Source organism: Leucoraja erinacea, chromosome 16 (genome assembly GCF_028641065.1).
Source record: "Leucoraja erinacea ecotype New England chromosome 16, Leri_hhj_1, whole genome shotgun sequence".
In the NCBI taxonomy this organism is placed as follows: domain Eukaryota; kingdom Metazoa; phylum Chordata; class Chondrichthyes; order Rajiformes; family Rajidae; genus Leucoraja; species Leucoraja erinaceus.
In genome coordinates this window covers 5,659,281-5,866,010 of record NC_073392.1, presented here as the reverse complement: position 1 = coordinate 5,866,010, position 206,730 = coordinate 5,659,281, and the positions used below count along the sequence as shown (strand labels likewise).

Sequence of the window (206,730 nt, the reverse complement as noted above, 5' to 3'; positions counted from 1 at the left end):
GACCCGGGTTCGATCCCGACCACGGGTGCTGTCTGTACGGAGTTTGTACGTTCTCCCCGTGACATCATGGGTTTGCTCCGAGATCTTCGGTTTCCCTTCACACTCCGAAGACGTACAGCTTTGTAGGTTAATTGACTTGGTGTGTGTGTAAATTGTCCCTAGTGTGTGTAGGATAGTGTTAATGAGCGGGGATCGCTAGTCCGTGCGGACTCAGTGAGCCGAAGGGCCTGTTTCCGCACTGAATCTCTACACTAAATTAAACTCTACTATATGGAAAATGATGATCTCGTGTAATGTCTTGTGGTCAACAACAAATATTGAAGGCCATTCATAGATACATAGATACATAGAAAATAGGTGCAGGAGTAAGCCATTCGGCCATTCGAGCCTGCACCGCCATTCAATATGATCATGGCTGATCATCCAACTCAGTATCCCGTACCTGCCTTCTCTCCATACCCCCTGATCCCATTAGCCACAAGGGCCATATCTAACTCCCTCTTAAATATAGCCAATGAACTGGCCTCAACTACCCTCTGTGGCAGAGAGTTCCAGAGATTCACCACTCTCTGTGTGAAAAATGTTTTCCTCATCTCGGTCTTAAGGGAATTCCCCCTTATCCTTAAGGTGTGACCCCTTGTCCTGGACTTCCCCAACATCGGGAACAATCTTCCTGCATCTAGCCTGTCCAACCCCTTAAGAATATTGTAAGTTTCTATAAGATCCCCTCTCAATCTCCTAAATTCTAGCGAGTATAAGCCGAGCCTATCCAGTCTTTCTTCATATGAAAGTCCTGACATCATCCCGCAGCAGCTGGTGGAGAAGTTGGAGCTGTTGGGGGTTGATGCTGGCACATGTAGCTGGGTCCTGAACTTCCTGTCGCAGCGGCAGCAGACAGTCAGGGTGGGCAGTAGGACATCAAAAACCATAGCCGTGAGCACTGGCTCACCCCAAGGCTGTGTCCTAAGCCCCCTTCTGTTTAGTCTGCTGACACACGACTGTACTGCCAGACTCAATAACAACTTCATCAGCAAGTTCGCTGATGACACAACAGTAGTGGGTCTCATCAGTGACAACGATGAATCGGCGTACAGGATGGAGGTGGAGCTGCTCACAGGTTGGTGCAAATCCCACAACCTCATTCTTAACGTGGGAAAAACTAAGGAGATGGTGGTTGACTTCAGGAGGGCGGGGAAACATCACCATGCACCTCTGCACATCGACGGAGCTGATGTGGAAAGGGTCAGCAGCATGAAGTTCTTAGGACTACACCTGTCTGATGACCTGACGTCCACGGCCAACACCACAGCTCTGGTCAAGAGAGCCCAGCAGCGACTTCACCCCCTCCGAAGACTACGGAAAGCAGGCCTCCCCACCACACATCTACGGACTTTTTACAGGGGGACTGTCGAGAGCACACTGACATACGCCATCACTTCCTGGTTCGGGAGCTGCAAGGCGTACGAACGGCACCAACTGGACAGGATAGTGAAGACCGCAAGCAGGATTATTGGTGCTCCACTCCCCTTCCTGCTGGACATATACAAGAAGAGATGCATCAACAGAGCCATCTCCATCATCAAAGACCCTTACCACCCATCGCATGACTTTTTCACCATCCTCCCATCTGGGAAGAGGTACAGGAGCATCAGCTGCAAAACCAGCAGGATGCTCCTCAGCTTCCCACAGGCTATAAGACTGTTAAATGAACTTTCCCCCCTGCCAAGTATCGCGCACAAACACCCCCACACTGCAGCAGAGCCACTGTTGTGCCGCTGCCGGTCGGAACGGCTGTTGAATGTTATTGAATGTTAAATTAGAGGGTTAAATTGTTCATGACATGTATTTTAATTTTAATTGCTATTTATTTTGTAACGAAAACTGAATGGACACTGGTTGAGAAACGTTTTTTTGTTTCCTCTGAGTATGCGAATACTCAGGAAATGACAATAAAGATTTACAATTACAATTACAATTACAATTACAATTACAATTACAATAATGTCCTTCCTCAGATTTGGAGACCAAAACTGCACGCAATACTCCAGGTGCGGTCTCACATTCCAACCGGCTTCATTAAGGAGCATCTTAGTTTTACAATGTTTAGTTTTTACAGGACGGAAACAGGCCCCTTGGTCCAACTTGCTCACACCGAACAACATGTCCCATCTACACTAGTCCCACCTGCCTACGTTTGGTCCACATCACTCTAAACCTACCCAAACATGTACCTGTCCAAATGTTTCTTAAACGTTGGGATAGTCCCAGCCTCAACTACCTAATCCGGCAGCTCGTTCCATACACCCACCACCCTTTGGTTCAAAAAGCTAGCCCTCAGGTTCTTAATAAATCTTCCCCCCCCACCTCGCCGTAAACTTATGTCCTCTGGTCCTCGATTCCGCTAATCTGGGCAAGAGGTTCTGTGCGTTTACCCGATCTATTCCTCTCATGATTTTATCATGTATTGAAAGGGATCTTGGTTTCATGTTCTGGGCAAACTGATCAGTATTGGAGTCACGTGCGTTTTACGCCCAGATTCCTGTGAGAAGTTTGAGTGTCCCAATTGCCTTCATTTTCTCAGGCTTTCTCCTGTTGCTTCTTGTCTGTCTGCTGTAAGTAGATATGAGAAAGCTGATGAACTGATCCATTTGCAGTAGATGCTGCTTTACACTGAAGATAGACACAAAATTGCCGGAGTAACTCAGCGGGACCGGGCGGCATCTCTGAAGAAAAAGGACGAGGTGACGTTTTGGGACGAGGGCCTTCTTCAGTCAATGCTGTTGGCTGGCAGCTCAGGCCTCATTGAAACGAGCTGTAAGCCCTGATACGGGGACTAAAGGCCACAGCACATCCATTGGCACAGTCCAAATTCTCCCATCTATCCGCTGTGGGCATGCCCTCATCTCCAGGGCAGTGGGACTAAAAATCCAATTTTAAATAGGCCTCACTTGTGTCGTTAAATGATTGCCACCTCATTAGAGAAATAAATTTTCAACAATCATGTTGCTAGTGATTAAATATCCCTAACGTAGAATGTCTTGTTGACAATCTGTTCAATCTTTTATCTTTACATAAACCCCCTGTTTGGACTCATTGATAGATGGCTGTCGAAGTGGCATGTTGGTGCATGCATTTTGGCATTGCTCTGTGTAAGTGTTTGTGTGAGCAAGCAAACAGATCAGAATCAGAGTCACATAAGATTTATTGTTGATACTGAGTGAAGAATCACCTCCCATTATGTACTTCTTCAGTTTGCCCCGAATGTTTTAATGACTCCATTTAACAAATTGACAGCTAAGTACATAAGGTATGTTAATGCACAAAGGGCTGGAATGCTGGCCGACACGGTGGCGCAGCGGTAGAGTTGCTGTGTTACAGCGCCAGAGACCCAGGGTTCGATCCCGACCACGGGCGCTGTCTGTACGGAGTTTGTACGTTCTCCCTGTGACCGCGTTGGTTTTCTCCGGGAGACCTCGTTTCCTCCCACACTCCAAAGACGTGCAGGTTTGTAGGTTAATTGGCTTTAGTAAAATTGTAAACTCTCCCGAGTGTGTGTAGGATAGTGTTAATTGTGCGGGGATCGCTGGTCGGCACGGACTCGGTGGGCTAAAGGGTCTGTTTCCGCGCTGTATCTCTAAACTGAACTATTCCATGTCCCACTTGCCAAACTGATCAAGATCCTGCTGTAATCTTCTCGGTCTCAAAGCCACTTGTTTTGATGCCTTCTGCAATCATGGCCATGAAGCTGATGATTCTTGGAGATAATCTTGAAGAACGGCAGAAGTGAAATTAGTTCAAACAACCAATAAGTTGCCAATCCATGTCACATCTTGCCCAATATTCTTTCACATTGTCAGCATTAAAAGTTAATATCTAAGATACTTCTGAAGGCTTTGTAAAGTAAGTTTTAATATCTTAGCAAACAGTATATACTGGAGATCAGTTTCTGGAACATATTGGTAATTAAATTTTCATTATAATCTTTCATTGTTAACAATGAATTATTTGTTAGGTGCTTTATTCTGAAGATATTTTTGGCCTTCACATAACGGCATGCACTTTGATAAGCATCAACATCCATAAGCAAGGTTATTAAAATCATTTTAATTGTTCATGTAAAATCAAAATAATTCAAAATAGATTGAAAATAGTTGAGCGATAACCATTGCCAATTACGTGACAATTCATGGACACTTCTATTAGAATCTCGTTCTTTCACTTCATACTGAACTCATATATAATATATCAAACCATACTGGATAATTTAGGAGATTCCGTGCAGTTTGCATTCCTTGGAGATGTGCCAACAGGGCCATGCCCATCTCGTTATTTCACTGCTGCTTCTACTCCTCTAAAGTTCTTCCTGGGCTTTGATCAACATGCGGAAACCTCTAAATAGAAAGATGGTTTTTAACGCACTGATCAAAGTTATCCAGCTTAGTTCTGGGCCTTTTGTATCAGATCTACGGTGTTAGTTTCTAGAACTTTGATCAGTGAGTTACAAACCATCTTCCTACAATGCATTCAGAAAGTATTCAGACCCCTTCACTTTTTCACATTTTGTTACGTTACAGCCTTATTTTTAAATAGATTCAATTCTTTTATTTTGATCATCTAGCTACACATTATACCCCAGAATGAAAAAGTCAAGACAGGTGTTTAGAAATGTTTGCAAAGTAATTAAAAATAAATAACTGAAATATCACATTTACATAATTATTCAGACCCTTTGCTATCTATCTTCTATTAATATATAAAACTCAAACCCATCCGTCCGCCTGCAGTACGGATCCCTTCCTGCCTTTTGATTCGTTGACGGCTGCTCCTTCCTATCAGCTTCCAACACACTTCGAAACAAAGTTGCAAGACAGGAACACTGAACTTTTCACTGCTGCAGCAGGCAGGGGAGGTGCAATTGAGGGAGGCAGGGGAGTGCTGGAAACTTACATTTGGCAACGGCTTCAGTTCCATTGGAGGAGACGGGTGCATGGTGGAATATTGGGTTGGGGGAATCACACCATTGGGGGAGCAGACCCAACGGGTCTGCACTTGGTCTAGTATATATATAAAAGTCTGTGGCTGCCGCCTGCCATCCGGCTGCCAGCTGCCTTTCTTCCTTTTGATTCGCTGCTCCTTCCTGTCAGCTTCCAACACACTTCGAAACAAAGTTGCAAGACAGGAACACTGAACTTTTCACTGCTGCAGCAGGCAGGGGAGGTGCAATTGAGGGAGGCAGGGGAGTGCTGGAAACTTACATTTGGCAACGGCTTCAGTTCCATTGGAGGAGACGGGTGCATGGTGGAATATTGGGTTGGGGGAATCACACCATTGGGGGAGCAGACCCAACGGGTCTGCACTTGGTCTAGTGACACTTAAAATTGAGCTTAGGTTCATCCTGTTTCCACTGATTATCCTTGAGATGTTTCTACAACTTAATTGGAGTCCACCAGTGGTAAATTAAATTGATTGGACATGATTTGGAAAGGCACGCACCTGTCTATATAAGGTCCCACAGTTGACAGTGCATGTCAGAGCAAACACCAAGCCATGAAGACAAAGGAATTGTCCGTAGACCTCTGAGACAGGATTGTGTCGAGACCCAGATCTAGGGAAGGGTATAAGCCAATTTCTGCAACATTGCAGGTCCCGAAGAGCACAGTGGCCTCCGTCATTCTTAAATGGTAGAACTTTGGAACCACCAGGCCCCTTCATAGTGCTGGCCGCCCGGCCAAACTGAGCAATTGGGATAGAAGGGCCTTGGTCAGGGAGGTGACCAAGAACCCGATGGTCACTCTGACAGAGCTCCAGAGTTCCTCTGTGGAGTTGGGAGAACCTTCCAGAAGGACAACTATATCTGCAGCACTCCACCAATCAGGCCTTATGGTAGAGTGGCCAGACGGAAGCCACTCCTCAGTAAAAGGCACATGACAGCCCGCTTGGAGTTTGTCAAAAGGCACCTAAAGGACTCTCAGACCATGAGAAACAAGATTCTCTGGTCTGATGAAACCAAGATTGAACTCTTTGGCCTGATTGAACTGGGAAAGTGCTTAAAAATGCTTAACGTCCTCTTCATATGTTATGATAATTCTGTGCGATAAGGATTGTTGAAACTGAGCCTGTGTGAATGACGCTCAAAGCAGTCGGCTTTAGTCTGATTCTGTTGTCTGGTGTCAAAGGACAAATGGCGATTGTAAAACAATAAAATAAGGTCGAAAGGGTACCAGGACATTTGCTCATCTGTACTAGTGTGGAATTGGGCTGTGTTTACTCCGTTGTGTCTTTCATAGGTGCAGGTGTATATTTATTACAAGACCATTTGGAAGAAGGAACAATTCTAAAATGCCTTCCGCAATAAAAAAACATCAGTGGAAAACTCTGTATATGTAGATGAATCTTTGTTCATTGAATCTCCCAGTGGCCACTTTGTATTTGGTGCTCTTAAATAAAGTCTTGGCCGATCTTTGTGTTGTGTTTTAAAGTTTTCTTTAACACTATCAAACCCCACATGAGAGAAATTATGTAAATTGTAACGTTATTCCAACTCTCAATTTTAATGAATGCACTGTTTTGATTGTAATCCCCTTAATATAATAGGCAACGTTTCGGGTTGAGACCCTTCTTCAGTCTGAAGAAGGGTCTCAACCTGAAACGTTGCCTATTTCCTTTGCTCCATAGATGCTGCCTCACCCGCTGAGTTTCTCCAGCATTTTTGTCTACCTTCGATTTTCCAGCATCCGCAGTTCCTTCCTAAACCCTTAATATAATAAACTACTTCAATGCACCATGTCAGCGCCATAAAGGAAATGTTCTAAATGTTAAGAATTACTTTGTGCTGAGTCTTTGGCAATGATGTCCATCTTCATCACACACCATTGGCATTGAATCCCTGACAGACTCATTGTGTTTGGACTTGACAGCAATGGTGTGAGGCACATGCTTTTTTTTTTTTACATGGTTAGGCTTTATTTGAACCCGTTCATGAGGTGAAGTGTTGAGAGTGGACGGCGATTGCACCAGGGGTCCCTGGCGCTGTAAGGCAGCAACTCTACCGCTGTGCTGCCCGTGAGACAGCCATGATTGATTGTTGGTGTAGACTCGATGGGCCGAATGGCCTAATCCTGCTCCTCTGTCTTGTGAACACATAGTTTCTTTACCACTCTGTCTACTTGATGCAAACACTAACTCACAATTGGATACCGGATAAATTCAGCGCCTTGTGTTGCTAGGCAACAAGGTCAAGATCCGGAAAAAAATGCTGTGAATTTTATGTAGCAATGTTACAAAATTTTGAGATTTAAAAAATCAAGTCTGCAATTTATCCCATCAGATAAAGCATAACAATAAGTTTAATTTGACACCAAATTCACTTTCATATCTCAAGTATTAAAAAAGTTATGACCATTTTCATACTCGGAAATTAGCATCTTGTTCCCTATTGATTTTCAATGGGCATTACAAAAAAGCTGTGATCTTAGATAGTCAAAAGCACATTTCTTAAGGAAAGATTAACATTTTTAAATAGCCTAAGTGTCCAAAGATTATTCACAAATAATTCACAATATAACATGATTTTTATATCTAATTTACATTAATTTATAGGCCAAATGGAAGGAATTTAGTGGTCAATTGCTGTAAATAAATGCCCATTTAAATCGGTTTTCTAGTGGGTTCATGTGAACGCGCGCTGGTTTAGAATGTTGACAGCGCGCTGGATTAGTGCCCTCAAATGCCGAGAAAAATACTGGGGGATATAAAAAGCCCAAAATGAGCTACTCGCTATAGAAAATTATAATTATAGGGTTATATATATGCCCCATTTAATGTAAAAATAAGGTACATACCTTTAATTGTTTGCTTTATAAAACCCTGGGGCTGCCAGAGCTTGCGGAATGAACGAGAGCTTTTAAATTTATTATATCTACTCTTCGAGGCCTATAAAACTAATAATAGCTTTTGGGACCAGGTCTTGCAGCGATTCTCCGTTAATGATTTACTAGGCTGAACATCTGCGATTGGAACAGCCTAGTAAAAATCGGGTTTTAAACCCGCCCCCTCCAAACAGCTCCAAAATCACACACAAGGGGAGGGGCAGATGCTCAGCCACGATTCAGGTACGTTTTGTAACATACCTATTTTATGTCCATATCCCAAAAGACTGAGCAGGATAATATTTCACACCACACTCTCTATAAAATGTAAATCTCAAATGTGTTCCTTCATCAATTAGTTTGGCCTTGATTGCTTGGACCATCGGCAGTAAAACTGTCCTTCAATCTGACTTCAAAATGATCTCTGAATCTGTTAGGCTTTACTCCAGTTGCTGCATGAATCATTTGGCTAATATCACCATTTCCAAATAATTTACCTCGTTTGTATTAATTTTAGATAATGGGCTCTGGCCTTTTGGGGGCATGATAACACTGATATGAAGCAGCTTTATTGAAAAGTAGCGTTGTAATTATTGTGAGGCCGTCGTTCCCACGCAGCAGTGAGATATCGCCGTCAAAGGATAGCTTAGCTTTGCAGTTGATAATTAATATTCTAAAGCAGGGGATCATTTATCACAGAAGAACACGGGCATAGAAGTGTTGGAAGCAGGATTTCCATCCCATGCCAGGGGACTTAAGCTGCCGTTATTCTTCCTCCGCTCGGTTTACATTAACCAACCTGATCTCCCAGCACTTCAACTCCCCCTCCCATTCCGAATCCGACCTTTCTGTCCTGGGCCTCCTCCATGGCCAGAGTGAGTCCCACCGCAAATTGGAGGAGCAGCACCTCATATTTCGCTTGGGCAGTTTACGGTATGAACATTGACTTCTCCAATTTCAGGTAGTCCTCGCTTTCTTCCTCCTTCCCAGCTCCCCCCCCGCCCACTGGATCCGCCTCTTCCTTTCTTCGTCCCCCCCCCCCCCCCCCCCCCCCCCATAGATCAGTCTGAAGAAGGGTCTCGACCCGAAACGTCACCTATTCCTTCGCTCCATAGATGCTGCCTCACCCGCTGAGTTTCTCCAGCATTTCTGCCATTATTCTTAGTGTTTATTAAAGCACGTAATTAGAATGTGGGTTCTGGTTATTACGTCTTCCTGCGGTGATGGTGACCCGGGAAGTCCCTTGTTAATTTTAGTTTTCAGTTTTAGAAATACAGCGCGGACACAGGCCCTTCGGCCCGCCGAGTCGGCGCTGACCAGCGATCCCCGCACACTAACACTATCCTACACGCACTAGGAACAATTTATATTCATACCGGGCCAATTAACCTACAAACCCGTACCTCTTTGGAGTGTGGGAGGAAACCGAAGATCTCGGACAAAACCCACGCATGTTACATAGAAACATAGAAACATAGAAAATAGGTGCAGGAGTAGGCCATTTGGCCCTTCGAGCCTGCACCACCATTCAATATGATCATGGCTGATCATCCAACTCAGTATCCTGTACCTGCCTTCTCTCCATACCCCCTGATCACTTTACCCACGAGGGCCACATCTAACTCCCTCTTAAATATAACCAATGAACTGGCCTCAACTACCTTCTGTGGCAGAGAATTCCAGAGATTCACCACTCTCTGTGTGAAAAATGTTTTCCTCATCTTGGTCCTAAAAGATTTCCCCCTTATCCTTAAACTGTGACCCCTTGTTCTGGACTTCCCCAACATCTGGAACAACCTTCCTGCAACTAGCCTGTCCAACCCCTTAAGAATTTTGTAAGTTTCTATAAGATCCCCCCTCAATCTTCTAAATTCTAGCGAGTCACGGGGAGAACGGACAAACTCCGTACAGACAGTGCCTGTAGTCGGGATCGAACCCAGGTCTCTGGCGCTGTAAGGCCGCAACTCCACCACTGCGTGCGAAACCATGCCGCCCTTTATTATTCTAGATCCGATCAAGGATAGTCCGAGGGTCACCCAAGTGGTAGATAGTAGTTCAGCACTGCTCTCTGGTTGTGGTAGGATGAGTTATGCCCTCTACTCTTTGACATTTTCACCCTCTGTCCTGACTGTCTATGCTATCTGTGCCTCTCAGCATTGTATATGGGGTTGGGAGATTGCAACCTTCACATGGTCCACCCTGTTTCAACAAAGACAATCAACCTGGCGTGCGCAATGAAATAACATCAAATAGAACAAGTTGTCCGACAGCTTTAGGCTGTGCACGCCATATGCAAGTGGAAGAAGCAGTGTATATGCTGGCCACACCAATGGGTGTGTGGATGGCAGGAGGAAGTATTTGGGTTCTTCATCCCATCCCATGGCTTTAGTTCACATTTCTGCAGCCAACCAACAAATCTCTTGAGTTCAGTTTCACAAACTTGGTGTTTGAATTGGTCATCCAGTGTTTATATATCAATGTTGTGTTGCATTAATGTGTGTGGTAGGTTATAGCAAGTACATACAATATGGCACATGGATATGGAGGGACAGCACAGGAACAGGCCCTTCAGCCCACAATGCCCATGCCCAACATGGTGACAAGTTCAACCGTGCCAAGTTAAGTGTGGCTCTGTGGCGCAGCGGTAGGGTTGCTGCTTTACCGCGTCAGAGTCCCGGGTTCAATCCTGACTGCGGGTGCTTTCTGTACGGAGATCGTACCTTCTCCCCGTGACCACGTGGGTTTTCTCCAGGTGCTCCAGTTTCCATCCACACTTGAAAGATGTACAGATGTGTAGGTTAATTGACTTCTGAAAATTGTACATTGTCCCTCGTGTGTAGGATAATGCTGGTCACAGTACGATCACAGGTCGGCACGGACTCAGTGGGCCGAAGGGCCTGTTTCCTACGCTGTATCTCTGCAGTCGAGATTCCAAACTAGAGTCTAAACCAAACTTGATCCATGTTCCTCCATTCCCTGAAGTAAGAATGTTTAGGAAAGAACTGCAGGTGCTGGTTTAAATCAAAGGTAGACACAAAATGCTGGAGTAACTCAGCGGGACAGGCAGCATCTCTGGAGAGAAGGAATGGGTGACGTTTCGGGTCGAGACCCTTCCTCAGACTGGTGAGTAAGGATGCCGTGGTTTTCTTGGCACATATAACAATTACACTCTCTTGACTTGAAATGGCGATGGAAGATCAGCTGCCCTGAGGCCTTGTAGCTCATTTTGTAAATAAGATTACAGGGTCTGAATGCAAACTAAATTAATTATGCTAAAAATAATGAATTGCCTGCAGCCACCAAGTTGAATGGTAGTCTATTAGCTAATCCAATCCAATTATTCTGATGCTAGAGGAAATGGGTAGGAAGAATGCTGGTTTAACCATATAACAATTACAGCACGGAAACAGACCATCTCGGCCCTTCTAGTCCGTGCCGAACACTTACTCTCACCTAGTCCCATTTACCTGCACTCAGACCATAACCCTCCATTCCTTTCCCGTCCATATACCTATCCAATTTAATTTTAAATGATAAAATTGAACCTGCCTCCACCACTTCCACTGGAAGCTCATTCCACACAGCTGCCACTCTCTGAGTAAAGAAGTTCCACATGGAAGTTTAAACCGAAGATATCTGTGGACACAAAATGCCGGACAGGCCAGTTCCTCCAACATTTCACAATCACAGTAATACTTTATTAGCCAAGTATGTTTTGCAACATATGAGGAATTTCATTTGCCAAGTCATTTTGTGTCTATTTTCATGGTAGAACGTGATTTACCTTCGGGTAGGAAGGGTTTAGAGGACTATAGGACAATTGCAAGCAATTAAGTCCAGCCCAGTATGTTGGCATAGACAAAGTGGGCCGAAGGACCTGTTTCCATGCTGTCCTGATCGATGGCTCTATAGAAAACAAAAACAAAACATCTGAGATGAATCTTACGTGAATTATAGAAGGCATAAGCATTCTTAGTTGATGGAGTTGTGATTATATCAAGTTCTGAAGTGAATTGATGAAGGTGGTATTGTTCCTAGTCGCCATAGATCACGGTCTTGTGAAATACTGGTCTGACATCTTGCTCTGTGACCCTACTTTGACCCAGTTATAGAAATAAGGTGATTTAGTTTAGTTTTAGAGATACAGCAGGGAAACAGGCCCTTCAGCTCACCGAGTCCATGCCAACCATCGATCACCTGTCCACACTACTTCTATGTTAAGTAAGTCATAACCATAAGTCATAGGAGCAAAATTAGGCCCATCGATTCTACTCTGCCATTCAATCATGGCTGATCTATCTTTCCCTCTCATCCCCATTCTCCTGCCTGTTATGCCACTTTCACATCCACTCCCTACACACTAGGGGCAATTTTACAGAGGGCCAACTAGCCTACAGACCCAAATGTCTATGGGATGTGGGAGGAAACCCACCTGGTCATGGGGAGAACATGCAAACTCCACACAGACAGCACCTGAGGGCAGGATCAAACCAGTGGTGCTGTTCCACTGGGCTGCCCAATCCTTGAGGAATGAGCATGCTGATCTGAGCAAACGCTGCTGGTCTCTCAATGACCCAACTCACTCATCTTGAAAAAGGTGGCAACACAGAGGGAGTGAGTGGGTGAGGAACCAACTTCAATGCCTCATTGACTTGGACGGATGGGCCATCTTGTAACTTGGTTTCTGGCCTCGTAACTTCCATTGCAGCAACTTCCAGAACTGCCAGCATCTGAACCAAGAGATACTGTAGTTCCTCCAAAAGTCAAAGCATTCCTAGTTGGAAGACCAGTTCACCATAGTTTCACAAGTTTAATTCCCGGGATGGCGGGACTGTTATATGGTGAGAGAATGCAGCGGCTGGGCTTGTATAACTCTGGCGTTTAGAAGGTTAGGATATTGAAACATATAAGATTATTAAGGGTTTGGACACGCTAGAGGCAGGAAACATGTTCCCAATGTTGGGGGAGTCCAACCAGTTTAAGAATAAGGGGTAAGCCATTTAGAACGGAGATGAGGAAACACTTTTTCTCACAGAGAGTGGTGAGTGTGGAATTCTCTGCCTCAGAGGGCGGTGGAGGTCGGTTCACTGGATACTTTCAAGAGAGAGCTAGATAGGGCTCTTAAAGATAGCGGAGTCAGGGGATATGGGGAGAAGGCAGGAACTGATTGTGGATGATCAGCCATGATCACGTTGAATGAATGTGCTGGCTTGAAGGGCCGAATGGCCTACTCCTGCACCTATTGCCTATTGACTGCTTTGGTTGCCACAAAGGGTTATCTTCAACTGTGTGACCTAGGCAGCTTGTATGAAATGGAGTTTTCAATACAGTATTTAACTCAGCACTGCAGAAGAACAAGGAAGATACAGTTATAGAGTCATTGCGTCTTACAGCATGTAAAACAGGCCCTTCAGCCCAACTTGCCCATACTGGCCAACGTGTCCCATCTATAATAGTCCCACATGGCTGTGTTTGTTCTATATCCCTCCAAACCTGTCCTATCCGTGTACCTGTCTAAATGTTTCTTAAACGTTGCGATAGTCCCTGCCTCAACTACCTCCGGCAGCTCGTTCCATACACCCACCACAGCTGAAATAAATGTAGCATTTAATGCAGGACGGCAGAAAAACGTGGAAACTAGTTATGGTCATAGAAATCGTACAACATGGAAACATGCCCTTCAGGTTTGGCCCATATCCCTCTAAACCTGTCCTATCCATGTACCTGTCTAAATGTTTCTTAAACATTGCGATGGTACCAGCCTCAACTACCACCTCCGGCAGCTCGTTCCATACCCCCACCACCCTCCGTGTGAAAGTTATGAGCCACAGTGTATTCAATCATTTTGTTTAAGTGCACTCTGGCCCAGGCTGGAGCTGTCATTGCAGAACTAACAGCCGTTTGTTGTGACAGTAACCAGGGGAAGCCTAGTTTTGCTGGGCATAGAAAGAGATTGGGTGGGAGGGAGGAGCAGTCATTCCCATGACAAATAGATTTGTGTTTCAACTCCGTAGTCCACACAATCCAAATATTGGATTGGAAATGGATTCGACAGCAATCAGCCAGATTTCAGTTTCAGTTTAGTTTATTGTCAAGAGATACTGTAGTTCCTCCAAAAGTCAAAGCATTCCTAGTTGGAAGTCAAGTTCTCTGTAGGTTCACAAGGTTAATTCCCGGGATGGCGGGACTGTCATATGCTGAGAGAATGGAGCGGCTGGGCTTGTACACTCTTTAGAAGGAGTTTAGAAGAAAGATGAGATATTTCTCAGTAAACTGCTTGACCTGCTGAAACTCTCTCAGAATTGAAAACGCATTAGGAGAGCTGAGGACATCAGAACTCTGTGGAATTATTGAAAGGCTGTGGAGGCATCCAGTGAAGGTTGGTCCCTGTACGGAGAAACAGAGAAAACAGGTCCACAGATTTTCACAACTCTCCAAAATCAGTGAGTGAAAATGTTTTTAACTCTCTCTCCAGTGAATTGGTCCCTAAAGAATTCCACAGATTCCTCTCCCCTTTCTCAGTCTTAAATGGCCTAGAAGGCAGGGGAATGCAGGAGAATGGGATAGCAGGGAGAAATAGATCCACCATGATTGAATGGCGGTGTAGACTTGATGGGCCGAATGACCTAATTCTGCTCCTATCACATGACCTTATTGCCTGTTTTTATCCCGGATTTCTGGCATCTGCAGTTGACATTTTTTTGGGTGTTTGTTTTTCACCCCACAGTACAGGCCACCCAGTTTCCAGTACAGTCTTACAATAGCGTTTCTTAGCTGCCAGCCCAAGTCACAAACACAATACCTCGGAGGCACAAGAGACTGCAGAAACAGAGTGTCTTCACTTGAATGCAGTATTGTACTTTAATTTGATAATATAGTTGAAATCACAATGTATGCTACTCACAGCGAACAAAGAAATCACATCCAGATACAATGAACATCAAACAATAATACTGCTGCTTGACACCAAGATTAAGCATTAGCCAAGTACACAGTTCAGCTTTTTGTTAAAAAACTGAATCTAAAGGTTTTGATGAGAGCAACACAAAACTTGTCATTTTTAGTTTAAAAATTTGTATGAAATTATTTCATAAAAATCCCATTTTAGCCAAATACTTTCTTTTTTTTCTCTCTTGGATTATTAAAATATTATATGGACACAAACTCAACAATGTCACTGGTTTAAACTCTTGTTCAGTTGAGGCAACTTTGGTTCTGGGCAGTGTGTAATACCGTGTGTTAGAAGAAGCTTTAATATTCTGCTAATGGTTAAACAATTTGTTCTGGTGCAGAGGAAAATAGTGACGTTACACTTGTTGAAATGTATTACCACACAAGAGGCCATTTTAAGCTATTGAGCCTGAGGCAGATGGAATAAGAAATAATAGTCTACTCCCACCGTCGACATCCGCCACCTTGCAGATCACAACCTATCACAGTTCATAAGTCAAAGGAGTAGAATCAGGCCCATTCGGCCCATCGCGTCTACTCCGCCATTCAATCATGGCCCATCTATCTTTCCCTCTCAACCGCATCCTCCTCTCTTCTCTCCACAACCCTTGACTCCCGTACTAATCAGGAATCTGTCCGTCTCTGCTGTGAAAACACCCACTGATATTCTGTGCTTCGTCATTCAAGCATGGTTCAAATACGGTGACGGCATCTGCCTCAACCATCCTTTCAGATGAAGATGGGTCTGAATTTTCGGTCTGAAGAAGGGTTTCGGCCCGAAACGTTGCCTATTTCCTTCGCTCCATAGATGCTGCCGCACCCGCTGAGTTTCTCCAGCAATTTTGTCTACCAGCTTTTCAGAAGGTGTCTTCCAAACCCCTGCCTTTTGTCCTCAATATTCCTCCGATCCTTCCATTCACTACCTTAAGCCTCCTGATTTATAACCACTCTATGCAGCGATATGGGCCTCTCCAGTTCAATCATTGTGGACCTTACATTGCTGTCGAGATTATACTGAGCTCTCCGAGTCCATTTGTGTCCCAAGTGCCAGATCGCCTATACGAGCTGATGTGATTCTAACCAGTGATATGGTGTATCTAGGCCTAGCGTGAACATGGTCAGCAAGGTGGGTCTCCAGAACCAAACAGATTTAAGGATTGTACAGTTAACAACACATTGACTGAGAATGAAAAGTCAATTAAAGAGACTGAATTTAACTAAAATCAGGTACAAAAAAAACAGAATACAAGATTAGCCTAATAAAAAATTAAAACAAAATCTATATCCTCTCACTTTTGGAATCTGACTGAGTTATGATCCATCCCTGGAAAAAAAGATCATTCTAGGGTTAGGGGTGGGGATTAGGGATGGATACAGCATAGTGATATTGACATTAATTAATGCTTTATTGTTACAGGGGAACCCACTGATGTCATAGTGTGGAAACAGGCCCTTCGGCCCAACTTTCCCATATATGTCCCAGCTACACTAGTCCCACGTTTGGTCCATATCCCTCCAAACCTGTCCTATCCATATAGATGTGATGTGAATCCTGACAGCAAGTTTAGCTTGCGTAAAATACAGCATGGCTACAATGTGTGACACAGTGTGAACGTGTGCTGTTTGTGCCGGGCGAAATTCAAAGCGCTACATTTCAGTTTGAAACAGTTTGTACCCCATTGTAACGTTGCCCCTCATCTATAGCTGCTGTATCGTTCTTGTGTAGATAATTTTGAGCACCATTGCGAACTCCACGGGAGATAGACACAACATGACGGACGGAGTAACTGAATGGGTCAGGCAGCATCTCCGGAGGAAGGAATAGGTTGAGATTCTTCATCGACCCGAAATGTCACCTATTCCTTTTCTCCAGAGATGCTGCCTGACCCGCTGAGTCACTCCAGCATTTTGTGTCTAGCTTCGGTGACAACCAGCATCTGCAGTTCCGTCTTACACACGAGGAACTTCACGATTGTTTTGACTGTAAATATGGTCCATTAAGATCTGGTACGACACGACACATATCGCTAGGACGTGCAGATCATTAAGATTGTCCTGTGTAAATCATGCAACTAGTTATAGAGGTTTGCCAACTGATTTACATTGTTAGATCAATGGTTTTGGTCACATACACTAGAGATTACGGTGAATACATTCACACACCTACTTTCAACATAAGCACGATACCTCAGAAACTAAACGTTGGAAAGACAGTAAGGAACAATAGTTGCGTTGTGCTTTAATATCTGTAGCTAGTGCCAAAAGATCTATGTAATATATTAACACTTCTACACACATATATACATCCAGTACTTCTATAACCACTGCTTCATTAATGTGGTAACACAGACACTACATTGCTAGCAGTTACATAACTGACTGCACCAAGGATTCACCAGAAGGTCTAACGGTGGCAAGCTGCAGAAGCCGGCTGTATCTTTCATTCATAAAAATTAAGCCATTTCCATTGTAAAGTTCTCAATAGTTTAGGATTGTCAGATGCAGTCATTTTAACCACTGCAGTGAATTAGAAGATAGTACAAATACACTATGTATTTTGCATGCTGGATAAAACCACATTTACAAATTCCTTACTCATAAATAAACAAAAATATATTTTCAATTCAAACATGTAAAGACATACTTTTTTTAACAAAATGCATTCATTAAAAGTGAACATACGAAGGTAAGTCTTATTCTAGTGTAAACATATTTGTTCTACTGACATCACATAAGGTGCCTTTAAGTATCACCACATCAAAGTAGGCCACGGAGTGGAGAAGGTACAATAATCTTCATGCATAAGCTATTTTTAAGTACAATGCAATGTATTTTTAACAGTCAGCAAGGGGAACATGAACTTCTCACCCAAACGCAACTAGATTCATTCGACTTGACCTCGGTTTGCTTTGGGATAGTCTACCACAGACGGCAGGAATGGACAGTGAACAAGCAAAGCACAGCTTGTGCGTGTTAACAGGTTTCACCATTTCAGTACAACATTTAAAAAAGTGACGATCACCACAGAGGTATTTGGTAAAGCGGAGTTTACCCATTGTAACAATCAATACTCAAATCACCATATTAATATTTGAACACTGGGACACCATTATTCACAGATATTTGAAACCACCATCACTTTCTACTGATATTTCTCAATACCGATATGAATGCCATTTTTTGTGAATGGACTCTAACTGAAGACTTGGCACATGGAGATCTGGGACTATAAGCACATCAACATGACATTGGGGGGGTGGGGGGTTACATTTGATTTGTGAAAGAGGTTGGAGGAGGCTGTTGGTTGTAGCCACCCTGACTGTAGCCTCCAATTTGACCGTAAGATGCTTGTTGGCCAAAGCCTGGTTGCTGTCCGTAGCCCTGTTGGTTGTACCCGGCAGTTTGACCGAAGCTCTCTTGATCGCTGGAACCCTGGCTGTACGGTTGGTTGAATCCAGTCGGGGCGGGCTGCTTCTCCATGGTGCTTTGGGAGTGTCGCGGGCCTGATGCGTGCCAACCCGTCTCCTTGAAGACAAACCAAATGTTGCCAGCCCACAGGATGAAGTTAAGAAATCCAAACACCTGGGGAAGCAAGGGGACATCAGTTTAGTTTAGTCCGACTTTTAGTTTAGTTCAGTTTAGAGGCACAGGTGCGGAATCAGGCCCATCATGTCCGCACCAACCAGCGATCCCAGCACATCGACACTATCCTAGAGACAATTAACCTACAGACCTGTACATCTTTGGAGTGTGGGAGGAAACCAAAGATCTCAGAGAAAACCTTCGCGGTCACAGGGAGAACGTACAAACTCCGTACAGACAGCACCCATAATCGGGATTGAACCCAGGTCTCTTACAGCGAGCGCTGTAAGGCAGCAACTCTACCACCGAGCCACAGTGACATCCTATATGTTCTAAGATGTTTCATTTCCCATCAGGAATGATATTTCTTGCATCAAAACATGGCGCCTCTTGTATGTAGGCTCAGTGGGATACTCCTCTACAGTTTGCTATTCGGGCTATGCTGTTGCCAGGTAACAGTGGTGCAGCAGTAGAGGTGCTGCCTCATAGCACCAGAGACCTGTCTGTATGGAGTGCTGTCTGTACGGAGTTTGCACGTTCTCCCTGTGACCACGTGGGCTTTCCCCGGGTGCTCCGGTTTCCTCCCACATTCCAAAGACGTGCAGGTTTGTAGGTCAATGGGCCTCTGTAAATTTTCCCTCGAGCGTTGGATAGAACCAGTGTCAGGGGCGATTGTTGGGGCAGCGCGGACTCGGTGGGCCGAAGGGCCAGTTTCCACGCTGTGTCTCTTACACAAAACTGAACTAAACCGAACCATCCTACCAACAAGGAGAGCACAGTCCTGAGCTACTGCCTACCTTGGTGACCCTCGGATTATTGTTGATCAGACATTACTGGACTTAAGGGCCTGTCCCACGAGCATGAGACTCCATGCGGCAAGCGGTCCCGACATCGCACAGGGGCTCCGAAAAACTGACCGAGTTCAAAAATTCCGCACGGCAACGGCCTGCCGGCCCGCAGCCGCCTCGGCACCATACGCACCGCCTCCACGGGAGTGCGCAGCATCTTGACGCCGTACATCACGCGCGAACTTCCCGCGGACTTCGCTCAACTTCACGTCACTCACTCGGCCTCCGCGCGGCCCCCGCTTCCGGTTTGGTCGCGCTTGCCGCATGCAGGTCGCATGCTCCTGGGACAGGCCCTTTAATCTTGCACTAATCAATATTCACATTATTCCCTTTATCATGCATCTGTACACTGTGAATGGCTCCATTCTCATCATGTACAATCTTCACACCGACTGGTTAGCACGCAACAAAAGCTTTTCACTGTACCTCGGTACACGTGGCAATATAAACTAAACTGAACTAAACAAAGCTTAGTTACGGCAACACTCTACAGGACAGTTTGTAAAATAATCATTTTGCAGTGCATTTGCACGTGACAATAAAGCACCTTTCAACCATTTGGGCAGGAACCGTCCACATCAACCATCGATCACCCGCTCACACTAGTTCTACGCGATCCCACTTTCGCATCCACTCCCGACACTCCAGGGGGCGAAATAACGAGGCCAATTAACCTGCAAAACCCGCACGTCTTTGGGATGTGGGAAGAAACTGGAGCAACCGGAGGAAACCCACGCGGTCACAGGGAGAACGTGCAAACTCCACACAAACAGCAGCCGAGGTCAGGATCGAACCCGGGTCTCAAGCGCTGTGAGAGGCAGCAGCTCTACCAGCTGTGCCACCGCGCCACCCACCAACCTGTAATTGCTATTATTAAGTCATCAACAAAATCAGGCCTTCGAAGACAACCAAAAAAACCCAGAGATCAGCAGGAAAACAGTCGTGTCTTTAGAAATTACTCCTGCTATGTACATACCGTAGGTGTATGTGACCTTTAGAACCATTTATCATCATTACTTAACAAGTTGAAATGACAAACATAATGTTATATGCCCCTGCATAATTATCTTTAGTAATTGAACCAATATAATTGCTTATTATCATTCCCACCACATCCCAACATTGCATGCTTGTTGCCTTGTTATTCAGTCAAAAGTGTAAGCTTAAATTTTGGGTAAAAGTATGTGAATTATTGAAATTATTGAATGCTTTGGAGAGGAAGATTGCCATTCTATTGTGTTATTGGTGATCTGCATTCTGCCGCAAAAGAAGCATGATTTATCAATCCCGTTCTGTCACTTGCCCGTGTTCATTTATCACCGGCCATGTTCTGTCCTGCCCTTCCTCTCTTCCAGCTTTCAGTCCCACCCTCCCTGCATTCAGTCTGAAGAAGGGTCCCGACCCGAAACCAAAACATCACCTGTCCATGTTCTCCAGGGGTGTTGCCTGACCCGCTGAGTTGCTCCAGCTTTTTGTGTCTCACCCAGAGACACGAATCTAGCTTTGTCATGTCAAATTAACGTAGAAATTAACGCTGTTATTCGTAAGGATTAATTTTACGTGCTTTAATAGAAGGACTTAATAAACAAAAATATGTAGTATTGAGAATACTGCGGCTTGGGGTAATTAACCAGGGTTGGGCAGTGGCGCAGCTGTAGAGCTGCTGCCTCACAGCGCCAGAAACCTGGGTTCGATCCAGTCAACGGGTACTCTCTGTACGGAGTTTGCACGTTCTCCCCGTGACCTGCGTGGGTTTCCTCTGGGTGCTCCGGTTTCCTCCCACATTCCAAAGACGTGTGGGTTTGTATGTCAATTGGCTTCCCCAGTGTGTGTAGGATGGAGCTAGTGTACAGGGTGGTCGCTGGTCGGTGCGGACTCGATGGGCCGAAGGGCCTGTTTCCATTCTGTATCTGCATTTATTATTGTGCAAATTAGTGTTGGCTTTTTCTTCTCACCTGCCTCACCTTCATATTTCTCTCATCGATTTTTCGCTGAGTTGTGTTCATTCGCCAGCTCGATATTTAATATTACCTATCACCACAAACCAGTAATGCAATTTGATTCAGGACAAATAAATCTCAAGCACACCGCAGCAGTGGGAAAGTATTGCTTTTGATTAATGGAGCTTATTATAAAGCTTACTAATCTTTTGCACATTAAAGGAATTGTGCTGGACTGTTGGACTGCGAGTTGAACTGTATATTTCTTTGGCTGGAGAATAATACCAGCGTTGACAACAATTAAAAAGTTATTTTACCTGCAATTTGCAACTGTGTACCTTCGAAACTGAGTGGATTTGAAATAATGCATTTTGAAACAAAGGCCCTTTAATTGTCCCCGTAAATTAGTCTTGCAAACAAATAAAGGCACCTAAACATTGCGTGCATATACTGCACAAGTAACATGAATTCGATATTCTGATCTGTTCTGAATGCTTAGTTTCATTTTCATTGTCACATGTACCGAGGTACAGCGAAAAGCTTTTTGTCGCGTGCTAACCAGTCAGCAGAAAGACTGTACATGATTACAATCGTGCCGTCCACAGTGTACAAGGTGTGTAGGAAGAAGGGTCACGACCCAAAACGTCACCCATTCCTTCTATCCACACATGCTGCGTGTCCCGCTGAGTTACTCCAGCATTTTGTGTCTATCTCCAGTGTCCACAGTGTACGGGTACATGGTAAAGGGAATAATGTTTAGTGCAAGATAAAGTCCAGTAAAGTCCAATTTAAGAAAGTCCGAGAGTCTCCAATGAGGTCGATGGGAGGGTAGGTTCGCTCTCTGGTTGTGGTAGGATGGTTCAGTTGCCTGAAAACAGCTGGGAAGAAACTGTCCCTGAATCTGGAGGTGTGCGTTTTCACACTTCTGTACCTCTTTCCTGATGGGAGAGGGGAGAAGAGGGAGTGGCCAGGGGTACGACTCGTCCTTGGTTATGCTGCTGGCCTTGCTGAGCTAGCGTGAGGTATAAATGGAGTCAATGGAAGGGAAGTTGGCTTGTGTGATGGTCTGGGCTGCGACAACAATTGTCTGCAATTAGATATCTGACAAATGTGGTGGTTTTAGAATTCAAGTTGACTTAGTAAACAGTGGGGTCTAATAATTTTTGTGACTGCACCATTCTGTGATGTTGTCTAAGATGATAGATAGTTTCTGAAACTGCATCCGAGATTGTCCCCAGTAGGACAATTATTTCTTTCAAGAAAGCATTGGATCGATCAAATTGAACTGGCAAGGTACAGCTTTTTGCTGTTTAAGAAGGAACTGCAGATGGTGGAAAATCAAAGGTACACAAAAATGCTGGAGAAACTCAGCTGGTGCAGCAGCATCTATGGAGCATAGGATCCTTCACTCCATAGATGCAGCTGCACCCGCTGAGTTTCTCCAGCATTTTTGTGTACCTACAACTTTTTGCTTCTCAGTTCTCAGTTTCGCTTAGTTTAGTTCGGAGATACAGCGGGGAAACAGGCCCATCGGCCCACCGAGTCTGCACCGCACATTAACACTAACATGGTGTACAGGTGCATCGGTGGACAATTCTACATTGACACCGAGCCAATTAACCTACAAACCCGCACGCCTTTGGAGTGTGGGAGGAAGCAGAAGATCTCGGAGAAAACCCACGCAGGTCTTGGGGAGAACGTACAAACTCCGTACAGACAGCACCCGTAGTCAGGATGGAACCCGGGCCTCAGGCGCTGTAAGGCAGCAGTATAACCGCTGTGCCCCGTGCTGCCCGGAGCTCTCCAGCTATTATACAGGCTGCATTGTCACTGTCTGAGTGGGTGAGATGGTTGGGGTTGGAAGTGGATTTTGAAGAACCAGCAAGTTATTTTTAGATGATCCATATAACCATAAGGTGCGGCCTCCAACAGAAGAAGCCAGGGACTCTGGTGCCGACTAACCTCACCGTCGCGGAGCTGGCCGAGTCCAGAGTGGGTGGAGCGCTGCTGCTGCTGCTGCTGCTGATTCGGAGGCTGCAACTGCGGGTCTGGCGGACGGCGGCACCGGGAGCCCGCGGGTCCCTGGAGGGAGACCGCTTTTCAGGGCTCCTGCAACGGCGACTTCTCCCGCCCGAGTTGTGGGGTCGAAGAGCTCCTGGAGCGGGGCCTAACATCACCGCCCTGCGCGGCTTGGAATGGCCGCGGGACTCTGCGAGCGCACGCCGGGGGCTCCAACATCAAGACCCGGTGTGCGACCTTGCACCACCCGGCGTGGCTTTAATGGCCGCGGGACAATCGCCATCGCCAGCCGGGGGCTTTGACTTTGACTCTGACATCGGGGGGGGGGGAGAGTGCAGTGGAGAGTTAAGTTTTTTTTGGCCTTCCATCACAGAGATGTGATGGATGTTTATGTAAAATGTAAATTATGTTGTGTCTTGGGTCTATTTGTTTGTAATGTATGGCTGCAGAAACGGCATTTCGTTTGGACCTCAAGGGGTCCAAATGACAATTAAATTGACTCTTGTCTTGACTCTTGATAACAATTGCAGCACGGAAACAGGCCATCTTGGCCCTACAAGTTTGTGCCAAACACTTATTTTCCCCTAGTCCCATCTACCTGCACTCAGACCATAACCCTCCATTCCCTCCAGATCCTGCTGCTCTGAGCTAGCTATGTTTAGTTCGGCATTTTCTGCCCCGAAGGACTCTGGGATTTGGGACGCTACTTCACGGAGGATGCAGGCACGGGCAATCCCTTTACCTCCGGTCGGCCCAAGAAATGGCGGCACGGTGGCGCAACGGAAGAGTTGCTGCCTTACTGCACCAGGGACCTGGGTTCAATCCTCACTACAGGTGCTGTCTGTACGGAGTGCGTATATTCTCCCCGTGACCACGTGGGTTTTCTCTGAGATCTTTCCTCCCACACTCCAAAATTGGCTTGGTATCATTGTAAATTGTCCCCAGTGTACATAGGATTGTGTTAGTGTGCAGGGATCGCTGGTCGGTGCGGACTCGGTGGGCCAAAGGGACCTGTTTCCGCGCTGTATCTCTAAACTAAACATTAGCAGATCACTATGTCCCTCAGCTGATCAGCATCCCTTGAAAATCAACAAAAATGCTTCCACCAGCATTTTTGTCTACCTTTGACTTTCCAGCATCTGCAGTTCCTTATCCCTTTATAAACATATTCCTTTAAGATAAGTTCAGTATAGCTTATTGTCACATGTACCGAGGTACAGTGAAAAGCTTTTGTTGCGTGCTATCCAGTCAGCAGAAACAGTACATTATTACAATCGAGCCATTGACCGTGTATAGATACATGATAAGGGAATCATTTGTTTAAGAAAAGAACTGCAGATGCTGGAAAAATTGAAGGTAGACAAAAATGCTGGAGAATCTCAGCATAAGGGAATAACGTTCATTGCAAGGTAACATAGAAACATAGAAAATAGGTGCAGGAGTAGGCCATTCGTCCCTTCGAGCCTGCACCACCATTCAATATGATCATGGCTGATCATCCAACTCAGTATCCTGTACCTGCCTTCTCTCCATACCCCCTGATCCCTTTAGCCAAGCCAGCAAAATCCGATCAAGGATTGTCCGAGGTTACCAAAGAGGTAGATAGTAGTTGAGGGCTGCTTTCTGGTTGTGGTAGATTTGATAGATATTAGTACCAGCAGTCTACTCACAACAGAGGTGTTTAATCCTGACATTGCTGGGTGTCGGACAGGTAAGCATTTGTTGCCTTGCAGTTTGCAAGCCGACATTAGTAAAAGCACTTCATCAGGGTCCGTGGCAAACTTGACGTCCGAGAGACCCTTTGCCCAAGCCGACGATCCTACAAGCCACAGGAACGAGAAGACCACAGTCACAATGAAATCCTGAAAGAGATTTTTAAAACAATCACTCATACAGTTGCATCATTTTGCTGTGAAGGCACACAATAATTGCACATTGTCAGAGAGACATACAGCGTGGAAACACGCCCTTCGGCTCAACTTGCCCACATACCGGCCAACATGCCCCATCTATTTTCCAGGGTTACGTCCGTGCCCGGGTGGGGTTAGAAAGGGAATACGCCCTGTCCACGGGCGCCCTTGACAAGGAGTGTAATGACCCCGTCCCACTTAGGAAACCTGAACGGAAACCTCTGGAGACTTTGCGGTTCTCGGAGGTTGCAGGTGGTTGCCGGAGGTTGCAGGTAGTGGAAGCAGGTAGGGAGACTGACAAAAACCTCCGGGAACCGCACGGAAACCTTGGGTGGGACGCAAAGTCTCCAGAGGTTTTTGTTCAGGTTTCCTAAGTGGGACATGGCCTTAAGATAGCTGTACAGTAGTTTATTAAGGATATTTGTTTTGTATTGGATTATGGTGGTGGGTTCTGGTTTGTTTTATTGTGTGTAATATTATTTTTTAATAACTGAATACATTTTTTGAATAATTAAAAAAAAACATGCCCCATCTAAGATAGACACAAGAAGCTGGAGATGACTAATCGGGTCAGGCAGCATCTCTGGAAAATGGAATAGGTGATGTTTCGGGTTGAGATCCTTCTGTGAGTCTGGGGAGGGGGAAACGGCAGATATGAAAAGGGAGCAAATGAATGAAAGATATGTTAAAGAACACAAAACCAGCAATGATGATTGAGGATAGGTGGAGGCCACAATGACCCATGTTTGGCTGTGGAAAGGTGTGATCCCAAGCATGTCCCATCTATACTCGCCCCACCTGCCTGCACTTGTCAATTGGGGAAGTTCCTATGCCAAAACATCTATTCATTATAACAACTATGACAGAATTGAATATACATTTGAACAGGTTAATGAACAGGAAAGGTTTAGAGGGATATGGACCAAACATGGGCTGGTGGGACTAGTGTAGATGGGGCAAGTTGGGCTGAAGGGCCTGTTTCCGTGCTGTATGGCTCTGTGACTCTACAACATTAGGTCTAACTAATTCTGAATATATTGAATTCTTTAGAATTGATGTAATCTCATTCAAATAAAACAAATCACAATTGATAACTTTGGAATATTATGCAAAACGGACATTGGATAGAATTCACTACGTTCTACCAAATTAGATGATTAATAACAACAGTTCCCAGTTTAAAACAGTCATAGTCGATAAAAAACTGCAGGGAAAGGGAGAGAGATTTTATTATACAAATTACTTCAATCAAGAGAGTTGGCAACTATAAGATCAATTAGGAAAATTGATCCAGCAAGTACATGATCAATTTTGAAAAAAGACATAAATGTGCAAATACCAGATGAAATATGGGAGGAAAGCCTCAAACTGATACATAGGTGCTCAAACAATGCTGGACACTGCCTTATATAGTTCAATATTATACATAGACTTCACTACTCCAAGGCAAAAATACACAGTATATATCCAAATGATTCTCCTACTTGTCACTCCTCAGATGCTACTCTTTTTCATAACTTTGTATCGTGCCCCAAACTCACCTCTTTCTGGTCTGATATATTTAAGAATATCTCAGACATTGTTAACATCCCATTAAACCCAGAGCCCTTATTAATCATATTTGGGGCATCAAGACAACTCACAACTGCTCAACGACAATTCCTCTCCTACTGTCTCCTTACGGCAAAGAAACTACTGCTCATGTCATGGAAAAAAACAACAGCTCCCAATTCCAGAATGTGGCTTCATGACTTGACCAGTACGTTACATTTAGAAAGAATAAGATATGTTCTAAAGGATAAAGTCAACCAATTTAATAAACTCTGGCAACCATCTATGTCATTTCTTGCATAGAAGAATATTGACACATAACCTATCTACACTCTAAACCATCCATTTTAATGAAATTATGTGTAAGGGATAGAAGACAAGAGAGTTAGAAGCTTTAAGGGCATGTCCCACTTGGGCGTCATTTGCACGTCACGCAGACGGCACGTGAATATTTTGTACATTCCAAAATCCTGTGGCGCCGCGCGCGACTGTGTTTCACTGCCTACGTCACCATGCACATGCGCGCGTAATGCGCACCATGCACGCGTCACGTGCGCGTTGACGCGTAAATGATGTCACATTAATGACGCGCAAATCACGCCCAAGTGGGACAGGCCCTTCAGAAACAAGAATCCTCACAAAACATCATTCCACTGAACTGCTCCCTATGTACTGCAGTCACATTCTGCGTTTATGTATTTATTTATTTATTTTTATTTGTATTATTCACCTTTTTCCTTTTCACCCCATATTTATTTATTTATTTATTTATTTATATTTTAATGGTGTTTTTATAAACAATGCCCGTCCATATTGTTTGTATAATACTCAAATGTTCTGTTTTGATATGTACATTTGGAAGCAATGAGCTTGGACATGGCAACGTAATCTGTACCCAGTTTTTGATGGTTCAATAAAATGTATTTTAAAAAAAAGAAAAAAGAGTGTTTTATTGTCATGTGTCCCAATAAAAGTCTTACTTGCAGCAGCACAACAGAATATGTAAACATAGTACACTGTAAACAATATTATAAAGGAGAAAACAAATTGAGTGTGTGTATGTGTATATATATATATATGTATATATATATATATACACACACACACATACTCAACATATATATACATATATATTGGGGAGTCCTGAACCAGGAGTCACAGTTTAAGAATAAAGGACTGAGATGAGGAAAAATGTGTGAGATTGTGAGCATCAGTGATAGGATGAGAATTTTTATACTGACGAATTGTAATGTTTATGTTGGCCTAAAATAGGACACCTTGATAGTGTCTTCTGTGATGTTCAAAGGAAAGACTCTGAACTCTTGAAGTACACATTTAGGACTGAGATGAGGAAAAATGTTTTCACCCAGAGAGTTGTGAATCTGTGGAATTCTCCACCACAGAAGGCAGTGGAGGCCAATTCACTGGATGTATTCAAGAGAGAGTTAGATTTAGCTCTTAGGGCTAACGGAATCAAGGGATATGGGGAGAAAGCAGGAACTGATTTTGGATGATCAGCCATGAACATATTGAATGGCGGTGCTGGCTCGAAGGGCTGAATAGCCTACTGCACATATTTTCTGCATATATACATATATATATATACACACAGATATATATACACATATAAAACAAACAATAATAGTGCAAAAGGATAAAATTAATTCCCCCAAGTCTATGTAGTTCAGAGCTTATTGGTTTTAGTTATTGATAGCCTGACAGCTGTTGGGAAGAAGCTGTTCCTGAACTTGGACGTTACAGTTTTCAGGCTCCTGTACCTTCCTCCTGATTTGTATTACAGTCTTGAATACGCATTTAAAACAAACCAACAGAAAGCGGCCAGTCTGGATTCTGTCAGTCAGTTTTTCCCAGGATAATGAGTTTAATTGCCACTCTGGTGATTGTGTGCTAATCCTTTCCAGCTGGGCTTAATCGATGCAAACATGCAGATGTGTGGTAATTACAGTCCGTGATGTATTTGCCATCAGTGGGACAAAACAACGTATGTGGTGCTCAGTCCTCTGACAATCACCTTCATTATTAGGTTGTCAGTAACTGTTAAGTCTCAGCCAAATTCTCAATGTCCTGTATATTATTGCTCATTACACAGACTGGCACTGCAGAAGTGTACGATGGAGGAACAAGAGGCGAATGCACAAACCTATTCCTGGATGCAAACTGATCCTTCATAAGGGCAACATGTCAATAGACAATAGACAATAGGTGCAGGAGTAGGCCATTTGGCCCTTCGAGCCAGCTCCGCCATTCAATGTGATCATGGCTGATCATCCCCAATCAGTACCCCGTTCCTGCCTTCTCCCCATATCCCCTGACTCCGCAATTTTTAAGAACCATATCTAGCTCTCTCTTGAAAGCATCCAGAGAACCGACCTCCACCGCCCTCTGAGGCAGAGAATTCCACAGACTCACCACTCTCTGTGAGAAAAAGTATTTCCTCGTCTCCGTTCTTAATGGCTTACTCCTTATTCTTAAACTGTGGCCCCCTGGTTCTGGACTCCCCCAACATCAGGAACATGTTTCCTGCCTCTAGCATGTCCAAACCCTTAACAATCTTATATGTCTCTTTTCATGTCATGACATTTACACACGGGAACCGTTCTATATCTACCGTCTGCAGAACCGACTCATAAAACCCTCAAATAAACACAAAAAGCTGGAGTAACTCAGTGGGACCGGCAGCATTGGGTCACCTATATATTTTTCTCCAGAAACACAGTGTTATATTTTTTTCTGCAGAGCCTTAAATGATCCAGAGTTGGAAACACAGTTTAAAAGATTTTTCAGCCTCCATACCAAATCCTCAACCCTGGCATTAAATTGCCCGCCCCTACAAATGTTAACGACTTTTCTAGTCCTCCTAGTTAAAGCCCTGTCCCACGGTACGAGTTCATTCCAAGAGCTCTCCCGAGTTTGCCCGGATTCGAACTCGGAGATTTACGGTAATGGCCGCTCGTCGGTACTCGGGGCTCTCGTGGACATTTTTCATCATGTTGAAAAATCTTCACGAGTCTTCCCGTGCTTACCTGCCGTTAGCGAGTCTTCCCGAGTACCTGCCGTTAGCACTAAGAGACGTCCCCGCTAGGTTCATTTTCCCTGCTTACCACGAGTTTGATTTTTCTTAAACTCAGGAGAGCTCTTGGAATGAACTCGCACCGTGGGACAGGGCTTTTAACTGGGTTCTTGCAAAAAGATGATCCTTTGGAGCATTGAGAGCAATTAGACAAATTTGCTATTGAAGGAAAACTATTTGCAGTCAGCTCACCACATTGCTGGTAATGTTTGTGCCAACTGTATCTCTCAAGGATGAGGACATTTACCAGCTTGGTCCATTATTAATAGGAATAATGAAAGGATTTCTCTCTTGTTGTGGCCTCCATCATCTGGGAAATCAGTGACATCTCCAAGATAGACACAAAATGTTGGAGTAACTCAGGAAGCATCTCTAGAGGGAAGGAATGGGTGATATTTCGGGTCGACACCCATCTTAAGATACGTAGTGCTGGGGTAACTCAGCGGGACAGGCAGCATCTCTGGAGAACATGGATAGGTGACGTTTTGGGTCGAGAACCTTCTTCAGATATCTCAAATATTCTTGGAATAAGAAAGAACTGCAGATGATGGATTATACCAAAGATAGATATAAAATGCGGGAGTAACTCAGTGGATCGGGCAGCATCTCTGGAGAACATGGATAGGTGATGCTCAAAGTTACAGAGATAGGTTGAATAAGTTAGGTCTTTATTCTCTGGAGCGCAGAAGGTTAAGGGAGGACCTGATAGAGGTCTTTAAAATGATGAGAGGGATAGACAGAGTTGATGTGGACAAGCTTTTCCCTTTGAGAATAGGGAAGATTCAAACAAGAGGACATGACTTCAGAATTAAGGGACAGAAGTTTAGGGGTAATATGAGGGGGAACTTCTTTACGCAGAGAGTGGTGGCGGTGTGGAATGAGCTCCCAGTGGAAGTGGTGGAGGCAGGTTCATTGGTATCATTTAAAAATAAATTGGATAGGCATATGGATGAGAAGGGAATGGAGGGTTATGGTATGAGTGCAGGCAGGTGGGACTAAGGGGAAAAAAAAATTTGTTCGGCATGGACTTGTAGGGCCAAGATGGCCTGTTTCCGTGCTGTAATTGTTATATGGTTATATGGTTATATGGTTAAAGTATGAAGAATGGTCCCGACTTGTAATCTCACCTATCCATGTGCTCCAGAGATGCTGCCTGACCCGTTGAATCATTCCAGAACTTTGTGTCTATCCAAAATATTCTTACTCCCTCTGCAGAAAATGAAGCCAATGTTTTTTTATAAATCTTTAGCTCGTAGAGTAGTAGAAAGCCAGGTTTAGTTTTCTAGTTTAATATCCACAAGTACATCCGAGTAAACTCTGACATAAAATTGTTTAAGAAGGAACTGCAGATGCTGGAAAATCGAGGGTACACAAAAATGCTGGAGAAACTCAGCGGGTGCAGCAGCATCTATGGAGCGAAGGAAATAGGCAACGTTTCGGCCCGAAACCCAAGGGTTTCGGCCCGAAACGTTGCCTATTTCCTTCGCTCCATAGATGCTGCTGCACCCACTGAGTTTCTCCAGCATTTTTGTGTACCTGTGACATAAAATTCATGTCTTGAGCTGAAAGGCAGGGAGATTTATTTCCTCGCTATATTCTCATTAAACTAGCTTTCTTTGCAAATTTAATGGAATATATATTTATCGTTGTTAAAATATATTATATTTTGCTTCCAATCCCCTGTTGACAAATCTTGATTTTGGTTTGTAATATACTGCAAAGAGCACATTAGTGGTGTTCTGATCATAAGCCAAGCACCTTGGGATATAGCCTTGGATGTAAATGATAATGTGAGGCTGAAGGTCACAAGAGCAAGCCAGCAATGTAAAGTCTGGCTGTTAAATCATTTGCAACAGTGATATTCCGTACACATGGCTAATTATCAGGTCGTCTCCGATGTCAAAACTCCGCACACTCTAAACCCCAGGAGAAATCTACATCCCTCCAACTACAGTACAGCCCGGTGGCGCAGCAGTAGAGTCACTGCCTTACAGCGCCAGAGACCCGGGTTCGATCACAACTACGGGTGCTGTCTGTGCGGAAATTGAATGTTCCCCTTATCACCCCCATGGGTTTCCTCCGGGTGCTCCGGTTTCCTCCCACATTCTAAATTCGTGCAGGTTTGTATGTTAATTATCTTCTGTACTATAAAACCCCGGATGCCTGGACGTGACTCTGGAAGATCGCGAGGGAGAGGCCACAACTGTGATTCGAAGCTGTGAATCAACTGGACTGTGAGTCTGCAATGTACGTGCAATAAATGATTTGTTAGCCCTTAATGACAATGCAATGAGTTGTTTGGCCTGCCCTGTGCTTGAAATGCAATTGGAAATGAAATTACAATGACTTGAAATGGATTGACTTGACTTGAAATGGATTGTTGGCCCTGACTCACTGTGCTTGTCTTGACTCACAATTGCCATGCTAGTTCCAGTTGGCCCCCCCCCCCCCCCCCCCCCCCCCCCCACTGGCCAGCAATATTGGAATTGGTGCAGAGGTGGAATATTGTGTTGGGGGACCAGCCCTCCCATTTGAAGCTGGGACCCAACGGGTCCCACTTAGTCTAGTACTAACTAAACTTTTACTGATATTTATATATTTAAGCAATATTATGTCTACTGAACATAGCAGTTGGTTTGAAACACTGGTATTGAAACTACCCTCACCCCTCTCTGTCTATCTATTTGCTGTCTACGCTCACTGTCTGCGCTTTGTTCTAGGATTCTAGATGACAGAAGTCCCAGATGAAGTGGCGATGACGGAAAAAAATACGGTGGAAGTCTAGATGACGGAAAAAAAAATACGCGGGCCGGATGATTTCGGGTTACGGGCCGGATTCGGCCCGTGGGCCGTAGGTTGCCGACCTCTGCTTTAGACAGCACGGAAACAGGCTCTTCAACCCAGCAAGACTGCTCTGACCAGCGATCCTCACGTACACTAACACTATCCTGCACACTGGGGATAATTTACAATTTTTCTACTGAAGCCAATTAACCTACAAACCTGCATGTCTTTGGGATGTGGGAGGAAACCGGCGCAGGTGGAGAAAACCCACCCGGTCACAGCGAGAACGTGCAAACTCTGCACAGACAGCACCCGAGGTCAGGATCAAACCCAGGTCTCTGGCACTGTGAGGCAGCTCTGCCGTTGTACCACTGTACCGCCCCGCTGTATTATAGGATAATATTATGTGGGATTATATATTATAGGATAGTATTTTGTGGAATTATATAGAACACAGTATTGTGTGCAATGATATGGACTATTAAGTGGAGTTGTATAGAATATTGTGTTATGGGGAATTCTAAATTGTATAGTAGCATTAATTGGCATAACATTTTATAATAATTTTCATTCCATTTATTAAAAAGTGAAATTATATAACATAGGAAGCAGTATAAGGACCTTTTGCAGGCTGGAAATGTCAAAGACTAGATGGCATAACTTTAAGATGAGAGTAGCAGTGTTTAAAGGAGATGTGGGGGTCAGGTTCTTTACACAGAGCCTGGAATGCGCTACCAGGGGTGGTAGTGGAGGCAGATACGATAGTGGTGTTTAAGTGGCTTTTGGATATGCTTATATCCATGTAAGATAAAGTAACCAGTTAGGTCGAGGGGGAGTCCCCCCCGCCATGGGTACCATGTAATCCCGTGCTACCTGCTCCATGGTCGGATAGTCGGCGACTAAACCGTCTCCCCCACCTGGTTTGCCAGGTGAGGCGGGGGCTGTGGACCCCCAGCAGGACCAAAAACAAGACCTGTCAAAGGGCGGATGAGCTTCTAGTGAGCCAGTGGCCATCAGTCGAAGTTGCGATCACTGTCGTACATAGCATTGTAAGGAACGATGATAAAGCACACACACACACACACACACACACAAACACACACACACACACACACACACACACACACACACACACACACACACACACACACACACACACACACACCAAAATCCTGTACTTCCAGCGGCGGAGGTCCGCAGGAACTGGAGGACAGAGATGTGTGGAGCGTCCGTCACCGTTCCTGTCGGAAACCGGCACCACTGCGTCGCTAATGTTTTCGACGCTGATGATGATGACATGGATATACGCAGGGAGCGGGGGGGGAACATGGATCACGTGCAGGCAGAGGAGATTAGTTTAACTTGGCATCATGTTCGGCACTGATATTGTGGCCGTCCCGATCTTCAATCTTGCTCCACTTGAGTCTGAACGTTGACATCCACAGCTTCAGGGCTCAACTGAAATGAATCTCGAGTGGGCAATAAATACAGTGTTACACAAAAAAGCTGGAGAAACTCAGTGGATGCAGCAGCATCTATGGAGCGAAGGAAATAGGCAACGTTTCGGGCCGAGCTTCGGCCCAAAACGCTGCCTATTTCCTTCGCTCCATAGATGCTGCTGCACCCGCTGAGTTTCTCCAGCTTTTTTGTGTAACCTTCGATTCTCCAGCATCTGCAGTTCCTCCTTAAACAATAAATACAGTGTGTGTCTCTTAAATCTCATCTTTCAAACACATTTCATAATCCCCAATTCCCTGTGCTCCCTTTGTTCTGTTGCTTTCTAACTGTGTAACTCAATATCTACAGCCACCGTATTTCTCTATTACTCGCACCCTGCCTCTCCTCCATTTTCATTCTCTTTGTTGACTGCACCATCTTGCTTCAACACATTTCTCTCTCCGGCCAGGCCAGCAGCATAATCAAGGACCAGTCGCACCCACCGCTCATTCCCTCCTCTCCCCCCTCCCCTCTCCCATCAGGCAAGAGGTACAAAACTGTGGCAACGCACACCTCCAGATTCAGGGACACTTTCTTCCCAGCTGTTGTCAGGCAACTGAACCATCCTATCACCACCTAGACAGTGGCCCTGACCTACCACCTACCTCATTGGAGACCCTCAGACTATCTTTAATCAAACCTTCTTGCATTAAACATTATTCCCTTTATCCTGTGGACAACTTGATTATAATCACAGGTGGAGAAACTCAGCGGGTGCAGCAGCATCTATGGAGTGAAGGAAATAGGCAACGTTTCGGGCCAAAACCCTTCTTCAGACCATCTGAAGAAGGGTTTTGGCCCGAAGCGTTGCCTATTTCCTTCGCTCCATAGATGCTGCTGCACCCGCTGAGTTTCTCCAGCTTTTTTGTGTACCTTCGATTCTCCAGCATCTGCAGTTCCTTCTTAAACATTGATTATAATCACGTATAGTCTTTCCGCTGACTGGATAGCGTGCAACAAAAAAGCTTTTTACTTTACCTTGTCGCACGTGACAACTAACTAAACTTAACTAAACTAACCAGGGTGGGACAGTGGCACAGTGGTAGAATTGTTGCCTTATAGCGCCAGATACCCGGGTTCGACCCTGACTACGGGTGCTGTCTGTACGGAGTTTGTACATTCTCCCTGTGACCTGCGTGGGTTTTCTCCGCGACCTCCAGCTTCCTCCCACACTCCAAAGAGGTACATACAGGTTTATAGGTTAATTGGTTCCTGTAAATCGTACATTGTCCCTAGTGTGGAGGATAGCACTAGTGCTGGTCGGCACGGACTCGGTGGGCCGAAGGGCCTGTTCCCATGCTGTATCTCTAAAGTCTAAATCTAAAATCTAAATCTAAAACTAAAAGATGGTGAATCTTTCCAGAAAAATAATGGCTGTTGTTTCAATAATATTCTCCAGTGACTAATATTGGATGATATACTTGGGCAGTTGGGCTGCAACACTACATAACATGCCTACCAGTGGAAATACAACCCAGCCGACTGTTTCAATGCAGCGAGTACAGAAATGAAACCAGACAAGGAAAAAATGCCCGAGGTTTATGGAGCTCAACGCTACAAGACAACATGTCTACTTCAGTTACAATGGGAGTTTCAGTGCAAAATAATAAGAAGCGAGTTTGTTTATACACAATATATCAATGCATGTATAATTTATGCTGTGGGATAAGATGAAGCTTTCTTTAACCGGAGAGTCTTTGATGAAATTTAAAGCAGGAGACTATAATATTCACACCACCTCCAGTGAAAGAGATTAAACGCAATCACGGATGAACATCAGAAGAGTTCACACAACAGGAACAAGGGATTTGATGAAACACCACCATTAACTCAAGCTCACAACATCTATAATGAAATGCACTTACCTACTGCTTGGTCTGATTTATCATATCCACCTCATCAGCCTTCTGTGGCACATTAATATGAAACTCTTACTTTCTTAGCAAAAAAACTCTTTTAGATTCCTCGTTTCATTTCGACCCATTACATGTAAAGTTTCCTTGAAATTGGATGTTTTCCCACTGCACAATATTGTGTCATTAATCTCTGCTTTAATCTCGATTAGACCAACACCAGGATGTTTTGTTGCAGAGGACAAATGTTTTTTCTTATAGTTTTAAGTTTCCTTTATAATTTAGAGTGGAATTTGCATCAGTGGGTTTGCATGGAGTCTACAAGTTGTATATTTAGTGGCTGTTTAGTGCGTACAGTTTTGGTTTCCAAATCTGAGGAAGGACATTATTGCCATCGAGGGAGTGCAGAGAAGGTTCACCAGACTGATTCCTGGGATGTCAGGACTGTCTTATGAAGAAAGACTGGATAGACTTGGTTTATACTCTCTAGAATTTAGGAGATTGCGAGGGGATCTTATAGAAACTTACAAAATTCTTAAGGGGTTGGACAGGCTAGATGCAGGAAGATTGCTCCCGATGTTGGGGAAGTCCAGGACAAGGGGTCACAGTTTAAGGATAAGGGGGAAATCCTTTAAAACCGAGATGAGAAGAACTTTTTTCACACAGAGAGTGGTGAATCTCTGGAACTCTCTGCCACAGAGGGTAGTCGAGGCCAGTTCATTGGCTATATTTAAGAGGGAGTTAGATGTGGCCCTTGTGGCTAAGGGGATCAGAGGGTATGGAGAGAAGGCAGGTTTGGGATACTGAGTTGGATGATCAGCTATGATCATATTGAATGGCGGTGCAGGCTCGAAGGGCCGAATGGCCTACTCCTGCACCTAATTTCTATGTTTCTATGTTTCTATTTACCTTGTTGTTGGGTACCAAACCATTCTACAATCCTCACATACCCTTCCTCATCTGTGGAAACTAATTCCAACTATCGATAGTACTGAGTACTGTGTACTATGTTTAATCTGTATCTGTGGTGCTGCTGTTAGTAAGAATTCCATTGTTCCGTTTCGGGACATACGACGATAAAACATGCTTGGCTCTCCACTCTTGAAATTCCCATTGCTAGCACAATCTTTCTGTCTATGGATAATAGTGGCTTTGTTATCCCCATGTAATTATTTTGCTCTATTCACTCTTCTTTCAGACTAGCTCCATTTTCCCCTCGCCTCTATCCTTCACCTCCAAGCTCGAAAGGGCACAGAGGATGTCGCCAGGACCTGAGGGACTGAGCTATAGGGAGAGAGAGCATTGATTGAGCAGGCTAGTAGTACTCCTGCCTGCATTTGGTCCATATCCCTCTAAACATGTCCTATCCATGTACCTGTTTAAACGTTGTGATAGTACCTGCCTCAACGAACTCCTCCGGCATACACCCACCACCCTTTGTATGCACAAGTTGTTCCGCAGGTTCCCATTACATCTTTCTCCCCCCCCTCCACCTCTTATGTACACCTCTATAAGATCACCCCTCATCCTCCTGCATTCCAAGGAATATAATCTGCTCAACATCTCCCTACAGCTCAGGCCCTCGAGCCCATGAACAAAAATCACGATGCTTTCGATAAAATAAGTAGAAACCGCAAATTGTTCGGAGTGTGTGTAGGATAGTGTTCGCTGGTCAGCGCCAACTCGGCGGGCCGAAGGGCCTGTTTCCGTGCTGTATCTCTAAAACTAAAAACTAAAATTACAAGGGACTTCCTGGGTCTCCAACACCACAGGAAGACGTAATAATCAGAAGAAATACAACCCACATTCTAATTACGTGCTTTACAAAACACTAGGAATAATGGCAGGTAGACAGAAATGCTGGAGAAACTCAGCGGGGTCAGGCAGCATCTATGGAGCGAAGGAATAGGTGACGTTTTGGGTCGAGACCCTTCTTCAGACTGATGTGGGGGTGGGGGGTGGGAAGAAGAAAGGAAGAGGCGGGAACAGTGGGCTGTGGGAGAGCTGGGAAGGGGAGGGGAAGGAGGGAGAAAGCAAGGACTACCTGAAATTGGAGAAGTCAATGTTCATACCGCTGGGGTGTAAACTGCCCAAGCGAAATATGAGGTGCTGCTCCTCCAATTTGTGGTGGGACTCACTCTGGCCATGGAAGAGGCCCAGGACAGAAAGGTCGGATTCGGAAAGGGAGGGGGAGTTCAAGTGCTGGGCCAGCGGGTGATAGGGTTGGTTAATGCGAAACTAGCGGAGGTCAGATAAAAGGTAACTGCCAAAAGAATACGAGTTGATGTGTGTTTTTTATACATACGATTATTGTGGTTTGCAATTCACTGTCAGAAATGCAGGAGCATCCAGATTCATAATTAATATAGTTGAATACATAAACGGAGTGGAGAAAATAGAAAGCTTGAAGTAAAAAGCCCACAATTGACATTTATTACAGTTCTACAAAGAAAAATGTAAACAATGTCGTCTGAATGGATTCCCACTGGGGCGTGTAATTCTGAAGCACCGTTCTTCATTACAGGGGGGGCCGGCGAATGCACCCGTCTAGAAGATTTAAGGGCCTGTCCCACTTGGGCGGCATTTTCAGCGACAGCCTGAAAAACGGTTGTCGCGTCGTGGTCGGGACGTGACGCGGGGCGACGCGCGGTGTCTCCCTGTCGCCCCTGGATTTTGGAATGTTCAAAATCTCCAGGCGACATCTGGGCGTCTTATCTTGTCGTGCGCCCTGTCACACGCTGACGTGCGCTGTCCTGCGGGTGGCGCCTGGTGACGCTGACGTTAAATAGACAATTATTAAGTTATTAGATCTTAGATTTATTGCAGATGAGTTCATTTCCAATTGTACTTCAATGTAACCTTCTTGTGTTGTGAAGGCGGGTGACGCAGAGCGTCGTAGCTCGACGCGAAGGCGACACGGAGTGCCGTACAACTTGACGGTTTTTAAGCCGTCAGTCGCTGACGTTCGCAGTCGCCGAACAAAATCGCAAAGTGGGACGGAGGTTGGCGGAGATCTGATAGAAGTCTATCAAATTCTTCGAGGCTTGGATAGAGTTGATGTGGAGAGGATGTGGAGAGGATGGTTCCACCAGTGGGTGAGTCTAGGACTAGAGGTCCGATCTGTAGAATTATAGGACCTTCTTTTAGGAAGGAATTTCTTTGTCAGAGGGTGGTGGATCTGTGGAGTTCTTTGCCAGAGAGGCCAAGTCTCTGGATATAATTAAGGCAAAGATAGATAGATTCTTGATTAGTTCGGGTGTCAAGGGTTATGGGGAGAAGGCAGGAGAATGGGGTTAAGAGCGAGAGATAGATAAGTCATGATTGAATGGCAGAATAGAAATGACGGGCTGAATGGCCTAATTCTGCCCCTTTCACATAATCTTCAGATTCAGATTCAATTTTAATTCAGATTCAATTCCTATTCCTTATGATCTTATGAAAGCTATGAGAGGGGGTAGACAGTCACAGCCTTTCCCTCTGGGTGAAAATGTCAAAGACTAGACGGCGGAGTTATTCCAGCATTTTGTGTCTATCTTCGGTGTAAACCAGCATCTGCCGTTCCTTCCAAGGCACGGGCTAGAAGGCATGGCTTTGAGATGAGAGGAATGGTGATGCACGAGACAAGTTTTTTGTCACTGGGGGTGGTGAGTGCCTGGAACATGCAGCTGGGGTGTAGGAAGAGGCGGACGCAACAGGGGCATTTAGGAGGCTTTTGGAAAGGCACAAGGACATGCAGGGAATGGATGGATATGGACCACATGCAGGCGGAGGAGATTGGCTTAACCTGACATCATCTTTGGCATGGACATTGCTCCTGTGCTGTACTGTCCTATGAAGATAGACACAAAAAGCTGGAGTAACTCAGCGGGACAGCCAACATCCCTGGAGAAAAGGAATAGGCGACGTTTCGGGTCGAGGCTCTTCTTCAGACTGCGAGTCAGGGGAAATGGATCCATGGGATATGAAAAGGTACATGGAGCACATTAATGCAAGATATGCCAAAGTACAGATCGAGAACCAAGCTGTTCTATGAATATTCTTATAAACAACATTTATTTTCTAAACTATCATAATTCTTTAATTGTCAATTATTGCTGACTAATCCTAGTAGGTTGTTAAGATTCATATGCGTTACAAAGCAAGTTAATGTCTTTAATGCAGGGGGGAAAAAATCATAAATTCACTGAATTTTGCAGAAAAGGATGGATAATTATAGGACACGAGATGACATGTGATTGAAATAAACACTGCGTCCACTTACATTCCGCAACGTAACCTTTTTTAAATAATTACAACATTTACTGTAGTTTAAAGCAACTGATAGGAGAGAGAATACTACTCAGGATTCACGCTGACAGCAAATGCAGGCTTTCTCTGTATAATTATTTTTAATGCCTGTCATATAATCAAATTATATGTTAATTCCGTGCTATTTGTGTGACACGGATTTGAAGAGAACTGTGCCGCACTCTGTGCAGAGTCAGTGCGCCTTTCTTTCACGTTTAGTTTAGTATAGTTTAGAGATACAGCGCGGAAACAGGCCCTTCAGCCCACCGAGTCCGCACCGACCCCGCACACTAACACCATCCTACACACAGTAGGGACAAATTAGAATTTTTTTTTTTACCAAAGCCAATTAACCTGCAAACCTGCACGTCTTATAGTTTCTTATAGAAACTTACAAAATTCTTAAGGGGTTGGACAGGCTAGATGCAGGAAGATTGTTCCCGATGTTAGGGAAGTCCAGGACAAGGGGTCACAGCTTAAGGATAAAGGGGAAATCCTTTAAAACCGAGATGAGAAGAACTTTTTTCACACAGAGAGTGGTGAATCTCTGGAACTCTCTGCCACAGAGGGTAGTTGAGGCCAGTTCATTGGCTATATGTAAGAGGGAGTTAGATGTGGCCCTTGTGGCTAAGGGGATCAGGGGGTATGGAGAGAAGGCAGGTACGGGATACTGAGTTGGATGATCAGCCATGATCATATTGAATGGCGGTGCAGGCTCGAAGGGCCGAATGGCCTACTCCTGCACCTAATTTATATGTTTCTATGTCTTTGGAGTGTGGGAGAAAAGCCACGCAGGTCACATGAAGAACGTGCAAACTCCGTACAGACAGCATTCGTGGTCAGCATCGAACCCACGGAAAATCCCATGTCCACGCTCGCAAAGGGAGAAAGGGATCATTCCGGAGTCTGCCAATTTAAAATGGAGATTGAGATCCATGGATTTGGATTGGAGGAACAGCAACTCCTATTTCACTTGGGCAGCTTACAACCCAGCGGTATGAACATTGACTTTTCTAACTTCAAGAAACCCTTGCTTTCCCACTCTCTCCATCCCTCTGACCAGGTTGACTGGCCTTCTGATTACATTTTGCTTTTGTATGCTTCGTTGTCACCTTCCCCGAACTAACAATGATCTATTCTACATTTTCCTTGAGCTTCATCCCCTTTGATGTCTCCTTTACACACCATACCCTTCCATATCTCTGTGCCTACCTCTCCCCTGACTCTCATTCTGAAGGGAATTCTCTGCTTTCGGTGGAGGCAGGTTCTCTGGATACTTTCAAGAGAGAGCTAGATAGGGCTCTTAAAAATAGCGGAGTCAGAGGATATGAGGAGAAGGCAGGAATAGGGTACTGATTGGGGATGATCAGCCATGATCACATTGAATGGCGATGCTGACTCGAAAGGACCGAATGGGCCTACTCCTGCACCTATTGTCTATTGTATCAACCTGAAATGTCACTCATTCCTTCTCTCCAGAGATGCTGCCTGTCCCGCTGAGTTACTCCAGCATTTTGTGTCTATCTCTAGTTGATGGTAGGATGGTTCTGTTGCCTGATAACAACTGGGAAGAAACTGTCCCTGAATCTGGAGGTGTGCGTTTTCACACTTCTGTACCTTTTGCCTGATGGGAGAGGGGTGAAGAGGGAGTGGCCGGGGTGCGACTCGTCCTTGATGATGCTGCTGGCCTTGCCGAGGGAGCGTGCAGAGTAAAATAAGGTATCCACAATGGAAATCAGGATTCGTCAGATGCACCTAGGTCAAGGAACTGCAGATGCTGGTTAATACAGAAAAGGATATAAAGTGCTGGAGTAACTCAGCAGGTCAGGCAGCACCTCTGGAAAAATATGGATGAGTGACGTTTCGGGTCGAGACCCTTATTCAGAATCTATGTTCTCCAGAGATGCTGCCTGGCTTGCTGTTGGGTCCTTTTGTCCATCAGATCCATTTGCATGTTTGCACGTTCTCCCTGAGACCGCATGGGTTCCCTCCTGGTGCTCTGGTTTCCTCCCATGTGCTAAAGATGTGTTGGTTTGCAGGTTAATTGGCCCCTGTAAATTGTCCCCGGTGTGTAGGGAGTGGATGCGAAAGTGGGATAGCACAGAACTAGTGTGAACGTGTCTCGACCCGAAACGTCACCTTTTCCTTCCCTCCATAGATGGGCAGAAGGGCCTGTTTCTTTCAATTCATCTAATTTAATTAATGTCACGTGTACTGAGGTACAGCGAAAAGCTTTGTTGTGCCCCTGTCCCACTTAGGAAACTGACTTGACAGTGTCGGGAGACTTTGCGCCCACCCAAGGTTTCCGTGCGGTTCCCGGAGGTTGCAGGTGGTTGCCTGAGGTTGCAGAGTAGTGGAAGCAGGTCTCGACCCGAAACGTCTGGGAACCGCACGGAAACCTTGGATGGGGCCTCAAAGTCTCCAGAGAGATAGATAGATGCCTTTTTATCGTCCTTCAGATTTTCCAGTCTGCAACGAAATGCCAGCAGTCCCACTTATAAAACCAATACAATAAAACAACAATAAACACACATTAACATCCACCACAGTGAGTCCACCCAGCATCTCCTCACTGTGATGGAGGCAAAAGTCTTAGATCGCAGTCTCTTCAAAAACCTCCGGGAACGGCACGGAAACCTTGTGTGAGGCACAAAGTCTCCAGAGGTTTCCGTTCAGGTTTCCTAAGTGGGACAGGGGCATTAAACGCTGAGTTACTCCAGCACTTTGTGTCTATCTTCGGTGTAAACCAGCATCTGCACTTCCTTCCTACACATGATTGCGTTCAAGATATGAAGACACACGATAAAGGGAACGAGGTTTCCTGGAACGTTAAGTCCAGTGAAGTCCGATTAAAGATAGTCAAGGCAATTCAATCACGGTACTGAAGAATAAAAGAGAAATACTACTTACAACCAGGGGCCCTCTGTTGTTTTCACGGTACTTATTCTGAAAGAAGATGTAGACCACGGTGGCAGCCAGTGAGTACAGGAACGCAAAGACAGCAATGGTCACAAAGAACTCCGCGGATGAGGAATAGTCTCCTGCCAGAAAAAGCCTCTCCTGCTTCTTCTCCTCACAAGTAGGGGCATCGAAGTACACTTGGTGCAACCTGTAAGTAGATGCGGCGACATTAGCAGAACGAGACTTCGCATTTCTGAGCATGGTTTTCTTTATAATGATGGGGTTTTTTTCCTGTAGAAAACAAGTTTTTCTTATCCGGAGATGTGTTATTGTCACATGGTGAAAGGAAGTACCCTTGGAAAGGAGATGAGGAGGAACTTCTTTAGTCAGAGGGCGGTGAATCAGTGGAATTCACTGCCACAGACGGCTGTGGAGGGCAAGGCATTGGGTATTTTTAAGGTGGAGATTAACAGGTTCTTAGTTTAGTTTAGTTTAGTTACAGATACAGCATGGAAGCAGGACATTTGGCCAACTGAGTCCACGCCGACCAGCGATCCCCGCACACTAACACTATCCTACACACACTAGGGACAATTTACAATTTTACCAAGCCAGTTAACCTACAAACCTGTTTAAGATTTTAGGATTTTAGAATTTAGGAGATTGAGAGGGGATCTGCTTACAATGGGTTGGACAGGCTGGAAGGAAGATTGCTCCCGAAGGTAGTCCAAAAACAGCTTAAGGAGAAGGGGGAAATCTCAGCGGGTGGTGAATCTCTGGAACATAGTCGAGGCCAGTTCATTGGCTATATTTAAGAGGGAGTTAGATGTGGCCCTTGTGGCAACGTTTCGGGAAAATCGAAGGTAGACTGAAAAAAGCAAAGTTTCGGCCTGAAACGTTGCCTATTTCCTTCGCTCCATAGATGCTGCCTCACCCGCTGAGTTTCTCCAGTATTTTTGTCAACCTACAAACCTGTACGTCTTTGGAGTGAGGGAGGAAACTGGAGCAGCCAGAGAAAACCCACGCAAGTCATGCGGAGAGTGTACAAACTCCGTTTAGACAGCACCCGTAGTCAGGATCAAACTCGGGTCTCTGGCGCGATTGATTGGCAGATGGGTGGACAGAGGAGCAGACAAAAGGGCTGGAGATGAAAAGCTGTTCCAATCTGGGGAGCAGCTAGAAAAACAGCGCCGTGCAGGAAAATAGTCTCTAAACTTTGATGGTCCTCACCTCCCAACAGCAACGTTTTCGGGTTAATTGACTTGGTAAAATCCCCTCTCATCCTTCTAAACTCCAGAGTATACAAATACTTACTTTTAATTTAGTTGGGAAAAATACTTTTCAGGAGAATTTTGTGCTCATTCGGCTTGGAGTAGTGATGACACTGACTGGATGGTTTTATAACAGAAAATTCGACCAAGTTCGGGCTTACGTAGGTAGGAAGGCTACAAAATAACATTTCTTCTGAGGGCACAAGATTATGAAATCATAATTCTAGCCCAAAGACTTGCCTTCTTGCAAACCTGCTCTTTGGAGTTTTTATCTCCAGAAATCTCTGCCTAACATCAAAGCAGAAAAGATAGTGAATGACAAAAATGCTGGAGAAACTCAGCGGGTGCAGCAGCATCTATGGAGCAAAGGAAATAGGCAACGTTTCGGGCCGAAACCCTTGGGTTTCGGCCCGAAACGTTGCCTATTTCCTTCGCTCCATAGATGCTGCTGCACCCAAGTGAGTATCTCCAGCATTTATGTGTACCTTCGATTTTCCAGCATCTGCAGTTCCTTCTTAAACATAAAAATATAGTGAATGAGTTCATTCTTTCTATTGTTGTGGATGCATATTTAACTTATCAATGTTTTTGGTTCTAAGGACCATGACCTTCTTAACATGAGTATTGGGTTTACTAGTGAATTGAAATGTTGCTTGTTTACAGGCCATTATGCTGCTGACAGTAAGAATTTGATCGTTCCATTGTAAGTACATATGACAATCCATCTACACCTCACGCTGCCTCAGCAAGGCCACCAACATAATCAAGGATGAGTCTCACTCCGGTCACTCCCTCTTCTCCCCTCTCCCATCAGGCAAGAGGTACAGAAGTGTGAAAACGCACACCTCCAGATTCAGGGACAGTTTCTTACCAGCTGAACTGTCCTCTCACCAACTAGAGACCAGTCCTGAACTACGGTGGGCACAAAATCCTGGAGTAACTCAGCGGGTGAGGCAGCATCTCTAGAGAGAAGGAATGGGCAGCGTTTTGGGTCAAGAACCTTCTTCAGTCTTGAACTACCATCTTTTTCATTGGAGATTCTTTACTAGAATTCATCTTGCATTAAACGTTAATCCCTTTACAACTTGATTGTAATCATGTATAGTCTTTCTGCTGGATGGCACACAACAAAACAGTTTTTCACTGTTCCTCAGTACACGTGACAATAAACTGAACTAAACTAAAATATGTTGTATGGTAAATCTTTCATGGCAAATAGTGACTTTACGAAATATGCTCTTCAGAAGGAACTGCAGATGCTGGAAAATCGAAGGTAGACCAAAATGCTGGAGAAACTCAGCGGGTGAGGCAGCATCTATGGAGTGAAGGAAACCCTTCTTCAGACAAAATATGTGTTTACTTATTTATATCCCACTGCTGAGCTAGTTCCCTCTCATATATACCTGCATAGACCGGCACATAATCGACTCGTGCCAAAGAATAATTCATTCTCAGTTGCTGCCAGATTTCTATCTCAAATTGCCATATTTTGTTTCCAATTATTAAGTAGCACTTTCTTGTATACTCATTTATTTATTCATTTTACTTCCACTATTCATCATGATTTGTATTAAGATAAAGTGGCAACATAAATAGTAGGCTTTTTGTCTTCTTTTAGATAAAAGCTCGGCACTGACAAAAATTTATTCGAGGTTAATATTTTATATTCCAGGTCAGTGCTAACCATTCAAAACTGTAAATCATTGTTAGTTCAGATCACTGCTGCAAGATTGGCCTAGCTAGGAAGAGGATACAATTGTAGAATATTGTTTGAATTATTAAGACACAGGTCATACTCTGAAGATAGAATGTGGAGGAAGGAACTGCAGATGCTGGTTTACACTGAAGATAGACACAAAAGGCAACATCTCCAGAGAGAAGGAATGGGTGACTTTTAGGGTCGAGAGCCTTCTTCAATCTGAAACGTCACCCATTCCTTCTCTCCAGAGATGCTGCCTGACCCGCTGAGTTACTCCAGGTTTTTGTGTCTATCTTCGGTTTAAACCAGCATCAGTATTCCCTCCTACACAACAGCTTCTTTCCATCTTTTGAACATACCACTCATATGTAAGGGATGAATTCTCAATCTTCCAACCTACCTCAATGTGGTCCTTGCATTTTTTTTTTTAATTACCTGCACTTTCTTTGTAGCTGTAATACTATAATCTGCATCCTATTTCTTTTCCCTCTCTTCCACTATCTTGATGTACTGATGTTTAGTATGATTGGCCTGGACAGCAGCAAACAAAGTGTTTCACGGTATGTCAGTGTACCTAACATTAATAAACCCATAATAGACCAAACTAGTAAACAAGTGGCGAGATATACTAGTGCTGCAGTAACTCAGTAGGTTAGCCAGCTGCCTCCCTGCCCCTCTCGACCCAAAACATCACCCATTCCTCCCCACAGATGCTGCCTGTCTCGCTGAGTTACTCCAGCATTTTGTGTCTATCTTCAGTTTAAACCAACACCTGCATTTACTTCCCACAAGAAAGGTTAGTCAGCATCTCTGGATAAAAAGGATTGGTGCCATTTTGGGTCTGGACCCTCCTTCAGACTGATTGTGGGGGTTTGGGAAGGGGGGGGGCATTCTTGACATTCAGACTGATGAAGGTTCTCGAGTCGAGACGTCTCCTATTCCTTCACTCCATGCGTGCTGCCTCACCTGCTGCGTTTTTCCAGCATTTTTGTCTACCTTCGATTTAAAGCAATGGATAGTTTCTAGGGCAGTAGGAAAATCATTTTATGAAAGGGCCAAGTGAATTGCGAAATGTTTGATGTGAATCGCATTCAGAAATCTGTCATGTATTGTGTACCGTTAGCTGGTAATTAACTTGTTGCTTCTATTTTTACTGAGGTTCATTGTCATGTCTCCAGGCTGTGACATCTCACAAGCAGCAACAGAATGGAATAAAGGTTGATTTCAGAGCATATAGGTCGTGCCAGACAGACACCAGTGGCACTGACACAACACAGCCTGACAGCATCTTCAGTCTGGGGACCATCATGGTACGGAAACAGAGAAACATAGAAAAATAGGTGCAGGAGTAGGCCATTCGGCCCTACGAGCCAGCACCGCCATTCAATGTGATCATGGCTGATCATCTAAAATCAGTACCCCGTTCCTGCTTTTTCCCCCCATATCCCTTGATTCCTTTAGCCCTAAGAGGAAATGTGGAAAGATTATGTAAATCCCAAAACTGAAATGTAAATAACCTTCATGAAACTATCATCCAATGGCACAGCTGGTGGAGCCGCTGCCTCACGGTGCTGGAGTTCCGAGTTCGACCTTGACCTCGGCTGCTGTCTGTGTGGAGTTTGCACGTTTTCCCTGTGGCTGCGTGGGTTTCCTCCGAGTGCTCTGGTTTAGTTTAGTTCAGTTTAGTTTAGAGACACAGCGCGTGAACAGGCCCTTCGGCCCACCCAGTCTGCCGTCGAGTACGTGGGAAGGGACAGGTTGACCAGGGAGTTACGGAGGGAACGGTCTCTGCGGAAAGCAGAAAAGGGGTGGAGATGGGAAGATGTTGCCAGTAGAGGGTTCGCGATGGAGGTGGGAAAAATATCGGAGGATTATGTGTTGTATGCGACGGCTGATGGGGTGGAAGGTGGGGACAAGGGGGGGGACTCTGTCCCTGTTATGGATGGGAGGGAGAGGGGGAGCAAGAACGGAGCTGCGGGATATCGAGGAGACCCTGGTGACAGCCTCATCTACAATGGAAGCGGGATACCCGTTCCCTAAAGAATGAGAACATCTCCGATGACCTGGTATGGAACACCTCCTCTTGGGCGCAGATGTGGCATAGACAGAGGAATTGGGAGTAGGGGGTGGAGTCTCTACGGGAAGCAGGGTGGGAAGAAGTGTGGTTAAGATAGCTGTGGAAGTCAGTGGGTTTATTGTGAAGTGAAGAAGAATTTTGGCCCGAAACGTTGCCTATTTCCTTCGCTCCATAGATGCTGCTGCACCTGCTGAGTTTCTCCAGCTTTTTTGTGTACCAACGGGTTTATAATAGCTGTCAGTTCCATCGAGGGCACAGCTCCAAGCTGCCTATTAGATGGTTGGCCACCCAATATGTCTACAGTCTCCAACCCTGGTCTCTTGTGCAGGAAGGAACTGCAGATGCTGATTTAAACTGTAGACAGACACAAAATGTCCGCAAATTCTCCCTGTGGGGTGCTCCGGTTTCCTCCCACACAATAAAAACGTGTGGGTTTGTAGGTCAATTGGCCTCTGTAAAAAAAATATAATAATTGCCCAATAAGTGTGTAGGGCGGGGATGAGAAAGTGGGATAAAATGGAACTAGTGTGAGCAGGTGATCGATGGTCAGTGTGGATTTAATGGGTCGAAGGGCCTGTTTCCATGCTGTATCTCTCAACTAAACATCTGACATGCCTGAACTCAATTTGTCTTAATAGCGGAACTCACTAAATATACAAATCCATCTAGATATCAATTTCTCTTTACACCAAACGGATTGAATTCTTTAGTTGTTGACAGTAATAGTGTGAGTAGTGTGTTCTGGACCTTATCTGGATTACAGCCAGCATATAAATGCCATGTAAAGATGATATAACTTAGATAATTGCAAGCATTCTTAATCACCACGTACTATGTTGAACATCACTCACAGCAAGGCTAGGGACAAAGGCCTGGTAGTTGCCATGGTTACAGCCACCAGAAGACAAACCCATCGTAAAACCAACACAGAGCAAATAAATGTAAACTGATTTAATAACTGATTTATATACACTCATTTACATGATGCATTTCTCATTAGTATGAAAGGCAAACAGCAACTATTAGTCGCAATACTTCCAGCGTGTGGATCGGCCTTGGGACTTGTTCAGGGCGGGAGTCAGGGGTTACGGGAAGAAGGCAGGAGAATGGGGCTGGGAGGGAAAGATAGATCAGCCATGATTGAATGGCCGGGTAGACCTCATGGGTTGAAAGGCTCAATTCTGCTCCTATAGAAACATAGAAAATAGGTGCAGGAGTAGGCCATTCAGCCCTTGGAGCCAGCAGCGCCGTTCAATATGATCATGGCGGGTCCCTGGTGGGAGACCGCTTTTCGGAGTCATTTAAACCCCGCAACGGCGACTTCTCCAGCCGGAATCGCGGGGTTTAAATGACTCAGAGCGGGGCCTAACATCGCCCCGCGCAGCTTAAACAGCCACGGGGCTTACCATCGCCCACCGGGGGCTTTAACATCGGGAGCCCCAGTCGTCTCGATGCTGCAGTTGGACTGCTGGACCGCGGGAGAAGAACAAAGTGAAGAGATAAGACTTTTGCCTTCCATCACAATGATCAATCTGAAGAAGGGTTTCGGCCCGAAACGTCGCCTATTTCCTTCGCTCCATAGATGCTGCTGCACCCGCTGAGTTTCTCCAGCAATTTTGTGTACCTTCGATCTTCCAGCATCTGCAGTTCCTTCTTGAACACAGTGAGGAGGTGCTGGAGATTCACTGTGATGGAAGGCAAAATTGTGTAAATTGTGTTAAGTGTGTGTCTTGTTTTTTTTTTTGTAATGTCATGACTGCAGGAATGAAAATTCGTTCAAACCTTGTCTGCTTCAATGACCATAAAAGGCATTCTATTCTAATTTGTGGCCGAGTTACTGTTACCGATTAATCAATTCCAATTTTCACAAGGGTGGATCATTCTGTCGCTGCCAAGTTCAACTTTGAAGGGTTGTTTTTAAATATAAGATTAGGATCCTACGATTCACAGGGGACTCTGTTAGATCTTTTAGAGGGCAGCTGCATAATATTCCACTATTTTCGCCATATCCGAACATTTTTACTGATGGTAGAGCTGAGGAGTCATGAAGAGTTTATAAAGAGGAGATCAAAGGAGAGTTTGGAGTTTAGAGATACTGTGTGGAAATAGGCCCTTCAGCCCATCAACTCCGAGCTTGACCATCGATCACCTTTACGCTCTGTCACTCCCTGTACATCAGGGGCAATTAACCCACAAACCTGCAGGTTTTTGGAGTGTGGGGTGAAACCGGAGCACCTGGAGACAACCCACACTGTCACAGGGAGAAGGCACAAACTCCGTACAGACAGCACCCATAGTCGGGATCAAACCCGGGTCTCAGGCAGCAACTCTACCGCTGCGCCATCGTGCATGAAACATTTTATGGAAATACGCCACTGGACGCTAGTAATGGCACAATTTACAAGATTAGGTTTAAGAATAACCAATGTGCCTATCCAAAACCCTCACGAATACCACTATCATATCTACCTCCACCACCACCCCTGGTAGCACGTTCCAGGTACCCACTACCCTCTGTGTTAAAAAAAACATGCTCCGCACATCTCCTTAAAACTTTGCCCCTCTCACCCTGAAGCGATGCCCTCTAGTCATTGACACTTCCAACCTGGGGAAAATGTTTCTGACTGAACGTGACCTGAATATTGACCTTCCAATACACAGGAGCAGTAGGCTTGCCCGTGCCAGGAGATCTTATTTATTTGGCAGTCCAGTCGTTGGAGCAGAGCTAACCTCGTCATTCCATAAACACACTGGGCAGAATCCAGGCACCGGCCCTCAAGCCCTACGTCTGGGATGAGGTGAAAGTCAAATGTGATTCAACGTGACTTCCCACTGTGCCATTGGGCCCTTCATTGGAGCCAGCATCTACAAGCTGATGTGGGCCCGGTCTGGCCCCAATTGGCTGAGTAAGATTAACAGTTTCGAATGGAAAAGGTGAAGGTGAGTAAGTGTTTGAAATAGACAATAGGTGCAGGAGGAGGCCATTCGGCCCTTCGAGCCAGCACCGCCATTCTATGTGATCATGGCTGATCATCCCTAATCAGTACCCCGTTGCTGCCTTCTCCCCATATCCCCTGACTCCACTATCTATAAGAGCCCTATCTAGCTCTCTCTTGAAAACATCCAAAGAACCAGCCTCCACCGCCCTCTGAGGCAGAGAATTCCACAGACTCACAACTCTCTGTGAGAAAAAGTGTTTCCTCGTCTCCGTTCTAAATGGCTTACCCCTTATTCTTAAACTGTGGCCCCTGGTTCTGGACTCCCCCAACATCGGGAACATGTTTTCTGCCTCTAGCGTGTCCAAACCCTTAACGATCTTATATGTTTCAATAAGATCCCCAATCATCCTTCTAAACTCCAGAGTAAACAAGCCCAGCCGCTCCATTCTCTCAGCATATGACAGTCCCGCCATCCCGGGCGCTGTCTGTACGGAGTTTGTACGTTCTCCCCGTGATCTGCGTGGGTTTTCTCAAAGATCTTCGGTTTCCACACACACACCAAAGACGTATAGGTTTGGAGGCTAATTGGCTTGTTATAAGTGTAAATTGTCCCTAGTGTGTTAGTGTGCGGGGATCGCTGGTCGGTGCGGACTCGGTGGGCCGAAGGGCCTGTTTCCACGCTGTATCACTAAACTGCAACGTGCAAACTCCACACAGACAGTGCCCAGGGTCAGGATCGAACCAGGTGGTCTGGCGCTGTGAGGCAGCAGCTCTACCAGCTGTATCATTGTGCCACCCATATGTCTGACCGATGCAAGATTAAATAATTTCTACAATGCATCGTGAGACTCAACATAGTAAGAATTGATGGTAAAAAACATACCTGAAAGGATATGAAAATCCTATCTCGATGTTGAGGTTACTTTCCGATTTGTTGGCACAGTCCACACTGACTTTCAGTGCCCCCGAGTATCCACCACATGTTGCAAATGCAAAGATTGCAAAAATCTGCCGGGAGAAAGGAAAAGACATTTCACCTAATGTGGCAAGTTGATGTGATATTTCAACCATTACAGCAGAATGAAATGCTCTTAGTCAAGAGCTGCCAGCCCTGGTTTGTTCTCGCCTTTTATATTTCTCCCCCACCTCTGCGTTCAGTCTGAAGAAGGATTCCGACCCAAAACGCCCCCTATTCATTTTCTCCAGAGATGCTGCCTGACCCGTTGAGTTACTCCAGACTTTGTTTCTATCTTCGGTATATTTCCTTCCAGAGTGTTTTATTATCATCTAAACCAACGATAGTGGAACTGATTAAAAATACTCTTTGTGACAAACGCATTCTTGGACAGTAAATCATTCTTTACCATCTCAGCTCTTCAAGGATTTAAAATATTTTTAAAGGAAATTAGAGAAAAAGCGTATTTAAATTGCAACTTGATTTCGCTAGTTCATGACAGATTTTGATTATATTCATTTGATTTTCGTCATCATTGACAGCCACTTTGGTAGTGGGTGCAATCTTGCAGCAGAGTGAACATGATGCCACTGTAGCATCGCCTGCGGTAGCAATGACCCCCGAGAAAATGGCTAACATTCCACTTGTCTTTTTCATTTTGATACGGTGGCGCAGCGGTAGAGCTGCTGCCTTACAGCGCCAGAGACCCGGGTTCGACCCCGGCTACGGGTGCTGTCTATACGGAGTTTGTACGCTTTCCCCGTGACCTGCATGGGTTTTCTCCAAGATCTTCGGTTTCCTCCCACACCAAAGACGTACAGGTTTGTAGGTTAATTGACTTGGTGTAAATGTAGACAATAGACGCTAGGCACTAGGTGCAGGAGTAGGCCATTCAGCCCTTCGAGCCAGCACTGCCATTCAATGAGATCATGGCTGATCATCCACAATCAGTATCCCGTTCCTGCCTTCTCCCCATATCCCCCGACTACGCTATCTTTAAGAGCCCCATCTAATTGTTCCTAGTGTAAAATTGTCCCTAGTGTGTGTAGGATAGTGTTAGGATAGTGCGGGGATCACTGGTCAGTGTGGACCCGATGGGCCGAAAGGCCTGTTTTCCTCGCTGTATCTCAAAACTAAACAAAATTAGGGAAGCCATCAAGGCATCTGGGGTGCATGTTTGCATGCTTCTCCCAGTGCCTCGAATGAAGAAGGCTTTCAGAGCTTAGGGCTTTGGTAAATTCCTAATTCCTCAAGAAAGCAATATGATACGATTTGATCTTTATTTACCCCAGGAGGGATATCATTCTGCCAAGAGTCACGAAACACAACAAGGTACATGGAACATGAAATTAAAGGGATGAGTGGAAAGGCTTGGGGGTGGGGGGTGTGAGGGTGGGGGAGGGGAGTCAGTCTACCCCACGACAGAAGGGGGAGGAGTTGTACAGTTTGATAGCCACAGGGAAGAAGGATCTCCTGTGGCGTTCTGTGCTGCATCTTGGTGGGACCAGTCTGTTGCTGAAGGTGCTCCTCAGGTTGACCAGTGTGTCATGGAGGGGGTGAGCTGTATTGTCCAGGATGCTCCGCAGTTTGAGGAGCATCCTCCCCTCCAAGACCAACCTCCCATGAATCCAACTCCACACCCAGGACGGAGCCAGCCTTCCTGATGAGCTTGTTAATCCTGTTTGTGCAATGTTCACACCAATTTTAGTCAGGCATGGTCTACTTATCAATAGAAGATGACTCTCAAAAGTTAGCGTGCTTATTACCACAGTTGATAACATTCTACACATGAGAAGCAATCCTCTCTAATGTACCATCTTTACAGCTAATGTGGTATAAAAAAACCCACAAGATATATATATATGTAAAAATACCAAATTATCTTATGGGAATATAATATTATATATTCCCAAGCAAACTGTGATAGAAGATGTTCTTCCATAAAATGGTTACTGTTAAGAGATTTCAAATAAGAAACAACTCAAAAATATCTCCACAAATTGCACCACAAAGTTAATTGTTATCATTGTTGACAACATAATTTGCTGTAGCATAACATCTTTATGACGATTGTTGGTGGCTGATCTAAGAGACATTTAAAAGACATCCCATGGCCTGCTAGAATATAGAGAAATAGGCTCAAAATGCTGGAGTAACTTAGAGGGTCAGGCAGCATCTCTGGAGAAAATGGATTGGTGACGTTTCGGGTTGGGTCTGAACTAGTCTCCCGACCTGAAACGTCACTTATCCATTTTCTCCAGAGATGGTGCCTGACGCGCAGAGTTACTCCAGCATTTTGTGGCTGTCCTTGGTATAAACCAGCATCTGCGGTTCCTTGTCAAAGAGGACTCTCTCGAACATCTACAGGTGGACAGTAGAGAGCATGCTGACCGGTTGCATCGTGGCTTGGTTCGGCAACCTGAGCGTCCAGGAGCGGAAAAGGATGCAGAAAGTTGTGACCACTGCCCAGTCCATCATCGGCTCTGACCTACCCGCCATCGAGGGGATCTATCGCAGTCGCTGCCTCAAAAAGGCAGCCAACATCATCAAGGGCCCGCACCATCCTGGCCACCCACCCGTCTCTCCGCTACCATCGGGCAGAAGGTACTGGAGCCTGAAATCTGTTACATCCAGGTTCAGGAACAGCTTGTTCCCCACAGCCATCAGGCCATTAAACTTGCCAACAAACAGACTCTGAACTGTCACAGACATTTGCGCTTTATCTGCTTATTTATGCGTATATCGAACTGAACTGTTCTGTATTTTTGCTTACAATATTTTGTCGTGGTGCGGCAAGCAAGAATTTCATTGTCCTCTCTGGAACACATGGCAATAAACTCTCTTGACTTGACGTGACTTATCATTACACTCGAGGCCAGAGAGAGGACTGGCAAGCACAGGATAATACATCCATGAACTGGCAGGAAACGAGGAGAATATCAAGACCCATCTCAATACACACCCTGGTGCACAAAAATGCTGGAGAAACTCAGCGGGTGCAGCAGCATCTATGGAGCGAAGGAAATAGGCAACGTTTCGGACCGAAAACCAAGAATCGAAGGTACACAATAATGCTGGAGAAACTCAGCGGGTGCAACAGCATCTATGGAGCGAAGGAAATAGGCAATGTTTCGGACCGAAAACCAAGAATCGAAGGTACACAATAATGCTGGAGAAACTCAGCGGGTGCAGCAGCATCTATGGAGCGAAGGAAATAGGCAACGTTTCGGGCCGAAACCCAAGGGTTTCGGCCCGAAACGTTGCCTATTTCCATCGCTCCATAGATGCTGCTGCACCCGCTGAGTTTCTCCAGCATTATTGTGTACCTTCGATTTTCCAGCATCTGCAGTTCCTTCTTAAACTCAATACACACCAGGTTCACCGAGTGAAGGGAAGGTTTTCTAACCAACACATACTCCAGTTGCTTGCTTGCAAACGTTGTAGGCCAATATATGGTGCCTCCTTTATTTGAGGAAGCCCTACCCTTCCGACAAACCCCCAGAAACACTTATTTCTTGCCTCATCTCCCCGAGAAAACAAATGAACATTGTTATTTGGGAGGACAACATTCATTACTTGTCTCATGCAGCAGTGAGCTGCTAATTGACTGATTGACTGCCATCTGTTGCAACCTGGAATGACTAGGAGGCAGCGAAATTCAAGGCCACCGTCACCTCCAAAGCCACCAGCAATGAAGTATATGTACACTCCTACAGTGAAGTATATTTCATAATCATAATCATAATTATACTTTATTAGCCAAGTATGTTTTGCAACATAGAAACATAGAAAATAGGTGCAGGAGTAGGCCATTCGGCCCTTCGAGCCTGCACCGCCATTCAATATGATCATGGCTGATCATCCAACTCAGTATCCCGTACCTGCCTTCTCTCCATACCCCCTGATCCCTTTAGCCACAAGGGCCACATCTAACTCCCTCTTAAATATAGCCAATGAACTGGCCTCAACTACCCTCTGTGGCAGAGAGTTCCAGAGATTCACCACTCTCTGTGTGAAAAATGTTTTTATCATCTCGGTCTTAAAAGATTTCCCCCTTATCCTTAAGCTGTGACCCCTTGTCCTGGACTTCCCCAACATCGGGAACAATCTTCCTGCATTTAGCCTGTCCAACCCCTTAAGAATTTTGTAAGTTTCTATAAGATCCCCCCTCAGTCTTCTGAATTCTAGCGAGCAACATACGAGGAATTTCATTTGCCATACAGTCATACCAATAAAAAGCAACAGAACACACACAATACATTTTTAACATGAACATCCACCACAGTGACTCTTCTTTGTCCTCCAGCAGTCGGGGACCTCTAACCTTCTGTTGACGGGACGATCTTACTCCCGTAGCGGGAGGCGGGCCTCCTCATTGGGGTGATCAAGCTCCTGCATTGGGAGGGGGGGGGAATCTCAGCTCCCCTCTGCCAGTCGATCTACCGCGGGTCGGGGCTGGTCGAACATCGTGCGACTTTTGGAACCTCCCAACGTCGGTCTCGACCCGAGACTGCGAGCTCCTTGATGTTAAAGTCCGCAGGCCACGGTTGGAGCGTCGATCCCGAGCAAGGAATCGGCTCCGATGGTAAGTCCACGCCCCCGCGATGCGGCTCAAAGTCAGTCGCGAGCAAGGCCGCCAGCTCCACGATGTTAGGCCGCAGAGCGACCGGAGATACGATCAGGAAAACAATCGCATCTCTAGCAAGGTAAGGGATTGAAATAAGGCTTCCACCGACCCCTCATAAAACAAACCAGGGAACATTAATCACATACTGTTAAAACTGTCACAGTCTGCCCTCTCCTCATTCTCATCCACTTCACCTCCCCGTACTTTTCCACCAGTCCCTCCTTCTCCTCACCTGCCTGCCTGCCATTCCCCTCTCATCAGCCCAACTCTCCTCACCTGTTGCACTCAGTTGCCTCTGATCACCAATTAACCCGGTATATAGACTCTCCTCACCGTGCACACAGTGCCAGATTGTTCTCAGCATTCATGCAAGACTCTCCAGCGATTTCCCGACTGCCTCCACGGATTCGAACCTGCCTGCCCCTGACCATTCCGTCCTGTCGTCTTCCCGGATATCACCTCAGCCTTCTGTCCCCGACCACGGCCTTCGTCCCGTACCTCCTGGTTTCTGTCTGCCTCTCTCCTGGGCTGTTTGGTGTATCCCTGCAACGGCTCCTCGACTTCCTGCCTGGTTTCGACTCTCCTTTCGTCTGTCCCTCGCTGGTTTGTTTGCATCGTGTGTTGGATCTCCTGGTTACCGGACCTTCCGCTACCCCAACTACGTCTCCTGCCTGCCCGCCCCTCTTCGGAACCCTCGCTCAATCCTGAGCCTCTGTGTGAGTACGGTGTACCCATTCCTTTGTTACTACTCTGTGCTGCCATTGGGTCTTAGCTATACCCGTTACAAAAACACACTAAAAATAGCAAAAAAGATACAAAAAGAACAGAGAGACTGTGGACGAGGTTGCCATGGAAGTACCACCTGGTATGTACACTCCACACTCCAACAGTGAAGTATATGTACACTCCAAAAATGAAGTCTACATGCGCATTCCAACAATTAAGTGTATATGTACTCTACAACAATGATGTGTACATTCACGGCCTTGCTGGAGAGTACATATACTCTAATAATGAAGTATCCATGTCTACTCTAACCTTGAAGTGTATAAGTATAAAAAAAGTATTAAAAACTGACAAAAAATATTGGACCAGGCACCATCTCTGGAGAACATGAATAGTTGATGTTTCGGGTCGGGACACTTCTTCAGCCAATTCACCAGAGATCCATGTCCTTGGGAGAGGTTGACTGAGTTACTACAGCACTTGGCACTCTACACATTTTTCAGTCAGACATCGACATCCCATATCCACATGCTGGAGATATCTTCCTGGATTTTACCCACAGCCCCAATACTCTCCAGATTTTAAGACCCTTCCTTGGAGCAAGTGTTTGATCACTATTGCTCACCTCATTTCCCCTGTGCTTCTGCAAAAGCACCTTCCCAGTTTCAGTTTAGTTTATTGTCACGTGTACCGAGGTACAGTGAAAAGCTTTTGTTGCGTGCTAACCAGTCGGCGGGAAGGGCTATTCACGATTACCATCGAGCCATTCACAGTGTACAGATACACGATCAGAGAATAACATATAGTGCAAAGTAAAGCCAGCAAAGTCCGATCAAAAATGACAAATCCAATGCCCGCAGGTCTAGGTAGTTCAGAGCCTATTTGGAGGTTGTAGTGTTTACTAGCCTGATGGCTGTGGGGAAGAAGCTGTTCCTGAACCTGGACATTACAGCTTTCAGGCTCCTGCACTGTACCTTCGCCCCGATGGCAGGGGTGAGATGAGTGCATGGCCAGGGTGGAGTGGGTCTCTGATGATGCCGGCTGCCTTTTTGAGGCATCGACTCCTGTAGATCCCTTCCAAGGAGGGGGGGTCAGTAACCATGATGGTAATCAGCCTGAAGAAGGGTCCCGACCCGAACCGTCGTCCATCCATTCCCTCTGCAGATGCTGCCTGCCCTTCTGCTCTTTGTGTTTTGCTCAATGTCCCATGTTATGTATATTAAGCACCAAGCAAAAAAGTATGTAAAAGGAACTGCAGATGCTGGTTTACACCAAAAATAGACGCAAAATGCTGGAGTAAATGGGTCAGGCAGCGTCTCTGGAGAACTTGGATAGATAATGTTTCTGGTCAGGACCCTTCAGACTATGTTTAAGAAGGAACTGCAGATGCTGGAGAATCGAAGGTACACAAAAAAGCTGGAGAAACTCAGCGGGTGCAGCAGCATCTATGGAGCGAAGGAAATAGGCAATGTTTCGGGCCGAAACCCTTCTTCAGACGGATTGGGGGGGGGGGGGGGGGGGGGGGGAAGAAATTATGGAAGCCATTTAAGCGTACTAAGAAAGTACTGGTTTATATTATATGCAATATTTAAGAGCCACATTGGGGAAAAAAAAGCTCTGAATATCCCAACCACGCTGCTGTAAATTGGAATTTATGTAACTCAGCAGCTAATTCTGAGCGTTTAAGAAGGAACTGCAGATGCTGGAAAATCGAAGGTACACAAAAAAGCTGGAGTAACTCAGCGGGTGCAGCAGCATCTATGGAGACTTGTCACCCTTCATACGGCAAATCAAGAGGCAGCTGCTTGGCTAAAGGACTTTGCATTCGCTAACTAAAATATGGAGCGATGGAAATAGGCAACGTTTCGGGCCGAAACCCTTCCAGGGTTTCGGCCCGAAACGTTGCCTATTTCCTTCGCTCCATAGATGCTGCTGCACCCACTGAGTTTCTCCAGCTTTTTTGTGTACCAGCTAATTCTGAGCGTTTTTTTCTTGTGACTCGGTGCAGGGAGGAAGATGACCATACCACAGGGACCAGTCAGAAGTGACAACTCAATTGAGAGCCATCGTGTTTCTACATCTCGCAGGTTAAATTGAACGCAATCAATCAGAGAAGGATTGAAAAATATAAACCCAGGAAAAGGCACGTCAATCAAATGGCAAAGGAAAGGAAAGATGTATTAAAATAGTGTGCCTGATAACTCAATGTAAGCAGTTCTGGATTTCTACCATCAGATGTTATCAAATCAGCTGCGCGTCTAATATTTAATGCTTTCATTACCGGAACAGTTTCTGTTTTTTTTTAAATCAAGAGTCAAGTCAAGTCAAGTCAAGTTTATTTGTCACATACACATACGAGATGTGCAGCTCCTCTGCATAATATATAGGAAATAATGTTGTGAAAATGACTAGCTTGCTAAAAAAATTCATTTATACAGGACAAAGAAACTGTTACATTTTATCAAATTAAATCGAGTAATGAATGTTGTACAGAAACGCGCAGTGTTCCTATTCCCTGGCAGAGCTGTGATTGTGTTGAAAAATGTATCGCAACTAACCCCATCCATCGATCTCAATCCCAATAAATAAGTAATAATTTGTGGTTCTGCAGAGTTTATGATAGGCTCAATCAAGAGGTTGTCTGCCCAAGATTCGCAAGAAATTGCAGAGTTATGGATGTAGCCCAGTCCGTCACACACGTTAAACTTCCCACCATTGACTCCGTCTGCACCTCACGGATTCAGATTCAGATTCAGATTCAGATTCAGATTCAGATTCAATTTTAATTGTCATTGTCAGTGTACAGTACAGAGACAACGAAATGCATTAACAACGAAATGCATTTCGTCACGCTGCCTCGGGAGAAGCAGCCAACATAACCGAGGGCCTTTTTCACTCCGTCATTCCCCTGCTCCCCTCAGGCAGAAGGTACAGAAGCTTGAAAGTGTACACCAGACCCTGGAACATCTCTCTCTCTCTCTCTGTCTCGCCGTTATCAGGCTTCTGAATGGTCCTTCCATAAACTAGGATTTAGTCCCAATCTTCCATTTTAACTTAATTCATACATGGAACGTTTTCTCTGCAACAGTTACGCTCCCATGCTGGAAAATGTATAATCTGCACTCTGGTATGTTTTATCTTTGCTCTACCTGTTGTACTTGAGTATGGGGGGAAAAAACATAAAGTACTGGAGTAATTCAGTCAGGCGGCATCAATTCTGTAGGACATGGATAGCTGACATTTCAGGTCGGCACCCTTCTTCACATACAATATTTGTATTGCCTTATTATTAATATTGATTATATATATATATAATATCCGATTTGTTTGGTTAGCACCTGAACAAACATATTTTTCCCTGTATCTTCATTCACGTGATGTTAATTAAGCAATACCTGGCGGTTTGAATTACCCCTGTAGTATCTTTAAGGATTTTCTAAAGAGGAAAGGTCGGATAAATCAATAATTGTGAGGGGCTGAGAAGGTCAAAGTGAATCATAAGATTCACCATCGGGATAGTAGAGAGTGAAATGGAAATGATACCGTGCTTGGAGACGTGTGGGGAGGGTGACAACAAGAAGGTGAGATGAGTTGTACAGTTGTAGAGTTGTACAGAGCCCTAGTGAGACCACAACTGGAGTATTGGGTGCAGTTTTGGTCCCCTAATTTGAGGAAGGACATTCTTGCTATTGAGGGAGTGCAGCGTAGGTTTACAAGGTTAATTCCCGGGATGGCGGGACTGTCATATGCTGAGAGAATGGAGCGGCTGGGCTTGTGCACTCTGGAGTTTAGAAGGATGAGAGGAGATTAATTGAAACGTATAAGATTGTTAAGGGCTTGGACACGCTAGAGGCAGGAAACATGTTCCCGATGTTAGGGGAGTCCAGAACCAGGGGTCACAGTTGAAGAATAAGGAGTAAGCCATTTAGAACGGAGACGAGGAAACACTTTTTCTCACAGAGAGTGGTGAGTCTGTGGAATTCTCTGCCTCAGGGGGCGGTGGAGGCCGGTTCTCTGGATGCTTTCAAGAGGGAGCTAGATAGGGCTCTTAAAAATAGCGGGGATATGTCAGGGGATATGGGGAGAAGGCAGGAACGGGGTACTGATTGGGGATGATCAGCCATGATCACATTGAATGGCGGTGCTGGCTCGAAGGGCCAAATGGCCTACTCCTGCACCTATTGTCTATTGTCTATTGAGTGGTGTTCGGAGCTTGGAATGGGATAGATGAGGGATGATATAGAATGAAAGGGGCAAAGTTTAAAGGAGATGTGCAGGGCTATTTTTCTTTACACTAAGGGGTGGTGGTGGAGGCAGATAGGAGCGTGGTGTTTGGTTTGGATACAGTTCCATCCAAGACCACAGGAAATTGCAGAGAATTGTGGACGCAGCCCAGACCATCACACCAACCAACCTCCCTTCCGTTGACTCCATTTATACCTCAGCAAGGCCAGCAACATCATCAAGGACAAGTCGCACCCCTGCCACTCCCTCTTCTCCCCTCTCCCATCAGGCAAAAGGTACAGAAGTGTGAAAACGCACACCTCCAGATTCAGGGACAGTTTCTTACCGGCTGTTATCAGGCAATGCAGGAAGATTGTTCCCGATGTTAGGGAAGTCCAGGACAAGGGGTCACAGCTTAAGGATAAGGGGGAAATCCTTTAAAACCGAGATGAGAAGAACATTTTTCACACAGAGAGTGGTGAATCTCTGGAACTCTCTGCCACAGAGGGTAGTTGAGGCCAGTTCATTGGCTATATTTAAGAGGGAGTTAGATGTGGCCCTTGTGGCTAAGGGGATCAGGGGGTATGGAGAGAAGGCAGGTACGGGATACTGAGTTGGATGATCAGCCATGATCATATTGAATGGCGGTGCAGGCTCGAAGGGCCGAATGGCCTACTCCTGCACCTAATTTCTATGTTTCTATGTTTTCTAACTAAATCAACTTACCACAAACAGAGAGCAGTCATGATCCATCATCTACCTACCTCATTGGTGACCTTCGGACTATCCTTTAAGAAAGAACTGCAGATGCTGGAACAATCAAAGGTAGACAAGAATGCTGGAGAAACTCAGCGGGTGAGGTTGCATCTAAGTAGTCTTTCCTGGTGCAGCAGAGGTTCACCTGCACCTCCTCCAACCTCATCTATTGCATCCGCTGCTCTAGGTGTCAGCTGCTCTACATCGGTGAAACCAAGCGCAGGCTTGGCGATCGCTTTGCCCAACACCTCCGCTCAGTTCGCAATAACCAACCTGATCTCCCGGTGGCTCAGCACTTCAACTCCCCCTCCCATTCCGAATCCGATCTTTCTGTCCTGGGCCTCCTCCATGGCCAGAGTGAGTCCCACTGTAAATTGGAGGAGCAGCATCTCATATTTCGCTTGGGCGGATTACACCCCAGCGGTATGAACATTGACTTCTCCAATTTCAGGTAGCCCTTGCTTTCTCCTTCTTTCCCCTCCCCTTCCCAGCTCTCCCACAGCCCACTGTCTCCACCTCTTCCTTTTTCTTCTTCCTGCCCCCTCCATCCTCATCAGTCTGAAGAAGGGTCCCAACCCGAAACGTCACCCATTCCTTCGCTCCATAGATGCTGCCTCACCTGCTGAGTATCTCCAGCATTTCGGACTATCCTTGATTGGACTTTGCTGGCTTTACCTTGCACTCAACTTTATTCCCTTATCATGTGTCTATACACTGTGAATGGCTCGATTGTAATCATGTATTGTCTTTCCACTGAGTGGATAGCACGCAACAAAAACTTTTCACTCTACCTCGGATAAATTAGGTAGGCAGGTGGATATGCAGGAAATGGAGGCATATTGATCATGCAGGTGGAGGAGGTTAGTTTAACCTGGCATCATGTACAGCATAGACATTGTGGGCTGAAGGGCCTGTTCCTGTGCTGTACTCTTCTGTGTTCCACATGTTCTAACACCAGTTTGACAGCAATAGGAATGGTAAAGATTGGCAGTTTCCTTGTGGGTTGTTTTGATGAACAAGCTCAGTGCGTGCGGCAAAGGCATCATTGCAAGAATGACAAGAAAAACGGTGTATCATAGTCTGCTCTCGGTCTCTGTCCCTCTCTCTCTGCCCTCACCCTCTACCCCCCCCTCTCTAGACACACCTGCGAGTTGAGGGCTATGCATCAGTGTATAGGGCGGGGACGTGGTAAAAGGAGCTAATTAATGATATTAATATAATATCAAGGGGGGTGGTTAGTGTGTGTGTGTGACACCGCAGGCTGCACCCCCCCCCTCCCCCCCCCCGCTGCAACCACGTGTTGAGGGGACGGGACCCAACGGGTCCCACTTGGTCTAGTTTTGCAATAAAACTACACGTGTGGCACGGTGGCGCAGCGGTAGACTTGCTGCTTTACAGCATTTCCAGCGCCAGAGAGCTGGGTTCAATCCTGACTAAGGGTGCTGTCTGTGCGGAGTTTGTACGTTCTCCCTGTGACCTGCGTGGGTTTTCTCTGAGATCTTCGGTTTCCTCCCACACTCCAAAGGCGTCAAGTCAAGTTTTATTCGTCAGTGAAATGAGTTTGTACAGGTTTGTAGGCTAATTGGCCTGGTATAAATGTAAACATGTCCCTTGTGTAGGATAGTGTTAATGTGCAGGGATCGCTGGTCGGCGCGGACATGGTGGGCCGAAGGGCCTGTTTCCGTGCTGTATCTCTAAACTAAACACACAGTGTACTATCACAACGTTTAAGAAACATTTAGACAGGTTGTGTTTAGGAAAGAATTGCAGATGCTGGAAAAATCGAAGGTCGACAAAAAAGCTGGAGAAACTCAGCGGGTGAAGGTATAGGCGACGTGTTGGGTCGAGACCCTTCTTCAGACTGATTTAGACAGGTCGGGTAGGTTTATTGGAACGTGGGCCAAATGCAGGCTGGTGGAACTAATGTTGGTCAGCTTGTGCAAGTTGGGCCGAAGGGCCTGTTTCCATGCTGTATAACTCTATAACAAAGCCAAATCATGCTCAGTGTTCACTATGACGTGGCAACAAATAGGCAAAACAGCTCCACGTCATTTCTATAAATGAAATTGGAATTAAACGCTAATCATTTTCCCAATCTGCTATTCAAGATTTTAATAAATAAAATGTATTACATCATTTATGTTGTCTAAAGACTAAATTTGATTATTTTACTTCGGATCATCGATCTTCATCTCTAGTATAATGCATGAGTTGCTCAAGTTATGATCCTAGTGATAAAAATCATTGTGGTTAATTACTGTGTCTTCAAAGTACAGTCATTACTCAAATGATTTCAAATAAAGTTTGAACGCAGCACATTAATGCATAGTTTTATTTCCATTTCCATATAGTCACGCCCAGCACACCAAAACATCTATATTGATTTAGAGATACAGAGTGGAAACAGGCCCTTCGGCCCACCGAGACATTCCGCACCGATCATCGATCACACGTTCATTAGTTCTGTTATTTCAGTTTAGCATCATAAACACCAGGGGCAATTTACAGAAGCCAATTAACCTACAAACCTGCACCTCTCTGGAATGTGGGAGGAATGTTGCAGGAAGATTGTTCCCGATGTTGGGGAAGTCCAGGACAAGGGGTCACAGCTTAAGGATAAGGGGGAAATCCTTTAAAACCGAGATGAGGAGAACTTTTTTCACACAGAGAGTGGTGAATCTCTGGAACTCTCTGCCACAGAGGGTAGTTGAGGCCAGTTCATTGGCTATATTTAAGAGGGAGTTAGATGTGGCCCTTGTGGCTAAGGGGATCAGAGGGTATGGAGAGAAGGCAGGTACGGGATACTGAGTTGGATGATCAGCCATGATCATATTGAATGGCGGTGCAGGCTCGAAGGGCCGAATGGCCTACTCCTGCACCTAATTTCTATGTTTCTATGTTTCTATGAAACTGGAGCACCCGGAGAAAACCCATGTGGTCACAGGGAGAACAAATAGCTGACAATGCCTATAGTCAGGAAAGAAACCAGGACTCTGGCGCTTTAAGGCAGCAACACTCCTGCCAATAGACAATAGACAATAGGTGCAGGAGTAGGCCATTCGGCCCTTCGATCCAGCACTGCCATTCACTGTGATCATGGCTGATCATCCCCAATCAGTACCCCGTTCCTGCCTTTTCCCCATATCCCCTGACTCCGCTATCTTTAAGAGCCCTAACTAGCTCCTGGCACATCCCTCTGTCCATGTGCCATTGTGATGCCAATTGCACCCTTTACCTATCTTCATAAGTAATGAATGTGTTGGCAACATCTTATAAAAAATGGGCATCATTGCAAAAAGAGCATTTTGATAATATTATTTTTCTGAAGTCTGTGGTTGGTTGTGCTTTTATTAAAAGGAGAATTACGCTAACTATGAATATCCCGTTCTACTCACAACCTTTATAGATGCTTGAATGGTATTTCTTTCGGTCAAACATGTTGACTCAACAGTCTGAAGAAGGGTTTCGACCCGAAACGTTGCCTATTTCCTCCGCTCCATAGTTGCTGCTGCACCCGCTGAGTTTCTCCAGCATTTTTGTCTACCTTCGATTTTCCAGCATCTGCAGTTCCTTCTTAAACGACCCAACATCTTTCATAGTTTTTGAAAAATAGACAATATTCATTCTTGATACATAAGTGGAATCGTAAAAATATTTATCTGAAGTGGTTGGTAGTTGGTAGATTCTTAAGGTGGAAAAGTACAACAAAACCTTAAAAGTACTGAATTTATATTCATTGCAAGTGGCAATAGAATCAATAACTGAGATAAATTAAATACATCTTCATTCAGCAATAGATCAATTAATAGACATCCATATATTTTGTCTGGTACAATGTACAGACTTTAACATCTGTTTGAATGCATTAAATAAGCTTGGAAAAGAAATAAACACTTGAATTATTTATGAAACAATAAATCACCGGTGGAACTCAGCAGGTCAGGCCCAACTTGTTCATCCATTTCCCTCCAAAGATGGTGCCTGACCCGTTGAGTTCCTCCAGCACTTTGTGTTTCGCTCAACGTTCCAGCATCCGCAGTCTCAGTCCACTGCTAGTCCCCCCCCCCCCCCCCCCCCCCCCCCCCCCCCCCCCCACACCGCCAACCTCTATTTTTTAGTCTTGTATTTACCTTCCTTACTATCATAACTCTTGATATGTAATAATGGTTATTCAGTAAATAGTCACAAAATGATGGAGTAACTCAGCGGGCCAGGCAACATCTCTGGAAAAAAAATAGGTCTTTGTAAACCTATATAGATGGGAGATGGTTGGTGTGGGCAGGTTGGGCTGAAGGGCCTATTCATAGAAACATAGAAACATAGAAATTAGGTGCAGGAGTAGGCCATTCGGCCCTTCGAGCCTGCACCACCATTCAATATGATCATGGCTGATCATCCAACTCAGTATCCCGTACCTGCCTTCTCTCCATACCCCCTGATCCCCTTAGCCACAAGGGCCACATCTAACTCCCTCTTAAATATAGCTTTTCCTTTTCTCCAGAGATGCTGCCTGACCCGTTACTCCACCATTTTGTGTCCATCTTCGGTATAAACTAGCATCAGAAGATCCTTCCTACACTAACAGGGGCTCATGGATGTAATCCCGTGGGCAGATTTGCAATGAATAATGGAACTACTTCACTATGTTCGATGTGGTAGAGGACTTCTCGGTAGCCTGATGTGCCTAATCATCCTTGGACAATTACTGATCACTGATCTAACGTTTCCACTGGTGTGGCATCTCAGACACTGTTATATGCTCCACAGGATGTCATTATTTCCATTGATTCCATTGAGCTCTCAAAGCCATTACTGGCCACATAATCGTGTAGCTATATACAAAGAAACATATCTCAACAATTCATGATAGCTATCTAAGTATCTGAACCAGCTTACATTCTGTCCAGGAAAATCCTTTTAAGCCACAAATCTTGAACATTCATTTTGTGCCAGCTCTCAGTTCCAATTAAGAAGTCAGTTTTCACGCTAAATTCACATTTTTCTCACAATTTTAATTAAACACATTATTTAATATCTTATAAAGGTGGAAGGAACTGCAGATGCCGTGATTCTGAGTTGCAGATAGGGAAAGATATCCTGAGAGGGAGAGCTAGGGCAGCCAGGATTGAATGGCAGAGTAGACTTGATGGGCCGAATGGTCTAATTCTGCTCGTATAATTATGGATCTATGAAAAACATAAAGTGCTGGAGTAACTCAGCGGGTCAGGCAGCATCTGCGGAAGGAATGGTTCAGCGACGTTTTCGGGTCGAGACCCTTCTTCTTCAGTGCAAAGAATGGTCCCCACCTGAAACGTTGCCTGTCCTTTCCTTCCACAGATGCCGCCTGACTCGTTGAGATCCTCCACAACTTTGTTAATAATATGTTCACGTCTTGACTTATTTTTCCATATTTTAAAAAAGAATACACCTAGAACTGACAATCATTTTCTCTTAAAAGCATTATGTAACCAAGCTTGATGGCAGTTGCTATGTTTTCGTGGAATAATCTGCATAATACTTGGTGCATGGTGTTCTGCATGGAGCCTCAACCAATCATTTTCTGAACTAAATGTAACAGTTGCAAATCTTGACAAATGTATTGTGCACCGTGCCAGATATGATGATCAATATGGTCGAGATGCACTTTTGTGAACGGCCTCTGCCCATAATTTTCTTCCTCTTATGTGCTAAAAGCAGGCATTAGACTCTGAAGTAATTGGAATTGATAAGTGGTAGGCGGCCATTTGCAAAGATATCAGAGTTGAAGAAGTATAGATTTATGCACTTAAGTAGTATTCTTGCTAACAGATCATCAGGATGTTTGCACACCACACGTTACAAGCTTTAGATGCAGATTAAAGTCGGTGTTTTAATTGTAAAAGTGGAAGACATTTTTTATTGTTGAATTCTGTTCAATAAACTGTGTCGGGAATTTCAATGCACCTGCAGCTGAAAATAACATGGAAATTTGCGGAATTCTGCATTTAAGAGTGGAGAGACATTTAGGGCTGGCACAGTGGCGCAGCGGTGGAGTTTCTGCCTTTAGGGGCTGTCCCACTTGGGCGACCTAATCCGCGACCTTCAAGACCGCGTTGAAACCGCGAGCTGGATCGACTGACCGCACACACACACACACACACACACACACGCACACGCGAAGGTGGGGGCCAGGGAAAGTGGGGGAGCGCTGTCTGCGGGATGAAGAGGAAGGTAAACGGCTGCCACAGTGTACGGTAAGTCCTTTAGAGAGCGAGCGGGGGGAGGGGGTGAGAGGGAGAGAAGGGGGAGAGAGAAGGTGGGGGGTAGAAGGGGAGAGAAGAGGAGGAAAAGGGGGGGAGAGCGGGAGAAGGGGGGGGGGGAAGGGGGGGGCGGGGGGAAGGAGGGGAGACTTTTAAGAAGTTTATTAAAGTTTAACGGGCATTTAACCTACCGGTCGGTTTTCCTTGGTCCTGAAAACTCCAATGTGCCAATCAAAATGCCCAGTCAGCGAAGAAGATTGCCTACGACTGCCCTCGACTGCCTGTAACTAAATAGCGACCCTACTCCACTGCGCTACGAGTCAAAACATTTCCGTGACCTAGCTGAGGGTACGAGTATTCGGGAACTTCCCTCGAGCATGAAGGAGAGTTCCAGCGACCTCATAGGACCACGTGTCGACCATGCTGCGAGTTTGAAGGGCGAAGACACTCTTCTAAACTCACAGATTAGGTCGCCCAAGATGGGACAGCCCCTTTACATCGTCAGAGACCTGGGTTCGATCCTGACCTTGGGTGCTGCCGATACGGAGTTTGCATGTTCTCCCCGTGACTGTGTGGGTTTTCTCCGGGTGCTCTGATTTCAGCCCACGCTCCAAAGACCTGAAAGTTTGCAGGTTAATTTGCTTCTGGTAAATTGCCCCTAGCGTGTAGGATCAAACCAGTGAATGGGTGAACGCGGGTCGGCACGGACTCGGTGGGCCGAAGGGCCTGTTTCCACTCTGCATCGATAAACTAGGAGGATGAGGGGTGATCTTATAGAGGTGTACAAAATTATGAGAGGATCAGATCGGGAAGACACACTAAGACTATTTCCCAGTGTAGGGGATTCAAGAAACAGAGGACATAAGTTTAAGGTGAGGGGGGAAATATTTCATAGGAACCTGAGTGGTAACCTTTTCCACACAGAGCGTGGAGCGTGTATGGAACAAACTGCCAGAGGAGTTACTTGTGGCAGGCACTATCGCAGCGTTTAAGAAAGATTTAGACAGGTGCGTGGATAGGACAAATTTGGAGGGATATGGGTCAAACGCAGGCAGGTGGGACTAGCGTAGATGGGGCATGGTTGGTGTGGGCATGTTGGGATGAAGGGCCTGCTTCTACACTGTATGACTATGTCTCTATTGCTAGTTGTGGGAATTATTTTATTTTATCAGTTCAATTGCAGTTCAATTTGTCAAGGAAAGAGCGTTCACGTCGCGGCCCTGTTTCCACCAATCGTTCCACCGCCACGCACAAGAAGCGACAAGGCAGACACCATTGTATACAGATGCCGAGATGTGTGGTCAACTCTGGCTGAGCAACTTCTAATTTTGTGTGTGGACTCGATAAGAAGAATTACTGTTCCAATTGTTAAATGGCTGGGAGGTATTTGTGGACAGATTTAGTGAGATTTATAGGACTGATATTAGTTGGCTTTGCTTTGTGGCTTCTTCCCAAATTAATTATTTGACACTGCAGTTGCAGTTAGCATGGAAAAGGCGATGAGACTGCTGTGCCTGGCTGTCTCAGCCTGAGGAGTGAAGTCAGCACTTACTTTATTGATGAATGTGCATGAGGAAAAGTAGCTAACAAGCTGAGAAGTTCGTCGGAAGGAACTGCAGATAGACACAGAATGCTGGAGTAACTCAGCGGGACAGGCAGCATCTCTGGAGAGAAGGAATGGGTGACGTTTCGGGTCGAGACTCAGTGTGAGGAAGGGTCTCGACCCGCTTCACCCATTCATAGAAACATAGAAACATAGAAATTAGGTGCAGGAGTAGGCCATTCGGCCCTTCGAGCCTGCACCGCCATTCAATATGATCATGGCTGATCATCCAACTCACTATCCCGTACCTGCTTCTCTCCATACCCCCTGATCCCCTTTAGCCACAAGGGCCACATCTAACTCCCCTCCCAATGAACTGTGTGACCTCGACTACCTTCTGTGGCAGAGAATTCCACAGATTCACCACTCTCTGTGTGTGAAAAAAGTTCTTCTCATCTCGGTTTTAAAGGATTTCCCCCTTATCCTTAAGCTGTGACCCCTTGTCCTGGACTTCCCCAACATTGGGAACAATCTTCCTGCATCTAGCCTGTCCAACCCCTTAAAGAATTTTGTAAGTTTCTATAAGATCCCCTCTCAATCTCCTAAATTCTAGAGAGTAACTTCTCTCCAGAGATGCTGTCTGTCCCGCTGAGATACTCCAGCTTTTTGTGTCCAATTTTGTGAGAGAATATAGAAACTGTTCAAAAAAGAAACCAGTGTTTCCAAATGGAATGTAACCTTACTTCATTGTGTTCTGCACCAATCCAGCATCTACTTTCATTGGTGATCAATCCTCACGTTGATCTAAAGGTCTATTTTTGAGTGGGCAAGATGTGCGGGGCAAGTTTTTTTACACAGAGGGTGGTGGATGTCTGGAACGTGTGATCAGGGGGTGGGTGGTGGAGGTCGAGACAATGGTGGCATTTAAAAGACCTTTAGATCGGCATATGTATATGCAGGTAATAGAGGGCATACTTCATGTGTGGGCAGATGGGGATTGGTCTTGGCATCGTGTTTAGCACAGACATTGTGGACTGAACGGCAGGTTCCTGTCTTGTACTGTTCTATGTTCTATAAACCGAGTTGATATATACGAAATGTAACCAAGAAATATATAAACTATCAATGATGGTTCTTGGAGAGAATGGAGCAGCTGGGCTTGTATACTCTGGAGTTTAGTAGGATGAGAGGGATCTCATTGAAACAGATAAAATTGCTACAGGCAGGAAACATGTTCCCGATGTTGGGTGAGTCCAGAACCAGGGGCTACACAGTTGATGAATAAGGAGTAAGCCATTTAGAACGGAGACAAGGAAACACTTTTTCTCACAGAGAGTTGTGAGTGTGTGGAATTCTCTGCCTCAGAGGGCAGTGGAGGCAGGTTCTCTGGATGCTTTCAAGAGAGATCTAGATAGGGCTCTTAAAAATAGCAGAGTCAGGGGATATGGGGAGAAGGCAGGAACGGGGTACTGATTGGGGATGATCAGCCGTGATCACATTGAATGGCGGTGCTGGCTCGAAGGGTCGAATGGCCTACTCCTGCACCTGTCTATTGTCTATTTAGTTATCGTGTAGTCTGTATTGTATGTCATCGGGAATACGTAATATTATCTTCCAAGGAATATAACGAGTAGCCGGGGCAGATCAACTGATAATTGAAGAGCTGGAATCAAGAACCAGAGGACATAGGTGTAAGGTGAGGGGGGGGGGGGGAGAAATAATAGGAATCAGAGAGACACCTTTTTCCCCCTCAAAGGATGGTGGGTGTATGGAACGAGCTGCCAGATCAGGTAGTTGAAGCAGGGATTATTGCAATATTTAAAAAACTTTTGAACAGGTACATGGACATAGAAAATAGAAAATAGGTACAGGAGGAGGCCATTCGGCCCTTCAAGCCAGCACCGCCATTCATCGTGATCATGGCTGATCGGCCCCAATCAATAACACGTGCCTGCCTTCTCCCCATACCTCTTGATTCCACTAGCCCCTAGAGCTCTATCTAACTCTCTCTTAAATTCATCCAGTGATTTGGCCTCCACTGCCCTCTGTGGCAGGGAATTCCACAAATTCACAACTCTCTGGGTGAAAAAGTTTCTTCTCACCTCAGTCTTAAATGGCCTCCCCTTTATTCTAAGACTGTGGCCCCTGGTTCTGGACTCGCCCAACATTGGAAATTTTTTTTTTCCTGCATCTAGCTTGTCCAGTCCTTTTATAATTTTATATGTTTCTATAAGATCTCCCCCTCATCCTTCTAAACTCCAGTGAATACAAGCCCAGTCTTTTCAATCTTTCCTCACATGATAGGACTGGTTGAGAGGGATATGGGCAAAACTCAAACAGGGGGGGGGCTAGTGTAGATGGGGCATGTTGGCCGGCATGGGCAAGTTGGGCTGAAGGGTCTGTTTTCACACTGTATCTATGGATCTATAAGAGTCAAGTACCAAGTAGAGGGATGCAAGTGGCAGATGTGGTTTAATGATATCATGAGTAGTCAAGGCCAGTGAATGTATCTCCAGATGCCTGTGTCAGGCGTCATTAGTCTGAGACATCACATCCCCAGCCCCTGCCACACCCACACCCAATCTTAAGGGCCTGTCCCACTTACGTGATTTTCTCGGCGACTGCCGGCATCCGTCATAGTTGCAGCAGGTTTCCAAAAATGTTCAACATGTTGAAAATCCAGCGGCGACCAGAAAAAGGTGCGACTCTTTGGGCGACTACTCACGACCATACAGGCTTCACGTGTCGACATGCGCGGGGTGGTGAGTAGTAAGAAACACCAGAGTACATAGGGTTGAGGTGAGGGAGGGGAAGATTTACGAGGAACATGAGGGGCAATTACTATTTTTCACAAAGGGTTATTCCGAACGAGCCGCCGGAGGCGGTAGTTGAAGCAGGTACTGACTGTCACAACATTTAAGAAGCATTTAGACAGGTACATGGATAGAGTAAGTTTAGAGGGAAAATAGACACAAAATGCTGGAATAACTCAGCGGGTAAGGCAGCATCTTTGGAGAAAAGGAGCAGGTGACGTTTCGGGTCGAGACCCTTCACCAGACCCAAAGTATCACCTATTCCTTTTCTCAAGAGATGCTGCCTGGCTCGCTGAGTTACCCTAGCATTTGGTGTCTGTCTTCAGTGTAAACCAGTTCTTTCTTACACATAAGCTTTGAGGGATATGGGTGAAACGCAGGCGGATGGGACTAGTGTAGATGGGACATGTTGGTTGGCATGGGCAAGTTGTGGCGATGGGCCTGTTTCTGTGCTGTATGAGTCTATGTCTCTGCAACATACATGCCACGTAAATTACAGATGATGACCCAGTTCCAAAGAGAGCACCTATCCACCTCGGCACCTATCCACCCGCCTCAACACCCAATGGCATCGCCAATGCCAACTCTCCCACCATTATAAACTTAATTAGGTCAACTGCACAAATAGCCAGGACGGTAGACAGAGGCCAAGTATTCTGCTGAAGATAATTCACCCCTTGGCATTCCAAAACCTCTCCACCAACAGACATAAGCCAGGAATGTCAAGAAATATTCGAAGTGCTGGAGTAACTCAGCAGCTCGGACAGCATTTTGGGAGAACATGAATAGGTGACATTTCAGGAAGGGACCTTTCTTCAGCCTGAAGAAGAGTCAAAACAGTTATATTTTGGCTGCAATCTATACAGTATATCTTCGGTTTAAACCAGTGTCTGCAGTTCCTTCTTCCACATTTCATCTGATCCACTGTGAAATCTCCTCAAGGTATGTCTACTTTGAAGAAGTTCTCCCCCTCTCTCTGACTTAACCAGTCTGAAGAAGGGTCTCGACCCGATACATCACAATACTTTCAAGAGAGAGCTAGATAGGGCTCTTAAATACAGCGGAGTCGGGGGATATGGGGAGAAGGCAGGAGCGGGGTACTGATTGGGGATGATCAGCCATGATCACATTGGCTCGAAGGGCCAAATGGCCTATTCCTGTACCTATTGTCTATTGTCTAATATCACCCATTCCTTCTCTTCAGAGGCGCTGCCTGTCCCGCTGCGTTACTCCATCTTTTTGTGTCTATCCTCGGTTTAAACCAGCATCTGCAGTTCCTTCCTACGTATACTGTATATAAGATGCCCTGCAGTATTGCATCAACATTTCTTTGATAGCACCCCCTTCCCCTTTGCCTCGCCCCCATACTCCCTCTTTCATCTAGACTCACATCTCCCCTATTGTCTTTCCACCTCCAACCAACCCCGTTGTGACACAAGCTTCCTTCTTGTTCCTCTCTTCCACCCACCTTGCAGTCTCTCCCTCTCTCTCAGCTCATGATTGTACCCAAGGCTTTCTCAGTGACTGTAACATCCCCTCCTGCATTGGTCATCTTCAACCGCCAACTGGAGACCCAACAGCAAGAAGAACTCGTCAGTCCCGGCTCAAAAAGCTTCCTCAATCGCAACTTCTCAAGGGAATTAAGACCATGTTTCAAATACTGTCCTTGTTAACGAAACCCATGTCTCACGACTGAAAGACATAGTCAACGTGCAATATAAATACATATAAATTATGTTTTCCTGTGGTTTAATAATATAATATAATACATTTTTGCCAACCACAACTCAAAACCCATAGAAGAGTCATTTGATTTTTTTCTATTCGGTTGGAGGGCTTGTATGTCAGTCTCCAGTGTTCTCAGTATACAATTAATCTGGCCCAATGTTATGGCTTTGAATGGTTTACTAAGTGCAGTTTGAACTATCAGGAGATTTATTGATTTACATTGAAAGATTTACCATATTCAAAAATTATTTTTATTCCTCTTCTCAGTTATAATCCCTGTGACAAAATAGTTACGAACTGTCACTTTTTTTTGCAAATCTCATCAAATGATTGACAAAAATAGACGGCTGCATTCAATAGTTTCTTGTGCTTATATCATGCTTGCAATTTGCATTTCACTGCAAATCTATGTCATTAGCATTAGCAATGGAACGGAATTCAGTAAATATAATTGTCCTGCCTACTAATTGCACAAATGCCTCACTCCAGACGCCCGACGCCATCTAGATACATTTGTAAGTAATGTCAGTGTTTGATCAGAAAAATTAAAATTCGCTTACAAAAAAATCTTGGTTGGCCTAACATCGTTAACCCTTGGTGAAAACACCAACCCGTGATGTATCTCTTTCTGATATTGTTTTAAAAAACTCAGCATCAAGGGATTCTCTAATTCCTTCTGTGTCAGTGATATTTATGGAACAACATTCAATAAGAATCAAACAAAGATGCACAGTGTAGCAAAAATACAGGTTGATACAAAAAGTAACAAGCTTCAATATATTATAGGTTACACGATTCTCCAGCATCTGCAGTTCCTTCTTAAACATTCAATATATTATACCCTATTTATAAATAGGAAGGAAAATGTCAAAAACATTTACCAAAGTCAAAAGGAAACAATTTTAACATTCAAATATCCAATCGTGCTAAATACCTTCTCCAAATAGTTACATATTAAAAAACCTGTTTTTTCTAATTTAGATAACAAAATGTTTAATTAAAGTTACATTGCTCACTGATTTGTCAAAAACAAACAAAAGAAATCCTTTACTTACCGGAGCAAATATCACCATACACATTTACAGAAAAATATATAATCCAATATCACTCCACAAACAAACAGGTTCTGGCTCATGCTAAAATGAATGGTTTGGATATCCTTCAACCAGATCGTAGCTCACGCACTCACTTAATGGATGAAGGGAGGGGAAAAGAGAAAAGCAACTCGAGAGACAGAGACAGAGGGAGATTCTGGCAGAGCAGGTGCTGCCTCAGTTGTATTTGTCCAGGGCAGTACAGTCACATTAGACAAAATGCTGCATTCTGACTGGTGGGATCTGAGTCTGCAAAATAAAATGGGCTGACTTTCCGGAAAAAAAACCCCACAAAAGCTCTTGACAGCTGATAAAGTTGATCAAAAAAAAAAAAACAGGACGATGGTGGATTCTCATAGTTTAGTCCACATCGGCTATTTCCCTCGGAGAACTTTCCTTGCTTCAAAGCAAAAGTAACTCGAATGTTTCCAGCGCATCTAAAATAATCCTCGCGCAGGGTCGATTTCATTTTATTGTTTCGGAAAATGTCTGATGGCTGGTTGGCAAGTAATTTATTCAGCATGAAATATTCACGTTACTCTCTGAGTGCCTGCTGCACTTATAATGCACAATTATCAAAGGGGCCGGTGCTATTAAAAGAATTTTGGACGGGAGAAGGGAAGGGAAAACAGAATATATCAAGACGGGAGAATGTGAATTTGATCAACTTGGTGCCAGAACTACCAGACAAATACCAATTCTTTCTACAGATACCCTATCATAAGTCTTTAGTGGCAGGATATCAAACTTTTAAGTGAACGATTCTGGAGTGTATATTTATTTTCAACATGTGTAAGAAGGAACTGCAGATGCTGGTTTACACCGAATATAGATACAAAACGCTGGAGTAACTCAGCGGGACAGGCAGCATCTCTTGATAGTAGGAATGGGTGACTTCTTCATCAGTCTGAAGAAGGGTCTCAACCCTAAACGTAACCCTTTCCTTCTATCCAGAGATGCTGCCTGTCCAGCTGAGTTACTCCAGCATTTTGTATCTATTTTCAACATTAGTACACATTTTAATTTCTCATCAGTACCAACTCCATTTTCAGTTGCTGTTTTTTAAATTTCATTTCAAATTTTGGACCTCGGGATTGATCTCGAAAATCTGTGCATTGTATCCTGTCATTGACACCATTAATTCCCGTCACTGGGGGAAAAGAAACAGTTCCCACAGCAGAATGAGGGGGAACGTTAGCATTATATTGTAGTTACTGCAGGAAAGTGGCCAACCAGTTCCAAATTAGTCTGAAGTCGGCCCTCACAGTAAAAAAGACACAAAAAGAGCTGGAGTAACTCAGCGGGTCAGGCAGCATCACTGGTGAGGTTTCGGGTTGGGACCCTTCTTCAGACTGATTGTGTGGAGGGGAAGAAAACTGGAGGGGTAGCTCTTATACATTTGCAGTTCCTAGGAAGCATCAACATGTTGCATCCTCATTCATTCACCAAGCCAACTTAATGTCCCTTCGGCAAAACAAGTGGAGACGAGCAACACAGAAGCATAGAAACTAGGTTCTGGAGTAGGCCATTCGGCCCTTTGTGCCAGCACCGCCATTCAATATCCAATATCATCAACCAAAATCAGCACCCCGTTCCTGCCTTCTCCCTATATCCCTTGATTCCGCTAGCCCGAAGAGCTAACTCTAATTCTCTCTTGAATACATCCAGTGAATTGGCCTCCACTGCCTTCTGTGGCAGAGAATTCCACACATTCACAACTCTCTGGGTGGAAAAAAGTTTTTCCTCATCTCAGTCCTAAATGGCCTACCCTTTATTCTTAACTAGGCGAGCGTTTGTGCTTGGCCCGTCAAGGTCTGCTGGAACTCCTGGTTGCCGACCATTTTAGCTCCCCCTCCCCATTCCCAAACCGACCTTTTCAGTCCTGGGCCTCCTCCACTGCCAGAGTGAGGCCACACGCAAACTGGACGAACCGCGCCTCATATTTCGCTTGGGGTAGCTTACAACCCAGCGGTATCAACATCGAATTCTCCAATTCAAGGCATCCAAACACTTTCCCGCCCTCTGTTCCCCCACCCCCTTTTTATTCCACCTCCCTGTCCCTCACCTGGACTCACACCTATTCCTCCCCTCCCCCACGCCTACCACCCACATTCCATCCTCCAGCTTCACAATTTGCAACTCTTCAATCCTTTTGTCTCACACCTTCTGTCTTTTCATCTCTGGCGTTTGTTCACCCATCTGCCTATCCAACCCCACCCTCCCCACCCCCCCACCCCCCCCCCCCACCCCCCCACCCCCCCCCCCCCCCCCCCCCCCCCCCCCCCCCATCTGTATCCACCTACTACTTGCCGGCCTTTGTCCTGCCCTTCCTCTCTTCCAGCTTTCTAACCTTGTAATGCTTCTTAAAGCTTTTTAATGATTGCTGACCATTTTAACTCTCCCTCCCATTCCCATACCGAACTTTCAGTCCTGGGACTTCTCGGCCACACGCAAACTGGGGAACAGCACCCTATATTCCTCTTGGGAAGCTTACTGCCCAACGGTAGGGACACTGAATTCCCCAATTTTAGGTACCGCCCACACCCCACCCCCCCCCCAACCCCCCCCCAACCCCCTCCTTCTCCCCCCAACCCCCTTCTCACCCCATGCCCCACCCGTCTCTAACCCACTTTTCCCACTATCCCTCCACCCCGTCTAGACTAGGATGACATTTTGGGCCATTATTATAAGCCAATGTGGGCTTTGCCCTTCCTGAGGTCATCTGTTATTGGTCTTGATTGGTTCTGGCCTTTTCACACCTCTCACTTATACCCCCCCCCCCCCCCCCCCCCCCCCCCCCCCCCCCCCCCCACACACACACACACACACACACCACCTCATCTTTCAGTGTGAGGAAGGGTTCTGAACCTGCAACCCCACCTATTATTTTTCTCCAGAGATGCTGCCAGACCCACTGGGTCACTCCAGCTCTTTGCATCTACCTTCGGTGTAAACCAGCATCTGCAGTTCCTTCCTAGTATTTGCATAATTTATTCGACCATGGGGCCCTGACATAATGTTATGCCTCTCTTGATCTCAGCCTTCACCATAATATTACTGAAGCCACTCGTATTTCTATATTTAAAAATAAATTAACTCATTTCAATATCGAACCCATTTACTTTGCATTGCAGACATTTTCTGGCATATGTAAGTATGTTTTTATTTTGTTATTTTTGGTTTACCGTCTGTCGGGTGAATAATTGATTTGCTAATTCCTGCAGGAGTTAACTTCCTGCTTAAAGTTTGGTTTTCTGGAGCGGTCCCAAACCTGTCAATTATAATCCTGAATCACCAAGTTTTAAACGCCTTGCTGGCACTAACGTGCTAACTCTGTCATTAACGGCAACCTCAAGTGCAAGACTTCCGACGTGAACCGAGAGGCTGTTGAAGAATAGCCTCGTCTACCATCAAGGCATTAAAACCACTGACATTTTATCACTTGGCTTCCAACTCACTTCAACATTCATAACAAGCAGTTCTCTTGATGTACCAGCTGCTTGCAGTGTGAAAAGAGTGCACACAAGTATAGGTGGGGTTCAATTGTACCATTTTGGTCAGAACTTTAGCATTCAAAGTATGTTACAAATATGCACAGTTGAAAGATGTTCCCTTCTCTGCCCTTTGCTCTATTTATTGTACTTGAGTTTGACTTCATTGTATTTACGTACAGTGTTTTTTCTTTAGAGATACAGCGCGGAAAACAGGCCCTTCGGCCCACCGGGTCCGTGCCGACCAGCGATCCTCGCACACATTAACACTGTCCTACACACACTTGGGACAATTTACACATCCACCAAGCCAATTAACCTACAAATCTGTACGTCTCTGGAGTGCGGGAGGAAACCCAAGATCTCGTAGAACATCCACGCGGTCACGGGGAGAACGTACAAACTCCGTTCAGGCAGCACCCGTGGTCGGAATCAAACCTGGGTCCCCCGCGCTGCAAGCGCTGTAAGTCAGTAACTCTACCGCTGCGCCACCGTGCTGTCCGTATATTTGGACAGTAGACAAAGCTTCTCACTGTACCTCAGTACACGTGGCAATAACAAGCACCAACATAAACTCACCTTAACATGCAGTACCAATCATCTACAGAAGAGTCCCGACCCAAAACGTCACCTATCCATGTTCTCCAGAGATTCTGCCAGACCCGCTGAGTTACTCCAGCATTTTGTGTCCTTCTTTGCTTCAAACTATGCTGCCCCCCCCCCCCCCCCCCCCCCCCCCCCCCCCCGCAGCCAACAATGGACCATTGTGCACTCCACCTTTCCTTGATCATCGTTGCTTTTTGCATATCTTTCATTCATTTGTTATATTTACCGTCTATATTTTGTGTCTATCTTCGGTGTAAACCGGCATCTGCAGTTCCTTCCTACACAAAAACGTCACCTATCCATGTTCTCCAGAGATGCTGCCTGACCCGCTGAGTAACTCCTGAAGTAACTCTGTCTCTTTCATCACTTACTTGAAGTGATCACCAACCACCGAGAGACAAGTTAGTTGTGGATTATTTCCTTTTGCCGTTTTTTGTGTGACAATTCTACAATGGGTTATGACATTCTGTAGCGGTTTTAGGTTTCGAAAGGCTGCAGAGAGCGCTGTGCCAATAGATGAAGATTCTTTGACGTCTTCAAGGCTTCAGCGCTGCTGGCTTTACTGAGATACAGGTTGCTTGCACGCGCTTCCATGAAGTGCAGCGTGACTAGTCACAGAGGCCACACACGGCAGAGCAAGCTGTTGGCAGTGTCATTGAGATGATTAGGACAAGGGGTCACAGCATGGTGCCATGTCATTCTAGATGGTTGACAGAGGAAAGATATCAGTTAAACGAGGATAGCTTCGCTGAAATGTACCTTCAGCTTCCGATTTGATCTCAGAAGTAGGGGATGCCCTGGTTCAATTGTACAGAGTCCCGGTGAGGCCAAATCAGGAATATCATGTAAAGGGCCTGTCCCACTTGGAGATTTTATCGGCGACTGCCGGCATCATTGACTGACGTATTCGCGGCGTGATGACGTGTTGACGCGCGGTGTTTTTTCCAAGTGTCACAACATTTTTTTTTTGTCGCCACTGAAATTTGAAATGTTCAAAATCTTTTGGCGGCACTGACAAGATGCCCGCAGTCGCCGAAAAAAATCACCAAGTGCGACAGGCCCTTATCACCCTGCCGTAGAAGATATTTCCAAGAACATGGAAAAGTTCTCTGGGATTTGGGGAGGATGCTCCACTAGTCTCGCAGCAGAAGCCAAAGCCTCAGAATAAAAGGACGTACCTTTAGAAAGATGAGGAGGAATTTCTTTAGCCATAAGGTGGTGAATCTGTGGAATGTGTCACCACGGATGGCAGTGGAGGCCAGGTCATTGGGTATTTTTAAGGTGCAGATTGAGAAGGCAGGAGAATAGGGTTGAGGGGGGAATATGTATCAGCCATGATTGAATGGCGTAGTAGAATGGGCCGAATGGCCTAATTCTGTACCTATAACTTATGAAACATGTCACACAGGAACGACCCTATGGCCAAAAATGTCTTTGCAGAATATGATGTCTAGATAAATTAAAATAGACACAAAATGCTGGAGTAACTCAGCGGGACAGACAGCATCTCTGGAGAGAATGAATGGGTGATATTTCAGCTAGAGACCCTCGATCCGAAACGTCACCCATTCCTTCTCTCCAGAGATGCTGCCTGAGGTACTCCAGTTTTTAGTGGCTATCCAAAAGCCTCTTAAACACCACTATCGTATCTGCCTCCACCACCACCCCTGGCAGCAGGTTCCAGGCACCCACCAACCCTCTGGGTAAAGAACTTGCCCCGCACATCTCCTTTAAATTTTGCCCCTCTCATCTTAAAGCTATGCACTCTCGTCTTTGACATTTCCACTTCGGGAAAAAAGTTCTGTCTGTCTGCTCTCATCTTTATATCTTCGGTACAGGGGGTGTGGTTTATTAGGGTTAGGAGGGAGAGATAGATCAGCCATGATTGAATGGTGGAGTAGACTTGATGGGCCGAATGCCTTAATTCTGCTCCTATCACTTATGAAACTGAATGAATGAATGAATAAGTTTATCGGCCAAGTATATACACATACAAGGAATTTGCCTTGGTGCTCCACTCGCAAGTAACAACACGACATACTGTAACAATTAAGAATGACACAATTAATAATAAAATATTATAGTTTAAACATGTGTATGAAATAAAATATCAGAGCAAAAGGAGGCTACAGAATTTTGGTTATTGAATAGAACCACTACTCGTGGGGAAAAAAAGCTGTTTTTATGTCTGGCTGTGGCAGCTTTGACAGTCCGGAGTCGCCTTCCAGAGGGAAGTGATTCAAAGTGTTTGTGGCCAGGGTGAGAGGGGTCAGAGATGATCTTACTCGCTCTGCTCGCTTCCTGGCCCTTCCCGTGTACAGTTCGTCAATGGAGGGAAGGTTGCATCCGACCACCTTCTCAGCTGATCGGACGATTGGCTGCAGCCTCCGGATGTCGTGCTTGGTGGCTGAGCCAAACCAGACCATGATGGAGAAGGTGAGGACAGATTCTACGATGGCCGTATAGAATTGGACCATCATTGCCTGTGGCAGATTGGCTTCACGGGGAACTCAAAGTATTAATTGTACTCAAAGCATTAATTATATTCCAGTAGAGATACAACCTGCCTGCAATATTTTAATATCTTTTTATTAATATTCTGTGTATAACTTCCTTCTTCCCATTTAACATAATCTTCTCATGATCCACATTCCCCGTGATGACAGATGCAAAGTACTGATTTAAAATAACAGCCATATCCCACTGCCACTGTCTGAACTTTTCCCATTGAGTCTTTAATGGAACTTAGGTTTGTCTTTTATGAACCAACATTTTACAATTTATATATTCCTAAATTGTTTTAGGTTTCAACGCAGGGTTGAAGGTCTACCTCTCTTCAGAACCTCTCCATGCTTCCTTCTACATTCATCTCCCGCCTTGGTTTTTAATGACGCTATACTTTGACAATTGGCTGGGACGCCCACGGTAGTGCAGCGGTAGAGTCGCTGCCTTACAGCGCTCGCAGCGCCAGAGACCCGGGTTCGATCCCGACCACGGGCGCTGTCTGTACAGAGTTTGTACATTCTTCCCGTGACCTGCATGGGTTTTCTCCGAGATCTTCAGTTTCCTCCCACACTCCAAGGGCGGGCAGGTTTGTAGGCTAATTGGCTTGGGTTTGTGTACTTGGTATAAGTGTAAATAGTCGCTAGTTGTGTAGGCTTGTGTTAATGTGCGGGGATCACTGGTCGGTGCGGACTTGGTGGGCTGAAGGGCTGTTTCCGCGCTGTATCTCTAAACAAAAAAACTAATCATATAAATCTTTTTCTATTTGTCAAGTTTTTTTATGTAGTGCACCAGACAGGTTACATTAGTTATTACGTACCACGTTTGCCCCTGAAATGAATCTAGTTTTACCTTTAAATCCCTTTTCCATGTGTACAATGGTACTTTGTTTGTCACAGATATTAAGGGAGAGTAAAATAATTTTTTGTAAGGCAGTAGAGTTGCAGCCTAAAAGCCCTGTCCCACTGTAGGGGTTCATTCAAGAGTTCTCCCCGAGTTTGCCCCGATTCGAACTCGGAGATTTACGGTAACGGCCACTCGTCGGTACTCGGGGCTCTCGTGGACATATTGAAAAATCTTCTCGAGTCTTCCTGAGCTTACCTGCCGTTAGCGAGTCTTCCCGAGTACCTGCCGTTAGCGTTACAAGCCGCTGAGAGACGTCCCCGAGCTCCGACGTACCCGCTACGTTCATTCTACATGCTTACCACGAGTTTGATTTTATTTTTAAACTCGGGAGAGCTCTTGGATGAACTCGTACGGTGGGACAGGGCCATTACAGTGCATTCAGTGCCAGACATCATGGTTCGATCCCGACTACGGGTGCTGTCTGTACGGAGTTTATATGTTCTCCCCGTGACCTCTTAACCTACTCTCTCAACGACAGCTCTTAGGGCCAACGTATTCAAGGGGATATGGGGAGAAAGCAGGAACGGGGTACTGATTTTGGATGATCAGCCATGATCATATTGAATGGCGGCGCTGGCTTGAAGGGCCGAATGGCCTCCTCCTGCACCTATTGTCTATGTTTTTATGACCGCGTGGGTTTTCTGCGAGATCTTCAGTTTCCTCCCACACTCCAAAAACGTACAGGTTTGTAGGTTAATTGTCTTTCTATAAATATAAATTGTCTCAAGTGTGTGTGGGATAGTGTTAATGTGTCGGCGCAGACCGGGTGGGCTGAAAAATGGCTTGTTTCTGCGCTGTATCTTTAAACTAAGCTAAATTAAAATAACGTTCCTCCATTCTTACCTTCATAGAAACATAGAAAATAGGTGCAGGAGTAGGCCATTCGGCCCTTCGAGCCTGCACCGCCATTCAATATGATCATGGCTGATCATCCAACTCAGTATCCTGTACCTGTCTTCTCTCCATACCCCCTGATCCCTTTAGCCACAAGGGCCACATCTAACTCCCTCTTAAATATAGCCAATGAACTGTGGCCTCAACTACTTTCTGTGGCAGAGAGTTCCACCAGATTCACCGCTCTCTGTGTGAAACCTTCTCCACCTTCTCCACTCTGACACCCATGAACACACGAAGGAAAGAACTGGCACGTGCACAGTGACTGCTATCACTAAACTGACACAAAGTTCTTTCTCTCAGTTGAGTTCCTTTGTGTCATTTTGTGTTCCTGCCTGACTCACAGCGTTTTCTTTTGTTTAATGAGCTGGATGCACCGATAGCTCCAAATCAAAAAGTGAATTGAGTGTAATGAGGTGTAAACCCTCGCTGTTAGTGAAATGTTAGTTATTTCCTGCATTCTTTTTTTTTAATTTCCGATTTGACACGTTACGCCCTGTTGCCAGTCCTGGTGAAGGATCATCAATCAACCTGTAACACTAGCTCCACGTCCACTCCTCCTCCCTCCATATCTCCCCACCCCCCCTTGTCTCCTTTTCATCTCAAGCCTTTGTCCACCCATCATACAACCAACCACCCTCACCTGTATTCACCTATCATTCGCCAGGCCTTTTCCTGCATCTACCTCTCTCTCCCAGCTCCACCCCCCCCCCCCCCCCCCCCCCCCCCCCCCCCCACCCCCCCCCCTCCCCCCAACTCTAATCAGTCTGAAGGGTCCAGACCTGAAATGTCTTCTATCCATGTCCTCCAGAGATTGATACATAGAAATATAGTTGCAGGAGGCCATTCGGCCCTTTGAGCCTGAATTCCAATTCAATATGATCATGGCTGATCATCCAACTCAGTATCCCATACCTGCCTTCTCTCCATACCCCCTGATCCCTTTAGCCACAAGGGCCACATCTAACTCCCTCTTAAATATAGCCAATGAACTGGCCTCAGCTACCTTCTGTGGCAGAGAGTTCCACAGATTCACCACTCTCTGTGTAACCAGATGAAACCTGATCCGCTGATTTACTCCAGCACGCGGGCAGCACGGTGTCACGACTGCCTCACAGCGCCAGAGACCCGTGTTCGATCTGACTACGGGTGCTGTCTGTGCAGAGTTTGTACGTTCTCCCCGTGACCTGCATGGGTTTTCTCCGGAGAGCTCCGGTTTCCTCCCACACTCCAAAGACGTACAAGTTTTGTAGGTTAATTGGCTTTGGTAAAATTGTAAATTGTCCCTGGAGTGTGTGGTGTAGTGTTAGTGTGCAGGGATCGCAGGGTGCCGCACACTCGGTGGGCCACAGGGCCTGTTTCCACGCTGTATCTCTAAACTAAACTAAACTCAACTAAGCACTTTGTGTTTTCCCCAGTGAACCAGCATCTGCAGTTCCTCGTCTCTCTGTCAGGGTTATATTTCCAAGTTAAGTATGGAAAGTTGACTTGAGGGGAAAGTTGGAGCTGATGACATCTTGTATCGTGGCAGAAGAAGCTGCAGACAAGAAACATAGAAAGATAGAATAATAGGTGCAGGGGTAGGCCATTCGGCCCTTCTAGCCAGCATGATATAATCACTCATGATCATGTCATATAATGATATGACCATTCAATATGATCACGGCTGATCATCCAAAATCCTGCTTTCTCCTTGTATCCCTTTATTCCTTTAGCCCTAAGAGCAATATCTAACTCTCTAATCCAAATCTAACTCTAAAAAGAGATGCTGTCAAAGAAAGTCGTGATCAGAGTGCTGGGCGACCCGGAGCTATCACTCAGCTGACAAGAACATGATTTGTTTTGTAGATGACACACATTGCAATCAAGATACACGGGCGGGGAAGAAATAATATTTAAAGGTGATAGATTGGGTGCCAATCACATAGGCACGTTTTTAAACGTGGTCAGAGACTCTCACGGGAATGCTCCAATATACTCCTGATGTACCTTTAGACTTTACAGATACAATTCGGGATCAGGCCCTTCAGCGCACCGCGTCCGTGCCAACCAACAATCCCCGCACGCTAACACCGTCCCACACATCGGGTACAATTTACAATTTTACCGAAGCCTAATTAAACACACAAACCTGCACGTCTTTGGAGGTGTGGGAGGAAACCGGAGCAGCCGGAGCAAACCTACGCGGTCACAGAAAGAACGTGCAAACTCCACACAGGCAGCACTCTGGGTCAGGATCGAACTTGGGTCTCTGGCGTTGTGCGGCAGCAGCTCTACCCGCTGCACCGCCGTACCACCCTTGTTGTGTATTGGAGTGGATGCATCATAACATAAGGAGCCACAAATGGAATTATTGCAATCGCCAATGAACATCTTCTGACCTATTAAGGAGCAGTTGAAGGTGGTTGGGACATAGAATTGGCCAACGTTGTTGAAGCAGAGATATTTGGCTTCCAAGGAACAAAACCAATTTGCTTTGTGCTGGACAATCACTCAACATTATTCGCTTTATCATGTATCTGTACACTGTGGACGGCTCGACTGTAAACATGTGTTGTCCTTCCGCTGACTGGTTAGCAAGCGACAAAAAGCTTTTCACTGTACCTCAGTACACGTGACAATAATCTAAAATAAACTAAACTTAGTCATCGAAGAACCTTCCTATGAACTGAATTCAAATTGACCACAGCTTCTGGGCACCACATTCAGTTAAATCTGATCTTGACGTCAAGTGCATTCCTTTCACCACCCTATTACTGTTTAATGGAAAGTAATATAAAGGATTCATTATAAGTTACTTTTCATAAGTGATAGGGGCAGAGTTAAGTCCATCAAGTCTACTGAATTGTGGCTGATCCATCTCCCCCTTCCAACCCCATTCTCCTGCCTTCTCCCCATGACCCCTGACACCCATACTAATCAAGGATCTATCTATCTCTGCCTTATAAATGTCCATTGACTTGACCTTCATAGCCGTCCACAGATTCGCCACCCAGATGCAAGGATACATGATTCCGGCATAATTCACACTAGCACCAATCAGTGGATGGAAAGTGAAACAGACCAAAGTTCTAATGAAGGTAGACAAAAATGCTGGAGAAACTCAGCGGGTGAGGCAGCAACTATGGAGCGAAGGAATAGGTGACGTTTCGGGTCAAGACCCTTCATCAGACTGATGTGGGGTGGGGGTGGGGGGGGGGGGAAGGGAAGAAGAAAGGAAGATGCGGAGACAGTGGGCTGTGGGAGAGCTGAGAAGGGGGAGGAGAAAGAGGGAAAAAGCAAGGACTACCTGAAATTGGAGAAGTCAATGTTCATACCGCTGGGGTGTAGACTACCCAAGCGAAATACGAGCTGTCAGCTGCTCTACATCGGAGAGACCAAGCTTCGCCCAACAAAAACGTTGACAAAGTTGTAATGAAGCAACTTTGAACTGAAACCTTGACTGTTTCTCTTCAACAGATGCAGCTAAGTGCTTCCAGCTTCTCGTTTGATTTCAAATCTTCAGCATCGGCAGATTATTAATTTTCTTTGATAAATGTAGTTATTAGTGGGTCTGGGCTGGTTGATAAGATCACCAATGTCATTGTCCATCACTTGACATATAATGAGGACAGGTGGTGATGATTCAGAATTAGTCAGGTTGGATATCCTGATTTTAGTCACAGAATCTAAGGATCATTATCAATTTTGCACATGTTGGGTTGATTGAGGATAGATGTTGGGTACATAATGGTTACATTTTGCACACACTGGGGTATACTCAGCATAGATGTTGGGTGTGTAAGCATATGGGAACATTATCAATTTTGCACAAAGTTGAGTAGATTCCAGCATCGTTGGGAGATAAACCGGAGCAAACTTGATGGGCCGAATGGCCTAATTCTGCTCCTATGTATTAAAAGGGGTCCTTCTGCAGATAGGAGCAAAGAGGTCCTTCTGCAGTTGTGCAGAGCCCTAGTGAAACCACGCCTGGAGTATTGTGTGCAGTTTTGGTCTCCAAATTTGAGGAAGGACATTCTTGCTATTGAAGGAGTGCAGTGTAGGTTAACAAGGTTAATTCCCGGGATGGCGGGACTGTCATATGTTGATAGAATGGAGCGGCTGGGCTTGTATACTCTGGAATTTAGAAGGATGAGAGGGGATCTTATTGAAACATGTAAGATTATTAAGGGTTTGGACACGCTAGAGACAGGAAACATGTTCCCGATGTTGGGGGAGTCCAGAAACAGGGGCCACAGTTTAAGAATAAGGGGTAAGCCATTTAGAACGAAGATGAGGAAAAGCTTTTTCACACAGAGGGTTGTGAACCTGTGGAATTCTCTGCCTCAGAAGGCGGTGGAGGCCAATTCTCTGGATGCTTTCAAGAGAGAGTTAGATAGAACTCTTAAAGATAGCGGAGTCAGGGGATACGGGGAGAAGGCAGGAACGGGGTATTGAGTGTGGATGATCAGCCATGATCACAGTGAATGGCAGTGCTGGCTCGAAGGGGTGAATGGTCTACTCCTGCACCTATTGTCTATTGTCTTGTGGTTCAGGATCCCAAGTCTCCACCTCGATAACTGACAGGCCATTGGGACTCATAGTGTTTGCAGCTATCAGTGCGACTGCAACAGTGTGAACTGGCTCAAATGGCAGAGGTGAATTGAGGGCACAAGGACCTGGAGATCTTGGAATCTTGTGCAGAACTCAAGCAAACCACTGCGGGTCGGGCAGCCACTATGGAGAGAATGGATAGGCAACGTTTCGAGTGGGGTCTCTTCTTCGGTGAATTGAAGACTGGTTTCTCCAGCTGTGCGAACATCGTGGGATAAATGATCTTCTTGACAATTCTGCCTAACGATGGCTGCAAATGTTTCAATCAGTGGAACAAATTGCTGTTATATATCATATTCATAGCTCGTTTTTTTTGTGTGGTAACTTAAGCCTGCAATTTAACATGCACATTGTGTTAGTTTCTTGACTTCAGGTCCTCCAGGGCAAACATTGCAACCTAGACGAGGTGAATCAAATCAAATTAAGCAGCTCCATTCAGTAAAAAAGCAGCGGAAAGAATGTAATTGACAAGATGGCATTCTGAGAAGCGATTGCTCAGAAGATATGAAGTGTTCATAAGTGATAGGAGCAGAATTAGGCCATTCGTCCCATGGTCTACTCCGCCATTCAATCATGTCTAATCTATCTCTCCCTCCTAACCCCCATTCTCCTGCCTTCTCCCCATAACCTTTGACACCCGTACTAATTTTATGATTCATTCTTCCTGTATTTTATGTTTTTGTGGCAGATCAATTTCCCTCCTGGGATAAATAGAGTTCTATCGTATCATAATCAAGAATCTATCTACCTCTGCTTTAAAAATATCCATTGACAGCCTCCACTGCCTTTGTGTGGCAAAGAATTCCACAGCTTTACCAGCCTGTGACTGAAGTGGCAGATTAATAAGTGGCTTATGACAGATACGAGATAAAGTAAATCACGCGGTGAAAGTCATGGAAACAGCGTGAGTTTGCTGTCAAAAAGGCTGCAGAGAGCCTTTAGATTTAAGATAGCAAGATTTGGATCTTATACTCTCATTATTAAAACATTTAGAATGAAAGACACAAAGAGCTGGAGTGCTAGAGTAACTCAGCAGGTGAGGCAGCATCTATGGAGAAGAAGGGTCTTGACCCAAAATTTCACCTATTGCTTTTCGCCAGAGATGCTGCCTGGCCCGCTGAGTTACTCCAGCATTTTGGGTCCATCTCTGGAGAACATGGATAGGTGACGTTTCGGGTCCAAAGAAGGGTCCTAACCCAAAAACGTCGCCTATCCATGTTCTCCAGAGATAGAAACATAGAAACATAGAAATTAGGTGCAGGAGTAGGCCATTCGGCCCTTCGAGCCTGCACCGCCATTCAATATGATCATGGCTGATCATCCAACTCAGTATCCCGTACCTGCCTTCTCTCCATACCCCCTGATCCCCTTAGCCACAAGGGCCACATCTAACTCCCTCTTAAATATAGCCAATGAACTGGCCTCGACTACCCTCTGTGGCAGAGAGTTCCAGAGATTCACCACTCTCTGTGTGAAAAAAGTTCTTCTCATATCGGTTTTAAAGGATTTCCCCCTTATCCGTAAGCTGTGACCCCCTTGTCCTGGACTTCCCTAACATCGGGAACAATCTTCCTGCATCTAGCCTGTCCAACCCCTTAAGAATTTTGTAAGTTTCTATAAGATCCCCTCTCAATCTCCTAAATTCTAGAGAGTATAACCCAAGTCTATCCAGTCTTTCTTCATAAGACAGTCCTGACATCCCAGGAATCAGTCTGGTGAACCATCTCTGCACTCCCTCTATGGCAATAATGTCCTTCCTCAGATTTGGAGACCAAAACTGTACGCAATACTCCAGGTGTGGTCTCACCAAGACCCTGTACAGCTGCAGTAGAACCTCCCTGCTCTTATACTCAAATCCTTTTGCAATGAAAGCTAACATACCATTCGCTTTCTTTACAGCCTGCTGCACCTGCATGCCTACCTTCAATGACTGGTGTACCATGACACCCAGGTCTCGCTGCATCTCCCCCTTTCCCAATCGGCCCTTTCCCAATGGTGCCTGATCTGCTGAGTTACTCTAGCGCTTTGCCCCTTTTTCTTGTAAACCAGCATCTGCATTATGTCTACATTTACAATGCAAGATTTGAACACAAGATATTATATATGCAAGATATTAAACACAACATCAAACAATAACAGCCTATTATTACAAATGCACATTATCTGTTTATTTATTGTGTGTATATATGGTCTATGGTATATAAACACACTGAACTTTTATCTCCTGTTCTGTATTATGTTTACATATTCTGTTGTGCTGCAGCAAGTAAGAATTTCATTGCCCTATCTGGGACACATGACAATAAAACTCTCTTGACTGTTGACTTGACTATGAATCTCAGCTTAAAATATTGACTCTTCATCGTGGTATGATGAAGATCCTACTGGCATGAAAATCCCACTCACATTTAGATGCTTCCATCCAAAAGTCAGAAAATTCCAGTCACATTTAGACCTTGTAAATAAGTGGCACATCTCTGAAGTAGTCTGGCAGAAGAAATATACTAATTGAAGTTAGCGTGGTATGGCTACTTAATCATGGAAAGCTCGCTGTAACAAAACCGGTAGATACAGGGTTGGCAAGATGATTATTTTATGGGCCAAGATAAATGGGGAGTCATACACACATGCCCAGGAGATAAGTCGTGTATCCTGCAAGCACACTTTCCTGGCAAAATCCCAGCAATACCGGTTCATTACCATTGATTAAAAATGTGGAAATAATATTGTTCTGGCTGCAAAATCAGTCTCATCTAATCTCATTTGTTTGTGGATTAAATTGAAATATAGCCCATAAAATTTCAAACATGCTTCATCAATTGTTATTATTATTTATTAACTCAACTGACTATATAGTCTCTTTTCTTTCACGCCTAAATTCTGAATTGTAAGATTTTGTTAGTTTTGTTTTGTGTTGAGTTGAGTTTAGAGATACAGTGTAGAAGCAGGCCCTTCAGCCCATCGAGTCTACGCCAACCAATGGCCACCCGTTTACACTAGTTCTATGTTATCCCAGTTTCACATCCTACACACTAGGGGGCAATATACACAAGCCGATCTACCTGCAAAATCTGCTTGTCTTTGGAATGTGGGAGGAAACCAGCGCACCCAGAGAAAACCCACGCGGTCACGGGGAGAACGTCCAAACTCGGTGCAGACTGCGCCCACAGTCAGGATCGAACCTGGGTCTCTGCCGTTGTAAGGCAGCACCTCTACGACTGCACCACTGTGCCGGCCCACCTCTCTCCATCAGCATGCCAGAAAAGCCAGCTGTAACAAAACCGGTAGATACAAGTTCACAAGATTTTCATTTGATGGGACTAGATAAATGGGGAGTTATACACACATGCCCAGGGGCAGTGTCGTGCATCCCGCAAACACACTTCCCCAGTTCTCCCTGTGACTGCATGGGTTTCCTCCCGGTGCTCCGGTTTCCTCCCACATCCCAGAGACATTTGGGTTTGTTGGTTAATTGGCCTTTGCAAAATTGCCGCTAGTGTGTGAATGGAGTGGATGTGAAAGTGGGATAACATAAACTTGTGTGAACTCAGTGGGCCGAAGGGCCTCTTTCCATGCTGTATCGTTCCCGCTGCCAGTTCCAGGCAGATCAATTTCTCTCCTGGGATGAATAAAGTGCTATCATATCGTATCGTATTGTATTTAATCAATTTGTGAAAAATGGATGTAGTTTGTGGTCTTAGATTGAGTTAATTTGTAGTTTTCTCTTCATCATGTATCTGTACACTGTGAATGCTCGATTGTAATCATGAATTGTCTTTCCACTGCCTGGTTAGCGTGCAACAAAAGCTTTTTGCTGTACCTTGGTACACATGACAATAAACTAAACTGAAACTCTTCTGCATTATATTTCAGAAAGCGGGAGTTTTCACAAAGTGGCAATAGTGGAGTATTTCACCTCTCACACTTGTAATTTCCATTTTTGTGCAATGGTTTTTGTAAATAAAATGTTTAAATCTATAGATTGAGTTAATTTGTGGTTTTATTGGCTCATAGATGGAGACCCATTCTTCCATTGTTGTACGTTGGAACGGAGACGAGGAAACACTTTTTCACACAGAGAGTGGTGAGTCTGTGGAATTCTCTGCCTCAGAGGGCTGTGGAGGCCGGTTCTCTGGATACTTTCAAGAGAGAGCTAGATAGGGCTCTTAAAAATAGCGGAGTCAGGGGATATGGGGAGAAGGCAGGAACGGGGTACTGATTGGGGATGATCAGCCATGATCACATTGAATGGCAGTGCTGGCTCCCGAATGGCCTACTCCTGCACCTATTGTCTATTGTCTATTGGTTTTAATTTAGTTTAATTAGTTTAGTTCAATGTAGTTTATTGTCACGTGTACCGAGATACAGTGAAAAGTTGTTTTGCTCGATGCTAACCAGTCAGCGGAAAGACGACACATGATTGCAATCGATCCATTCACAGTGTACAGAAGCATGAATACGGAATAACGTTTAGTGCAAGTTAAAGCCAGCAAAGTCTGATCAAGGATAGTCCAAGGGTAGATAGTAGTTCAGCACTGTTCTCTGATGGTGGTAGATGATTCAGTTGCCTGATAACAGCCGGGAAGAAACTGTCCCTGAATCTGGAGGTGTGTGTTTTCACACTTTTGCCTGATGGGAGAGGGGAGAAGAGGAAGTGGCCGGGGTGTGACTGGTCCTTGATGATGCTGCTGGCCTTGCCGAGGCAGCACGAGGTGTAAATGGAGTCGATGGAAGGGAGGTTGGTTTGTGCATTGGGCAGAGACTGCATTTTTCTTCTCTTGGTAAAAGATAAGCTTAAGGGTTGCCGACCAATACCACAGCCGAGCTTAACCTCAGCTGATCGTTTTACAATTCTGCTTACCGAAAGACCAAAGAGCTCCAACCAGTTACAACTCAAAAGCCACGACATTTTCAATCTGTTATTAGAAAGCCTCGGATGGATTTAATATTTTAAGCATTTGATAATAAAACTATGGAGTACTAAGGAGTTTCGCAGCAAAATTCAAAAGTACTTACAAGGCTCAGTGTTCAATGTTCTGATGGCTCATTGAATTATGTATTAACTTGATGCGATTTAAAATTCCAGAACACATTATACTCTGTTTGCAGATTTAAAACAAACTATCGTGACGCAGAGTAATGTGGCAATTAATTCTGTGGATTTGCTTTGTTGACCCAATGTTAAAGTGCAAACAAAATTAAATTCAAAATGGGGGCTTAATGGTTCAAACTGTGAAAATGGGCTACCCTGGTTCAATATGCACAATTACACTGTTCATTAAGGTAGCTATAACTGATGCATTTTTCTGGATCAAGGGCATTACCAGGCATAACATTCCTTCACATACCAGGCGGCACGGTGGCGCAGCGGTAGAGTTACTGCCTTACATCGAATGCAGCGCCGGAGACCCGGGTTCGATCCCGACTATGGGTGCTGTCTGTACGGAGTTTGTACATTCTCCCCGTGACCTGCGTGGGTTTTCTCCGAGATCTCCAGTTTCATCCCCCACTCCAAAGACGTACAGGTATGTAGTTTAATTGACTTGGTAAATGTAAAAATTGTCCCGAGTGTGTGTCGGATAGTGTTAATATGTGGGGATCGCTGGTCGGCGCGGACCCGGTGGGCCGAAGGGCCTGTTTCCGTGCTGTATTTCTAACAAATACTGCTTCAGTGGGGCCTTTTTAAGCACAATATAGCCGAGCAAGAAAGGTTTCCCTCTCCCCTGACTAGTCTGAAGAAGGGACTCGACCCGAAACATCACATAGAAACCATTCCATCGCTCCAGAGATGCTGCCTGTCCCGCTGAGTTACTCCAGCTTTTGTGTCTATCTTTGGTTCAAACCAATATCTGCAGTTCCCTCCTACACATACTTATACATCCTCAATATCGAGTCATACAACACAGAAACTGTCCGTGGGGGGAAAGGAATTCTCCAGAGATGCTGCCTGACCTGCAATTTGTGTCTATCTTTAGTGTAATATGGGATTCATGGGAGGTTGGTCTTGGAGGGGAGGATGCTCCTCAAACTGTGGAGCCTCCTGGACAATACAGCTCACCCCCTCCGTGACACACTGGTCAACCTGAGGAGCACCTTCAGCAACAGACTGGTTCTGCACAGATGCAGCACAGAACGCCACAGGAGACCCTTCTTCCCTGTGGCTATCAAACTGTACAACTCCACCCCCTTCTGTCGTGGTCTAGGCTGAGATTGACTCCCCCCCCCCCCCCCCCCCCCCCCCCCCCCCCCCCCCCCCCCCCCCCCCCTCTCCAATCTTTGCACATCCCCAAACCTTTAAATTCACGTATCTTGTGGTTTTATGACTGTTGGCAGATCAATTTCCCTCCCTAAAGTTCTACCATATCGTCTGATAAAGTATAAGAATGTTTAATCACTTATTGGCACGGCTTTTACATTTTAATTGGCAGTTTAATGAAACTAGAACCCTGAGGTTTTGTGCGATCAACAAGAAAGTAAATCTGCACAACTATCTAATTATCACCAGCCTTCAACAATATTGGGGAGCCACCAACAATAATGACATTAGTTCAGCGTGCAAAGGTATCTATTTGGATATCTTCTTCTCACTAAGTCAATTATGTTTTTGTGAAACATTTCAGATTTATGATAAGATTATTCAAAAAGGTTCATGGAGAAACTTGGTAATTAAGTTACCGGTGTCTGTTTTAAGACGCTTTGCTTCCGAAGGATAATTGCTTTCAAAAGGCAAAATGCACAGGAAAGGGGGCTCTCCCACTTGGGTGTTAGTTGCGCGTCATTTACGTGAAATCATTAACCGTCACGACGCGTGCATGGCGCGTGGTGAGGCGTGGTGGCATACGCCGTGACACGCAAATAACGCCCAAGTGGGACAGGCCCTTTACTGAGGTGCTGGCTTCCCATTCCCGAGTGTCCACTGCTACAGTGAGACAGGTTCACATTATACGTGTGTTCAGACAGATCGTACTATACATCAACACAGTGAGTTGTGGGCGGCACGGTGGCGCAGCGGTGGAACTGCTACTTTACACCGCCAGAGACCCGGGTTCGATCCTGACTACTGGTGTTGTCCCGTCGAAAGTTTGTACGTTCTCCCTGTGACTACGTGGGTTTTCTCCGGGTGCTCCGGTTTCCGCCTGCACTCCAAGGACATACAGTTTTGTAGGGTAATTGGTGTGTGGGATATCCCTAGTGTGTGGGATAGTGTAAGTGCCGGGGGGGGGATCGCTGGTCGGCGTGGACTCGATGGGCCGAAGGGCCCGTTTCTGCGCTTCTTCTTATTATCGAGTTCACACACAAGCTCAGAAGTTGTTCTGCCAGAGCTGAACACACTTCTCGGCATTCCCCCCCCCCGGACACTCCTTCCCCCAGAAAAATTGCACCACTACTACTATATGTACGTATATATATTTATTGCTCATTATTCTATGTTCAGTCTTCTGGGTGAGATGCTAACTGCATTTTGTTGTCTCTGTACTGTACACTGCACAATGACAATAAAGATTGCATTCGACTCTGCATACAATGGTGTCTGCCTTGTCGCTTCATGTGCGTATTGTGCGTGGTGGTGGAAACAGGGCCGCGACGTGAATGCTCTTTCCTTGACCCCTCTGCGCTGTATCTCTTAACTAAACTAAACTGGTGGAGATCAATGGAAATGTCTTGGATTGCTACCTGATCTTCTCAACGTGCATAAAGCTGGGCATCTCATGGTGGACATGTCTGCTGGAGCCACCATCGTTGCCTACCTCAGTCTTTCCAACTTGGTTCAATGTATCTCACCAGAACGCTTGCATCTCTCAATGCTTCCTCCCACATGGGACCGGACTGATGTTGCCATCAAGTTTCCCTGGATACTCATCTGTGCGTGGCATGGCTGGAGTGCTTGCCTCGGTTGAAGCAATCTTCATGATCCTGTCACAGCTGAAGCAGTCTCATCTTTTGCACGGTACGACATCCAATTATGTGCGTGACATTTAGTTTTATGTCCGCCCTGATGAAATCCACATATTTCTTCTCTCTCTCGATTCCTTTCACAGAGTATGTCCCCAGTCTCCCAGCTGCCTTTGATTCAACAGAACACAACTCTGGAAATTCAATTACTGGAGATTGACGGATTATTTCTCAAACAAGTTTCACATTTACTCTCAAGTTAAGCTGAAATGTTTCTGCTTGCATTTGGTGTCGATACATCTACTGAGTAGATCTCACCCAACATCCATGTCGCTTGGCACCAGGTAGATTGTCTTCACCTGCCCCTATCTTCCACTCTGCCTCTGCACAGCTCCCCAATTCCATGGAGTTTAGTCTACATGCAGAGTAGACTCGATGGGCCGAATAGCCTACTTCTGCTCCCATGACTTACGAGTTCAGTTTAGTTTATTATCAGGTCATTGAGTCATACAGCGTGGAAACAGGCCCTTCGGCCCAACTTGGCCACACCGACCAACATGCCCCAGCTGCACAGGTCCCACCTGCCCGCGTTTGGTCCATATCCCTCCAAACCTGCCCTGTCCATGTACCTGTCTAACTGTTTCTCAAATGTTGGGATGGTCCCAGCCTCAACTACCTCCTCTGGCAGCTCGTTCCATACACCCACCACCCTTTGAGTGAAAAAGTTACCCCTCAGATTTTGATTAAATCTTTTCCCCTTCACCTTAAAACCTATGACATCTGGCCCTTGATTCCCCTACTCTGGGCAGGAGACTCTGTGCATCTACCCAATCAATTCATCTTTCATGATTTTAATCATTATTCTCATGATACACCTCAATAAGATTTTATACACCTCAATAATGTGTACTGAGGTACAGTGACATTTTTGTTTGTTGCGTGCTAACCAGTCAGCGGAAAGACTATAAATGATTACAATGGAGCCATCCAGAGTATACAGATAGATGATTGAGGGAATAATGTTTAGTGCGAAGTAAAGTCCAGTAAAGTTTGATTAAAGCATGTCCGAGGATCGCCAATGAGGTAGATAGTAGCTCAGGACCACTCTCTAGTTGTTGGTAGGATGGGTCCCTACCGGTAAAGATCGCCAACAAGTTCCTGCCACATCAGGGGTGGCATGGAGGCGCAGCAGTAGAGTTGCTGCCTTACAGCGCCAGAGGCCCAGGTTCGATCCTGACTACAGGCAGTGCCTGTATGGAGTTTGCATGTTCTCTGGGTGCTCCAATCCCTCCCACACTCCAAAGACGCACAGTCTAGGTTAATTGGCTTCGGTAAAAATTGTAAATTTTTCCTACTGTGTGGAATAGAGTTAGTGTATGGGGTGATCGCTGGTTGGCGCAGACTCGATGGGCCGAAGGGCCAGTTTCCTCGCTGTATCTCTAAAGTCTAAAGTGTAAATCTATGGTTCAGACCACGAGGCTATTAAAAAGCCATAATTGTGGTGATTAGTTTTAATGTCTAATTATCATTCAGCTGTTCCTTTTGCTCTCTCTGAACCCCACGTCCACAGCTGGGCAACCTACTTCATGGAAGAAAACTTTATATCATGACATATTAATGACTAATCTGGCTCAGTGACAAATAGCTGACAGTTACTCCATTTTGAGAGACACTTGAATACATCCCACTACTGCTAACAATATTCTTCTGTTAAAAATAAACAGGAGTGTCTGGAATCATTCGCTGGCCTGCACCAATTTGATTAGTCCGGGTGTCAGGGGTTATGGGGAGAAGGCAGGAGAATGGGGTTGAGAGGGAAAGATTGATCAGCCATGCTTGAATGGCAGAGTAGACTCGATGGGCCGAATGGCCCAATTCTGCAGCTAGAACTTGGTTTAGTTTAGTTTAGAGATACAGCACGGAAAAAGGCTCTTCGGCCCAACGAGTCTGCACCGCCCAGCGATCCCCGCACATTAACAATATCCTACACACACACACACTAGGGACAATTTAACATTGATACCGAGCCAATTAATCTACAAACCTGTACGTCCTTGGAGTGTGGGAGGAAAACCAAAGATCTCGGAGAAAACCCACGCAAGACACGGGGAGAACGGGCAAACTCCGTACAGACAGCACCCGTAGTCAGGATCAAACCCGGGTCTCCGGCGCTGTAAGGGCAGCAACTCTAGCGCTGCGCCACCGTGCCGCCCGAATTATGGGAGGAAACTGAGTAAAGATTTCAAGTCAATGACATTTCGTCCGAATTGATGACCAATGGAGGATTTTGTGGCACTGTAGCAGCGGGTTGATGTAGAACGAGTGTGAATGGGTGATCGATGATCGGTGTGGACCCGGTGCGCTGACGGGCCTGTATCCACGTTGTATCACCACACGAAAATGGACACAAAGGGAATGGAGAGACACGGACGCTATTAAATCCCACTACTACCATAGTTTGTGTTAGCGGCACGATGGCGCAGCTGGTAGAGCTGCTGTCTCAAAGCACCAGAGACTCGGGTTCGACGCTGATACCTCGGGTGCTGACTGCGTGGAGTTTGCACATTCTCCCCGGACCATGTGGATCTCCTCCTGTAGATGGCACATCCCAAAGTTGTGCGGGTTTTGGAGGGGTCATTGGTTCCGCATCCATCCACACCCTGATGTGTAAAGAGTGGATGAGAAAGTGGGATAGCATTGAACTAGTGTGAATGTGGGATCGATCGATGGTCGGCATGCACTCGGCGGGCCGAATGGCCTGATTCCATGATGTATCTTCAAATCAATCAAAAAGCGGAGTGGCCCCGAGACTGTACTGAGTAAAGCAACAGCCAGAGCTAAATATGAATGAAACCACAATCCATTTATACTTGATAAATGTGGACATTGATGTATCAATGTTTAAGTTGCAGCTTCAATCACTGACGCCACAGATTTTGCACCATAAAAATAATGATTTTATTTTCTCTCCTCAGAAAGCCGTCTGATGGGAAGACCAAATAATTTGTCCTCTCACAGTGGTTCAGATATGAAAGTGAAGATTCAAACTTGAAATGACTGAAACTAGGCATCTGGGGAAATAAATACAATGCCTATTAAAAGGACAATTATTCTGCACTTGCTGAATGGCAGTTCTATTGAACGCACCTTTTCACCATTACACTCCTTGAAATTCCAAGACATTGTATTTTTCATCAACAAATTGCATTGTCATATAGAATTTTCACCTCAGATTTCAATAAGATTTTAATTTTGCATTTCATGAGTGTTACAGAATCTAGAGATCACAAATGTTCATAAACAAATGTTAATAAATAATGCAATCTGGCTTGTCACATATAGAACATGATGGAGACACAAGGAACTGCAGATGAAAGAATAGTCATGCAGTCACACAGTGTGGAAACAGGCCCTTCGGCCCAACTTGCACATACTGACCAACAAGTCCCATCTACACCAGTCCCACCTGCCGTCGTTTTGGTCCCTATCCCTCCACACTTGTCCTATCCATGTACCTGTCTATAAGTTTCTGAAGCATTGCGATAGTCCCCGCCTCAACTACCCCCTCCAGCAACTTGTTCCATACACCCACCGCCCTCGAGAACACAAGTGCTGGAGGAACTCAGCAGGTCGGGCGGCATCCGTGGTGAAGTCAATGAATAGGTGACGTTTTGGGTCGGGGTGGTTGAGTTTCAGGTGTGTCACTCTGAGGAAGGGCCGTGACACGGAAGGTCACCGACCCATTCCCTCCACAGATGCTGCCTGGCCCCACTGGGTCCCTGCAACACTTTGCGTTATGTAGAAAATGATCGATCATTGTGGCCCTAACATTAACCTCGGAACACCAGGTGTATACCATGAGCAGATGTTCAAATCTAAAATAAGACAGAAAGTAATGGAATTTCTCAGTGGGCCAGTTAGCAACATAGCAAAGTTAACATTTCAGATTCACGATCTTTAATCAAAATATTTCAAGTTTAAAGATAGTTTAACGTGGAAACCAAATCTGAGGAAGGACATTATTGCCATAGAGGGAGTGCAGAGAAGGTTCACCAGGCTGATTCCTGGGATGTCAGGACTGTCTTATGAAGAAAGACTGGATAGACTTGGTTTATACTCTCTAGAATTTAGGAGATTGAGAGAGGATCTTATAGAAACTTACAAAATTCTTAAGGGGTTGGACAGGCTAGATGCAGGAAGATTGCTCCCGATGTTGGGGAAGTCCAGGACAAGGGGTCACAGCTTAAGGATAAGGGGGAAATCCTTTAAAACCGAGATGAGAAGAACTTTTTTCACACAGAGAGTGGTGAATCTCTGGAACTCTCTGCTGCAGAGGGTAGTCGAGGCCAGTTCATTGGCTATATTTAAGAGGGAGTTAGATGTGGCCCTTGTGGCTAAGGGGATCAGAGGGTATGGAGAGAAGGCAGGTACGGGATACTGAGTTGGATGATCAGCCATGATCATATTGAATGGCGGTGCAGGCTCGAAGGACCGAATGGCCTCTACTCCTGCACCTAATTTCTATGTTTCTATGTTTCTATGAAACAGGCCCTTCAGCCAACCGACTCCACACCGACCAGCGACTACCCCGTACAATAGACAGTAGACAAGAGGAACAGATACAGGCCATTCGTCCCTTCGAGCCGGCACTGCCTATCCTTTTTGTTAATATATATATATCTTATTGGAAAGAACTGTACAAAACAACTTGACAGTTCTACACCTCTAGCACAGCTTTTTACATTTTACAAACAGAACATGATGTTGAAAAGAGAAGAAAGATAAGAGAAAGGAAAGAGACAAATGAAAAGAAGAAGAAAAAAGAGGAGATATGTCCGTCGATCCACCCATGTGCCCACTCACCCAGCCCTGCGATCAATTTCAAATTTGATTTCTGCCATTGTATTGCTCAAGAAATTCAATAAAAGGAGACTATATTTTAAAACATTGTTCCGGTTTGGCATTGCCACCGCCATTCAATGTGATCATGGCTGATCATCCCCAATCAGTACCCCGTTTCTGCCTTCTCCCCATATCCCCTGACTCCGCTATCTTTAACACCCCTATCTAGCTCTCTCTTGTAAGTATCCAGAGAACCGGCCTCCACCACCCTCTGAGGGAGAGAATTCCACAGACTCACAAATCTCGGTGTGAAAAAGTGTTTCCTCATCTCCCTTCTAAATGCCTTACCCCTTATTCTTAAACAGTGGCCCCTGGTTCAGGACTCCACCAACATCGGGAACATGTTTCCTGCCTCTAGCGTGTCCAAACCCTTAATAATCTCATATATTTCAATAAGATCCAACTCTCTGTGTGAACTCACTAGCTTTAACCTACACACTAGGGACAATTTACAGAAGCCAATTAACCTACAAACCTGCACGTCTTTGGAGAGTGTGTGGAAAGCGGAACACCCGGAGAAAACACTGGAATTCTCTCCCGCAGAAGGTAGTTGAGGCCAGTTCATTGACTGTATTTAAGAGGGAGTTAGATGTGGCCCTTGTGGCTAAAGGGATCAGGGGGTATGGAGAGAAGGCAGGTACAGGATACTGAGTTGGATGAGCAGCCATGATCATATTGAATGGCGGTGCAGGCTCGAAGGGCCGAATGGCCTACTCCTGCACCTATTTTCTATGTTTCTAAAACACACCAAGGGCATGGTGAGAACATGCAAACTCCATGTAGACAGCAGCCGTGGTTAGGATATCTGGCGTTGTAAGGCAGCAACTCTACTGCTGCACCACCGTGCCACCCTGCGATTTGTAGAAAATGATTGATCGCTGTGGCCCTAATATTAACTTCAGAGCAATAACCGTAAATCAAGAGCGGATGCTATCATTTAAAATAAGATAGAATGTGCTGGGGATTTTCAGTGGGTCTGGAAGTAACATGCACCCATGAGCAAAGTTAACATTTCAGATTGGTGATCTTTAAAATATTTCACATTCTGAACATTAATACTCTTAACCAGAAATGGCATAAACATTTTTTTTTTCATGACCTTAACTAATTAAACTTTAGTTCTACTTGTTAGTTATGGTGCTAGTAACTAGTGTCATGGCCAGGTCATTTCTACAACACTTGGATAAGTAAGTAAGTAAGTTTATTGGCCAAGTATTCACATACAAGGAATTTGCCTTGGTGCTCCGCCCACAAGTAACAACATGACATACAGTGACAGTTACGAATGACTCAGAAAACACTAAACATTAATAATAATAAAACATTTATGATAAAACACCATTGATCAAGCAATGTGAACCAACAAAATACCTGATCAAATGGAGGCTACAGATTTTTGGCTGTTGAGTAGAGCAACTACTCGTGGATAAAAACTGTTTTTATGTCTGGCTGTGGCAGCTTTGACAGTCCGGAGTCGCCTTCCAGAGGGAAGTGATTCAAAAAGTTTGTGGCCAGGGTGAGAGGGGTCAGAGATGATCTTGCCCGCTCGCTTCCTGGCCTTTGCAGTGTACAGTAGGTTGTTATCACCATCTCATCAGAGACTCACATCATCATTTCAAATCCACCAGGAAAATGGTCCGTTAAAAAATCAGGAGATTGATTAAAGATTGTAACACAGAGCATGGAAACAGGCCCTTCGGCCCACTGAAGATAGACACAAAGTGCTGGAGTAACTCAGCGGGTCAGGCAGAATCTCTGGGGCAAAAGGATGGGTGATGTTTCGGGTCGGGACCCTTCTTCAGTCTGAAAGTAGAGGGGAGGGAACTGGAGGTAAGAAAAGGCCAGAACAAAGCAGGTCTGGCAACAGATGCACAGAGGGGGAGCAGTGAGAGGGGGGCTCGTCAGAGAGAGGAGGAGGACTTCTTCAAAGTAGGCACAGCTTGAGGAGATTTCGCAGTGGAGCAGATGCAAAGTGTAGAAAGGAACAATTTTACAGAGGGCCAATTAACCTACAAACCCCACACATCCTTGGAATGTGGGAGGAAACCAGAGCACCCGGAGAAAACTCACAGGGAGAAAAGGAACATGCAAACTCCATGCAGGCAGCATCCGAGGTCAGGATGGAACCCATGTCTCTACCAGCAGCTACCACATTATCGACCTTAAGTAAGTTGATCTCTTCAGAAGGTTGAACTTCACAAATATAGCCTAATTAAAAATGCAGACACTGGTCTCAAATTGTCTCTATTTCTGTCGAGTCTCGACCAAATTAACCTACTTGCACTGCTGTTGAGGGTTCTATTTAAGGCTAATTTGCAAGCCACACTGTGTCCAGAGCGTGGTGGAGAGGTTTTGTCAAAGCCATCCTCATTTTAATGACATGGCTTTGACATGGAATTGAAAATATTTCCGTCACAAAGCCATAATAATATTAACCAGTAAATACTTTGGTCCCCAGTTCCACCAAATCGTATTTGATGTTATTTCATTGAAAGCAGATGGTAGGCATTACTATTCAAGTGGAAAATAAGTAATTAAATCCGTAATTAAAGGGTGGAGCTGGGGCAAACAATGTAATTATCTTCCACTAAGTTCAACAGCTCTGCGGTAGGTCAGAACTACGCATATACTGCCAGCAAGTTTCATTTGTAGTCCCCCTTCCATGTTGTCGAAGATGAGGCATTAATTTGCCAATCCTCTCAAGATTCAAGAGAGTTTATTGTCATGTGTCCCTGATAGGACAACATAATTCTTGCTTTGCTTCAGCACCACAGAACATAGTAGGCATTGACAACAAAACAGATCAGTGTGTCCATATACCATTATATAAATATATACACACATGAATAAATAAACTGATAAGGTGCAAATAACAGATAATGGGCTATTAATGTTCAGAGTTTTGTCCGAGCCAGGTTTAATAGCTCTTTGATGGCTGTGGGGAAGTAGCTATTCCTGAACCTGGTCGTTGCAGTCTTCAGGCTCCTGTACCTTCGACCTGAAGGTAGCAGGGAGATGAGTGAGTGGCCAGGATGGTGTGGGTCCTTGATGATACTGCCAGCCTTTTTGAGGCAGCGACTGCAATAGTTCCCCTCGATGGAAGGAAGTTCAGAGCTGATGATGGACTGGGCAGTGTTTACTACTTTTTGTTGTCTTTTCCTCTCCAGGGCGCTCAAGTTGCCGAACCAAGCCACGATGCATCCGGTCAGCATGCTCTCTACTGTGCACCTGTAGAAGTTAGAGAGAGTCCTCCTTGACAAACCGACTCTCCGTAATCTTCTCAGGAAGTAGAGGCGCTGATGTGCTTTCTTAATAATTGCATCAGGTGAATAGAAAAGATCCCACAGCTCCGTTTCAAAAGAGAGGAGTGAAACTTGCTTTGATTTGCTGGTTAATTGTTTCTTCTCAAAAACAACACTGAACAAAATGATCAGAGTCCCACTTAGGTGACTTTAGGCAAATGTCAGGGACTAGTATTAATGGAATTCACCTATGGCACCTGGCGATAACCTACGACATCAAAATTGCCGCCGATGTCGCCGAAAAATTTTCAACGTGTTTGAAAATTTTGCGGCTGTCGCCTGTAGTCGCCCAAAAAATCGGGCAAGTGGGACAGGCCCATTATGGAGTCATGAAGTCTTACAACGTGGAAACAGGCCCTTCGGCGCAGCTTGCCTACACCAGTTAACATGTCCCATCTACCCTCGTCCCACCTGCCTGCATTTGGCCCATATCTTTCCAAACCTTTCCTATCCATTAGAGGTAGTACCTGCCTCTACTATCTCCTCCGGCAGCTCGTTCCATACACCCACCACCCTTTGTGTGTAAAGTTACCCCTCAGATTCCGATAAAATCTCCCCCCCCCTCTCAGCTTGAACCTGTGTCCTCCGGTTCTCAATTCTCCCACTCTGGGCCAGAGCCTCTGTGCGTTTACCCGATCTATTCCTCTCATGATTTTGTACACCTCTATAAGATCCCCACTCATCCTCCTGCGCTCCAAGGAATAGAGTCCCAGCCTGGTCAACCTGCCCAACCTCTCCCTGTAGCTCAGGCCCTCGAGTCCTGGCAACATCCTCGTAAATCTTCTCTGCATCCTTCCCAGCTTGATTATTTGGTCATTAACCTAATGTCTATGATGGAGAAACTCAGTGGGTAAGGCAGCATCTATGGAACGAAGGAAGTGGTGAAGTTTCGGGTCGAGACCCTTCTTCAGACCCTATTGTCTATGGCCATTCTGTCCTCACACACACTACACTGTTCCTATGCTCTAATATTAGCTACAGTTCAAGGCTGATGACATTGCGGGGGCTATTTCGTTACTTTAGTTTATTGTCACGTGTACCGAGGTACAGTAAAAAGCTTTTTGTTGCATGCTAACGAGTCAGCAGAAAGACTATACAAGATCACAATCGAGCCATCCACAGTACACAGATACAGGGTAAAGGGAATCGCGTTTAGTGCAGGATAAAGTTCAGTAAAGTTCAAGAGAAGTTAGTCTGAGGGTCTCCAATGGGGTAGATAGTAGCTCAGGACTGTTCTCTCGTTGGTAGACAAAAATGCTGGAGAAACTCTCGTTGTTGGTAGGATAGTTCAGTTGCCCAATAACAGCTGGGAAGAAACTGTCCCTGACTTTGGAAGTGTGCGTATTCACACTTCTGTACCTCTTGCCTGATAAGAGAGGGGAGAAGAGGGAGTGAGACTGGTCCTTGATTATGCTGGTGGCCTTGCCGAGGCAGCGTGAAGTGTAGATTGCATCAAGGGAGGTTGCTTTGCATAATGGTCTGGGCTTGAAAGGAGATGAGGAGGAATTTCTTTAGCCAGAAGGCGGTGAATCTTTGGAATTTATTGCCACAGACAGCAGTGGAGGTCAAGTCAATGGGTACTTTTAAAGTGGAGATTGATGGGTTCTTGATTATTAATGCCCCTGTCCCACTTAGGAAACCTGAATGGAAATCTATGGAGATTTTGTCCCTGTCCCACCAAGGTTTCCGTGCGGTTCCTGGAGGTTTTTGTGACTCCCCACCTGCTTCCACTACCTGCAACCTCCGGCAACCACCTGCAACCTCTGGGAACCGCACGGAAACCTTGGATGGGGCGCAAAGTCTCCAGAGATTTCCGTTCAGGTTTCCTAAGTAGGACAGGGGCATTAGGGTGTCAAAGGTTAGGGGGCGAAGGCAGAAGAGTGGGGTCGACAGAGGAAAAATAGATCAGCCAATATTGGATGGTAGAGTAGACTCGATGGGTCGAATGGCCTAATTCCGCTCCTTTGATGAATGAACTTATAAACCAAATCTCTGCCGGCCGTCTAAGATTCCGACAGCGTATACGACTGTTAGTGTCCATGTCAGCCACAGATTTTGTAGATAAACGCTGCTTCCAAAGTCACAGAGTGGGTCTGAACCTTTTTGCCAAGTTACGGTCCATTAAGCCACACCATTCTGTGATGCATAAAAAATGTATTGCATTTTAATTGAGAGTAGTATAAATGAACACAGCACTCTAAATGCATCTCTAATTACAATCCTCAGGGTGAATCATGCCGTGTAAAACGGAGTCTAATTATGCACCGCACCCTGCAGATTAAGTATATGAGTTTTGTCATTAGTCTAAACTATTTTGAACAATTTATTTCAGGTAAGGCGATATCTCTTTATGCATCACAAGCATGCATGTTACGGAGCTCTGGTTTCACCAGATCGCACAGTATGGATTTGTTCCCCTTTGTTATGTAGCTATACGCTGCGAATGGCTCGATTCTAACTATTCTATACAAAAATGTATAGTCTTTCCGCTGACTGGATAGTACGGAACAAAAGATATTTTCACTGTCCCTAGGTACATGTGATGTGACAATAAACGTGACAATAGACCCGGGTTCGATCTCGACCCTGGGTGCTGTCTATGTGGAGTTTGCACGTTCTCTCCGTGGGTTTCCTCCTGGTGCTCGGGTTTCCACCCAGGCGGGTTTGCAGGTCAATTGTAGGTTAATTGGCCCCCTGTGGATTACCCCTGAAATGGGATCACATAGAACTAGTGTGAGCGGGTGAGCCATGGACAGCATGGACTTGATGGGCCGAGGGGCCTGTTTCCAAGCGGCGTCTCTGAAAATGAACTAAACTGAACTGAACTATCTGTAAACATCACCGAATAAAGTTAAAAAAAAAAGGTGCTTTGTCCTTTACATGAAAATAATCATTTTAGTTTTGTAAGTTCATCAAGTCAAATTTCACACAAGCTTCCGAAAGGTTGTAACCATGACTCCTGGATTGTAGGCGGCCTTTATGGGCGACTATTTGCATATCTTGGCACGGTACACAAGCAAAGAATTTCACTGTGACAATAAAATGTTTAATTCAATTTATTGCTCATGTTCTTCCTCCTTTCGGTCATCTATAACATAGAAACATAGACAATATGTGCCATTCGGCCTTTCAAGCCAGCACCGCCATTCAATATGATCATGGCTGATCATCCAAAATCAGTACCCCGTTCCTGCTTTCTCCCCACATCCCTTGATTCTGTTAGCCCCAAGAGCTAAATCTAACTCTCTTGAAAACATCCAGTGAATAGGCCTCCACTGCCTTCTGTGGCAGAGATTTCCACAGATTCACAACTCTCTGGGTGAAAAAGTTTTTCCTCATCTCAGACCTAAATGGCCTACCCCTTATTCTTAAACTGTGACCCCCCTGGTTCTGGACTTTAACTCTGTGTCGCCCGCTGCCTCGGAAAAAGCAGCCAACATAATCAAAAACATTTTCTACCCAGGTGTCATTCCATCTTCTACCCGCTCCTGGGGCAGATGATACTGAGGCTTGAGATCTTGTAGCACCAGGCTCAGGAACTGCTCCTTATTGATGAAGAAGCTGGTGAAAAGTCTCAACACAAAACATCATCTATTCCTTTTCTCCAGAGGAGCTGCTTGGCCCGTTGAGTTGCTCCAGCATTTCACCCAAGGTTTCCGTGCGGTTCCCGGAGGTTTTTGTCAGTCTCCCTACCTGGCCTTCCATCACAGCGATGTGATGGATGTTTATGTAAATTATGTTGTGTCTTGGCTCTATTTGTTTGTAATGTATGGCTGCAGAAACGGCATTTCGTTTGGACCTCAAGGGGTCCAAATGACAAGTAAATTGAATCTTGATCTTGAATCTTGCTTCCACTACCTGCAACCTTCGGCAACCTCCGGCAACCACCTGCAACCTCCGGGAACCGCACGGAAAACTTGGGTGGGGCGCAAAGTCTCCAGGAGTTTCCGTTCAGGTTTCCTAAGTGGGACAGGGGCATTACAGTGCCTGAGACTGGTTCGATCCTGACTACGGGTGCTGACTGTACTGAGTTTCTCCCTGTGATCACGTGGGTTTTCTCCGGACGCTCCTGTTTCTTGCGGCACTTCTACGAGTTACAGTCTTGTAGGTTAATTGGCCTCTGTAAATTGTCCCTGGAGTGTAGGATAGAATTAGTGCACGTGGTGATTATTTGTTGGTGTGCTGAACTGCTTGTTTCCGTGCTGTATCTCTAAACTAAATTATAATGCTGAGAACTATGAGACCATGAGAACATGCTCTGGTTTTCTCCCGCAAACGGTGGTGAGTGCATGGAACGAGCTGCCGGAGGAGGTAGTTGGGGCAGGTAGACACAAAATGCTGGAGTAGCTCAGTGGGACAGGCAGCGGCTCTGGAGAGAAGGAATGGGTGACGTTTCGGGTCGAGACCCTTCTTCAGACTGATCTGATTGCAGGGACTATCTTAAGTTTAAGAAGCAATTAGACAGGTACACGGATAGGACAGGTTTAGAGGGATATGGACCAAATGAAGACTGGTGGGACTAGTGTATGTTGGGCAGTGTGGGCAAGTTGGGCCAAAGGGCCTGTTTCCACACATAACTCCATGACTATGACTCTATTAGGCAAGTAGCAACAGGGGCTGATACAGCTATACTGTATATCAAAAAATCATACAACTCTATACTCATAGGTATTAAAATGGTATATAAACAGAAACATTATTATGCCCTCAAAATTACGCTCCATTCAAACTTGTAAAGGTCTCTTTGTTCCTTTATTGATGTTGAGTCTAAATCCATGGAACCACATTCCTCATAGTATAATTTAACCTAATAAATATATATTTTTTTAAAGCCTTAGAAGATCTGCAGTGGAAAAAGATCCACAGCTCAACAGCTGATGAATCTCATCATTACGGCTGCCTTCTTCGCAGCGGGATCATTAGTCTGTCACTCTGATTTCATGAAATTCATGAAGCAAAAGACTGCTTAGTAGTTCCTTGATGAGGTGTCAATCTAGGTTCTTGCACCGTAATCTGGAGGACAGAATGCATGCCGTCTGTTTGAAATAGAGAAACACAGAGAGTGGGTGCAGGAGTAGGCCATTCGGCCCTTCGAGCCAGCGTCGCCATTCTATATGATCATGGCTGATCATCCAGAATCAGTACCCCGTTCCTGCTTTCTCCCCAAATCCCTCGATTCCGTTAGGCCTAAGAGCTCTATCTAAAGGGGCTGTCCCACTTGGGTGACCTAATTGGCGAGTTTAGAAGAGTTTAGGAATCAAGCTGAAGATAGACACAAAAAAGCAAAATAGACACAAAATGCTGGAGTAATGGCCCTGTCCCACGGTACGAGTTCATTCCAAGAGTTCTCCCGAGTTTTCCCTGATTCGAACTTGGAGATTTACGGTAATGGCCGCTCATCGGTACTCGCGGCTCTCGTGGACATTTTTCAACATGTTGAAAAATCTTCACAAGTCTTCTCGTGCTTACCTGCCGTTAGCGAGTCTTCCCGAGTACCTGCCGTTAGCGTTACGAGCCGCTAAGAGACGTCCCCGAGCCCCGATGTACCCGCTACGTTCATTCTCTGTGCTTACCACGAGTTTGATTTTGTTTTTAAACTTGCTAGAGCTCTTGGAATGAACTCGTACCGTGGGACAGGGCCATAACTCAGCGAGACAGGCATCATCTCTGCAGTTGCTGTTATCAGGTAATCTTTGATCAGACTTTACTGGCTTTACCTTGCACTGAACATTATTCCCTTATCATGCATCTGTACACTGTGAATGTGTCGATTGTAATCATGTCAAGAGTGTTTTATTGTCATGTGTCCCAGATAGAACGATGAGATTCTTACTTGCTGCAGCACAACAGAATATGTAAACACAATAAATAATATAACAAACTCAGAAAAAAGAACAAACAATAACAATGCAATAATAATAATAGTCTACAGTAGTTCAGAGCTTATGAGGTTGTTGTGTTTAATAGCCTGATGGCTGTGGGGAAGCAGCTGTTCCTGAACCTGGACGTTGCAGTTCTCAGGCTCCTGTACCTTCTTCCCGATGGCAACGGTGAGATGAGTGTGTGGCCAGGATGGTGTGGGTCTCTGATGATGCTGGCAGCCTTTTTGAGGCAGCGACTTCGATAGATCCCTTCAACGGTGGGGAGATCAGAGCCGATGATGGACCGGGCAGTGCTTACAACTTTTTGCAGTCTTTTCCGCTCCTAGATGTTCAAGTTGCCGAACCAAGCCACAATACAACCAGTCAGTATGTTCTCTACTGTGCACCTGTAGAAGTTCAAGAGAATCCTCTTTGACATACCGAATCTCCGTATGTAGACTTCTCAGGATGTAGAGGCGCTGATGTGCTTTCTTTATAATTGCATCAGTGTGCTGGGCCCAGGAAAGATCTTCAGAAATATGCACGCCCAGGAATTTGAAGCTCTTGACCCTCCCTACCATCGTCCCATTGATATAAACACATTGTGGGTCCTGATCCTTCGTCTTCCAAAGTCCGCAATCAGTTCCTTGGTTTTGCTGGTGTTGAGAGCCAGGTTGTTGTGCTGGCACCATTTGGTCAGTCGGTCGATCTCACTTCTGTACTCGGACTCATCAGTATTTTCAGTATAAACCAGCACCTGCAGTTCCTTCCTGCAGATCACATCAGCCTACCTCCCTCATCTTCTCCATTAAAGAACTAATATCTTTGCATTTTAATCTATTTCTTATTCTGACTTCATCTCTTTATTTCCCGTTGTGTAATGGTGAAGCAACACAGTTTGCTTTGTGCAGGGACCCCGACTGTTTTATTAAATAGGGAATTTCAAGTTTTTGACTCAGGTCATCTTAATAATATTAATTTCCCCAAGTGGTTTTAAATACCTCATTCTTTCCTGACCCACTTGCTTCCAGCAAAATATAATAATTTGGTATCATTTACAGTTCATTCTAATTTATTTCCACCATTACTGACTTGCTGGAACTTGCAAGTACAAATTATAAGTTTATTCTTAGCCAAGGCATTGTGGGTTAAATCCTAAATTTATTATTATCCAGGCTAATTTGCAAAAACGTTTCACAGCTCACATCACTGCCAAAAATGATAAAGCACGATACTCTCATTAGAGGTTTGCTTCGATATAATATGTCTTTATGCCAGTTCCAAACTGAATTAGTGTTGAGGACGGAACTGCAGATGCTGGTTTAAACCAAAGATGGACACAAATAGCTGGAGTAACTCAGCGGGTCAGGCAGCATCTCTGAAAAAAAAAGGAATGCTTGGGTGTGTGGCGCCATCTGGTGCTTAGGCCAGTGATAGATCGAACCCTCGTTTGTAGTACGGGAACGGGCACGTGACTGCGTTTGGCGGGAAGATGACGTCATGAGTTACGGGGGTGTCCAACTGCAACTGCAGGGGCTCAGTTAGTGCTGACTCTCAGCGCACGCGCGTCTGACTCTGTATCTGCCAATAAAGATCACTTTGTACTCAAATGTGCGTCTCGCCATATTGGTGACCCCGACGATCCAAAACGGTTTTTTTGGATTCTCACGATGCACGCAGCCGACAAGCTACCTCAGCAACCCGGTGCAGCCGACATCCCGGCTCAACAGAATGCCGTTTGTCTCAAGCTGCCTGTGTTCTGGGCATCGCAGCCCCAGGTGTGGGTCCAAGGAAGCGGAGGCCCAGTTCCATGTTCCACGCCTTACGGCCAACGACACAAAGTATTATCTCGCTATAGGTGACGTTTTGGGTCGAGACCCGTCTTCAGACAGAGAGTCAGGGGAATAGGAAACGAGAGAGATAGACGGTGATATAGAGAGATAGAGAGCAAATGAATGAAAGATATGCAAAAAAGGAATGATGATAAAGGAAACGGCATTGTTAGCTGTGGTACAGACAATGAGTCTCACCGATCTGGATTTGATCTGGATTTTGCAGTGATAATCTATGGATGTCTATGGATTGTAGAACTACAGCCCTTCAGCCCACAATGTTTGTGCTGAACATGTTGCCATCGGATCTCATCTGCTTGCACGTGATCCGTTTTGTAACATACCTACATTTCCCTCTAATCCCTGCACTTCCATGTGCCTATCCAAAAGCCTCATGAATGCCACTATCGTAACTGCCTCCACCACCACCCCTGGCAATGTGTTCCATGCCCCCACCACTCTCTACGTAAAAAACCTGCCCCGCACATATCCATTAAACTTACCCCCTCTCACATTATAGCTACGCCCTCTAGTGGACATTGTCATTCTGGGGAAAAAGGTTCTGACTGTCTACCCTATCTATGCCTCTCGTGATTTTATATACTTCTATTAATTAGTATATTTTTATTTTATGTTATTTATAAGTATTGTGTTTACAGACTGCTGCAGGTAAGGATTTCTTGGTCTCGTTGTCAGTATACATGACAATTAAACATTCTCAACTCTTGATGTGAGTTCCATACAAACCCTGTTCAATGTATATTTTGTTTGCACTTTTCTGCACAATGCCTATGGACTTCTTTACAGTGATTAACAATATACAGTCTAAAGCTACCTTGCACCACCTCCAATGCAACTGGGATTGATGTCATCTTAGCTAAGATCACGTTGCCTCTTAAACTGAAGGACATTCAGGCTGAAATATCCCAACTAACACAAACAGCAATGAAATAAAGAAGTGCGTTTGAATATTTATGGTCATAGTCTAAGACTCGTTCAGCACGGAAGCAGGCCCTTCAGCCCAACTTGCCCCATCTATACTAGACCCACCTGTTAGGCCCATTCCTCTCTAAACATTTCCTATCCTTGTACCTGACCAAATGCCTTTTAAATGTTGTTAATGTATCATAGAAACATAGAAAATAGGTGCAGGAGTTGGCCATTCGGCCCTACGAGCCAGCACCATCATTCAATATGATCATGGCTGATCATCTAAAATCAGTACCCCGTTCCTGCTTTCTCCCCATATCCCTTGATTCCGTTAGCCCCAAGAACTATATCTAACTCTCTCTTGAAAACATCCAGTGAATTGGCTTCCATTTACTCAGATTCACAACTCTCTGGGTGAAAAAGTTTTTCCTCAACTCAGTCCTAAAAGGCTTGTCCCTTATTCTTAAACCGTGACCCCTGGTTCTGGACTCCTCCAACACTGGGAACATTTTTACTACATCTAGCCTGTCCAATCCCTTAAGAATTTTATAAGTTTCTATGAGATCCCTTCTCATTCTTCTAAATTCCAGCGAATTTCAGCCCAGTCGATCCATTCTTGCCTCTACTGCCTCTTGTGGCAGCTCGTTCCAAATACTCACCACCCTCTGTGCAAAAACATTACTTCTCAGGTTCCCATTAAGTCTTTCACCCCACCCCCCCCTCCCCCCTCACCCATCTTAATAATATTAATACATTTATTATGATTGATATTAATGATATGAATTATTAAACCTATATCTGGTTCTTGACTCCCCTACTCTAGGTAAAAGACTGCGCATTACCATATTTCTCTTTTTTTAAATGAATGTAATATCATGTATTCAGAGCTAATTATAGAATGTGAAAAACGGCAAGAAGTAGATAAAGAATTAAAAATATTTTAAATGTTCAGTAATGAAAATCTGCAGGAATTCAAATTATAGGCACTGAAATTAATTCTCATTCCCAAAGCAGTTGTTCAGAGGTAGCCATCGACATGAGATATGTTAATGCTTCAGTCAGCAATCATATCTTGTTCATTTATGCTTAGTATGAATCAAGTACTAAAGTGTGTAGGAAGGAACTGCAGATGCTGGTCTAAACTGAAGATTAGATACAAGTCAAGTCAAGTTTATTAAATCAAGAAGCTGGAGTAACGCAATGGGACAGGCAGCATCTCTGGAGAGATGGAATGGGTGACGTTTCAGGTCGAGACCCTTCTTCAGAATAGTCAAGGGAAAGGGAAACGTTTACAAATACACAGGACTACATGTTAAAGGTCCAAAGTGCCAAATATCAATTTACTCCATCCCAGTGATGATGGGAGACTTCTGCACTCACCTATGCTCCTCCGATGTTGAGAAAGGCTAGGCAGACACGTCATTGGGATTATCAAGTGGGCACCTACTTTCACCGACGTTTCGCTGATTGAACCCGCGACGTCTCCAGTAGGCTCAGCGGTGCATTCTGCCGTCCCACAGCCACCCCCCTCTGCATCTGTCTAGTCGGTTATTTGGGAGACCAAATGGGGTCTTTCCTCTTCAGCCAGAGCCACTGGCTACTCCGCTCTGCCACCCGTGATGTTTCTTTGATGGCCTGGCGTAGGGCTTGTCCGCTGATCCCCAGCTCCTTCATCAGTCTTAAGGTAGACATTGCCACTAATCCTCGACATCCAACTTCTACCGGGCAGATCTTAGCTCACCAGCCCTGCTGTTCTGCCTCCGCTGCAAGTTGTGTATATCGCAGTTTCTTTCTTTCGAAGGCTTTCTGCACACCATCCTCCCAAGGGACTGTGAACTCCACAAAATACACCATGCGCTGAGAGTTCAACCAGAGCACAAGATCAGGCCTCAAGTTGGTGATATACACACGATGATGTGAGATGAAGAACAAAGAATGAAAGATAAGCAAAAAAGTAACGGTGATAAAAGACATTTGCTATCGTTAGCTGTTTTGTTGGGTGTAAACGAGAAGCTGGTGTGACTTGGGTGGGGGAGGGATAGAGAGAGAGGGATTGCCAGTGTTACTTGAAGTTAGAGAAATCAATATTCATACCAAGCTGCCCAAGCAAAATATGAGATGCTGTTCCTCCAATTACTAAAATATCTGAGCAAGATAAGATCGCTGATGGCTAACCATCCTTACTCTAGACATGTGCATGAATGCCCAGTTTCCTTACAAGTCACCAATCTAGTGATGATTGTAAATTAGCAGGAATCTGATGAAGCCGTTCCATAATTTTCATGCTCAGTTACATCTGTGTTGACGTCAGAATTTGCCGATTTATTCAGTGAGTTCTGTTCGCCTCGCCTTAATAACGTCAACAAAACCCAGCCCATCGTCCATTCTTCCATTTTGAGGCCATTTAGTTTAGTTTAGTTTAGAGATACAGCGCAGAAACAGACCCTTCGGCCCACTGAGTCCGCGCTGGTCAGCGATCGCCCGTACTATCCTACACACTGGGGACAATTTACAGAAATTAATGAATCCCACGGGTCTGCAAATAGGCGAGATTGAAACCGGAGCGCCTGGAGAAAACCTGGAGATCACAGAGAGAACATACAAACTCCGTACGGACAGCACCCGTAGTCAGGATCGCATCTGGACCTCTGGCGCTGTGAGGCAGCAACTCTACCACTGTGCCAGTGTGCTGCCCATTAGTACAGATGACCCAAGGTATAACAGACCATGGGTGAGGAGGGGGGAATGGGGTCTATTGTTGCCGATTGTGCCTAATAACCGAATAAAAGGGTTACATTTGTACAGTATTGTGAAAACAGCCAATAAGCATACATGAAATAAGACACACAATAAACTGGAAAGGATGCAAAATACATAATTCTTTAAACATTGTATTTGATTTTTAAAGAGTTAACATATTATAATTTAATTTACCCTTGTTGCTGATATGAACAAACATATCAATTACAACCGATTTTGTCTGCTACAACCGATATATATACATCTGTAATAACAAGGGTAGACTGTCCTATAATATATTTTTTTAATATTTTCAAAATAATGAGTGCATCTTCATGCCGCTGAACCTGAAAGTTGGGTTGAGGGTTGACACGGAATGCTGGAGTAACACAGAGGGATAGGCAGCATCTCTGGAGAGAGGGAATGGGAGTGAGTTGTTGCTGCCTGACCCGCTGAGTTACTCCAGCATTTTGTGTCTATCTTCGGTGTAAACCGGCATTGACTGTTCATTACTAGACTGTTGGGCTGAGGGGCCTGTTTCCACACTCTATGACTATATTTCCCTGTGTTGATTGCCACAGCTAACTCTTGTTCTGCAGTGTGTGTTGGAAAAGGTTGCCCCTCGAGTTCCTGTTAAATGCTGCTCCTTTCACCTTCCACCTGGGACCTTGTTGCAGCGCAGTTATAAACACAACGCCTGGCACACACTGCCTGAGGAGAATCAGTCATCTGCCGAGACTGGAGACTTCACTGGATATCTCCCACATATGAAAGTTGAAATCACAAAGCAACTTCACTCAAAGACTTGTACGGAGTTTGTACGTTCTCTCTGTGAAGGTGTGGGTTTTCTCCAGGTGCTCCGGTTTCCTGCCACATTCCAAAGGCGTGCAGGTTTGTAGGTTAATTGGCTTTGGTAAAATGGCAAATTGCCCCTGGTGTGTAGGCTAGTGTTAGTGTGCGGGGTGATCGCTGGTCGGCCCGGACTTGGTGGGCCGAAGGGTGTTTCCGCACTGTATCCATAAACTAAAAAAAACAATTCTTGCATAGGCAGGCAGCATGAATAAAACAGAGAGAAAAAGCAGATGAAATATCTCGAACAGCCTAGAAATGGCTAAATCTGCTAAAACTGTCATAGCAAAGACTGATTATCAATCACATCTAAACAACCCAAATATTAATTAATTGAACAAGTTAGGTCTTTATTCTTTGGAGCGCAGAAGGTTAAGGGGGGACCTGATAGAGGTCTTTAAAATGATGAGAGGGATAGACAGAGTTGATGTGGACAAGCTTTTCCCTTTGAGAATAGGGAAGATTCAAACAAGAGGACATGACTTCAGAATTAAGGGACAGAAGTTTAGGGGTAATATGAGGGGGAACTTCTTTACGCAGAGAGTGGTGGCGGTGTGGAATGAGCTCCCAGTGGAAGTGGTGGAGGCAGGTTCATTGGTATCATTTAAAAATAAATTGGATAGGCATATGGATGAGAAGGGAATGGAGGGTTATGGTACGAGTGCAGGCAGGTGGGACTAAGGGGAAAAAAAATTTGTTCGGCATGGACTTGTAGGGCCGAGATGGCCTGTTTCCGTGCTGTAATTGTTATATGGTTATATGGTTAATTCATGGATCCTAATATTAGATGGTATCTATATCTGTCACAGAGTAATTATAAATATTATATTGGATGAGGAAATATGTTAGTGAGAAATGTGTCCTAAGTTGACAGGGATGATCATTGGGACACCAACCTTTCCAAATAAATTATAGAATATGAATGTTTCTTCAGCAGTACTATAACAGGTACATTACACCATTTATCACAGTACCAAATGCATTAGACACAACACTACATTTAAACTATGGCAAATACAAGGTTAATTCCCGGGATGGCGGGACTGTCATATGCTGAGAGAATGGAGTGGCTGGGCTTGTACACTCTGGAGTTTAGAAGGATGAGAGGGGATCTGATTGAAACATATAAGATTTTAAAGGGTTTGGACATGCTAGAGGCAGGAAACATGTTCCCGATGTTGGGGGAATCCAGAACCAGGGGCCACAGTTTAAGACTAGGGAAAATTTACAATTATACCACAAACCTGAGCCTCTTTGGAGTGTGGGAGGAAACCGAAGATCTCGGAGTAAAGCCACGCAGTTCACGGGGAGAACGTACAAATACCGTGCAGACAGCACCCATAGTAAGGATCGAACCCGAGACCCTGGCGCTGTAAGGCAGCAACTCTACCAATGCATTTTGTTGCCTCTGTACTGTACACTGACAATGACAATTAAAATTGAACCTGAATCAATGCACCACAGTTGACATTATATTGCCAAAGTCACCACAAGCTTCTTCCCCTCTGTTATCAGGCTGCTAGAAAGGTCCTTCCATTAAACTGTCCAATCCACGTCTGCACCATTGTGGACATTGGACTTTGTCTCTGGAACTGATGCACTACAATGCTGAGAACGGTATCCCCAGGGGGGAGGTTCTACTGCAGTTGTACAGGGTCTTGGTGAGACCACACCTGGAGTATTGCGTACAGTTTTGGTCTCCAAATCTGAGGAAGGACATTATTGCCATAGAGGGAGTGCAGAGACGGTTCACCAGACTGATTCCTGGGATGTCAGGACTGTCTTATGAAGAAAGACTGGATAGATTTGGTTTATACTCTCTAGAATTTAGGAGATTGAGAGGGGATCTTATAGAAACTTACAAAATTCTTAAGGGTTTGGACAGGCTAGATGCAGGAAGATTGTTCCCGATGTTGGGGAAGTCCAGGACAAGGGGTCACAGCTTAAGGATAAGGGGGAAATCCTTTAAAACTGAGATGAGAAGAACTTTTTTCACACACAGAGTGGTGAATCTCTGGAACTCTCTGCCACAGAGGGTAGTTGAGGCCAGTTCATTGGCTATATTTAAGAGGGAGTTAGATGTGGCCCTTGTGGCTAAGGGGATCAGGGGGTATGGAGAGAAGGCAGGTACGGGATACTGAGTTGGATGATCAGCCATGATCATATTGAATGGTGGTGCAGGCTCGAAGGGCCGAATGGCCTACTCCTGCACCTAATTTCTATGTTTCTATGTTTCTATCCCGCACCCTGTATCTTCTCCTTTGCCCTATCGATTGAACTTGAGTTTGACTTGATTGTATTTATATGTAGTATATCTGATGTGCTTGGGTAGCATGAAAAACAAAGCTTTTCACTGTACCTCGTGACAATAATATACCTTATCCTTAACACTCTACTAGACATTAAATATTCTGGCACAATATTTGGACACAATATAGACATCCGTCTGTACATTGTCAACTTTTCCTATTCAGCTGGCTTCAATCCTTCTTCTTATTTCCACTGAGGTCAATCACAAGACTGGTGAAAGTGTTTTATGTTTCTGCTTTTCCCATTGAACGGGCAACAAAATGTCACAGCTTTCTCTAAACGAACTTGATCGATCTTCTGGGGGATCTGAAGTAGCTTAGTTGCAGCCGGATAAACAGGAGACTTGCACAGCTTTTGAAAACGGATTCATCTCAAATATTCCTCTGGGGAATCCTACAATAGTCATATGAAAGCCCTGCTCTTTCTCACTTTTGTGGCACGATGGCACAGCGGTAGAGTTGCTGCCTCACAGCGCCAGGGACCCGGATTCAATCCCGACTATGGGTGCAGTCTGTACGGAGTTTGTACGTTCTCCCCGTGACCTGCGTCGCTTTTCGCCGAGTGCTCCGGTTTCCCCCCACACTCCAAAGATGTACAGCTTTGCAGGTTAGTGGGCTGGGTATACATGTAAATTGACGCTAGTGTGTGCAGGATAGTGTTAGTGTGCGGGGATCGCTGGTCGGTGCAGACCCGGTGGGCCGAAGGGCCTGTTTCCGCGCTGTATCTCTAAACTAAACTAAACTCAACTTGTCATGCCTGTGACAGGAAAATTGACAGCATTAGGATTCAGCAAAATAATATTCTGAGCTCTTCAGTGTTGTTGCTAATGATTCAGGAGATTTCATGCCTTCACGACATATGAATGAATGAATAAGTTTATTGGCCAAGTATGTTCACATACAAGGAATTTGCCTTGGTGCTCCGCTCGCAAGCGACACCATGACATACATGGCATAAGCAGCATTCCCTCTGATTAATGTGCACAGAGGCTCATGGTACAATTTCAGTGGGGTGACAGAAGACAGCACGAGGAAGCTGTCAGTCACCTTAACACTGGTAAAGCTGCTGCCTCACAGCGCCAGAGACCCGGGTTCAATCCTGACCTTGGGTCCTGTCTGTGTGGAGTTTGCACGTTCTGCCCGTGATCATGTGGGTTTTCTCCGGGTGCTCGAGTTTCCTCCCACATCCTGGTGACTTTGTTGGTTCGTAGGTTAATTGGCCTCTGTAAATATGTAGGGAGTGGATGAGAAAGTGGGATAACATAGAACTAGTGTGGACTGGCGATCGATGGTCGGTGTGGACTCAGTGGGACAAAATGGCCTGTTTCCATGCTGTATCTCTAAACTAAACCATGAAAAGGATTCTCCATTGACTATGATATCTTATAGAAACTTACAAAATTCTTAAGGGGCTGAACAGGCTAGGTGCAGGAAGATTATTCCCGATGTTGGGGAAGTCCAGAACTAGAGGTCACAGTTTAAGGATAAGAGGGAAGTCTTTTAGGACCAAGATGAGAAAATCATTTTTTACACAGAGAGTGGTGAATCTGTGCAATTCTCTGCCACCTTCTTAGTTGAGGCCAGTTCGTTGGCTATATTTAAGAGGGAGTTAGATGTGGCCCTTGTGGCTAAAGGGATCAGGGGGTATGGAGAGAAGGCAGGTACAGGATACTGAGTTGGATGATCAGCCATGATCATATTGAATGACGGTGCAGGCTCGAAGGGCCGAATGGCCTACTCCTGCACCTAATTTCTGTGTTTCTATGTTTCTATGATATCAGTTGCATAAAATATTTAGTTTGACACACAGACTTAGAGATACAACATGGAAACAGACCCTTCAGCCCATCGAGTTCACAGACTATCGATCACCCGTTCACTTTAGTTCTATGTTATACCGCTTTCTTATCCAATACTTTACATTGGGGGCAATTATTTTTTCACCACAGCCAGTTTCCATGCTGTATCTTTCAATCAACTAATGACATTAACACAATAGACCAAAACGCAAAGTGCTGGAGGAACTCAGCGGGTCAGGCAGCATCCAGGGAGGATATTTCCACACAGCCGTTGCATGACTTGCTGAGTTCCTCCAGCACTTTGCATTTTGCCCACGATCTCGGCATCTGCAGTTCCTTATGTTAACAAAATAAACCAGCTTCTTTCACAGGAGATATGCTGTAGTGTAAAAATTAACAAGTGCAAAGGCACCCTCTACTGAGGAGAGTTGGAACTGCAACACAGATTGCTTCATCATATGGTTACACAAAAAGCTGGAGAAACTCAGCGGGTGCAGCAGCATCTATGGAGCGAAGGAAATAGGCAACGTTTCGGGCCGAAACCCTTCTTCAGACGGGCTTCATCATATTACTGAACATAATGTGCAGAAGGAATCTCCCCAACGTAGTTCTCCAACTGTCCTCCTGATTAAATGTTACTTTGCATACCTCGTTGTCAACTTTCCCGAGCTAACGATGATCTATTCTACATTTTCCTTGATCTCTCATTTTCACGCCTTACCCTTCCATATCTCTCGATTTCCTCTCCCCTGACCCTCAGTCTGAAGAAGGGTCTCAACCCGAAACGTCACCTATTTCTCCTATCCAGAGTTACTCCAGCATTTTGAACACAATCACTGCGTTAATGTGTAGGAAGATGCCGTTTTACACCGAAGATAGACACAAAAATGCTGGAGTAACTCAGCGGTGGACAGGCAGCATCTTTGGTGAAAAGGAATAGGTGACGTTTCGGGTCGAGACCCTTCTTCAGACTGAGAGTCAGGGGAAAGGAAAACGAGAGATATAGACAGTGATATAGCGAGAGAGAGATCGAGATCAAGTGAATGAAAGATGTGCTCTGTTACGAAAATCTGGGTGCGTTTGATAAAAAAATAATTTTAATTCACTAATTTTCTCACAAAAACCGTGAAGAATTCTGTCAGGTTACAGTAAGAGCAGCTGAACATTACAGTTTTGTAGCGATATTGGCAACATTCATTTCACCTTCCCAGCAAGGAAGCACATGTGGGTGAAGTCCATTTAGATCAGTGGTTCCCAACATGGGGTGTACGCCCCACAGGGGGGCAATTTGATTTTTAAGGGGGGGCAATTGAGCGCGACTGAGGTGGTCTGGGTCCAAATTTTCGATTTTTATTTTTTTGGATTTTCCATCAGGTAAACATATGTAGTTTATGTTTCAGATGTTATTTTGAGTAAATCATTTTTTTGGGGTAAAAAAGGTCTTTATTGTGTAGTTATTACATAATCACCGCGCCATCGCTCTTCATGGGGGGGGGGGGGGGGGGGCATCAGGATTTTAGAGGTGATTAGGTGGGGCATGGCCAAAAAAAGGTTGGGAACCACTGATTTAGATCAAGGGTTCCCAACCTGGGGTAAATTTATTGATCTTTGTACAGATTTTATTTCCCCCGATTATAATTTTAAAAAAATCTGAAGTTGAGAAGAAAATTTGAAGTAGGCCTATCTTGTGAAATAAATACTCATCTTTTTTCTTTCAACCGCTTTGGACTTAGCGATCTGTATTTTATATTTCTTACGGGCCTGTCCCACTTGGGCGTCATTTGCGCGTCACGCAGATGGCGCGCAAAGATTTTGTGCATCACAAAATCCTGGGGCGTGCGCGCGGCCGCCTACGTCACCACGCACCATGCTCGCGTAACGCACACCGTGCGCGCATAGTGCGTCGTGACGCTAAATGATGACCATAAAACCATATAACCATATAACAATTACAGCACGGAAACAGGCCATCTCGGCCCCACAAGCCCATGCCGAACAAATTTTTTTTTTTTTTTCCCTTAGTCCCACCTGCCTGCACTCATACTATAACCCTCCATTCCCTTCTCATCCATATGCCTATCCAATTTATTTTTAAATGATACCAATGAACCTGCCTCCACCACTTCCACTGGGAGCTCATTCCACACCGCCACCACTCTCTGCGTAAAGAAGTTCCCCCTCATATTACCCCTAAACTTCTGTCCCTTAATTCTGAAGTCATGTCCTCTTGTTTGAATCTTCCCTATTCTCAAAGGGAAAAGCTTGTCCACATCAACTCTGTCTATCCCTCTCATCATTTTAAAGACCTCTATCAGGTCCCCCCTTAACCGTCTGCGCTCCAGAGAATAAAGACCTAACTTATTCAACCTATCTCTGTAACTTAGTTGTTGAAACCCAGGCAACATTCTAGTAAATCTCCTCTGTACTCTCTCTTATGACGTGTAAATTACATGCAAATGATGTCCAAGTTGGACAATTACCGTGTTGCCAATGTAGTCGTTGAATTCAGAGGAGAATAACCATGAACAACTGGTCTGGTTGGTTCTGGTATATCTGGTCATCATTAGTTATTCATAAATAAGTGACATAATATTGTTATGTGCGATCATTATTGTTATTTGAACTTGAAATAATATTGTTAAGAACAGTATTTAAACATTTACCCATTGTCCATTGCTTTATTGAGGCGGAAGTGTAAACTATAATTACCGAACAAAACAGGGTGGGGGTAAATTTACTTACGAATAGTTGCCAGGGTAAATGGGACGAAAAACTTTGGGAACCCCCCCCGATTTAGATAGAGTCATAATTATAGAGTGTTACAGCGTGGAAACAAGCCCTTCATCCCAACTTGCCCACACCAGCCAACATGTACCAGCTACACTAGTCCCACCTGCCCGCGCTTGGCCCATATCGCTCCAAACTGGTCCTATCCATAGAAACATAGAAAATAGGTGCAGGAGTAGGCCATTCAATATGATCATGGCTGATCCATGTACCTGTCTAACTGTTTCTTAAACGTTAGGTTAGTCCCAGCCTCAACTACCTCCTCTGGCAGCTTGTTCCATACACCCACCACTCTTTGTGTGAAAAAGTTACCTATTAAACCTCCTATTAAATCTTTTCCTCTGACTCAACTAGATAATTTGGACATAAGGCCACGTGCCTTTAAAGAATATTATTTAACTGGTCAGAAAAGATATTGCGGCAGTGGGGCTGTGGTAGAGTTGCTGCCTCACAGCGCCCGAGACCCGGGATCGATCCTGACTACGGGTGCTGTCTGTACGGAGTTTGTACATTCTCCCCGTGAACGCGTGGGTTTGCTCCGATTGCACCCACATTCCAAAGACGTGCAGGATTGTAGTTAATTGGCTTCAGTAAAAATTGCAAGTTGTCTATAGTGTGCAGGGTCAGGTGCTGTTTGTATGGGGTCTGCATCTGCGTGGATTATCTCCGGGTGCTCCGGTTTCTTCCCACCTCCCAAAGACGTGTGCATTTGTAGGTTAATTGGCCTCAGTTAATTGTCCCCTAGTGTGTAGAGCGTGGGTGAGAAAGTGGGATAACATAGAACTCAGTGGGCCGAAGGGTCAGTTTCCATGTCTCAATCAATCAGACACATACAGTAAACACACGAGGCATCATTTTTATTTCAATAACTGTACTGTCAAAGTAATCTCACACATTAAGAATCATATGTGTAGGAAGGAACTGCAGATGCTGGCTTACAACGAAGATAGACACAAAATGCTGGAGTAACTCAGTGGGACAGGCATCTTCTCTGGAGAGAAGGAATGGGCGATGTTTCAGGTCGAGACCCTTCTTCAGACTTCAGCCCGAAACGTCACCCATTCCTTCTCTCCAGAGACGCTGCCCGTCCCGTTGAGTTACTCCAGCGTTTTGTGTTATTAAGAATCCTATTCTCAGTATTACAGTAAATACCAATACTGTTTTAAGTCACCAGAGGGTGCTGCCCTCTTTGCTTTTAATAAAAAATCAACTTTTAAAACATACTGTAGAAACAAAGAACTGCAGATGCTGGTTTATTCCACACACAGTGCTGGCGTAACACAGCGGGTCAGGCAGTCTCTCTGGAGAAAATGGATGGGTCTGAAGAAGGGACTGGTGTAGCTGGGACATTGTTAGCCGGTGAGGGACTGTTTCCACACTGTATCGCTCTGTACTTCTATGCCTCTAAGGGTCCCGACCCGAAACGCCACCCGCCTTTTTCTCTAACTGTTCACTGTATCTATGAGGTTGAGCAGCCAAGGCCTTAGGCAGCAGGTCCCTGGAACACCTTTAGTCAGAGGGTGGTGAATCTATGGAATTCTTTGCCACAGAAGGCTGTGGAGGCCAAGTCGGTGGATATTTTTAAGGCAGAGATAGATAGATTCTTGATGAGTACGGGTGTCAGGGGTTGTGTGGAGAAGGCAGGAGAATGGGGTTGGGAGGGAGAGATAGATCAGCCATGATTGAATGACAGTAGACTTGATGGGCCGAATGGCCTAATTATGCTCCTATTCCTTATGACCTTATGGCCCTGAAGACCTTTTGCTGCTAATTGTTGCCAATGACCTTAGAAGAATGTTTAAATATCTCAGCCCATCAGAGATGTTAAATGGCTCAAAAATAATTAAATTGTAAATTACAATTTATTAGAATTCAATGTGCATACCACTGTGTTGTAAGCCACACAAGCAGAATATGAAGTGCTGCTCCTCCAGTCTGCGTTAGGCATCACTCTGGCAATGGAGGAGGCTCGGGACAGGAAGGTCGGTAGGGGAATGGGAAGGGGAACTAAAATGGCCTGAAGTTCCCTCTGGGTGGAGTGATGTGGACCTCAAGCACCTTGTATGTTACAGGTATACTATACAAGCAGGTATAATGTTCCCGATGTTGGGGGAGTCCAGAACCAGGGGTCATAGTTTAAGAATAAGGGGTAGGCCATTTAGGACTGAGATGAGGAAAACCTTTCACCCAGAGAGTTGTGAATCTGTGGAATTCTCTGCCACAGAAGGCAGTGGAGGCCAATTCACTGGATGTATTCAGGAGAGAGTTAGATTTAGCTCTTGGGGCTAACGGAATCAATGGATATGGGGAGAAAGCATGAGGGGGGGGGGGGGTATTGAGTTTGGTTGATCAGCCATGATCGTAATGAATGGCGGAGCAGGCTCGAAGGGCCGAATGGCCTACTCCTGCACCTATTTCCTATGTTACTTTGTTTATATTTTGTCACAAGTATACTTGACCATTAAACCATGAAAACACTCTAGTCTACCAGCTGTCAGGTACCATACAACCAGTAAGAACTGAACGGGAGGATTGCTGAAAGAGTACAGAGGGTGGCACAGTGGTAGAGTTGCTGCCTTACAGCGCCAGAGACCCTAGTTCGATCCTGACCACAGGTGCTGCCTGTACGGAGTTTGTACGTTCTCCCCGTGACCTGCGTGTGTTTCCTCCGCTTTCCTCCCACATTCCAAAGGCGGGCAGGTTTGTAGGTTAATTGGCCTCTGTAAATTGTCCCTAGTGTGTAGACTCCGACTAGTGTACAGGTGACCACTGGATGGGGTGGACTCGGTGGGCCGAAGGTCCTGTTTCCAACCTGTATCTCTAAAAACTAAAACTGAAAAAATTGAAAAGCCAGAGAAATATATCATAGGTGCAGAAGTGGCTCAAGTTGCTTCAATTCAATTTCCAATTGTAAATAATAGCCCCAGCATTACAGCATAGTAAGACCAAGGAGCTCATTAGAAGACCAAGGAGCTCATTGTAGACTTCAGGAAGTCCAGAGGCTGCACGCACACCCCCATCCACATTAACGGGACGGAGGTGGAACGTGTTTCTAGCTTCAGGTTCCTGGGAGTCAACATCTCCGATGACCTCTCTTGGACCCACAATACCTCTACTCTGATCAAGAAGGCTCATCAGCGTCTCTTCTTCCTGAGGAGACTGAAGAAGGTCCATCTGTCTCCTCAGATCCTGGTGAACTTCTACTGCTGCACCATCGAGAGCATCCTTACCAATTGCATCACAGTATGGTATGGCAACTGCTCTGTCTCCGACCGGAAGGCATTGCAGAGGGTGGTGAAAATTGCCCAACGCATCACCGGTTCCTCGCTCCCCTCCATTGAGTCTGTCCAAAGCAAGCGCTGCCTGCGGAGGGCGCTCAGCATCGCCAAGGACTGCTCTCACCCCAACCATGGACTGTTTACCCTCCTACCATCCGGGAGGCGCTACAGGTCTCTCCGTTGCCGAACCAGCAGGTCGAGGAACAGCTTCTTTCCGGCGGCTGTCACTCTACTCAACAACGTACCTCGATGACTGCCAATCACCCCCCCCCCCCCCCCCCCCCCCCCCCCGGACACTTATTATTATTTATTCAAATCGTTTGCTATGTCGCTCTTCAAGGGAGATGCTAAATGCATTTCGTTGTCTCTGTACTGTACACTGCCAATGACAATTAAAATTGAATCTGAATCCGAATAGTGCTCCAGAATTAATTAAGTAATTCGCCACCATACCATAATTTTGACCAAAAAAATCAGTTTATGTGTAGAAAATGTAGATTTAACTGATTTTAAATGTAGCTTTAAGTAACATTACATAATAAGGTAAGCAAAAACAGTCAATGTTAATAAATGCTCTGGCATATTTTATTTCTGGTAGTTTGGAGATGATTGTTTGCTAGTAAATGGTTTAAATGGTCAAGATTTCTGGTCCAAAATTCCATATTATGTCAGCTCGGTATTGGACACTTGCTTATTGTATCAAGATGTGGTTAGATTGTAACTTATGGCCTGGCTTCTGCATGGACAAATTCTAAAGATGCTCAATTGACCTTGAAAGCTACGACAGAGATGTTTCGTTAATTTTGTGAGTACTTTTACTGATTATCTCATTTTGTACATTTGCCAGCAATTAGCCAGTTTCTTTGAGATTTTCTGGAACATATGGATTGCAGTAACATACAAATGCTAATCAATGCTGACACAAAGTCCTTGAACACTTAATACTAGCAATATCTATAACAGTTTAGTTTAGAGATACAACGCGGAATCGGGGCTTGCGGCCCACCGTGTCCGCAATGACTAATGATTTCCCACACACTATCACCATCCTACACACACTAGGGATAATTTACATTTATACCAAGCCATTTTGACCTACAAACCTGTGCCTCTTTGGAGTGTGGGAGGAAACCGAAGATCTCTGAGAAAACCCACGCAGGTCACGGGGAGAACGCACAGAGTCCGTACAGACAGCACCCGTAGTCAGGATCGAACCCGGGTCTCTGGCGCTGTAAGGCAGCTACTCTACCGCTGCACCACCGGTATATTTTTGAGAACGTATATGTAATAATAGGAGGTTATTAATTTTAATTATTTTGATTGGTTGACTAAGATTTTGGAGGACAAAATAATGCAAACATTTTGGGTGTGTTTAGTAGGTTCCATTAAAAAAATGCTTGTCCCATATTAACCCTCAATACTCAAAACAGGGGGATCTTGTTGTAAAAATGAGAAAATACTGGAAACATTCAGGAGGTCAGGCTGTATCTGTCAGTAGAAGGATCTTGGGCCTGAAACATTGATTCACGTGTGAGTTGATGAAGCATCTTATGCACTGAAGCATTGATTCAGTCTGTAGAAGGGTCTCGACCCGAAACGTCACCCATTCCTTCTTTCCAGAGATGCTGCCTGTCCCGCTGAGTTACTCCAGCATTGTGTGTCCACCTTCAATGTTCCCACCATTATCTGTGTCCACTTCAGATTCCCAGCATCTACAGATTTTGTTTTACATTGCCATTTGCAGCTAGACCTTGTTTTTGATGTTCGTGAGCTATAAATGAAAGGAAACAAATGCCAGGACTCATCAAAAAGTAACAAGCAAGGCCCCTGGGTAGTATGGCCAGGACTGGTCAAGCAAACATCCAGCACAGCCTATTCCCGATGTTCTAAAATGTCACCAGGGTTTCAAGTGTCAGGAAAGTCCAGAGAGGAGAAAAATAATAATTTTACAGCACGATAATAAATAGTTCACTTCATAAATCTGTGCCAGCTCCTAAAATGAGTTATTCGGTCAGCATTTTTTTAAAAACACACAAAGTGCTGGAGTAACTCAACGGATCAGGCAGCATCTCTGGAGAACATGGATAGATGACGATTTGGGTCAGGACCCTTGTTTAGACTGATTGTGGTGGGGGTTGAGTGAGGGGGGGTGGGGTTTTTTAGTGAGGGGGGGGGGGGGGGTAGAAATCTGGAGGAGGGGCCAGGACCCAAAGACTGGCAAACGATAGCTCCAGCACATTGTGTCTTTTTTTTGTCAACCAGCATCTGAAGTTCCTTGTTTCTACATTCAATTAGTACAGTTCCTCCGCTCTTTCGCTAATCCCTAAGATTTTCCAGATGGGCGGGATCGTATTTGCTCTTTGTTCATCGGCAGACCGAATTAGATTTATTCCAAAATGAAATGAATGGCTACATTTGGCAGAATGCCTGCTCGTGGCACCAGCTGTCGAATGCTGGAGGATTTCAGTGGATTTCACCTGCCCGCCAGAGATGCTGTTGTGCTCTGTGCCACAGGAGGGTAGATGTTTAAAGCACCGACACACAGTCACAGGCAGGAGCTCTTCCCACCCACCAAACACACCTTTGTCAGGGTGGAGGTAGACAAAAATGCTGGAGAAACTCAGCGGGCGAGGCGGCATCTACGGAGCAAAGGAATAGGTGACGTTTCGGGTCGAGACCCTTTGTCAGGGTTGAGAGCACAGTGGGAGGGACCCTGCGGAAAAGCTTCAACTTAAAAAAAATCATTCAGCTACAATTTGTTAAGACCCAAAACAATGCCGGAGTAACTCTGAGGGACAGGCAGCATCTCTGGAGAGAGGGTAGACAAATGTGCTGGAGAAACTCAGCGGGTGAGGTAGCATCTATGGAGCAAAGGAAATAGGTGACGTTTTGGGCTGAAACCCTTCTTCAGAGAGGGAATGGGGTCAAGACCCTTCTTCAGACTGAGCCTGAACGTTCAGTCTGAAGTACAGTAGAAGGGTCTCGGCCCGAAACGTCACCCATTCCTTCTACCCAGAGATGCTGCCTTTCCCGCTGAGTTACTCCGGCGGTGAAAGCCAGCATCTGCAGTTCCTTCCTACACATTTCGAGCTACAGTTCGTGATCTATATTTAAACACCGCCTGAAGTCAGCCGGCAAAAATAAAACAAGTCGGCTTCAATGGGACGTTTTTTTTCCCCTATTTATGTTTAATTTAGTTCCGAGCATTTCAACACAATTAGAACCAGGAGGTTGTTCTCTGCTGTAAGGCGAGACAGCAGAGCAGAATGAAAGACACAGCATATAATCAGGAATCAACAACTTACAAAGCACGCACAAAACGCTGCTTTTCTGTTCTGTGCAAACAATAATGAAGAGTGTCACAGCTTTCCACATTATAGACAATAGGGGCAGGAGTAGGCCATTCGGCCCTTCGAGCCAGCCCCGCCATTCAATGTGATCATGGCTGATCATCCCCAATCAGTACCCCGTTCCTGCCTTCTCCCCATAATCCCCGACTCCGCTATCTTTAAGAGCCCTCTCTCCTGAAAGTATCCAGAGAACCGGCCTCCACCGAGGCAGAGAATTCCACAGACTCACAACTCCCTGTGTGAAAAAGTGTTTCCCCATCTCCATTCTGAATGGCTTACCCCTTATTCTTAAACTGTGGCCCCTGGTTCTGGATTCCCCCAACATCAGGAACATGTTTCCTGCCTCTAGCGTGTCCAAACCTTTTTAACCCTTATATATTTCAATAAGATACCCTCTCATCCTTCTTAATTCCAGAGTATACAAGCCCAGCCGCTCCATTCTCTCAGCGTATGACAGTCCAGCCATTATATTCCATCCTCCACAATCCTATCCATTCACACAACTTGCCTAGATCTCTGTGCAGCTTCTTTATGTTCTGTTTAGTTTAGTTTAGTTTAGAGATACAGTGCTGAAACAGGCCCTTTGTCCCCACCGCCCAGCGATCACCCCATACGCTAACACTATCCTACACACTGGGGACAATTTACAATTCTTACCGAAGCCAATTAACCTACAAACCTGCACGTCTTCGGAGTGTGGTGGGAAACCTGAGCACCCAGAGAAAACCTACGTGGTCACAGGGAAATTGTACAAACTCTGTGGAGACAGCACCCGTAGTCAGGATCGATCCTGGGTCTCTGGCGCTGAAAGACTCTACCGCTGCGCCACCGTGCCCACACTATTCACAGTTCCACCATTCAGTGCTTGGAAACATGGCATTTGGTCCCCTCACCATACCTAGTCTCCTGACCTTTCTGTCCCCGGGGTCTCCCCTATTGCTTAACCGAGGCCACACACAAACTGGAGGGACAGGTTCCGGTCGGCACGGTGGCGCAGCGCTAGAGTTGCTGCCTTACAGCAGCGGAGACCCAGGTTCGATCCTGACCTCGGGCGCTGTTTGTATGGAGTTTGCACGTTCTCCCTGTGACCCGCGTGGGTTTCCTCCAGAGGCTCCGGTTTCCTCCCACACTCCGAACGTGTACACGTTTGTGGGTTAATTAATTGGCTTCAGTAACATTGTAAATAGTCTCCAGTGTGTGTGTGTGTGTAGGATAGTGTATTGTGCAGATGAATTGTTTTCTCTGGAACACGGGAGTTTGCGATCAATCAATCAATCAATCAATCAACCTTTATTGTCATCTTGCAAGCAACAGTTGTACAGTGCAAAATGAAAAGACGTTTCCCAGTGAACAGCGGAGCATCGCACATGAAATTTAAAACATTTCACACATAATAACACTAAAAAACAATCCAGTCCCTGATGGAACAGTATACATAGTTAAAAGCGGGGAGACTTAATGGAAGTTTATAAGATTATGAGAAGCATAGCGAGGATAGACAGGCAGACTTTCTTTCTGCGATGGAAATACTAGAGAGGGGAAAACTTTAAAGATGTGTGGGGAAACTAGTTTGTCGTTTTTAAATTGCTATTTATCTATTATTTATTTACTGCACAGTGGGTGGTGAGTGCCTGGAACATGGTGCTGGTAGTGGAGGTAATTACGATTGTGGCATTTAAGAGACTTTCGGATAGGCACATGGATGTGCAGGGAATGGTTGGATAAGGCAGGTAAGAGTGGGTCTTGGCAACAAGTTCGGCACAGACATTGTGGGCCGAAGGGCCTGTTCCTGTTCCATGTTCCAAATCATGAGAGGAACAGGTCAGGCAAGGGCACAGAGTCTGTTGCCCAGAGTAGGGGAATCAAGGACTAGAGAACATAGGTTTAAGGTGAAGGGGAAAAGATTGAATAGGAATCTGAGGGGTAACTTTTTCACACAAAGGGTGGTGGGGGGGTATGGAACAAGCTGCCAGAGGAGGTAGTTGAGGCTGGGACTATCACAACGTTTAATAAACAATTAGACAGATACATGGATAGGGCAGGTTTGGAGGGATATGGGCCAAACGCAGGCAGGTGAGACTAGTGTAGCTGGGACATATTGACCAGTATGTGCAAGTTGGGCCGAAGGGCCTGTCTCCACACTTTACATTCTATAAAGTCTCGCTACAGTTCAAACTCTGCTCAGTCCTATTCATGTCTCTGCCACATGACTTTCCATGATAATTGGACCAATCCAAAGGCAGACTTGAAATAAGCACATCACACCAAATAAAAAAAATCAATGAACATGCTTTGATTATACAACGCCAATAGAATGGAATTGAAACACATTGTGTCTAAAGAGATTAGACTCCAGCCATTTCCTGCCTTTGGATCATAAACAGATAATTGCAGAATCTAATTGGAGCAGAAAAACCAGGGATCGAGGAGACACAGACACAAAAATAACAAAATCAATGTCATAGATTAAGGAATGTGCGCAGGAAGGAACTGCAGAAGATAGACACAAAATGCTGGAGTAACTCAGCGGGACAGGCAGCATCTCTCGATAGAAGGAAGGGGAGGCTTTTCGGGTCGAGACCCTTCTTCAGCCCCGAAACGTCACCTATTCCTTTTTCAATTTCAATTTTTTCAATTTCAATTCAACTTTAATGTCATCGCACAAATACAGGTATCAGTACAACGAAATGCAGTTTTGCGTCAGTCCGTAGTAGTTGTACATAAAGAAAAAAAAATAGAAAGAGAGAAGATACAGAATAATCAAGAAATACAGAATAATTAAACAATGGGGACGGAGGGACCAGAGAAATCTATCGTCGGGACTCCGAGTTCAGCAATGTGATTGTGTTGTTGTAGAAGCTGTTCCTCATCCTACTAGTACGTGACCTGAGGCTCCTGTACCGCCTCCCTGATGGGAGGAGGGCAAACAGTCCATGGTTGGGGTGTGAGGGGTCTTTGATGATCTTCCCAGCCCGTCTCAGACACCGTTTTCGGTGGAGGGCATCCATGGCAGGGAGCGGGGCACCGATGATGTGCTGAGCGGTTTTCACCACCCGTTGTAGTGCCTTCCTGTCCGCAGCAGTGCAGCTGCTGTACCATACCGTGAAGCAGGTGGTCAGGATACTCTCTATGGTACAGCGGTAAAAGTTGGTCAGGATCCGGGGGGACAGGTGGGCTTTCTTGAGCCTCCTCAGGAAGTAAAGGCGCTGCTGTGCCTTTTTGATCAGCTTGGAGGTGTTGAGGGACCAGGACAAATCCTCCGAGATATGTACTCCGAGGAATTTATAGCTGGAGACGCGCTCCACCTCAGTCCCGTTTATATGGACGGGGGTATGACTGCCTCCTCTGGTCTTTCTCCAGTGATGCTGCCTGACCAGCTGAGTAACTCCAGCATTTTGTATATATCTTCATCATAGATTAAGGAGGCTAGACAAAATCTTTTAGTTTAATTTCTGGAGGGCCTGGATCCAACATCCCATACAGGATGCACAGTATTATCTCGCTACTTTATTGTCACATCTACCATGTACAGTTAATACATTTTTTGTGTGTGTCAAAATATTGGAGGGGGGGAAAAAACAATTACTGGTTGATTCATGGTCAATTCTCTGCTACCAACCCCAACTCTCCCAGGCTATACAGTGTATTGGCTCTAAACCGGCCAACTCACCATTAAATCAGTAAATCAGCAAAAGAAGTGGCAAGGTGGCACAGCGTGGCACTGCAGTAGAGTTGCTGCCTTACAGCGCCAGAGACCCGGGTTCGATCCTGACTACGGGTGCTGCCTGTATGGAGTTTTCTCTGGGTGCTCTAGTTTCCAAGGACGCCCAGATCTGTAGGTTAATTGTTCAACTTGGCTTAGCTAAAATTGTAAATTGCCCCTGGTGTGTGTAGGATAGTGTAAGTGTGGGGATCACTGGTCGGCATAGACTCGGTGGGCCGAGGGACCTGATTCTGTGCTGTATCTCTGAAATAAATCTAAATATTGGGGGGGGGGGGGGGGGGGGGGGGGGGGGGGGGGGAATTTCACAATTATTGGTTTTGGTCTCCACTCAATTCCCTGTCACCAAACCCAACGCATCCTGGCCATGGCCTTACTCTAAACCCTCCAGCTCACCACTGACTCAGTAAAACCAGCTTCATAACACAACCTCACAAATGCAGGTATACCAGCACCAGGGTTCAATAAAATTCTTCTTCCTCCGATCTTCTCCCTCAACTCCTATCTCTTATCGGGTCTTATATGTACAACAGCACCAAAAAGGAGGTTATTCAGCCCAACGGGTCCATGCATAGAGTTAATTGGATGGGCAGTGGGCAGGTGCTATAGACCTGCACGGGAAGGTAGATGCTCCCGCCCCCACGAGTCTCGGGCAGCCTGGGAAGTTGGTCCATCTAGGAGAGGGAAAACTCTCCACTGATTTAAAACCTCCACTGCCTTGTGGCCGTATCCAGTCATGGAAAAGGCTCCTGGAGCAAACCTCAAGAAAATCCGGAGTCGGAGCCCCTGAGACAGTTCGTCATTGTCTACAACCTCGCTCTGGCAGCTCCTGCGATGGCGCTGGTGCCAAACTGTAACGGCCCTGCTGTTCCTTTGGATCGATCAGCGACATGGAGAGAGGGGGGGACGTGCTGCATGGGCAGCAGCCTGTCCTCCATATGACATCGCCCAGACTTGCATCCGACTAGGATACATCACCCATGGGCAGTCCTGACCGAGGGGGGCCTACTACTACTACTAAACTGGATCAATGCAAACCAAGTATATATATTGTAACTAATGTTGCGAGACAGTTACCCTGTAGTCGTCTGAAGAAGGGTTTTGGCCCGAAACGTTGCCCATTTCCTTCGCTCCATAGATGCTGCTGCACCTGCTGAGTATCTCCAGCTTTTTTGTGTACCTTCGACTTTCCAGCCTCTGCAGTTCCTTCTTAAACACCCTGTAGCTGTTGATTGGTTTAAATGTCTGGGTTGTTTGAATCCCCAAGGCCATGTTGCATTATTCATCTATGTTAGCTTCCTTCTCGAAGCCTTGCCAGATACGATGTATTTGGGATTAAGTTATTGGGTTGGGGAACTGTCAGTCATGTACCGTTGTAATCGACATGTGTTATTGGACTGTACAGAGACCACCTCCATGTGGTTCGGCCCCTCAAGGTTCGGGGACCTACAAAAGGTCCGTGGCGGATCTTCTGGAAGAGGATGTGACCTTTTGGAGTGTCTCTGCTTGCACAAGGCTAGAAAGCTTGGCCAAGCAGATACAAGGATCGAACCCGCGGTGGTTTAGGTATCGTATTGGGGAATTTGTGTTGTGGTGTCCAAAATGTACTTGCTGCTCAAGTGCTTGATTCAATATTTGATTGACTGAAACTAGACTGGGACGGAGCTTAGAACGAGCTATTTACAATAACACCCATTTAACCCTCAGCTTAAATTTAACATTTACATTTATATCTTTGCCCCATACATTCCTAAACAACCCGATGCATTTTAATCATCTCTAAGAATATAGAAATGTAGGTTACTACAGAGCTTCTCTCATTTGTATGCTGCTTTCTTAAACAATCTGAATAATACACACATTTTTTAAATCACCAATTGTTTGGATTTTTAAATCCTGCTGTTGCTTTTGATTGATCACGGATTTCATGGATTCTACTTATAATGTAAAAGGATTAGCATGGCTTTCTGAAGATTAATTTGACTTCACTCAAATGCTAAACAGACCAACATCTTTGGTCGTCCAATGCTCTCTTACTTTGCCATCCATATCCCTCCACCTAACTGGAAGTTGCCAGTTCCGAACTTTGATCAACTGGACTTTAAACAACTCCCACATGTTAGAAGGTAGACAAAAAGGCTGGAGAAACTCAGCGGGTGAGGCAGCATCTATGGAGCGAAGGAATGGGTGACGTTTCGGATTGAGACCCTTCTTCAGACTGATAGAAACATAGAAAATAGGTGCAGGAGTAGGCCATTTGGCCCTTCAAGCCTGCACCGCCATTCAATATGATCATGGCTGATCATCCAACTCGGCATCCTGTACCTGCCTTCTCTCCATACCCCCTGATCCCTTTAGCCACAAGGGCCACATCTAACTCCCTCTTAAATATAGCCAATGAACTGGCCTCAACTACCTTCTGTGGCAGAGAATTCTGTGACATCAGTCTCAACCGGAAATGTCACCCATTCCTTCTCTCCAGAGATGTTGCCTGTCCCGCTGAGTTACTCCAGCATTTTGTGTCATCTTCAGTTTAAACCAGCACCTGCAGTTCCTTCGTACTCCGTACATTTGAAGATTGTGTGGGAAATGTCGGCCTCATAATCCAGTCTGAGGCCGGGACCCCTCAAGAGAACCTGGTTATGAACTAGATGACCCATTGGGGTCCCCGTTGTGACGCCAGTCAAAATGGTGATCTGAAAACGGCGGTGGGCCCAGCACCCTCCCCCAACTGCTCAGGCGCGGTTGACAGGCCCAGCATGTGGGAGTGCAGTGCTGTTCAGTGGCCTGCACTCTGATTGAAATGGTATGAAATTGCATTTGAATTTGGTGGCCTGCACTCTGCATGAAATGGCATTTCAAGGAATAGCTGTGAGTGAACTGCCAGCCCACCAGCCGTGAGTCAATCAACTGCCAGCCCACCAGCCGTGAGTCAATCAACTGCCATCCCACCACTGTGAGTGACTGAACTGCCAGCCCACCAGCCCTGAGTGACTGAACTGCCAGCCCACCAGGCCTGATGAGCTGCCAGCCCATCAGGCTCGAGTGACTTAGCTGCCAGCCCAAGAATCCATTCGGCCTACAATGTCCATACTAGCCCTCTAGAAACAAATCCCTTCGGCCCACAACACAGATACTAGCGCTCCAGAAAGCGCCCCCCCCCCCCCCCCCCACTGGCCACCAATATTGGAATTGGTGCAGAGGTGGAATATTGCGTTGGGGACCAGCCCTCCCGTGTGAACATGGGACCCAACGGGTCCCACTTAGTCTAGTATATAGATACAGATGGCCACCCTTTTAGAGGCCAAACGTTTCTGATCCTAGGAATAAAGACTCTACAGGTTTGGCATATTGATGAGATATCAAATGTTATCCTATTGTAAACAATTTGAAACAATTAAAATTGGTTCTAGAAACTTCTTGGATGTCAGCGCTTGGCTGAATTTCAGAGTAGTTATGATGACAATAAATGTAATCTCAAAACCACGATGGTTCATCAAATTACAGGAGAAAACACATGATATAACACAGCTGTGTCGTTTTTGTTGTCCTCTTGACTTGGCATTGCTATCAATGATCGGTTTCCAATACTTGTAAGCAACTTGTGAATGAAATACAACACAAAGTGCTGGAGGAACTCAGTGGGTAACTCCCACACTTTGTGTCCTTTTGGGTAAAGCAGCATCTGCAGTTCCTGCAATGAATAAAAAGCCATTCCGTGCCAAAATGACACCAAAACTGTAAGCCATGATTATAAAAAGAACTGTTCCTGGAGGAACTTAAGCACCGACTCATATAGATAACAATGATAGGATTACAGTTTCAATTAATTTTTTTTCTTGGAAATTATTTGGAAATTAAGTGCTTCAAGGCTACCAGGGTCATAGAATCAATATTTCTCAAGCAGGTAATTCCATTCATACTAAATTTCATTTCATTTGCTGCCCGGTCGGTGGTGCAGCTGGTCGAGCTGCTGCCTCACAGCGCCAGTGACTCGGGTTCGATCATGAACTCAAGCCCTGTCTGTGTGGAGTTTGCATGTTCTCCCTGCGACCGCTTGGATTTCCCCTGGGTGTTCTGGCTTCCTCCCACGTCCCAAAGATGTGCAGTTTGTGGGTTAACTGGCCATCTGTAAATTGCCCCTTGTGTGTAGGGAGTGGATGAGAAAGTGGGATAACATAGAACTAGTGTGAACGGGTGATCGATGGTCAGTGTGGTCTCGGTGGGCTGAAGGGCCTGTTTCCATGCTGTATTTCTCAAATAAAACTAAATTGCCAACAATCTATCTTATATACAATCATGCATGATTGATGGTAAATACTTGGTTAAATGATCATCCTGAGTACCTCTAAATAGTCATTTTACCAGTCTTTCTGACTAGATTTATTGTAAGAAGATTAGCAGTTTATTGGGGTCAAGGAAACATAGAAATTAGGTGCAGGAGTAGGCCATTAGGCCCTTCAAGCCTGCACCGCCATTCAATATGATCATGGCTGATCATCCAACTCAGTATCCCGTACCTGCCTTCTCTCCATACCCCCTGATCCCCTTAGCCACATCTAACTCCTTCTTAAATATAGCCAATGAACTGGCCTCAACTACCCTCTGTGGCAGAGAGTTCCAGAGATTCACCACTCTCTGTGTGAAAAAAGTTCTTCTCATCTCGGTTTTAAAGGATTTCCCCCTTATCCTTAAGGAAAGAGTGTTCACGCCTCAGCCCTGTTTTCACCAGTGTTTCAACCACCACACACAAGACAGACCCCATTGTGTGCAGATGCCGAGAAGCTGAGCAACTTCTAATCTTGTGTGGGGACTCGATAAGAAGAAGCAGTTTATTCAAACATTTTCACCAAATTGTCCCAGTGTTTCCATGGCAATTTATTTATTTGTCATTAGTAAGGGTTTGTTGTACATCAATTGGTTTTTCGCACTGGCTGTACATGGCTTTATCTACGGCCCATTACACAGCCCGTGTTGACTCAGCCTCGACAACTCTCTCTTTTTTTTCAAAACCCAAGGACATTACCAGGTGGTTTATTAACAGCTCCAATAAATAACAATTCTGATGTTTGCCTGTATCATTAAACATTATGATCTTTCGAACACATGCCAAAAATTTAGTCCCCATGTGAATATTGAAGAACTCTGTTCCTGCCCCTGAAACCTGTCTCTGCTCTAGGCAACACTTCCTTGTGTATTATTTGTACTGTGGCTGCCACATATATTGTTGTGTCTTTTTTAAATTGCTGGGGTTTTTTTATTTTTCTTTCTGTTTTTTCCTCCCACAATTATGCAATATGTGAATATGTGATTCTGTTCCATTCTGTTTTGTAGTTTTTTTTTGCACAATCCGCAAGCATTGCCACTTTTCATTTCACTGCACATCTCGTGAAAGCTGGAGTAACTCAGCGGATCAAAGGTTTTAAAGGTCTTTTATTGTCACGTGTACCAATTAAGGTACAGTGATACGCGAATTACCATGCAGCCATACGGAAAAAAGCAACAGGACACTCAACTACATAAAAGGTAACATAAACATCCACCACAGTGGATTCCCCACATTCCTCACTGTGATGGAAGGCAAAATAGTCCAATCTTCTTTCTCTTTTATTCTCCCGCGTCAGGGGAGGTCGAAGCTCCCGCGTCGGGACGGTCGAAACTCCCGCGGTTTGGAGTTCCCAAAGTCGGTCTCTGATCGGAGACAGCGAGCTCCGTGATGTTAAGTCCGCAGGCTCCCACGGCTGGAGCAGCGGGTCGATCCCTGGCAAAGGGATTGCGAGCTCCACAAAGTTAAAGTCCCCTAGGCTCCCTGAGGTGGTGCTCTCAAAAGTTGGTCTCCAGCAAGGTCACCAACTCCTCGATGTTAGGCCGCAGTACGGACGGAGAAACGATACAGGAAAAAAAAAAAAAAAAAAAAAAAAAAAAAAAAAAAAAAAAAAAAAATCGCATCTCCATCAAGGTAAGAAATTAGAAAAAGTTTCCCCCGGCCCCCCCCCCCTATCACATAAAACAAGTTAAAGAACACTAAAAACATACATTTAACAAATACTATTTAAAGAACTGAGAAGGAAGGGACAGCCTGTTGGCGAGGCAGCATCACTGAAGGTCTCGAACCGAAACCTAAAGCTATCACCTATTCCTTCTCTCCAGAGATACTGCCTGACCCACTGAGTTACTCCAGCTTTTTGTGTCTATCTTCGTTTTAAACCAGCATCTGCAGTTCCTTCCCACACAATTATTTCCCATTCTCAGATAGGGGGTGATCATTTGTGGAGGAATTATTTCCTAGTGTCAGATAGAGGTGTTGGGTTTGAAAGAGCAGGAAGGAATTCGGTAAATGTTTTTTTTTTTTAATTTTGCAAATATTATAAAGCGAAGTGAAAATTGCAAGAACAGAAGATCTTTGTTTTTATTTTTATTTTTTTTAGATATAATTTAAATGGAGTCGTATCTTTTGCAGCTGTTTTAAATCGCTTGTGGCTTCTCGTTACTGCAGCGGATAGAACAAAATGCATTGCTGGTGTTTGACACAATCTAATCCCATTTTGATGCCTGGGCTGAAGAGCCATCGTGACGATGACTACAGGACAAGGAAGCTGCATGATGCGTCAGCTGACTCAGTAACCATAGCAACCCCTCGGGCTGCAACCTCTGATATCGCAATAAATTGATGCTTTAGCCCTCTGATCATTTGTGCCGCTTACGGCTGATGTTGGCCGCTGCCCTATCCGAGGATGAGACAAATCATTTTATCCTTTAAAAAAAAAAAAAATCTAATTCACAAACCGAAGCAGCAACACACAAAAAAAGAGACATTTTAAAATTGTCTATTGTCTAAATAGTCATATACTAAGCATTCGTTATCCAAGACTGTCTGATCAATAAACACAAGATATCTGGAGCAAACAATTGCTTGTATTGATTTATTCTTGAACCAATAATCATCAGGAATTCAGTTATAAAATATGTCTACACATTAAAATGTTTTCATCTAGACCAGCTATTATTAAGATGGACACAAAAAGCTGGATTAACTCAGCGGGACAGGCAGCATCTCTGGAGAAGAGGAATGGGTGACGTTTCGGGTCGAGACCCTTCTTACAGACTGATGTCAGGGGAGTGGGCGGGGCAGAGATAAAATGTAGTCTGAGAGTACATCCCCCAACATCGCCCAGTCCCCTGAAGAAGGGTCTCGACCCGAAACGTCACCCATTCCTTTTCTCATGAGATGCTGCCTGTCCCGCTGAGTTACTCCAGCTTTTTCTGTCCATCTTCGGTTCAAACCAGCATCTGCAGTTCCTTCTTACACATTATATTATTCAGACCCATAATTTCACTTTATGTTCTTCGACAAAAGATAGTCTCTGCCACTAACAGCTGTTATGTCAACATCCTGCTCCCTTCCAAAAATAATATCGATGACATGGATAAAAATGTAGGTTTCTGTAAAGAACAGCAGACACGCCTGCAACGCTGCCTGTCAACACTCAGCTTTTGCTGGTTAAAAAAAAAAGCAGACAGCAAAGCAAGGCTATTCAGAGATGATTATTTATTCTCTTCCCCCCAATTCCCTTTCTACAGCAGTATTGGATATACATGTGCACCATCCGATCAGCAGATAAGATCATACAGCAAAAATATTTGAAACAAAATGAGAACATGCTGGAAATACCCCTCGGGGCAGACTTCATTTGCAATGAGAGGGATATGGCTAACATTTTAGATTGATGATCAGAATACTGATAAGATGCTGGGTTGTGGCAGCTGATCTTCTGGAGCTTGCCAAAGCTCCATTGCCTCGATCAGTTTGCATTTAACGAATTGTATCTAGTTTATGGTCACAATAATGCAGCATCTGGATCAAGATTTCCCAACCTGGGGTAAATTTACCCTCATTTGTTGATTCTGGATTTGTACATATTTTTTTCTCATTAGCCGACTGTGCTTGGTTCTGGTATCCACCGGTATCTGTTCATCATTAGTTGTTCATAAATAAATGAAATAACATTGTTTTGTGCTATTAAAGTTGCCAGGGGTAAACGGGACGAAAAAGGTTGGGAACCCCTGATCTAGATCCTACACGTAGTGTGTAGGAAGGAACTGCAGGCGCTGGTTTACCCCAAAGATAAACACAAAATGCTGGAGTAACTCAGCGGGACAGGCAGCTTCTCTGAAGAAGGGTCTCGACCCAAGACGTCACCCACTCCTTCTCTCAAGAGATGCCGCCTCTCCCGCTGAGTAACTCCAGCATTTTTTTTGTCCGTCCCCTACAAGTAGTACTGAGGAGATTAGTCCTGCAATCATTGGTGCTGGAGGGAAATGCCATGAAGGACGGCTTGAAATGCTACGGTTTTTCATCGAGAATAAGTGGGGTGAAATAATAGGCAATGCTATAAAGGCCAAAACTGATGTAGCAAATCTCTTTGTGAAGAAGAATTAGGCATGATAATAAAGGCCATAGGATTGGGCTAATTTAAGAATCAGCTCCAATTGTATAGAAAAATGCCATCATTGTCTTTAAGGGATGAGGTAAAAGTGCCACCTCCATTCCAAGCATGTTGTGATTAGATGAGGCCAAAAATATGATAGTGCTCACAAAATCATACTTGCTCTAGGTTTAGGTTTATTGTTGAGTTTACTGAGGTATGGTGAAAAGCTTTGTCATGCATGTTATCCAATCAAATCAGATAATGTTGTACATAACCACAACCAAAGTACAATAGGTGGAGCAAAGAAAAACATACAGAGTGCAGAATATAGTTTAGTTTAGAGATACAGCGCGAATACAGGCCCTTCGGCCCACTGAGTCCATGCCAACATAGAAAATAGGTGCAGGAGTAGGCCATTCGGCCCTTCGAGCCTGCACCGCCATTCAATATGATCATGGCTGATCATCCAACTCAGTATCCTGTACCTGCCTTCTCTCCATACCCCCTGATCCCTTTAGCCACAAGGGTCACATCTAACTCCCTCTTAAATATAACCAATGAACTGTGGCCTCAACTACCTTCTGTGGCAGAGAATTCCAGATATTCACCACTCTCTGTGTGAAAAATGTTTTCCTCATCTCGGTCCTAAAAGATTTCCCCCTTATCCTTAAACTGTGACCAGCCAGCGATCCCTGCACACTAACACTATCCTACACACACTAGGGATAATTTACATTTACACCAAGCCAATTAACCTACAAACCCGTAGATCTTTGTGTAGGAGGAAACCGAAGATCTCGGAGAAAACCCACGTGATTATGGGATTATGGCGCTATAAATGGCATGTTAGTCTGTGTCCAAGATGGCTGTCGGAAGGGAGAGTGGACGCTGGCGCGCTTTAGCTGCCGCTGCTCTCTCTTCACATTGTGTTTTTTGATTTTTTGTCTTTGGAGCGATTTCTGCCTTTAATTTGTGTATTGGTGATGTCCTTATTATTCTTTTTACTCCGGCTATATGTTTTTTTTTCTCTTCTGTTAATTTCTGTAAGGTGTCCTTGAGACTTTGAAAGGCGCCCAAAAATAAAATTTTATTTTTATTATTATTATTATTATAAATGCTGCAAGGCAGCTACTCAACCGCTGCACCACCGTGCCAACCTTGTTCTCAGCATTGTCATATAATAGTTCCAGATACAAAGTCCATGTGTCCACAATAAGGTAGAGGAGAATCAGACATTACCCTAGCTTGTAGAAAGGACCGTTCAGAAGCCTGATGTTCCCGAATCTCGTTTGTACGCGCTTTCAAGCTTCTGTACCTTCTGCCGGATGGAAGCTTGGGAGAAGAACGAATGGCCGGGGTGGGCAAGTGTAGAAATGAAGAACTGTAGATGCTGGTTTACACTAAAGACATATACAAAGTGCTGGAGTAACTCAGCGTGTCAAACAGCATCTCTGGAGAAATTGGATGGGTGACGTTTCAGGTCGGGACCCTTCTTCAGACTTGATTATGTCGGCAGCTTTTCTGGGCAGCATGACATGTAAATGATGTGGAGTCTGCTTTTTGTGATGGACTGGGCTGCATCTACAATTCTGCAATGTCTTTCAGCCTAACGGGCCTGTCCCACTTACGTGACTTTTTCGGCGACTTGCCGGCACCCGTCATAGTTCGTTGCAGGTGGCAGAAAATTTTCAACACGTTGGAAAATCCAGCGGCGACTACTCAGAAAGATGCTACGACTCTTTGGAGCGACTACTCACAACCATACAGGCTTCTCCCCACGACATGTCACCTGTATGGTCGTGAGTCGTCTCCTCAGTCGCCCAAAGAGTCATAGCGTCTTTCTGGTCGGTGCTGAATTTTCACCATGTTGAAAATTTTCGACGACCTATGACGAACGCCGGCCAGTCGCCGAAAAAGTCGCGTAAGTGTGACAGGCCAATTAGACAGAGTTGTTCCCAAACAATGTGGCGATTCAAACCCCACAGAATGCCTTCTATGATGCCTCTGTATCTGTACTCTTCACATGGAAAGAAGGATCAATGGTCTGGTGAGCAGAAGACGTCATTACCAATAGACACTGATTTCAGCGATGTGCAATGTACGTCTTATTTCTAAATAAATCAGCCTGTTACAGGTTTGTTTCATTAAGATTCAACCAAAGGAATGCGGGTGATTGTGCATGCGTGGGTTTTAAAGATAACATCGATGATCAACATCGACTGCAGCAACAGAATTTTCCCATGTCACCTTGTCGGGGATGTGATCAGCATTTCAATTCACCAGCAGTCTGCGGATGCTGGTTTACATCAAAGATAGACACAAATTCATTGCCACAGAAGGCTGTGGAGGCCAAGGCCTTTTTTAAGGGTATTTTTAAGGCAGATATGGATAGATTCTTGATTAGTACGGGCGTCAGGGGTTATGGGGAGAAGGCAGGGGAATGGGGTTGAGAGGGAAAGATAGATCAGCCACGATTGAATGGCAGAGCAGACTTGATGGGCCAAATGGCCTAATTGTGCTCCTATCACATATGAATATATGAAAGTGCTGGAATAATTCAGCAGGTAAGGCAGCATCTCTGGAAAAAAAAGTTGGGTGATGTTTCGGGTCAGGACCCTTCTTCAGATCTTAAAGATTGTCTGAAGAAGGGTCCCGACTCGAAACGTCATCCATCCTTTTTCTCCAGAGATGCTGCCCGATCTGCTGAATTAGTAAAGCATTTTGTATCCAACTTGGCTAAATGTTCGGCACATACATTGCGGATCGAAGGGGTCCCATTCCTCCACCGTTCTACATTCCAAGAGCAGACCTCCGCTGTGGATGGCACTGCTGTTGCCACGAATACCGTGCAAATAATCATTTGTCCAGGTCAGCCCACAAGTTAGGTACCTCAGTCTTCTACAAAACCCACAGCCCCTCATACTGAAAAGCTAACGGCTTTCAAAACAACGTCTCTGACCTATCTTCAGGCTGTAGAGCATGGCTGTCCACAAAATTACTGGTAAATTTAATCATAGTTAAAAAGTTAATAGAGGAGCAGAGTCGCTGCGATCCCAGTTTCTCACTTTTTAAAAATGTATTATATTGTTTAGTGTGCAATGTTTACATATTCCGTTGTGCTGCAGCAAGGAAGAAGTTCATTGTTCCATCTGCGACAGATGTCAATAAAACACTCTTGATATATGAATATTCTTTGCCACAGACGGCTGTGGAGGCCAAGTCAATGGATATTTTTTAGGCAGAGACAGATAGATTCTTGATTAGTGCAGTTGTGAGGAGTTATGGGGAGATGGCAAGAGAATGGGGTTACGAGGGAAAGATAGATCAGCCATGATTGAATGGCGGAGTAGACTTGATGGGCCGAATGGCCCAATTCTACTCCTATCTCTTATGATCTTATACACAATAAACAATAGGTGCAGTAGTAGGCCATTCGGCCCTTCGAGCCACCACTGCCATTCTACATGATCATGGCTGATCATCCCCAATCAGTACCCTGTTCCTACCTTCTCCCCTTATCCCCTGACTCTGCTATTTTTAAGAGCCCTATCAAGCTCTCTCTTGAAAGCATCCAGAGAACCTGCCTCCACTGCCCTGAGGCAGAGATGATGATCTTATGATCTTATGACTCTTAAAGAGTGCATTGTTAACACCAGGACACACACGGCACTCAGCGAGAATGAACGGCCCTTCTGTTCATGTTAAGTGCATGTTTCACTGGCCTGTTTGTCCAGCAGTGTCAGGGTGGTGACAAGTCCAAACACAAACTCCCATCACTGCCGCTTTTCTGCAGACTCACCCGCTGCCATTCTCAAGCATGCGATCATTTTGGGACTTTGGGGTATTGCGTTCAGTTTTGGTCACCCTGTTACTAGAAAGATTATGCCATTAAGCTGGAAAGAGGGGCAGAGAAGCGGTTGCCAGAACTTGAATAATTGTGACTTATTGAAGGCTTATGAACACCAAGACTAATGGAGGGGAAGAGATGAATGATAAGAATAGATAGGATGCTTACACAAAGTCTTGTTGCCACAGAGTAGGGGAGTCAAAAACCAGAGGACATAAGTTTAAGGTGAGAGGGGAAAGATATAATAGGGACATGAGGGGCAACTTTTCCACACAGAGGAAGGTGGGTATGTGGCCTGAGCAGGTAGTTGAGGCAGATATTGAAACAACATTTAAAAGACACTTGGACAGGTGCGTTAATAGGAAAGGTTTAGAGGGATATTTAGAGGGGTTTATTCCTTGGAGTGCAGGAGGCTGGAGGTTGATCTTATAGAGGTGGAAAAGATCATGAGGGCAATGGACAGGGCGAATGCACAGTCTTTTACCCAGAGTAAGGGAATCAACAACCAGCGAACATACTGAGGGTTTAAGGTGAGAGGAGAAAGATTTAATTGGAAACTGTAGGGCAGCTGGTTCACACAGAGAGTGGTAGATAGAGGTGGTAGATGAGGCAGATACGACAAGGCCATTTAAAAGACACTTGGGCGGGTACAAGGATATGAAATGTTTGGAGTAATATGGGACAATCTCAAGGACACAAAATGCTGGAGTAACTCAGCGGGTCACGCAGCATCTCTGGAGAAAAGGAATAGGTGACGTTTCAGGTCGGAACCCTTCTTCAGACCAACCTGCCGATCTCCAGCATTCAGATTCGGTATGATTTTGCATTGTCATTGGGCACAGTGGGACTAGCGTAGATACATAGTACAGAGACCATTCGGCCCTTCGATGCACCGCCATTCTTGATCAGGCTGATCATCCAACTGATCCCGTACCGATTCTCTCCATACATTTTGTGTCTAACTCCCTCGGTAAATATAGCCAATGAACTGGCCTCAACTACCCTCTGTGGCAGCGAGTTCCAGAGATTCACCACTCTCTGTGTGAAAAAAGTTCTTCTCATCTCGGTTTTAAAGGATTTCCCCCTTATCCTTAAGCTGTGACCCCTTGCCCTTGTCCAAGATGATGCATCTTGGTCAACGTGGACAAGTTGGGCCACAGAGCCCGTTTCCATGACTTCAGTTAAGTTTAGTTTAGAGTTCAAGAAGGAACCGCAGATGCTGGAAAATCAAAGGTACACAAAAATGCTGGAGAAACTCAGCAGGTGCAGCAGCATCTATGGAGCGAAGGAAATAGGCAACTTTTTGGGCCAAAACCCTTCTTTAGAGATACAGCGCGGAAACAGGCTCTTCGGCCCCCCGAGTCCGTGCCGTCCAGCGATCCCCGCACATTAACACTATCCTACACGCATGAGGGACAATTTACACACACACTCCAAGCCAATTAACCTACAAACCTGTACGTCTTCGGAGTGTGGGAGGAAACTGAAGGTCTGGGGGGAAACCCACACGGTCGCGGGGAGAACGTGCAAACTCCGTACAGACAGCACCCGCAGTCGGGATCGAACCCGGCTCTCCGCCGCTGCAAGGCAGCAACTCTACCGGTGCGCCACCGTGCCGCCCACTCTACCAACTCTCCAGATCTAACTAATTCCAGTTTTAACAATTTAACCTTCACACAAACGAGTGCAGGGAATTATTCTGATTAAGACCATGCGTTTCCTTGGAGACAAATCTTTCACTTGCTAGGCAACACTTGAAATGAGACGTGCAAGACTGATCTTCTTCCCTGGGTGGAGTGGTGCACTCACTAAACCTTGTATTTTGGTTCAGTAATTAATTTTATTTGTACTTTAGTATCTTTCATTATCAGTCAAGAGACAACAGCTGCTTCTTTGTCAATGGTGCAACATTCGATTTCAAAACACAATGAGAATTATGAAATTCTTCTGTACAAAATTCACTTAAAAACACTTTTTCTTTATATGATTCCTGCCATGGACATCATGGTCTGTGCTGCACTGTTCCATGTTTTATAAATCGATAAATAAAATACAGAAAAAGCTAGAAGCATTCAAAATGGCTGACGGCACGTATGGAAGGAGAAACAGAGTTAATCTTTTAGTCCACAGACACTTCATTAGAATTAGGGAAGACAGCAGACGAAATAGTTTTGGTGGCAGAGAGATTACGGATGTGTAGGATTAAAAAAAATATATATATCTGTAATTGGACGAGATTACAATTGCCATGGTGATAAACTGTTGATGAAGAGAGTGTAATTCTGGTAGCTGCATTACAGGAAGGACATGGAGACTGGAGTGGGTGCAGAGGAGATTTACCAGAATGCCGCCTGGATTAAAGGCTATTAGTTATGAGGAGAGATTGGGCAAACTGGGATTGTTTTCTATGGAGCATCAGAGGCTGAGGGGTAACGCAAAATTGTAGATAGTGTAGATAGTAGATAGACAGTAAGAACCTTCTTCACCCATGGTGGAAATGTCAAGAGCTGGAAGGCACAGCTTTAAGATGAGGGGCAAAGTTTGAAGGAGATGTGTGGGGCATGTGAGAAGGGAAAGTTACAGCTTGTATGAGAATAAGGAACAGCTGGTATGAATCATCTTTGTTTGTACAACTACTTCAATAAAGAATCAATTAAACTGGAAATACCGACCGGAGGGTCCGTTTTTTTATCGGCTGCGTCAGCTCACTCCTACCTGCCTGTGTAGTAATGACAGTGGAAAGTTGGACATTGGAAAAGTAAGAAATTGCCATTACAAGTGGCCTTTTCAAAGGTTTTTTTATATATGCACAGATATGCAAAGAGTGGAGAGATATGACAATAGACAATAGGTGCAGGAGGAGGCCATTCGGCCCTTCGAGCCAGTACCACCATTCAATGTGATCATGGCTGATCATCCCCAATCAGTACCCCGTTCCTGCCTTCTCCCCATATCCCCTGAATCCTCTATTTTTAAGAGCTCTATCTAGCTCTCTCTTGAAAGTATCCAGAGAACTGGCCTCCACCGCCCTCCGAGGGAGAGAATGCCACAGACTCACCACTCTCTGTGAGAGAAAGTGTTTCCTCATCTCCGTTCTAAATGGCTTACCCCTTATTCTTGAACTGTGGCCCCTGGTTCTGGACTCCCCCAACATCGGGAACATGGATCACGTGCAGGCAGAGGAGATTAGACTAGTTTAGCCTTGCATCATATTGTGGACCGAAGGGCCTGTTCATTTACTGTACTTCCACATTCTTAAAGATAAATACATAATATTGAAAAAAATGTTTAATATTTTTATTTCAAATTGAGCCAATACCCAGAAAGATGAATTTTGATGTGACGGCACGGTGGCGCAGCAGTAGAGTTGCTGCCTTCTAGCGCCAGAGACCCGGTTTCGATCCGCACTACAGTTTCTATCTGTACATAGTTTGTATGTCCTCCCTGTGACCCCGTGGGTTTTCTCCGGGTGCTCTGGTTTCCTCCCACATCCCAGAGATATACAGGTTTGTAGGTTCATTTGGCTTTGGTAAAAATTGTAAATTGCCCCTGGTGTGTAGACTAGTATTAGTGAACGGGGATCACTGGTCGCCCTGGACTCAATGGGCCGAAGGGCCCGTTTCCTCACTGCATTTATCAACTAAGCTAAAAAAAATAAACAACATTCTTTAATGCTCACTCTAGGATTTACATAATATTGATATTTAAGGCGAATGCTCCAAAATCCTGCTGAAATTGAGCAGAATCGCGGTTGCATTGACTCTAAGACAACGAGACACTCGAATTTAAAATTCTGTTCTGTGTTTAAATCCATGCAAGTCCTTGCATCTCCTTGTCTCAATAGCCTCCTCAGAGTATTATCTTTCTATTCTATTCCTTCTCTATGGTATATCAATATTGTCGGTTCCAACTGATAAAATCCTCACCCACCCCCCCCCTCCCCACTGCCTGCCTGCCCTCCCTCTCGTCACTGTTTGACCTGTTTTTACAAAATGTTAAATGGTCAGCTCGACATAGATTACAAGACCTACACCAAACCCAAACCAATTAGGAGCAGACGAGGGCATTCGATCCAATTTGTGATTCCAGCTACCAAGACAGATGTGTACAGCAATTCGTTCTTCCCCCGCACAATTAAAGCATGGAATAGTCTTCACCCTACTATAGTTACCCAACCAGATGCAACCAAATTTAAGATAGGTCTTTCTTCCCAAAACCCCTTTCTGGCTTAAGTCCTCCCTCCACCACCTCCAGTTTAAATTCAATTTGGAATATTTTGGAGAACCAAGAAAGCAAGAAACCCCTCCCAAAACTGAACACAATACTTCAGGTGTGGTCTCACTAGGGCCCCTGTACAACTGCAGAAGAATATTTGTTATAGTTGAGGAGAGTTGTTGAACAGCTAACGTCACTTACTGAAATCATTTAAATTCCTTCCCTCCAGAGATGCTGCCTGTCTGTCCGAGTTACTCCAGCATTTTGTGTCTATCTTCGGTTTACACCAGCGTTTGCAGTTCCTTCCTACTCATTTAATCAAACTAACAGGTTGATCTGGGATGTGGAAATAGCGTAGGCATTTGTTGCACCTCAAACCAAAATTAAGCTGATTTAAAGAAAAAACAAGAAGTATTTTCACTCTATAATCTCCAGCAGCTACTTGGACATCATCTATTATTTTAAAGCAATCACAAGTGTAAATTATTAGTATGAAAATTGCCTGCTGTAGCTATCCATTAAACAGTAATTGTACAACAGTTGCGCAGGCATTAGGCAGTAGGTTAAGTACCACGTTAGGTATTAGTTTAAGCACCACATTGTATATCATTGCAGCTTCATGCTGTTATTCAGTAATCTTTCTCAATTATAGTAGAGTGGGGGATAGCATTATTGCAAGGCAGTGTAAACTCAATTTAGGATTTATCCCAAGTTAAACTAAACCATTAATATTTTAATTTTAAGGGAATTCATCCGACACTACTCTGAAGTAATGTTCTTAGTTTAGTGATACAGCGTGGGATCAGGCCATTCGGCCCACTGAGACCACACCAGCCAGTGATCCCCACACATTTACACTATCCAACACAGACTAGAGACAATTTATATTTAAAACAAGCCAATTAACCTACAAACCTGTATATCTTTGGAGTGTGGGAGAAAACGGAAGATCTCGGAGAAAACCCACGCAGGTCACGGGGAGAACGTACAAACTGGGTACAAACAGCGCCCGTAGTCGGGATCGAACCCGGGTCACTGGCGCTGTGAGGCAGCAACTCTACCACTGCGCCACCGTGCACCCTTTAGTTTAGATTAGATTATTGTCACGTGTACAGATGTTCAATTAAAAGCTTTTGTTTTTCTGCTATCCAGTCAATGAAAAGACTACACATGACTACAATCACAGACAAAGAGTACAACACTTAGTACAAGGTATGACATTGAAGCCTATAGTCCGATTGAAGATAGGTCAAAAGTTTTCAATGAGGTGAATGGGAAGTCAGGACCGCTCTCTAGCTGATGAGAGGACGGTTCAGTTGCCAGATAACAGCTGGGAAGTAACTGTCTCAGAATCAGGAGATGTGCTTTTTCAGACTTCTGTACCTCTTGCCTAAGGGCTGTCGGGAGAAGAGGGAGTGACCGGGGTGTGACTCGTCCTAGATTATGCTGGTGGCCTTGCCGAGGCAGTGTGAAATGTAGATGGAGTCATAGAAACATAGAAACATAGAAATTAGGTGCAGGAGTAGGCCATTCGGCTCTTCGAGCCTGCACCGCCATTTAATATGATCATGGCTGATCATCCAACTCAGTATCCCATACCTGCCTTCTCTCCATACCCTCTGATCCCCTTGGCCACAAGGGCCACATCTAACTCCCTCTTAAATATAGCCAATGAACTGGCCTCAACTACCCTCTGTGGCAGAGAGTTCCAGAGATTCGCCACTCTCTGTGTGAAAAAAGTTCTCCCCATCTCGGTTTTAAAGGATTTCCCCCTTATCCTTAAGCTGTGACCCCTTGTCCTGGACTTCCCCAACATCGGGAACAATCTTCCTGCATCTAGCCTGTCCAACCCCTTAAGAATTTTGTAAGTTTCTATAAGATCCCCTCTCAATCTCCTAAATTCTAGAGAGTATAAACCAAGTCTATCCAGTCTTTCTTCATAAGACAGTCCTGACATCCCAGGAATCAGTCTGGTGAACCTTCTCTGCACTCCCTCTATGGCAATAATGTCCTTCCTCAGATTTGGAGACCATTGGAAGGGAGGTTGGTTTATCTGTGTTCAAGAAGGAACTGCAGATGCTGGAAGATCGAAGGTACACAAAATTGCTGGAGAAACTCAGCGGGTGCAGCAGCATCTATGGAGCGAAGGAAATAGGCGATGTTTTGGGCCGAAACCCTTCTTCAAACGTTGGTTTATCTAATGGTTTTCAAAGCCAAGTGTCATCAAGGTAGTTCCAGATGCACGGAACAACTGGACTATGCAAATCACAGCCATACTCCAGTCTGACAAATTGTAATTTAAAGGCAACTGCAAGTCCGATAAGGTGCCTCTGCAGGCTCTTGGATCACTTACTTGCTGGCAGCTTATCCATTGATAATGCAGTATGCAGTAACACTGTATGCAATGGTCATAATCCATTCTCTCGGGGGCTGCCGAGAACAAAGAGGGGTGTTCTCTATCTAAAGGGCGTCAAGTTGGGAAAATGGGAAGTACAACGGGATCTGGGGGTCCTTGTTCATCAGTCTATGAAAGTAAGCAGGCAGTGGAGAAAGCAAATGGCATGTTGGCGTTTATAACACGAGTCGTTGAGTATCGGAGCAAAGAGGTCCTTCTGCAGTTGTACAGAGCCCTAGTGAGCCCACGCTTGGAGTATTGTGTGCAGTTTTGGTCCCCTAATTTGAGGAAGGACATTCTTGCTATTGAGGGAGTGCAGCGTAGGTTTACAAGGTTAATTCCTGGGATGGCGGGACTGTCATATTCTGAGAGAATGGAGCAGCTGGGCTTGTACACTCGGGAGTTTAGAAGGATCTTCTTGAAACATATAAGATTGTTAAGGGTTTGGACCCGCTAGAGGCAGGAAACATGTTCCCGATGTTGGGGGAGTCCAGAACCAGGGGCCACAGTTTAAAAATATGGGGTAAGCCATTTAGAACGGAGACAAGGAAACACTTTTTCTCACAGAGAGTTGTGAGTCTGTGGAATTCTCTGCCTCGGAGAGCGGTGCAGGCCAGTTCTCTGGATACTTTCAAGAGAGAGCTAGATAGGGCTTTTAAAGATAGAGGAGTCAGGGGATATGGGGAGAAGGCAGGAACGGGGTACTGATTGGGGATGATCAGCCATGATCACATTGAATGGCAGTGCTGGTTCGAAGGGTCGAATGGCCTCCTCCTGCACCTATTGGGGACTGTAATTAATACTTTGTAACTGTCGGTGTTCTATACGCGGCGCCTCTTTGCGTACGGTACGCAAAACAAACAAATATGACTGTGGCATGTTTCGTGAGAATAAAGTATCATTCATTCATAACCCAAGGGAAATATTAGGATGATATGTTTCTCTTACTGTGGTGTAGACAGTAATATACGAGGCAAGTCTATAGCAAGTCACAATATCTTTAACTTGTGTGTATCACCTCTGCTTCCACTCATTCTCCCCATTAAGAAACAACGGCAAACTCTTTGCTAGTTCGTGGCACCGATACTTATGGGGCCCTTCACAGCCCCAGGATTTCCACAAAGCACTTCACTGGTGCAAATTAATATTGTATATTACTGAATAAGGGTCCTGACCCGAAATGTCACCCTCCCATTTCTCCAGAGATGCTGCCTGACCCGCTGAGTTATTCCAGCACTCTGTGTCTAAATTTGGTGCAAACCAGCATCTGCAGCTCTTTCTTTCTGCAATATTGTCTATATGGGTGTTTTTATGAGGAACATAATAACCATTAGAGCCAACACAATCCCTCAGGCAATAAGGCAGCTAACTGTAACAGCCCAGTTAGAATTGTAAAGCCAAGAGACACAGCGAATAGCATGTTGTACGGTGTATTGTGGAAATACATGCTGAAATAATTGGATTTTATAGGACGGGGTTTTTGAGCGATAACCAAATCAAGGGAACGTTCTGAAGTTATGGGGGCTGTCCCACTGTACAAGCTAATTCAAGAGTTCTCTCAAGTTTCCCCCGATTTGAACGCTGAGAATTACGGTAATGGCTGCTCGTAGGTACTCGGGGCTCTCGTGGAGATTTTCCAACATGCTGAAAAATCTTCACGAGCTGACCACGCTTCCCCGAGTACCTGCTGTTAGCATTACGAGCCGCTAAGAGACGTCCCCGAACTCCGACGTACCCGCTACGTATATTCTACGTGCTTACCACGAGTTTGATTTTCTTTTAAACTCGTGAGAGCTCTTGAATTACCTCGTGCAGTGGGACAGGCCCTTTGCTGTGAACTTTATAAAATCCCCATCTGCTTTTCTCAGTCATCCATGTATCTCATTATGAGGCACACGCAGTGGCATTCAATGGCATGCAACATGCGTGCGGACCAGCGGCACGGTGGCGCAGCGGTAGAGTTGCTGCCTCACAGCACCAGGGACCCAGGTGCGATCCCGACTACCGGTCCCTGTGACCACGTGGGTTTTCTCCAGGTGCGCTGGTCTCCACCCACATTCCAAAGACATCTAGGTTTGTAGGTTAATTGGCTTCGGTAAAAATGATCCCAACAACACCATCTTCTACAATCTCCCAGCCTGGCATTGGCTGCAAACTTCTAATTATCACCCCAGTCCAACCAACAGCAAGCAGCACTTACCTCACCTGATCCCCCTCAGATTGGCCACCACCCCCCCCCAGAATTGCAACCCCCTCCCATTGCTCAGATCAAGGCACCCCAACAACGTGTGATGTGATGGTCACAAGACGTGTACAATGCTTTGGCTTCTGTATACTGCAGATACTTTCGATCCACCACCCACTTCACCATCAATGCGTCTGAACAGAGGACAGCCCAGGCCAAGATCTTTTGCAATCTTTCAATTGTTGCTTCCTTGGTTATTTTATCTCAATCAAAGACTGCACTTCCAATAATCAATAATGCAGCACAAAGCTCGTGTCTTATCAATGTTGTTATAGTATCTAAAGTAGGCACAAAATGCTGGAGAAACTTAGCGGGTGAGGCAGCATCTATGGAGAGAAGGAATGGCCGATGTTTCGTGGCGAGGCACTTCCTCAGACCGAGTCTGATGAAGGGTCTCGACCCGAAACATTGTCAGTCTGAAGCAGAGTCTCGACCCGAAACGTCACCCATTCGTCAGGGGAGGGGTCACGACAAAGAAAGAATGTAGGTGGAGACATTGGGACTAGTGGGGAATTGGGAAGGGGGGTTGGGGGGGGGTGAAGAGAGAGAACAAGGGCTACCTGAAGTTAGCAAAGTCAATGTTCATACTGCTGGGGTGTAAACTACCCAAGTGAAATATGAGGTGCTGTTCCTCCAAATTGCACTTGGAGGAAACCGGAGCACCCGGAGAAAACCCACAGGGAGAACGTGCAACCTATGTACAGAAAGGTCAGATTGGGAATGGGAGGGGGAGTTGAGGTGTTGGGCCACCGGGAGATCAGCTTGGTTATAGTATCTGCCTCAAATACCTCCTCTGGCACCTCTTTCCATATCGTATCATGCTCCAAGTGAAAACGTTGCCCCTCAAGTTTGTATTAAACTTTGTCCCCATCATCTTAAACCAATGTACTCTGGTTCGTGATCCCCCAGCTCTGGGTAAAAGACCTTATCTATCCCCTCATGATTATATGCACCCTCTATAAGATCACCCCACTGCCTCCTGAGCTCCAAGGAATATATAGTCTTTTTAATTTAGAATTTAGGAGATTGAGAGGGGATCTTATAGAAACTTACAAAATTCTTAAGGGGTTGGACAGGCTAGATGCAGGAAGATTGTTCCCGATGTTGGGGAAGTCCAGGACAAGGGGTCACAGCTTAAGGATAAGGGGGAAAATCCTTTAAAACCGAGACGAGAAGAACTTTTTTTCACACAGAGAGTGGTGAATCTCTGGAACTCTCTGCCGCAGAGGGTAGTCGAGGCCAGTTCATTGGCTATATTTAAGAGGGAGTTAGATGTGGCCCTTGTGGCTAAGGGGATCAGAGGGTATGGAGAGAAGGCAGGTACGGGATACTGAGTTGGATGATCAGCCATGATCATATTGAATGGCGGTGCAGGCTCGAAGGGCCGAATGGCCTACTCCTGCACCTAATTTCTATGTTTCTAATGTCTGCATTCCTGATTTTCCAAATGTCTCCAAATGCGGACTTATTTATGGACGTCAGGACAGGACAGCATGGATACGGGTTCATATCTTGGCAGCAAATCATGGAACACAAGGTTAATATCTTAAAAAAGTCTTACCGCTCAGTCCAGCTCATTTCAAAATGGAGGCACAAGGAGAGGCTGATTTACAAAAAAACCCCACAAAGTGCTGGAGTAACTTAGTGGGTCGGGCAGCATCTCGAGAAGACATGGTTTTGGGTTGGGAACCTTCCATATCTTCCAGGGATGCTGCCTGATCTACTCAGTTACTCCAGCACTTTGTGCTCCTTTTGTAAAGCTAATTTTAAACTCAAGTTTTTGATCAATAAAAAAAAAAAAAAAAGCGCAGGTTTCCTTGTTTAGTTATCCCAGGGAAATCCATCCCATCATTGAAGGAATTTATTGCCCACCCGCTCCGAACGTTGGCAGCTTAAAAGGAAACAACAAAATTCACAATGATAGCAATAACCAAATTACCACAGCCCATCATGTTACTCAGCAAGCTGGTAATATGCAGAGATAAATGCAGAAATACAACAGCCATACCTGACTTCTGTAAGTGTGTGCTGTCATCGGCTTCAACGAACAACCAGTGATTTTTGACATGGGGGTTTTTACACGCAATTTTCACTGCATAATCCATCAAACTGATCACTGCGCATCAGCAAACAGTGTACGAGTCTATAGTGCATTCATCTGGAACACTTGTAGAAACACGTCTGTGGATCAGAATATTTAAGAAGGAACTGGAAAATCGAAGGTAGACAAAAATGCTGGAGAAACTCAGCGGGTGAGGCAGCATCTATGGAGCGAAGGAAATAGGCAACGTTTTGGGTCGAGACCCTTCTTCAGACTGATGTGAGGGTGGGGGGGGGGGGGGGGGGGGGAAGGGAAGAAGCAAGGAAGAGGCAGAGACAGACAGTGGGCTGTGGGAGAGCTGGGAAAGGGAGGCGAAGGAGGGAAAAAGCAGGGACTACCTGAAATTGGAGACGTCAATGTTCATACCGCTGGGGTGTAAACTGCCCAAGCGAAATATGAGGTGCTGTTCCTCCAATTTACGGCGGGCCTCACTTCTGGCCATGGATGAGACCCAGGACAGAAAGGTCGGATTCGGAATGGGAGGGGGAGTTGAAGTGCTGAGCCACCATGAGATCAGGTTGGTTATTGTGAACCATGCGGAGGTGTTGGGCAAAGCGATTGCCAAGCCTACGCTTGGCCTCACCGATGTAGAGCAGCTGACACCGAGAGCAGCGAATTCAAATAACTAATTTTCTATAGAACACAAATTGCTGGAGTAACTCCGCGGGTCAGGCAGCATCTCTGGAGAAAAAGGATCGCAAATAATTCACACGTCTGTGAGATTCATCACTCTTATTGCTTGATGATACCATTGATGCTGGATTCCAAACAAAAATCAACTAATTGCAACTCACCAGGAACGGGAAAATCTAATTCATAGTCTACTCAATCTTTGTGGCAGATTTCATAAGTGACAGGAGTAGAATTAGGCCATTCGGCCCATCGAGTCTACTTCGCCATTCATTGATGGCTGATCTATCTCTCCCTCCTAACCCCATTCTCCTGCCTTCTCCACATAACCATCACCTGTACTAATCAAGAAATTTGTCAAAGAAAGCACCAAATGATGAGAGATCAAAGCCCCAATCAAATCATTAAAGGACAAAGTGCTGAGTAACTCAGTGGGTCAGGCCGCACCTCTGGAGAACATGGACTGGCGATGTTTTGGATCAGAACCCTTCATCAGACTGATTCAGTTAACTTTGGTACAAGCCAGTTCCTTCCGACACGATTCAATTATTCGTTTCATCTATTGATGCTTCCTGATCACAGGAGTATTTCAGGCATCCCTGATCAAGGCACTTTCCCAAAGTAAACAAAGTGTGAACAGCTATAAGTCATGTGCTATCACTAATTTAGTTTGATAGCATGTTGACGTAATTATCCCCAGTATGCTTATATAAAACTCCCATCCATTAAGGCAGCACAGCTATGCGTTATAAAGGTGGATTAAACGCAGACCACCAGGGGGCGCCGGGGAGATGGCTGCCCTGCCGGCAGTCTGTTTGTCTTTTCCCTCTTTTGTTATTTTTTAGTTTGTTAAAAGTTTTGTTTTAATGTTCTTCGGTTTGTTTTATGTGGGGAGAGAGGGGGGAGGGGAATGGGGGGGGGAAACTTTTTTTCAAGCTCTTACCTTGCCGGAGATGCGATTATTTTTCAGATCACATTCTCCGGTCTCTGCAGCCTACCATCGCTGGAGCTGAACGCCTCCTCGGACTGTCGTGAGCCCCACCGCGGGGCGCGGACTTAACATTGGAGCTGATCCCTTGCCTGGGATCGCTCCCACCGCGACCACCATGGAACCAACACCAAGGGCTCGCAGTCTCGGGTGAGGCCGAGTCGGGAGCTCCAACATCGCGGAAGGTTCACCAGCCCCGAGGCGAGGTTTGATCGCCCGGCGTGGGGGAGCTGACATCCCCCCCGATGCGGGAGCTGATCGCCTCGACACGAAGGGCCCGGACGCCGCCGGCTACGGGAGTCAAGATCGTCCCGTCAACGGGGGCTCGAGGCCCCCGACCGAGGAAGAACTAAGGGAACTTTATTTCACCTTCCATCGTCCTGTAGGAGTCACTGTAGTGGATGTTTATGTTAAAATGTGTTTTTGAACTGTTCTGTTACTTTTAATTGTATGACTGACCTGGCCAATGAAATTCCTCATATGTTGCAAAACATACTTGGCGAATAAAGTGTGATTCTGATTCTGATTACAGATTCTGGTCATTTTTACTCGAGCTTTAACAACTCATTTCCATGAATGTGTAATTTATTCTTTCTTATAGAGCGCCTGTTTGAGTGCTGCATCTCTAAACCCAACAAAAAGATCATTTCTAACAAGCAGCATTCAGAGTAGTAGCCAACAAGCTAAAGCAGGCTCAGGCTGGAGCTGCCAGAATCTGTTCATCTTCCCCACCATATGGAGAAAGATTTACTGTGATCCGTCCAAGGGTGAATTTATTTGCAGAGAAAATGTAACCTTTCCCACCTGTTGCTTGACATTTCCAAACGCTGCCGAGATTATTCGACAGAAAATCTACCAGTGGGTGGTGAGATGGGCTCGAAACACACCAGCTGCACCAGAAAAACAGGGCAGGATAATGGGTCGCGATGAGTCAGAGGACAGGAGGGAGATTGATAATCTGACTGAACGATGCCAGAGCAACAGTCTTTCTCTCAACATTAGCAAGACCGTGGAGCTGAATGTTGATTATCAGAAGGGAAAAGCCAAAGATGGCACTGGGCCTGTACTCGCTGGAGTTTAGATGGATTGGGGGTAGGGGGTAGGGGGGGAGGGGGGAGGGGGGAATCTTACCGAATAGGGAAAGGGGGGGAGAGGATGTTTCCACTAGTGGGAGAGAGGACCAGTGGGCATCGAATCTTACCGAATAGTGAAAGGCCTGGATACAGTTAACATGGAGAGGATGTTTCCACTAGTGGGAGAGTCCAGGACCAGTGGGCATCGCCTCAGAATTAAAGAAGGTTCCTTTAGGAAGGAGATCATAAGATCATGTGATAGGAGTAGAATTAGGCCATTCGGCCCATCAAATCTGCTCCACCATTCAATCATGGCTGATCCATTTCTCCCTCCGAACCCATTCTCCTCCCCATAACCTCTGACATCCATATGAAGAGGAATTTCTTCAGTCAGAGGGTTGGGAATCTGTGGAATTTTTTGCTACAGAAGGCTGTGGGGGCCAAGTCAATGGACATTTTTAAGGCAGAGGTAGATAGATTTTTGTTTAGTACATGTGTCAGGGTTATGGGGAGAAGGCAGGAGAATGGGGTTAAGAGGGAGAGATAGATCAGCAATGATTGAATGGCGGAGTAGACTTGATGGGCTGAATGGCCTAATTCTGCCGCTTATGAAGCTATGAATGTATGAAGACCCATGAACCTATCTTCATCAACAGGACAGTGACAGAGTGGGTCAATAACTTCATGTTCCTGGGCATTCACACCTCTGAAGATCTGTCTTGGGCCCAGCACAAGGATGCAATCATAACAAACGTTGATCAATGCCCGAAGAAGTGTTCTGACCCGAAACAGCACCTATCCATGTTCTACAGAGATATTGCCTGGCCCGCTTAGTTACTCCAGCGCTCTGTGTCTTTTTTTTTGTGTAAGCAACATCTGCAGTTCCTTGCGTTGGCATCAATGCCTCGACTACCTCAGAAGATTGAGGATATTCGTCGTGTTGGTGAGCAATGTCTCAAACCTCTACAGGTGTATGAGAGAGAGGTTGCATCACAGCCTGCAGGGTCCGATAGCTTGAACGGCCAGGAACAAAGGAGGCTGCAGAGACTGGTGGACATTGCCCGATCCATCGCAGGTGTTGACCTCTGTGCCATTGAAGCGAGCTACAGGTAAACGCTACCACAAGAAGGTAGCGGATATCAACCAACCTTGGTCACGCTCGTAATTCGTTGCCACAATCAGGAAGGTGGTACAGGAGCCCGAGAACCGGGTATGCCAACAGGTCCAAGCGCTTTCCGAGGGTTCACCCCCCCCCCTGAAGGATCTTCTGACATCGGACTACCTCAGCAAAGTTCGATGGATTTTGCATATTGCACTATGTATTTTGGTTTGCACTGTTATAATCTGGTTTTACAACTATTACTGATTTAATTTATTATATTATCAATCAATCATAGTCACGAAATGATACAGTGTGGAAACAGGCCCTTCAGCCCAACATTCTCACACCGGCCAACATGTCCCAGCTACACTAGTCGCACCTGCCTGAGTTTGGCCCATATCCCTCTAAACCTGTCCTATCCATGAATCAGTCTAACCGTTTCATGAATGTTGGGATAGTCTGCAGGATCGTTCCATAAACCCACCACCCTTTTAGCAGATTATTGGATATTTATTTGTTTTAGTTTAGATTAGAGGTACAGTGAGGAAACTGGCCCTTCATCCCACAAGTCCATGCTGACCAGTGAGCAGTAACTATACCCTATACACACAAGGGACAATTTATAATTTTACCAAGCCAAAACTGTACGTCTTTGGAGCGCGGGAGGAAACCAGAGCACCCGGAGAAAACCCACGCAGGTCATGGGGAGAACGTGCAAACTCCGTACAGACAACACCCTTATTCAGGATCAAACCTAGGTCTCTGGTGCTGTAAGGCAGTAACTCTACTGCTGCGCCACCGTGCTGTTGATGTGGCTAAAACGCTGTCACAAGTGAGATTGTTTCATTCCCGATGCATATGATAATTGCATATGGCCTTGACTCAGATTTATTTTAACCCCAACAAGCCGGGAATATTTAATGTGGAATTGTAAATATGGATTTCCCACCAATTTCACTCACAACCTGGAACCCCAACCAATTTCGGTCAAACCTCTTTAAAACCACAATATCTTATAGTTGGGATGTGTTGCCCCTTGCATGTGGCCCTTGAGATTTTGGTTAGGTGTCACAGGGATCTTCCGTATCTTAAGAACTAAGGCTGGACTGGAAGTTACTCACCACCACTTTCTAAAAGTAGAAGGTAGACAAAAATGCTGATTTAAATGGTTTATACTTGGATTATACTCTCTAGAATTTAGGAGATTGAGAGAGGATCTTATAGAAACTTACAAAATTCTTAAGGGGTTGGACAGGCTAGATGCAGGAAGATTGTTCCCGATGTTAGGGAAGTCCAGGACAAAGGGTCACAGCTTAAGGATAAGGGGGAAATCCTTTAAAACCGAGATGAGAAGAACTTTTTTCACACAGAGAGTGGTGAATCTCTGGAACTCTCTGCCACAGAGGGTAGTCGAGGCCAGTTCATTGGCTATATTTAAGAGGGAGTTAGATGTGGCCCTTGTGGCTAAGGGGATCAGGGGGTATGGAGAGAAGGCAGGTACGGGATACTGAGTTGGATGATCAGCCATGATCATATTGAATGGCGGTGCAGGCTCGAAGGGCCGAATGGCCTACTCCTGCACCTAATTTCTATGTTTCTATGTTTCTATGCTGGAGAAACTCAGCAGGTGCGGCAGCATCTATGGAGAGAAGGAGATAAGCAACGTTTCGGGCCGAAACCCTTCTTCAGACTGAGTTCAGTCTAAAAGTCGAAACAAGGAACTACGGATGCTGGTTTACACAAAGTGCTGGAGTGACTCAGCAGGTCAGGCTGCACCTCTGGAGAACGTGGATAGGTGACGTTCCTGGGCGGGACCCTTCTTCAAACTTTACGAAAAGCAAGAATGACTGGCCTGTCCAAAGGTGTCCACACTGCACAAAATAATGATATGAGGGCGGGAGAATGGAGAAGAGAAGCAAAGATAGATCGGCCATGATTGAATGGCGGAATAGACTCGATGGGCCGAATGGCCCAATTCTGCTCCCATGACTCATGAACCTATGAAGTAAAAGCTTGAGTAAAATCCAAAATCATCCCGGAGTTTTATTAAAATATTGAATAGCCTCTCAGCTTCTGGAAAATCACAGATTATACAAAATTAATTAGTATCACCGCAGGGCTGGATTTTAACACCAAAAACATAGGCGGCAAGTTGGGCGAAAAGTCAAAGTTTTGCAGCCCATTGCTGCAGTTTTAACAGGGCAGGCTTGTTATCATGCCAACTATTTTCATCTCCATCCTATTTATGCAACAACTGGAATCCATGTAGTTTAATGAGCAACTGGACTGTAACTCATTACTGAATCCACAACATCTGATAACTGCTGGGTTATTTTTCCGACAAAATCTATTGAATGGAGAAGAGTTATAGAGCGCATATTAGGTGAGAGGTGCGCTGACATTTCAGCTACTTGTTGGTGCTTTACACCACTGGTCAAATTCAAAGTTACCTCCAGAGACCTCGATTGAGAATTCATATTGTGCAGCTAAAGTCAAGCTCAAGCTAATCACATAGACCAATACAGTACAGGAACAGGCCTTTTGACCCACAATGTTCCTGCTGAACACTAGTTGCCTAGTTGGACTGATCTCATCTGCCTCCATTTTTTTCCATGGGCCTCCGAAACGCCATCATCTTAATTAAGAGAGAAGGGAGATTTCATGGCCTAACTATGGTGGCACAGAGGTGCAGCTGTAGAGTTGCTACCTTACAGCGCCAGAGACGGATCCGGGTTCAATCCTGACTGCGGGTGCTGACGGAGTTTGCACGTTCTCCACGTGACCACCGGGGTTTTCTCCAGGTGCTCCGGTTTCCCCCGACACTCCAAAGACGTACAGATTTGTAGGTTAATTTGGCTTCCATAAAAATTGTGAATTGACCCGAGTGTGTAAGAGTGTTAATGTACGTACGTAGATCGCTGGTCGGCGCGGGCTCGGGGGTCCGAAGGGCCCGTTTCCACGCTGTATTTCCGAACTGAATTAAAAATGACTGGAAAAACTCAGAAATTAGTTGACAAGAAGAAAATATCTTTTCATATATTTTGACTGAGACCAAGTCTTATTATTCATTACTCTTGTTAAAACCAGATCGCTGATGGATTTACAATCTATCGCCAAACCACATTGCTAATGTATCAAGAGGAGGTATACCACTCCTAATGTGCATGCTCTGTAAGCTGCTGGTGACAGGGGAGGAGGGAGTGACCGGGGTTAGACTTGTCCTTCGGCCAAAGGTTTAGAGGGATATGGCCTTGGTCCATTTTCACTCATTTAGCCCATATCCCTCTAAACCTTTTCAGAAGGACATCATAGGAGTAGAGTTAGGCCATTCGGCCCACAAGTCCATTCAATCACGGTTGATCTAGCTCTCCCTCCTAACCCCATTCTCCTGCCTTCTCCCCATAACCTCTGACACCCGTACTAATCAAGAATCTACCCATCTCTACCTTAAAACATCCAATGACTTGGCCTCCAATGTCGGTGGATATTGTCGGTGGACTTTCTTATCCACGTCGGTTAATTTATGGTTTCACAAGGCACGGTGAAACATATAGAAACATAGACAATAGGTGCAGGAGTAGGCCGTTCGGCCTTTCGAGCCAGCACCGCCATTCAATATGATCATGGCTGATCATCCAAAATCAGTACCCCGTTCCTGCTTTCACCCCATATCCCTTGATTCCGTTAGCCCCAAGAGCTATATCTAACTCTCTCTTGAAAACATCCAGTGAATTGGCCTCCACTGCCTTCTGTGGCAGAGACTTCCACAGATTCACAACTCTCTGGGTGGAAAAGTTTTTTCCTCATCTCAGTCCTAAATGACCTAGCCCTTATTCTGAAACTGTGACCCTGGTTCCGGACTCCCCCAACATGGGGAATATTTTTCCTGTGTTGCATTGAATTGACTGATGGCTTGTCACTGCCAACTTCCCTCCAAAATGAATCTAAATGAGAAAGGAATCTGAGAAGGCTAAATGCATTTCGTTGTCTCTGTACTGTACACTGACAATGACAATTAAATTGAATCTGAATCGGAATCTGAATCTGAATCTGAGAAGGATCAGCTGGCAGGAGCAGAGGAAGGTACCTTCAGAAACTAGATGAGGAGGAAATTATTTTGTCAGAGGGCGGTGAATCTATGGAATACATTGCCACAGTAGGCTGTGGAGGCCAAGTCAATGGATATATTTAAAGCGGAGATTGATAGATTCTTGATTAGTATGGGTGTCAGAGACTATGGGGAGAAGGCAAGAGAATGGGAAAGATAGATCAGCCATGATTGAATGGCGAGGTAGACTTGATGGGCTGAATGGCCTTATTCTGCTCCTACAACATCTGAACTTATGAATTTATGAAAACCGTCAGGTTTGTACACAACCCTAGACATCAGTCTGAAGAAGGGTCTCAACCCGAAACGTCACATATTCCTTCCCTCCAGAGATGTCGCCTGTCCCACCGACTTCTCTCTCCACATCACTGTCAATATCTCCCGTTTCCCTTATCCCCAACCAGTCCGAAGGAGGGGTCTCGACCCGCAAGATAGACAGAAAAAAGCTGGGGTAACTCAGCGGGTCAGGCAGCATCTCTGGAGAAAAGGAGTAGGTGACGTTTCGGGCCTAAAAGAAGGGTCTCGACCATTCCTTCCCTCCCAGAGATGCTGCCTGTCCCGCTGAGTTACTCCAGCATTTCGTGTCTATCTTAGGTTTGTACACGGGTGGGCTTGAATCAAAATTAGCAGTCAAACTATATATTATTTTTCTCCCCATCATCTGCATCTTTCTTGCCTCAACATGTGTTGTGATGTATCAACAGGAAGAGAAGCTAGGTGCAAACAGTAAGTGTTACCTTGTTCAGCGCCTCACCACAGAGAAACTTTTCTAATATGTTGTACATTACTGAGGTGCCAGGATAACTATATTGGTATTCCGTTGCTAACTCTGCACTGATGTCATGTTGAGACACAAAGGAGACTCTAGATCTGCAAATTTGGACACTTTTAATTTCTTCAGTTTCCTGATTTTTTTTTTTTTTAATTATTTCTAAATGTTCATACTTTTATTTCTTCAAGAATCTATCCTTTTTCTAAACATCTACAGGGATAGCGATGGAGTTGCTGCCTTGCAGCGACAGAGACCCGGGTTCGAACCTGCGGTCTTGTGCAGCATTTGTACATTCTCCCCGTGATCGCGTGGGTTTTCTCCAGGTGCTCCGGTTTCCACCCACACACCAAAGATGTGAAGGTTTGTGGATTAATTGGCTTCAGTAAAATGAAAAATTGTTCCTATTGCGTTGGATAGTGCTAGGGTAAAGGGTGATCGCTGGTCGACTCGGACTCAATGGCAGATAGGCCGGTTTCTGTGCTGTATCTCCAAGGAGTAAAAGTCTTCATTAATCTGCAGGTACATTTAGCAACTCTTTGCATGAAGCTAACAACTCAGTTGGTCACACCTCCAAAAACAAAGAGAAGTTCACGAGGAAGACCTTCGTGAGAATGAGTCTCGTACTAAGGGTCACAGCCTCAGAATTAAAGGGCGTTCTTTTAGGAAGGAGATGAGGAGAAGTCTCTTTCGTCAGAGATTGGTGAATTTATGGAATTCTTTGCCACAGAAGGCTGTGGAGGCTAAGTCAGTGGAAATATTTAAGGCAGAGATAGATAGATTCTTGATTAGTGCGGGTGTCAGGGGTTATGGGGAGAAGGCAGGAGAGTGGGGTTAGGAGGGAGAGATAGATCAGCCATGATTGAATGGCAGAGTAGACATGATGGGCCTAATGGCCTAATTCTACTCCTATCACATGACATTGTGATAGAAATGCTTTCAAAGGTACTGTGCTGTCACGGACACTAAACCACAAGGACACCTGATAATAAACTCAGATTCAACAATGCCCACAGCATCCCTCTTATATCTATGCAAACAAGTTAGATATGAATAGCAAAACTGCCATGCATGGGAAGTTAAAATTACCGAATCAAAACTTATATAAATAATTAACCAAATTCAAAGCAAATTGGAACATTAAATTAGATATAGTTTAAAAGGTCCCTTACAAAGCCAAATACCAATGGAAACTCAAGGAATATGTTTATTTGGAAGCCACATTCAGTACAAAACCTCAGCAACATTTGACAAGACAAACTGCTGGAGTAACTCAGCCGGTCAGGCAGCATCTCTGGAGGACATGGATAGGTGACATGTCGGGTCAAGACCTTTATTCGGGGTGAGGAAAGGTCCCAATCTGAAACATCACCTATCCATGTCCTCCAGAGATGCTGCCTGACCCGCTGAGTTACCCCAGCAGAACACTGTGGTTTTTTAGTGCAAACAAGCATCTGCTGTTCCTTGCTTCCACACTCTGCAACATTTGACCTATTCTGAGCTTCTCCTTACGGACGGCTAGAGCTTTATTAATAAAATGAGTTGAAAGCTTGCAGGTTATTCTGTGGCCTTTTCAGAAGGTGTCTCTATGATTTAATGTGACATGAGGGTTCATTGTTTAATCCAAGTCACTGTATTACCTGTGGAAGATGACAAGTTGGGCAGGAGGATGCAGTAAAATGGAACACCAGGATTAATATTGTCAAATCAATGATCAAACATCAAGAGAAATCTTCCTGGTAGTTTAGTTTAGTTCAGAGATAAAGCGTGGAAACAGGCCCTTCGGCCCACTCCGACCAATGATCACCCCGTCCGTACTCTAGTTCATACATGCTTTCAAGAGAGCTAGATAGGGCTCTTAAAAATAGCGGAGTCAGGGGATATGGGGAGAAGGCAGGAACGGGGTACTGATTGGGGATGATCAGCCATGATCACATTGAATGGCGGTGCTGGCTCGAAGGGCCAAATGGCCTACTCCTGCACCTATTGTCTATTGTCATTCCCGCACACTAGGGACAATTTACAGAAGTCACTTAACCCGCAAACCCATATAACCAAATAACAATTACAGCACGGAAACAGGCCATCTCGGCCCTTCTAGTCCGTGCCGAACACTTACTAACCCCGGCCCGAAACGTTGCCTATTTCCTTCGCTCCATAGATGCTGCTGCACCCGCTGAGTTTCTCCAGCTTTTTTGTGTAACCTTCGATTCTCCAGCATCTGCAGTTCCCTCTTAAACACTTACTAACCCCGCATGTCTTTGGAGAACTCTGTACAGACTGCACCCTTAGTCAGGATCGAACCCGGGTCTCTGGCGCTGCAAGGCAACAACTCTATCGCTGCGCCACCGTGCCGTCCAGCCCAGTAAACAGTGTCATTTTCAAAATGTAGATCAGAGTAGGAACAGAGTCAATTCCGTTCACTAATCTCAAAGCCCACATCTGTGGAATATTTAATCCAACTGTTTGTTACCTTTCGTTTAGCGAGTTGACTCATGGACTGAATTATATAAAAAGCGTATTGGCATTTAACCGGAATTAAATTTAATATAATCATCTATAACTCTGGACAGATATGAACTTTTCTGCCTACTCATCGTCAAAAATAACAGGCAAATCTTCCTTCAAAATCAAGTATGGTCTTTGTCAGACATTATCAAATGTTCTGTTGTATAATTTTAACAAGCTTAATTAGGACACAAATACATCACTCATCAGAGGAAGACATTTAATGACCTTTTACAACCAATTAAGCATTCAAAGATATGATGCTCTCTTGCCATTTTAAATGAATCGCTTTTTCCAAGCAAATAAATATTTTCTTTGATAATATTTTCTTAGTAAAGAATGTTTGGCAAAATGTTTAATGATCATAACAATCACAAACTATTTACTTACCCTCATGCACATTGAATCATAATCATTCAAAGATTGGATACAGGGTTATTTATCTCAATGCTGTAGCAACTTTTGAGCTCTGCAAATATCATTTAATGCACAAAATATAGAATCTTTAGTTCACAAGTGAGCAGAATTAGGCCATTCGGCCCATCAAGTCTACTCTGCCATTCAATCATGGCTGATCTATCTTTCCCGATGTCGGGGAAGTCCAGAACAAGGGGTCACAGTTTAAGGATAAGGGGGAAGTCTTTTAGGACAGAGATGAGAAAATCATTTTTTACACAAAGAGTGGTGAATCTCTGGAATTCTCTGCCACAGAAGGTAGTTGAGGCCAGTTCATTGGCTATATTTAAGAGGGAGTTAGATGTGGCCCTTGTGGCTAAAGGGATCAAGGGGTACGGAGAGAAGGCAGTTACAGGATACCGAGTTGGATGATCAGCCATGATCATATTGAATGGCGGTGCAGGCTCGAAGGGCCGAATGGCCTACTCCTGCACCTATTTTCTATGTTTCTATGTTTAAACCCCATTCTCCTGCCTTTGCCCCATACTCCCCGACACCCATAACAATCAAGAATCTATCTATCTCTGCCTTAAAAATATCCGCTCCCTTGGCCTCCACAGCCTTCTGTTACAAATGATTCTACAGATTCACCACTTTTTATTTAGTATTTATGACGTGTAGATATCAGATGAAACCAAATTAGTTTCAAGTAAATTTACATGATTACATTTAGAACTTTACACTCATGCTGCACCTGGATTTATAGATTCTTGATTGAAGAAGACTGATTGAAACTCATAGAAATCAACAAAAAGATATACGAGACTGTGGAAGTCTTAGAATGCATCAGTACATGGGTGCATAGGGTGGTGCAGCGGTAGAGGTGCTGCCTTACAATGCCAGATATCCGGGGTCAATCCCGACTAGGGGTGCTGCCTGTACGGAGTTTGCACGTTCTCCCCGCGAGTTTTCTCCGAGATCTTTGGTTTCCTCCCACCCTCCAAAAATGTACAGGTTTGTTGATAAACTGGCTTGATAAATGTAAAAAAACATTGGCGTGTATAGGATAGCGTTAATATGTGGGGATGGCTGGTCAGTGCGGATCCGGTGGGCCGAAGGGCCTGTTTCCGCGCTGTATCTCCAAACTAAACACACCGGAGCACCCCAGAAGAAACCCATGCAGTCACAGGGAGAACATGCAAACTCTGCACAGACAGCACCAGAGGTCAGGATCGAACCCGGGTCTCTGATGCTGTGAGGCAGCGGCGGTTTCCCGGAGGTTTTTGTCAGTCTCCCTACTGGCTTCCACTACCTGCAACCTGCGGCAACCACCTGCAACTTCCGGGAAACGCACGGAAACCTTGGATGGGGCGCAAAGTCTCCAGAGGTTTCCGTTCAGGTTTCCTAAGTGGGACGGGGGCACTACTGTGCGGGGATCGCTGGTCGGGACGGCTTGGTGGGCCAAAGGACCTGTTTCCGCACTGTATCTCTAAACTAAACTAAAAACTAAATCGGTGTAGGTGACATTTTGGGTCGAGGCCCGAAATGTCACCGATCCATGTACTCCAGAGATGCTGTATGACCCGCTGAGTTACTCCAGCACTTTTACACTCGAGCATAACAATGTGAGATGTATTCAATTTCATTAAGATATTACAAGGTTGTAATATATCTTGCCAGGAAGGTATTGGATTTAGATATTCTATTTTAAAATACACCCTGTGAATTTATGTTTAATGTGTTTAAAATAGAAAAAGTGGAATAGCTCTTTGCGAGCTGTTGTTTCATCCTTATTTAGGAATCATTAATAATTTTCACCCACCCACTCAAACCCATTTGTTGATCGCTGGGAACGTTTTCTGATAGGTGACAATAGTTACAGGCAACGGTGTCTGAAGAACCCAAAACGTCACCTATTCCTTTTCTCCACAGCCTGTCCAACCCCTTAAGAATTTTGTAAGTTTCTATAAGATCCCCCCTCAATCTTGTAAATTCTAGCGAGTAAATTCTAGCGAGTACAAGCCAAGTCTATCCAGCCTTTCTTCGTATGAAAGTCCTGACGTCCCAGGAATCAGTCTGGTGAACCTTCTCTATACTCCCTCTATGGCAAGAATGTCTTTCCTCAGATTAGGAGACCAAAACTGTACATAATACTCCAGGTGTGGTCTCACCAAGACCCTGTACAACTGCAGTAGAACCTCCCTGCTCCTAGACTCAAATCCTTTTGCTATGAATGCTAACATACCATTCGCTTGCTTCACTGCCTGCTGCACCTGCATGCCTACTTTCAATGACTGGTGTACCATGACACGCAGGTCTCATTGCATCTCCCCTTTTCCTAATCGGCCACCATTCAGATAATAATCTGCATTCCTGTTTTTGCCACCAAAGTGGATAACCTCACATTTATCCACATTATACTGAAGAAAGGTTTTGACCCGAAACATCACCCATTCCATCTCTCCAGAGATGCTGCCTGTCCCACTGAGTCACTCCAGCTTTTTGCGTCTATCTTCGGTTTAAACCAGTATCTGCAGTTCCTTCCTGCACAATGTGAGCCACAGACCGTGCTCTAGGGAGCGCTCTGGGCCCACTGCGGGAGGCACCCCGGGGCACGAAGTTTGGGCAATGTCCATCGGAGGCAAAGGGTGGCCCCTTCATGGGCCATCGTCGAGGAGGTGTTGGAGAGGGTCAAGTCTGCGCAGTGGCCCACTGGAGGCCTTGCAACAGCCTGGGGCTCGACTAGATCGGTAGCCGTTCCAAGTAGTCAAATGCCTGGTTGGACATTGCCTACAGCAGCGGTGGAGGACATCAACACATCTCCTGGCCAGGCCAGCCCCTGCAACTCTGACCCAGAGCTGCTGCCAGGACAACCTTTCTTGATCAGTACGGGTGTCAGAGGCTATGGGGAGAAGGCAGGAGAATGGGGTTTGGATGGAGAGATAGATCAGCCATGATTGGATGGCAGAGTAGATGGGCCGAATGGCCTAATTCTACTGCTGTTCTTTGTGACCTTAAGACACTACATTTTTTAAATGTTTCGGACTTGAAGCGTACAAGATGGCACCTAAAACTCTTGTGTACTGGCTCAGTGATGTTTACGATGTTACACTTAGTATGATTGTGCCCAGTGTATAGCAGGATTGTCACTAAACTGTACATAAAGAAAATAATTTCACTGTGCATAGGTACATGTGACTATAAAATACAATTGCCTATAAGCCCAAAAAACAGACCAACGCTATTTAAATCCTTCAAATATAAATGCTTATTTTATAAAATATATATTTTCTTAACATCCAATATACTAATTGGTTTTCACAGCAGCCGACCCAAATGAACAGTGGTAGATAGACACAATAAGCTGCAGTAACTCAGGGGGTCAGGCAGCATCTCTGGAGAAAAGGAATAGGTGACGTTTCGGGTCGAGACCCTTCTTCAGTCAGGCCAGCGGTAGCTTTGTGAAATTGTACGTGTCGTACCCAGAGTTCTGACGAGGAAAATATTGGTGGATGGTAATATCTCTATGCACCATAATAATGTTGAGATGCAAATATACTCATTACAGAACCACAATTAAATAGCATGCAAGCTGAAACCCATTGTTAAATTATGTAGATGTGTGCTGTCAAGTAGAGGTTTTCTGTCCAATATTTTAACGAAAGTGTTAGCTCGTTTAGTTTAAATGAACTAACACCTTTGCTGAAAGGAGCAGTCAGGGATAGGTCACTCTTGCTGGTTAATTCTATGTGTCATGTATGCGGTTATGAAAAGATGATTCATCCAGATGCCATGGGCTTTAGCTTGCATTGTATTTATAGTTTCATAATTAATATGGTTGGCTTTCAACAACATTCTGAGCATAACATTATTGCCATTCATCAATATCTCTAGTTTAACACATTATTTATCCACAAATCCTGAACTATATACATGACAATGGAAATTCTCTCCTTTATCTACTCCACGAATGCTTTATGGTTCTGGAAACAAAATTTGAATTGTTATTGTGTATATTGATTACTACAGGTGTCAGGGGTTATGGGGAGAAGGCATGAGAATGGGGTTAGGAGGGAGAGATAGAACAGTTACGAGTGTCTGAAGAAGGGTCTCGACCCGAAACGTCACCCATTCCTCCTCTCCAGAGATGCTGCCTGTCCCACTATGTTACACCTGCATTTTGTGTCTATTTTCGGTTTAAATCAGCACCTGCAGTTCCTTCCCACAAACAGAACTGGAGGAGTAGACTTGATTACTGGGGGAGTAGACTACAAAAAGTAGTAAACACAGCCCAGTCCATCATCGGCTCCGACCTTCCTTCCATCGAGGGGATTTATTTATCGCAGTCGCTGCCTCAAAAAGGCTGGCAGTATCATCAAAGACCCACACCATCCTGGCCACACACTCGTCTCCCCGCTACCTTCAGGTAGAAGGTACAGGAGCCTGAAGACTGCAACGTCCAGGTTCAGGAATAGTTACTTCCCCACAGCCATCAGGCTATTAAACCTGGCTCAGACAAAACTGATTATCAATAACCCATTATCTGTTATTTGTACTTTATCAGTGTATTTATTCATGTGTGTATATATTTATATTATGGTATATGGACACACTGATCAGTTTTGTAGTAAATGCCTACTATGTTCTGTGCGCTGAAGCAAAGCAAGAATTTAATTATCCTATCAGGGACACATGACAATAAACTCACTTGAACTTTTGACTTGATTAGGAATGAGTAGGAATAAATAGGTCCCTGTCAGAATTGTGAGTGGAGTGCCGCAAGGCTTGGTGCTGTGACCACAACTATTTACAATATATATTAATGATTTAGATGATGGGATTAAAAGTAACACTAGCAAATTTGCAGATGACACAAAGCTGGGTGGCAGTGTGAACTGCAAAGAGGATGCTGGTAGATTGCAGGATGACTTGGACAGGTTGAACGAGTGGGCAGATGCATGGCAGATGCAGTATAATGTAGATAAATGTGAGGTTATCCACTTTGGCAGCAAGAAAAAGGAGGCAGATTGAATGGTGTCACATTAGGAAAAAGGGAAGTGCAATGGGACCTGGGTGCCCTTGTACACCAGTCACTGAAATTAAACATGCAGGTACAGCAGGCAGTGAAGAAAGCTAATGGCATGTTGGCCTTCATAACGAGAGGATTTGAATGGAGGAGTAAAGAGGTCCTTCTGAAGTTGTACAGGTCCCTATTGTGTACAGTTTTGGTCTCCTAATTTGAGGAAGGACATCCTTGCAATGGAGGCAGTGCAGCGTAGGTTCACAAGGTTAATCCCCGGGATGGAGGGACTGTCATATGAGCAAAGATTAGAAAGACTGGGATTGTATTCACTGGAATTTAGAAGGATGAGAGGATATATTGTAGAAACATATAAAATTATAAAAGGACTGGACAAGCTCGATGCAAGAAAAATGTTCCCAATGTTGGGGGAGTCCAGAACCAGGGGCCGCAGTCCAAGAATAAAAGGGGAGGCCATTTAAAACTGAGATGAGAAAAACGTTTTCACCCAAGAGTTGTGAATTTGTGGAATTCTCTGCCACAGAAGGCAGTAGATGCCAATTCACTGGACGAATTTAAAAAAGAGTTAGATAGAGCTCTATGGGCAAGCAGGATCAAGGGACATTGGGAGAAGGCAGGTTACTGATTGTGGATGATCAGCCATGATCACAATGAATGGCAGTGCTGGCTCAAAGGGATCCCACTTGGGCTATATAAAAAAAATTATATATTTTTTTCTCATCTATATCATTAAAAAGTGTCATCTTGACCACTTCCTGTTTGCACTGTGCTTTGATTTTAGAAAAAACACTACCAATTATGGCTGTGATTTTTTGGCGATCTTACTCAGAGTCCTCCTCCGCTGCACAGGCCCTGAGGATTTTTCCCATCGATGAAAAATAAAAGACTTAGTGTTTTAAAAATCTTGAGATTCTCTCTCCTGTCTGGTGGGAGGGGAGGGACTATAAAACCTGGAAGTGTGGGTGTGGCTCAGTCTGTCTGCAAGATGGTGAGGGAGAGGTCACAACTCTCTGTCTGAACTGGGAAACTACAGAACACTGAGTATGAAATGTACTTGAATAAATGATTTTTTAGCCCTTAATGAGAATAAAATGAGTTGTTTGGCCTGCTCTGTGCTTGAAACTGCAATGGCAATGGAAATGAAGTGAAAATGCAATGAGCTGTTTGGTTTGAGCTGTCCAGTGCTTGAAAGTGCAATGCAATTGGAAATAAAATTAGTTGTTTGGCTTGCCTGAAACCGCTAATTCCGGCCCACAAGGCCCCTATTAGCTGAGAAACCAGTCCCTTTTGCCCAAAATGGCCGTATTAGCCAAGAGGAGCATTTTGGCCCAAAAGGTCCGTGTCAGGCCAGGAAACGTCCAGAAAAAAAGCTTCACTGAGATTTCACTCCGATTTTTTAAAATAAAAAGCGCCCCTTTGGTCCATCAGGCCTGTACTAACCCAGGAGTCCCTTCGGTCCATCAGTAAGTATTCCCCCTGCAAGTATTAAACCTGACCCCGGTATTTTTCTCCCTCCCTTCATTTGCTCCCTGTGAGATTCAGGCTAGGATAGACCTTACTCCTTCATTGCTGTGATCTCCAGACAAAGATGAAAAATGACGCACACACGCACACGCACACACACCACACACCCACTCTCTTTCACCCGTTTTGGGCAGAATTTCTGGAAGTTTCTGAGCTGCCAGCCCACCAGGCCCGAGTGACTGAGCTGCCAGCCCAAGAATCCATTTGGCCCACAATGTCTATACTAGCCCCATGGGACCATCTGGAAACCAGTCCCCTCGGCCCACAACACCCATACCAGCACTCCAGAAAGCCCATTGTTTACATGGTTCTATGGCAGTGTACTATGCCTACATATTCTCTTGTGCTGCTGCAAGTAAGAATCTCATTGTTCTATCTGGGACATATGACAATAAAACCCTCTTGATATACAAATAGAAATTAGATAAATCGTTCCATATACCAATTTGATGACAGTGAGTGATTCATAATAAGGAATAAAAGTATAAAAGAGTGTACTGAATATGAACCTTAAAACACAAATCTTTTATTTCCTGTTTTGCAAATCAGAATAGTTTTTAAATAATGCTGTATCTCCCCTATGGGGAAAAAAAATAAAATAATTTCATACATAAATGGTAATATATATATTTTTCCACTTGGTTTACAAAATATTTCATTCTCCATTTTAAAACCAGAAAGGGTTAATAACAGAATTATACAATTACATGTAGTTAGGAAGCAAATTGATGTAATTGAGTCATAAATCCGACAAGTCACGGCATACCCCACAAGACCAAAAAGTCCTACCACAAATGATATTATACACACAACAATGAGAAGCTCTGGTTCCCAAATAACCTCTAGTGTAAAACGACAGAAGAGTAATATTGATAAGAGTTTTCAAAGTAGCAATATTCTTCCAAATTTTGAAATGTATAGATATTTTTTTATGGCAAATGAATCCAACCTGGGGATTCTCGTTAAGTCTGTACGTCAACAACACATCGGTCCAGACCACAGCTCCAGGGCATGTTAACCATACTGCAAATAAATCACTGTTCACTGTCCTCCAAACATGCATCATTCTCTCCTGTAGTCTTCAGAAGGAATTAAAAATACCTTCTGAAAACAAATATTATTAATTTACTAATTCCATAAATCATATCCTTTAACGTATCAGTCATGTGGGAAATTGTCACATTTTATGGACAAATATATAATTCACAGCGATTCTAACATAATGTAATACACAAAAACATTCCAAGTTCCTTTCCATACTGTTTGGGAATTTGAGGCTAAGAAAATCTATCAAAAATGCCTGGTTCGAAAGTCAAATCGTTTGATACATACAATTGCTTAACATCAGAGCAAACATGTAATATTACATCGGTTGACAAATGATAACGTTTAACGTAAGTCTCATGTCTAGATTCAAGAAATGTTTTTATTCCTATCACCGAAATCTAACGCCAAAAATCATTTTGCTTATCAATTACTGGCGCTTAATAATGTAATCTGGATTTTTGCAATTAAATGTGATTTAAAAATATATTTATATTATTTTGATGTACTAGTTCGATGCAGCCATTCGCCACAGACCCTCGCCTGGAGCGACAAACTGGTGAGGGGAATGGGCGGCACCGCTTGCTTTGTATTAAATCGTTTCTCCTGCAAAAATCACCGGCGCGACTTCCAACCCAGCAGAATGAAAGAGACATCTGCTTGTGTTTTGTTCATTCTGATGGCAAATTTCGCGCTGCATCCGACTTTAATCCAGACAAATATAGAAGTCAGAAAAACAAGCAGAAAGCAGAAAGCAGTGCCGCCGCCGCCGTCGTCGCCTCAACCTCCTGAAATGTCACAAACTGTGTCTATTTCTCTGAAACTTACCCATTCTAGGAGGCGCAGAAAACACAGAGGTTCCTTCGCCACGCGAAACGTACCAGATGCTACAAGCTGGAGCAGAATAAAGTGCAAGCAATTAAAAAATAAGAAGCATTGAGAGAGGTTATAAACATACACATGGGGGGAAACCTTCACATTATATATATATATATATAGGGTGTTTTTGTGGTTGTTTTGTGGTTGTGGCAAATGCAACTTGAGTTGAGAGGTGGTGGTCCGAGCCGAGCCGAGCCTTACCTGGTTGATGATGTCCATATTAGTACAGCTGGGGGGGCTGAGCTGCTGATGTTGCGAGGTGTGGAGGATACAATGAGCTGCCGCTGTTGCCACTGTTCACAATGTATCTCTCTGGCGGCTTCGGGCGCCGGCCGGAGATTGCCGGAGATTGCCGAAGCCGGGCAGCAGGGGGCAGCTCTCCTTCCCGTTGCTCCCTTCCGCCCTAGTAACAGAGCGGCCAGCGTTTCCTATTGGCCCCCGGCTCCCTCGTCTTTTTTCCCATTGGACGGTGGTAACCGACGCCTTTGTTGCCTAGCAACGCCAGGTGCGCGTCGCAAGGGGACCAGTGATGTGGGAGGGGCCAAAGTTCCTGGGCTAGAATTTGGCAGAAAGGGCCGAATGGCTCATATTAATTTTTTTTCCCGTCAGGTTTATTTGGTTTAGTTCTAGCGATACAGCGCGGAAACAGGCCCTTCGGCCCACCTAGTCAGTGACGGTCACAGGGAGAACATACAAACTCCGTACAGACAGCACCCGTAGTTGGGATCGAACCTGGGTCTCCGGCGCGGCAAGCACTGTAAGGCGGCGACTCTACCGCTGCGCCACCGTGAATGCGGTGCAACAAAAAGCTTTTGTTGAGTTCTAAACAGTAAAAAGAAAAGACAACAAGATTGATTGACACAAAAAAAACTGGAGTAACTCAGCGGGACAGGCAGCATCTCCGGGACAGTAGGTCTGGGCGACATTGTGGGTCGAGACCCCTTCTTCGGACAGGTTAAGGATAAAGGAAACGAGAGATACAGACGGTGCTGTGGAGAGAAGAACAAATGAACAAAAGATATGCAAAAAAGTAACTAAAAGGAAACAGGCTGCTGTTTGTTGGGTGAGAACGAGGAAAGGATAGTGAGAGAGGGAAAAGACAATACATGATTACAACTATGGGCGGCATGGCACGGCACGGCAGTAGAATTGCTGCCCTACAGTGCCAGAGACCCAGGTTCGATCCTGACTACAGGTGCTGTCTACCACACCGGTAGGCGGCGCGGCTCTGGCCAGCAGCGGCCTCTGCAGCCTGTCCGCGTTTTTATTATTTTTGTCTGTGTTTTTATGCAGTGTTTGTTATTTTATGTTGGGGTGTGTGTGTGGGGGGATGGGGGTGGGGGTGGGGTGTCTTTTTGAATCTCTCCCTGCACTGAGACCCGACCTTTTCTCGTCGGGCCTCAGTCGTCGTTGAGGCCGCAACGAGGAGCGGCCTCCAACAGGAAGAGACCGGGGACTCAGGTGTCGACTCACCTCACCGTGGCGGAGCTGGCCGGGTCCGGAGCGGTGGAGGAGCGCTGCTGCTGCTGGTGCTGTTGCTGCTGCTGCTGGTGCTGTTGCTGCTGCTGCTGGTGCTGTTGCTGCTGCTGCTGCTGCTGCTGCCGGAGAGTCGGAAGCTCTCTACAGGTCTGTGGACGACGGCGCCGAGCCCACGGCTCCCTGGGGGGGAGACCGCTTTTCGGGGCTTCTGCGCGGTGGCGACGTCTCCCGCCCGAGTTGCGGGGTCGAAGAGCTCCTGGAGCGGGGCCTACATCACTGCCCCGCGCGGCTGGAATGGCCGCGGGACTTTGCGAGCGCACGCCGGGGGCTCTAACACCAAGACCCGGTGTGCGACCTTGCATCACCCGGCGTGGCTTTAATGGCCGCGGGACAATCGCCATCGCCAGCCGGGGGCTATGACTTTGACTCTGACATCGGGGGGGGGGGAGAGTGCAGTGGAGAGAGAAGTTTATTTGGCCTCCATCACAGTTATGTGATGGATGTTTATGTTAAATGTAATTATGTTGTGTCTGGGGTCTATTTGTGTGTATTGTATGGCTGCAGAAACGGCATTTCGTTTGGACCTCCAGGGGTCCAAATGACAAATAAATTGATTCTGATTCTGATTCTGGAGTCTGCACGGAATTTGGACCTTCTCCCCGCGTGGGTTTTCTCCGAGATCTTTGGTTTCCTCCCACACTCCAAAGATGTACAGGTTTGTAGGCTTGCTATAAATGTAAATTGTCCCTAAGGTGCGAAGGTCGGACAGCTGGCCGGGCTGCCGACTGACCGACCGACGGGGCCACTGGCGAGGCGCTGCTGCTGCACTCCATGGGCTGCACTACATCGGGACTGGTGAGGTGGGGCCGGACGCGATGCTACGACCCAACAGTCCCCTCAACCCGAGTAGTAGAAGTCAAATACGGGACAAGGGCACCCAATATACAGGATGCCCCGGCTAATACGGGACAGTTGGCAAGCCTATATCCAGGTAAGCCCCAGGCTGCAGTCTGTCACCCTCGATCGTGGCTCGGCCCGTGAACCGACGTCCCTCTCCTTGCCTCGCCCGATTGCCTCTGTGTCCCGGGGACACCTCCTGCAGCCGACCTTGAAGGTGCTGGGGGCATTACCCCGCTCCCTCTCCCACCGGCCCTTGCTCCTTGCATCCATCATCATCCCCCGCAGCTCCCTCCTCCTCCTTGTCCACTCGCCGGTCTTCAGAGCTGAACTCAGCGGCTTCCGAGCTTCCCCCCTGCAGACCGTGGCTGCCGGGGCTTCCGTTGTCCGGTCCCCGGGTATCCTGGGCGGGATCCGACTCCCTGGCACAATCCGGCTGCCTTATGCCACAGGGCGGCACATGGCAGGAGCCGAGCAGCCCTGTGTACTGCCCCAGTGTAATCTACAATTCTTGCACCACAGTACGGTACTCCAATACATAGGTACGATTGTGCCTCTGTACAGTAAGATTTTGCTGAATTGTATGCAAAACAAAGAATGAAATACCATTGAGCAAATAAACCATAAGTCTGATTCTATAATAGAAGTGGGCATTCATACACCTGTCCAAGGATCATATGAGTATCTGTGGACAGGCCGTGATATAGTGGTGTAGAAAGGAACTGCAGATGCTGGTTTACACCGAAGATAGGCACAAAATGCTGGTGTAACTCACCGGGACAGGCAGCAGCTGTGGGGAAAAGGAATGGGTGATGTTTCGGTCGAGACACTTCTTCAGACTGAGTCAGTAACCCCTGCATTCCCTCTCTCCCTGTTCCTCGCCAACCCAAGTTGCACCAGCTTCTCGTTCTCACCCAACAAACAGCTAACAATGGCCTGTTCCCTTTATCATCGTTACTGTTTTGCATATCTTTCATTCGTGGTGCTTTATCTCTCTACGTCATCATCTAAATATCTCTCGTTTCCCTTTCCCCTGACTAGTCTAAAGAAGGGACTCAACCCGAAACGTCACCCATTCCTTCTCTCCGGAGATGCTGCCTGTCCCGCTGAGCCACTCCGGCATTTAGAGCCTATCTTCCATGATTCTAGTGGCGATCTTTAAACTGTGGATTTATGAAACAGGATTGCATCAGGCTGCCAGAGGGAGCGCTGTGAGTCTGACCCAATCAGTTGTGCACAGATGTGTGAAGCTGGTCACAGTTAAATTGTTTGCTTCAGTTCATTGGGCCCGTGGGAAATCAAAAGCAGCACTAGGTTCCTCCACAACGTTGCAAATTGGCTCGGTCCCTAAAGGTGTGGGGATTCTGGTTCACACAGGTCTGAATCACCCAAGAGGGAAAAACAAGGAACTGCAGACACTGGTTTACTAAATAAAAAATACACATACAATGCTGGAGTAACTCAGCGGGTCAGGCATCATCAATGGAGACTACGGATAGGTTATGTTTTGGGTCAAGACCCTTCTTTGACCCTCATTTTATAACAGCTTTTTGTTGCATTTCTGATGCTTTTAGTTTAGTTTGGAGATACAGCACAGAAACAGGCCCTTCGGCCCACCCAGTCTGCGTTGACCAGCGATCCCCGCACACTAACACTATCCCACACACACATTAGGGACAATTTACATTTATACCAGGCAAATTAACCTACAAACCTTTGGAGTGTGGGAGGAAAGCGAAGATCTTGGAGAAAACCCAGGCAGGTCACAGGGAGAACGTACAAACTCCGTACAGACAAGCACCCGTAGTCGGGATCGAGCCCGGGTATCTGGCGCTGTGAGGCAGCAACTCTACCGCTGCGCCACCATTCCAGAAGCTTGGTGTTACGGATTGGGACCCAATCTCGGCATGACTGTAATAGATTTGCATGTCTGCCACCAGGGGGCGCCGCACAATTGGCAGCCCCTGCCAACATTTAGTCTGTCTTTTTGTCTTTTTTTGTTATTTTTAGTGTGTTTTAAAAGTTTGTGTAAAATGTTCTTTGATTTGTTTTATGTGGGGTGGCGGGGGAAAGCTTGCCGCAGATGCAATTGTTTTCTGGATCGTATCTCTGGTCGTTCTGCGTCCAGGCAAGGCGATTGCCATCGGAGCCAATCCCTTGCCTGGGTTTTGCTCGCAGTCTCGGGTAGAGACCGTAGATGTCGGGAAGCTCCAACGACGCAGAAGGTTTGACCAGCCCTGACCCGGGGTCCGATCGTTTGACATGGGGACCTGAGATCCCCCCGAGTTTAGAGATACAAAGCTGAAACATAGAAACATAGAAACATAGAAAATAGGTGCAGGAGTAGGCCATTCGGCCCTTCGAGCCTGCACCGCCATTCAATATGATCATGGCTGATCATCCAACTCAGTATCCTGTTCCTGCCTTCTCTCCATACCCCCTGATCCCTTTAGCCACAAGGGCCACATCTAACTCCCTCTTAAATATAGCCAATGAACTGTGGCCTCAACTACCTTCTGCGGCAGAGTATTCCAGAGATTCACCACTCTCTGTGTGAAAAAGGTTTTCCTCATCTCGGTCCTAAAAGATTTCCCCCTTATCCTTAAACTGTGACCCCTTGTTCAGGACTTCCCCAACATCGGGAACAATCTTCCTGCATCAAGCCTGTCCAAGTTTCCATAAGATCCCCCCTCAATCTTGTAAATTCTGGCGAGTACAAGCCGAGTCTATCCAGTCTTTCTTCATATGAAAGTCCTGACATCCCAGGAATCAGTCTGGTGAACCTTCTCTGTACTCCCTCTATGGCAAGAATGTCTTTCCTCAGATTAGGAGACCAAAACTGTACGCAATACTCCAGGTGTGGTCTCACCAAGACCCTGTACAACTGCAGTAGAACCTCCCTGCTCCTATACTCAAATCCTTTTGCTATGAATGCTAACATACCATTCGCCTTCTTCACTGCCGGCTGCACCTGCATGCCTACTTTTAATGACTGGTGTACCATGACACCCAGGTCTCGTTGCATCTCCCCCTTTCCTAATCGGCCAAACAGGCCCTTTGGCCCACCGGGTCCGCGCCGACCAGCGATCCCCGCACATTAACACTATCCTACACCAACTAGGGACAATTTTTACATTTACCAAGCCAATTAATCTACAAACCTGTCCGTCTTTGGAGTGTGGGAGGAAACGGAAGATCTCGGAGAAAACCCACGCAGATCACGGGGAGAACGTACAAACTCCGTACAATTCTCCTGGTGCTCCGGGTTCCTCCCACACTCCAAAGACTTATAGGTTTTATAGGTTAATTGGCTTCAGTAAAATTGAAAATTGTCCCCAGTGGGTAGGATAGTGTTAGTGATCGCTGGTCGGCGTAGACTCAGTGGTCTGATGGGCCTGTTTCCACTGCTATGTAGGAAGTCTAAAGTCTAAAGATTTCCAAGTCTTAATAATTTGTTGAATAAGAAGCCACTGATTATTCATTGCAAATGCAATGTAATTTGTCTGAAGAAGGGTCTCGACCCGAAATGTCACCCATTCCCCAGAGATGCTGCCTGTCCCGCTGAGTTTCTCCAGCGTTTTGTGTCTATCTGCCATTTATCCCCCAACACTTACTTGTTGTTGCATTTCCTGCAGCTATTTCCTGTACTTTCGATAATGCTCTGTAATTTTACATTAAGCCTCTCATCTAGCAGCTGGACCACTGACTGGTGTTTCAGCTCCCTCATCCATACACGACCATTTGAACTAGAAATCCAAAATCAGTCGTCATTTTTAAATCTTTCACCCATTTCTACATGCATTCTGGCCAAATTGACAACTAAATATATTTTTATTGGAGCCAGAAGAAACTGCAGATGCTGGGAACTTTAGGCTTTAGGGATACAGTGCGGAAACAGACCCTTCAGCGCACCAAGTCCACGCTGACCAGCGATCACCCCAGACACTAACTCACACACACTAGGGACAATGTTTGCAACATGCTGATTTAGTTTTAGTTGTCCACTGTATATCGTGTTGTTACTTGCGAGCAAAGCACCAAGGCAAATTCCTTGTATGTGTACATACTTGGCTAATTTATTCAATTCAATTCAATTCAATTCAAGTCAATTAATTACAAACCTGCACATCTTCAAGATTCAAGATTCAAGAGAGTTTATTGTCACGTGTCCCAGATAGGACAATGAAATTCTTGCTTTGCTTCAGCACAACAGAATATTGTAGGCATGAACACAGAACAGATCAGTGTGTCCATATACCATTATATAAATATATACACACATGAATAAATAAATAAACAAATAAAGTGCAAATAAACAGATAATGGGTTATTAATGTTCAGAGTTTTGTTTGAGTTGAGTTTAATAGCCTGATGGCTGTGGGGAAGTAGCTATTCCTGAACCTGGACGTTGCAGTCTTCAGGGTCCTGTACCTTCTACCTGAAGGTAGCAGGGAGATGAGTGTGTGGCCAGGATGGTGTGGGTCCTTGATGATGCTGCCAGCCTTTTTGAGGCAGCGACTGCGATAGATCCACTAGATGATATGGAGGTCAGAGGCGATGATGGACTGGGCAGTGTTTACTACTTTTTGTAGTCTTTCCGCTCCTGGGCGCTCAAGTTGCCGCCGAACCAATCCACGATGCATCCGGTCAGCATGCTCTCTACTGTGCACCTGTAGAAGTTAGAGAGAGTCCTCCTTGACATGACTTTGGAGTGTAGGTAGACACAAAAATCTGGAGTGACTCAGCGGGTCAGACAGAAGAGATGACGTTTTGGGTCGAGGCTCTTCCTCAGACTATGGGCCAGTGTAGGGGTGTGAAGAAGGGTCCTGCCCCAAAACATCTCCTATCTACGTCCTCCAGTGGTGCTGCCTGACTTGCTGAGTTACTCCAGCATTTTGTGTCTTTTTGGTTTGTAAACCAGCATCTGCAGTTTCTTGTTTGTGCAGGATTTCATCCGTTTGTGTGTTATGGTCAGTTCACACAGAACTGCAGGTCAATGTTTGTGTCGTTTGGGCTCCCTAACTGATAATTACTGTGGTCTCTCAGCGGCAATAACTAGAGTACGGAAAGGGTCAGACTGCTTGCAATATTCATTGTGATTTTGTGGGCTCCTTCAGAGAGGAGTTCAACGTTACATAAGTAATGCTGACATTTCTTCTCACCACCACTCAGCAGGGAGTTAAGGCAATGAATATGGAACAAGGAACATCCTTCGAGCCTGAATGGCGGGAGCTCCGATCGCCCCGACCGCGGGAGAAAAAGAGGAAGAGGGTAAATATGTATTATGTGGTTCACAAAGATTTCAATTGCAATAATTAGCTTGAAGGTAGAAACCCTTTTTGTTTAGTAATTTTACTGTAACTATTATGCAAGAAGACACGCAGTAATTAGAGATCAAATTATTTAATAATGGAAAATTAGACGGTGTTTAAATAAACTGATTAAATAAAGGCTGAAGGTGGTAACTGTTTGGAAATATTTAAATTTGAAGATTGCCCTGAAGCTGCTTCAAGTAAGAATTTCATTGTTCCGTTTCAGTACATATGACTATTAAACACTTTTTCTCGAGTGTTTAAGAAATGTCACCTAATCATATACGAAACATGAAATATGATTAGCAAACCACAAGAGCAGTACAGCAGAGAAACAAGTCCTTCAGCCCACAATGTCGGTGCTGAACCTGATGCCATGGGAAGCTAATCGCATCTGCCTGCACGTGATCTGGAAGGCGCTATAGGTGCATCAAATCCAGGACAAACAGACTCAGGAATAGTTGCTTTCCGAGAATTATAACTACTATAAATTCAAATTCACACATGCACTGACTACACCACCCAACACGGACTTCCATCTGTATACATGTATATATGTATGTAGCGCCGCAGAAATTATGCACCTATTCCAACCCCCATCTCCCTTCTGTTTTTTGTTTTTTCTGTTTCTTGTTTTTTGTGCTAAATTGTATGTACGCACTGAGTACGAGCAGCTTTCAGTTTCACTGTACATGTATAGTGACAATAAATGGCATATCTATATCTATCCATATAGAAACATAGAAACATAGAAATATCCCTCCATTCCTTGCATATTCATGTGTCCAGTAGTGGCCTCCACCCCCACCTCTGGCAGCGCAATCCAGGCACCCACCACCCACTGTGTAATAAGGCTTGCTCCACACATCTATCTAGTATTATTATTATTATTATTATTATTATTATTATTATTATTATTATTATTATATTACTAAAACTCTCATCTTGTTTGTTTGTTTGTATATACACATTTGTTCCTGACACTCTGCAAAAGTGGTACAGGATAGCACTATAAATTTAGTCCCACCTTACTCACCATTGTCCTGCGATGTGAACTACCAAGTTTCATTCAGATTGATGTTATACTTTAGAAGTTATTGCCATTCTAAACTTTAAAAAGTTGCAGTCGCGCTCCCACTTGCCGGCCGTGCCTGCGCAGTTGGGGGAGGGTTTCCATGACCCGCGCCACAAGGGGTGAGATCTGGCCTCACAACAGGAACCGGTCAGCCACGCTTGCACAGTTGGGGGCTATGGGTGAGTGGTGGAATATTGCGTCGGGGGACGGGGACTCAACGGTCTCCTTTAAACTTTTCCCCTCTCCCCTGATAGCTGTGCCTTCTGGTCTTTGATATTTGCACTCCGGAGAGAAGGTTTTAACTGTCTATCCTATCGATACCTCATAATTTTATCTTGTGCGATCAGGTCTCCCTATACCCGCTGATACTCCATAGAAAACAGTCCAAGTTTGCCGAACCTCTCCACATATCTATCCTATCTATGCCTCTCAATTATTAGGTCCCCATTTAGTCATAATTTCTTCAAAATCTGACAGAAATCATAGCCATTGGGACCTTTTAAAATTAATCCCCACGTATCAATCTGGAACAACGTAACATTTACATTGTGGTAACATTGATAACGTTTGGAGATAAATACTAAAGAAACACTAGAGGGCTTACTTACCCTGTTACAGTGAAGACAAGCCCTACTATGTCATAACTGAATCAATAATAATGAAGTATATCATTTATCACACGTATAAAGGCCACAATGTAGTAATGCTTATCACTCCCTGTGGCTTGAATTTCCGCAAGGTATCATTTATAACTAATTGTTTATTAATTATACTTAGTGCAAGGATATTGAAGAGAATGGCTTGCTTTATCTGCACATGTTGAACGGCAGGCACAAGGAACAGCAGGTGCTGGTTTACAAAAAAAGACACAAAATGCTGGAGCAACTAAACGGGACAGGGATGGTTGAACAAAGGTCAGAGAGATGAAAGTGTGAGGTGAGGAGATGAGGAGATGAGGTAAGAAGAGGTGCAAAATGTGAAGCCGGAGGAAGGAATCTAGGTGGGAGGGGGCAGGGGGAGGAGGAAGGGGAGAAATCTGTGTGAATCTAGGTGGTGCACAGGGAAGAGGTGGGGGGGGGGGGGGGGGGGGGGGATGGGAGGGTAAGAAGGGGAGTGTGTTTAGTTACCTGGAGACAACAAATGTTCACGTCGTTAGGTTGTAAGCTATCCATGCGGAATATGTGTTTTTTTAAGTTCAATTTAGTTTAGTTCAGAGATACAGCAAGGAAACGGGCCCTTCGGCCCACCGGGTCTGTGCCAACCAACAATTACCCATACGCGAGTCCCACCCTAGACATGAGGGATGAATTTACCGAAGCCAATTACAAACCTGCTCATCTTTGGGATGTGGGAGGAACAGAGAACATGGAGAAAACCCACGCAGTCCACAGGAAGTATGTGCAAAGTACATGCAGACAGCACCCTTAGTCAAGATCCCCAGGGCCAGATAGGCTGCATCCCAGAGTACTTAAGGAAGTAGCTCCAGAAATAGTGGATGCATTAGTAATAATCTTTCAAAACTCTTTAGATTCTGGAGTAGTTCCTGAAGATTGGCGGGTAGCAAACGTAACCCCACTTTTTAAGAAGGGAGGGAGAGAGAAAATGGGGAATTACAGACCAGTTAGTCTAACATCGGTAGTGGGGAAACTGCTAGAGTCAGTTATTAAAGATGGGATAGCAGCACATTTGGAAAGTGGTGAAATCATTGGACAAAGTCAGCATGGATTTACGAAAGGTAAATCATGTCTGACGAATCTTATAGAATTTTTCGAGGATGTAACTAGTAGCGTGGATAGGGGAGAACCAGTGGATGTGGTGTATCTGGACTTCCAGAAGGCTTTTGACAAGGTCCCACATAAGAGATTAGTATACAAACTTAAAGCACAAGGCATTGGGGGTTCAGTATTGATGTGGATAGAGAACTGGCTGGCAAACAGGAAGCAAAGAGTAGGAGTAAACGGGTCCTTTTCACAATGGCAGGCAGTGACTAGTGGGGTACCCCAAGGCTCAGTACTGGGACCCCAGCTATTTACAATATATATTAATGATCTGGGTGAGGGAATTGAAGGTAATATCTCCAAGTTTGCGGATGACACTAAGCTGGGGGGCAGTGTTAGCTGTGAGGAGGATGCTAGGAGACTGCAGGGTGACTTGGATAGGCTGGGTGAGTGGGCAAATGTTTGGCAGATGCAGTATAATGTGGATAAATGTGAGGTTATCCATTTTGGTGGCAAAAACAGAAAAGCAGACTATTATCTAAATGGTGGCCGATTGGGAAAGGGGGAGATGCAGCGAGACCTGGGTGTCATGGTACACCAGTCATTGAAGGTAGGCATGCAGGTGCAGCAGGCAGTAAAGAAAGCGAATGGTATGTTAGCTTTCATTGCAAAAGGATTTGAGTATAGGAGCAGAGAGGTTCTACTGCAGTTGTACAGGGTCTTGGTGTGCCTATAGAGGGAGTGCAGAGACGGTTCACCAGACTGATTCCTGGGATGTCAGGACTGTCTTATGAAGAAAGACTGGATAGACTTGGTTTATACTCTCTAGAATTTAGAAGATTGAGAGGGGATCTTATAGAAACTTACAAAATTCTTAAGGGGTTGGACAGGCTAGATGGAGGAAGATTGTTCCCGATGTTGGGGAAGTCCAGGACAAGGGGTCACAGCTTAAGGATAAAGGGGAAATCCTTTAAAACCGAGATGAGAAGAACTTTTTTCACACAGAGAGTGGTGAATCTCTGGAACTCTCTGCCACAGAGGGTAGTTGAGGCCAGTTCATTGGCTATATTTAAGAGGGAGTTAGATGTGGCCCTTGTGGCTAAGGGGATCAGGGGGTATGGAGAGAAGGCAGGTACGGGATACTGAGTTGGATGATCAGCCATGATCATATTGAATGGCGGTGCAGGCTCGAAGGGCCGAATGGCCTACTCCTGCACCTAATTTCTATGTTTCTATGTTTCTATGACCCTGGGTCTCTGGCACTGTGAGGCAGCAGCTCTACCACTGCGCCACCATGCTGCCACTAAAGGTGTTGTTCACCCAGACAATCTGTGGCTTCACTCTTGTGGTACCAACTCTGTGTCGTGTCTTTTAACCAGTTCTCCACCCATTCCAGGATATTACCCAGTGATCCCTTAAATGCCAAGATCTTGCCATAAGTTTTTTCCATTCCCCCTGAGAATCCCCCATGGTCAAAACGGAGCACTTCTCATCATCATTCATATCCTTTTTAATGGCCTTATTCTCTGCAGTAGTTTAGTTTAGTTTAGAGATACAGCGCGGAGACGGGCTCCTCAGCCCACCGAGTTCGTGCCGACCAGCGGTCCCAGCACACTAAAGGGCCTGTCCCACGAGCAAGCGATGCCATGCGGCAAGCGCGACCTAACGTGGTCGCTTGAGCCATACGGCCTCGCGGGGCTGGTCCCACTTCGATCGCCGGAGCCGTATGGAGTTGTGCGGAGCTGGTCCCGACATTGCGCGGGGCTCCGAAAAACTGACCATGTTCAAAAATTCCGCAGCGCAACGGCCTGCCGGCCCGCAACCACCTCGACGCGGTACGCACCGCCTTGACGCCGTATGTCACGCGCAAACTTCCCGCGGACTTCGCTCGAACTTCACGTCACTCAATCGACCTCCGCGCTGCCCCCGCTTCTGGTTTGGTCGCGCTTGCCGCATGCAGTCGCATGCTCGTGGGACCGGCCCTTAACGCTTTCCGGCACACACTGGGAACAATTTATTATTTCACCAAGCCAATTAACCTACAAACCTGCACATCTTTGGAGAGCGGGAGGAAACCAGAGCACGCGGAGAAAATGCCAGTCACGGCGATTCGAGTCACATGCCAATATCTAGCTCTTGAAAAATAAAAAAAACAAAAATTAGTATTGGTTCTTCTTATTTCCATAAACCTTGTACATCATGGTTAGATGATCAGTCTGAAGAAGGGTCTCGACCCAAAACGTCACCCATTCCTTCTCTCCAGAGATCCCGCATGGTTTGATAATCACTTTGCTGGGAAAGTGGAGGACTGGGCTTTTATGACCTCTCTGTTTTCTATTTCTGAATTGTAAAGTGTAAGAAAACTTTTTCTCAATGTCATGTTATTTGTAAGCATCTCCTTTAAGTTGTTCCCTCCTCACTGCCTTACCTGTTATTCAGGCTAGTGCCTTTCATTACGGCTCATATCTCCAATGTGTAATGATGGGATTTGGGTATCTTAGCATTTTCTTGTTGAATTTCCCCTTGTGGTCAGATTAGCATGAACCGAAAAAAATTCATGAATAGCAATGTGACCTACTTACATCTTCAAAATTCATGCTCCCTGGTCTTCACAAGGGCAGACAAGGAAACTTGAGCCTGAAAATCTCGTCAGATGACGTTTTGTGTCGAGACCCGACATGTTGCCTATCCAAGGTAGACAAAAAATGCTGGAGTAACTCAGCGAGACAGGCAGTATCTCTGGAGAGAAGGAATGGGTGACGTTTCGTTTCGAGACCCTTCTTCAGACTGATGGTGTCGCCTGTCCATGTCCTCCAGAGATGCTGCCTGACCCGCTGAGTTGCTCCAGCACTTTGTGTCCATCTTTGGAATAAACCAGCATTTGCAGTTCCTTTATATAAACCAGCATCTACAATTCCTTACTTCTTCCAGAACATCTTAATGTTTAACAAACTGTCTGGTTTTGGAGGGATTAGGCTATAGTGAGAGATTGGACAAACTTGGATTATTTTCTCAACAATGCTGGAGGCTGATGGAAGTATATAAAATGATAAGATGTATAGATAAGGTAGACGCTCAGAACATTTAAGGTAAGAGGGGCAAAGATTTGCGGGACGTTTTTTTACATAGAGGGTGACTGGAACGAGCTGTCGGGTGTGGTTTAGTTTAGAGATACAGCGTGGAAACAGACCTTTCGGCCCACCGCATCTGTGCTGACCAACAATCCCCTCCCTCCCTCTTCCATCCCCCCCCCCCCCCCCCCCCCCCCCCCACCCACCGTACACTAACACTAACACTATCCCACATATTAGGCACCTGGAAAAAGCCCAAGTGATCACGGAAAAATCGTACAAACTCTATACAGACAGCACCCGTAGTCAGGATCGAACCCGGGTCTCTGGCGCTGCAACTGACAGTGGTGTTTAAGAGGCTTTTTTGACACGTACATGAATATGCCGGGTATGGAGAGGTATGGATCACGTGTGATCCCAACACCGGATTAGTGGGGAAAACCCATGTGGTCAAAAGGAGAAGATCATAAGGTCATAAGTGATAGGAGTAGAATTAGGCCATTTGGCCCATCAAGTCTACTCCGCCATTCAAGCATGGCTGATCGATCTCTCCCTCCTAATCCCATTCTCCTGTCTTCTCTCCATAACCACTGACACCTTTACTAAGGAAGAATCTATCTATCTCTGCCTTAAAAATATCCACTGACTTGGCCTCCACAGCCTTCTGCAGCAATGACTTCCACAGATTCACCACCCTCTGACTAAAGACATTTCTCCTCATCTCCTTCCTAAAAGAACGTCTAAATCTGATGCTATAACCTCTAGTCCAAGATTCCTTCACTAGTGGAAACATCTTCTCCACATCCACTCTATCCAAGCCTTTCACTACTCAGCATGTTTCAATGAGGTCCCCCCTCATTCTTCTAAACTCCAGCGAGTGCGAACTTCACATAGTCAGCACCCGAGGTCAGGATCGAACCTGAGTCTCTGGCGCCGTGAGGCAGTGGCTCTACCAGCTGCACCACTGCGCTGCCCAATTGCCAATATATCTGCCAACTCTCAGCTCGAACCAGCTGCGACTCCATGTGTCAAGTTTATCTTCTCATTTCAATAATAAATCATTGTCCTTTTAAACCAGCTAACTTTTAGAGCCCAACACAGTAAAGTCCATTTGCAATTGCAACACTCAATGTTTAGGGATGAATTTCTGGACAACAGTAATTGTGAAAGACAAGTTCCAAATGAAAGTACTCATCAGTTGGCATTTTTTAATTATCTAATATTTAAAATTCACTGCCTGGTTCATATCTATGAGGAAGCTTTCTTTTGGATCCAATATTTGGATTTAATAACCCTAACCCTGGTTTTATTCCAGCCTCAGCTGTCATTTATACTTCAAACTTCCACCAGATGGCAAGTTGTTGACCTCAGCTGGTGTAATGAGAAGAGGAAGGTTGGCTGGTTGGCAACAGAGGTAAAAGTCAGTGTTGTGCATCTGTTCCTGATGCTTCAGCATCTCCCTGGCTTGTCACAGTGGCAGATCACATGTAGATGACTGACGTTGCATCCCATTACCCCAAAGAAACACATGTGTGTGCTAATCGGGACAGGAAAGAAAAATCTAGACTTTAGACTGCAGAGTTACAGCACTGAAACAGGCCCTTCAGCCCACCGAGTTCACGCCAGCCAGCAATCATCCCATACACTAACACTATCCTACACACACTAGGGACAATTTACAATTTCACCGAAGCCAATTAACCTACAAACCTGTACGTCTTTGGAGTGTGGGAGGAAACCGGAGCACCTGGAGAAAACCGATAGTCACGGCAGGGAGAACATAAAAATTCGGTACAGACAGCACCCGTGGTCAGGATTGAACCAAGGTCTCTGACACTAAGGCAGCAGCTCTACCACTAGTCCAAAGCTTGGTTTGGGAACAGCTCTGCCCAAAACCGCAAGAAATTGCAGAGACTTGTAGATGTCACCCAGTCCATCACACACACTAGACTTCCCACCATTGACTCCACCTATACTTCACGCTGTCACCACACACCCATACCCCACACACCCATACCCCACACACCCATACCCCACACACCCCCAAAACTGGGCCACATTCTTCCACTTACTGGTGCTGGATGTTAGATTCACAGGTCGTACAGCACGGAAACAAACCCTTCAGCCCAACTCACTTATGCCAAGATGCCCCATCTAAGCAAGTCCCACCTGCCCACATTTGGTCCACAACCATCACAACCTTTCCTATCCATGCACTCTCCAAGTGTTATTTATATGCTGTTGTTCTACCTGCCTCAGCTGCCTCCTCTGGCGGCTCATTCCATATACCCACCACCCTCTGAATGAATACGTTGCCCCTCAAATTCCTATTAAATCTTTCTCCTCTCACCATAAACCTATGTCTTCTGGTCCTTGATTCCCTCCCATGAGTAAAGTGCATGCACACTATCAATTCCCCTCATGGTTTTATATACGTCTATAAGATCACCCCTTCGCCTCTTGCACTACGAGGAACCGCAACATCAACCAACCATGTTCTCTAGAGATGCTGCCTGACCCGCTCAGTTACTCCAGCACTTTGTGTCTTTTTTCCATGGGATAATGTTCTGGCTTGCTCAAAATTCTCCCTAGAGCTCAGGCACCTTGAGTCCTGGCGACATCCTTGTAAATCTTCTCTGCACCCTTTCTAGTTCACTGACATCTTCCCATTGGCGGGGTGACCAAAACTAAACACAGTCGTCTGAAGAAGGGTCCTGACCCCGAAACATCGCCTATTCCCCTTCTCCAGAGATGCTGCCTGACCCGCTGAGTTGCTCCAGCCTTTTGTGTCTGTCTTTGGTTTAAACCAGCATCTGCAGTGCCTTCCTGCACACTCCTACTCTGAATGCAGCCTCACCAACGTCTTGTACAACTGCAAAATAGTGTTGTTGTAGAATTGAGTCGGTGCCAAGTTGCATTTGCTCAAAAACTCATCCAGAAGGTGGTGCCACAGGCTTTTTGCAAAACCCATGGAGTTGCAGCATTGATGGATGCTCCCACATCACTTCCAGCCAAAGCACAGAATGAACTGCAAGCATAATATATTTTACATAATACATGCCCCAGCCAGTGATAGCTTATAAATATATATATAATGGATAATGCAAGCACATTCATTTGCTGCCTATCCATAGTAAATAAGCATAGTAAATGTGTTGATCTAATCTTGTGATATTTGCCTTGTATTTTCATGCCTGTGGCCTAACAATTTAGACCCTGTAGGATACAGAGTAGGAAGGAACTGCTGATGCTGGTTTACACTGAAGACAGACACAAACTGCTGGAGTAACTCGGCGGGACAGGCATCATATCTGGAGAGAAGGAATGGGTGACGTTTCAGGTCGAGATCCTTCTTCAGGGGAGACCAATCTTTCCCTCCTCACCTAAACCTATGTCCTCTGGTCCTTGATTCCCCTATCATGGGTAGAAGGCTCTGCGCTCTGAAGGAGGGTCTCGACCCGAAGCGTCGCCCATTGCTTCTCTCCAGAGATGCCGCCTGTCCCGCTGAGTTACGCCAGCATTTTGTATCTATCTGCGGGATACAGTTATCTCTCCATAATGTTTTTTTCACTGTGTTGTAATAAATCTGACGTCTGCCTGACCGTTGTGCGATCATGGATGATCTTGTTGAAGGGTTTTATTGTACGATAACGTATTGGGACCTCTACATAATGTACACAGGGAAAGAAGATATCTAGAATTAGAGTCATAGAGTGATACAGTGTGGAAACAGACTCATCGGCAACTTGCCCACACCGGCCAACATGTCCCAGCTTAACTAGTCCCACCTGCCTTTATATATATATATATATATATGTTTTGAAATCCTGTGCAGAAAATCGTGTACATTTGATTGATTTTAAAGCAATGTCTGATTTTTCCTCCGTTTTTATCAGTGGCCTTCATTCCCACTGATCAAACGGATCGGAGACGGAGAGATTTGTCGATAATTAGGCCCGACGAGGCACAAAGCAGTGAGCAGGACTGCAAATTTTCTCTTCAGGCAGAAGACAAAAAATTGCAAATCGGGACGGCTTCCTGTGACTGCTAGTGCAGTGACACTCTGAATGTAAATCAGACTAAGCAGTGCTGACAGATAAGCTATTTTGGTCTCTGTATTAAGGCTGCCGGGGACATTAACTCCAGGATGACTACAGCTGCACCGTGTACGCGCAGAGGATGCTTCCACTAGCGGGAGAGTCCAGGACCAGAGGCCGCAGCCTCAGAATAAAAGGACGTACATTTAGAAAGGAGATGAGGAAGAAATGTCTTTAGTCAGAGGGAAGCTGGTGAATCTGTGGAATTCATTTTCTTGATTGGAACGGTGTCAAGGGTTATGGAGAGAAGGCTGGAAAATTGAATTAGGAGGCAGAGATCAGCCATGATTGAATGGCGGAGTGGAGTCGATGGGCCGAATGGCCTAATTCTACTCCAATAACGTGACCTTGTGAGATGACTGTGGAGGCCAAGTCAATGGATATTTTTAAGGTGGAGATTGACAGATTCTTGATTAGTAAGGGCCTCAGGGGTTATGGGGAGAAGGCAGAGGAATGGGGTTGAGAGGGAAAGATAGGTCAGCCATGATTGAATGGCGGAGTGGACTTGATAGGCTGAATGGCCTAATTCTGCTCCTAGAATTTACGTAGGTCCAATGTCTGTCCAAAACTGGGATGAAATAGGGCATTGCAGGTGACAGGCATTCATTCCTCAGTGAAAGAGTAGCTGGGAAAAACATTCATATTTGCTATCACAATTCAGGCAGCACTTTGGTGCAGCTGGTAGAGCTGCTGCCTCATAGCGCCAGAGACCCTGGTCTGATCCTGACCTCAGGTGCTGTCTGTGTGAAGTTTGCATGTTCTCCCTGTGACTGTGTGGGTTTCTTCTGGGTGCTCCGGTTTCCTCCCACATTCCAAAGAAGTGCATGTTTGTAGATTAATCGGCTTCCAGAAACTCCCCCTAGTGTATACGATGCAAAACTGGGCTACCACCAGGGGGCGCCGTACGATGGCAGCTCCACCGGCAGTCTGATCGTTTTTTCATCTTTTTTTTATTTTTAGTGTTTGTTAAAATTTTGTTTTAATGTTCTTCGTTTTGTTTTATGTGGGGGGAGGGGGAGTGGATCGGGGGAAACGTTTGTTCAGGTTCTCACCTTGCCGGAGATGTGATTGATTTTGCATCGCATTCTCCGGCGCGGTCTGCAGCCTACCATCGATGGAGCTGGAGGCCTCCTCGGACTGTCGTGAGCCCCACCGCGAGGCGCGGACTTAACATCGGAGCGGATCCCTTGCCTGGGATCGCTCCCACCGCGGCCTGCGGACTTACCATCAAGGGCTCGCAGTCTCGGGAGAGGCCGAGTCGGGAAGCTCCAACGTCACGGAAGGTTCGACCAGCCCCGACGCAAGGTTTGATCGCCCGGCGCGGGGGAGCTGACATCCCCCTCCCCCGATGCGGGAGCAGATCACCTCGACGTGGAGGGCCCGAACGCCGCCGGCTACGGAAGTCAAGATGGTCTCGTCAACGGAGGGCTCGAGGCCCCCGACCGCGGGAGAACAAAGGGAAGAGACTTGAACTTTCGCCTTCCATCACAGTGAGGAATGTGGAGGAGTCACTGTGGTGGATGTTCATGTTAAAATGTGTTTTGGTTAATCTGGTGCTTTTTATTTGTATGACTGACTAGGCAAATGAAATTCCTCGTATGTTGCAAAACATACTTGGCAAATAAAGTGTGATTCTGATTCTAATTCTGATTCTGATAAGATGCGAAACTGGTCTGCGTGGAATCAGTGGGCCGAAGGGCCTCTTACCGTGCTGTATCTCTAAAGGAAAAACTAAACTAAATATCTTTCTACACAAGTGAAAGAGCCACTAAATCAACTGACCCACTTCACTCACTCTGTGGTATTATATGTGTAAAGCTTGTGCAAAAATCATACTCTTGGCATTCATTGGAACAATATCTCTTTCGTGAGATAGTCACAAAATGACGGAGTAACTCACGTGACGGGTCAGGCAGCATCTCTGGAGAGAAGGAATAGGTGACGTTTCTGGACGAGGCCCTCCTTCAGACTGAGAGTCAGGGGAAAGGGAAACGAGAGATATAGATGGTGATGTACAGAGATATAGAACAAATGAATGAAAGATATGCCAAAAAGTAACAGTGATAAAGGGAAGATTGACACAAAAAGCTGGAGTAACTCAGCGGGACAAGCAGCATCCCTGGAGAGAAGGAATGGGTGACGTTTTGGGCTGAGACCCTTCTTCAGACTGAAAGTCACGGGAAAGGGAACCAAAATATATAGTCGATGAGTGGAGAGAATGAATAAGTGGTGTTTCGGGTCGAGACCCTGGAGAGAAGGAATGGGTGACATTTTGGGCTCAAAGGGCCGAAAGGCCTACTCCTGCACCTATTGTCTATTGTCTATTGTCTATTGTCTATTGTCTATTGCCTCCAGTGCTGTAAGGCAGAAACTCCACCGCTGCGCCACACGGTCTATTAACAGGCGCACCAAGATTGGAAAGAAACCAACTGCAGCAACCGTCCAACTTTCCTGCAATCCTCAGCGTCCACCGCTCTGAACGACAAGAGCAGCGATCACAAAGAAATATCAGCTCCCGCCATCTTCCCCCCGCTCGTACATCGTCGTCACCATCTCAAGATCATGGATGGTCAACCCAACAGCACCTTGGGAGCCTGTTCGACACACACGCTCCTTCAGAAAGAGGAAAGCCACCACCGTTCTCCGAACTCAACTGCGCACAGTCAGTAATCGCGACCTTACCCGAATCCTGGGAATTAATTTGAAAAAAGGATTTAAATTCAAATGGGATTTAAGAACATGGTCGGGAGCCAACACTGAAAGAGCAAAGTAGATAAAGCAACCCAAAATAAGATTCTTTCAACATTCCCTGACAAACGTTAGATAGCATATTTATCAGATGGACATATGCGGCATAATTCTTTAATGAAACAGAATCTAATCTTTACAGAAATGACATTAGCATCTGCTTACAGAACCTCATCCTGTTTCCCCTTCTTCCCCTATTAACCCAGGGATACTTCAGGAAGAATTATTCAACAATCTAAAATCAATTTCCGCACTGATAATTGTCAGCGTTTCATCCTAATATGGCTCATGGGTTGATTGCATTATTTACAGCAACAGATAAATATACAGTCCAGCAAATTCACATCAAACAGCACAATTATGCTTCATAATCGGGTGGCATGATGGCGCAGCGGTAGAGTTACTGTCTCACAGCGCCAGAGGCCCGGGTTCGATCCTGCCTACGGGTGCTGTCTGTACGGAGTTTGCACGTTCTCCCCGTGCCCTGTGTGGCTTTTCACCAAGATCTTCGGTTTCCTCCCACACTCCAAAGACGTACAGGTTTGTAAGCAAATTAGCTTGGTGTAACTGTAAAAATTGTCCCTAGTGTGTGTAGGATAGTGTTAATGTGCGGGGATCGATGGTCGGTGCGGACTCGGTGGGCCCCAAAGGCCTGTTTCCGCGCTGTATCTCTGAACTAAACTGAACTGAACAGGAAGTGTTCTGGTGAGGCATCAAGTTTAATAAATTATTGCTCAAAATTATTAGCCTCTCGGTGATTTTGGTGATTCACATGAATTTCTGTTAATATCTCAGGGTGGATTATTCTGGTCCCAGAGCACTGCTGGATACCTGGTATTTCTCAAAATTATATTGGAATGAGTTTCCAATATTTTCTTTAATTGGTTCACTGGGGCAATTGATCACAGCCCTGTACATGGAATCACCCAGAGCACTGAATGAAAGTAAAATGCAAGAGTTTAAGAAGTAAAAGATTATGTTGCTCTTTAATGGTTGCAGTTCTTGTAAGTTTGCTAAATGACTTCAAACATGAGATCTCTGAAGAACTGAAAACATGCAATGCTAACGAGTACAATTATAATGGCGAGTGGGATATTTGGGGATTTGGGGAATCATGAAGTCGTACAGCATGGAACAGGCCATTCGGCCCAATTCGCCCATGCTGACCAAGATGCCCTATCTAAGGTAGTCCCATTTGCCTGCGTTTGGACCATTTCCCTCTGAATAGATACTTGGACAGGCACATTGATAGGAATTTAGGTCAAAGGGGGGCATGTGTGACTAACAGGTGGGGCATCTTAGTCAGCTTGGTCAATGGTGGCACAGTGACACAGTGGTAGAGTTGCTGCTTTAGAGCGCCGGAGACCCATATTCAATCGTGACTACAGGTGCTGTCTGTACGGAGTTCGCACGTTCTCACTGTGACTGCAAGGGTTTCCTCTGGGTGCCCTGGTTTCATTCCTCTCTCCAAAGGTGTACAGGTTTGTAGGTTAATTAGCATCTGTAAATTGCAAATTATACCTAATGTGTAGGATAGTGCTAGTGCATGGGGCGATTGCTGGTCGGCATGGACTCGATGGGCTGAAGGGACTGCAAAGTCAAAAGACTAAATACTACATGCCGATATCTGGCCTTCCAAGTTTTCTTTAATGAATTTAATGAGGATTTCAGTATAGGAATAAAGAGGTTCTTCTGCAGTTGTATAGGGCTCTGGTGAGACCACATCTGGAGTATTGTGTACAGTTTTGGTCTCCTAATTTGAGGCAGTGCGGCGTAGGTTCCTTGTGATTGAGGCAGTGCAGCGTAGGTTCACGAGATTGATACCTGGGATGGCGGGACTGTCATATGAGGAAAGATTGAAAAGACTAGGCTTGTATTCACTGGAATTTAGAAGGATGAGGGGGAATCTTATAGAAACAATTATAAAAAATTATAAAAAATGATTCTGAAAGTTTTGAAGAGATCTCCTCTCATTCTTCCAAACTAATATAGACCCAGTTTTTCTTAAAAAGCTTTCATGAAGTAAATGTTTTCAGGTCAACCGAGCTTCACGATGAATCATTGACTGACTAACTTCTTGTTTAAATGCCATATCCACATCGTGCGATTGGCTTTACACTGGCAGAGATGTTAATGCATCAACTTCAGGTATAATTGACCCTGATATGGCCTGACGTAGATGGACGAGCAGAGGCAGCAACTGAAGCAGAAATCAATTAAGACGAGAGAAGCTACTTGGACTGAGAGGGAGAGTTAAGGGCCTGTCCCACTTACGTGCCCTTGGCATGTAAATTACACGACCGATTACGTTGAGCCGAGACGGTCGATCAAAGGTCGGGCGCGATTCCATGCGTACGCACAGCCGTCTGGAACGCGTGACGTCATTTGAAGATGGACACAAAGCTGGAGTAACTCAGTGGGACCGGCAGCATCTCTGGAGAGAAGGAATGGGTAATGTTTCATGTCAAGACCCTTATTCAGTCTGAAAAGAAGGGTCTTGATCCGAAACGTCACCCATTGCTTCTCTCCAGAGATGCTGCCGGTCCCGCTGAGTTACTCCTGGATTTTGTGTCTATCTTCAATTTTGTTGCCTGCTTCTGCTGCTGTTGCAGGTGAGACATTGTGTCACGCCAGGGTCTTGGGCCTGTCCCACTTTGGCCGTCAGTTCCGCGGCAGGCCGTTGACGCGCGAAGATTTTGTTCACTGCAAGAATTTCGTAGGCTCCACGCGATGTCGGGACCAGCCCCGCACAACTCCATACCATCTCCGCGCTTCTAAGTGGGACCCGCCCCTCGCGGCCATACGGTGCCCGTACGCCTAACGGACCACGAGGTCGTGTAATTTGCGAGCCAAGGACGCGTAAGTGGGACAGACCCTTCAGTTACCAGACCAAGTGAGTAACTATGTGACTCAGGTCTGGTGCAGTCATCCAAATTTGTCCTTGAAAATGGGAGTTAGATTGTATTGGAAATCATGTCAAAATATTCTTAGGCCCCATGGCTGACTTGACCATTGGTGTCTCCAGGGTTGGAGGACGCCTGTGCGTGACTTTGTTTAACGTGGGGAGACTGGTGCACAGACAGCCACCCCACGGTCCTTGACAGATCTGGGTCGGGATCCAGTGGCATGGAGTCCAAGACGACCAGAGACCCTTTTTTGCTGCAGCCTTCATCCGCCTTCCCAGCCGTTGTGACACTCCACTAAGGTCAGCCATCGTCCTCCGCCTGTTCCACCGTTGAGGTCTTGGTTGGATCGCTCTTTGTCAGGGACCTCCCCCTCGACCTTACCGCCATGGGTGGCCCTACCAGGAGCATCGCTCCAGACGGCATCGCTCTCAGGATCTCAGGACCACAAAAGCTTCTCCACCACAACAAGGTGAGAACCCACGGAGATGTCAAAATATACAGCCAATAGTAATGATCAATAGCAAGAGACATCTTGTCGTATGTGTGATGATGTTCGTGTGTCGATAAAGAGTCGACTTCAGTGCAAGAGTTACACAGCAATAGTCAAGCCACTCAATGGATAGTATTTGTAATGACTGCATGTAACCTGTGGAAGGTGTTTACACTCTTCTTCAGAGGGTAAGTGATGTGGTGTGTATGTAAATACTGTAAGTCACAGAGTCATACAGCACGGAACTAGGCCCACAAATAGACACAAAATGCTGGAGTAATTCAGTGGGTCGGGCAGCATCTCTAGAGAGAAGGAATAGGAGACGTTTCGGGTCGAGACCCTTCTTCAACTTGTCCTTACTGACCAAGATGTCCCATCTAAGTAGTTTCATTTACCTGCGTTTGGCCCAGATCCCTCACTCCCTTTCCTATCTATGTACCTGTCCAAGTGTCTGACACACGCTGTTACTGTGCCTGCCTCAACTACCGCTTCCAGCTGGTCGTTCCATAGACCCAGCGCCCTCTGAGTGACAAAGTTGTCCTACAGGTTCCAATTTTATCTTACATGGGGAGAAGGCAGGCACGGGTTATTGATAGGGGACGATCAGCCATGATCACAATGAATGGCGGTGCTGGCTTGAAGGGCCGAATGGCCTCCTCCTACACCTATTTTCTATGTTTCTAAGTTTCTATGTATCTTAAACCTGTGAGCAGCACATATTGAGAGTTTCTTTGCAACTAAAGTTAGAATAAACAAGCTTCTCTGAAGCTACTATATCCTGCAACTATGATTGTAGATAGAATATACCTGAGCTTTAGCAGTATCCAAGATCTGTTTTAGAATCTGCTGTTTAGTTTAGTTCAGTTTAGTTTAGTTTAATTTATTGTCACGTCAACCGAGGTACAGTGAAAAGCTTTTTGTTGCCTGCTAGAAAGGCTATACATGATTACAATCGAGCCGTCTACAGTGTACAGATACATGATGAAGGGAATGGCACATAGCACTAGATACAGACAAATTAAATATGGTTTGAGGGTCTTCAATGAGGTAGATAGTAGCTAGTTGTTGGTAGGATGGTCCATGGAAAATATAGACTTAGACAAAAGGTGCAGGAGTAGGCCGTTCGGCCCTTCGAACTAGCACCGCCATTCAATATGATCATGGCTGATCATCCAAAATCAGTCGATGGGCACAAATAGCTGGTGTAACTCAGCGGGACAGGCAGCATCTCTAGAGAGAAAGATTGGGTCGAGACCTTTCGTCCAAAATCAGTTCCCCGTATCTGCTTTTTCCCCATATCCCTTGAGTCCGTTAGCCCTAAGAGCTAAATCGAGCTCTCTCTTGAAAACATCAGTTGCCTCTTAACTGCTGGGAAGAAACTTTGCCATACAAATGCCAGAACTACAAACTTTGATCTGGTATTTTGTTGGTTCACATGCTTGATCAATGGTGTTTTATCATTAATGTTTTATTATTATTAATGTTTAGTGTTTTCTGAGTCATTCGTAACTGTCACTGTATGTCATGTTGTTACTTGTGGGCGGAGCACCAAGGCAAATTCCTTGTATGTGAATACTTGGCCAATAAACGCACTTACTTACAAAAGCTGCACCTGATACATGGTTTTGGAACAGATCTGACACCCATAATACTTGGGAAAAGATGTTATGGTTCTAATTTTATGGCTTGTATTAAAGGTGGTTGTAACTCCAACTTTTGTCTATTAATCTTTTTAAGGAGTATGCAAGCAGAATTATTTATATAGACTGCCACCGGATGAACACAGACATTTTAACCTTTCTTTTTAGCTTTCATGTCTGAGTGAACTATTGAATTAACCTTTGGAATGTATTATTAACTCACTTTTGTGCACGTCATTTTTTTTGGATGTAAAACTCAGAAATAGTTTAAACTAGAAATGGTTTAAAATTGGCTTAAGGCTGCACGGTGGCAGAGCAATAGAGTTACTGTCTTACAGCGCCTGAGACCCGGGTTCAGTGTTCGATCCTGACTACGGGTGCTTCGCTTTCTGTACGTTCTACCCGTGACCTGCGTGGGTTTTCTCCGAGATCTTCAGTTTCCTCCCACGCTCTAAAGACGTACAGGTTTGTAGGTTTAAGAAAGAACTGCAGATGCTGGAAAAATCGAAGGTAGACAAAAATGCTGGAGAAACTCAGCAGGTGAGGCAGCATCTAGGGAGCAAAGGAATAGGTGACGTTTCGGGTCTCGACTCTTCTTTAGATCAACTTCTCAAGAAGTGCTTCTCAAAACGTCTCCCTGGTACAAGCACCTCTTCTTACCCTGATGTATTCTGAAGCCCGTTGCAGTTGTTACTTCCTGCCAACCCCATAAACAGACTCGGAGCCTCTTTCCCTCTGAGCCGCTGTCCTTCGCTGATGCGCTGATCCTACTCCTAGTCTTTCCCGTTCCGTGGTTAGTAGCCGGGCAATCCACCTGTGAGCCATCTCCCGCCCCATCTGTCGCCGACTCCAGAACTAAGTCCATCCTATATTCTGGGGCAGGCTACACGACAATCCTGGTTCACCAGGCCGGCACGGTGGCGCAGCGAGAGATTTGCCATCTTACAGGGCTCGCAGTGCCGGAGACCCGGGTTGGATCCTGATTTCGGGTGCTGTCTGTACGGAGTTTGTACGTCCCTGCCCCCCTCCCCCCCCCCCGGAGACCTGGGTGGGTTTTCTCCGAGATCTTCGATTTCCTCCCACACTCCAAAGACATACAGGTTTGTAAATAAATTGGCTTGGTAAATGTAAAAATTGTCCCTGGTGTGTGTAGGATAGTGTTAATGTGCGGGGATCGCTGGCCGGCGCGGACTCAGTGGGCCAAAGGGCCCGTTTCCACACTGTTATCTCTAAAACCATTCTCAGATCACACCTCTGATCTCTAAAGCTTACGCACAGTCTGTTTTTAAGCTGCCGACTGGTAGCTCATAGTAGATTTACTGTGCGTCCTCATCTTTCTTGTCTTCCTGGTGGGCTGAGTCGAGAGGTAAATTGATGCTGGAGTTAAAATGGCTGGGTCTTTGTCAAGGTTTCTGCGATGACTGTATTATTTATTAACCAGTGTTCTGGCACAGCATGCACTGCTAATCTTCATAGCTACATTTCCAGGCCAACAATATTTGTATTCCTGGGTTTGTTAATGTAAACAACTCCATGGAAAAACCACCCTGGTTTAATTGTGAGGAATCAACAGAGCTTTCACCGCTGTGATTAAATAGAGATTGACTTCAATGCCTTTGAATAATTCACCTGGAGATACAAAATGCAGAACATGTTGCAACATTGTTCCTGAAACGCTACATTTCTGATTGTGTTCTCCGGCCACGAGAATCTTTCCCACTGATTGTGAGTTTTGAAATTCGCAGGCATGCTGTTTCACCAAGGAACGAAGGGATGGATTTTTCTTTTTTACTTCCATGTGTTGTCCCAGAAGATGCGAACAAATCAATAAGGACATGAGTAGAGAAATACAGTTAGCAGAAGATAGAAACAAACAATGCTGGAGTTAATCAGCAGGTCAGGCAGCATCTCTCAAGAGAAGGAATAGGTGACATTTCGGGTCAGAACCCTTCTTCAGATCGCAATTGGCCTTTGGAATACAATTAGAGTCATAGTCATAGAGTGATGCAGTGTGCAACAGGCCCTTCGGCCCAACTTGCCCACACCGGTCAACATGTCCCAGCTACACTAGTCCCACCTGCCTGCGCTTGGTCCATATCCCTCCAAACCTGTCTTATCCATGTATCTGTCTAACTGTTTCTTAAACGTTGGGATAGTCCCAGCCTCAACTACCTCCTCTGGCAGTTTGTTCCATACACCCACCACCCTTTGTGTGCAAAAGTTACCCCTCCTTCACCTTAAACCTATGTCCTCTGGTCCTCGATTCCCCTACTCTGGGCAAGAGACCCTGTGCATCTACCCCATTTCAGAATACTGGACGTTGGTCTGTTGGGGGCGCTGCGAGTCGGCTGCCCTGCCAGCAGCGTGCTCGTTATTTCAACTTTTTTTGGTTTTTTTTGTGTGTGTCTAAATGTTAGTTTAGGTGTTTCTCGGTATGTCTTGTGTAGGGGGTGGGGGTGGGGGGGGAACCGCTTTCAGTCGCTTCCTCGACGGAGAGGCAACATTTTCCATGTCGCCTCCCTCGTGGCCTAACAGCTTTGGTCTGAGCGGCCTTTCCCTGAGTCGGGCCCGGAGCTTCAGCAGCAGGCGCATCATGGCCTTATCCAATCGCGGAGTGGGCGAACTCTTGCCAGGGGCCGCCAGAGAGGAGTGCTCCGATCGCTGGCCTGGTGACTTTGACATCGTGGGGCTATGGTCTGTGGAGCTTCTAGCCGCGGGCGTATCATGGACTTACCATCCTGAGCCTGGGATCCCTTGCGGGGATCGCCGGAGAAGAGCTCCGACCGCCGGCCTGCGGCCTATAACATCTTGAAGCTGCGATCTCCGGTAGGAAAGTGCCAAAAGAAGCCGCGGAGTGTGTTTGATCATCCCGTCGAGAGGGCCTGTACATCGGGCCGTCCGTAGCGGCGACTAGGCCCCGTTCTTGGCCCCGACAACGGATGAACAAAGGAGGAGGATTGACTGAACTTTGTTGCCTTCCGCCACAGTGAAGAATACCGTGGTGGATGTTTGTGTTAAATTCTATTGTGTATTGTGTGTTCTTTTTAAGTGTATCGCTGCTGGCAAATTCATTTCACTGCACCTTCGGGTGCATGTGACGAATAAAATTGACTTTGACTTTGACTTTGACTTGGAATACTTCTTCAGAATGCAATTAGCAGGATTACTCTGAAAGCTAGCATAGGCTTGATGGGCCAAATGGTTTCCTTTGTCAGGAGGAAATACGAGAATGATAACTCTGGAAGCACACTGGCTACAGAAATTACTGTAACATCTTTTCTCCCACACAAGATAGTCAGCACTGCCTGTCCTATTGATGGAGTTTCATTTCAAGACTTTTTGCCTCAAACCAATCTTTCCCATTATTCAACCTGTGCATCCATCCTAATGATGTTCTGGCTTCCAATGCCAGACTCCTCACTGACTAATCCTTCAGTTGCAGTCAGACATTTTGTTTTCTAACTCAGTTTGTTTTTATAACAAATAATCCAAACCTTTGAAAGAAAACGATTTATTGTTTGTACTTGGCAGGTTGTCTTTCTTTCTGGATTGCTGAGTTCCACTGCTTAATTATTAATTCCTGGAGTCTTCAGATTAATCCTCAAGGAATGCCAACTTTACCCACAGAAAGTTTTTTTGAAGTTCCTACCAAAGGCCCAGGAGCCAGTTCCAAGGTCCCCTGAATA

General features: G+C 45.3%; 1 protein-coding gene across 2 annotated transcripts; it reads right to left on the bottom strand.

The window, feature by feature from the left end:
- Window positions 1-14,707: 14,707 nt before the first annotated feature.
- On the bottom strand, window positions 14,708-177,953 carry synpra (synaptoporin a). 2 transcript variants are annotated; one of them, XM_055647596.1, is made up of 6 exons: window positions 177,813-177,953; window positions 177,561-177,626; window positions 51,952-52,076; window positions 43,092-43,290; window positions 24,879-25,070; window positions 14,708-18,401 (listed from the first exon to the last, which is right to left on the bottom strand). In XM_055647596.1, exons 1-6 carry the CDS (start codon window positions 177,828-177,830, stop codon window positions 18,084-18,086), a joined length of 918 nt encoding a protein of 305 aa, XP_055503571.1. In that variant the 5' UTR covers window positions 177,831-177,953; the 3' UTR covers window positions 14,708-18,083. The 2 variants fall into 2 exon arrangements, with proteins under 2 accessions (XP_055503571.1, XP_055503572.1); XM_055647597.1 differs by lacking the exons at window positions 177,561-177,626; window positions 177,813-177,953 and adding an exon at window positions 75,735-76,023.
- Window positions 177,954-206,730: the final 28,777 nt, after the last annotated feature.

Excerpts from the sequence above, each read along its gene's own strand:
- synpra (XM_055647596.1), bottom strand. Across the intron at positions 52,077-177,560 it reads TTCTGCGCCTCCTAGAATGG|ATTTTTGCAATCTTTGCATT; the intron begins GTAAGTTTCAGA and ends TTCTCCCGGCAG. Across the intron at positions 18,402-24,878 it reads CAGGATTAAACACCTCTGTT|GTGTTTGGATTTCTTAACTT; the intron begins GTGAGTAGACTG and ends TTGCTTCCCCAG.